Source organism: Tachyglossus aculeatus, chromosome 6 (assembly GCF_015852505.1).
Source record: "Tachyglossus aculeatus isolate mTacAcu1 chromosome 6, mTacAcu1.pri, whole genome shotgun sequence".
NCBI lineage: Eukaryota > Metazoa > Chordata > Mammalia > Monotremata > Tachyglossidae > Tachyglossus > Tachyglossus aculeatus.
This window is the reverse complement of record NC_052071.1, coordinates 2,294,419-2,563,434: the sequence shown is the minus strand read 5'-3', so window position 1 is coordinate 2,563,434 and position 269,016 is coordinate 2,294,419. Positions and strand designations below refer to the sequence as shown.

Sequence of the window (269,016 nt, the reverse complement as noted above, 5' to 3'; positions counted from 1 at the left end):
GAGCGAAGGAGGAGAAGGATGTTTTAGGGAGATAACCCAGACGGCACAGTGTGGTAGGCTCTTCCCAGAAGCAGAGTGGCCTAGAGCCTAGGAGTCAGAGGACCTGGGTTCCAATTCTGGCTCCACCATTTGTCTGCTGTGTGACCTTGGGCATGTCATTTAACTTCAGTGTGCCCCAGTTTCTTCATTGTAAAATGGGGTCTCAATACCTATTCCCCCTCCTATTTAGACTGTGAGCCCCATGTGGGACTGCCTTATCTTGTATCTACCCCAGCGTTCAGTACAGTGCTTAGTAGATAGTAAGTGCTCAATAAGTACCCCTATTATTATTAACAAGGTTTCTTGCTGCTGCTTCAGAAGAGAGGCTGGATTTAGGATCCAGATGTCCTGACTCCAATTGGCCCTGGCCCCACTGAATTGAATTGCAATGCAGCTAGGCTCTGGCAATCACCTCCAATCCTGGGTCACTCACTGAGCTGGCCGTGAGATTCCCAGCAGGCAGTCTAGGGGTAAAGACCATGCCCCCATTGAGGAATGTTTCCCTGGTCTTGTGTTTGAGATCCCTATTCTCGAGGTGGTAGAGCTGGGGAGGGAAGGAGTGGGAAGTGCTCAAAATGGCTCCGGCCCTTTGAAGACTCAGTCACTGGGCTCTCTGTGGCAGGCCTCTCACAAAGTAATCTCTCACGTGGAGCTGCCCAGCCCGCCTGTCTGGAATTGCCTGAGACGATATTATCCACCTGCCTTGGTCTTACCAGTCTGCCTTAAGGCTGTTTGGGTAATGATACCTCTTTAATGAAGGGAGAAGGGGTTATAAAGGCTGACCATTGTGGAGCTACCCTGCTGGCAGGTCTCTTGCACACTGAAAGCTGCCTAAACCCTCCTCCTTCAGCTCCCCACCTAGGTCACGTGGCCAGAGAACAAGAATCCACTAAAGGGCCATAGAGTGACCAGTGCTGACCTAGATGCTTGGGGGGCTGTTTTAGAGAGCTCCTAGGCTGATAGGGGTGATCTCTCTCTCACACATGAGACACACTATCCAAATGGATACAACAGTATCCAAATGGATACTTTTGAAATCTCTTTGACTTCCCTTGGTTCCTGAAGGCCAGAGGCTGAAAACTTGGGCAAACCAAGTGGCTTTAGTGCTGAACATCAGGAGGCAAAAAATCTTTTGCATATGTGAGGATGGGGCCCCAGTTCCTGAGTGACAGCTGCCCAGTGGGCAGGCTTCAGTTCCTGAGTGACAGCCATCCAATGGACAAGACCCAGTTCTGGAGTGATAACTGTCCAGTGAATGGACTTGTCAGTCAGCCAGTCATATTTATTGATTGCTTATTGTGTGCAGCGCACTATACTAAGCACTTGGGAGAGTACAGTATAACAATTAACAGAAGCATTCCCTGCCCACAACGAGCTTACAGTCTAGAGAGGGAGACAGTAATATAAAAAATAAATTACAGATATGTACGTAAGTGCCGTGGGGCTGGGAAGGGGGATGAATAAAGGGAACAAGTCGGCACCACAGACGTGAATGGGAAAAGAGAAAAAGAGGGCTTAGTTAGGAAGGTTATGAGAAGCAGCATGGCTCAATGGAAAGAGTATAGGCTTTGGAGTCAGAGGTCAGGGGTTCAAATCCCGGCTCTGCCAATTGTCAGCTGTGTGACTTTGGGCAAGTCACTTAACTTCTCTGTGCCTCAGTTACCTCATCTGGAAAATGGGGATTAGGATTGTGACTCCCCCATTAGCAACCTGATCACCTTGTAACCTCCCCAGTGCTTAGAACAGTGCTTTGCACATAGTAAGCGCTTAATAAATGCCATCATTATTGTTATTATTATTAAGGTCTCTAGAGGAGGTGTGTCTTCAATAAGACTTTGAAGGTGGGGAGGGCAATAGTCTGTTGGATATGAGGAGGGAAGGAGTTCCAGGCCGGAGGCTGGACATAGGAGAGAAGTTGATGAGAAGACAGGCAAGATTGAGGTACAGTAAGGAAGTTAGCATTAGAGGACAAAGTGTGAGACAGGCCCCAGTTTCATTCATTCATTCATTCAATAGTATTTATTAAGCACTTACTGTGTGCAGAGCACTGTACTAAGCGCTTGGGAAGTACAGTTGGCAACGTATAGAGACAGTCTCTACCCAGCAATGGGCTCACAGTCTAGAAGGGGGAGACAGATTCTAGAAGGAGGAGACAGACAACAAAACAAAACATGTGGACAGGTGCCAAGTCATCAGAGCACATCATTAACAAAATAAATAGAATAGTAAATATGTACAAGTAAAATGAATAGAGTAATAAATCTGTACAAACATATACAGGTGCTGTGGGGAGGGGAAGGAGGTAGGGCGTGGGGGATGGGGAGGAGGAGAAGAAAAAGTGGGCTCAGTCTGGGAAGGCCTCTTGGAGGAGGTGAGCTCTCAGTAGGGCTTTGAAGGGAGGAAGAGAGCTAGCTTGGTGGATGTGCGGAGGGAAGGAATTCCAGGCTAGGGGGAGGAGGTGGGCCAGGGGTCGACGGCAGGACAGCGGGAATGAGGTACAGTGAGTGAGGTGGTTAACGGCAGAGGAGCGGAGGGTGCAGGCTGGGCTGTAGACGGAGAGAAAGGAGGTGAGGTAGGAGGGGGCGAGGTGATGGACAGCCTTGAAGCCGAGAGTGAGGAGTTTTTGCTTGATGCATAGGTTGACAGGCAGCCACTGGAGATTTTTGAGGAGGGGAGTAACATGTCCAGAGCGTTTCTGCACAAAGATGATCCGAGCAGCAGCATGAAGTATAGACTGAGAAACAGGAGGATGGGAGATCAGAGAGGAGACTGATGCAGTAATCCAGTCAGGGTAGGATGAGAGATTGAACCAGCAACAACAGCCATCCATTAGCCAGGCCTCAGTTCTCAAACAACAGCCACCCAATGGACGGACTCTAGTTCCTGAGCGACAGCTGCCCAATGGACAGGCCCCAGTTTTTGAGTGATAGCTGCCTTGTGGTCAGGCCTTAGTCCCTGAGCACAGCCATCCCATCCAGAAAGGGACTCTCCAATGGCACCTCAAAGAGATACTGGCCAATGTAATACTTGAGATTGTGAGCTCACTGTGGGCAGGGAATGTCACTGTTTATTGTCATAAATGTATTTTCCCAAGCGCTTAGGACACTGCTCTGCACACAGTAAGCACTCAATACATATGATTGAATGAATGAATGAATCATACTTCTACCATGGCTGCATTGGATAAACTTTCTCAGGAGGCTCCAACAACTGGCCTCAACAACAATCTTCTTTTCTGCTCCCTCCTCCTCTATAAAAAACAGTCGTGGGTACACCGGACTCTCTAGGAATAGTTGAAGGACACCGTTTCTGGTGGTGATGTCTAAGTGCATGCTGGGAATGCACCACCATTCTGTCCAGGAATTCAGGGATATTATTCTCCAATTATGAGTCCTTTCAGAAGCATCATCATCATCATCATCATCACAATGATGGCATTTGTTAAGCACTTACTATGTGCAAAGCATCATCATCACTCATGTTCCTGTTTGCTCAGGAGAGGGGGCTGCTCTTCTCTCGGCATAGGGCCGCTGACTGAATAAGCAGAATTTGGGGCAGAGGGACAGGCTCATCTTCCTGGATCCTAGTTTGGCTCTGCCCCCAGGGCTGCTGGTTCATTTCCACATCAATGCCCTTTGGGAAGGGCTTGGGGAGGCTGGAGGGAGAAGGGAGGACTCCGCCAGTTGTCAGCTGTATGACTTTGGGCAAATCACTTAACTTCTCTGTGCCTCAGTTACCTCATCTGTAAAATGGGGATGAAGACTGTGAGCCCCCCGTGGGACAACCTGATCAACTTGTAACCTCCCCAGTGCTTAGAACAGTGCTTAGCACATAGTAAGCAGTTAATAAATGCCATTATTATTATTATTATTACTAGGCTCATCTCTCCTGCCCCTGTTGCTGTTGGTCAGAATCTCCACCCTCAAAACAGGAGCCCCTGAGGGAGAGGAAGTGATCCACTAGGCCGGAAGCATGGGGACAGAATGGGGAGGGAATTAATTTGGGAATGGTCAGACCACCATAATTATACACTGGGGCCAGAATTTATCCCTGCTAGCTCCGGTCTTCTAGGAGCTGATTCTGGCCTCTGCCCTTATACACTTGTTCCTTCCAATCAATCAATCAAGAAAGCAAACAATCAGGAGTATTTATTGAGCACCAACTGTGAGCAGAGCACTTGGGAGAGTAAAATACAAAGAGCTTACAGTTTCCAGGGAAGACTGATATTAAAATTAATTTCAAATAGGGGAAATAGAGTTTAAGGATATGTTTGTAAGTGCTGTGGGGCTGGGGTGAGTATCAAAGAAGCAGCGTGGCTCAGTGGAAAGAGCCTGGGCTTGGGAGTCAGAGGTCATGGGTTCTAATCCCAGCTCCGCCACTTGTCAACTGTGTGACCTTGGGCAAGTCACTTCATTTCTCTGTGCCTCAGTTACTTCATCTGTAAAATGGGGATTAAGACTGTGAGCCCCACGTGGGACAACCTGATAATCTTGTATTCTCCCCAGCGCTTAGAACAGTGCTTTGCACATAGTAAGTGCTTAATAAATGGCATCATCATTATTATTATTAAAGGGCTTAAGGGGTACACAGCCAAATGCAGAGTCAATGAAGCAGGGAAAGCAAATGTAGGAAATAAAAAGGCTTATTCAGGGAAGTTCTCTTGGAAGAGATGTGATCTTAAGAGGATTTTGAAGGTGGGGATAGTGGCTGTCTATTGGATATGGAGGGGGAAGGAGTTCCAAGATGGAGGGAGGATGTGGGTGAGGGGTCAGCAGTGAGATAGACGAGACTGAGGGACCGAGGTACTGTGAATAAATTGGAATTAGAGGAACAAAGTGTGTGGACTGGGTTGTAGTTGGAGATCAGCGAGGTAAAGTAGAAGGCAGAGAGCCGAGTGCCTAAAAACCAGTAGAGAGGAATTTCTGTTTGATGCCAAGTGGATGGACAACCGCTGGAGGTTTTTGAGGAGTGGGGAGATACGGATATAAAGGATTTTCAGAAAAATGATCCGGGCAGTAGAGTGACGTATGGATTGGAGAGGGGAGAGACAGTAGTCAGGGAGGTCAGAGAAGAGTAGTCAAGTATTAAGCATTTAACAAATGCCAGGATCGTCAATATCATTATTATTATCATTATTATTATTGTTATTACCAAGCACTAAGTAGAGAGCTCTGTTGCAGTCTGTGCTCCGTCAGTGCTAATGATTAATTCTATTGGCAGAGAGTCAACAAGAAATATCCAGGAATGAAAGATTGCTCCCTGTCTAAGGCTCCTTTATTTTTGGGGGCCTCTACAGCCCCCCTAAATGGTAAGTTCCTTGTGAACAGGGAATGAGTCCACCAACTCTTTCAAGTGCCTAGTGCAGCGTTCCTGCCACAGTAAGTGCTCAATAAATATTCATTCATTCATTCATTCATTCAAACATATTTATTAAGCGTTTACAATGTGCAGAGCACTGTACTAAGCCCCTGGGAAAGTACAATACAATGATAAACAGTGACAATCCCTGTTCACAACCAGCTCACAGTCTAGAGGCAGGGAGACAGACATCAATACAACTAAATAAAATTACAGATATATATGTAAGTGCTGTGGTGCTGGGAGGCGGGGAGGAGCAAAGGGAGCAAGTCAGGGTGGTGGAGAAGGGATTGAGAGATGAGGAAAAGTGGGCCTTAGTCTGGAAGGCCTCTTGGAGGAGATGTGCCTTCAATAAGGCTTTGAAGTGGGGAAGAGTAATTTTCTGGCAGATTTGAGGAGGGAGGGCATTCTAGGCCAGAAGCAGGACATGGGCCAGGGGTTGGTGAGACAGGTGAGATCAAGACAGAGTGGGAAGGTTGGCATGAGAGAAGCGAAGTACGCAGGCTGGATTGAAGAAGGAGAGAAGGGAGGTGAGGTAGGAAGGGGCAAGAAAATAAAGTCAATGGTGAGGCGTTTTTGTTGGATACTGAGGTGGATAGACAACCACTGGAAATTTTTGAGGAGTGGGGTGGCATGTCCTGAACAGTTCTGTAGAAAGATGATCCGGGCAGCGTAATGAAGTATGGACTGGAGTGGGGAGAGGCAGGAGGTTGGGAGATCAATAAGGAGGCTGATGCAGTAATCTAGGTGGGATAGGAATACCATTGATTGATTGATTGATTGATTTAGCTGCATCTCTGTCACCTGATCCCAAGAAAATCTAATCTCCCATGGTCACTTGCTCTCCCCCACCACTCTTACCTACATTACTGCCGAGGTTGAAAGACAGAAAAGAAAAAACAGGGAGAAGGGCAGGAGTGGAATAGCCTCCGGATGTCTCAACCACATTCCTCTTGGAAATGGCCTCCTGCCTCTCCCCCGAGGGTCTTTCTCTTTCTCTCTCTTTCTCCAAGCCACCTGGTCTGGAATTCCTTTGGTCCTGAAATCTCTCAACACATCAAGGTGTTCCAGGCCATCGGCACCTGCCTCCTGTCTGAGGTAGGAGCAGTCAGTTTTCCAGGTCCGGAGGGCTCCTATTTCACTGGCATCAGCAGCCCTGGGCTCTACAACTCAGCAAAGATGGAATCCGGATGGAGAATAATGATGATGGTATTTGTTAAGCGCTTACTATGTGCCAAGCACTGCTCTTGAGTAGAAAGAAGGTAATCAGGTTGTCCCACACGGAGCTCACAGTCTTCATCCCCATTTACAGATGAGGTAACTGAGGCACAGAGAAGTTAAGTGACTTGCCCAAAGTCACAGAGCTGATAAGTGGTGGAGCAGGGATTAGAACCACAACCTCTGACTCCCAAGACCGGGCTCTTTCCACTAAGTCATGCTGCTTCTCATGACCGGGGTGGGGTGGGGGGGCGGGGCAACTAGGACACACAAGGGGTTGAAGCAGCTTCTGTAGGAAATTAGACTGGAAGAGTTGTGACTCTGGTCTGGACAGATGCGGGCTGAGCGGGGATGGGGACTGAAAATTGTGGAACCACTTTAAGGGGATGGATGATGGTTAGGGATGGATGGGGATTTGGGAGCAGCATGGCTTAATGGGAAGAACACAGGCTTGGGAGTCAGAGGTCATGTGTTCTAATCCCAGTTCCACCACTTATCGACTGCATGACTTTGGGCAAGTCACTTAACTTCTCTGAGCCTCCGTTACCCCGTCTGTAAAATGGGGATTAAGACTGTGAGCCCCACGTAGGGCAACCTGATTACCTTGTATTTATCCCAGTGCTTGGAATAGTGCTTGGTACATAGTAAGTGCTTAACAAATACCATCATCATCATCATCATGGGGAAAGGATGGAATTGCTCTTTCCCATAATCTAATCCACCAGCTGGGGCTTCAGAGTAGCAGATTCAAAACAAACCAAGGGAAACACTTCTTGTCTTGTCATGCTGTCGAGTCTCCCAGACCCATAGCGTTATCATGGACATATCTCTCCCAGAACGCCCCACCTCCACCTGCAATTGCTTTGGTAGTGCGTCCATAGAGTTTTCTTGGTAAAAATAATATAGACGTGATTTACCATTGCCTCCGTCCTCACAGTAAACTTGAGTCTCCGCCCTCGACTCTTTCCCATGCCACTGTTGTCCAGCACAGGGGAGTCTTGACTTGTAACAGTTAGCCTTCCACTCGCTACCCACCGGCCAAGCTAGGAATGGAATGGGTATGCCTCTGCATGACTCTCCCTTCCATAGTCGGGACTGGTAAAGTACTGGAAATTTACTTGAGAGGGTAAACACTTCTTCACCGGGTAGATGATTACAATAATTGCCGCATTCGTTAAGTGCTTACAAGGTGGTTAGCACTGTACTAAGCCCTAGGATAGCTCCAAGACCACTGGGTCTCACATGGGGCTCACAGTCTAAGTGAGCGTGAGAACAGGTATTGAATCCCCATTTTGCAGATGAGTCGCTGAGAAGTGACATGACTTACTCAAGGACACACAGCAGGTACATGGTGAGGACAGGATTAGAACCCAGGTCCTCTGGCTCCCAGGCCGGGGGTCTTTCCACTAGGCCATGCTGCGTCCCTTTCTGCAGCATTTAGAATCCATTCCCTTCAAAACCTGTCAGGCAGAAAGTAGCAAGAGATTCCAGAGGAGTTGGGGCAAATGCCTTAGATGAGAGATTTAGGCATTTAGGTTTAGAATTCAGCAAGAGGCTCTAGGTGGCAAACTCCCTGTGGGCAGGGACCCTGTCTACCAATTCTGTTGTGTTGTATTCTCCCAAGCGCTTAGTACTGTGCTCTGCACACAGTAAGTGCTGAATAAATATGATTGATTGATTGATCGATAGGGGGAGGAGACAGGAGAAATAAGGAATTACATGATCCATCTCTCAAATGAGGGAGGATGTCCAGGAGGATGCCAGAACATACAGTTCCTCCCAGCATCCTGGTGTCAGCGTCCCAAACCAGATACACCCTGCGACTGACCCAAGAATGGCATTCAACTTGGTCTGATGTTTTCCTGTGTGAGGCATATACCTAGGGTCTTTGGGGATGGGGAATGGAGGTGGTTGTGGGCAGGGAGTGTGTCTGATAATTGTTATATTGTATTCATTCAATCGTATTCATTGAGCACTTAGAGCACTGTGCTAGGCACTTGGGACTTACAATTCAGCAACAGAGACAATCCCTGCCCACAGCAGGCTCACAGTCTACAGGGGGGGAGGCAGACAGCAATACAAGTAAACAGGCACTCTCCCAAGAGGACTCTCCCAAGAGTTTAGTACAGTGCTTTGCACACAGTAAGTGCTCAATAAATACGATTGAATGAATGAATGGAAATAATAATGATTGGCATTTGTTAAGCGCTTACTATGTGCGAAACACTGTTCTAAGCACTGAGGGGGATACAAGGTGATCAGGTCATCCCACGTGGGGCTCACAGTCTCCATCCCCATTTTCCAGATGAGGGAACTGAGGCTCAGAGTAGTGAAGTGACTTGCCCCAGGTCACACAGCAGACATGTGGCGGAGTCGGGATTAGAACCCATGACTTCTGACTCCCAAGCCCGGGCTCTTTTCACTGAGCCACGATGAGGAAGGCAAGTTACCCTTATCATCCTCATCTAGGGTAGTTATTGAGCACAAATTGTACACAAGAACTCGAGAGAGAAGGATAGGGTAGGAAGACATGATCCCTGCTCTCAAAGAGCTTACAATCCAGCCAGGGAGACAGACACTAAAATAAATTACAGGTAGGGGGGAGTAGGAGTATAAAGATAGGCACATAAGTAGGGCTGATATTGAGGTGGATATCAAAGTGCTTAGGAAGTACAGATTCAGGTACATAGTTGAAACAGAAGGTAGAATAAGGGTGGGGAGATGAGAGATTTGTCAGGGAAAATTGCAATCATTCAATAAATGGTACTCATTGAGTGCTCACTCTGTGCAGAGCACTGTACTAAGCTCTTGGGAGAGTATAATACAACAGAGTTGGTAGACACATTCCCTACCCATCAGGGGCTTACAATCTACAGACATTCTACAGACAATGTCTGTACAATTTACAGACATTAAAATAAATTGTGAATATTTATGAAAGATGTTGTGGGGCTGAGGATGGGGGTGAGTGAAGTGCAAGGGTGATGCAGAAGGGAGAAGGAAGAGAAGTGAGGGCTTAGTCATGGAAGGCAGAGAAGCAGCATGGCTTAGTGGATACTCATTCAATCGTATTTATTAAGTGCTTACTGTGTGCAGAGCACTGTACTAACTGCTTCAAAAGTACAATACAGCAATAAAGAGAGACAATCCCTCCCTACAACGAACTCAGTCTAGATAGGGGGAGACAGACATCAATACAAGTAAACAGGCACAGGCCTGCAGTCAGAAGGATTTTGATTCTAATCCTACCTCTGCCACTTGTCTGGCCTTGGGCAAGTCATTTAACTTCTCTGTGCCCCAGGTATCTCCTTTGTAAAATGGGGATTAGGACTGTGAACCCCATGGGGGGTATGGACTGTGTATAACCTGATTAGCTTGTTTCTACTCCAGCGCTTAGTACAGTGCCTGGCACTTAACAAATACCACAAAGAAAAAAAAGGCATTGAAGGTGGGGAGAGTAGTGATTTGCCACATAAGAATCAATCAATCGATTGTATTTACTGAGTGCTTACTATGTGCAGAGCACTGTACTAAACACGGGAGATACAACAGAATTAGCAGATGTGTTTCCTGCCCATAACGAGCTTACAGTCTAGAAGGGGAGACAGATATTAATATAAATAAATAAGTAGTTTATGCTATATAATTTCAGGATTTGTACATAAGTGCAGTGGACTTGGGGGTGGGCGAATATCAATTGTCCAAAGGTATCAGATTGAAGCATATAGATGAGCCTGGAGTGCATGTGGAAGGGGAAAGAGTTACAAACCAGAGGGAGGATCTTGGCAAGGGGTTGGTGATGAGATAAATGAGATCGAGGTACAGTGAGTAAACTGGTATTGTAGGTGAGCATACATACATACATGCAACTGGTATTGCATGTGAGTTGTAGTAGGAGATCAGCGAGGTAAGATAAGAGCTGATTGATGCTTTGAGAGCTGATGGTAAGGAGTTTCTATTTGATGCGCAGATGGATGGGCAACTACTGGAGATTCTCAAGGAGTCGGGAGACATGGAGTGAACTGTTTTTTTAGAAAATGGATCCGGGCAGCAGAGTGAAGTAAGGAGTGGAGTGAGGAGAGATAGGAGGGAGGGAGGTAAGGCAGGGGTCTGATGCAAAATAGTCATCTTCCTGAAATAGATGTGATTTTAGTGATTTGAGATGTGATGAGAAGTAGACAGAGAGAGAGAAACCATGTCCTAATGCAAAGAACACAGGCCCTTAAATCAGATGACCTGGGTTACAATCCCAACTCTGTCCTTTGTCTGCTGCGTGACCTTGGGCAAGCCACTTAACGTCTCTGGGCCTCAGTTTCCTAATTTACAAAATGTGGATTAAATGCAATTAATCAATCAATGGTATTTATTGGGTACTTACTGGGTGCAGAGCACTGTACTAAGTGCTTGGGTGAGAACCCAGTAAACTCATAATTTAGTTGGGGAGGTAGACAATAAAATAAATCACAATAGGGGAAGCTGCAGAATATAAAGCTCAGTACACAAGCACTCCGGGAACCCAGTTGGGGTGAATGTCAGAGAACTTGGGGGTATAGAGCCAAGTGCATAGATGACGCAGAAGGAAGGGAGAAGAGTGTGGAGAGATGAGAGCTTAGTCGGGGTGGCTTCTTGGGGTAGATATGATTTTAGTAGGGATTTAAATCAATCATCAATCATATTTATTGAGCACTTACTGTGTGCAGAGTACTATACTAAGATCTTGGAAGAATACAATATAACAGAGATGATAGGCATATACCCTGTCCACAGCGAGCTTACCGTCTAGGGGATGGGGAAAACGGTGGTCTGACAGATGGGAAGGAGGGGAGTTATAGGTAGGAGGGAGGATGTGAGCAAGGGGTCCATGGTCATGAGAGTCAGGATGTGGCAAAGTAAGTAAAGTGTAAGAAAAGTGAAGTGTGTGGGCAGGGTTGTAGTGGGAGAGGAGCAAGAATAGGGAGTGAGGAGAGAGCCAAGTGAGTGCCTTGAAGACAATTTCAGACAACCACTGGAGATTCTTGAGGAGTAAGGAGACACGGACTGAAGATTTTTTAAGAAAAGGGACCTGGGCAACAGAGCGAAGAATGATCTAGAAAGGGAGGTCAGGGAAGAGGCTAATGCAGTAATTAAGGCAGGATAGGATAAGTGCTTGGATCAGCATGGTAGCAGTTTGGATGGAGGGGAAAGGGCAGATTTTAGCCATGTTGGGAAGGTAGAACAGACAGGATTTGGTGACGCACTGAGTATGCAAGTCAAATGAGAGAGTTGAGGTGAGGATAACGTCAAGGTTAACAGGCTTGTGTGACAGGGAGGGTGGTGGTGCTGTCTACAGTGATGGGACAGTTGGGAAAAGTAGAGAGTTTGGGTTGGAAAAGGAAATATATCTGTTTTGGATATATTAAGTTTGAAATGTCAGCCTGATGTCCAGATAGGGATGTCCTGAAGCCAGGAGGAAATGTGAGACTTCAGAGAAGGAGAGAGGTCCAGGCGGGAAACGTAGATTTGGAAATCATCCACGTAAAGATGGTAGTTAAAACCATGGGAGTGTAAGCGGATGGAGCTTAGGCCCCTCCCTCTCCGCCCGGAGCTGTTTTTCCAGAAGGAAAGAGTCTTTGGGCATTTGGGAGTGGAGGAGGAAGGAATCGATCAATCAATAGAAATCAATGCTATTTACTGAATGCTTACTCTGTGGGGAGCTCTGGTCTAAGCAATTGGGACGGTCCAATACAACAGAGTTGGTAGATACATTTCCACAAGGAGCTTACGGTCTAGAGGGAAACAACGCAAGGAGGTTAGTCAGAGTTCATTCATTCATTCATTCAATCATATTTATTGAGTGCTTACTGTGTGCAGAGCACTGTACTAAGCACTTGGAAAGTACAAGTTGGCAACATAAAGAGACGGTCCCTACCCAACAACGGGCTCACAGTCTAGAAGGGGGAGACAGACAACAAAACAAAACCTGTGGACAGGTGTTGTCATCAGAATAAATAGAAGTAAAGCTAGACGCACATCATTAACAAAATAAATAGAATAGTAAATATATAGAAGTAAAATAAATAGAGTAATAAATCTGTACAAACATATATACAGGTGCTGTGGTGAGGGGAAGGAAGTAGGGCGGGGGGGATGGGGAGGAGGAGAGAAAAAAGGAGGCTCAGTCTGGGAAGGCCTTCTGGAGGAGGTGAGCTCTCAGTAGGGCTTTGAAGGGAGGAAGAGAGTTAGCTTGGCAGATGTGCAGAGGGAGGGCATTCCAGGCCAGGGGGAGGATGTGGGCCGGGGGTCGATGGCAGGACAGGTGAGAACGAGGTACAGTGAGGAGGTTAGCAGCAGAGGAGCAGAGGGTGTGGGCTGGGCTGTAGAGGGAAGGCTGTAGAAGGCTGTAGTTCATTTAGAGTTCCCTCTAGACTGTAAACTAGTTATAAGCAGGGAATGCATCTGCCAATTCTGTTGCATTATACTCTCCCAAGCGCTCTGCGTATAGTAAGTGCTAAATAAATACGGTTGATTGATTGTTGCAGCCCTTTCAGGTCTCCCTCTAACCACTTGAGAACAAAGGTGGGTTGATCCGTTTTTCAAAGGTTTTCAGGAGAGGAAATTCCACCATCTCCATCCTCCCACAAACGTTCAGGCCACGTTTCTCTACTCCTCAAGAAAACCCAGTGGTTACCCATCTACCTCTGCATCAAACAGAAACTCTTCACCACTGGCTTTAAAGCACTCAATCACCTTGTCCCCTCATACCTCATCTCACCAATCTCCCGCTATAACCCAAGCTGCACACTTCACTCCTCTGATGGTACCCTTCTCACTGTACCTCGATCTTGTCTATCTCGCCACTGACCTCAAGCCTGCTTCCTGCCTCTGGCCTGGAACGCCCTTCCTCCTCATATCTGACAGACAACTACTCTCCCCCTTTCAAAGACTTATTGAAGGGGCATCTCCTCCAAGAGGCCTTCCCTGACGAAGCTTTCCTTTCCTCTTCTCCCACTCCCTTCTGCATCACCCTGACTTGCTCCCTTTATTCATCTCCCTTCCCATCCCCACAACATTTATGTACATGTCTATAATTTATTTATTTATATTAATGCCTGTCTTCCCTCTAGACTTTAGGCTCATTGTGGATGGGGAATATGCCTGTTTATTGTTGTATTGTACTCTCCCCAGAGCTTAGAAGTGCTCAATAATACTGATGATTGACTGACTGACAGGAGGAGGTAGATAATTCTCCTCAGAATAAAATAATAATAATAATGGCAACTGTGGTATTTGTGGAGAGCTTACTCTGTGCCAAGCACTCTACTAAGAAATTGTTTAGATACAAGAAAATCAGGTTGGGGCCTGTCCCTGTTTCACCAGGGCTCCCAGTTTAAGGGTGAGAGAAAGAAGAGGAAATTGAGGCCCAGAGAAGTGAAGTGACTTGCCTTAAAATCACATGGCAGGCAAGTTCCAGAGTCAGGATTAGACCCCAGGTCTTCCAACTCCCAGTCCTATGCTCTTTCCCCAAGTCACACTGCTTCTCTCCACCCTTAGCTACATTGTTTTCCCTTTATTGCATATCTAGCAATCAATGGTATTTATTGAGCACTCACCGCATGAACAGCACTGTACTAAATGCTTGCGAAAGTACAGTACGACAGAATTAGTGGATGCATTCTCTGCTCACAATGAGTTTACGTCCAAGTTAGTGCACGCCTCAGGGTCTAAAGTGCATGCCACTTTGTTTTAAGATGATTTATTACATTACTTTATAATAATAATAATGTTGGTATTTGTTAAGCACTTACTATGTGCCAAGCACTGCTCTAAGTGCTGGGGTAGATACATGGTAATCAGTTTGTCCCACGTGGGGCTCACAGTCTTAATCCCCATTTTACAAATGAGGTAACTGAGGCACAGAGAAGTTAAGAGACTTGCCCAAGGTCACACAGCTGACAAGCAGCAGAGCCGGGATTAGAACCCACGACCTCTGACTTCCAAGCCTGGGCTCTTTCCACTAAGCCACGCTGCTTCTCTAATTTTAGTATATCTAACAAACTCCTCTCTCCTGAATGTTCCTGAAACTGGACTGGCCCCTGTTCCAAACATTATGGATAACTGCCCTTTTGCTGTGATAGCAAGAATAAGAACCCAAAAGGATAATAATAATGATGGCATTTGTGAAGTGCTTACTCTTTGCCGGGCACCATACCATGCGTTATTTTGAAGGTCCTATTTAGACATCCATTTTTCTAGAAGCCCTGGAAGTTGAACATGTTTCTGAAAAGAAATGACTTTTGAGGCTCCCTTGGTTGCTGGCGCAGTCTGGCGATCTTTCCGGACTGCTTCCTTCCCAGGCTGGTAATCTTCCTTCCCTACCCATCAGTGAGAGGAGAAATCCTGATGATTTTGCTTGGCTCCAAGGGCTGGGAAGAGAATTGATGTGGGTCAAGTGCCTTGAGCTTGTCTCCCTCTGCTTCCTGTTGGAGGTCGCATGCTGTGCTTAAACACAACAGACTGATTGCAAGGAAATCACTGAGCCCCACGCTCTTCCCTCACAATTGCACAGTCTCACAATGGCAGCACCAAGCCCTCTTATTTGTGCCTCAGTTACCTCATCTGTAAAATGGGAATTAAGACTGTGAGCCTCACGTGGGACAACCTGATTACCTTGTGTCTACCTTGATGCTTAGAACAGTGCTTGGCACATAGTAAACACTTACCAAATACCAGCATCATTATTATTATTATTATCTATTATCTTTTAGACTGTGAGCCCACTTTAGACTGTGAGCCCACTGTTGGGTAGGGACTGTCTCTATATGTTGCCAATTTGTACTTCCCAAGTGCTTAGTACAGTGCTCTGCACATAGTAAGCACTCAATAAATACGATTGATGATGATGATGATGATCTATGGGCACAGTCCACAAGGGAACGAGGGCTGCCGCACCAAAGCAGCGTTGCTCAGTGGAAAGAGCCTGGGCTTGGGAGTCAGGGGTCACGGGTTCTAATCCCAGCTCTGCCATTTGTCGTCTGTGTGACTTTGGGCAAGCCACTTAACTTCTCTGAGCCTCAGTTCCCTCATCTGTAAAATGGGGATGAAGACTGTGAGCCCCACATGGGACAACCTGATTACCTTGTGTCTACACCAACGCTTAGAACAGTGCTTTGCACATAGTAAGTGCTTAACACATGCCATTTTCTTAATGAGAAGCACTGTGGCTCAGTGGAAAGAGCCCGGGTTTGGGAGTCAGGGGTCACGGGTTCTAATCCCAGCTCTGCCACTTGTCGTCTGTGTGACTTTGGGCAAGCCACTTAACTTCTCTGAGCCTCAGTTCCCTCATCTGTAAAATGGGGATGAGAACTGTGAGCCCCATGTGGGACAACCTGATTACCTTGTGTCTACACCAGCGCTTAGAACAGTGCTTCGCACATAGTAAGTGCTTAACACATGCCATTTTCTTAATGAGAAGTTCTGTGGCTCAGTGGAAAGAGCCCGGGCTTGGGAGACAGGGGTCATGGGTTCTAATCCTGGCTTCGCCACATATCTGCTCTGTGACCTTGGGCAGGTCATTGTGGCTCAGTGGAAAGAACATGGGCTTTGGAGTCAGATGTCATGGGTTCAGATCCCATCTCCGCCAATTGTCAGCTGGGCAACTTTGGGCAAGTCACTTAACTTCTCTATGCCTCAGTGACCTCATCTGTAAAATGGGGATTAAGACTGTGAGCCCCCCGTGGGACAACCTGTTCACCTTGTAACCTCCCCAGCACTTAGAACAGTGCTTTGCACATAGTAAGCACTTAACAAATGCCATTATTATTATTGTCACTTAACTTCTCTGAGCCTCAGTTCCCTATCTGTGAAATGGGGATGAAGACTGTGAGCCCCCCGTGGGACAACCTGCTCACCTTGTATCCCCCCAGCGCTTAGAACAGTGCTTCGCACATAGTAAGCGCTGAGCCCACTGTTGGGTAGGGACCGTTTCTCTATGTTGCCAACTTGTACTTCCCAAGCGCTTAGTCATCATCATCATCATCAATCGTATTTATTGAGCGCTTACTGTGTGCAGAGCACTGGACTAAGCACTTGGGAAGTACAAATTGGCAACATCTAGAGACAGTCCCTACCCAACAGTGGGCTCACAGTCTAAAAGGGGGAGACAGAGAACAAAACCAAACATACTAACAAAATAAAAAATAGAATAGATATGTACAAGTAAAATAAATAGAGTAATAAATATGTACAAACATCTATACAGGTGCTGTGGGGAAGGGAAGGAGGTAAGTTGGGGGGGATGGAGAGGAAGACAAGGGGGAGAGGAAGGAAGGGGCTCAGTCTGGGAAGGCCTCCTGGAGGAGGTGAGCTTTAGTCCAATGCTCTGCACACAGTAAGCGCTCAATAAATCATCATCATCATCATCAATCGTATTTACTGAGCGCTTACCATGTGCAGAACACTGTACTAAGCGCTTGGGAAGTACAAATTGGCAACATATAGAGACAGTCCCTACGCAACAGTGGGCTCACAGTCTAAAAGGGGGAGACAGAGAACAAAACCAAACATACCAACAAAATAAAATAGAATAGATATGTACAAGTAAAATAAATGAATAGAGTAATAAATATGTACAAGCATATATACAGGTGCTGTGGGGAAGGGAAGGAGGTAAGATGGGGGGATGGAGAGGGGGACGAGGGGGAGAGGAAAGAAGGGGCTCAGTCTAGGAAGGCCTCCTGGAGGAGGTGAGCTTTAGTGCAGTGCTCTGCACACAGTAAGCGCTCAATAAATCATCATCATCATCATCATCAATCGTATTTGTTGAGCGCTTACTATGTGCAGAGCACTGTACTAAGCGCTTGGGAAGTACAAATTGGCAACACCTAGAGACAGTCCCTACCCAACAGTGGGCTCACAGTCTAAAAGGGGGAGACAGAGAACAAAACCAAACATACCAACAAAATAAAATAAATAGAATAGATATGTACAAGTAAAATAAATAGAGTAATAAATATGTACAAACATCTATACATATATACAGGTGCTGTGGGGAAGGGAAGGAGGTAAGATGGGGGCGTGGAGAGGGGAACGAGGGGGAGAGAAAGGAAGGGGCTCAGTCTGGGAAGGCCTCCTGGAGGAGGTGAGCTTTAGTCCAGTGCTCTGCACACAGTAAGCGCTCAAGAAATCATCATCAATCGTATTTCTTGAGCACTTACTATGTGCAGAGCACTGTACTAAGCGCTTGGGAAGTACAAATTGGCAACATCTAGAGACAGTCCCTCCCCAACAGTGGGCTCACAGTTTAAAAGGGGGAGACAGAGAACAAAACCAAACATACCAACAAAATAAAATAAATAGAATAGCTATGTACAAGCTATTCTTGATCGATCAATCAATTAATCAATACGATTGATTGATTGATTAGAGGGCACAGGTGTGAAGCGCCAGGCCGCTCTCGCGCCCCCGCCCCCGAGGCTGAGGGGGTCGCGCAGGCGCACTCGGGATTCGCTCCCCCTCCCGCCCCGTCTCCGCGCGCGCGCGCCGTCGGGCCCAGTGCGCAGGCGCGGATTCCCCTCAGCGCCCCCCCGCCCTTTGCGGGGTCACGTGATGAGCGTCCTGCTGCCCAACATGGCGGAGTTCGACACCATCTCGGAGCTGGAGGAGGACGGGGCGGCGGCGGCGGTGGCGGTGCCTGAGGAGGAGGAGGAGGAGGAGGAGGCGGTGGATGAGGAGGAAGAGGACGAAGACGATGAGGAGGAGGAAGAGGAGGAGGAGCCGCCGCCGCCGCCGAGGGTGGTGAGCGAGGAGCATCTGCGGAGATACGCGCCCGACCCGGTGTCGGTGAGAGGAGCCGGACACATCACCGTGTAAGGGAGCGGGACGGGCTGGGGGGGGGGGGCCGCGGGGCACGCCCCCTCCCAATGCCATCATCATCATCATCATCATCAATCATCAATCGTATTTATTGAGCGCTTACTGCGTGCGGAGCACTGGACTAAGCGCTTGGGAAGTGCAAGTTGGCAACATAGAGAGACGGTCCCTACCCAACAGTGGGCTCACAGTCTAAAAGGGGGAGACAGAGAACAAAACCAAACGGTCTAACAAAATAAAATAAATAGAATAGATAGGTACAAGTAAAATAGAGTAATAAATATGTACAAACATCTATACAGGTGCTCTGGGGAGGGGAAGGAGGTAGAGTGGGGGAGTGGGGAAGGGGAGAGGAAAAAGGGGGCTCAGTGTGGGAAGGCCTCCTGGAGGAGGTGAGGTCTCAGTAGGGCCTTGAAGGGAGGAAGAGAGCTACCTTGGCGGATGGGCAGAGGGATTGGGGGCATTCCAGGCCCGGGGGATGACGTGGGCCGGGGGTCGATGGCAGGACAGGCGAGGCCCGCGGGGCCCTCGAGTAATAATAACAATAATAATAATATCACTGGTCTAAGCGCCGGGGGGGATACAAGGTGATCCCACTTGTAGTAATGATAATAATGAGGGCATTTGTTAAGCGCTTGCTATGTGCCAAGCGCTGTTCTAAGCGCTGGGGGGGGATACAAGGTGATCGGGTTGTCCCACGTGGGGCGCACAGGCTTCTCCCCCATTTTGCAGGTGAGGGAACTGAGGCTCAGAGAAGTCGCACAGCGGACGTGTGGTGGAGTCGGGATTAGAACCCACGGCCTCTGACTCCCCAGCCCGGTTTCTTTCCAGTGAGCCACAGTGCTTCTCCCAAGCTTGTACTTCCCAAGCGCTTAGTACAGTGCTCCGCGCACAGTAAGCGCTTAATAAATAAGATTGAATGAATGAATGGATGTGGCAGAGCCGGGATTAGAACCCATGGCCTCTGACTCCCCAGCCCGGTCTCTTTCCACTGAGCCACGCTGCTTCTCCCAAGTTTGTACTTCCCAAGCGCTTAGTCCAGTGCTCCGCACACAGTAAGCACTTAATAAATACAATTGAATGAATGAATGTGGCGGAGCCGGGATTAGAACCCATGGCCTCTGACTCCCGAGCCCGGTCTCTTTCCACTGAGCCACGCTGCTTCTCCCAAGCTTGTACTTCCCAAGCGTTTAGTACAGTGCTCCGCACACAGTAAGCACTTAATAAATACAAATGAATGAATGAATGTGGCGGAGCCGGGATTAGAACCCATGGCCTCTGACTCCCGAGCCCGGTCTCTTTCCACTGAGCCACGCTGCTTCTCCCAAGCTTGTACTTCCCAAGCGCTTAGTACAGTGCTCCGCACACAGTAAGCGCTTAATAAATACGATTGAATGAATGAATGGATGTGGCGGAGCTGGGATTAGAACCCATGGCCTCTGACTCCCCAGCCCGGGCTCTTTCCGCTGAGCCGCGCTGCTTCTCCCAAGCTTGTACTTCCCAAGCGCTTAGTACAGTGCTCTGCACACAGTACGCGCTTAATAAATACGATTGAATGAATGAGTGATCAGGTTGTCCCACGTGGGGCTTACAGTCTTCATCCCCGCTTTCCAGATGAGGTCAGTGAGGCCCAGAGAAGTTGAGCGGCTTGCCCAAGGTCACACAGCTGACAGGTGGCGGAGTCGGAATTCGAACCCATGACCGCCGACTCCAAAGCCCGGGCTCTTTCCACTGAGCCACGCTGAATTCTCCCCCCACCAATGCCCCCGTTAGAAAGGCTGTTTTCAAAAATCGCCTAAGAGCCCCCCGGCCTTCCAGCTTTTATTCCGCCGCGGAGCTCTCCGCATTAGAGGTCAGTCGTGTTTACATTTGCTTTCCCCCCTGTGCCGTCAGTGAGATTGCAGGCACCAGTAGCACATTTCTAATCCACCTCGATGTGGAGACGGACCCTGAGGATTGAGGGTAATTTATTGGAAACTTCCTCCTCCGTAAAATTCAGGGTTCTCTGTGGCTTGGAAAATTAAACACACACTCACACAGACACCAAGAAGGGAGTGTTTTGCATATGAGAACGTGACTTTGAAAGAGACCTTGGTCTTTTTGCTCATCTTTTGGATGTAACTGCCTGCAATACCCTCTTCTCCATCTTTGCAACCCAGCTATCTTTTATTGGCCTCCTGGGAATGAACGAGTATTTTCTTTCCATTTCAAATTTCAACAATAATAATAATGATGATATTTGTTAAGCGCTTACTATGTGCCAGGCACTGTTCTAAGTGCTGGAGTTTTCCAAGGTCTGTTCCACCCACGCATCAGGCTTTTTTCAGCTAATATACCCCTCCAGTGCTTAGAACAGTGCTTTGCACATAGTGAGCGCTTAATAAATGCCATCATTATTGTAATCATTCGGGATTTTGGAATGGATTGGAACAAAGCTTGTAGAATGGCTTTTGAACTCTTTTTGTCAACCAGCCTCGTGATTAGGTTAATCAGAACCCAGATTGTGTTTTGGTCCAGGAATTTTGTAGATGTAAAGAGAACTCGTTTCTCAAGCTTTTTTCTTTTCATTGCTTTTTATCACTTTTCCATTTGAAAGGAATCTTAGGGCCAACACATTTCCACAGTACATGTTGCCTGCCTGCAGAAGAGTTCACATGACCAAACAAATAGTTGGGGTTTCTCATTACAGGACAGGATTTCCTTGTTGAGTTTTAGTCCCATGTGGAGAACCAGTCTATCAGAGGTATTCACTGAGTGCGTACTGTGTACTGAGCACTGGACTAAGCGCTTGGGAAAGTAATAATAATAATTGTGGTACTTGTTAAGCAGTTTCTGTGTGCCAAGCACTGTACTAAGCGCTGGGGTAGATAAAAAGATAATCATGCCCGACATGGGGCTCACAGTCTAAGTAGGAGGGAAGTCAGGTATTGAATCCTCATCCTGCAGATGTGGGTACAGGCACAGAAGAGTGAAGTGACTTGACTCAGGTCACACAGCAGATAAGTGGTGGAGCTGGGATTAGAACCCAGGTCCTATGACTCCCAGGCCTGTGTTCTTTCCACTGGGCTGCACTGCTCCCAAGAACAATACAGCAGAGTTGGTAGGTGTGATCCCTGCCCACAAGTAGCGTACAGTCTACCGGGGAGATGTGTTAAAATAGATGAGGGGGAAATAGTAGCAAGGAGGAAGAGTTTAAGTTTTTGAGTTGCATTTCTAGTTCTGCTCTCCGCAGACAAGTGCTCCCCTATTCTGGTTTCCTGTCTCTAAAGAGAATGGTTTACCTTGGCACTTTTCAGTCCCCCGTGTCAGGTGCCGGTGGCTCTGTATTGGGGTTGACGCTGCAGTCTTGAAGCCAAGCCACGGATCCTTGGAACAAGGAGCAAGTCCTTTTATTCTTTACGTGCCAGGGGTTTTAGAGGAGAGCTGTTGAATGTCAGAGAAAATAGCATTCAGCACCTGGGGTTAGAGGAGCGGAGGAAAGTGGTTCCAGGGAGGAAAAAGATGTGAAACACTTTCTTCTACCAGGGTCTTCCTCACTAAGTAAAATGTAAGGGAAACTAGAAAACTTTCACCACTTCTTAGAGTCTAAGTGCCATTTCAATTTTCCCTGTGGTAAGAATTGTTTGGCCTGTGATTCTATGTCAGTAGTCTTTTTACCTTCTGAAGTGGAGATTGTGTCTCACTTCCATTGGCTCAGCTCAATCTCCTAGCCTAAAAAGGACTTTATTCACTCTGCACATAGTAAGTACTCAGTAAATACAATTGTTTGATTGATTCTCACAGTAGAGCACTTACTCTTCTCAGCAGCAGGGCTGACCTTAGAAGTCTGGTGACTTACCCTTCATTATCCCAAGTTTTAAAGGGGCTTTTCCTTTAGCGGTTTTCTTTTCCCTGCTGTTGAATATTTTAGGGACACGACAAATAGTCTTTGCAAAGAGTGTGAGCTTTGTCATGGAGATTCCTGAACAAGTTGGAAGACCTAAAAGGGAGGGAGTTGATTCTGCCACAAATTTCCTTATGGGATGAGTACCAAAAGCATTTCCTTCCCCTCATGATTACAGGGTGTAGGGTGTGCTGAGATATGAGTAATGACAGTGCAGTCAAATTCTGTTTTCTGAAAGTATCCAGGTTTGAGGAGAACCAGAGTAGGAGGAAATAAATCTCATCCTTCCTTCTCAAGAGCAGTTCACTCCACACTTGCCCCCTGGCCTCGTGCAGAAGTATAAGGCATTCATTCTATCTCATTCTTTCTGCAAATCCAGTCAAGTAGGCAGCATTTCTGGAGCAGCCCAAGTGTGCTGGGCTCTTGGATGTTTCCGGATGCCATTTGCTTCCAGCGCTACTGCCCCGATGTCCCTGGGGATAAATGAGACGCACTTTTCAGCAGTTTTGTTACCCTGGCATCTGGAGCAGATTGGCATGTGTGCCCCGTTGTTTTCCTGAATTGCCTTCAGCTGTCTCTTGAGAAACCTAATCCCCGTTTTAATATTCATGTTCAAATATGGGATCAGTGTTTTAATATTTCATAATGTAATACTGCCACTGGAAAGTAGTGTGGCTCAGTGGGGAGAGCTTGAGCCTAGGAGTCAGAGGACCCTTGGGTCTAATCCTGGCTCTACCACTTGCCTGCTCTGTGACCTTTGGCAGGTCACTTCACCTTTCTGGGCCTCAGTCTCCTCAACTGTAAAATGGGGATTCAGTACCTGTTTTCCCTCTAACTTAGGCTGTGAGTCCCATAAGGAACAGGGGTTGTGACTGACCTGATTGATTATCTACCCCAGAATTTAGGATGGTGCTTAACACATACTAAGTGCTTAATGGGTTGTGTATATATCAAAACTTAGAACAGTCTAGCACTTAGAACCATCCAGCGCTTAGAAAAGTACTTGGCATGTAGTAAGCGCTTAACAAATGCCATCATTATTATACATATGTATGATTCCCGAACCTAAAAGGAAGCGGTTCAATGTAGCAAGAAATGCAGACCAGAGGCCTGCAGGCATTTCTGCTCACAGACAGGCTGAAAAGAATAGGACTCTCTGGGCCTAGGAAGACCAAGGTCAGAAAGGGACCGGGCAAAACTGTTGGCACTTGTCTGCTGTGTTACGTTGGTTGTCACTTTCACTTCTCTGTGCCTCAGTTACCTCATCTGTAAAGTGGGGATTAAGACCCTGAGCCCCATGTGGGACAGGGACTGTGTCCAATCAGAGTACCTTGTATCCTAGGGTCCCTGCACATAGTAAGCACTTAGCAAATGCCATTAAAAAAACCCCAAACTTGAACAGCCCATTCCAGCTGGATGAGGGGGCACCCTTTGAAGCACGGTATCAGTCAGTCAGTGGTATTTATGGGTGTGTGTGTGTATGAGTGTCAGTCACCCTGTACTTGAGAAAAGTAGAATACAACAGGCAGATCCAGAACCAGTCGGTGGAAACACCTTTCAATTGGGGAGAAACCCGGGATGGCTGATCACAGAAAGCTGTGCTGGCCAAAAGTGTCACATCCAAAACGGGTTTGGAACAATTCAAGAAAGCTCCTCTTAGGCCCTATTGGAGTGGAGGTTAGGGTGGTTAAATGGCTCTTCCCTAGGTGTGAGGAGGGGTGTCAAGGAGGGCAACTGTCCCCTGATTTTTCCAAGCATTCATTCATTCAATCATATGTATTGAGCGCTTACTGTGTGCAGAGCACTGGACTTGGGAAGTACAAGTTGGCAACATATAGAGACGGTCCCTACCCAACAACGGGCTCACAGTCTAGAAGGGGGAGACAGACCACAAAACAAAACATATTAACAAAATAAAATAAATAGAATATTAAATATGTACAAGTAAAATAAATAGAGTAATAAATCTGTACAAACTTATATACAGGGGCTGTGGGGAGGGGAAGGAGGTAAGGCGGGGGGAGGGGGAGAGGAAGAAGGGGGCTCAGTCTGGGAAGGCCTTCTGGAGGAGGTGAGCTCTCAGTAGGGCTTTGAAAGGAGGAAGAGAGCTAGCTTGGCGGATGTGCAGAGGGAGGGCATTCCAGGCCAGGGGGAGGACGTGGGCCAGGGGTCGACGGCGCGACAGGCGAGAACGAGGCACAGTGAGGAGGTTAGCGGCAGAGGAGTGGAGGGTGCGGGCTGAGCTGTAGAAGGAGAGAAGGGAGGTGAAGTAGGAGGGGGTGAGGTGATGGAGAGCCTTGAAACCGAGAGTGAGGAGTTTTTGCCTAATGCGTAGGTTGACTGGTAGCCACTGGAGATTTGTGAGAAGGGGAGTAACATGCCCAGAGCATTTCTGCACAAAGATGATCCGGGCAGCGGCGTGAAGTATAGACTGAAGTGGGGAGAGACAGGAGAATGGGAAATCAGAGAGGAGGCTGATGCAGTAATCCAGTCGGGATAGGATGAGAGATTGAACCAGCAGGGTAGCGGTTTGGATGGAGAGGAAAGGGTGGATCTTGGCGATGTTGCGGAGGAGAGACCGGCAGGTTTTGGTGACGGATCGGATGTGAGGGGTGAACGAGAGAGCAGAGTTGAGGATGACACCAAGGTTGCGGGCTTGTGAGATGGGAAGGATGGTAATGCTGTCTACAGTGATGGGAAAGTCAGGGGGAGGGCAGGGTTTGGAAGGGACGATAAGATTGTGACATATCCCCAAACTCAAGTCTACATTCTTTAGTAATGTTAATTCAGTACATTCTTTACACTTTCTCGCACAAGCGAGAGGTTTGATTTTTTTGTTTCTTTCAGAATGAAAAATCTTGTACACTGTGAAGTAAACAATCACAAGAGGTGTGATGTTTCCAAATTTCCTGGGGAATCATCCAAAATAACCTTATATTGCAGAAATGCTGGGGCTTTACCAAGCTTAAGGTGGTTCACCTGTTCTGAGAGAGAACGGAAACTGCTGCTTTTACATGTGATTGCTACTGTGCTTGCTTTCCCGGATTTTTAAAATGGTATTTAAGTGCTTACTATGTGCCGGGCACTGTACTGAGCACTGGGGTAAATAAATCAGATTGGTCACAGTCCATGTCCCAAATGGGGCTTACAGTCTGAATCCCCATTTTACAGATGTGGTAACTGAGTCCCACAGAAATGAACTGCCCAGTACCATCTTTAGAAAGCCCTTACTTTAATAGTAATGGTGGTATTCGTTAAGTGCTTACTCTGTACTTAGCACAGAGGTCAGTACGAGATAATCAGGTCCCAATATGGGGCTCACAGTCTTAAGTAGGAGGGAGAACAGGTATTGAATCCTCATTTTGCAGATGAGGAGACTGAGGCCCAGAGAAGTGAAGGGACTCGCCCAAAGTCACACAGCAGGCACATGGGCTCTTAACACCAGGCCACTGCTTCTTGAGTAGACATTTGTAGGTTTGTGCCAGCAGCTTCAGATTTGCTGAGAAATTAGCAGGAGGGGTGGAATGTCCGTGCTGTCACTGGAAAAGGAAGCAATAGGAAAACGAAGGCAAAGTAAGAGAAAGAGTTGGACAGATGCAGTGCATTCCCGACCGGCTCATGCCCTGCTGCTTCTCAAATGAAAATATCATCTCTTAGGGAAGCAGCATACCCCATTCATTTCAGAACGTCGTATCACTCCGTGCATCTGGCAAGGGGCGGGTAATCCATGAGGGACTGGCACTTGGGCCAGGGGCAACCACGATTTATAAGAGAAGTGTAATTATATAAAGAAGTAGCATGGCGTAGTTGCTAGAGCACAGGCTTTGGAGTCAGAGGTCAAGGGTTCAAATCTCGGCTCTGCCAATTGTCAACTGTGTGACTTTGGGCAAGTCACTTAACTTCTCTGGGCCTCAGTTCCCTCATCTGTAAAATGAGGATTAAGACTGCCCCGCGGGACAACCTGATCACCTTGTAACCTCCCCAGGGCTTAGAACTGTGCTTTGCACATAGTAAGCGCCATTATTATTATTATTATCTCTGCCCTTGGGTGCAACAGCTCATTTTGGGCAACTGCATTCGTCGGCCTTGCCTTTCTTAGCGGACTAGGTAGCCAGGTTACTGAATCTTAAGCCAACAATCAACCAAGTGGTGTCAGTCGAGCACTTACTCTCTGCAGAGGACTGTGCTCCTTGGACGGGGATGTTGAGGACGATCATTTGTCAGGGGACAGACTAAGTAGAGTTAAGCGGAATAAGAAAGTCATTGCTCTTGAAATGCTAGTATAGGCATGCTCTTCAGGTGCCTCTCAGTGCTCCGGGGAGCAGAGCTAGCTGTATGGCCTGGGTTGGAAAGAGGTGTTTATACAGAACAGTGCATTGTTGCTTGCTTCTGTTAACGGTGAATGCGGATTACCGTAAGTGGCCTGTGTTCTGGGTATCGTGCAGTGAAGTCACAATGAAGCAAAGCCTCCAATCTTCGAATTTCCACCTTAAGTTTCTGGTGGCATTTCACTGTGTAAGCATTTACGAACATCGTCATCTGAAAGCTAGTTTCGCAGAAGCATGTGTTGCATAAAGTAGCTGCCCTCTCTGACCTCCATTCAGACGTTTGGTTAAAGGCTAAGAAGGCTTTCTCTTGGATATTTCCGAGGCTGCTGCAGTCAGCTTTCTGAGCATGTACTTCTTTCCGAGACCGAGGAGGGAATCCAGCGTGCGTGGCTGCTCGTTATTAAGTGCTCCCAAGCAATTTTGGTCCCCGGGCTCCACATGCATGGCGCTTGGCTGGAGACCGCTCAGGTTGGCTCACCGCAGCTTTTAAAATTCCATTTCCCTCTGCACACAGTAAGCGCTCAGTAAATACGATTGAATGAATGAATTTCCCTGGTTTGTTCCAAGACTTTGGTGAAATGTCCGTAGCAGCCATTTTGCCCGTTCCCCCACCTCTGAGCTCCTGGTTGGCTCAGAGATGGCTCCCAGGACAGGAGTAAGTGCTCAATAAATACGATTGAATGAATGAATGAATTTCCCCGCTTTGTTCCAAGACTTCGGTCAAATGTCTGTAGCAGCAATTTTGCCCGGTCCCCCACCTCTGAGCTCCTGGTTGGCTCAGAGATGGCTCCCAGGGCAGGAATGGGCTCTGAGGCTTGGGGTGGAGGGCAAGAGATGGGGCTGGAGCCATGGGGGAGAGAGAAGGCCTGGGCCCAAAAGAGACTGGGGGCCCGGGGATCCTGCCCCGAGAGCTGGGGGTGGGATGTGAGGGCATACTTCGGGGTTCCCTTCACCATATAATAATAATATCTGTGGGATTTGTTAAGCACTTATTATGTGCCAGGCACTGTACTAAGTGCTGGGGTGAATACAGGCTAATCTGCTTGGACACAGTCCCTGTCCCACATGGGCTCACAGTCTCAATCCCCATTTTACAGATGAGGTAACTGAGGCCCAAAGAAGTGAAGTGAGGTCACCCAGCAGACAAGTGGCAGAGCTGGAATTAGAACCCATGACCACCTGACTCCCAAGCCCGTGGTCTAGCAACTACGCCATGCTACTTCTTTATATAATTGCACTTCTCTTATAAATCGTGGTTGCCTCTGGCCCGAGTGCCAGTCCCTCATGGATTACCCGCCCCTTGCCAGATGCACGGAGTGATAGGACATTCTGAAATGAATGGGGGTAGTCCTGCTGCCCTCTGACTTCTGCCCACTCTGGGGAAATTCAGGTCAGTCCCCCGCCGTTCAGGCATCTTGATTCCTTCCTCCCCTCTTGCCAGCCATTCCTTACCTGTGCCTGGCCAGAAGAGTTGGCACCAATGGCTCTGGCCTGTCCTTCTTGTCCTGGGTTGGGGAGGGCTGTAGGCAGGTGGACTGTAGCAGTCAAGGGTGGCTGGGCCTCAGAGCAATTGAAGCAGCCAGTGTGAAGTGACTTGTGGCAGGCTGCAGGGCAGTACCCCACACCTCTATTGTGGCTTGTTCCACTAGGTTTTCCTTGCCCCCCACAGACCAAATGGGAACCTTGGGATGGAGTCAGGGCGATGGGGTGGCGAGAGGGTGGTGGGGGGAATGATTTGGACTAGTCCCACCTCTTGGCTTTCCCAGCCTTTGGGGTGGGGAGAGGGGCTCCTTGCTTGTCTGCCCCACGATGGGGTTGATGCAGGGAGAATCCTCCACTTGCATTAGTACCTTGTGGACAAGAGGAAGGATCTCTAGGCAACCAATCAATCAGTGGTATTTATTGGGTGCTTTCTGTGTGCAGAGCACACTGTACTAAGCCCTAGGGAGAAAACAAACGATAGAGCTGGCAGACTACTCCTGCCCTCAAGGATCTTACAGTGTAGGGGGTAAAGGGAGGCCATGGATAGGAGGCAAGGATTGGGGAGAGAGCGAGCCCACTGTAGCCTTACGTTTTGGAATTCCAGTGGCCACGGGCTAGGCACCGGTGTTGCCAGAATCTGGCTGCACCCTTGCCTGAAGGCTAATGCCCAGCTAAGAGTAGACCTTGAAGCGGAAAATTGCCAGCCAAGGATGGCCAGTAATTTGTGAGGGATAACGATTAGCCAAGAGGGACCTTCACAGTTTAGGATTATGGGGCCGGGAAAGTCCAGTGGTGTTTTTGCATTTGGTTCTTTTTCCTAATTTGTCAAAAGTTTTACTCTATAACATGGTCCACTCTGTGATTTTAATATTTACTTTGCTCTGCAACGCTAATGCTGTTAATGCTAGTTTTTATTTTTAGTTGTATTTAAGCACTTACTATGTACCAGGCACTGTACTAGGCACTGAGGTAGATACAAGCTAATCAAGTTGGATACAGTCCCTGTCCCATATGGTGCTCACATCTTAACCCCCATTTGACAGGTGAGGTAACTGAGGCACAGAGAAGTGAAATTACTTGGCCAGTGTCACCCAGCAGACAAGTGGCGGAGTTGAGATTAGAACCCAGGTCCTGTGACTTTCAGCCCCAGGCACTTTCCACTGGGCCACTCTGTTATTGAGCCTGAACCGCCTGAGAGGCTGGGACTGCGTCTGGCTTAATTGTGTTTTCTGTGCTCCAGCTCTTAGCACAGTGCTAGGCAAATGGTAAACACTTCGCAAACACAGTAGCTGTTATTATTGTTGTAATTATTGCTATAGTTTGAATTCTTATCTTTTTCACTATAAAATTGAAAAGGAGAAACAAGCTACTCCATTGTTACTATAAATGCATTTTGATTCCTTACTTTTCTCATTTGCAAAATATGGGCTGGTGTATGGATTAGCTGAAACTTCTGGGCTAAGATGGTCTTTGAAAAGAACAAAATGAAAAAGAACAACCTGTTCACACCACGTAACTGTATTTTAAAGAGGCAAGAGTCAAAAGTAAGTTAGGTGGAATATATTTTGTTTTGTTTTTTGTTTTGTTTTCAAGGTTTGGCTTGAGCAACAAGTTTGACACTGAATTTCCCTCTGTTCTGACAGGGAAGGTAAGTAGGTCTGCACCAAACTTTTCTCTTTCAAAAGACTATTGTGTGGCCTGCCGGGTAGAATGACAAGGGTCTTGATGCAGTATGTGGAAACTCAAAGAGAAAGAGGCCAAGGTGAATGAAGTCCATGTGAATCGGAGTCCCATGTTTGGTGAGCTGAGTTGGAGAGCTCAGTCTCTTAATTAACCCCTTGTATGGAGTTGAATCTTGGATTCCCCACTTACCCCGGAACAAGAATCCACTCATTAAGAAAGTGGTTCTTGTGAATTGTACCAGTAAGGTGTGCATGTGGGTGGGTATGGTGTTGTGAACCTTCCAAAATGTTTTCCACATCCCCGAAAAGAATATTGTGGGTATTTGCTTCAAAGGCTGAGCGTGAACTCTAGAGGAGATAAGCAGGATGGTTTTTCATTGTTGAGCTGCTTTTCCTAAGGGCTTGGGGTTTTGCTGTAAATCCCAGAATGGAGACTCTGAATCCTTTACCCCATTATCTTGATTTTTCGGTTACCTTAGGCAATGGGTTTCCATTCCTTCAGATGCCTTTAGCATGGGACTGACTTTTACTGGTCTCCAGGTTTCCTACCCATTTCACCATGCCCAAATCTTTCAGTGCAGAGTTTACCCAGAAAGGATTTCCAGGTTGCTTCCCCTTTCCCCATCACACATAATTTCTGCTCGAACCAATCTCCGTCCCTTCCAGCAGTCAGTTGGTTGTATTTATTGAGTGCTTCCTGTGTGCAGAGCACTGTACTAAGCGCTGGGGAGAGTACACTATAACAAACACACACTGCCTGTCCACAATGTGCTGTATGGCAACATTTCTGAGCAATCATTCAATTAATCAATGGTATTTATTGAATGCTCACTATGTGCACTGCTGTGTACTAAGTGCTTGGCACAGTCCAGTGTAGCAGAATTGGTTGACATGTTTCATGCCCACAAGTCTACAGTCTTACAGTCTGGAGCAGAAGAGCCATACAATCCAAGCCCCTGTCCCACCGCAAGACATAATAATGATGGCATTTGGTAAGCGCTTACTATGTGCAAAGCACTGTTCTAAGCGCTCGGGATACAAGGTGATCAGGTTGTCCCACATGGGGCTCACAGTCTTCATCCCCATTTTACAGCTGAGGTAACTGAGGCTCAGAGAAGTTAAGTGACTTGCCCAAGGTCACACAGCAGACATGTGATGGAGCCAGGATTAGAACCCATGACCTCTGACTCCTAAGCCCGGGCTCTTTCCCTTGAGCCACGCTGCTTCTCTAACAGTATGCCATTATGACATCTGACGTTTTGCCACGCTGTGCATTTGATGATGTCATTGTGTCACTAGGGTGGTAAGCAGCAACAGCTGTTGTTTCCAGTGGGAGAGTGAGGGGAAGGGGACTGGGAATTTGAAGGAAAGGACGGGAGGGGTAGAGAAAGATGGGGGGAAGGAGGGAGAGGGTGGGGGGAGAGAGTCAGCAGCAGGCAACAAGCAGATATGCACTAACCCCCACTTGATGTAGTACAGTGTCCCCCCTCCTCCATCCATTGCTCATAATGTCCCAACCACTTAGTTTATTGAGAAAATTGGCACTATCTGAAGCGATCACCCTAATATCTCCCCTGCCCCTCCCTCACCCCTCCCGCCCCTTCTTCAACTCTCCCATCATTCCAGCAGTATCTCTAGAGATCGCCTACCTTCCCTCAAAATCCACTCCCTTCACCTGCTCATCCGACCCAGTTCCTTCACACCTTATCAAAGCACTTGTCCCCTGCCTTCTTCCCTCCCTAATGCCCAACTCCAACTGTTCGCCATCCAACTGTTCGCTCAAGCGTGCTCATATCTCCCCTATCCTAAAAAAAACCCTGCCTTGACCCCATGGCTCCCTCCAGTTATAATCCCATCTCCCTCCTACCATTCGTCTCCAAACTCCTCTCCGAGTTGTGTACACCCGCTCTCTTCAGTTCCTCTCTTCCAATTCTCCCCTTGACCCCCTCCAGTCAGGCTTCCGTCCCCTTCAGTCCACAGAAACTGTCCTGTCAGAGGTCACCATTGATCTCCTTCTTGCCAAATCCAAGGGCCTCTACTCCATCCTAATCCTCCTCGACCTCTCAGCTGCCTTTGATTCTATCAATCACCCCCGCTTTTCCTGGAAACGTTATCCAACCTCGACTTCACTGTCACTGTTCTCTCCTGGTTCTCCTCATTTCTCCGGCCACTGATTCTCAGTCTCTTTCATGGGCTCCTCCTCTGCATCCTCCTCCCCTCCCCCCAAACTGTGGGTATCCCTCAAGGTTCAGTTCTTTGGTCCCCTTCTATTCTCCATCTACACACATTCCAGTGGACAACTCATTCACTTCCTTGGCTTCACCTACACTTCCATGCGGATGATGCCTAAATCTACATCTCCAGCCCTGATTTCTCTTCTTCTCTGCAGTCTCACATTTCTTCCTGCCTCCAAGACATCACTACTCGAATGTCCTTCCGTCACCTCAAGCTTTAACATGTTCAAAACAGAGCTCCTTACTTTCCCACCCAAACCCTGTCCTCCCCCTGACTTCCCGTCACTGTAGACGACACCACTATCCTTCCTGTCTCACAAGTCCATAACCTTGGCATTATCCTTGACTCCTCTCTCTCATTCAACCCAAATATTAAATCCATCACCAAATCCAGTCAGTTCCAACTTCACAACATCGCTAAAATCCAGTCTTCTCCATCCAAACTCTTACCACATTAATCCAGTCACTTATCCTTATTCCACCTTGATTACGATATAAATCTCCTTGCTGACCTCCCAGCCTCCTGTCTCTTCCCACTCCAGTCCATGCTTCACTCTGCTGCCCGGATTATTTTTCTACAGAAACATTCAGGCCATGGTTTCTCAGTCCTCAAGAACCTCCAGTGGTTGCCCATCCACCTCCTTATCAAACAGAAACTCCTTACCATTGGCTTTAAAGCATTCAAACACCTTGCCCCCTCCTACCTCACCTCACTACTCTCCTACTGCAAGCTAGCCCACACACTTTGCTCCTCTAATACTAACCTTTCTGTACTAAATCTTCTTGTCTTTCTGGCCACCGACCTCTTGCCCACGTCCTGCCTCTGGCCTGGGACACCCTCCCTCATATCCGATAGACAGTTACTCTCCCCCTTTTCAGAGCCTTCCTGAAGGCACATCTCCTTCTCTGACTAAGCCTTCTTTTCCTTTTCTTCAACTCCCTTCTTTGTCACCCTGACTTGCTCCCTTTGTTTGTCTCCTCTCCCAGCCCCACTGCACTTAAGTACATGTCTTTAATTTATTTATATTAATGTCTGTCTCCCCCTCTGGACTGCAAACTCACTGTGGGCAGGGTATTTGTCTATGATATTGTCCCAAATGCTTAGTCCAGTGCCCTGCACCCAGTAAGTGCTCAATAAATACGATTTGACTAGGCACTTAGGAAGAGCAGAATAAAGAAGTGACATGTTACCTGTCCACAAGGTGCTTGCACCTTAGTGGAGGAGATAGACATAAAATTTTTAAAGGAGTTGTCAAAAAAAAAGTGGAATGTACAACTGAAGAAACATATTTACCAGAGTACTGAGGATGGGGATAAATAAATGTGGAAGTACTAGATTTGACTGATAAATTTATACAGAGAAATTGATCAGGGAAGGCATATGGGAGGAGGTGGAATTTTAGCAGGGTGGGGCTCTGTGGGGAAGGAAAGTGTTCCAAGGCAGGGGGATAGCAGGAGAGTATAGAGCGAGGTGCAGCCAGAAGGTTGGCTTGGGATGAATAAAGAGTACCAGGGGAATGAAGGGAGCAGATTGGTATGGTGGTGTGAATTGGTAGAGAGCTGTGAAGCCAGCTGGGGGAGTGTTTGGCAGGAGAGCAACAGGAAGCCAGCGGAGGGTTTGGAGGAGAGATGTAGATCAGTCCACGCTTCAGGAAGATGATCTGGGCAGCAGCGGCTAGTGTAGATTGGATGGGGAGAGGCTGGAGTCAGAGAGACTAGCCAGGAAGTTGGTGCCACAGCATAGCCGCCTTAGGACCAGAGCTTGGTCCTGGTTGTGGTTTGTGGGGTGAGGAAGGGGCAGAGCCGGGAAATGTTGTGAAGGAAGAACCAGTAAGGATTTAGCAGCAGACTGAATGGGATAGTTGAAAGGCAATGAGGAGTCAAGCGTGATTCCCAGGTTCGGGGCTTCTGGGATAGGGAGGATGGTGGAGTTATTGATGGAAGTGGGAAAAGTTAGGGCAAGGAGATTTGGAAATATGACAAATTCTGTTTTAGATCTGTTGAATTCGAGATGCCTAAAAGGCCAGAGAAGAGCAGGATGGAATTTACTCTTTTGGTTTGGCTCGAAGGATATCCTAAGTAGCGAAGTTTGTGAGTTTGTAGGAAAAAAGTGCTCTCTGTGGAGAAGATAGAAGGACCTGGCTCAGATTGGGCATTTTGGACAAGAGAGAGCGAAAATCCATCATAACTGGCCTTACTTAGAGATAACTTTGGAGTGCCTCGTAGCGAATATTTTTTAAAGTTTTTCTTAAAGGATGACTTTGAGGTGAAGGATATTAACTCCCCAGACTGAAAAGCTTATCCCTCAATTCTGATGGTTTTCCCATTTGAGTAACCACGATGGCTGTGTAGCAAGACTTGGTTTTTTCTCTTTTTTTGAGTCTTTAAAATTCAACTCTTCACCCTATAAGAAACTTTTGGAAATCTTTGTTGCACATTAATAATTGTGGTATCTGTTAAGCACTTTACTATGTGCCAGCCACTGCATTAAGTGCTGTGGAAGATTTAAGATCATCAGGTTCCACACGGGGCTCACAGAAGGTAGGAGGGAGAGCAGACATTAAATCCCCATTTTGCAGATAAGGGAACTGAGTCCCAGAGAAGCTGTGATTTGCCCAAGTTCACACAGCAGGTAAGTGTCCAAAGTCACACAGCAGGTAAGTGGCAGAGCTGGGATTGGAATCCCGGTCCTCAGACTCCCAGGCTTGGGCCCCGTCCACTAGACCATGTTACTTTCTTATTCCCCTCTTCGTCTTGCCAGGAAATTCCAGTGTTATGGTCCTTTAGACTAGAGATAAAGTACTAACTTCCCGGCATGCTGTTTGCCACTCCGGGTTTGCCGAGTTTACAGAGAGATCACGTTTTGGCTACAGTGTTGTAATGGAAGTTGGAAACCAGCATCTAATGGTATGAGCCTTTTGGGTTAGAGAATGTCGTGGTGTTCGAAGAAAAGACTTTTGTGCCGTTTGACACTGTGAATGTCGCCACACAAGTTTTGCTTAATGCAAGATTTTGCAAGAACACAACCCTCCGCTTCAGAGAACTGAGCATACGGCGATCTGTACTCTGCAGAAGCTCAATAATTATTTCTTGCCCAGCCAGCCGACTGTCAGCTGCTGCGGGGGTTTTTTTTGTTTTTCGTTTTTCTGTTGTTTTTTTTTAATGGTATTTGTTAAGCGCTTACTATGTGCCAGGCACTGTACTAAGCACTGGGTTAGATGCAGGGTAATCATCATCATCAATCGTATTTATTGAGCGCTTACTATGTGCAGAGCACTGTACTAAGCGCTTGGGAAGTACAAATTGGCAACATATAGAGACAGTCCCTACCCAACAGTGGGCTCACAGTCTAAAAGGGGGAGACAGAGAACAAAACCAAACATACTAACAAAATAAAATAAATAGAATAGATATGTACAAATAAAATAAATAAATAATAAATAGAGTAAAAAATATGTACAAACGTATATAATATAATCAGGCTGGACACAATCAGTGTCCCCCATGGGGCTCACATTCTTAATTCCCAATTTACAGATGAGGTAACTGAGGCACAGAGAAGTGAAGAAATGGCAGAGCCAGGATTTGAGTCCAGGGACTTCTGACTCCCAGGACCATGCTGTATCCACTAGGCCATATTGCTTCTCAAACAGCGCTTCAATAAAGGCACTGTGTTTAAATGTAAATGGGTGAGAAATCTTCTGTTCTTCAGATACTTCTATTTACAAAGCCTGGTGGTTCTGTTAAGGTTCTGGAATGAACCAGCGCCTTAGCGGTTGGTAATCTTTAATTTTGGAGCTAATCAAGTTGTCGGATCCGTCCCCATGAAGGAACTGGCAGGGCAGTGGTGGGCAGAACCACCAACTTTTCCCTGGGACATTAGAGCCAACTTGCAGCAGGAATAGAGGGAAGATGAGAGGCCTTGGGCATGCCGCAGCTGGAGAGGTGGCCATGCAGACACCCACTGGGCCAGGGACATCTTCATCATCAGTGGTATTTACTGAGTGCAGAGCATTGGACTGGGGGCTTGGAACAGAGTTGGTAGACCCGATACCTGCCCACAGTGAGCTTAGAGTCTAGAGAGGGAGACAGACTTTATATAGTACATAAATATATTATAACAGAACCACATACACACACATGGAGCCAGGGAGAGAGACACACAAACACACACACACACGCGTGCACGCACCCAAGGACACATCTACTAGGCTAGGGACATATGGGAACACACCCCCACTGGGCCAGGAAGAGAGACATACATACCCAGCCCACTGGGCAAAGGACACACAGAGACACATTCCCAACTCGAGTGTGGGAATGAGTGGGATTGGAGGCCCAGACTTACGCAACACCGGTTCCGACTCCCAGCTGGCTCCCATTTTGCTGTGAGGGGAGGGAGCCCCCCCCCCGCCCCAACCAAAACTGTGCCGGTGAAGTTACAAATTTCAACTCAGCTGTCACCCCACATAAAGAGAAGTGTATCTTTAGGCTTTTTTTTTTTTTCAAAGTACCAGAGATAAGATCCTGTGGGAGCCTGGATTTCTTGAGCACTTAGAACAGTGGTTGGCACATAGTAAGCGCTTAACATATGCCATCATTATTATTATTATTATTACCCCTTTTCAAAATGGCCACTAACAGGCCGTAGCCATAGCTTTTATTCCTTTTATACCTCACTGACCATTTACTCCAATTTTTCTGTCATTCAGTTCATTTTCAACCCTCTGCTTTCTCTCAGAAAAGCAGCGGGGCCTAGTGGAAAGAGCACAGGCCCGGGAGTCAGAAGATCAGGATCCACCAGTTGCTTGCTGTGTGAGCTTGGTCAGGTCACGTAACTTCTCTGTGCTCAGTTCCCTCAGCCCCAAAATGGGAGTTAAATACCTGTCTTCTTACTTAGACTGTGAGCCCCAAGTAGGACCTGATGATCTTGAATCTACCACAGCACTTAGTACAGTGCTTGGCACATAGTAAGCACTTCAGAAAGAAACACAATAGGTATTTCTTTTTCACCTTTCTGGCAAGGAGTCAGAGGAGTTTGCTTTCTGTCTCTCCGTCTCTTTCTCTTCTCCCCCCGCCCCCCCCCACTCTCTTGTCTTATTTACTTTATATGGGAGTAAAATTTTCTACATCCAGCGATTTCCCTAGAAACAGAGTGCCAAGGGCCTCAGGAATAGTACTCATTCAGTCGTATTTATTGAGTGCTTACTGTGTGCAGAGCACTGTAGTAAGCGCTTAGTAGTAAACAAGGATGGTTGTGGGCCACTCTTTGAGTTAGTGCCAGAGAGGCAGATATTAATTTGCATTTTCCAGTATAGAAAGAACCATTTGGTGGAAGGCCTTGGACTTTCCTTTTTGAATGCCTCTGTGTTGTGGGGATATAGTTCATCATATTAAGCAGTGTGGCTCAATGCAGAGAGCACGGGCTTGGGAGTCAGAGGTCACGGGTTCAAATCCCGGCTTTGCCAATTATCAGCTGAGTGACCTTGCGCAAGCCACTTAACCTCTCTGGGCCTCAGTTACTTCATTTGTAAAAAGGGGATTAAGACTGTGAGCCCCACATGGGACAACCTGATCACCTTGTATATGCCCCAGCGCTTAGAACAGTGCTTTGCACATAGTAAGCACTTAACAAATGCCATCATTATTTATTACTGTATTGAGCTCTTAGTTTTGAATGGTTTCTATCAACAGCTAGGCTTGGCTTGGGAATCCGGAAGAATTCAGCTGATCCTTCAGATCAGTTAACCTGAAATTCCTTCTTGAAAACGAAACAATAGCGGTGGAAGATCTAGTAATAAAATATTTAATAAAGATAAGATGAATTTACTATTAAAATTAATGTGGAAGTGGGCTAAAAATAGCTGTGATGGAAACCTCCACCTCTGAATGACACCCTTAACATTACTGCGACTATGTGATCTGGCCAGTTAACGTTTGGCTTCCCTTCTGGTTCCCTTCCACCTTCCTTTCCAGCCCACTGAGCTGAGCTGCTCCTGGGTGCCAGGAAATGAGGGGATTCTGGAAAAGTGGCAAGACTGTAGAACTTCCAGTGTGTCCACAGTGGGCCACCTCCCACAATGGCTACACAACTGGGGCGTTAGAGACTAGTGGGAAGGGGGCAGGGTGGAGGAAGAGGTCGACCACCCCTCTCCCACAGCTTCTCCAAGTAAAGGTCTTAGTGACCCGACTTTTGACGTGAGGCAGAGCAGGTGGGATTGGGCATGACCTTTGTCGTTTAAGGAGCTGGCCTGAACCGGATGTGACTTTTAATATAATGTATTATAGAGTCCTCCAAAATCAATCAATCAATCATATTTATTGAGTGCTTACTGTGTGCAGAGCACTGTACTAAGCGCTTGGGAAGCACAAGTGGCAACATATAGAGACAGTCCCTACCCAACAGTGGGCTCACGGTCTAGAAGGGGGAGACAGAGAACAAAACATATTAATAAAATAAATAGAACAGATATGTACAAGTAAAATAAATAGAGTAATAAATATGTACAGACATATATACAGGTGCTGTGGGGAAGGGAAGGAGGTAAGACGGGGGGATGGAGAGGGGGACGAGGGGGAGAGGAAGGAAGGGGCTCAGTCTGGGAAGGCCTCCTGGAGGAGGTGAGCTCTCAGTAGGGCCTTGAAGGGAGGAAGAGAGCTAGCTTGGCAGATGGGCAGAGGGAGGGCATTCCAGGCCAGGGGTATGACGTGGGCCGGGGGTTGATGGCGGGACAGGCGAGAATGAGGTACGGTGAGGAGATTAGCGGCAGAGGAGCGGAGGGTGCGGGCTGGGCTGGAGAAGGAGAGAAGGGAGGTGAGGTAGGAGGGGGCGAGGTGATGGACAGCCTTGAAGCCGAGGGTGAGGAGTTTCTGCCTGATGCGCAGATTGATTGGTAGCCACTGGAGATTTTTGAGGAGGGGAGTGACATGCCCAGAGCGTTTCTGGACAAAGACAATCCGGGCAGCAGCATGAAGTATGGATTGAAGTGGGGAGAACCCAAAAACATGGGTCCCAAATGAAGACTCAGTCAGGACGGGGCTGGGATGTCCTTGAAGTGCTGGTCTCTCTCTCCCAGTTCTTTTCCTGCCCTCCCATCATTTAGAGCGAAGGCAAGGGTGCCCAGCTAGTGCCAAGCCTGCATGGATGCCTTTGGGCACTTATGGTCCCAGAAGCCTCTGGGGGCAGCCATGAATATGTGAGTCCTCTGCATATTCCCACATAGCCCGCCTGGAAGGGAGGACCAGGCCCTCTCCGGGTCAATCAATCAATCAATCAATCAATCGTATTTATTGAGCGCTTACTATGTGCAGAGCACTGTACTAAGCGCTTGGGAAGTACAAATTGGCAACATATAGAGACAGTCCCTACCCAACAGGGGGCTCACAGTCAAAAAGGGGGAGACAGAGAACAAAACCAAACATACTAACAAAATAAAATAAATAGGACAGATATGTACAAGTTAAATAAATAAATAAATAAATAGAGTAATAAATATGTACAAACATATACATATATACAGGTGCTGTGGGGAAGGGAAGGAGGTAAGATGGGGGGGATGGAGAGGGGGACGAGGGGGAGAGGAAGGAAGAGGCTCAGTCTGGGAAGGCCTCCTGGAGGAGGTGAGCTCTCAGTAGGGCCTTGAAGGGAGGCCCTACTTGCTATTGTGTGCATAGCAACGGTCATCATTGTCATCAGCCTTGGTCTAATAACCAGCTCCGCCATGTGTCTGCCGTGTGACCTTGGGCATGTGACTTCTCTGTGCCTCAGTTACCTCATCTGTAAAATGTGGACTAAGACTATGAGCCCCATGTGGGACAGGGATCGTGTTCAATCTGATTAGCTTGTATCTACCCCAGCGCTTAGAACAATGCTTGGCACATAGTAAGTGCTTAATAAATACTATCATTGTTATCATCAACAGTATTGGTAGTTATGGGCCAGATAGAGTAAAGGATCCGGTGCCTACCTGAACATTTTTTTTTTTTTTTTGCGGTATTTGTTAAGCAGTTACTATGTGCCAGGCACTGTTCTAAGCACTGGGGAAGCCAGGTCCCATATGGGGCTCACAGTCTTAATCACCATTTTGCAGCTGAGGTAACTGAGGCACAGAACAGCGAGTGACTTGTCCAAGGTCACCCAGCGGACAAGTGGCAGAGCTGGGATTACCACCCAGATCCTTCTGACCCTCAGGCCCGAGCTCTGTCCACGCTGCTTCTCCGTAGCTGGACGGGAGAGTGGTCACGAGCTGCAGGAGGAGATATGGATCCGTAGGGTAGTGTCAGTGGTGGTTGGAGATGTGCAGTGGCAGCTGAGCCATTGGGGAGAATGGATGTGCCCTGAGAGTTTCTGTTAGGCGCTTACTATGTGCTCAGCACTGGGGGAGATACAAGATAATCAGGTCCCATAATCAGTCACCAGCCCTCTGGAAATTCCCAGAGGGCATGTCCCAAGGAGCTGAGAGTGTCCGAAGAGCCCCGTAAAAATCTTTGGTTGTCCATCTGTGGTAGCGGCTGAAGGCCTCGAGGGTAGCCTCATCACCAGTTTGGACGTACCGGTTTAATGCTTTTGAACATGGAATCTGCCGGGAATCCAGCCAGCTGCTTCCAGCGAACCGGCCTCCACCCTCCCGCCCCTGGAAAAGTCTGCTCGTCACGGGTCACAAAAAGAGTTGGAAAGTCAATATCGAGTGCTCATTGTGTGCATAGCACTGGACTAAATGCTTGGGAGAGGACAATACAACCAAGTTGGTAGACCACAGCGCCCACAAGGAGCTTGCAGTCCTTTTTGTTCATACTGTCTGTAACTGTCTCAGCATTTGGCCATCCCCTGCCCAATCCCAAGCCCCATGGGGCTGCCATGGCTAGAAATGCAGGGTGGGAATGATCTAAGTGCCAGCTAAGGAGACGGAGAAGGGGTGATTAGAGAGGCGGGAAGAGGAGAGTCGCTGAAGTGAGGAGGGAGTGTGGTCAGGGTCTTGGTCTTGGGACGCATCTACTGGCCTTCATTCAGTCAATCGTATTTATTGAGCGCTTACTGTGCGCAAAGCACTCTACTAAGCGCTTGGGAGAGTACAGTATAACAGACAAATTCCTGCCCTCAACGAGCTCACAGTCTAGAGGGGCTTTGACCCCAGAGTCAGTCAGTCTTATTTTTTGAGCTCTTACTGTGTGCAGAGTACTGTCCTAAGTGCTTGGGAGAGTACAGTATCGCAGTATAATAGACACGTTCCCTGCCCACAACAAGCTTAGCTGGACAGCCGCAGATTGGGCCCAAAATCTTTGTTCCGTCAGGGCTCTAGTTCCATGTAGGCTGTGATCCTAAGCCTTCAAAGAATATATCACCCCACTGCCGGAGCAAAAGAATGATTTATTTGGCAAACTCTTTTATGTACCAAAAGATCTAATTCCCGCCCATGTATTCTTTCCTAGTACTTTATACAGTGCTTTGTACCCAGCAAGCTCTGAATAACTACATTGAGTGCAGTGGGCTATAGCAGTCCAGAGGTGGACTTTTCTTTTTAATTTTTCTAGAGGAAAACTTAAAGGAAGTGAAATTGTACACGGGCACAAAGGAAACAAAAGTGGTCTGTTGTCAAAAGGGCACCTAGAAGTAACTTAACTCTCATTACTCCAGTTCTCTGGGGAACTTAAAATGTAAAGGTTTTCCCTAATGAAGGTTTTTGGATAAGTGGTTTTTTTTTTCCAGGAGAATGCTGATATGGCGATTAGGGGAAGTAGTCGGGAGAAAATTGTGGATTTTGAAAACACAATACAAAGGGAAAAAATGAATGGTTAGGATTTGGTCTCCTACCAGCTTTGAAAGAGCATGTCTTTCAAGGAAACCAGTTCAGAGCCCATACCGAAGTTGGCAACTGTCACTTGAAAGTGCTTTGTTACAGCCTAGGCCTTCAGGTGTAGATTCTAAATGATACGGCCTCTGGGCCTAGTCCAGAAAGCTGTAACTTTCCCTTTGCTTCATGTGGGTGTGAGTCAGCCTCCTAAAGTCATTTTTCTGGGTTCTCCGGTACCCCACGAAATATTCATGCTTAGAGGGTTCTGTCTCTACCAAGTTTTATCTTTTTTTTACTTGGAGTGTGAGCCCCATGTGGGACGGGCTGTATCCCACCTGATTGACTTGTACCTGCCCCAGCGCTTGGAACAATCCTTGACACACAGTATACTCTTAACAGTTATCATAAAAAATAAATGATCAGTGACAGTTTGCCCCAAATGCGTAATAGACTTCTCCCAGGTGGCTAGTGTATATACTTCCCTGTCATTGTTGGAGACAAACCCAACTAGAAGGGTTTGATAAAAGGGGAGTGATACGAGGCGCTCCAGACAGACATCCACACACCCAGGGCTGCAAGTGACAAGAAAATGAAAGAGCCAGTCAATCTCAAGGAAGAAATTGAAGCTTCCTGTCCCAGCTTGAAAAAATCATGGGATCGTGGGGGGAGATTAGTGTGCAGTGTAGGGAAGTGTAAGCCATAAAACGCCCCCTTAGCATTGTCATCCCTTGTGACAGGTGATGGATGGGGTTGTGAGCGTGTGATGATTGAAGGCAGCAGATCAGGCCTCCTGGGCCTTGCTAGGCCTTTCCACTGTTTGCAGAGCCCTTTCCATCCTGTTGTAAAGTATAATGACCCCCCATTTTATGATGTGTGTGTGTATGTGTGTGTTTTTGTTTTTTGTCCCTCCAAAAAGGCCTCAAGGAACTAATGTCTCTTTACAAGAGCTGTACAGCCAGAAGCTGCATTGATTACCTCTTTCTTTTGAAGCTAAACAAAACCTTTCCGAAGGGCTTTCAGATGGAAGTCATTTCCACAATTTCTCACCGGCACTGAAGTGAATGAGTAAAAATGCCATGAATTCTGAGATCAACAACAACAGTAAAGTTAAAAAAAAAAAAGGGGGCGGGTGGCGGTCCAGACTGCTTTCCAAAGTTACACACAGGAAACGGTCACCTGGGTTTTGAGGAATTTCTCCTGCTGAAACCCAGACCTCAGTCAACTTTCAGTTAATTCTGTTGAAAGGTGAAATTTGTTGAGTTCCCAAGATTTCAGCCCTCTAGTATTTTAGCACATCTGGATGAGTTATTTCTCAAAGCCATGAAAAACTAGGTATCTCAGTGCAAAGATTGAAATGCTTAATATGTTTTTGACCCTTTATTATGATATTTATTAAGTGTTTACTATGTGAAAAGCACTATTCTAAGCATTGGTCTAGATTCAAGTTAATCAGATTGGGCACATTTCTTGTCCCTCATGGGGCTCACAGTCTAAGTAGGAGGGAGAACAAGTATTGAATCCCCATTTTACAGTTGAGGAAATCGAGAAGTGACTTGCCTAAGGTCACGCATGCAGTAGACAAGTAGTGGAGCTGGGATTAGAACCCAGGCAGATCCCGACTCTCAGGTCTGTACTCTTCCCACTCTTCTCATTAAGAGTGGAACTGGAGAATTTAGTGTTCTGGACTTTAAAGAAAAATTGGGGACATTGTCACCATTTAATTGATTGCAAAATGGCGGCAGCAGACCTTCTGGTAACCTAAACACTTTCAGTAAAATGGCCAGTTTTATTGAATGAAAACCCTATGTTCGGACTGGAAGGGGCGTGAAGGATGAATGGCCATTCATTCATTCATTCATTCATTCAAGATTTCCTTGGTTGTCTGGCAGCCTCCCACTGTAGCTGACACTGCTCTTCAGCTTGGATGCTGGAAGGAGTTTTTGCTTTGCAGCATCTCTCTGGAAGAGTGCTTCCCTAATGCTTCTCCCACTCCCCACACTCTTTTTGAGCTGCGATGGGATGGAATTCTCAGAAGTATTTTTGCTTTTCGAGAGACTCTCTTCAAGCACTCTTTTAATGGGACCTGTCCCCCAAACTATAGCTCATCAATTTGGTTGCATACATACCTGCCTCTAGAGATGGCCAGTCAATCAGTGGTGTTTTTTGAGCACGTCCTGTGTACGTACAGTCTCCCTATAGACTGTAAGCTCATTGTGGGCAGGGGACATGGCTGTTTAGTGTTGTATTGTACTCTCCCAAGTGCTTAGTATAGTGCTCTGCACACAGTAATCTCTCAATAAGTACGATGGACCAACTGACTGCAGAGCACTGCACTAAGCCCTTGGGACAGGACAGTACATCAGAGTTGATAGATGCAATCCTGACCGGCCAGGAGTTTCCAGCCTACTGGGAAGATGGAGTTGAAAATATAGGTGAAAAGATGTAAAACCATTTTAACAAAATATTAAAACCGGATGCAACGGTTTCATCCTGTAGGTTGCAGAATGAAATTATGTCAGGTGATGGTTCCAGCTACACTTTAAACTTTTCTGGTTTCTGGATCTAAAGAGGAATGGCTTTGAGGATTGCTGGTTGGGAGACAGCCCTTAAAGAGTCACTCTTCTGTCCTCCAGAAGTGAGGAATATTTTTAGCTTCCATCTGGCTGATGCAGAGTTGGTTACGGCATACCTGATTTCAAATGTTCCTTATCCCTCTTCTAGAGAAGAAAATGTCAAGCCCTAGCTTTATTCCTGGCAGTCCTCGGCTTAAAGCATTCTGAGTTAAGAAGAAAGACACCGTCAACTATTCTAAATGTGGTAGTGGGGAAATGACGGGAAAATGATTTTGAAAGCTGTGATGGGGCTGGGTGGGGAGGGTGGAGAAAGGTGCGAGGGGCTGGGAGCCTTAGTTTCACTTCTGAGGAGGTCAAAGCCAGCTAAACCATCGGAGAACCTCTCTGACTTATAATGAATAATCATAATTGTTATTAAGTGCTTACTGTGTGCCAAGAACTGTGCTAGACACTGGGGCAGATACAAGGTTATCAGTTTAGATGCAGTCCATGTCCTCTCTGGGGCTCACAATTTAGGTAAAATAGAGTAGTATTTATTCCCCATTTTACAGATGAGGTAGCTGAGGCACAAAGAAGTTGTGACTTGCCCAAGGTTACACAGCAGGCACGTGGCGGAGCCGGTATTAGAACCCAGCTCTTCTGATTCCCAGACCAATGCTTTTTCCCACTAGGCCAAAGCTGCTTCTCTTAAAAAAAAAGAAAGTACTCAAAGAAAGTACACTCAAGTGGCCGCAGTGCCCATCTGGAATAGACTGGGAACACAGTGCTGGATAATTTGGGAAAAAGAGGGCTTCCAGTCTTGGTTTGGGAATGCATCCCTCATTTAGCAGCAGTATTCCTCTTGGAGGTTTAGTGTTTCCAGCTCAAAACATCCCAACTTCAGGTGCAGGTTTTGGGAACTGATCATAATAATGATGATGATGGCGGTGTTTGTTAAGCACTTACTATGTGCTAAGCAGTGTACTGAGCACCAGGCTAGATACAAGAGACTAGATACAAGATCCCCCATGGGATCCCATAAGTAGGAGGGAGAACAGGTAGTCAGTCTCCATCCCCATAAGGGAACTGAGGCACAGGGAAGTGAAATGACTTGCCCAAGGTTACACAGCAGGTACATGGGGGACCTGGGATTAGAACTCAAATTTTCTGACTTCAAGGCCCAGGCTCTTTCCACCAGGCCATGATCCGTAGACTACTTCAAAAGTGATGCTTGGAATGCAGTTGATGGCGTCATTATTCTGTCCCGCGTCACTCTAGAACTAGGAACCATCAGTCGGTTGATCTCAGAGGTTTTGCAACGGTAACACTAACTAGCAGGTGAGTTTTCAACCTCTCGGTGAGACTGAGCACCAGAAAGGCTATCAGTCACCTACACCCATTACTTTAAAGCCACCCAGAGAAAAATGTCAAGGATTTCCTCGGTGTTTTTCATTGGGTCCATAATCCTTAGAGGCTCCACGTGGTTTCCAATAGCAAATAACAACCCTAATTCTTTCTTGCCTGTTAGAACGGCTGATAACGATTCTCCGTGAATTTTTGCCCCGGTCCAAATCGAGTTTTACCACATAATTGTTGAAAGGGCGGTTTTTGCCCTTTAACTCTTCAGTTATGTTTTTAAATTTATAAAACCCGATTGCTTCCTGAACAAAATGAACCTAAAACCATTTTCTAATTAGCCGCTGGAGTGTTTAAGTCTCTGGAAGCTTTATTACTGTTTTCAGGCTTGAATTAAATTATAGGTCTTTTGGCAGGGGCCTTGTATAAATTTGCAAATGGATATTTGGAGCCCCACATTCTCTGTTTGTCACAGAAATCTGTGCTTTGAATCTTCTCTTCAGGATCGAGTAGAGAGGGCAGGTACCCCATCCGTGTGGTTGAAGATTCAGGTGATTTGCCTTTTTTTGAACCTGATTTTCCTTCACCATGTTTTCCCTAATAGAGTCTCAAGTTTTTACGGCATCTGCTACTGCTGCCAGAAAAGAGTACTTCGTCAAGGGCAAAGCAGTGAATTCACTGGGGAGTAATGCAGTTTTCCCGGCAATGCAGAGCTTAGTAAATCTCCATGGCTAGCCCACCTGAGAGCCAAGAGAGGCAGGTTGGGGTTAAGCCTTTCTACTGCATATCTTCCCAGTGAAAGAATTCTAACCAAGAGGTAACTGCCTCTCAGGCCAAAATGGACACATCTTTTCTCCCACCTGGCCTCCATAGTTGCTTTCTTGGCTTTGAGTCCCAGGGATTTGTTTCCTAAAGGTAATCAGTCAGTGGCAACTACTGAACTCTCCCAAGCACTTTGTACAATTCTCTGCCATCAGAACCGTTCAGTTCAGTTCAGAACCATTGACTGATAACATGGTTCTTTTTGGGCAACCAAGTGTTTGTATTTTTTGATTATCCAGGCTGGTCAGAGCTTAGACCCCCAATTGGTTCGTAGGGCAGACTATTAGAAAATCAGTTTCCTCCGATCCGGTGTTGCCAAGGGGTCAAAAGGCTGTGTGATCTACTAGAAAGAGGAGCGATCTAGGCATCCAGAGGAGTAGACTTCAAGCCTGACACTGCCACAAGGCAGCTGTGTGACTTTGGGCCTGTTACTTAACCTTTCTGCATCTGTCTCCTCATTAGTAAAAGGGGAGTAAGATGTCCTACCCACTTTCACCGTCCAAAGGACTTTAGGGAGACCACATGACAACAGCAGGTCCAGTGAGGTCACTGATAGGTTAGTGCTTTGGATCCACTGAATAGTTATAGAAATTCAGGGTATCATTCAGGATGGCGAATCAGTCAAGCAATGGTATTTATCGAGCGCTTACTGTGGGTAAAGCACTGTACTAAGAGCTTGGGAGTGCACAATACAACAGAGTTAGACGTGTTCCCTGCCCACAGCAACCTTACACTTACCCCTCAGTCAGACGGTAATAATTTTCATCTGGGTTGCCCTGTGATTTAGCAGGGCTGCAAAGATAAAATGACAGAGGACTAAACTGGGATGGTCCTGGGAGATAATAATAATGATGGCATTTTTTAAGCGCTTACTATGTGCAAAGCACTGTTCTAAGCACTGGGGAGGTTACAAGGTGATCAGGTTGTCCCACGGGGGACTCACAGTCTTAATCCCCATTTTACAGATGAAGCAACTGAGGCCCAGAGAAGTTGTGACTTGCCCAAAGTCACACAGCTGACTATCGGTGGAGCCGGGATTTGAACCTATGAAATCTGACTCCAAAGCCCATGTTCTTTCCACTGAGCCACGTTGCTTCTCTATGTGGGCTGCCTGAGGGGTGGGCTGCCCTCCCTGCTTTCACCATGCCTTGAATTTGCTTCCCCAGTGATCCCTCCCATTCCCGGCCAGGGAGAACCCAGTGGCCACTGGGGTGAGTAAAGAAGTGGGCTGTGTTGACGGAAAATTGCACCTCTGTCTGTGAGGCCTTGTTTGGGTCAGTTCTCAGGTAGAACAGATAACGAGGACGAGATTGGGGAGTGTGACACTTTGGCGCTGTCTCCTGGCAAATACAACTCAGCCCTGAGAACAGTGGGCAAAGTTTTCCACCGGCCAATGCCTGTAAGCCTTCGGAGGAATTCCCCTGGAGTGTTTTGTCTTCCGCTGGTAACCCACGGACCCTGAGAAGCTGCAGAAACCCCATCTTTTAAGATCCTGTTTCCCTGACAGTTTGGGGTTCTTGCATTGCTCTTATGACCTGGCTCCAGGCTGTTTTTATGGAAATGGCTGTGAGCCACTGACAAGGTAACCATCTTGATCTGAGCAGGCGGGGAAGGGAACGTGATTCAGAAGAGATTTGTGCTTGGGGGAGATGAGATTGTTTGGCTTTGTAATACCCCTGAGTATCTTGGGCATATCTGCAGATGGGCGGTATGTGTGTGAGAGGAAGAGGTGAACTGGGGTACTTGTTTTGCAGGAGATGAAAGAAATTATCATAAGCAATGCTGGCAGATCTTTGGCCTGGCTCCTTGTTTGCCTTAAGAAGTGTTCTGTTCAGCTGAGTAAAACATGGCCCTTATGTTGCAGGTGGCTCCGGAAGAATTTAAGACCAGTATTGGCCGGGTGAATGCCTGTTTAAAAAAGAACCTTCCCATCAATGTCAAGTGGCTGCTCTGTGGGTGTTTGTGCTGCTGTTGTACACTGGGCTGCAGCTTGTGGCCAGTAATTTGTCTCAACAAAAGAGTAAGTACTTGTGTCCAGGGTTTCAGACTTTACTCCGTGCTCTCTCTCTCCCCTACCTGATCCCCACCTTGTTTGCCCATTGTGGGCAGGAAATGTTTCTACTAACCCTGTTGTTCTCTCCCAAGCGCTTAGTACAGTGCTCTACCCACATTAAGTGCTCAGTAGATACCATTGATTGATTGATTGATTGATTTATCAACCGGAATGATACCCCAAATTTCAGTAACCGTTTGGATTCAAAGCACTCTCCGTCCATGACCTCACTGGACCTGCTGTTGTCATATGGTCTCCCTAACGCCCCCTGAACGGTGAGGGTGGGTAGGTCTTCTTAATCCCATTTTACTAATGGGGAGACTGAGGCACCAAAAGGTCAAGTAACAGGCCCAAGGTCACATAGCTGCACTGTGGCAGAGCCAGGGCTAAAGGCTACGCCTCTCGATGCCCAGATCTCTCCTCCTTCTAGTAGATCTTGCGGCCTTTCGATCCCCTTGGCGACACCGGATCAGAAGAAACTGATTTTCCAGTAGTCTGCCCCTTAAGCATATCGGGGGTGGGGGTCTAAGCTCTGACCAGCCTGGTTAATCAGAAAGCTAACACTCGGTTGTCCAAAAAGAACCGTGTAGTCAATCAGTGGAAATTATTAAGCGGTTACTGTGGGCAGAGCATTCTACAGAGTGCTTGGAAGAGTACTGTAGTCACCAAAAAAGCCATTTTGTTTGATAATCTGAACTTTGATTACTTGAACTACCTCCGGTCCTAACTACTTCTCCTTCCCTCCCTGTAAATGTTTCTCCTTTTCTGGATCAGCCTAAACATTTGCCTTGTTACCTTGTGTAGAATGCAGAACTCCATTGAGCTCGATGCTAATTAATGGCTTTTTAAAAATGGTATCTAAGTGCTTACTGTGTGCCAGGCACCTTACTAAATGCTGATGTAGATACAGGCTAATCAGATTGGACATAATTCATGTCCCACTTGGGACTCACAGTTGTTAATCCCCATTTTCCAGATGAGGTAACTGAGGCACAGAAAAGTTAAGTAACTTGCCCCAGGTCACACAGCATTCATTCATTCATTCATTCGTATTTGTTGAGCGCTTACTGTGTGCAGAGCACTGTACTAAGCACTTGGGAAGTACAAGTTGGCAACATATAGAGACGGTCCCTACCCAGCAGTGGGCTCACAGTCTAGAAGGGGGAGACAGAGAACAAAACAAAACATATTAACAGAATAAAATAAATAGAATAAATATGTACAAGTAAAATAAATAAATAGAGTAATAAATACATACAAACATATACATATATACAGGTACTGTGGGGAAGGGAAGGAGGTAAAGCGGGGGGGATGGAGGGGGGAGGAGGGGGAGAGGAAGGAGGGGGCTCAGTCTGGGAAGGCCTCCTGGAGGAGGTGAGCTCTCAGTAGGGCCTTGAAGGGAGGAAGAGAGCTAGCTTGGCAGATGTGGAGAGGGAGGGCATTCCAGGCCAGGGGGATGACGTGGGCCGGGGGTCGACGGCGGGACAGGCGAGAATGAGGCAAGGTGAGGAGATTAGCGGCAGAGGAGCAGACGGTGCGGGCTGGGCTGTAGAAGGAGAGAAGGGAGGTGAGGTAGGAAGGGGCGAGGTGATGGACAGCCTTGAAGCCGAGGGTGAGGAGTTTCTGCCTGATGCGTAGGTTGATTGGTAGCCACTGGGGATTTTTGAGGAGGGGAGTAACATGCCCAGAGTGTTTCTGGACAAAGACAATCCGGGCAGCGGCGTGAAGTATAGATTGAAGTGGGGAGAGGCAGGAGGATGGGAGATTGGAGAGGAGGCTGATACACTAATCCAGACGGGATAGGATGGGAGCTTGAACGAGCAGGGTAGCAGTTTGGATGGAGAGGAAAGGGCGGATCTTGGCAATGTTGTGGAGCTGAGACCAGCAGGTTTTGGTGACGGCTTGGATGTGAGGGGTGAACGAGAGAGCGGAGTCGAGGATGACACCAAGTTGCGGACTTGTGGGACGGGAAGGATGGTAGTGCCGTCAACAGTGATGGGAAAGTCAGGGAGAGGGCAGGGTTTGGGAGGGAAGACAAGGAGTTCAGTCTTGGACATGTTGAGTTTTAGGTGGCAGGCAGACATCCAGATGGAGAAGTCCTGAAGGCAGGAGGAGATGCGAGCCTGGAGGGAGGGAGAGAGAGCAGGGACAGAGAAGTAGATTTGGGGGTCATCAGCGTAGAGGTGATAGTTGAAACCGTGGGAGCGAATGAGGTCACAACAGACAAGTGGCAGAGCCAGGCGTAGAACCCAGGTCCTTCTGACACCCAGGCCCTTGCTCTATCCACTAGGCCACACTGCTACTCTATTCCAGACCTCCTGCTTCCCTGTTTTCCATTGCTGCCTTTGTTTTTGGCCAGAGGGACCAGGAGGGGTAACTTCGTGCTGCCACCTGGAAGCCTCTGCTTTTCCCGTGACCCTGGGGCATTTCTGCTGCTTCCTCTGCAGTGCCCCCAGGTCTCCTGTCACCCACAATGCCCCTTTCACTTCAACAGGGACATAGATGGATGAAGGGAAATAGCCGGAGTTTCAGAAATCATCCAGCTGGACAGCGCTAGGAGCCCCAGGAAACTCTGGGACTGCAAGAAGTCTAGGAACTCTGGCCACATCCTGCCCACCCTACCCCCTGGCAAGTGGACTTGGGCTAGCCCATGTCCGTCCTATAAAGTAGTTTGGAATTCAGGGGCTTATTTCCAACTCTATGAGAAATGGTACCTACAAGGAACTAGTGGTACTACTTGTTACTCTCCTAAGCTATTAAAGCCATTGGCTTTAAGGCATTAAATCAGTTTTTCTCCTCCTACGTATCTTAGCTCCTCTTCCACTACAAACCTGCAAGCTCTCTGTGGGCAGAAATCACATTCATCAACTCTTTTGTATTGCCCTCGCCCAAGCAAGGACACACAGTACGAATAAATAAATAAATGGTGTGTGTTAAGTACCTGCTATGTTCCGGGCACTGTCCTAAGTGCTGGGGTTGATACAAGCAAATCAGGTTGGACCCAATCCCTGAGGCTGAGTTTCACTCCCCCTTTTAGACTGTGAGCCCACTGTTGGGTAGGGACTGTCTCTATATGTTGCCAATTTGTACTTCCCAAGCGCTTAGTACAGTGCTCTGCACATAGTAAGCGCTCAATAAATACGATTGATGATGATGATGATTTTGCAGATGAGGTAACTGAGGCACAGAGAAATTAAGTGACTTAGCCAGTGTCGCATAGCAGACAAGTGGTGGAGTGGGGATTAGAATCCAGATCCTTCTGATTCCCAGGCCCATGCTGTAGCCAGTAGGCCATACTGCTTCTCGAAGCAGTAAGCATTCAGTAAATATCACTGATTGGTGACTATTTATTTTGCCAATCCTGGGAAAGCAACAGATTTGCTGACTGCTCTGAGTTGAAATTCTCCCAGTTGACATCTGAGTCTACCTCTAAATTCCCCAATTTTTCTTCAGATGCAGAGGGAGAATAATAGAGGAATGCTGGCGGGACTCAGGGTGGCTAGAGAAATGAATGATTGTAAAACACGTATTCAAAGGACCGTGGCATAGGTACTTATTATTATATTTGTTAAGTGCTTACTCTGTGTCGAGCACTCTCAAAGCCCCTGGACTCTAGAAGATATAACTGTTGCTAGAAAGCACACTTTGTTCACTGCCTTTGTAGCAAATACTAGGAACTATTTGAAGCCAGAACCAAGACTTCTCCAATTGCAGATTTGGCTCTATAATAATAATAATTATGGTACTTGTTAAGTGCTTACTGTGTGCCAAATGCTGGAGTAGTTATAAATTAATCAGAGTGGACACAGTCCCTGTCCCCAATGGGCCTTCAGTGTCTAAGTAAGAGGGAGTAGCATTTAATCCCCATTTTACAGATGGGGAAACTGGGGTACATAGAAGCTACATTATTTGCCCCAGGTCACACAGCAGACATGGAAGAGCCAGGATTAGAACTCAGGTCTTCTGGTTCCCAGGCCCATGTTCTTTCCACTAGGCCACGCTGCTTTATGATATAAAAGTGTCCTGTCTTTTTATTAGGTTACAGTACATATAGTACAGTCCAGATTGTGAGTTGAGCTTTACCTCAGTAAGATGGCTGACACAAAAGCTCGATTTCAGATAAAAGAATTGAACAGCCTGGAGACCCTGCCATGGGATAGATGTGGGGGGGTACTGGTGGTAGAAAGAGTACTTTCTCAACCCCTCAGCCATGACTTGAAGGATGTATCAAAAAGGAACACTTTTTTTTTTAACTGAAGATATTTCAGTTAATTGCCAGCAGTTGTATTTTAAAGCTAAACAGGTCAGTAAATGAAGGCCTTTCTTTAGGAAAGAGAGCGGAAATATTCTTGTGCTAGCTCCACACAGGTAATAGTTGATCCGCAAGTGAGCCAGAGAATATGGCACTTTCAGCAGTAAAGTCTGCCACCCTGAGGTGTGTTTGAGGGAATTTTAATATAGGAGGAGCAGAACCCATAATTGTCCGAGTTGCAGGGAGGAGGCCCAACTAGGACAAGTAAGAAGAGGTCTGCCTCTCCTGCCCCCAACTGCCCTACTTCATTCCCTTTCTACAACACAACTTTATCAACATTTTTAAAACATTCAGTGATCATGCCGCGTCCCTCCTGCGGCTAAACGGGGTACTCTGTGCTCTGATTTGGATTTTTAAAAAATAGTCTTTTGTTATGATTATCAAAAGCAATGATAACAATAAAAGCAATGGTACTTAAGTGCTTACTTTGTGCCAGGCACTGTTCTAAGTGCTAGGCTAGTTACAAGTTAATCAGGTTGTTCACAGTCGTAGTCTAAGTAGGAGGGAAGAGGATTACAGGTGAGGTAAACAAGCACAAAGCATTACAGTGACTTGCTCAAAGTCACAAAGCAGGCAGCTGGCAGAGGGAGGATTAGAACCTAAGTCCTACAGTTCCCAGGCCCATGCTCTTTCCTCCAAGCCATGCTGCTTCTCTAGAACAGGCATTGCGTCCCCATTGTACAGATGAAGTAACTGAGGGCTGGAGAATAATAATAATAATAATAATGGCATTGATTAAGCGCTTACTATGTGCAAAGCACTGCTCTAAGCACTGGGGATGTTACAAGGTGATCAGGTTGTCCCACGTGGGGCTCACAGTCTTAATTCCCATTTTACAGATGAGGTAACTGAGGCACAAAGAAGTTAAGTGACTTGCCTAGAGTCACACAGCTGACAAGTGGCGGAGCAGGGATTCGAACCCATGACCTCTGACTCCAAAGCCCATTCTCTTTCCACTGAGCCATGCTGCTTCCCAAGTTCACACAGCAGGCAGCTGGCAGAGGCAGGATTAGAACCCAGGTCTTCTGCCTCCGGCTTCCATCTCTTGACCCTGATGACTTAATTGAGAAAATTGAAACCATATGACATGATCACCCTAAACTTTCCCCTCCCTCCCTCTACCCCTTCTTCAACTCTACCTTCCTTCCCAGCAGTATCTCAAGAGGCCATCTCCTGCCTCTTTTCGAAATCCACCTCTGACCCCATCCCTTTACACCTTGTCAAAGCACTTGCCTCCTCCCTTCTTCCCTCCCTGACCATCATTCATTCATTCAACAGTATTTATTGAGCTCTTACTGTGTGCAAAGCACCCAGTAAAGCCAAGGTCATCTTCAACTGTTCCCTCTCCAATAGCTTGTTCCCCACTGTTTTCAAAATACTCGTGTCTCCACTCTCCTAAAAAAAAACCCTCCCTTGACCCCATGGCTCCCCTCAGGTATCACCCCATCTCCCTCCTACCTTTTCCAAACCCTTTGAGCAAGTTGTCTATACCTGTTGTCTCAAATTCCCCTCCTCCAATTCTCTCCTTGACCCCCTCTAATCTGATTTCCACCCCCTTCACTCCACAGAAACTGCCCTCTCCAAGGCCACCGATGATCTCCTTCGTGCCAAATCCAGTGGCCTTTACTCCACCCTCTGAGCAGCCTTCGTCACTGTCAACCACCTCCTTCTTCTGGAAACATGACCCAACCTTAGCTTCATTGACACTGTCCTCTCCTGGTTCTCCTCCTCTCTCTCTTACCGCTCCTTCTCAGTCTCTTTCGCAGGCTCTTCCTCTGCTTCCCACCCACCAACTGTGGGCATCCCTCAGTGCGCAGTTCTGGGTTGTCTTCTATGCTCCATCTACACCCACTCCCTTGGAGAACTCACTGACTCCTATGGTTTTAACTGCCATTTCTTTGCAGATGATTCCTCAATCTACATCTCCAGCCCTGATCTCTCCTCTGCAGTCCCGCATTTCTTCCTGCTATCAGTACAGCTCTACTTGGATATCCCGCCAACACCTCCAACTTAGTGTTCAAAACAGACCTCCTTCTCTTCCCACCCAAACCCTGTCCTCCCCCTGACTTTCCCATCATTGTAGACAGAACCACCATCCTCTCTCACAAGTCTACAACTTTGGTGTTATGTTTGCTTCAACTCATTCAGTCCATATATTCAATCTGCAACCAAGTCCTGTTGGCGTCACCTTCACAACATTGCTAAAATCTGTCCTTGATTACTATATTAGCCTCCTCGCTGACCTCCCAGCCTCCTGTCTCTCCCCACTCCAGGCCATTCTTCACTCTGCTGCCCAGATCATTTTTCTACAAAACCTTTTAGTCCATGTTTCCCAATCCTCAAGGACCTGTAGTGGTTGCCCATCCACCTCCACATCAAACAAAAATTCCTTACCCTAGGTTTTAAAGCACACGGTCCCCTTTCCTCTCTACCTTTATGATTTCTTCCTTCAACCCCGTCAGTACAGTCTCAGTTTTATTCATTCATTCATTCAATCGTATTTATTGAGCGCTTACTGTTTGCAGAGCACTGTACTAAGCGCTTGGGATGTACAAGTTGGCAACATATAGAGACGGTCCCTACCCAACAGCGGGCTCACAGTCTAGAAGGGGGAGACAGACAACAAAACAAAACATATTAACAAAATAAAATAAATAGAATAGTAAATATGTACAAGTAAAATAGAGTAATTAGTATGTACAAACATACAGGTGCTGTGGGGAGGGGAAGGAGGTAAGATGGGATGGGGAGGAGGGGAGGGGGAGCAGGGGGAGAGGAAGGAAGGGGCTCAGTCTGGGAAGGCCTCCTGGAAGAGGTGAGCTGTCAGTAGGGCTTTGAAGCGGAGGAAGGGTATTCCAGGCCACGGGGAGGACATGGGCCAGGGGTCGACGGCGGGACAGGCAAGGACGAGGCCCAGTGAGGAGGTTAGCAACAGAGGAGCGGAGGGTGTGGGCTGGGCTGTAGAAGGAAAGAAAAGGAGGTGAAGTAGGAGGGGGCGAGGTGATGGAGAGCCTTGAAGCCGAGAGTGAGGAGTTTTTGCCTGATGCATAGGTTGATCGGTAGCCACTGGAGATTTTTGAGGAGGGGAGTAGCATGCCCAGAGCATTTCTGCACAAAGATGATCTGGGCAGCAGCATGAAGTATAGATTGAAGTGGGGAGAGACAGGAGGATGGGAGATCAGAGAGGAGGCTGATGCAGTAATCCAGTTGGGATAGGATGAGATATTGAACCAGCAGGGTAGCGGCACTGAACTCTTTCTTGTCTATTTCACTGCCGACCTTCCACCCGTATCCTGTCTCTGGCCTGGAAGACCGTCCTTCTTCATATCTGACTGGCAGTTGGATTGTACTCTCCCAAGGGCTTAGTACAGTGCTGTGCACACGGTAAATGCTCAATAAATATGAATGAATTGAACAATCTCTCTTTCCACCTTCAAAACCTTATTAAAAGCCCATTTCCAAGAGGCCCTCCCTGACTAAGCCCTTATTTCCTCTTCTCCCACTCCCTTCTGTGTCACCCTTGCACTTTGATTTACACCCTGTATTCACCGTGCCCTCAGTCCTGCAACACTTATGTACACAGTCTTACTTTATTCATTTAATTCATTCATTCAGTCGTATTTATTGAGCGGTTACTGTGTGCAGAGCCCTGTACTAAGCGCTTGGAAAGTACAATTCAGCAATAAAGAGAGACAGTCCGTGTCCACATCAGGCTTACTTGCCCTCTGACAAACACACTCTGCCTTTGAACCGAACCTCCTTCCAGGACACCACTCTAATGTTTCAGGACACTCTGCTAGCAGTCCGTGAGATCCTGACCCTTTATTAGTGCTTACTATATGCAGAGCACTGTACTAAGCGCTTATCCTCTGAAGACTTGTTGCTATGAAAATTTATTTATTCATATTAATATCCATCTCCCCCTCTGGACTGTGTAAGCTCACTGTGGGCAGGGAATGTATTGGTTCATTGTTCCATTGTACTCTCCCAAGAGCTTAGTACAGTGCACTGCACATAGTAAGGGCTCAATAAATACACTTGAATGAAAATGTGTGTATTAATTTCTGCATCCCCTTCTAGACTGTAAACTTGTTGTGGGCAGGGAAGGTGTCTATCTGCTTTGTTATACTGTACTCTCCCGAGCACTCTGCACACAGTAATGATAATAATAATAATAATAATGATGATGATGGCATTTACTAAGTGTTTACTATGTGCAAAGCACTGTTGTAAGTGCTGGAGAGGTTACAAGGTGATCAGGTTGTCCCACGGTGGGCTCACAGTCTTAATCCCCATTTTACAGTTTAGGTCACTGAGGCACAGAGAAGTGAAGTGACTTGCCCAAAGTCACACAGCTGACAGTTGGTGGAGCTGGGATTTGAACCTATGACCTCTGACTCCAATGCCCATGTTCTTTTCCACTGAGCCATGCTGCTTCTCAGTAAACGCTCTTGAAAGTGATGGTGAGGAGTTTTGGGGACAACCACTGACAATTTTTGAGGAGTGGGGAAATGTGGACTGAAAGGTCCCAAGGTAGGATTTGAAGTGGGAAACTTTCACTTACTAGTGGCTGCTACAGGGATGCTCGGTTGGAACTTTTGCCTGTATTCTCTAGTCACGGATGTCACATTGCCTGAAGTTGTCATCTCCGCTTTCCGAGCAGAGTTTTTGGCATTGGGTCTTTGGCACCGACTTGACTTTTCCTATTTCCCCACATCATTTTGCATTGCCTGTCTGTTTCAGGCTAGAAAGATCTTGTCAGTAAAGGACATTATTGTGAACATTGCCCTTGGATTCCATCTCAAAATATCTGGCTACCTGGGAGACCTTGAGTCCTCTCTTCCAGACCAGGATCATTCTCTGATTTAGAGCCAGCTTTTCCTTGGTTGGTAGCAGAAGTTGATTTTGAGAGTGTTTCTAGATCCATGTCAGCTTGGGAGCCGTTTCCTCACAGGATGATGATAATAATAATACTGCTAATAATAAGCTATCTATTTAGTGCTTATTATGTACCAAGCGTTGCAGTAAGCACTGGGGTAGAAGTAATCTGAGTAATTGGATCAGGCTCAGTCCGTGTCTCACGGGATCTCACAGTCCAAGTAGGAGGGAGTATAGGTATGTAGGCATTATTTTATAGATGAAGAAACCAAGATACAGAGAAACTAGTGAGTTGCCCAAGGTCACAAGGCAAGCAAGAGTCAGAACGAGGATTAGAACCCACATCCATTAATCCTTTCCATTAAGCTCAGCCTCCATATTCATCAGAAAGCTAGCAAAACTTCCCCAAAGAACTCCGTGAGATGATGTTTTGTCATAGAGCGATTATGTTTCATGTTTTGAAAATGTATATTTAAGTCAGTTTTTCTGAGGGTATGTATAAATGATTGCCCTGTCCTCCAAGCCAGATGCAAAAGTCCAGAGAGATGAACCGGCCTGTCGGAGGCTTCCGCTTTGATTTGTAGCTTCCCCTGCCGCCAAGGGCAGGTCCCACACCCAGGGAGCTTTTAGCTGGCCCTCCCTTTAACTGCTTTGAGGTTTCATAGGGTCACACAGTGTGATCTGTTGTTCTGTGGCGGCGAGTAGGTGCTTGTTGGAAACACAGTCAGTCATCACACTGACCTCTTTGTCAAAGCTCTGTTTAGAGAGCTTGACGATATCAAAAATCAAATCAGAGCAAGTGGGAAGATGGCATGGATCCAAACAGAGCTGCAGAAACCTATGCATCTTGAATATTGTTTCCCTGGCTTTGTGTTGGACATGAATGAGTTGGCCCCCTGAAGCCTAAAAGCGTTTTAGGTTTACTGTCATTGTTGTCTTCTGGTGTTAGCTTTTCTGCCTGTAGCCCCTGAGGATGGGAAGAAGGCAGGAAAGAGAAGGTGAGGTGGGATTAAAATGCCTTTTGAAGAAATAGAATATTTACCAGCCCAGACTTTAGACTAAGTTTGTTATGGTTAGGAAACATGTCTGCTAATTCTGTTGTATTTTACTTTCCCAAGAGCTTACTTAGTACAATGCTCTGCACATAGTAAGAGGTCAATAATCTCTGGGAAAGAACCAGAGGGAGCGAATTAATTGAGTGAAAACATTATTTTTTTCCATTTTTTTTCCCATGGTATTTTGTGCTAAACTCCCTCCTATGAGTTTCATGTGGGGTAGGGACTGTGTCTGACCTGATGAACTGGTATCTACCCCATTGCTTAGAATGATGCTTGACACACAGTAAGCACTTAACACCATAACAATAATGATATTAATAATACCAACTAATTGGGTCAAACACAATCTCTGTCCTTCAATGGGCGCTAAACTGAGCGATAAGGAGAGGCAGATATCTCAGTTCTGTGATACAGGGAAGGAAAACGAGGCCCAGAGGGCTGAAGTGACCTGCCCGAGGTCACACAGCCAGACCAGCGATAGAGCTATGACTAGAACCCAGGTGTCCTTACTCCCAGTCCCTTCCCTCTCAGGCCCACTTTTCCCCCCACCCCACGACTCCCCACCCTCCACCCCCTCCATACTTTAACTGGGATAAGTGCATCAGGAGAGATGACGAACAAGTTGGATGCTAAAAATATTTTGGCTTTATTTTCCAGACTAGAAGATCGATTCAGAAGTTATTAGAATGGGAAAATAACCGATTATATCACAAGGTAAGAATGGTTAAGGAATCAGTAAATCAAGGTCATATATTTGACACATTTTGATCGAGGTTGAGAAAAAATAATATATCATTATTAATCGTAAAACAGCCACGTAGAAGCGTTGTAAGCCAGTTCAGGACGTCAGTTGCTCTCCGATTGTAAAATGCCTGGTTCGTAAGATATTTTAAAACACCCATGCTGTAGCCCATATTCCTGAAACATATATCTCAGTCAAGCGAGTTCAGATAAGGTGGTTATAGTTAGCACCAGTTAACATCAGAATACTTAACAAACTGTACTTTCTTAGCTTGGTTTGCACTGGAAGTTGAGTAAAAGGAAATGCGAATCTAGCAATATGATGGAATACGTAAGTATGGTTCTTTTTGGTTTGTTTTTTTTTTTCCCCTATACTGTTTTTGGAGCCAGTCTTCTCATCTGCCAGATCTTATTTCTGCTTTTCATCTCAGCTAAATCTATGTGCATTGGAGCCTAGTGGTTTCAGTCCTCTTGGAGTGGCGTGGGAGGGGGGAGCGAACGTGCCTCCTCAAATCCACCAATCCTTGCTGCTTCTCATGAGAGCCTGTCAGCTGATGTCCCGGCATGAAAAACATTGCGCTGTTGTCATACTCTTGACATCTCCATCAAAGTAGACGTAACGGTTACAGCTGGCACTGCAGGAAACAAAATTGGGAAAGCCCAGTGGCCCACCTGAAAATCCAGTTCTGACTTCTCTGTTCTGCACCCATTCCTGTTTTTTCTGCCATCCGACTTGGAGCAGAGAGTTGTGAGCTAGCCCACATTGGCTTAAAAGATGGCTCAAATGCCACCATTTCCCTCTTGCGTCTCAGGCCACACGCATCAGTCCTGACGCGTCGCAGTCCTGTCGCATCCTCCCATTGGCAGCAAGGAAATGGATGTCACGTCCACCTCGTTCCATGTCTTAAAAATTGTCTTTTTACTGGCCTGCTGACAACTTTCAGGCGGAATGACAGAACAGAGGCCTTCAAAGTAGGTCTCCCACCACCATGCACACCCGTCAACTGATCGGGCAAATGGTTGTGAATCTCAAATTCTCCCCAGATGGAGACTTCGACCAGGGGGCCTCTGTCCTGTATCAGACCGTACCCCAGGCTCATTTCGATGTTCCCCAAATGATATTTTCCAACCCCCTGGTGATTTGGGGCCAGTCCAGCATGGGGGAAAGTTACAAGGTGTCAGTATTCAGCAGGTAAAAGTTTTCTCTCCAGCGTTCCTGAGCAGGAGAAATTGCAGTCCTCTCATTCCGCCTCACGGAAACGGAACCACTGATAATGGATGGGACCCTATTTTGTTTTGTTTCTTTCCCCTTTCAAATTCGACTCCTTACCATTAGGGTGGAAACAGAACCGTAATCCCAATAGGCTCATGAGAAGCCACTTTCTGAATCCCACAGTCCTTCATTGATTTTTCTTTTCAGACCGAAATCCCTTGTGTTGAACCCTAATTGATTCCAGCCCGACTTGTAAGTTGCGATTGTCAGGTCTCATGGCATCTTGTGAGAAAGCTGTGCCGGGTTGCATGGAAATGACCCTAAGTGGAAATGTGCGGCGGTCAACATATTCTTGTTTTGTGTTTTTTTTTGTTTTTGTTTTTTCATTTTGCAGGTAATCCTAATAGAGTTCTTACCAAAATATCCCATCCTCCGACCTGACTGAGAAGCGGTTGTCAATCACTTTCATGTTACCTGTCATTTCCTACCCTTAGTGCCTTGTAGCTGTTTTTGAAAAAACGGTCTACTTTGCTGTGTTTAAAATGTTCTTTATAATGGTAGAATAGCCTCCTCGCTATGGTATTTTTCATTTGGTTCAGAGGGAAACAATTTGCACATTTATTTTTTTATGTTCAGTGAGGCTTCTGTGTTGCACTCTGAGTTTTTAACTGAACAACCAATGATGTAGTTGCCACTAAGGATTTAACATCAGTGCTGGTTATAACTTGTTCTAAGCATGCTGCCTTATAATTTCCGTATCCTCCGTCCATTTCTAAATATGATGTCATTGTTCTGGGGTTTTCATCTTGAAGCACTGTGCTCCTGTAATCCCTTAATGGGCACACTCAATTACACTTCTAGTAGCCAGCAATGATTTTACAATAACCTGCTTGCAGAGGACATGGAATTAACAGCACTGGTTTTGTCCTGAACTTTGCAGAATCATCGCGTATGTCAGTGGGTACGATGCTAAACTCCCCGACGACTTGTAAATAATGCCTCTTCGCGTAATGTAAAGTGCGGTATGCCAAGGTTTACAGAATGTAATGTAGCTCTTACTGTATTGCCAACAATTCCGCAGAAACTCTTAACTGTGAAAGAGGTCGGGGCGAGCAGGGGCTTTTGTGGCAAAGCCATAAGAAGGTAATTGGAGTTTTGGGGTTTGGCTGGTGGCCCTTTGTGATGAGGAGGTGGAGGAACACAGCACCACTGTTCCACGTGTTCTGCCTCACCCCTGAAGCCAAGTCCCATATCTGGCTCTTCAGCCAATGTAGTCATTCCTGTTCTTTCCTGACCCTGACATCTCACCGGACTACCAACCAGCATCCCCTGAGCCAGGGTTTTTCTTTGCCATTTCAAATCCCTTATTCTCCACGTATCCCCCCCACCCCAGCCCAACCTCTGTCGCCCATCTTCTTCCCCCCGCGTCCCCCCATCCAGTGTTCCCCAGATGAGACCAGGTTGCCACGTGGTATCTAAGGGGTTGGGGGCCGAGGGTCTGGAGGGGGGGATGGGGTAATTGAGATCACTTTCCCAGGTTGATGTTCAGGACTAGCCAGCAGGCCATCCTGTTTGCAAGAAAATCTGCACGTCACCCCAAGTCAAAGAACTAGCAGACTGATTGCAATGTGTAGACGGTATTCCCACCGAGCCCAGCCCTCAAGATGGATTCAGCACACGGGAGGAGTCTGTTGCTCTGGTTTCTACCGCAAAGCGGGGCTAGATGCCCTCACCCTGATCTACTAAGTGTTGTCTCTTCACACATGAGTTGTGGATTGAGTGGGGAAAAAAATTCTCCAATTTTCTGAACATCTGTCACGGTGGGGGTTGGGGGGTCTGAATCGATAAGCTGGTGTAATAAGAGTGTCTCAGTGGGAGTGTTACCGATAAGGTTGAGAACAAACCTGCACAGGGAGGAGGAGGTAAAGCCTCCGGATTGTCAGTCGCTGCCATCAGTTAGCCTTCTAAGCAGGCGTGCCTGGGGAGTGTTCGTTTTTTGTGTTACTATCCAAGCTGTAAGTGTTAAGCGCTTAGTGTAGTGCTCTGCACATAATAAGCATTCAATAAATACCACTGCTGATATTCAAGGCTAGATTTGCAAAGGCCAGAACTTGATATCTGAATTGGAATTAAACACCAACCTTTGTGGAGGAGAAAAAAAACAAACCAAAGAGGATCCTGATTTGTGGCTTTGGGCGTTTACATGAGTTCCACCTTCGCCCAAAATAAATCTGGCTCATTGGAGGCCTTCCCACTCCAAATACCATGGGGCCTGCCTGCTTCCCACTGTTGGGTAGGGACTGTCTCTATATGTTGCCAGCTTGTACTTCCCAAGCGCTTAATACAGTGCTCTGCACACAGTAAGCGCTCAATAAATACGATTGATTGTAAACTCTTGAGTTTTTCCCCAGGCAAGGTGAAAATTTGGGCACTCTTAACCACCAGTGGCCTGTTTCCCAGCCAAGGTCAGGAAGCACAGTAGTCGTCGTCATTGTTGTCATGGACTGGGTTCCAACCAGCGCACCGGAGCCCCCCTCCAGGCCGTGACGTTCAAATGCCGGAAGCTTATCTCCTCTTCCCGAGCACATGCTGCCCCTCCCAAGCCCTGCTGAGTTGCGCTTAAAGAATGATGGCGAGCTGGGAGTTGTTTCTGTGAAACATATATTGGGGCAGAAGGTCGCCTGGTGGGGAGTAAGGAAAAAGAATGGAGTAGAATTGGTAATTCCAGAGCCACTTCTGGAAAAGTAGAATTTGAGGCAGAATGTGTGGCCGGCTAGTCTAGAGTCAGCCCGCAGGTGTTTATTTTGCCAGCTCTGAAACCTTTAGTAGTGACTGCCCAGCATTTGGAACAGTGCTGTTCATTGTGTTTACTGGTGGTGACTGCTTGATGGCTCCAGCTTCTCAGGAATTACCCCGGTCGGTTGCCATATCTCGTGTGATTAACTGGAGTTACAAACTGTTTTTCTGGGGTGCCGGGGGTGGAGAGGAGGGGGCAGACGAACAGTTGGATATTATTATTATTAGTCTACTTTCTTGCAGCTGCAGTTGGGCCTGTTAATAATAATAATAATAACAGCATTTGTTAAGTGTTTATTACGTGCAAAGCACTGTTCTAAGTCCTGGGGAGGATACAAGGTGATCAGGTTGTCCCAAGTGGGGCTCACAGTCTTAATCCCCTTTTTACAGACGAGGTAACTGAGGCACAGAGAAGCTAAGCGACTTACCCAAGGTTACACAGCTGACAAGTGACGGAGCCGGGATTATGTCATTCTCCTTCCGGAAAGGGTGGCATTCCAATCCAGCATAGCTTCCCTAGAATTCACGTGGATTTCCCCACTGGGTTGCTAGCCCGTTGCCGAGAAATCCAAGCCAGGTGGAGGAAAGCTACTTCCCAGATGGCATCCTGTGGAACGGGCAAGTTCTGGGGAAAACTGCATGGATTTTTCCAAAAGACCAGTGCTCCGGAGGTTTCCCCCAACCCCTGTTCGGAGGACGTATTTAAAGTGCGGTTTCCTGGCTGCCCAAGTTCTCTGCCCATCCGTGGATTTAAAGCCAAAAGAATCTGCTGTAGGTGGGTGGGGGCTGGCGTGTGTGTGTGTGTGTGTGTGTGTGTGTGTGTGTGTGTGTGTGTGTGTGTGTGTTCATTCAGTCATATTTATTGAGCGGTGTGTGTGTGTGTGTGTGTGTGTGTGTGTGTGTGTGTGTGTGTGTACACCTGAATTTTCCAAATTGACCTCTCCTTTGGAATGCTGGGTAGGCCTGGCCTTATAGGTACACCTACCTGTTTTCAGGATGACCTGAAAGGATAACAGTATGTTGAAAAATTTGCCCAAATGGGCCTCTGTAGACAATCCGTTTCTGACAATTTTGTCCTGCTTCTCCAACTTTTTTCCCTACCGCCTCCCTTCTCTCTCTCTCTCTCTCTCTCTCTCTCTCTCTCTCTCTCTCTCTCTCTCTCTCTCTCTCTCTCTCTCTCTCTCTCTCTCTCTCTCTCTCTCTCTCTCTCTCTCTCTCTCTCTCTCTCTCTCCTGCTGCTTCTGCTGCTGCTGATGGCATTTATTAAGCACTTACTATGTGCAAAGCACTATTCTAAGCGCTGGAGGGATACAAGGTGATCACGTGTCCCTCGGGGGGCTCACAGTCAATCCCCATTTTACAAATGAGGTAACTGAGGCACAGAGAAGTTAAGTGACTTGCCCAAAGCCACACAGCTGACAATTGGCAGAGCTGGGATTTGAACCCATGACCACTGACTCCAAAGCCTGTGCTCTGCCCCCCCTCCACCCTCCCCCTTTTTTTCCTCTCTCTCTCTCCCCCTCCTTACCTGCCCCCTAACTTGCCACCCATTGAAACAGGAGAATGTGCGTAGCTGCCAAGCAGTTGAATTAATGAAAGTGTTGAAAGTGGAAAAGTGCCTTGCCTTCTTTGAATCAAGATGCCATTATAGGCTAGGGGGAGAAAAGGGAATTGAGGGAGATTCAGCCATTTTGCTAAGTGTTTCCCCTCCCAGAGTAGCGGGGGAGATTTAGCCCTTTACTTCCCCACCCCTCCTCCCTATTTCTTTTATTTCTCTCTGATTTTTTGTTCTTTTAGATTTTGGTCTGAATATCTGGTAAGTGTTCCAAGGTTTCAGAATATTGAGAGAACAGGGTTACCGTCCCCAACATGAAAGGTCTTGTGGAACAGAGTTCCATTCTGTCCAGAAGCTGTGCTCAAGGAAACAGAATGAAGAAAATGGACACATAATTTCATTTTAGAGGAGGGAGGTGGTCAGAAGATGAATGTTTCTGATCAATTTAGCTTAGTCTCAATAGCCCTGCGAAAGCTCCCATTTTCTCATTAAACAATATCAGTAGACACAGTCTGTCTCTCAGCATTGACCTGTGAACACTAGCTTGTGAGCAATAAATCAAACTGTTACTCTTGGGTGTAAATAGCCTTCACCATTACAGTAACCTCTGTTTAAAATTTGTTCTTGTTCTGCAGAATGTTTAATTTTTTTTCTTTTAATGAGGTTGTAACGTGTTAAATCCTAAGTAAAAGTTTTTTTCAGTTCCATGGAAGCTGTCTGAAAATTGAGTCCATAACTTTTTTATTTGGTGTATCCGGGAGTAGCCACATTTTTTTTTTTTTTTTTTTGGATTAGAACCTCACTGCTTGTACTTAAATAAAATACTAGCTCAATATTGTCTTGGAACTTTTCTGTGTTAACGTGGGCCAAACAGAAAGACAGAAGTGCATCCAGACCTCATCAGTTGGGCCGATTTCATCTCGCAGAGTTTGTTTCGTCGTCTGAACCCAAGTGTAAAGATGTAAAGACTCTCCCGGGTCCTGAAGCCTCTTAAAACCCTCTCATGAGGCCATTGCTTATGGCAAGGAACTGTTCTGTGATGTGAATGTGGGGTTAGATTGCATTTAATGGGCAGTGTCATCATACAGGAGAGAAGGGAAAGGATCGTTTTGTTTGCTCCCATGTGACACCCTGTTCCTTGGGGAACAGGAAATCCATGTGATACTAATGTATTAAACATTTACTGTGTGCCAAGCACTGTACTAAGTGCTGGGATAGGTAGAAGGTAAGCAGGTTCCACATGGGACTCACAATCTAAGTAGGAGGGAGACAGGTATGCATCTCCAGTTTGCAGCTGATATCTGGGTCATCAGTTGTGTGGGGGGGATTAGAAAGGAAACAGCCCATTTTGGGTTCCTATCGTTCTGTCACAACCCAGATGAACCAGGGCCTACCTGCAGGGTAGGGAGAGCCCGGCTAGGCTAAAGGATGGTGAGACATCATGACTGCACGAGGCCTCCCCTTGTCTACCATCCTCAAAGTCCAATTTGTGCCCCCCCGGGAGTCCGAAATGGGTGTTCCTGTTGAGGAGCGAAGAGCTATGCAGGGCGTGTCGCAGAGTGGACCGGCCCAGGAGGACTCCTGAAAAAGAGCTGATGGATGTGGGCGCCCACAGTAGCTCCTACAGAGGCAACTCTGGGTAGGGGCCCTGCTTGGTCAGGGGTCTCTGCCCCATCTTGACTCAGCCATGCCCTCCAAACCTTCAGAGCATCTCCTGGGCAGGGTCGTGGCACAGACCTGCCGCCCGACCTGAGGCAGTGCCTGACTCTTCTGAACCCCGTGAGTCTTCTGAGATGGGGACAAGGGTAATCCAGCCCTGTGTCCTGGGAAATGGGCAGTGTAATTCTCCATCTGCGCTCTGGTCTGCTCAGAAACATCCCGGAGATTTGCAGGGTCATCGTGGTTATATGTGCCAAGCACTATTGGCCAAGCACTGTTCTAAGCTCTGGGGTTAGTACAGGTTAGGGTGGGCACAGCCCCTGTCGCACCCTGGGCTGGCTCACAGTCTAAGGAGGGAGGGGAAACAGTTCTCTCACTCCCATTTTACAGATGGGGAAGCTGAGCCCCAGAGAGAGACATTAAGTGACTCGTCCAAGGTCGCACAGCAGGCAAGCGGCAGAGCTGGATTTAGAACCCAGGTCCTCCTGACTTTCAGATCCGTGAGATCTCTCTAATCCCATACCAGTGCGAGGGCTTCAGAGATCAGTGGATGCACAGTGCCATTTTTTTCGTTGTCAAAAACAGTATCTCTTAAATGGACCTAGTTGGGTTTCGTCTATTTGTACCTTATCTCATCCCTCTACCTTTCCTTATAGATCCTCAGTTTAGAGAAGAAAAACCTTAATTCTCTCGCACAAGCTTGATAAATTTCAGGCCCCTTTCAGGGGTTGGAGCCTAAAGGGGAACTGTGTTGGCAGATGTTGGCAAAATGGCCAGGTTGGAGGTGGCCAGCTTCACTTTCACACCTGCGTTAGGCTCCTAGTTGTGACTGAAACAAAAGCAGCATCTATAGCCATCTCTCGGAGGATTTTAAATGTTCATTGTCATATTTATTGAGCGCTTCCTGTGTGCAGAGCACCATACTAAACATTTGGGTGTTTGGCACATCACTGGCTTAAATACCCTTTGCTCTTCTCCTGTTCTATAACAGTAACAGTACTAATAATGATAATTGTGGTATTTGTTAAGGGCTTACTATATGCCAAACGCTGAACAAAGCACTGGGGTGGATACAAGCAAATTAGGTTGGACACAGTTCCTGTCCACGTGGGGCTCACAGTCTCAATCCCCGTCTTGTCTTATGCTGCCGAGCCATCTCAGACCCACAGCGATGCCATGGACACATCTCTCCCAGAATGTCTCACCTCACTGCAGTCGTTCTGGTAAATATCCATAGAGTTTTCTTGGTAAAAATACAGAAGTGGTTTAACATCACCTCCTTCCGCACAGTAAACTTGAGTCTCCGCCCTCAACTCTCTCCCGTGCTGCTACTGCCCAGCACAGGTGAGTTGACTGGTAGCAGATTGCCAGTCGTTAGCCAATTCCCAAGGTAGGAATGGAATGGATATGCCTCTGCTTGACTCTCCCTCCCATAGTCGAGACTGGTAGAATACTGGAAACCCCAGGTGCCACCCTGAGTTACAGATGAGGTAACTGAGGCACAGAGAAGTGAAGTTATTTGCCCAAGGTAAGTTTTGGAGCTGGGATTAGACCCCAGGTCCTCTGGCTCCCAGGCCCAAGCTCCTTCCAGTTTTCTTTGGGAAAATCCCCCTTGTTAAGGCCAACATAAAAACGTCAAGCACTGTATGTAATCCACAAGCCTCTTTGTTTGCCATTAGACAACGGATGGGCGTTTCCGAGGACTCTGACAGCCGCCAGTTAGTTCCAAGTCGTGATGAAGTGGGGCCCTTGGAAGCCGACATGGTTGAGGGACCCGATCGGGTGTTCTAGGGCGGAGGACTTCCTGTGGGGTCAGCCGAACCAACAAAGGATGACGATGGATGTCTCCAAGCCCAGGACTTCTCCCAGATCAGCAGACTGCAGCATGCACGGGACGGGACTGTCGTGCCCGATAGCCCTTCGCCACCAGAATCACCCTCCGTATCTTGTGGTGCCAAAGGTGAGGACTGACCTCTACAACGTCCAGGGCTTTTCTTCCCTCTGGTCATGTGTCAGAGATAAATGGAGGATTTCAGGATAACAAAATTAGAATAAAAATTCAACCATATCAGTCCAGCCGCTCCACTTGGCCGGGGGGTGGGGGGTGGGGGGGTGCAGGGAGCAGAGAGGCCCTTCAGAGCCCTTCTGAAATGCCACCTCTACCCAGGGGCATTACCTGATTAATCCCCCTTCCTGACAGCCATGCCAATCCATCATGCTCTTAGACATTTATATGATAATTTGTTATTCACCTCTGTGCTTGTGTCTGTTTTGGAAATCTACTTCTGTGCTCATTTAATTGTGTAAATGCTGGTATATCAGTCGGTAAGTCAGTCGTATTTTTTGAGCAGTTACCGTGTGCAGAGCACTGTTCTAAATGCTTGGGAGAAGACAGTCTAACAATATAATAGATACATTCCTTGCCCACAACGGTTTATGACTCCTTGTCTTCCCCCATTAGATTTTAAGCTCCTTATCTTTCTTTCATTCATTAGGATGAGGTAAGCCTTGTGCTTGTTTGCAGTTCAGCCTGCTGGGCCATTGAGATCAGAGGTGAAAGCTTGTGGCCAAAGATCCCCCTGGGGCTTTCCTCAAGATGGACAGGCCTAGCAGGAATCCCAAAAAACAGCTGGTTAATATGGGCAGCGGAGACCATTGTGGCTACCAAGGTAACTGCCTGGCAGGCCGCAGAACCGTGGCATACAACATTGGTGCTGGTCCGTGGCCACTTCAACCAGAAAGGGGACCTGCCCAATTTAAGATGGTAAGCGCCTTGTGGGTAGGGAAAGTATCTACAAAGTGTGTTATAGTGGACTCTCCCAAGCATTTAGGAAAGCGTTATACATACAGGAAGCACTCAACAAATGCCATTGATGGATTGATTTCAACGCTGGTTCATTCATTCATTCAATCATATTTATTGAGTTCTTACTGTGTGCACAGCACTGTACTAAGCGCTTGGGAAGTATAAGTTGACAACATATAGAGACAGTCCCTACCCAACAACGGGTTCACAGTCTAGAAGGGGGAGACAGACAAAACAAAATGTGGACAGGTGTCAAGTCATCAGAACAAATAGAAATAAAGCTAGATGCACATCATTAACAAAATAAATAGAATAGTAAATATGTACAAGTAAAATTATAGATGGCAGACAGGGTCAACAGAGGGCAAATGAAACTGCAGCAACCACTTACATGCTCATCAATTCCTGTCCACAGATTCTTGCTCTCCTTGGGTTCTTAGAACCGAGGCCTGTCCACTGTTCCCTCGGGAGACACTGTCACCAAAAGCATTTACTGGACACCTACTATGTGCAGAGCACTGTCCTAGGTGCACGAAAGCACATTTAAAAGTCCCTGCCTTCAGGGAGGCCTAGGTCTCCTCTAGTGGGGAAAGACTGGTTAATATATTTATTCCCTGATACAGGGCGCTATGTACAGGGGTTCAGTAGATGGAAGTGACTGTGATTGCCTTCCCACCCTCCCCTGAAAATTTGTCAATCAATCAGTATTATTGAGTGCTTACTGTGTGCAGAGCACTGGACTGAGCACTTGGGAAGAGGCCAAGTCAACAGACCCAGCTCCACCACTTGTCAACTGTGTGACTTTGGGCAAGTCACTTAACTCCTCTGTGCCTCAGTTACCTCATCTATAAAATGGAGATTAAGATTGTGAGCCCCAGGTGGGACAACCTGATCACCTTGTAACCTGACCAGCGCTTAGAACAGTGCTTTGCACATAGTAAGCGCTTAATAAATGCCATTATTATTATTATTAATATCAGACTTGGTAGACACGTTTCCCTTTTCATTCATTCATTCAATCGTATTTATTGAGCGCTTACTGTGTGCAGAGCGCTGTACTAAACACTTGGGAAGTACAAGTTGGCAACATGCTCGCATTCCCTGCTGTCAAGGAGACAGACATTAAAATGAATTACAAAGTGGAGCCATTTTGAGGCAGAATATTTCCAATTCCCCTTAGATTGCGCATGTTTTCACTTTGGAAAATGTGGTCTCGGGATGGAACTCCCCCAAGCCTAAGTGCTTGTGCTTCTACTGGTGGTTGGAATGTGCCCCAGGCTGGAATCCACACTCATCAACAACTCAGCTTAAATCCCCACTAGCATCGCAGCCTGTTCTCAGAGATGAAGGCCAAATGACCATGGGAAAACTCTCCTCTTCCTTGGACAGAGATTCCAGAGACGCATGGCTTGTCGGGGAACAGGCTGTACTCCAAATCCCCAACTTGCCACGACTCTGGGTAAGGCAAAACAGATGTCCAAGACCATGTATCTGGAAGACCGCACAGTGAGTAGGGCCCGAGGAGACCCCTTGGGGAGCCCTCCTCAGTCCCTCAATCGGGAGAATCAGCGTTGCTCAGTGGAAAGAGCCCGGGCTTGGGAGCCAGAGGTCATGGGTTCAAATCCCACCTCCTCCACTTGTCAGCTGTGTGACTTGGGGCCAGTCACTTCTCTGTGCCTCAGTTCCCTCATCTGTAAAATGAGGATGAAGACTGTGAGCCCCCTGTGGGACAACCTGATCACCTTGTAACCTCCCCAGCGCTTAGAACAGTGCTTTGCACATAGTAAGCACTTAATAAATACCTTTATTATTATTATTGTATCCTCCCCAGCGCTTAGAGCAGTGTTTGGCACATAGTAAGTTCTTAATAAATGCCATCATCATTTACTGCTCCAAGCCTTAATTCAGGTCTCTCCCCTGTCTCAGTTTTCAGTTTGTCTGCAGGAATCAAAGCACAGCAACCCCCCTGTCCCACCGCCGCTCCATAGAGGAGCAATGGAACCAAACCTGAAGTCCAGCCAGAGATACCATCACCTGAGTCCCTTTGGGGTTTGGAGGGTTAAATCCAGGTAGTACTAGAAATTCTTCTTAAACAGTAAAGCTTATAATACTTCTCTTGGTTCTCTGAAAGTGGTCTTTGCCACCTCCTTTCCCCCCTCATCTCACTTTGCTCCCTTCGAAATGTATGTTTCTGGGGGAACTTGTCTGTGAGGGTGTGGGGCAGTTGGCCAGGAGATCCCTCGTGCCCACAAGGACCACTCCGTCGTTGGTTGCGGCCTCCTTGGAAGCCCTTACTCCTGAACTCATTCCCCTCCCGCAATTCCACTCAGTGGCTTCTTGAAAACTTGGTTTTTATATCTGATAGACATCATTCTCCCCACCATCAGAGACTTATTGAAGGCACATTTCCAGGAGGCCCTCATTTTCTTAACTTCCACTGCCTGCTGCATCACCTTTGCACTTGGATTGCACCCTTTATTCACCTCAGCCCTACAGCATTCGTGTACACATCGGTAATTTATATTAATGCCTATCTCCTCCACTAGACTGTAAACTCACTGTAGGCAGGGACTAAGTCTACCAACTCTGTTATAGTGTACGCTCCCAAGTGTTTAGTAAAGTGTTCTGCACCCAGTAAGCGCTCAATAAATATGATAAATTGGATTTCCCAGCCTTGGCTTGCCAATCCATCGTATTTGGGTATCCATCCTCTATTTAGAAAAATAATAATAATGATAGCATTTATTAAGTGCTTACTATGTGCAAAGCACTGTTCAAAGCTCTGGGGAGGTTACAAGGTGATCAGGTTGTCCCACGTGGGGCTCACAGTCTTAATCCCCATTTTACAAATGAGGTAACTGAGGCCCAGAGAAGTTAAGTGACTTGCCCAAAGTCACGTAGCTGGCAATTGGCATATTTGGGATTTGAACCCATGACTTCTGACTCCAAAGCTCCTGCCCTTTCCACTGAACCACACTGCTTCTCATAAATATGCCCACCAAAAAAGTATTGTTTGCTGGGCATACCATTTTGCTTTAGTAGTAATAGTTATACCTATTAAGTGAATTATTAATATTTACTAGGATATATTTAAAAGTAATGTTCATTAAGCACTTGGTGAGTGAAGAGCCGTGTACTTAAGTGCTGGGAGAGAATATATATGTGGGAAATAAGGACACGGTTCCTATCGCTTATGGGGCTCAAATTCTAGAAACCCGGGGGAGCGTTTCATGAATGTGTAATAATAATAATGGTATTTGTTAAGCGCTTACTAAGTGCAAAGCACTGTTCTAAGCACTGGGGAGGTTACAGTGTGATCAGGTTGTACCACCTGGGGCTCACAGTCTTAATCCCCATTTTACAGATGAGGGAACTGAGGCACAGAGAAGTTAAGTGACTTGCCCAAAGTGTCTTCTTTGTCCCCTTGCTCAGCATCCTGAACAATGTGTAACTAAGAATGATTCACAGTTGTGGTATTTAAGCACTTACTATGCATCAAGCACTGTGGTAAGTGCTGGGGGAGATACAAGATGGGTTGGATCCAGTCCCTGTCCCACACTGAACTCACAGGTAGAGGGAGAAGAGGTGTTGGTTGAACCCTAACTTCACAGATGAGGAAAAAGGCACAGAGAAGTGAAACGACTTGTCCAGGCCCACACAGCAGGTGGCAGGTGGTGTAGCCGGGATTAGAATTTGGGTGCTCTGACTCCTAAGCCTGTGCTCTTTACACTAGGCCCCACTGCTTCTAAGACAGGGTGAGGGAGGGTGCCCACCTCAGATTGCCAGCCTGCGGGCAGAAACCTGACTTCTCTCTCCGGTGGGCCCCTCCCTCAGCACCCGATGTAGTGTGGGGTATGTCTCCCCCAGGGGACCGCCAGATTCCCTCACCTCGAGGGCAGAAACCTGGAATTCTCCCTCCTCCACATTCACAAGGTCTGTCTGCCCTCGTGGGCCGCGGATTCAATGTTGTGACACCGGTCGTTTCGGCAGTTGGCGATCTCAGCTTGCCTCTGGGCCTCCTCCCCCTATCCCTCCGCTACTTGATCACCCCGGCCACCCACAGAGATCAGGCCCAGGAGCTGTTCATGTTGCCTGAAGTGGTTCTGGCTTGCTTGGGTAGGCTCTGTCCATTGGGTTACGACAATGGAATGCTGGGAGCGGGATCTCAGGGATGCTGGCCTGCCACCGCACGTAGACACTTATCACCCGCTGAATTTCCAGATATCATCATAAGGGGAACGGGAAGGTCACTGAGGTTTACCCAGAATGCTACTGACAAGGGCTTCTGGAGGAGCTTTCTGCTTCCAGTCAATTAATGGTATTCACTGAACGCTTCCTGTGGGCAGAGCACTGTACTAAGAGCATGGGAGAGAACAGTATAACAGAGTTGGTAGACAGGCTCCCTGCCCACAGTGCCAAGCAGCCTAGTCAGGGTGGCCATCTTGTCTGCTGAGTGACCTTGGGCAAGTCACCTCACTTCTCTGTGCCTCAGTTACCTCATCTGTAAAATGGGGATTTCTTTAAATGGCATTTATTAAGTGCGTACTATGTGCCAAGCACTGTTCTAAGTGCTGAAATTAAGACTGAGACCCATGAGGGACAGGGGCTGTGTCCAATCCGATTTGCTTGTATCCACCCCAGCACTTAGTACAGTGCCTGGCACTTGGAGGTTAACAAATACCATAATAATAACCTTCCCTTCCCAATCTTTTCATTCAATCAATCGGTAGTATTTATTGTACACTTACTGGGTGCAGAGCACTTGGGAAAGTACAGTAAAATGTGTTGACATGGCCGCTTCCTCAAGGCGCTGGAAGTCATTCAATATATATAGGTGCTTAAACATTCACTTGAATTTATTGAGCAACTAGTGTATGCAAAGTAATGTACTGGACATGTATTGGGTACAGAACTTACACTGGGCACCTAGTTGGTGCCATCCATCAGTAGTATTTATTGAGCATCTAGGATGTACAGAGCACTGAGGTCAAAGACCTGATCCCTGTCCTTAAGGAGCTTAGAATCTACTGGGGGAGACAGAGAAAATCAATCGGTGATATTTAATAATAATGATGATGGCATTTGTTAAGTTCTTACTATGTGCCAAGCACTGTTCTAAGTGCTGGGGGAATACAAGGTAATCAGGTTGTCCCACATGGGGCTCACAGTGTTAATCCCCATTTGACTGATGAGGTAACTGAGGCCCAGAGAAGGCAAGTGACTTGCCCAAAATCACACAGCTGACAAGTGGCGGGGCCGGGATTAGAACCCATGACCTCTGACTCCCAAGCCCATGCCCTTTCCACTGAGCCATGCTGCTTCTCTTACTTAGTTACCAAGCACTTAGTTAAATGCTCAGCACACAGGAATAGCTCAATAAATACCACTGATAGATCAACTGATAGGGAAAGTTTAAAGGACAGGTGACAAGACCCCTCCCTTGTAGACTGTAAACTCATTGTGGTCAGGGAATATGTTTAGTGTTGTATTCTCCCAAGCGCTTCACACAATAAGCGCTCAATAGATACGACTGAATAAATGAACAAGCTATATGCAGAATGGCGTTATAGAACAATGTTTCAGGCAGTCAGTTAACCAGTCAATCATACTTATCTAGTGCTTACTGTGAGTAGAATATTGTACTAAGCACTTGGGAGAGTACAATATAACATACATATTCCCTGCCTACAATGAGTTTACTGTCTAGGGGGGAAGACAGGAATTAATATAAATAAATTACAGATCATTTATGAATGAAGAGAGGAAGTCAGGGCAACGTAGAAGGGAGTGGGCGAAGAGGAAGGGCTTAGTCAGGGAAGACCTGTTGGAGGGGATTTGCCTTCAATAAGACTTTATGGGAATGGGTGTGAAGAACAAATTGAGGAAGGGAGACCGGGGAGGAGGCAGATCCCATAGTCTAATTGGGATGTAGCTATCACCTGGACTAGGGTGATGACCAGGTGGATGGAGAGGGGAGGGGTGGTTTGGGGAAATTTGGTGGAGAAAAAACAGCTGGATTTAGAGACGGACCAAAGTGAGAGTTGAAGTATAGCAAGGAGGGAAGGATACTATCAAAATTGCAAGCCTCGGCCACAGGGAGGGTGGTGGAGTTGTCAACTGTGATGGGAATGTTAGGTGGAGGAGTAAGTTTAAGAATATAGCAGCTTTAGACCCATAGAGTTCAAGGTGCAGATGTGTCCGTGCTCTGTAGGCAAAATAAAATATGAAAATACAAATGAGGAAAAAAGGCACATCTTAGTAAGATGGGGTCGAGAGTCACCTACCTGAAGATAACGCCATATCAGGTTCATACATTCATTCAATCATATTTCTTGAGTGCTTACTGTGTGCAGAGCACCGTACCAAGCTCTTGAAAAGTACAATTCGGCAACAACTGTTCTGGAGGCTCTGGAGGGGCAGCCTGGCTCAGTGGAAAGAGTCCAGCCTTGGGAATCACAGCTCTGCCTCTTATCTGCTGTGACTTTGGACGAGACACTTTGCTTCTCTGTGCCTCAATTCCTTCATCTTGTCAAGTGGGGATTCAATACCTGTTTTTTAAATAACAATAATAAATAATAATAATGATGGCATTTATTAAGCGCTTACTGTGTGCAGAGCACTGTTCTAAGCGCTGGGGAGGTTGCAAGGTGATCAGGTTGTCCCACGGGGGGCTCACAGTTTTAATCCCCATTTTACAGATGAGGGAACTGAGGCCCAGAGAAGTGAAGTGACTTGCCCAAAGTCACACAGCTGACAGTTGGTGGAGCTGGGATTTGAACCCATGACCTCTGACTCCAAAGCCCGCGCTCTTTCCACTGAGCCATGCTGCTTCTTAAGCACTTACTATGTGCAAAGCACTGTTCTAAGCACTGTACACTGTTCTACCTGTTGTCCCTCCTACTTACACAGTGAGCCCCATGTGGGACAGGGACTGTGTCTGGCCTGCTTATCTTGTATCTGCTCCAACGCTTAGAACAGTACTTGACACGTAGTAAGCGCTTATCAAAAATCATTCTTGTTTCTGGGGGCAGAGTGATATGCAAAGTGGTCAGGATACAACTGAAGTTAGCCACAGTTCCTGTCCTCAAGGAGTTTACCATCCAATGGAGTCGGGAGACCACGTATTTCCAAGTCTTTGACAGGCAGCCCACTGGAGGGCAGAGATAGGAACAAGGTGGCTTTAACTTGTGACGTTGGCCAGAGAAATGACCCCTCTTGTGCAGTGGACTGTCTGTTCTGCCCCAGCAACAGGAACTGAATGGAATTTGTGAGCTTTGGCCTCACAATACTTAGATTGTGAGCTTCATGTGGGATGAAGGACTGAGTTCAACCTGATTATCTTGTATCTACCCCAGTGCTTAGTACAGTGCCTGGCACCTGGTAAGTGCTTAATAAATGCCGTCATGATTATAATGATTGCTATTATCTATTATTGTTATTATGATTGTTGTTGGTGGTTTTATAATATAAAACACCACCATAATTATAAAATATTATAATTATAATATTTCTAGACTGTGAGCCCGTTGTTGGGTAGGGACCGTCTCTATATGTTGCCAACTTGTACTTCCCAAGCACTTAGTACAGTGCTCTGCACACAGTAAGCGCTCAATAAATACGATTGAATGAATGAATGAATATTACTCCCAGATTTACTGCTGCCCTGGCCATGTTACTGGTTGTGTATCCATAACCGGGGATGGAGGGTTCTTATTTTTTTATGGTACTGGTTAAGCGCTTACTACGTGCCAGGTACACACAAGGCACACGGTCTTAAGCCCCATTTTACAGATGAAGGAACGGAGGCACAGAGAAGTTATGTGACTTGTCCATGGTCACAGAACAGAGCAGGGACTAGAACCCAGGTCCTCCGATTCCCAGGCCCGGGCTCTTTCCCCTAGGCCATGCTGCTTTGTAGACGGCAACTTGGTATGTCCTGCTTTAGAGGAGGGGAACCTCATCCCCCAGAATATCCTAGAGAAATTATTTTTTGAAATGATTGCAAGCTCCCCAGTGCTCTACTGCCTAACTCCCTGTTGTCTGACATGCCAGCTTCCTCGTAGACCTGTCTGTGAAGTCAAGCAGTCTGTGGCCAGAGTGGTGGACTGGGAGGCAAGAGGCTTCAGCTCTCCTGCTTCCTCCTCTGACTTGTTGGGGATGTTGGTTCCTAGGGTCTCTTGGACCTCTGGCTCCACATCCTGAAGGGGCATTGGGTAGGGGAGAAGGGATAGAGAGGACTCAAGAAAATTGACCTAGAAAAGAGCAGGCCAGGTTGCAAATGGGAGAGAGCATATATTCATGTGAGGGAACATCAGAGGTGCAGGGAGGAGGAGAAAGGGGAACAGAATCCATGGGGTAAAAATAATTATGGTATTTGTGAAAGGACTTACTATGTGCTGGGGACTGATTAAGCACTGGGGCAAAGGCAAATCAGGGTGGACACGGTCCATGTCCCACATGGGGCTCACAGTTTTAATCCCCACTTTACAGATGAGATAACTGAGGCCTAGAGAAGTGAAGTGACTTACCCAAGGTTACACAGCAGATATGTGACAGAGCCAGGATGTGCTAGAGCCGGGAAAAGCCAGAGCCTGGACCTGACTTCTCCAGAGGATTGGGAAGAGGGGCCAGCAGAAGCCTCATCACCTCCAGCTTCAGACAGTCTGCTGCTCTGAATGCACATGTTTTTATGTGCATTATAAGTAATTGATAATGTGCATATCTTTAGATTATATATGATAAAATACTTAATATTCATGTCTGTCTCCCTGCCTAAACTGTAAGTTCATTATGGGCAGAGAATATGTCTGCTAATTATGCTGTATTGTGCACTCCCAAGTGCTTAGTGCAGTGCTCTGCACATAGTAAGTGCTCAGTAAATAATAATAATGATGGCATTTGTTAAGCGCTTACTATTTGCAAAGCACTGTTGTAAGTGCTGGGGAGGATACAAGGTGATCAGGTTGTCCCACATGGGGCTCACAGTATTCATCCCCATTTTACAGATGAGGTAACTGAGGCACCGAGAAAGCTAAGTGACTTGCCCAAGGTCACACAGCTGACAATTGGTGGAGCCGAGATTAGAACCCATGACCTCTTGACTCCCAAGCCCAGGCTCTTTCCACTGAGCCACGCTGCATTGATTGATTGAGGCAGGGCCAAAAGTGCCAGTCCCCAGATTTCTCAGGACATCAGCAGGTCATGCTGAGCATGCCCACAAGATAACATGATGATACCATTCACATCATTTTGTGGAAGACTATTTCGCCATCACACCCCTCAACGCAGTACCCCAGTCAGCTCAATTCCAAGCTTCTGACTTGGGCCCCTTTAAAGGATCACCGCTGTCTGGCCACCATCTTTGACCATCTTAGGTCACACAGCAGCCATCTTTGAGAAGGGCGTGAGTGCCACCACCACTGAGGACAAATAGCAGGGGCATCTTGGAGAGGTCACACAACAGCCACCTTTGAGAAGAGCAGTCTTGGAGAGGTCACGCAGTGGCCCTCTTGCTGAAAGGCATCAGTAATGCCATCATTAAGAAGGGCATTGGCATGGCCACCTCTGAGTGGTCCCACAGTGACCATCCCTGAGCAGGGCATTAATGGCTCCATCCTTGAGAAGGGCATTGGCAGGACTATCTCTGAGAGCAGCCATGTTAGGAAAGTCCCAAACAACCACCATCTTTGGAATGTCCTGCGCAACTCTCTGAGGCAACGGTTTTCCTTGCCCCCTGAAGTTGGCACAGCAGATATGGAGTGGGGAGAAAGTCCTAGAAAGGGCAAAAAAGGCTACTGAAGGGACTGGAGATGACCAGTTTGGGGGTAGTGATAGTGGCCTGGAAACAGGAGGGGGGAGGCAGTAGAGTGGAAGAATCCCCAGTCCACTCCCTGGAAGAGGAAGTGAAGATAGCACTGAGCAGTCAGGAACAACCAGAGTAAGTGATCAGGAATAAGCTGGTAAGCACTTGTGGCTCAGTGGAAAGAGTACGGACTTTGGAGTCAGAGGTCATGGGTTCAAATCCCGTCTCTGCCAATTGTCAGCTGTGTGACTTTGGATAAGTCACTTAACTTCTCTGGGCCTCAGTTCCCTCATCTGTAAAATGGGGATTAACACTGTGAGCCCCATGTAGGACAACCTGGTCACTTTGTATCCCCCCAGTGCTTTGAACAGTGCTTTGTGCATAGTAAGTGCTGAAATACCATCATTATTTTTATTATTATTACTTAGGCGCAGATCCCTTTACATGGTCCCCACCCCCTCCTGTGTTTTTTTTTAACATCCATCTCCTCCGCTATACTGTAAAACCCTTGAGGGCAGGGATTATGCCTTCCAATTCTCATTTGCTCTCTCATGCACTCAGTACAGTGTTCTGCACAGAGTAAGTTCTCAACAAATACCATGGATTGGGCAGGGGTAACCCCTCTCCATCTGAGTATTAACTCGGGGCCCTCTGCTGCTTGGGGCTTCAGGTGCGGGGCGTTGGCTTAGGGCAAATGAACTATGGTGTGGATTTATGGACCAGTTGGGAAGCACAACACCTCTCAAAAAATCCGAATTGATCCTACACTAGACTGTGAGCCCGTTGTTGGGTAGGTACCATCTCTATATGTTGCCAACTTGTACTTCCCAAGTGCTTAGCACAGTGCTCTGTGGACAGTAAGTGCTCAATAAATATGATTGAATGGATGAATGCTTTTTTTTCTTTTCTGTCTCCCCTTTAGGGAACAGACAAGGACACCAGCAGGGATTGACCCGAAGAAGCTGGTTCTTCTGGGGACCTGCTTTCATTCCCCATTAATCCTCCCTGAGTCCCCACCTGTGTGAGCTCCTCAGCAGCCCCAACACGGCAGGGGTCCAGCCTCTTCCCCCATCCTCGTGCTCTTGCTCAATGCCCGCCATCTTCACAAATTCCCCGCTTTGGCTAAACTGCCTCAACACAGCATGACTTGAGTTGCCTTTCTAAGCCATGGCTGTGACATCATGCCAGAAAACAAGCAAGTGATGGAACCATTGGGAAGGGATGGCTGAGACAAAGCGGCATAGAGGCAAGTCCTCAGGCTTACAGCACAAGTGGTTCCTGAAAACCATGTCTTTAATTGTAATGGTGCAAGTCAGAACCAATTTTCCCATAGGGCTGAGGTTCTGAATGGGGGATTTGTTCCTGAACCAGGCTAAGATTCTCTATTTTAATACTTGTGGTTTTTGATAAGTGCTGACTATATGCCAAGCATTGTACAGAACGCTGGGGTAGATAACAGGGTAATCGGGTCCCCAAGGAGCTCACAGAGTAAGTAGGAAGGAGAACAGGTAGTAAATCCCCATTTGGCTGATGATGGAACTAAGGCTCAGAGAAGTGAAGTGACCTGCGCAAGGTCACACAGCGGGAGTGGTGGAGCTGGGATTCAAACCCAGGTCCTCTGAATCCCAGGCCCATGCTCTTTCCACTTAAGCCATGCTGCAGGAATTGTGACCTCAATCTATTATAGAAGGGTAATATCGCATCAGTGTATTTGTGTTGTCAGGTTCCATAAAAGGGCAGCTGACTTCAACTCCATCAGGAGAAAAATAGACGTGTGAAACTTCCCTGGTAATACTGCCTAGTGACCTTTAGGTCCCAGCAGTGGATTCTCTGCAGTACTGTGCATACAGTGCTTAATAAAGCAAAGTACTTAATAAAATACTTAAGTATTAAGTGCTTAATAAATACCATCACTACTACTACTACTACTCCCTACTTCCAGCTTCACCCAGTTTCCTTGCCTTCTTTTAAATTCCCCTCCCCATTTCCTCACTTCCTCTGAGTACTCCTGGGACCCCCAAAACACACTCACACCACCCCACCACCACCACCCTCGCCCCCCACAAAGAAGGCTAAGGTAAAGTTGAAACTGTTGTGTTGTAAAGCTGAAATGGTGTAAATTCAGAAACATTTCAAGTGCCGGTCTTCTTAACTTCAGCGGTTTTAAGTTGAGATCTTCCTGTGTTTACATCCCCATAGCCCAAAGAAAGGAAGACTTACGAACCCACCTTTTCATAAAACAAATTGGCTTTTTGTGGGAGAGTATTCTGACCAGAGTTGTGAGATTTCTGGATGTCCAAACACAGAAGGGCTTGCCCACCCTGACCACAAACCTCTGATAAGTATTCTGGTGGGCATGGAGGAAGGAGGCCCATTCACTCCAGTGGCCCAAGGTCAGAAGAGAATAGGACCAGGCCAGGAGGCAGGGACAAAGCTGGCTCTCCCAGACCAGTTGCGGGGCTGTGTGGTCTAGTAAGAAGAACACGGCTCTGCCACTTTCTGGCTATTGAACTTGGTCAAGTCACTAAACGTCTCTGTCATTTCTCTGTAAGCGCTTAGTACAGTGCTCTGCACACAGTAAGCACTCAATAAATACGATTGATTGATTGATTTCCCCATTTTCAAAATGGAAATAAGAAACCTATTCTCTGTCCATCCCTATAGGCCTGTGAGCACCACGTGGAACCAGGACTGTGTCAGAACTGGTTGTCTGATTACCCCAGGGTTTCCTGCAAATAAAACACCATCATTTTGGAAACTGGAAATGAAGCGTAGAGCAGGAATTGAGTCTGAGGGCTTCCAGGTCCCAGGGTGAAGTGGACTGAGAAGCAGCGTGGCTCAGTGGAAAGAGCCCAGGCTTGGGAGCCAGAGGTCATGGGTTCAAACTCCAGCTCTGCCACTTGTCAGCTGTGTGACTTTGGGCAAGTCACTTAACTTCTCTGTGCCTCAGTTACCTTATCTGTAAAATGGGGATTAATAGTGCTTTGCACATAGTAAGCACTTAACAAATGCCATTATTATTATTATTGGCTGTTAAAGGTATAGAGGGGAAGTTGAGGAGAGCAGGAGCTGTGGGAAAGGAGGAATTGAAATTAGGAGGAGAGGGAGGAGGTGGTGATGGAGATGGAGTAGAGGGAAATAACTAAGGTCCGTAACTGTCCCACCCACAGCGTTCCCCAGGAGATAGGGCTGAGGCTCCATGGGGGAAGGCAGGGTGGAATCAGTCAGCCATTCAATCGTATTTATTGAGCACTTAGTGTGTGCAGAGCACTGTACTAAGTGCTTGGGGGAGTACAATACAATAAACACATTCCCTGCCCACAAGGAGATTACAGTCTAGAGGGGGAGGCAGGCATTAATATAGACAAATTACAGTTATGTACAGAAGTGCTGTGGGGCTGGGAGCAGGAATGAATAAATGGAACAATCAATCGTATTTATTGAGCGCTTACTGTGTGCAGAGCACTGTACTAAGCGCTTGGGAAGTACAAGTTGGCAACATATAGAGACAGTCCCTACCCAACAGTGGACTCACAGTCTACAAGGGGAAGACAGAAAACAAAACCAAACATACTAACAAAATAAAATAAACAGAATAGATATGTACAAGTTAAATAAATAAATAAATAAATAAATAAATAAATAAATAAATAGAGTAATAAATATGTACAAACATATATACATATATACAGGTGCTGTGGGGAAGGGAAGGAGGTAAGATGGGGGGATGGAGAGGGGGACGAGGGGGAGAGGAAGGAAGGGGCTCAGTCTGGGAAGGCCTCCTGGAGGAGGTGAGCTCTCAGTAGGGCCTTGAAGGGAGGAAGAGAGCTAGCTTGGCGGATGGGCAGAGGGAGGGCATTCCAGGCCCAGAAAGGGTGGATCTTGGCAATGTTGCGGAGCTGAGACCGGCAGGTTTTGGTGACGGCTTGGATGTGAGGGGTGAATGAGAGAGCGGAGTCGAGGATGACACCAAAGTTGCGGGCTTGTGAGACGGGAAGGATGGTAGTGCCGTCAACAGAGATGGGAAAGTCAGGGAGAGGGCAGGGTTTGGGAGGGAAGACAAGGAGTTCAGTCTTGGACATGGAACGTCAGAGCGACGTAGAAGGGATTGGGAAAAAAGGAAAGAAGGGCTTAGGGAAAGCCTCTTGGAGAAGATGTGCCTTCAGTAAGGCTTTGAAGGGGGAAGAGAGTCGGTGACTGCCAGATAGGAGGAGAGAGGGAGTTCCAGGCTAGAGGCAGGTCGTGGGTGAGAGTTTGGTGGCGAGATGGGAGAGATTGAGATAACAGTGAGAAGGTTAACACTAGAGGAGCACAGTGTGCCAGTTGGGTTGTAGTAGGAGAGTAGCGTGGAGGGGGCAAGGTGATTGAGTGTTTTAAAGACAATGGTGAGCAGTTTCTGTTTGGTGTGGAGGTGAATGGGCAATCACTGCAGGTTCTTGAGGAGTGGGGAAACATGGCCTGAATCGGAATGAAAGGGTGAAAGGTACTTTCCTGCAGCTTCTCGGGGGGCCTCCAGATTGGGATTGATTAGAGAAGCAGGGTGGCTCAGTGGTTAGAGCATGGGCTTTGGAGTCAGTGGTCATGGGTTCAAATCCCGGCTCCGCCAGTTGTCAGCTGTGTGACTTTGGACAAGTCACTTAACTTCTCTGTGCCTCAGTTACCTCATCTGTAAAATGGGGATTGACTGTGAGCCCTCTGTGGGACAACCTGACCACTCTGTAGCCTCCCCAGCGCTTAGAACAGTGCTTTGCACATAGTAAGCGCTTAATAAATGCCATCATTATTATTATTATTATTGGGACTGAACCAGGCTTCCCTGTCATCATCAACTATGATCTTCATTGGTATTTATCAAGTCCTCCCTGCCCCAACCACTCACACCATAAGGATGCCAGACCATTCCCAAGACTGTCCTGGGACAGAACCAACGTCTGTCCAGCCCAGTAGTCCGGCTCTGAGAGGAGCACCAAGATACTTGAAGCAACTGTATGCTGGTTGCCTCCCCACTCATCTTCACGGTTTGGGGTGGACCATCCAACCCCCTTCACCCTCCCCCCTCCCCTCCTCATCCCTGACTCTCCCTCCCATGAACCAGCATGGACACTCATCCATGGCTCTTTCCAAATCACTCTTGAGCCTGCCAGTGTTGCCAGCGGCCCACACACAGTAGGAATGATTTCCGAAATCTCGCCACCTGGCCAGAAGTGTCCTTTAATTCATTTTAAACCTGCCACTAAGCTCCCCAGCTCTACCCAGCTGCTTTCCCTGAATGTCTAATTCAGGCATTCGACCCCTAGACCCTTCTTTTCCCTTCCCCGTTCCTCTGTAGTGCAGTTGTCTCCAATCAGACCCACGGCTGGAGTCCCTTTTGACAGCACGAGGAAGTCACACCCCAGCATTCCAACCTGCCAGGGGTGATGGGAATCAGCATGGCTCAGTGGAAAGAGCCATTGGAGTCAGAGGTCACGGGTTCAAATTCTGGCTCTGCCAATTGTCAGCTGTGTGACTTTGGGCAAGTCACTTAACTTCTCTGGGCCTCAGTTACCTCATCCGTAAAATGGGGATTAAGACTGTGAGCCCCCCATGAGACAACCTGGTCACCTTGTAACCTCCCCAGCACTTATAACAGTGCTTTGCCCTTAGTAAATGCTTAATAAATGCCATTATTATTACCTGATTGGTCACATCCTTTCTCTCCAGCCACTCGAGGACAGCTCTCTGGCTGAAAGCCAGGAGTCCTGCTCAGTCTCCCAGTGGGCAGATGTTGTCCTTGTCCCATCTGAGCCAGCAGCCACGGATGGAAGAAAGGAAAGAACAGGGTGCAGGGGGCTGGACGATAAGACACCGGAGGAATTTCATCACCATCCCATCACCCCATCTTGCCTTCCTCTCCTCTTCCCTAGATTATTGGAAAGAGGGGATCGTGGGGTGCTGGAGGAGTCGGGGCCACCTAATCAATCAGTCAGTGGTATTTATCGAGCTCTTACTATGTGCAGAACACTGTGCGCTTGGGAGAGTACTAAACAACATAATTAACAGACACGTTCCCTGCCCATATCGAGCTGGCAGTCTACATTGGGTGGGGCAATCATTAAAATCAATTACAGATAGGGGGAATAGTAGAGAAGCAGTGTGGCTCAGTGGAAAGAGCACGGGCTTGGCGTCAGAAATCATGGGTTCTAATTCTGGCTCTGCCACATGTCTGCTGTGTAACCTTGGGCAAGTCACTTAACTTCTCTGAGCCTCAGTTACCTCATCTGTAAAATGGGGATTAAGACTATGAGCCCTGCGTGGGCAACCTGATCACCTTTGATCCCCCCAGCACTTGGAACAGTGCTTTACACATAGTAAGCGCTTGATCTTCTAGACTGTGAGCCCACTGTTGGGTAGGGACTGTCTCTATATGTTGCCAACTTGTACTTCCCAAGCGCTTAGTACAGTGCTCTGCACACAGTCAGCGTTCAATAAATATGATTGATTGATTGATCATCATTATTATTATTATTAGAGAATAAGGCTAGGGACATAAGTGCTTGGGACAGGAGTGGCAAGTGTTTGACAACTGTTGGCCAATCCTCATTCTGGGCTGAGCCACCAAACCAGGTGTTCTATGCACTTGGATCTGTGACCTTTGGGCATTTGATATTTGCCCCACAGCACTTATGCATCTATCTATATATAAATTACATGTATATATATAAAGATATATTTTATCATTTATTCATATCAATGTCTGTCTTCCCCTCTAGACTGTCAGCTCCTTGTGGGCATAGGATATGTCTACCAACTCTATTGCATTGGTCTTTCCCAAGTGCATAGTACAGTGCTCGGCACACAGTAAGCACTCAGTACCATTATGGATGATGATGATGACCTAATCACCTTGTATCCCTCCAGCGCTTAGAACAGTGCTTTGCACATAGTAAGCGCTTAACAAATACCATCATCATCATCATCATCATTATGATGTGTCATTCATTCTTTCATTTGTATTTATCGAGAGCTTACTTTGTGCAGAGCACTGTACTAAGCGTTTGAGAGAGCACAGTACAACAATAAACAAATTCCCTGCCCATAACGAGCTTACAGGCTAGAAGTGCAAGGAGACGGACATTAATATAAATAAATAAATTACAGGTATGTAACTAAGTGCTGAAGACCTGGGAGGGGGAAAGAAGAAAGGGAGCAAGTCAGGGCAACTCAAAAGGGAGTGGGAGAAGAGGAAAGAGGGGGGGCTTCGTTAGGGAAGGGTTCCTGGAGGAAATGTGCCTTCACTAAGGCTTTGAAGGCAGAGAGAGTAATTGTCTAACGGATTTGAGGAAGGAGGGCGTTCCAGGACAGAGGCAGGATGTGGGCGAGGGGTCAGCGGCAAGACAGGCAAGATTGAGGCACAGTGAGAAGGTTAGCATTGGAGGAGCAAAGTGTGCAGGCTGGATCACAGTAGGAGAGAAGTGAGGTGAGGTAGGAGGGGGCAAGGTGATGGACTGCTTTACAGCCACTGGTGAGGAGTTTTTCTTTCATATAGAGATGGACAACCACTGGAGTTTTTTTGAGAAGTGGGGTGACATGTCATGAACGTTTTGTAGAAAAATGATCAGGGCAGCAGAGTAAAGAATGGATTGGAGAGGGGAGAGGCAGGAGGCTGGGAGGTCAGCAAGAAAACTGATGCAGTAATCCCAGAGGGACAGGATGAGTGATTGTATTAGCAATGGCAGTTGGGATGGAGAGGAAATGGAGGATTTTAGTGATGTTGTGAAGGTGGGACCAACAAGATATAGAAATAAATTGAATATGTGGGTTAAATGAGAGAAGGAGTCAAGGATAATGCTAAGGTTATGGGCTTGTGAGGCAGGAGGTATGGTGGTGCCGTCTACTGTGATGGGAAAGTGACAGGGAGGACAGGGTTTGGGTGGGAAGATAAAAAGGTCTGTTTTGGACATGTTAGGCATGAGGATATGGGAGGACATCCAAGTAGAGATGTCTTGAAGACAAGAGGAAATGTGAGGCTGCAGAAAGGGACAGAGATCAGGGCTGGAGATGTAGATTTTGGGTATCGTCCACATAAAGGTGGTAGTTGAAACCATGGTAGTGAATGAATTCTCCAAGGAAATGGGTGTAGATGGAGAATAGAAGAGGACCCAGAACTGAACCTTGAGGGACCTCCACAGTTAGGGGGTGAGAGGAGGAGGAGGAGCTTGCAAAGGAGACTGAGAATGAATGAATGAATGGCCAGAGAGATGAGAATCAGGAGAGGACAGAGTCAGTGAAGCCAAGGTTTGATAATGTTTCCAGAAGAAGGGGGTAGTCCACAGTGTCGAAAGCAGATGTGAAGTCAAGGGGGATTAGGATGGAGTAGAAGCTGTTGGATTTGGCAAGAAGTAGATCATCGGTGACCTCTGAGAGGGTGGTTTCGGAGGAGTCAAGGAGACGGAAGCCAGATTGGAGGGGGTCATGGAGAGAATTGGAGAAGAATTTGAGACTGCGAGTGTAGACAACTTGCTGAAGGAGTTTGGAGAGGAATGGTAGGAGGGAGATGGGATGTTAACTGGAGGGAGCCGTGGGGTGTTTTAGGATAGGGGAGACATGGGCATGTTTGAAAGCAGTGGGGAAGAGGCCATTGGAGAGCAAGTTGTTGAAGATGGCTGTTAGGAAAGAAGGGAGGGGGCATGAGTTTTGATAAAGTGCTAAGGAATGGGATTGGATGCACAGGTGGAGGGGGTGGATATTGAGAGGAGGCAGGTGATCTCCTCTAGAGGTACTGCTGGGAAGGATGGGAGAGTTGAAGAGGAAGCCGGAAGAGGGAGGGACTGAGGAGGAGCAGGAGATATTTTACTGAGCTCACGCCTGATAGTGTCAATTTTTTAATAAAGTAGGTGGCCAGGTCATGGGGGACAAGGTATGGGGAAGCCAGGGGGACAGGGGGCCTGAGGAGGGAGTTAAATGCCTGGAATGACTGGAGAGGGTGATGGGCAAGGGGGTGAGTAAAGGTGGAGGAATAATTTTTCCAGGCAGAGGAGAGGGCAGAGTTAAACCATTCAAGGATAAGCTTGAAATGGACTGTAGGCTCGATATTTAGCTTTCCACCAGCAGCGCTCTGCGGCTCAAGCACGAGAGCAAAGGAGGAGGAATGTGCAAGTGATCCAGGGCTCTGGGTTAGTGGTCCAAGATCAACGAAGGGGTAGGGGAATGAGTGAGTTGAGTTCAGTAGAGGGTGGTGTTGAAAGTGTCTATTTGGTCATCGAAGGAGGGAAGTTTGGGTATGGAGGCTAAATGGGACATGACAAGTTGAGAAAATTGGATGGGGTCCAAAGATTGGAGTTCTCTGTGGGGGAATAGTACAGATTCATGGGGAGGAGGTGTGTGGGAGAGGAGGCAAGTGATGAGGTTGTGGTCAGAGGGATTTCAGAGTTGGGGAGGGTAGAGAAGTGCAGTATTTAGAGATGATGAGATGGAGTGTGTGTCCAAGTTGGTGAGTGGGAGAGGTGGGGTGGGCCAGGAGGTCAGGGAAGTTGAGGAGTGATAGAAGGTGGGCAGCAGAAGGGTCATCAGGAACATAAATGTGGATTTTGAAGTCCCCAAGGATCAATGTGGGCTTGGAGAAGGAGAGAGTAAGTGTGAGAAAGGGATCAAAACGGTTAAAGAAGTTGGAGGTGGGACCTGGGAGGTGGTAGATCATAGCTACTAGTCTCTGGAAGCGATGGTATGGGCTTCAGAGGAAGGGAAAGAAAGGGATGAGGGAGGTGGAATGGTGTGAAAGTGGCACTCGGGGGCAAGAAGGAAGCCAGTGAGTCTAGGAAAGGTGAGTGGGAGTAGAAGAAGAGTCCCCCTCTGGAAGAGAGAGCAGCAGGGGAGACAGGGTCATCTGGGGAGAGCCAGGTTTCCTTGATGGTGGGGAGGACAGTGACTGAATCAGGAACAGGTCAAGGAGGAAGGGAAGCTTCCCTTTGATAGAGTGGGGGTTCCACAGGCCACACTTTTGTGCGGGGGGTAGTGGAACTGTGGAGGTTTTGGATGGGAGTGAGTTGATGCGGGGGGAGGGAGGGACACGAGGGGTGGCGCTGGAACAGGAGGTCAGGGATAGGGCAGGGAGGAGGGGTGGAGGGAGAAGTTGGGTGGTGGAGGGAGGAGGTGGAGGAGGTGTGGTGGGAGAGAAGGATTGACAGGAGGAGGGGATGGAGAGGCTGTGGTGGGGTCCATGAGGTAAACGACAGCAATAACTTATTCTGGTGACACCCAGAGGAGACGGTTGAATTGTCCTTGGGGTATTGGAGTGGAGAGTCCAGTGTTTAGGTTGAATTGTCTTTGGGGCCTTGGGAGTGAAAAGGCCTGCGAATAGGATTAAACAGCCTGGGGTCGGCAGAGTAGGTATGAAGGCAGGCAGCTTTTGAAAGGTAATAATATATTAACCTGGGCTTTAGCCACCTGGGAGTTAGGAAGCCAAACCCGACCTGACTGCAGGGAAAGAGGAAGGATGAAGAAAAGGGCCACTTCTAGGCTGCAGCAGATTGGTAAAGATTGTCCCAGTATAGATTGTCCTATAATCCAGGCAGGCGGGCAGATGGTAGGCAATGGGTCCTGGTAGGGCTGAGGCCGCTTGGTGGAGAGATCTCAGTGTCTTGGAGCAAGTCTCTGTCCAGGGTGGTGTTTGATGGTCCACGCTGGTTTGTGTCCCCTGGGGAGTAATAATATAATATTAATAATGATAGCATTTGTTAAGCACTTACTATGTGCGAAGCACTGTTCTAAGCGCTGGGGGGGATACAAGGTGATCAGGTTGTCCCCTCGTGGGGCTCACAGTCTTAATTCCCATTTTACAGATGAGGTAGCTGAGGCTCAGAGAAGTTAATTGACTTGCCCAAGGTCACACAGCAGACACATGGCAGAACCGGTATTAGAACCCATGACCTCTGACTCCCAAACTCGGGCTCTGTCCACTGAGCCACATTGCTTCTCCTACAAGAGGTATGTCTCCCCCTCTAGACTGTATGCCCGTTGTGGGCAGGGAATGTATCTGGCAACTCTCTTGACTCTCCCAACCACTTAGTACAGTGTTCTCCATCCATTAAGCGCTGAAAAAATACCAGTGATTGGTTGATTGGATGGGACAATTAGCAAGGTTGTCCAGATAGCAAATCCCATGGAGCCTTTGGGTAACACTAGGGCCGGGATAAGAGAGAGGGAATAGATCTCTCCATCAGTGGAATCTGAGCGCTTGCTGTGTGCACAGTACTGCACTAAGCGTTTCGGAGAGCACAGCGTAACAGAGTTGGAGACACGTTCCCTGTTTTACCGGAGCTGGAACAGAGTATTTAACAGCACGCCAGATGATAACCTAAATCCCTTCGGACAAACTGTAGTGTGTGCTTTAGGGAGGAAAGAAGAGGGAAATCTGGTATCAACGGGCTTTTTAAAATTTGCTGAATCCCTAATACGCGTAGTTGTTAAGCGCTCGCTATGTACCAAGCACTGTGGAAGGGCTAAATAGGAGGGAGAACAGTTTTCACAATCCCTGTAAATCTCAATCCCTCACCTCCCCGCCCTATTTTGTCACTCCTACACCTGAGTTCGCTCCTCCCAAGCAGTCTCTCCATCCTCTTCTCCCCAGCAGTCGCTTCCCCGTCTTTCTACTGGGCTATTCCCCCTGCCTGTAGTTTATTTTAGTGCCCGGTCTCCTCTGCTCTCTGGTAAGCTCCTAAACACTACGAGTAGGGTAGTCTCCCACGTTCTTAGTACAGTGCTCAGCCCACCGTAAATGCTCAATCAATCCGATTAGTTAATTGATGGATTATTAGCTCCGCAGTCTGGGCACCGAGGGGGCCAAAGTCAAGGGTGGCGAGGGCCGGTTCTAAGGGGAAAGCAGCAGGAATCGGTCCCCACCCCGAGAAGCAGCGTGGCTCAGTGGAAAGAGCCCGGGCTTTGGAGTCAGAGGGCGTGGGTTCGAATCCCGTTCCCCCACGTGTCTGCTGTTTGACCTTGGGCAAGTCACTTAACTTCTCTGAGCCCCAGTTACCTCATCTGTAAAATGAGGATTGACGGTGAGCCCCACGTGGGACAACCCGATCACGTTGTATCCCCCCAGCGCTTAGAACAGTGCTTTGCACATAGTAAGCGCTTAATAAATGCCATTATTATTATTATTAACTTCTCTGTGCCTCAGTGACCTCATCTGTAAAATGGGGGTGAAGACTGTGAGCCCCGCATGGGACAACCTGATCACCTTGTACCCCCCCGACCCAGCGCTTAGAACAGTGCTTTGCACATAGTAAGCTCTTAACAAATGCCATCATTGTTATAATTAGTAGGTGCTATTACAACAATCACTACTTCCCATGGGTTGGGCAAAGGGATTTCTAGATATGACCCGGGTTTCTCCAACCAGCTGGGACAGAGGCAGGGGACCAGCAGAACGCTTAATACATGCCATTGTTACTATTATTATTATTATTATTTTATCCCCCCAGCGCTTAGAACAGTGCTTTGTACAGAGTAAGAGCTTAACAAATGCCATCATTATTAATGACAGATGGCTACACTGTCCGGCTCCGAGGGGAAACTGAGGCATGGAAGGGGCAGAGCCCCACTGGGGCCGGGGACACCTGTGCGACCGGGGCGCCCCGCCCAGTCCTAGGGATGAGAGGGCCCGGCCTGGCCCCCAGCCGTCCCGGTTCCCAGGCGCGGGCTGCAGGCGAGGAGGGGCGCTAGGACCCCGCAGAGGCGGTGGCGGCGGCGTGGGCCCCCTCCCCTCCCTCTTTCCCTCCCTCCTTCCCTCCCTCTCCCCATCCCCGTTTGTTTTTCCTCCTGCGGGAGGCGAAGAAAGGGCCATGGCGGCTGCCTAGCTCTCGAGCCTCGGCCCCGAGCCCCGCGGCCCTTAGCCGGAGCGCAGGCCGCCCCCCTCCACCTCCCGGGGGGTGGGGGAGGGTCGCCGCCTCCCCCGGACCCCCCCGCCGGCATGGCCACCGAGCTGGAGGCGGCCGGGCCGGGGGCCAACGCGGCGGGGCGGCTGGAGGCCGAGGAGGACGAGGAGCATTGGCTGTACGGGGGTAGGTACCCGAGCCCCAACGCCGTGTGGGCCGGAGAAGGGGAAGCCCCCCAAACATCTTTGGGAAGCCGTGGGGTCGGGGCGGTGGAGGGGACCCCGGCTGTCCCCGCCCCTGGGCCTCCGCGACCCGGCGGGGCTGCCTCCTCCCCACCCCGGATGGGGATGGATTTGGGGCCTGAAGAACGGACCCTCTGCGCCCCTCTTCCCCGCCCCTTCTATCGTAGCCGGGGGTGGGGAGCCGCTCTTTGAGTCAGAGAGAGGCCCCCACCCCAACAATTAGAGCCCTTTATGTCCCCTACCCTGACGCCAAAACCCCTGGGGCCCAGAGCATATGCTACCAGTTGGAGAAACTAGCTTTTATCGGGGGCGGGAGGGGGGGGACCAGCAGGCCAGTATGTGAATATGTGTTTGTGTGTGTCCACTTATCCCCCAGCCCCTGGGCCTCCCTCCTTGAGACCCAGAGCTTGGAGAATACCTCTAGAACATGTACCACCAGTTGGAGAAACTAGCTTTTACAAAGGGGACCAGCAGGCCGCTGTGTGTGTGTGTGTGTGTGTGTGTGTGTGTGTGTGTGTGTGTGTGTGTGTCCGTCCATCCGTCCACCTGTCCCCACCCCGCGAGCCCCCGGGCTTCTCCCTCTGGGTGGGCCTTTTTTCTCCAGACAGATTTCCCAGCACATCCGGACACCCGACTGTGGGTGGCCTAGTGGGGAAAATCCAGGGCACAGTTCCAGTGTTCCAGTGTCCTCTTCGCTGGGTAGCCTGGGGCGAACGGTCTAACCTCTCTGGTCTTCAGACACACCCTCCACAAGATAGGCTGCCTCTTCTCTTCCACCTCCTGGGCCCTGAGAGCTGAGCGGTTGGCATCAACTGGCCCTGTGGACACCCCTTGGAATCCTGGACATTGTATTAGCTGGGGACCATCTCTTTCCAGGGGTTTCCAAGGAAATTTGGTGATTTTCCCAGAGATTCTAGGTTTCAGAGAGAATCCAGAGGAAGATCCAGTCATGACCAAACTCCCCACAAGTCTCATTTCTTCCTCGGGGGTCTTAACCGGCCTGAGGGAGACCCTCTCTCCAGCTCTGATAAAGACCACCTCCTTAGCCTCTGCTCCTACCCCAGCAGGCTCGTCCCAGCCCTGAAGCCCATGCCAACCTCGTGCCCATTGGTTGGACCAATGGGTGGAAGATCCATGTTCTGGGTCTCCCTGGCAGACCAGGCCCCCCACCCTTCGCCCCCACCTTGGATCCAGGCACCCTGTCTTCTTGGGGGCTCACGCCACGCTTGTCTCCCATTCGCAGATGACACGTCCGGGAAGCTGGACCACAGACTGCTTTCTGGGTAAGGAGCGAGAGTCTCATTCTTCATCATCACAGAAGTGGCCACCCGGTCGAGGGAAACGGGATACCCAGATCGCAGACCATCTCATTTCCTGGTGTAATCCACTAGGCGGAAACTCCACGCTCTCCCAGAGCGGGAAATTCATCTTCTGCCCATCCTGGTTCTTCCCTTAAGAAGTAGGGTGGGGGAGAGAGAGGGAGATGGGGAGGGTGAGAATGGACTCCAAGAATGGGCTTGTTGGAAGCAGGAGATGGCTCGGGGGAAGCATACCTCTCCTTTGGGATTTCCAACCCCAAATGTCCAGTTCTTCTGGTCCCCTGCCTCTGTCCCAGCTGGTTGGAGAAACCTGGGCCATATCTAGAAATCCCTTTGCCCAACCCATGGGAAGTAGTGATTGTAGTAATAGGATTCATTAAGCACCTACTAATAATAAAAATGATGGCATTTATTAAGAGCTTACTATGTGCAAAGCACTGTTCTAAGCGCTGGGGAGGTTACAAGGTAATCAGGTTGTCCCACGTGGGGCTCACAGTCTCAATCCCCATTTTACAGATGAGGTAACTGAGGCACAGAGAAGTTAAATGACTTGTCCAAAGTCACACAGCTGACAAGAGGCAGAGTTGGGATTTGAACCCATGACCTCTGTCTCCAAAGCCCGTATTCTTTCCACTGAGCCACACTGCTTCTCTACTTCTCTACTAGGTGCAAAGTACTGCACGAGGAGGTAGGAAAGATACACTGGCAAGAATTAGATGCAATCACTGGCTCCCAAGGGCCTCAATAACAACAGTAATAATTGTGGTATTTGATAAGTGCTTACTATGGGCCAAGTGTCATACTGAGCGCTGGGGTAGATACAAGATAATCAGTTGAGCGCTTACTGAGTCGTTAGATATGTTCCCTGCCAATGAGGAGCTTACAGTGTAAAAGAGGAGACAGACATTGAAATAAATGACAGATATGTACATAAGTGCTTTGGGGCTGAAGGTAGGGGGAATAAAGGGTACATACATATCCAACTGCAGAATAGCCTAGTAGATATAACATGGGCCCTGGAGTCACAAGGTCCTGAGTTCTAATCTTGGCTCCACCACTCCAACCAATCTGCTATGTGATCTTGGGCAAGTCACTTAACTTCTCTGTGTCTCAGTTCCCTCATCTGTACCACTGTGAGCCCAATGTGGGACAGGGACTGTGTCCAACCTGATTACCCAGGGCTCAATACAGTGCCTGTCACATAGTAAGCACTTAACAAATACCACAATTTTTTTTATTATTATTATTATTGTTGTGGAAGGGAGAGCTTGGAGGGGTAAGAAAAGAGAGGGGTCAGGGAGTGGAGGACAGCAGACATAGGAAAGATGGAACGCAAAAACAACGTGAGATGATTACAATAACAAAATATAACCAGAGTGGTTGCGGGCTGTGGCTGGGGGAGCGATTTCAGACTCCTCGTGTCTGAGTCCAACGGTGGCAGCCACAGTCGCAGCCACCGTCTCTTCAACGTCCTGAATGTCATGAAGGTGCCACCACCGCCACCACCTGTGACCTTCCCCCATCCCGCTGGGGCCAGAGCTGGTCCCCGGGGTCGAAATACAATTGTTGCCTAGGCTGAGCAGGTCAAATGCAGGTCAAACTGAGAGGTGAGATGGGGTGCCAGCCACCCTCCTGGGGCAGAGGGAGGGAAGGAGGGATGCACAAAGGCACACAAAGCAGCATTTCCTCTTGCCAGGCTGGGCCTGCTCCAGCAAAATCTTGTAGCAACCCTGCTCGCCCTAGGGGACGTCAGTCAGTCAATTGTATTCATTGGATGTAGAGGTGTAGAGCTCTGTACTAAGGAGGGCAACAGACAGAGGAAAGGAGAATAGTATATAGTGCATATATATGTATATATACATATACATATATATATAAAATAGTATATAGTATAGTATAATAGTAATATATTATAATAATATAATAGCATAGTATAGTAGTAGTATATAGTATATATTGGAGAAGCAGTGTGGCTCAGTGGAAAGAGCACGGGCTTTGGAGTCAGAGGTTATGGGTTCAAATCCCGGCTCTGCCAATTGTCAGCTGTGTGACTTTGGGCAAGTCACTTAACTTCTCTGTGCCTCAGTTCCTTCATCTGTAAAATGGGTATTAAGACTGTGAGCCTCCCGTGGGACAACCTGATCACCTTGTAACCTCCCCAGCGCTTAGAACAATGCTTTGCACATAGTAAGCACTTAATAAATGCCATCATCATTATTATTATTGTATAGTAAATAATATATTTACTATTCTATTTATTCTATTTATTTTTTTAATGATGTGCATTTAGCTTTAATTCTATTTGTTCTGATGACTTGACACCTGTCCACATGTTTTGTTTTGTTGTCTGTCTCCTTCTAGACTGTGAGCCCGTTGTTGGGAGGGACTGTCTCTCTATGTTGCTTACTTGTACTTCCCAAGCGCTTAGTCCAGTGCTCTGCACACAGTTAGCGCTCAATAAATACGATTGAATAAATGAATGAAACACAAAAGCAACATGGAATGAATACAATAGCAAAATATAACCAATCCCGGCTCCCCTGCCTGGCTGCTGTGTGACCTTGGGCAGTTCACTTCACTTCTCTGGGCCTTGGCCACCTCATCTGGAAAGTGGGGATGGAGATTGTGAGCCCCATGAAAATGGGTACGCCTTGTCTGCCCTGAGAATTATTTTACTTGTACATATTTATTCTATCTATTTTATTTGTTTTATATGTTTTGTTTTGTTGTCTGTCTCCCCCTTCTAGACTGTGAGCCCACTGTTGGGTAGGGACCGTCTCTATGTATTGCAAACTTGTACTTCCCAAGCGCTTGGTACAGTGCTCTGCACACAGTAAGCGCTCAGTAAATACTATTGAATGAATGAATGAATAACCAGAGTGGTTGGGGGCTGTGGCTGGAGACATGGTTTCAGGCTCCAGGCGTCTCAGAGTCCGACAAAGGCAGCCACGACCACTATCTGTGCAATGCCCTGAGTGTCATGGAGGTGCCACCACCACTGTGTGCAGAGCGCTGTACTAAGCACTTGGGAGAGTACAATATAATAGATAAATTCCCTGCTCACAATTAGCTTACAATCTAGAGGGGGAGGCAGACATTAATATAGATAAATTACAGATATGTGCACTGCTTAAAACAGTGCTTTGCACATAGTAAGTGCTTAAATGCCATCATTATTATAAGTGCTGTGGGGCTGGAAGAAGGGATGAATTACGGGGACAAGGATGAATTAAGGGGGCGATGCAGAAGGGAGTGGGAGAAGAGGAAAGGAGGGCTTAGTCGGGGAAGGGTTCTTGGAGGAGGTGTGCCTTCAATAAGGCTTTGAAGAAAGGGAGAGTAATTGCCCGTTGGGTATGAGGAGGGAGGGTGTTCCAGGTCAGAGGTGGGACTTGAGTGAGAGGTTGGCGGCGAGATAGACGAAGTTGAGGTACAGTGAGTAGGGTAGCATTAGAGGAGGGAAGTGTGCAGGCTGGATTGTAGTAGCAGAGTGGTAAGGTAAGGAAGGAGAGGGCAAGATGATTGAGTGATTTAAAGCCAATAGCGAAGAGTTTCTGTTTGATGGGGAAGTGGATGGGCAACCACTGGAGGTTCCTGAGGAGGTGGGAAACCTGATCTGTAGGTCTGAATTAGATGATTTGGCCATGGTAGGTGTCATGGTAAAAGCCCCCGGGTGAATCAGTGGACCCGCCTTGAGGGGCAGGGAGGTGCCCAGGCTTTACAGACCCTTTCTAGGTAATTATGTATCCCCATTGGTGAGTAGCAAAAGGTGGGCAGAGGAGCAGGAGAGAATTAAGATAAACTGATCAATGGTATTTATTGAGCGCTTACTGTATGCAGAGCTCTGCATAGAAGAAGCATAGAAGAGGACAATACAATAGAGTTGGCCGAGCACAATCCCTGCTCTCAATGGCCTTACAGACTAGCAGTGGAGACAGACACTGAAATAAATTACAGACTAGGGAAGGAACTGAGAATTAAGGTTCTATATATATTTATATATGTAAATGCTGTGGTGTGGGTAAGTAGCCAACCAAGTGCAAAGGTGACACAAAAGTGAGGGAGAATAGGGTGGGGAGATAAGGCTAGTCAGGGAATGCTTCATTCATTCATTCAGTCGTATTTATTGAGCGCTTACTACGTGCAGAGCACTGTACTAAGCGCTTGGGAAGTACAAGCGGTGTGATTTTGGTAGGGCTTTGAAGATGGAGATGAAGAAGTTCCAGGCAGGAGAGAAGGTGTAAGCAAGAGGTCAGTGGTGAGAGAGCTGAGAATAAGGCCCAGCAATAGGTTGGTGATAGAGAAGCAGGGCAGTGGGTTTTTTTTGTCTGTTTACATGACTCTGAATGCCATGAGCAGAAATGCCCGGCGCAGGCTCCAACCTCCCTGCCCCAAGCCCGGTCTCTGCCCCTCCAGTCCCGACCCCTCTGCGGCCCGACTCTCTTCCCAGGGCCTGGCTCTGCCCACTGCCCTGATGGCTTTGGACTCTCAGGTTCAGCCTTCCTGCCTCCCCAGCTTCTTCCTCCTTGCCCAGATCTACCCCTGTGAACCATCCTTGAGCCAAGCAGTGCTCTCTGTGGTGACTTCCCCACCACGTATATATACATAGACGCTCACGCTCACATCCATGGATCTTTTCTCCTCTCTCTCTCTGCCCCTTCTGTCCCACCCTCTCCTTGAACCATGGCCCTGGCAACCAACCAAGCTCTAGCCCTGACTGAATCTGAATGCTCTGATTAGTGGTGGTTCCTGGGCCAGTCCTTAAATTTTGGGGCCAGACCGCTGTCCGAGGTTCAGCAGAAGGGAGCTCCCACCTTGGCTTCCCGGGCTGGGGACAGAAGACATGTCTGGGGCTAGTTTTGCTGGGGACCAATGCCCGCCGAGCAGACCCAGTGCCCTCTGTGCCTCGCTTCCTCTGGGCACATCCCACCCCCATTGACACAACTGGGCAGGGACAAGGGCTTTGTTGGAAACTTCACTGGTGGCAGAGCTGGGACGGGGATGTAGGGGGGAATCACCTAGCCCACAACAGAATCCTCGATCTGTCCATTTGTACCCCCGGCCGGGATGTCTTATAACTCTTGTTCCTGGCACGGTCCAAGTTGACTCCGTTGGGAGGAAAATTCCCATGTGTTGGTTTCGGAGGGTCTGCTGAGGTGCTGCTCCCTGCTCCCATGCACAGCTTTGCTCCCAGTGGGATGAGCTGGTTCGATGGCCCAGACTTCCACCGGCTTCGGTCTGCATGTGTGCCCGGGCGAGGGACAAACCCCATGTGCCATCCCCATCTGAGGCCCTCGTGTTTGGTCCAACGCTTGTCCTGAAGCCAGCCGCGACGACAGTAGATCCTAGGGTTGCCACCCGTGGGCATGGCTGGCTTCACCTGCGGCTTGGGCAGCTGGCAGGGGGCTTTGGGAGGGCAGCTGGGTGGGCTTCTCTCTGAAGAATGGCCAGCTCATGGATGAAGGAAGCTGGGAGATGGGGAGTTGAGTAGGGGCCCACGTAGGCCTCCCGGAGCCAGACAGCCTGGACCGCACTGGGTAGGACCCCGAGTCTGTCTGCCCTGCAACCTGGAACTCTCTCAGGTGGAGCGGGCCGGGAGGGGCATGGGGGCTTGAGCTCGAGGTGAGAACTCCGGGAGTCCCCCCTTCACTGCTGCACAGAACCTCAGAAAGTCAAGCACCTTGGGCTGGGGGTTGGTTTGAGTAGGGCTCAGCGATTGACATCTATTGGTGCTATCATTCTTTCTAGACACGTGGACACTTCTCTTCCTCTACATGATGCTGGGCGGGAGAACAGAGGTGGTGGCGAGGATGGGGACCCGGCTCAGCACGTAAGTGTTGGGCACTGAGAGCCAGGCCCCGGAGACCCAGAAACAATAAAAGCCCACAGTGGGTGGATGGGGCAAACTGGGAAGCAGCAGGGCCTAGTGGAAAGAACCCAGCCTGGGTGTCAGGGCACCTGGGTTCTAATCCCAGCTCTACTTATTTTTTTTAATGGTATTTGTTAGGCGCTTACTATGCGTCAGGCACTATATTAACTCTTGCCTGTTGTGTGACCTTGGGCAAGTACCTTAACCTCTCTGGACCTCAGCTCCCTTATCTGTAAAATAGGGTTTAAGCACCCAGTCTCCCTCCTCCTTACACTGTGAGCCCTGTCCTCAAGGAGCTTACGATCTAATGAAGGAAACAGACACTGAAGTCAATTACAGATAGGAGGAAGTAATTGAATAACAGTAATGACAATAATAATGGTATTTGTTGATTGCTTACTCTGTTCCACACATCGTATTAAGCACTGGGGTAGATAGAAGATAATCAGGTTGGACACAGTCCCTGTCCCACATGGGGCTTACAGTCTAATGATAGGTACAAAAGTGCCACCAGAGGTTCTGAGTCTTTAACTGCAAGAAAGGGCTGGCATGACAGTTGGGGAATATAAGGTTGGGAAGATGTGAGATGAGTCAGGGAAGACCTCCTGGAGGGGATTGTGATTTCAAGATGGCTTTGAAGATGGGGGGAGTGGCGGCATGGCATGCCGGATGGGAGGCGGGGGGGAGTTCCAGGCAGAAGAGAGGGCATCAGCAAGAGGTGAGAGGCGGGAAAGGCAAGAGTGAGTCACAGTGAGTACATTGGTTTGAGAAGAATGAAGAGTGTGAACTGGTGGCCCCTGCCAGCCCTACCCCTTGTGTCTGGCTGAGTTGAGATAATCTCTTGTCTCTCCCCACTTCAGTCTATACTTCACTCTGCTGCCCAGATTATCTTTCTACAAAAATGCTTTAGGCATGTCACCCCCTCCTCAAAAATATCCAGTGGTTGCCTATCAACCTTCGAATCAAGCAAAAACTCCTCATTATTGGCTTCAAAGCTCTCCATCACCTTGCCCCCTCCTACCTCATCTCCCTTCTCTCCTTCTACAGCCCAGCCCACACACTCGGCTCTTCTGCAGCTAACCTCCTCACTGTGCCTCGTTCTCGCCTGTCCCTCCATTGATCCCTGGCCCTCGTTTTACCTCTGGCCTGGAATGCCCTCCCTCCTCACATCTGCCAAACTAGCCCACTTCCCCCCCTTCAGAGCCCTACTAAGGGCTCATCTCCTCCTGGAGGCCTTCCCAGACTGAGCCCCACTTTTCCTCTGCTCCTCCTCCCCTCCCCATTGCCCCTACTCCCTCCCTCTGTCTACCCCCTCCCTGCCTGACAGCACTTGTGTATATATGTACATATTTATTATTCTATTTATTTTATTAATGATGTGTGTATATCTGCAATTCTGTTTATATTAGTGCTATTACTGCCTGTTTACTTTTTTGATCCCTGTGTCCCCCTTTCTACACTGTGAACCCCTTGTGGGCAGGGATTGTCTCTATTTGTTGCTGAATTGTTCTTTCCAAGCTCTTAGTACAATAATCTGCAAACAGTAAGCACTCAATAAATACGATTGAATGAATGAATGAATACGGCCACCTCCCCGACTTCCTCCCTAAGTCTCTGGGTGATGCTCAGGTCCCACTTCAGTCCAGCAGCCCTCCCTCCTCTCTCCTGAAGTGAAAAGAGTGGGAGAAGAGGACTGCCCTACAACCTGTAGGCAGGAGTTTCTGCTTGATGCAAAGAGAAATGTCTGACCATTGAAGGTTGTTGAGGTTCGGTGAGATGTGTGTAGAGTAATTGTTTAGAAGAACAATCCAGGAAGCAGAATGAAGGTTGAGCTAGAGAGGGAGAGTCAGAGGCTGGAGACAGGGAGGTCAGCCTTTTGAATTGAGATATGACACTGGATCAGTGTGGTGATCATCTGAGTGGAGAGCAAGGGGTAGCTTCTGGAAATGTTGTAGGGGAAGAACTGACAGGGTTTGGGGACAGACTAAATCTGGCAATTAGAGAGGAGTCAAGGATAATGCCACAGTTGTGGGTCTGAGAGATGGGAAGGATTGTAGTAGTGTTATCAACTGTGGTGGGAATGTTAAAGGAGAGGATTTGATGGGGAAGGTGAGTTCAGGTTTGGGCTTATTGAACTGCAGTACTGGTAGGACACCCAGGTAGCAGTGTTCCGGAGGCAGGAGAAAATGCAGAACTGCAGTCAGTCAATCATGTTTATTGAGAACTTCCTGTGTGCAGAACACTGTATTAAGAGCTTGGGAGAGTACATTACAGCAATATAACAGCCACTTCCCTGCCCACAACGAGCTTACAGTCTAGAGGAGTGAAGGGTGCAGGGGTGCAGGGGTCAGAACCAGTGAGGCAAATTTGGGTCTCACCCGCAGAGAGGTGGTCATTGAAGTCTTGGGGGTGGATGAGGTCCCCAAGGGAGTGAATGTAAAAGAGGATCCATTCATTCATTCATTCATTCATTCATTCAATTGTACTTATGAAGTGCTTACTGTGTGCAGAGCACTGTACTAAATGCTTGGGAAAGTATAGTAGAACAATAAAGAGTGACAATCCCTGCCCTCAATGAGATCACAGTCTGGAGGGGAGGAGACAGACATCAATACAAATCAACAGACATCAATACAAATAAATAAAATTACAAATATATACAAATGCTGTGGGATGGGGTGGGGAGAGCAAAGGGAGCAAGTCAGGGCGATGCTGAAGAGAGTGGGAGATGAGGAAAAGTGGGGCTTAGTTTGGGAAGGCCTCTTGGAGGAGATGCTCCCCCAATAAGGCTTTGAAGGGGGAAGACTAATTATCTGGCAGATTTGAGGAGAGAGGGCATTCCAGGCCAAAGGCAGGACGTGGGCCAGGGCTCGGCAGTGAGACGGGCGAGATCGAGGCTCAGTGAGAAGGATAGCACCAGTTAAGCAAAGTATGCAGGCTGGGTTGTAGACAGAGAGAAGCAAGGTAAGGTAGGAGGGGACAAGGTGATGGAGTGCTTTAAGGCCAATGGTGAAGAGTTTTTGTTTGATACGGAGTTGCATAGGCAACCACTGGTGATTTTTGAGGAACAGAGAGCCCTGAGAGACCCCTGCAGTTAAGGGGTGGGAGGCAGAGAACAAACTGGAGAGGTTGGAGGAGATCCAGGGGAAGAGAATGTCAGAGAAACCTAGGTTAGATAACGTTTCCAGAAGGGGCTAGTCCACAGTGTTGAAGGCTGTCAAGTGTTAGGACATTGGGGAAGAATTCAATTCTCCGTTGAATTTGTTGAGAAGAAGGTCATCAGCGAATTTGGAGAGAGCTGGCTCAGGGGAGTGAAGGTGGCGGGAACCTCATTAAAGAGGGTTGGAAAATTGTGGGTGAAGAGGGGGACATCAGGCAAATTGGAAGGTCCATCCCTCACCATGGTGGGTGGGGGTCCAGGGAGGGGCATCAGAAGGGTCACCGCGAGGGAAGGGCTGCAAAGCCGGGGCCCCTGGTGTCCAGCTGAGTTGAGATACGGCCACCTCCCCAGCCTCGGCCCTATGTCTCTGGGTAATGCTCAGGCCCCTCTTCAGTCCAGCTGCCCTCCATCCCCCCTCCTGCAGCCTCCCAGCCTGAAGAACCCACCCCACTGCTTTAGCGACCAACCTTCCCTCCCCACATGCCTATCCAAGCCCCCGTGCTCTGCAGGAGGGACCCACAAGCTGTGATACAGCCAAAGCAGAGGGGAGAGGGGTCAGCTGAGCTAGAGTGGGCAGGGAGTGGTAGGGTAACGGCAAGGTCCTGGCACAGACCGAACCCCAGTGGTTCTGATATTGATCTTCCCCTCCCTAAGCAATCATTGGGAAAGGTAGTCCAGCACCCGGGCCTCAGTCTTTAATTCCAGGGGAATGGGGTTGGTGTTCCCTAGCTCCGAAGCCGACACTGCCACCGACGAATCCATAGTCGCTGCTGAACTTGCGCGCTTCCTACTTTCCACCCCAAGAATCTCTGCTCTCCTTGGCCTGGGTGGCCTAGAAAGTGGCTCTGTCTCTTCCCTCTGCCCCCACTGGGAGCCCTGGAGATAAAGCAGGGCTTGCATAATGATTATCATTAGCAATATTCATAATAATGATAATTGTGGCATTTATGAAGCACTTATTTTATGCCAATCAATCAGTGGTATTTACTGAGAGTTTACTATGTGCAGAGCGCTGTACTGAGCACTTAGGAGAGTACAGTGTAACAGTTGGTAGACCCGGTCCCTGCCCACAAAGAGCGTACACTCCAGAGGAGGAGACAGACATTAATATAAAGTAATGTTACAGATACGCACGTAAGTGCTGTGGGGCTGAGGGAGGGGTGAATAAAGGGTGTAAATCCAAGTGCAAGCTGACACAGAAGGGAGTGGGAGAGGAGGAAATAAGGGTTTATTTGGGGAAGGCCTCTTAGAGGAGTTGTGATTTTAATAAAGTTTTGAAGGCGGGGAGCACCATCGTCTGTCGGATATGAAGAAGGAGGGAATTCCAGGCCAGAGGTGGGATGTGGGTGAGAGATCGACAGAGAGACAGATGAGATTCGAGGTACAGCGAGTCGGTTGGCACTGAACTAAGGACTGGGACACGTACAAGATAATCAGGTTGGACAAAGTCCCTGCCCGACAGGGGGCTCACATCCTAAGGGGGAGTAGCGCTTAGTACAGTGCTCTGTACATAGTAAGCGCTCAATAAATACGATTGATGATGATGAATGGGTGTTTCTCATACACATTTTACAGATGAGGAAACAGATCCAGGGAAGTGAAGTGAGTGACTTGTGTAAAGCCATGCAACAGGCAGGGAACAGAGTCGGGATTAGAACCCAGGTCCCCTGACCCCTAGACCCATGCTCTTTGCGCCAAACCACCGTGGAATAGACACAAGTATTGTAATAGGCTGGTCTTTATTCCTCCCCAGCCACCTGTGTCGCTCCCTTGCCGGGTCCAGAACCTCTCCTCTCACTCACTCTTCCCTGTCCTCGGTCTCCCCCCCACCCTTCATGTCCCCAGGTGGCCCCAAGCGGCGGAGAGGACGAGGACGACGACAGCGACAGCGATGATGACGACGTCAAGGTCACCATCGGCAACATCAAGACCGGGGCCCCTTCCTACATGTGGGTGGCTCCCACGGGTCTGGGGGCAACAGGGAGAGTTGGGAGGGCCAGGGGGAGGGGGCGAGGGAGCCTCACCGCCCCTGTGCCTGAAATGTCACCCTTGGCGTCAGATGGAAATTAACGTGGGAGGTGTACCTGGTTGCTGCTGGCAACTGTCATCTCCCCGGTCCGGAGAAGAGGTTTTGCTGCTGCTTTTCGGTATATTTTCGGTCTTCTAAGTTTTTGGGTTGGCTCTGGAGAATGGTCCCAATTGGTGCTTGCAGCCTGGGGGAGCGGGGGAGAGAAGGGGCCTGGGTTGTCCAGGTAAGCTGGCTGGGGCTCTGGAGGCAGGCTCTCAGTGGGGCCCCCCCAGAGACCGGGAGGAAGGCTGCAGCCTGGCTCCCCCCCGCTCCCTGGGTAGGCAGGCGGGACCCTGGGATGCAGGCCTGAGTGCCTGGGTTCAGGGGCTCTTTTCTGGTGCCCCCTCAGCCCTGGCTCCCACCCCCAGCCCCTCAGGCTGCTGAAGCTGTTTCCTGCCCATGCTGGATGGTCACGACTCTTCCCTCTTACCCTCCAGCTCTCTTCTTCACCCTTGGCCTCCTCCCCAGTCCCTCTCTGTGCGGGAGGGCGGGTGGCTTGGGCTCTACCTGCACTGGGCCTGCCCAGGGAGTCAGCGCCCACCCATGCCCTGCAATAGCCAGGTCTCCTTTCTCTCTGGCCAGGGGCACCCCCATGAACCTAAACCTGAAAATGGGGAGAGGCTACGGGGCGGCGACTTCAGGTAGGTCCGGCCGATGTGGCCGCCCCTCTCCAGGCGGGGGATCCCGAGCGATGTTGGCAGTGTTGGGGGGACGCAGCCTGGTGGGGAGGGGAAAGGGAGGCAGTTCCCTGGATCCATCCCCCCATGCCCCATCAGCATGAGGGACTTCTACTGGAGCTCAGGGTGGCAGGCTTGGAACAGACAGCAGGAAGCATATCTTCACCCCACTGGGGTGAGCACCCAAAATCCATCCCCACAGGAATCTCGTCAGTCGGAAATACCAATGGGATCTGGAGGAGTTTGAGCAGGCCCGTGCTGTGCTGTGTCTCGGGATGGAAAGACAGGGATGGAGAAGAAAGAGTTTAGGGTGTTGGATGGTCTTTTCTGGATCACTGAAGGGAGAGTCAGGGATGGGGAGGGTAAGGGGAGTTGGAGTGTCTGTGCTGGGTTACTGGAGGGAGAGTCAGGGATGGAGCAGGGAGAGTGAGGGGAGTTGGTTTTATTCATTCATTCAATTGTATTTATTGAATGTTACAAGTGTGCAAAGCACTGTATTAAGCACTTGGGACAGTACAATATGACAATAAACAGACACATTCCCTGCTCACAGTGAGCTTATAGTATAGAGGATGATCCATGATGGGTCTCTGGAGGGAGAGTCAGGGAAGGTGTGGGGAGAGTGAAGGGGGGTTGCATGGTCCATGCTTGGTCACTGGAGGAACAGGCTGGCGAAGTCTAGGGCCCTCCTTTGGGGAGCTGCAGGCTGGACACTAATAAGTCAGAGACACATACACGGGCCCAGGGTTTTCTGAGTCCCGGCCAACATCCTCGTTACGTCTGGCCTGGTTGGCCGCCGTCAATCATCCCTGCTGGTCTCTTTGCCTCCTCTGGAGTTCTGGCTTCAGGTGACATTGGAGGGGCGGAGGGAGGAGGGAAGCTCTCCCAGCAGAACATCCCCCTACCCCCACCTCCCCTCAGCCAAACTGCAGCCCAAAGGGATTGACCTGGACGCGCTGGGGAACATCAACGGGTTTCCGGTGGTGGAAGTGGATTTGGACTCGTTTGAAGACAAGCCTTGGCGGAAACCAGGTACGGGCTTCAGGCGAGGGGACTGGAGCAATTCTGGAAGCGCTGCATGTGGAGACGGTGGCATGTGGGATCGGTGGGATCATGGGCAGATGTGTGTATTCATCTTGCCTCACCCCCAGGGCCTGGCCCAGTGTTTGGCACAGAGTAAGAGCTCAACAAATGCCACTGTTGATATTTTTCCCTGAGGGTGTGTGGTTATGGGTGTTTGGAGGGAGGAGAGGAGGCATCCCTAGGCAGGGAGGCATCCCTGGGCCTCTTCTCCCCGCTGGCTCCAAGAAGCCAGCTCTGTTGCCACCCTCTGCTTCTCCCCTGTGGGAAGGCTGATGGGAGCAGCCGGAAACCTGTGGCACCCAGGAGGCCCCGAGGTGGATTTCAGCACTCGAGTTGGTTCATTCAATCATGATTAGTAGTCAATCATATTTACTAAGTGCTTACTGTATGCAGGGGACCATACTAAGCATGACATACAAAAAGTGACCCAACCCTCCATCCCCTGCTACCCAACTTGGCTGCTCTTTGCCACCTCCGTCCCTCTCAGCCCCGGTTCCAAAAGCCATAGTGTGGCTTCACACGGCTCCCTGTAAGTGGGGTCCAGTTGCAAATACAATTTCTAGACTATAAGCTCATTGTGGGCATGGATTGTGTCTGTTTATTGTTCTGTTGTACTCACCCAAGCACTTAGTCCAGTGCTCTGCAAACAGTAAGTGCTCAATAAGTACTATTGAATGAATTGAATGAAATGCAACATCCAGGGGCACTGTGCACAGCTGGGGTGCAGAGAGCCCTTGGCATGGGTCTGGTCACCATTCTGCTCAGGGAGAGGTGATAGAGGCTGGACGCCTCCCAAGGGAGTGTCATGAACTAATAATAATAATAATTGTGATACTTATTAAGTGCTTACTACATACCAAGCACTGTACTAAGTGCTGGGGTAGATACAAGATAATAAGGTTGATCCCTGTCCCATACAGGGCTCACAGTCTTAATCCCCATTTTCCAGTTGAGTTAACTGAGGCACAGAGAAGTTAAATGACTCACGCAAGGTCATACGGCAGACAGGTGGTGGAGCGGAGATTAGAACCCACATTCTTCCGACTTCCAGGCCCGTGCTCTAGCCAGTCATGTTGCTTCTAGTGAGGGCTTCGCGCTTCCTTGCCTGGGTGGTGAGAATGCCAGGCTTCAGAACTGTGACAGTGCCCCTCTTCCCTGGGGCTTCAGGGTCATTCTTGACCTGTCCCTGATGGACCAGTCAACCAATCCTTGAGGTGTATTGGGTGCCTAGTGTGGCACTGGGCCCCTCCCTCCTCCAAAATAAGACTTGGCAGGGGGCAGCATATTAGAGCCAGAAGCAGCTCCCCGGGCTACCGGCTCCCTTAAATACCTTGCTGGCCTTGGGGGAGAGACAGGAGAGATATGAGAGACATGAGAAATGTTTTGTTTATTTTATGATACTTGTTAAGCACTTATACCTCAAACACTGTTCCAAGCACTGGGGAAGGCACAAATCAGTTAGGTCAGACACAGTCCCTGTCCCTCATGGGGCTCATAGTCCTAAATAAGAGGGAAAACAGGTATTGAATCCCCATTTTACAGTTGAAGAAACTGAGGGCACCGGGAAGTGAAATGATTTGGCCAAGGTCACACCGCATGCAGCTGACAGAGCAGTTGGCAGAGCCAGTATTAGAACCCAGGTCCTCTGACTCCAGGCCCACGCCTTTTCCACTAGGCGACACTGCCTTTCCAAGTGAGAGACTTCACCCCAAGAAACCTCTTTCCCATCCCTCCGCCGGCCGGGGGCCGGGTCGCGTACAGTCAAGCTCCAGTTCGGTGGTGGTGGGGTCAAGGGAGAGGGTTGGGGTAGGGCTGCAGGGCTGGGACTGGATGGGGGAATGGCACACCCGGGGTCTGCTGGCTGTGTTTCAGGGGCTGACCTTTCCGATTACTTTAACTACGGATTCAACGAGGAGACGTGGAAAGCATATTGTGAAAAACAGCGGCGGCTTCAGCTGGGCCTGGACCCCTCTCCGCCCATCAGCACGGAGAACAAAATCACGGTAGGGCCTGGGCAGATGAGGGCAGGGGGCTGGAAGCACCTTGGAGGCAGAGGGTCATCGGCGGGGGACAGAGAGTGAACGCTGCCCAAGGCTGCTTGCAGTTTGCTCGACCAGCCGCCGACCCTAATTAAGCGTCCCATCAGCTGGGGGACCTGGGTTCTAATCCTGGCTCTGCTGCTTGCCTGCAGAGTAACCTTGGGCAAGTCACTTGTCTGTGCCTTAGTTTTCTCCTCTGTAAAATGGAGATTCAATACCTGTTGTCCCTTCCACTTAGACTGTGAGCCCCATTTGGGACAGGAACTGATAGGAGCCCCACTTGGGACAGGAACTTAATTGATTGCAAGTGCTGAGCACCACCATTATTATTACAATTCAGCTTCCTTTGTGCCCCCCGAAGATTCTGGGGGTCGAATGGCAGCGGGGGTGGGGGGCCCATGGGATAGGTTCCTAGGAAGGAGCACAGGGGCAGTAAGTTGAGTGACTCACTGGGATCCTGAATCTGTGGGTCCAGATGGCTGCCTGCAGCCCCTGGCCCCAACTTCCCCGCTGGCCCTCGGGGAAACGGGAAAATTGGTCTGTGAGGCAGAGGGAGGGGGGACCTGGGGGGAAACCCTCCCGGACCACCCCTGCAGCTTGTGGCTTTCTCTGGCCCCTACACCCCGCTCAGGTGCAACAAGGCCGGACCGGCAACGCGGACAAGGAGCCCGAGAACATCATCATCAAAACCGAGTTCAAGACGGACTTTGTGGCCCTGGTTGGGGGCCGAGTGAAGGCCGGGCCACCCCCAAACCGGTGAGGAGCTGGGGTGGGCCGCACTGGGAGCCTGAGGCCTCTGGGGCTAGCTGGTCAACTCGTCCATCCACCTGCCTTTTAACGAGACCTCCCCCTGTTCCTCCCTGCCTCAACCTCCAAGGCAGATGAGAACTGCTCCTGTGAGTGCAATCCTCCTGGCTGTGGGTGGGTGGTCAGGGGGTGGGTTGGAGATTGGGAGGCAGGGAAATTCCTTCAGGCTTCAGAGCCGCCAGGGGGTCACCGGCCCGCTGTGGGGCAGTCTGGGCTGAGTGCCAGAGGGCCTGAGGGTGGCACTAGGGTGTTGGGGTCGAGGTGGCAGTCAGAGTGGACCGGGATTCGGTTAGTCCCGCCCCTGAGGGTGTTTTTTATGGAAAGACAGGATGTTATGAGCCATCCTGACTGTGACACTTGCCCTTGGTTCTTGGTGACCAAGAAGGTGTTGGAGGAGGAGTCCCCTGTCTCCCCCCTCCTTATCTTTGGCCATGTCCCGTGCTATATGCCCTGGGTTCACAAGTCTACAACTTGTGAGTTGTGACTGAGTCCACAAGTCCTCTGTGCACCCCCCTCATCGTTGGCAATGTTCATTCATTCATTTATTCAATCGTATTTATTGAGCGCTTACTGTGTGCAGGGCACTGTACTAAGCTCTTGGGAAGTATAAGTTGGCAACATATAGAGACGATCCCTACCCAACAGCGGGCTCACAGTCTAGAAGGGGGAGACAGACAACAAAGCATATTAACAAAATAAAATAAATAGAATAAATATGTACAAGTAAAATAAATAGAGTAATAAATATGTACAAACATATATACATATATACAGGTGCTGTAGGGAGGGGAAGGAGGTAAGGCGGGGGGGGATGGGGATGGGGAGGAGAGGGAGAGGAAGAAGGGGCTCAGTTTGGGAAGGCCTCCTGGAGGGGTGAGCTCTCAGTAGGGCTTTGAAGGGAGGAAGAGAGCTAGCTTGGCGGATGCGCGGAGGGAGGGCATTCCAGACCAGGGGGAGGACATGGGCTGGGGGTTGACGGCGGGACAGGCGAGAACGAGGCACAGTGAGGAGGTTAGCAACAGAGGAGCGGAGGGTGCGGGCTGGGCTGTAGAACGAAGAAAAGGAGGTGAGGTAGGAGGGGGCGAGGTAATGGTGAGCCTTGAGGCCGAGAGTAAGGAGTTTTTGCCCGATGTGTAGGTTGATTGGTAGCCACTGGAGATTTTTGAGGAGGGGAGTAACATGCCCAGAGCATTTCTGCACAAAGACGATCCGGGCAGCGGCGTGAAGTATAGATTCAAGTGGGGAGAGACAGGAGGATGGGAGATCAGAGAGGAGGCTGATGCAATAATCCAGTCGGGATAGGATGAGAGATTGAACCAGCAGGGTAGCAGTTTGGATGGAGAGGAAAGGGCATATCTTGGCGATGTTGCAGAGGTGAGACCGGCAGGTTTTGGCGACAGATTGGATGTGAGGGGTGAACGAGAGAGCGGAGTCGAGGATGACACCAAGGTTGCGGGCTTGTGAGACGGGAAGGATGGTAGTGTCGTCAACAGTGATGGGAAAGTCAGGGAGAGGGCAGGGTTTGAAAGGGAAGAGAAGGAGTTCAGTCTTGGACATATTGAGTTTTAGATGGCGAGCAGACATCCAGATGGAGATGTCTTGAAGGCAGGAGGAGACACGAGCCTGAAGGGAGGGATAGAGAGTAGGGGCAAAGATGTAGATTTGGGTGTCATCAGCGTAGAGATGATAGTTGAAGCCATGGGAGCGAATGAGTTCACCAAGGGAGTGAGTGTAGATAGAGAACAGAAGGGGAGCAAAAACTGACCCTTGAGGAACCCCTACAGTAAGGGGATGGGATGGGGAGGAGGAGCCCGCAAAAGAGACTGAGAAGGAATGGCAGGATAGATGAGGAGAAGCGGGAGAGGATGGAGTCTGTGAAGCCAAGGTTGGATAGCGTGTTGAGGAGAAGGGGGTGGTCCACAGTGTCGAAGGCAGCTGAGAGGTCGAGGAGGATTAGGATAGAGTAGGAGCCATTACTTTTGGCAAGCAGGAGGTCATTGGTGACCTTAGAGAGGGCAGTTTCCATGGAATGTAGGGGACGGAAGCCAGATTGGAGGGGGTCGAGGAGAGAGTTGGCGTTGAGCATGGCCCCTGGTATATGCCCTGGGTTTGAGGGGTTTATAGGGCCCATACTGAGCATGGACCCACACCTTCCCTAGTGTGGAGGTGAGAGTGGTTGTGAGTCCAGTATGGGGCTGGACAGATGCCACACTCACACACCTGATCTGATGGAGAGACACCACACACACACACATACACACGCCCCCCCCCCCCCCCATAAAAAAGTAGCTCATGTGACACCATCCTAGAATCCAATCACAAGGGCCAGTACACCAGGTAGATTTTCAGCCATATTTCTAGAGTTGGAACCCAGGCTAAGTGGAGTTTGTGGAGACTCTGGGGGAGGAGGAGCTGTCAGGGAGGAGGCGAAGGAGGTTGAGCATAGCTTGGGCAGAGGGGAGCAGCACGGCCTGAGGCAGGGAGGGCAGGGGGCCAGGGCACCAGAGGCAGTAGGGGCAGTCTGAGGGATGGGGGCTGAGTCAGGGCTTTGGCCAATCAATCAATCAATCAATCGTATTTATTGAGTGCTTACTGTGTGCAGAGCACTGTACTAAGCGCTTGGGAAGTACAAATTGGCAACCTATAGAGACAGTCCCTACCCAACAGTGGGCTCACAGTCTAGAAGGGGGAGACAGAGAACAAAACCAAACATATTAACAAAATAAAATAAATAGAATAGATATGTACAAGTAAAATAAATGAATAAATAGAGTAATAAATATGTACAAACATATATACATATATACAGGTGCTGTGGGGAAGGGAAGGAGGTAAGATGGGGGGATGGAGAGGGGGACGAGGGGGAGAGGAAGGAGGGGGCTCAGTCTGGGAAGGCCTCCTGGAGGAGGTGAGCTCTCAGTAGGGCCTTGAAGGGAGGAAGAGAGCTAGCTTGGCGGATGGGCAGAGGGAGGGCATTCCAGGCCAGGGGGATGATGTGGGCCGGGGGTCGAATGGCGGGACAGGCGAGAACGAGGCACGGTGAGGAGATTAGCTGCAGAGGAGCGGAGGGTGCGGGGTGGGCTGTAGAAGGAGAGGAGGGAGGTGAGGTAGGAGGGGGCGAGGTGATGCAGAGCCTTGAAGCCGAGGGTGAGAAGTTTCTGCCTGATGCGCAGATTGATTGGTAGCCACTGGAGATTTTTGAGGAGGGAAGTAACATGCCCAGAGCGTTTCTGGACAAAGACAATCCGGGAAGCAGCATGAAGTATGGATTGAAGTGGGGAGAGACACGAGGATGGGAGATCAGAGAGGAGGCTGATGCACTAGTCCAGACGGGATAGGATGAGAGCTTGATCGAGCAGGGTAGCGGTTTGGATGGAGAGGAAAGGGCGGATCTTGGCAATGTTGCGGAGCTGAGACCGGCAGGTTTTGGTGACGGCTTGGATGTGAGGGGTGAATGAGAGAGCGGCGTCGAGGATGACACCAAGGTTGCGGGCCTGTGAGACGGGAAGGATGGTAGTGCCGTCAACAGTGATGGGAAAGTCAGGGAGAGGGCAGGGTTTGGGAGGGAAGACAAGGAGTTCAGTCTTGGACATGTTGAGTTTTAGGTGGCGGGCAGACATCCAGATGGAGATGTCCTGAAGGCAGGAGGAGATGAGAGCCTGGAGGGAGGGGGAGAGAGCAGGGGCAGAGATGTAGATTTGTGTGTCATCAGCATAGAGATGATAGTTGAAGCCGTGGGAGCGAATGAGGTCACCAAGGGAGTGAGTGTAGACTGAGAACAGAAGGGGACCAAGAACTGAACCTTGGGGAACCCCCACAGTAAGGGGATGGGAGGGGGAGGAGGAGCCTGCAAAAGAGACTGAGAAAGAACGACCGGAGAGATAAGAGGAGAACCAGGAGAGGACGGAGTCTGTGAAGCCAAGGTTGGATAGTGTGTTGAGGAGAAGGGGGTGGTCCACAGTGTCGAAGACAGCTGAGAGGTCGAGGAGGATTAGGATAGAGTATGAGCCGTTGGATTTGGCAAGCAGGAGGTCATTGGTGACCTTTGAGAGGGCAGTTTCCGTGGAATGTAGGGGACGGAAGCCGGACTGGAGGGGATCGAGGAGAGAGTTGGTGTTGAGGAATTCGAGGCAGTGCGTGTAGACGACTCGTTCAAGGAGTTTGGAAAGGAATGGTAGGAGGGATATGGGGCGATAACTAGAAGGTGAGGTGGGGTCGAGACGGTTTTTTCAGGATGGGAGAGACATGGGCATGTTTGAAGGCAGAGGGGAAAGAACCAGTGGAGAGTGAGCGGTTGAAGATGGAAGTTAAGGAGGGGAGAAGGGATGGAGCGAGAGATTTCATGAGATGAGAGGGAATGGGGTCAGAAGCACAGGTGGCCGGAGTAGCACTTGAGGGAGGAGAGCTGCTCTGAGGATACTGCTGGGAAGGATGGGAGAGTAGCAGAGAGTTTTGAGAGCCGGGGGGTTGGAGAAGTTGGGGGGAGTGACTTTGGGGAGGTCAGACCTGATGGATTTAATTTTGTTAATGAAGTAGGAGGCCAGATCGTTGGGGGTGAGGGAAGGAGGAGGGGAGGAAACTGGGGGCCTGAGAAGGGAGTTGAATGTATGGAAGAGCTGACGGGGATGATGGGCATGGGTGTCAATAAGGGAGGAGAAATAGTTTTGTCTGGCAGAGGAGAGGGCTGAGTTAAGGCAGGAAAGGATAAACTTGAAGTGAACGAGGTTGGCATGGTGTTTAGACTTTCGCCAGCAGCGTTCGGCAGCTCGAGCATAAGAGCGAATGAGGTGAACAGTGGCAGTGATCCAGGGCTGTAGGTTAGTGGTACGAGAGCGGTGAAGGGAAAGGGGAGCGAGTGAGTCTAGCTGAGTAGAAAGAGTAGAGTTGAGAGCAGTAATCTGATCATCAAGACTGGGTAGAGAGGAAAGGGAGGCAAGGCCATGATGGGGATGCTGCTTTGACCGGCAGTGGTTGAAATAAGACCTTAGGGAGACGGCAATGGGGACGTTCATTTGCACAAGGAGGTGAGAGGAAGGTTCCTCCAATCTCCCAACACAAGAGAGTTCCTACCTCTGTTGGTTGGGGCTTCTCTACCTCCAATTGTGGGGGTCTCTTCCGCAGATCACTGGGGTCTCTAACTGGGGGGTCCATATCTCTGACTGTGGAGGTTTCTCTGCCACCAACTGAAGGGATCTTTCGCTTCTGAAAGCTGGGGTGTCTCAGCTTCTGTGTGGGGGGGGTGGTTCTCAGACTTCAACTGTGGGCATCTCTAGCCTCTGACCACTGGGGTTTCTCTGACTGTGGGAGTCTTCCTGCCTCTTGCTGGGGAAGTCCCTATAACTCTGGAGAAATCTCACTGATGGTGGGGGCGGGGGGGGGCGGTGTGTGTGTGTGTCTGTCTGTCTGTCTTTCCTGATGGGGCAGTTGGGAGGAGAGTGGGGAAAACAAAGTGGGGAAGCAGAGAATTTTTTGCTACCTGGTGGGAGCCCTGAGCAGACCTGCCTTCCCCTCTCCGCTTCTCCCTCTAGAAAGTTGGGTGGGACGATCGATGTGATTGGCGGACAGGCGGGTACCATCCGCCGTGTGGAGGGCCGCCGGCGGGACAAACATGCCTCGGAGGAGAACCCCATCCAGGTACAGAGAACCGTGCCGCTCTCACCCCTGTCCCACCTGCCGCTGCCTCCCACATCCAAAATGCCGCTCCGACCCTAGGTGCCCCAGCCCTGTAGCGGTTGGCAGTCCTGCCCTCACCAAATGATGTCAACTTGTACTTCCCAAGCGCTTAGTACAGTGCTCTGCACACAGTAAGCACTCAATAAATACGATTGAATGAATGAATGAATGTCACTAGGATCCGGCCCCAAGACATTATCTTTGATCCGGGCCCAAGTCCACCTGGCACCTAGTCGGCCTGAGTCCTCATGGAACATCCTGGAATGTTCTCCTCTTCCTTCCAGCTTTGCCAGAGCTCTGTGCTGTCCCTTTCCAGGACTGGGTCCTGGGCACTTCCCAAAGAAAGCCCTTCCTGACTTTGTATGAGGGATCCCACCTGCCCACCCTCCCTCCCCACTGCCATTGCTGGCACCGCCACCCTGCCAAACAATCGTTCAGTCAATGATATTTACTCAGCATTCACCACATGCAGAGTGCTATACTAAGCGCTTGGGCAAGTACAGTACAATAGAGTGGGTAGACACGATCCCTGCCCTCATGGAACTTATAGTTTGCTGTGTCTAGAGCACTTGGGAGAGTACAGTAAAATAGAGTTCGTAGATGCAGTCCCCTACTGGATAGAGGATGAGCCTGAGAGTCAGAAGGACCTGGGTTCTAATCCCAGCTCCACCACTTGTGTGCTTTGTGACCTTGCACGAGTCACTTCACTTTTCTGGGTCTCAGTTACCTCATCTGTAAAATGGGGATTAAGACTGTGAACCTCATGTGGGACAGTACTGTGTCCCACCCGATTTGCTTGTATCTGGCCCAGTGCTTAGTATTGTGCCTGGCACAATCCTTAACAGATGCCACAATTATTATTATTGTTGTTGTTAGTATGGACTTACCTGCCCTCAAGGATCTTACAGACAAGTAGGGGAGACAGTCAGGGAAAGCCAGAGAGAATAAGGATATGGATATAAATTGTGTGGGGTTGGAAGTGGGTAGGGTCATAGTGCTTCGGGGTACAGAACCAAATGAATAGGTGATGCAGAAAGGAGGGAGAATAAGGTGGGGAGATGAGAAGTGATTCAGGGAAGGCTTCCTGGAGGAAGTGTGATTTCAGAAGAAGGGCCCTGAAGATAGGGAGGTCGGTGGTCTGCCGGACATGAAGGGATTTCCATATAAGAAAAGGTCTGAGCCGGGCAAGAGAGACAAGGGTGAAGGTCATGTTGGCATTAGAGGAATGAAGGGTGCAGGCTTGTTGTAGAAGATCAGCAAGGTAACATAGGTGGGGAGAGCTGATTGAGCTCCGTAAAGCCGATGATGAGAAGCTTTGGTTTGGTTCATTCAATCGTATTTATTGAGCGCTTACTGTGTGCAGAGCACTGTACTCTGAAATGGAGTGGAGGTGTTTGAGGAGGGGAAGAAGCAGGGCAGAGATGAGGGCAGCCACCACAATGATAAGAAAGAGCAGGGGGTCACAGTGGCTCCAGTTGGTGTGTTAGCCACCCTAGTCCCTTGAGGCACCTCGGGTAGGGCTTGGTCACTTGTGTGAACTGTCCTGTAGTGCCCATCCCTCTCCCTATTAACTGATGGGCCCAGAGTGGAAAATGGAAGCTGCACGTATGGTGGGGGTGGGAGTGGGGATGTGGGTGGGAAGCAACCTCTGGCATAAAGCCCCGATAGGTTTCTGCAACAAACAGGTTTTCCTGATTCTCCCTTGGTGGGCCAGGTAGGAGGCACAAGCCAAGTGGCACCTGATGTATTTGGGCACAACCCCCAGCCCTTTGGTTCTCATCAGTTGGAATGGGCCAAGATGCCAGAGAAATCGTGTGACTTAGTGGAAAGCACATAGGCCCAGCAGTCAGAAGTCCTGGGTTCTAATCCTGGCTCTGCCCCTTGCCTTCTGTGTGACCTCGGACAAGTCACTTCACTTCTCTGGGCCTCAGGTTCCTCATCTGTAAAATGGGGATCAATATCTATTCTCCCTCCCGCTTAGACTGGGAGCGGGACAGGGACGGTGTGCGGCCTGACAATCCAGTGTCTGCCTCAGCCCAGAGTAAGCATTTAACAAATATCAAAATTGTAACTGGCCATGGCAGCCGACCCCGCGCCCACCCCAGCCAGCAACCCGCCCGCCCGCCCCTGGCCCGGGCCTCTCCATCTCTTCCCCCGTGCAGGTCCTCGGAGAGCATGGGAGCAAGCCACAGCCTTCCCCGCAGCCGCAGCCCCAACCAGCCCAGCCACAGCAGCCCCCTCAGCAGCAGCCCTTCGTCCCCCCAGCGGCAGGACCCCCACCCCCACCCCTGGCTGGGCCCCCGCCGCCTCACTTCCTCCATCCTCCGCCCCCGTCAGTTCCGTCCGTGCCACCCCCGCTGCACCCCCCGGGTAAGTGCCTGGTTGGTGGCCGGAGTTTGGGAAGAGCCAGGGCCCTCACCCCCCACCCCCCGGTCCTCCCACCTCTCCTTGGTGGAGTTGGCCGTAGCAAGGGATGGGGGAGTGGGTGGGATGGGTGGGCGGGGTGGAGCTGGGGAGACTGAGCGCCTGTTGGGGTCAGAACCCCGTGCTGGGCACAAGGGGAGGGGCAGAGAGAGCAGGAGGAAGAGGAGGAAGGAGGAGACCCGAGCCTCATATACATGCACAAGCAGCTATAGATGCAGCCAACACCGTCCACACTGACACCAACAGAAACAAACGCACATATCGGTACACACACACAGACACCGTCAGATACAGGCCAACACACAGGAAGTTATTGACACTGTCGATAACAGACACTACACACAGACACTGTCACATGCAATCAGGTACTGACACTATCAGTCAGTCAGAGAAGCAGCGTAGCTCAGTGGAAAGAACCCGGGCTTGGGAGTCAGCGGTCGTGGGTTCAAATCCCAACTCCGCCAAATGTCAGTTGTGTGACTTTGGGCAAGTCACTTCTCTAGGCCTTAGTTACCTCATCTTGAAAATGGGGATTAAGACTGTGATCCCCAAGTGGAACAACCTGATCACCTTGTATCCTCCCCAGCACTTAGAACAGTGCTTTGCACATAGTAAGTGCTTAATAAATGCCATTATTATTATTATTATTATCACACACACACACAAATAGAAGCCGATGCAGACCAGAACAGACTCGGGTGGATACGACCTCGTCAGACACACACAAGAGAACACAGGCACACACAGCACTGTCTCCACAGACACCATCAGAAATAACACAGATGGATGCACACGCGCTCAGACTGTCATGAACATGGATACTGACCTACACAGACACCAGGATGCACACACATGGGCGGAAACAAACACACACAAGCAGGGGTGATGGCCAGTGGTAGGGTTGGACGCTGCCTTCGCTGAACCAGAAGTGACCCTGTCAGGGTGGTGATGGGCATTGGTCATAGACTCAGATGGAAACTTCCACCTGTTGCTGGCCAGTCCATAAAAGAGCCGTCACTCTGGAATACTGCCCTCTTAGTGGTCCCACCTGCTGCCTGGCGATGTTAAGACACTACCCCAAAACATGCGACTGTCCTGTCTAGCTGGGGATGTCTGGTCTCCTTACTCCAAGACCTTCCCCCACCTTGACTCTGTTCCATTCCCCTGCTGACCCACAGTCTGTCCATTCGAGCTGAAAGGGAAAAGAGAAGCCTTGCTCAACCTAGCCTGAGTCCTGAAAACCCAACCCCCATGTGGTCTTTTGTATTTGGGTTTCTGGACATCATTAGCCTGACAATTTTAAGGCAGTGGTAGGGGCGGCCCCTTTAAATCAATCACTGGTATTTATTGAGTGCTTAACATTCAGTCATATTTACAGAGTGCTTACTGTGTGCAAAGCACTGTACTAAGCGCTTGGGAGAGTACAATATAACAACAAACAGACACATTCCCTGCCCACAGTGAGCTCACAGTCTAGAGGGGGAAACAGGTGTGTGCAGAACACTGTACCAAAGCACTTAAAAGTAGAATTGCTAGACAAGATTCCCTGCCTTTGAATCAATCAATCAATCAATCGTATTTATTGAGCGCTTACTGTGTGCAGAGCACTTGGGAAGTACAAGCTGGCAACATATAGAGACAGTCCCTACCCAACAGTGGGCTCACAATCTAGAAGGAGGAGACAGAGAACAAAACCAAGCATACTAACAAAATAAAATAAATAGAATAGATAGGTACAAGTAAAATAAATAAATAAATAAATAGAGTAATAAATATGTACAAACATATATACATATATACAGGTGCTGTGGGGAAGGGAAGGAGGTAAGATGTGGGGAATGGAGAGGGGGACGAGGGGGAGAGGAAGGAAGGGGCTCAGTCTGGGAAGGCCTCCTGGAGGAGATGAGCTCTCAGTAGGGCCTTGAAGGGAGGAAGAGAGCTAACTTGGTGGATGGGCAGAGGGAGGGCATTCCAGGCCCGGGGGAGGACATGGGCCGGGGGTCGATGGTGGGACAGGAAGGCTGAGTAGGTGCGAATGAAGAGCTTCCTCTGTGCCTGAACTGCCCTCACCCCTCTTCTGTTGCCATCAGACCCCTCTCTTTGGGCCCCAAGAGTTCCTGGGAAATAGTGGGTACTGGTGGGAAGCCACCAAGATGCTTGGTGCAGCAATGAGTCCTGGGTCATGTAATTCTAAGCTCTTATATAGCCCTGATCACATTGGATCACATCAGCTTGGCCCTGATTTTCTTAAAGGAGCCCTGATGCCACTCTGGGTGGAGCAGGAGAGACTTGGGGTGGGGGCCTGAAACTGGCCAGGGGTTTTGGCTTGGCTTGCGGGAGATGGGGCTCAGAGCCGGGGTTGGGCTCTTCCCGACTAGAAGTCAGCGGTCATAAGAATGTGGGTTACAATGGGGGAGTGTTCCTGTAGGTGCTGTCCACCCCCACCATCTCTACCTACCCCCTCCCCAATCCTGGAGGTGGTATTTGTTGAGCGCTTACTGTATGCACAGCACTGAAGGTCTTTGGGTGTGCTGCCCTTCTCAGCCTCCAGCTGACAGTATCCTGCCTCCCCCTTAATGTGCCTTGTCTCCCCAGGTTTGCCGCCCCCCGGACCCATCCCAGGTAAGTCCCCCACCAGAGTTTATGGTATTTGGTCAGTCAGTCAGTCTGTCAAGTAGTGGTATTTGGTGGCCGCTTACTATGTGCAGAGCACCGTGTTGAGGGCTTGGGAGAGTCCAATACAACAGAGTTGGTAGACAGTCCCTTCCCACAAGAAGCTGACAGTCTAGTGGAGGAGATTACAGGTAGGGGAACCAACCAAGTGTAAGGATGAGTAGCTGAGTGGGATGAGTATCAAAGTGCTTAATGGGTGAGGATTACACAGCTTCCGCAGAAGGGACGGAGAATACGGTGATGAGAGGTTAGTCATGGAAGGCTTTCTTGGAGGAGATGTGATTTTATTCATTCAGTCGTATGTATTGAGTGCTTACTGTGTGCAGAGCACTATTCTAAGTGCTTGGGGGAGATAGACATATTCTCTGCTCACAACAAGTTCACAGTCTAGAGGGCTTTGTAGGGCTTGGAAGAGAGAAGCAGCGTGGCTAGAGAAGCAGCGTGGCTCAGTGGAAAGAGCATGGGCTTTGGAGTCAGAGATCATGGGTTCGAATCCCGGCTCCACCAACTGTCAGCTGTGTGACCTTGGGGAGGTCACTTAACTTCTCTGTGTTTGTTACCTCATCTGTAAAATGGAGATTAAAAGTGTGAGCCCCACATGGGACACCCTGATTACCTTGTATCTACCCCAGCGCTTAGAACAGTGCTTGGCATATAGTAAGGGCTTAACAAATACCAACATCGTCATCATCATCATCATGGGGCAGGTGGCGGTCTGTTGGGTGTGAACAGGGAGGGCGTTCCAGGCAGGAAGGGGAGTGGGAGGTCCGGTTCTCGGTGCCCAACTCCCCTTGAGGTGATGCAGGGAGGATAAGAGGTGGCCCCACAGGGAGGGGGTGTGGTTAGAGAGACCTGGCTCTTGCCACCCAACCATCTGTGCCCTCAGCTGCCCCATCCAAGTCGGAGAAGTGGCATGGTCTAGTGGAAAGAACAAAGGACTGGGAGTCAGAGGATCTGGGTTCTAATCCCTACTCCGCCACCTGCCTGCTGGGTGACCTTGGGCATGTTACTTCACTTCTCTGTGCCTCCATTCCCTCATGGGTAAAGTAGGGACTGTATAACCATTCCCCTCCCCCTTAGACTGTGAGCCCCATGTGGGACAGAGATTGGGTCCGATCTGACTGCCTTCCATCTACCCCAGTGCTTAGCATGAGTAAGTGCTTAGCAAATCCCATGATTATTATCATAATTGGGCCCACTAAGGCCAGAGAAGGGAAGGAGAGAGCAGTGTTGAAGAGAAAGTTGGGGTGGGGGAGGCGGGGGGGGGGTGTTGAAGGGGAAATTGGGGTGCAGGGGGAGTTGCGGTGCTGGGAATGGGAAAGAGGCTCTCTGAGTCTGGAACCCGCCATGTATAGATTTCTACTTCTTGCGGGGGGAAGTGGGAAGCGGGGTGCTCATGTAGTGGATCAGCAGCACCCTGGATGGGTTTTTTTCGAGAGGGACAGGCTCTTTAGACAGACAGGCAGACAACCATCCATGCTGGGGGGTTCTGGCATTGACCCCACCCAGAGGCAAGGGGCTGGTCTGGATGACCACTGGGATTCTGGGCATCAGTCTGCAGCCTCTCAGGAGATGTTCTCTGCCTCCCGCATAATAATAATAATAATAATAATAATAATAATAATAATAATAATAATAATAATAATAATGGCCTTTGTTAAGCACTTACTATGTGCGAAGCACTGTTCTGAGCGCTGGGGGGGATACAAGGTGATCAGGTTGTCCCACGGGGGGCTCACAGTCTTAATCCCCATTTTACAGATAAGGTAACTGAGGCCCAGAGAAGTTAAGTGACTTGCCCAAAGTCACACAGCTGACAAGTGGCAGAGCCGGGATTAGAACCCATGACCTCTAGCTCCCAAGCCTGCGCTCTTTCCACTGAGCCACGCTTAGGAGGGCTCCCCCTTCCTCCTTCTTCCCCTCTGCTGCTGGCCTTGCCCCGACTCTGCCCTGAGTCCCGACTTCCTTTTGCAGGCTTGTTCCCACCACCTCTGGCTCCTCCGCCGGCCCTCCTCATCCCGACGCTGGATGGGTAAGGGGGGCCCTTTCCTGGGGTGGTGTGGGAGATGGGGCCACCTGACAGTGGCATGGAAATGACCGCTGGGCCTTTAAACTTCTCTCACTGCTCTGGATCTACTGGAGTCTGCTACTACAGCGTTGGGGAGGTCCCTTTGCTCCTCCTCCTGTCTTCTTCCTCCTTCATTTTCTCTTTGTTTTCTCCTTCCCCTCCCTCTTCCTCTCCCTCTCCCTTTCTTTTACCTCCTCCTTCATCTCTTCCTTCTTCTCTTACTTCTTCTCTCCTTTTCCCTCTTCCTTCTTCTTCCTTTCTCACCATTGCTCTTTTCATGCCCTCCCTCAAGAGACCCCTCCCTTTGGCTCATCAGGATCAAACTCTAACCTTTGGATGGGCACCAAAGTGGCCGGGATTATCTTTGGATGTGAATTATCCGTGCCTTCCCAGTGCCCTGTTGGGAGCAAATGCCTGCAAGCTAGCGGTGACAGGACAGCCTGCCACGGGTGATTCAGTTGAGGGGTGGTCGGGCCAGTTGGAGGGTACTGGAGCTGTTCCTGCCACTGGCCTGGGTACCTCTCTAGTGCTGGCTCTAGATGGGAGATTCATTCATTCAATCATATTTATTGAGTGCTTACTGTGTGCAGAGCACTGTACTAAGCCCTTGGGAAGTACAAGTTGGCAACATATAAAGACGGTCCCTACCCAACAACGAATTCACAGTCTAGAAGCGGGAGACAGACAACAAAACAAAACATGTAGACAGGTGTCAAAGTTGTCAGAACAAATAGAATTAAAGCTATATGCACATCATTAACAAAATAAATAGAATAGTAAATATGTATAAGTAAAATAAATAGAGTAATAAATCTGTACAAATATATATACAAGTGCTGTGGGGAGGGGAAGGAGGTAGGGCGGGGGGATGGGGAGGAAGGGAGGAAAACGGGGGCTCAGTTTGGGAAGGCCTCTTGGAGGAGGTGAGCTCTCAGTAGGGCTTTGAAGGAAGGAAGAGAGCTAGCTTGGCGTATGTGTGGAGGGAGGGCATTCCAGGCCAGGGGAAGGACGTGGGCTGGGGGGTCAACGGTGGGATAGGCAAGAATGAGGTACAGTGAGGACCATGACACTGGGCCCAGATCCAAGAGGCACAGCTCAACTGGCTAGAACTCTTCCCCTCACCATGACCCCCCAGGCCTCTAGCTTCTTGGCCATGACCTGCCCACAAGGCTCTATTGCCCCTGGAAAATTGCTCCAAACTGAGCTCCTGCTAGTCCCGCGGGCCCAGCCAGCCCCTCAGCAGAACATGGAGACACAATCATGGAGACATAATCAGGTCCATCTGCCTTGGATGGCCCTACTTCTGGCCACAGGGCACTGGGGGGTGCTTACTGCTTTCTCTGTGTTCCCTCCACAGCCAACCCTCCAGCTACAATAACCGCCAGCCACCCCCCTTTGGCTACAGCTCTGCAGGTAAGGGCTGGGGCGGACCTCTGCCACCCCTGCTCCTGTACCCTGTGGGGGACTGTAGGGGGTGGGCGGCGAGAGGCATGTCTATGTGTGTTGGTCGAGGATAAGGCTGTGTGTGTGTTTGTGTGTGTTTGGAGGGACAAGGCTGTTTCTATGAATGTGTGTGGAGAAGACTAGGCTCTGTGTGTGTGTGTGTCTGTGTGTGTGTGCGTGCGCGCACATGCAGGGTTGGGGAGATGGACAAGGCTGTGTGTATATGAGTATACTGTATCTCGTTCTCCGTCTCGCCGCCGACCTCTCACCCACATCCTACCTCTGGCCTGGGATGCCCTCCCTCCTCGAATCAGACAGATAATTGCTCTCCCCCACTTCAAAACCTTATTGAAGGCACATCTCCTCTAAGAAGCCTTCCCTGACAAAACCCTCTTCTCCTCTTCCCCCACTCCCTTATGCTCCGCTCTTACTTGCTCCTTCATTCATCCTCCTTCCCTTCCTCACAGAACATATGTATGTATCTGTATAGATCTGTTATTTATTTATTTATCTATTTATTTCATTCATTCAATCGTATTTATTGAGTGCTTACTGTGTGCAGAGCACTGTACTAATCAATCAATCAACCAATCGTATTGAGCACTTACTGTGTGCAGAGCACGGTACTAAGCGCTTGGGAAGTACAAGTTGGCAACATATAGAGACAGTCCCTACCCAACAACAGGCTCACAGTCTAGAAGGGGGAAACAGACAACAAAACAAAACGTGGACAGGTGTCAAGTCATCAGAATAAATAGAATTAAAGCTAAATTTAAATATAAATTATTTATATTAATGTCTGCCTTACCCTCTAGACTGTGAGCTCGTTGTGGGCAGGAATGTGTCTACTTGTTACGTTGTACTCTCTCAAGCACTTAGTACAGTGCTTTGCACACAGTAACTGCTCAATAAATATGATTGAGTGAATGAATGAATGTGCATGTGGGAGAAAGGGACAGGCCTGTGTGTCTGTGTGAGGGGAGACAAGGCTATGTGGGGGTGGGGGGAGATAGGGCTGAGTGTCTGTGAGTTTTGTGGGGGAGACAGGGCTGTGTTTCTGTGAGTGTTGGCGAGGAGACAAGGCTGTGTGTCTATGAGTTTGGGGGGGACGAGACAATAATAATAATAATGATGGCATTTATTAAGCGCTTACTATGTCCAAAGCACTGTTCTAAGCGCTGGGGAGGTTACAAGGTCATCAGGTTGTCCCACGGGGGGCTTACAGTCTTAATCCCCATTTTACGGATGAGGTAACTGAGGCACAGAGAAGTTAACTGACTTGCCCAAAGTCACACCTGACAATTGGCGGAGCCAGGGTTTGAACCCATGACCTCTGACTCCAAAGCCTGGGCTCTTTCCACTGAGCCACGCTGCTTCTCAAGGTTGACTGGTCTGTGGGGTGACACAAGGCTGAGTGTGTGTGGCAAGACAAGGTTGTGTGTCTGTGAGTGTGAGGGGGATGAGATCATTTGCCGGCGGGGGCAAGACAAGTTTCTATGTTTGTGGGTGTGTCGGGGGAGACAAGGCTGTGTGTATGGGTGTGGTTGGAGGCAGGTGTGTGGGGTGGCATGGTGCTGTCCAGGGTGTGGGTGCCAAGACCGTCATCACCAGCCTGTCTTCCTCTCATTGTCAGACTTCTTGGATAATCCCAGGGGTCTCCAATATCTGCATCCCATGGACCCCACAAGCCCCCACAACCTCCCGCCTCCCTACATTGTAAGCTTTTTGAGGACAGGGATCATGCCTACCAACTGTATATATGTTTGTAAAGATTTATTACTGTATTTTTTTACTTGTACATATTTACTATTCTATTTATTTTGTTAATGACGTGCATCTAGCTTTATTTCTATTTGTTCTGATGACTTGACACTTGTCCACATGCTTTGTTTGGTTGTCTGTCTCCCCCTTCTAGACTGTGAGACCGTTGTTGGGTAGGGACCATCTCTATATGTTGCCAACTTGTACTTCCCAAGCACTCAGTACAGTGCTCTGCACACAGTAAGTGCTCAATAAATACAATTGAATGAATGAATGTATGAACTGATGCTGTCAATCAATAGTATTTATTGAGTACCTACTATATACACAGGATTGTACTAAGCGCTTGGGCGAGAACAAGGGAGTTGGTAGACACAATCCCTTATTCTCAAGGAGAGGACAAGGGAGTTGGTAGACACAATCCCTTATTCTCAAGGAGCTTACAATCTAGCAGAGGGGAAAGAGAATAAAATAAATAACAAGTAAGGAGAAGCAAGCAAGCATAAAAATATGGACATAAATTCATTCATTCAATCAAATTTATTGAGTGCTTACTGAGTGCAGAGAACTGTACTAAGGGCTTGGGAGAGTAAAGTATAGCAGTAAACAGACACATTCCCTGCCCACAATAAGCTTACCTTTTAGAGGGGGAGCCAGACATTAATATAAATAAGTTATGCGGGAAGGAGATGGGAGGCTAATTCCCAAGTTTCTAGGTTCATAGAAGTGTTGCATAATAATAATAATATCAATCAATCGTATTTATTGAGTGCTTACTGTGTGCAGAGCACTGTACTAAGCGCTTGGAAAGTACAGGTTGGCAACATACAGAGACAGTCCCTACCCAACAGTGGGCTCACAGTCTAAAAGGGGGAGACAGAGAACAAAACCAAACATACTAACAAAATAAAATAAATAGAATAGATATGTACAGGTAAAATAAATAGAGTAATAAATATGTACAAACATATATACATATATACAAGTGCTGTGGGGAAGGGAAGGAGGTAGGATGGGGGGATGGAGAGGGAGACGGGGAGAGGAAGGAAAGGGCTCAGTCTGGGAAGGCCTCCTGGAGGAGGTGATCTCTCAGTAGGGCCTTGAAGGGAGGAAGAGAGCGAGCTCGGCGGATGGGCAGAGGGAGGGCATTCCAGGCCCGGGGGATGACGTGGGCTGGGGGTCGATGGCGGGACAGGCGAGAACGAAGTACGGTGAGGAGATTAGCGGCAATACAATAATAGTATTTGTTAAGCGTTTACTATATGCCAAGTACAGTACTAAGCAAGGGGTAGATACAAAATCATCAGGTCACACCTGGGGCTCACAGTCTAAGTAGGCATGAGAACAGGTATTTAATACCTGCAGATGAGGGAACTGAGGCACAGGGACATATGCTTTGCATATGGTGGTTGCTCCATAAATACTGTGATGGAGGGAGGAAGGGAGGGAGGGAGATTAGACTGGAAGCTCCTGGAGACCAGTGGTCATGTGCTGCTGCTATTGTTATTCCTCAAGCAATTAGCTCAGTTCAGCACTTAGAACAGTGCTTGGCACATAGGTAACGTGTAGCAAATACCATCATCAGCATCAGGGAATGATGTTAGTTCCCTGGGCCATCCGGGAGGTGGGGAACCAGGAGAGGGAGGACTCAGGACAAGACCCCGGCTCCATCTCTCTTTCCCCTTCTCAGCAGAATCTGGCTTCATCAGCTACCCACCCATCTCCGCCACCCATACGCCATGGGTGACCACACTGGATAAGGGTTCTGGTGTCTCTGGAGGTGGCCATTGGTCGCGGAGAGAGAGGGACCGGACTCCCACGACCAGCGAATACAACAAGTACAAGCTCTTCTCTTCCTTTCCCTCATTCCCCTCCCCCTCCCCACCGTGCTGGTCACCCCTATCCTTCCGCAGGCTGGGGAGTGGGTGGTCCGCCCACATCTAGAACTCTGCCGCCCTATGGTGGGGCACCCGCAGGATAGCCTGGTCATCACCCCCGGAAAGAGGGGGCTGAGCTGTGGGTAACTCCTTGGGCTCCCTGTTAGGGAAGCCTGGCGGTTGAGCCTCTTTGGCTCGAAGTGCCCGAGAGCCAAGGATGTGGCCCTTCCTCCCCTGCCTGCTGCCCTGAGAAAGGGGCATGGGTCAGATGGTACATGGGAGGGAGCGAGAGTTCTCCACCCAATCAGAAACCGGGCCTCCCCCCCACTCCTGCTCTGCAAAATGGCACCCTGGCTGGGAGGGGGCAACCTGATGGCTTCTGCTGGCAGCCCACCATTGAATGGACAGCACTGGGGCCCAGCTCACCTGCAGCAGAAGAAATGGTGATTTTAAGGCTCTGAATCCCTCCCACTGCTTCCCCAGGTAGGCAGAGAGCCCGGGGACACTGTCAGGTGAACGTTTTTACCCCAGAAGCTGCCTGGAATGTGGATGGGTGGGTGGGGGCTTCTTCTTCTCCTTCTTCTCCTCCTCCTCCTTCCCCTCCCACTCCTCCTCCTCCCACTCTTCCTCCATTCCCTTCCTCCCCCTCCTTCCCCTCTTCCTCTCCTCCTTTCCTTCCTTCCTTCTTTCCTTCCTCCCTTCCTTCCTACTTTTCTTCCTTCTTTTTCTTTCCTTCCTCCCTTCTTTCCTTCTTTCCTTCCTTCTCTCTTTCCTTCCTCCCTTCTTTCCTTCCCCCTTCTTTCCTTCCTCCCTCTTTCCTTCCTCCCTTCTTCCCTTCCTCCCTTTTTTCCTTCCTCCCTTCTTTCCTTCCTCCCTTCTTTTCTTCTTTCTTCTTCTGTTCTAAGCACTGGGATAGATACAAATTAATCATGTCGGACACAGTCCCTGTCCCACATGGGGCTCACACTCTTAATCCCCATTTTACAGATGAGGTAACTGAGCCACAGAGAAGTTACGTGACTTGCCCAAGGTCACACGGCAGTCATATGGCAGACCTGGAATTAGAACTCAAGTCCTTCTGACCCCAGGCCCGTGCTCTATCCACCAAGCCATGCTGTTTCAGGATTCGGGTTCTAAACCTATGCTTCCTCGTACTCCGTAAGCCCCTCCCCTACCTGGGTGGTGATTCTGGTGAATGGGGACCCTGGAACCATTTTCAGCTCCATGTTGGAGAGTAAGTAGAGTGTTCCCATTTGGGTGGAGTGCAATTTCAAGACATCTGTGTGGCTGTGTGTCCTTCGGTTCCAAACTCGTGCTGCGGGCGGCAGATCGGGGGCAGGACATCGGGAGCTGAGGAAGGCAGTCTTACACACTTTGTCTGTGAAAATGCAGCCGGACACCTGTTCTGGGCCCTCGCCATTGAAGTGAGGATGGGTCAGGTACCATTGCTTAGGGGGGAAAAAGGAATGTTCTACTTACCGCCAGCTGGAATTGTATCCGAGTTGCTTTTGCCAAGCGTGGGCAGCTCGCAGGGAACCATCCACACTCCCGCCCAAACTCCCTAGGTCATGGTCAGGGTGTATTAGTAAGGACCAGGGAGAACAGATGAGATGGAGGAAGTTCATTCATTCATTCAATCAACCGTATTTATTGAGCGCTTACTGCGTGCAGAGCACTGTACTAAGCGCTTGGGAAGTACAAGTTGGCAACATATAGAGACGGTCCCTACCCAACAGTGGGCTCACAGTCTAGAAAGGGGAGACAGAAAGGAAGTTAATTATAATTAATAAATGGAGATTTTTCTCAAGCACCTCCTGTGCTTCAAGCACTGTTATAATAATAATAATAATAATGGTATTTGTTAAGCGCTTACTATGTGCCAAGCACTGTTCTATGCACTGGGGTGGTTACAAGGTGATCAGGTTGTCCCACGGGGGACTCCCAGTCTTCATCCCCATATTACAGATGAGGTAACTGAGGCACAGAGAAGTTAAGTGATTTGTCCAAAGTCACACAGCTGACAGTTGGCAGAGCCGGGATATGAACCCATGACCTCCAACTCCAAAGCCCGTGCTCTTCCCACTGGGCCACGCTGCTTCTCCTACTAAGCACTTGGATAGATACAGAATAATCAGGTCAGACACTATCCCTCACCTACGTGCGGCCCACAGTTTATGTAGAACCTAGGACAGGTATTTCATCCCCGTTTCACAGATGAGGAAACGGTGGCCCAGTGAAGTGACTTACCCAAGGTCACCCAAAAGGCAAGTGGCAGAGCTGTGACTAGAACCCAGGTCCTCTGATTCCCAGGCCCTGGCTCTTTCACTGCTTTAATGGTTTCCCTCTGCAATCGACTGCTAATTTTGAGCTGTCTGCTCCAAGGCCCAACTGTATCCCAAGGCAACCCACTCCTTCCTCCCCTTCCTCCCCACCAAGCCCTGCAGAAAAGTTCTGATCAGCCTACTCAGCTCCCCTCCGCTGCCCTCCCCTCACCCAGGCCAGCATCTGCTGGCGCAACACAGATGGGGACCGACTCTGGGCGAGTAGCTCCCTGCAAGGCTGCTCTAACCCTTCCCTTTCCGTTCACCTCCTCGGCCCCTGCTTTCTCTGCTCTACCCCCACCCCCACCTGCTCCCTCTTCCCTGCCCTTAAAGTGATGATGAGCGCTATCGCTACTACAGCCGGGAGAGGAGTTACGACCTCGACCGGGAATACCGCCGGAGCCGGGATCGGAGCCGAGAACGGGAAGAGCGCCACCGGGAGCGCCGGCACCGGGAGAAGGAAGAGGGCAGCAAACACAAGTCTTCACGGCGGTAAGGGATGCAGGGCGGGGACATTTCTGTCACCTTCCAGGGTCAGAGGCCTGCTGCTGCCATCCCACGACTCTTAGACTCAACACCCCCGCCCCCCCACCCCAGGGGGCCGGTGGAGTTTTCGGGATTCAGCTCGCTGAGGACTGACCACTGTCCTCAATGGCCAAACTCAGACTCCTCTTCACTTGATGCTCCGGGGTTTCCCCCACCCCCCTTCTCCCCATTTCTTTATCCCCCTCCCTTTTGCCCAGTTCCTCCTCTATGATTATCCGTGACCCGGCTGATGTCATCAAGTGAGTGATTGACATCCCATGAGAAGAGCTCTTGCTGTGGGAGTGGTCCCGAGGAGTGAGCTGTTTTAGAAACTTCAGGGCTCCCACTCTTGATGTGCTGAGCTGTCCCCAACAGGAGGACTGATGGTGAGGTGGCATAAATGCATCTTTCTAGCCTAGCCTCCCATGCCCCTCTGATTTTGCGTGTCTGAATGCCAAAGGACTTTAGACTCTCCTCCATGCCCCTGCCCCCCCCAACTTTTCAAACTTGTGCTGTCCTCCCTTCACCCAGATTAGCCTCTTTTACCCCAGGTGTTGCTGCCACTCAGTGGCTCACCTGGTCCCCATGACCCCGAAAGTTCCTTCGTGACTATTCCCTTCTGCCTCCCTGGTTCCAATCCTCCTCCCATTATGGGTGCAGAGCAATCCCATCTTGGGCACCTCTTGGAGCGGACATCCTGTGGACCCCAACTGAATTCCCAGTGTTTGAGTTGGGTGTGGTGGGTGTGGGATTTGGGTGGTGGTGGGGAAATCCCTGGTGTATTTGTAATGCAGAAACCTCTTCCCCTCAGTTGGGAAAAGGGCTGGCCAGTCAATCAGTGGTACTTAGTGACTGCTCACTGCATGCAGAGCTCTAAGCATTTGGGAAAGTACAGAACAGTAAGTAGATATGGTCCGTGCCTTCGAGGAGCTGACAGTCAAACTGGGAGGAGAGAGATGCTAAAATAAACTGCAGGTAGGGGAAAAGCAACAGTGTTTAAAGGTGTTGACATAGCACTGAGGGAGAAGGATGTGGGGTGAGGATCGAATTGCTTACAGGGTGAGATTCAAGTGCTTTGATGCCATGGAAATGTTGAAGTGTCAGTAGGTGGGGAAATAGGGTGGGGAGTTGAAAATTAGGGAAGGCCTCCTGGAGATATGATTTAGGGCTTTGAGGATTGGGAAAGCAATATTCTGCCAGACGTGAAGGGGGAGAGAGTTCCAGTCAGTAGGGTCAATGGTGAGAGAGCGGAGAACATTTGAGGAACAAAGTGTGCGGAGCTGAGCAGTATTGGCAAAGGAGGGGGATTGATGCCTAAAAGACAACAGTTAGGAGATTCTGTTTGGGGCAGAGAGGAATGGGCAGCCATCAGAGGATTTCAAGGAGTGTGGAGATGGGCATAAAATAATGTTTTAGGAAACCAATCCGGTTAGCAGAATGAAGTACAGCCTGAAGAAGGGAGAGGCAGGAGAAAGGGAGGCCAGGGAGAAGGCTGATGCGAAAGTGGAGTTGGGCTAGGAAAAGTCGTTGCATCATTGCGGTGGCCGTTTGAATGGAGAAGAAGGGGTCAATTCCAGAGATGATGCAAAGAAAGAACTGATGGGATTTGGAGACTGAATAAGTGGGTTGGGAGAGAGAAAGAGGAGTCAAGAGGCAGTTAGCAAAAGAGAGGATGTTGGTGGGGTCAACAGAGGTGGGAAAGTAAGAGCGAGGAGAGGGTTCTTCCCGGCTAGATGGCAAGTTCCTTGAGGGCAGGGATAATGCCTACTAATTCTATTGCACTCTCCCAAGCACTTAGTATAGTGCTCTGCAAATAGTAAATACTCAGTCTATCAATGGTATTTATTGAATGCTTATTGTGTGCAAAGCAATGTACTAAGCACTTGGGAGAGTTGGTGTGTTCCCTGCCCAAAAGGAATTTATGGTCTAGAGGGGGAGATATACACAAAAATAAATTACAAATAGGGATGTGAGCCTTGGGGCACCGAGGGTGGGGTGGGTACCTAGTACAGATCCAAAGGCATAGGTGATGCAGAAGGGAGAGGGAATAGGGGAGGTGAAGGCTTTGTTGGGGAAGGACTCTTGGAGGAGATGTGATTCTAGGAGGGTTTTAAAGGTGAATAGAGTTGTCAAATAGGAAGGGGGAAGAACTTTCAGGCTAGAGGGAAAATGCAGCATGGCCTAGTGGAAAGAGCATGAGCTGGAGAGTCCAAGGATGAGGGTTCTAATCCTAGCTCTGCCACTTGTCTACTGTGTGACCTTGGGCAAGCCACTTAACTTCTCTGTGCCTCAGTTACCTCATCTGTAAAATGGGGATTGACTGTGAGCCCCATGGGGGACAGGGACTGTGTCCAACATGATAACCTTATATCTAGCCCAGTGCTTAGAACAGTGCTTGGCACATAGTAAGTGCTTAACAAATAACAGTATTATTATTATGTAGGAAAGAGGTCTATACAAATGCCCTTGATTGATTGGTTTGGAAGGGAAGATGAGGAGCTGAGTTTGGGATATGTTGAGTTTAGGGTGTCAGCAGGGCAGCCATCTAGAAATGTCCTGGAGGCAAGAGGAAATGTGAGATTGCAGAGAAGGACAAAAGTTGGGTCTGGAGAAGAAGATTTAGGAACCATCCACCTAGAGATGGTATTGAAGCTGTTGGGGTGGATGAGGGAGTGGGTATAGGTAGAAAATGGAGAAGGAAGGCCTAGTGGATATAGCATGGCCCTGGTAGTCAGAAGGACATGGGTTCTAATCCGAGATCCGCCACTTGTTTGGTGTGTGACTTTGGTCAAGTCACTTAAGTTCTCTGTATCTGTTACCTCATCTGTAAAATGGGGAATAAGACTGTGAGCCCTATGTGGGACAGGGACTGTGTCCAACTGGATCAACTTGTTTCTACCCCAGTGCTTAGTACAGTGCCTGGCACATAGTAAGTGCCTAACAAATTACCATAAAAAAGTGGGGGACCAGAACTAAGCTTTGAGGGACTTCCACAGTTAGAGGGTGGGAGACAAAGGAGGAGCCCGCAGAAGAGGTTGAGAACGAGAGGCCAGAAAGATAGGAAGAGAACCAGGAGAGGACAGTGTTGTTGAAAGCAAAGGTTTAGTATTTCAAGGAAAAAGGGGTGGTCCAGTGTCTTAGGCAGCTGAGAAGTCAGGAAGAATTAGGATAGAGTAGGAGCCGTTGGATTTGGCGAGAAGGAGGAAGAATGAAGGGGATGGAAGTCAGACTGAAGAGGGTCGAGGCAGGAATTGGAGGAGGGAAAGCAGAGGTAGTGGGAGTGAACTACCAGTTCAAGGGATTTAGTCAGAAAGCAGGGGGAGGGAGATGGGTGAGAACCAGTCCCACCATCCTGGGGTCCAAGAGGCGGCAGATGACTCAGGCTGCCTGGGGGCCACCCGACAGCCCAATCTCTGACCCGCCGATGTCTCCCGCCCTGCAGGAAGCAGCACGAGAACGACGAAGGGGAGGGCCACCGGCGCCACAAACACAAAAAGAATAAGCGCAGCAAAGAGGACAAAGAGGCCAGCGAAGATGGCGTCCCCGAGGGCGGCGAGCCGGATGCCAAAGATTAACGTGGCTGAGGGCCCCGCACCTCCCCCGGTCCCATCCTCTCTCCGCCTCTCTTTCCTCACCTCTCCTCCTGAGGACAAGCCGGCATCAGTGGCCGTGCGGAGAGAGGTCTCAGATTGGATCCTATGGTTTCTCAAGACTGGTAGTCCTGGGGGCGGGGCGGGGTGCCAGGGCAGCAGAGGCCCGGCCATGGACTCTTGGACACTTAGCTATGGGCTCCTCCCCATCCGGGCCCCTCGCTCTCTCCGAAGGTGGGCAGGGACGGCTATTCCGGACCATGGGTCCCTTAGGCCCTGTTCAGGCTTGCAGTCAATGCTGTGCCCAGTCCCCGGCATGGCCAACAGGGGTCAGGGGGCATCTTGGACCAAGAGACCAACAGGACTTAGCCAGCACCCCAAGCCTGTCCCCCTACCCCCGGCCCGTGCGGCCTTCTGGGATGGGGTGAGGAAGGGTGGAAAAGTGACCCATGACCGGATGGCTAACTCAGGCGAGACGGGATGGAGGCCGGCTGGCCAGGTCCCAGACGGTGGCCTGGCTTCGCCACCCACTGCCACTCATCCTTCTGCCAGCCGGCCCCGGGCCCTGAGCCGATTCCTCCCCACGCCCTGACCAGCTGGCTCCGGGCTGGCTCCGTTTATTTATTCCCCGGCCCCTCCCTGTTGAGTTAACCGTCCAAGTAGTAGGTTGTTTTCTTCATTGTTTTTTTGAGGGGTTCAGAGTCAGAACCCCGGGGGCGGGGAGGAACCCGGACCCCCAAACGTCTGATGCTCCTAATTGGCTCATCACCATCTGTGCATCTTCGCCCCGCCAATCCCGAACAAGGCCCGGCCAGGGCTTGGAGGGGTGCAGCAGCCCCGTGGCAAGTGGCCCCCAGAGTTGGGCTAACCCCCGCCCCCACTACTGTCCCCTCCCCCTTCAGCGTAGCATGATCTCAGTCTGTAAGCTAGGGGAATGTGCCAGGGCGGGTGGGGGAGACGGGGTGTCACACAGGGAGGGGTGCAGAAGGACCCTGGGGGAGGCGGGAAGAGAGTAATAAAGCAGTTTTTTGTAAAAGCATTCCCTTTCTTTTCAAGCTTCCTCCTCCACCCACCCCAGCCCAGAGCCCTGCAGACACCAGACTAGGCAGAGGGCATTGTGGGGTGAGGACCCTCTTGCTCTCCCTCCCGGGCAAGGGCGAAGCATGTTGTGGGGTCCAGGCCATGGAACGTAGCCACATCCAAAATGATAAAGCAGATGGGGGACGTGCCAGCCGACAGCGGCAGGCTGTCTGGTATGCAGCCGGCCAGCTGGCTGCCAGAGATGAGGAGGGCTGAAGCAGCAGGCACGATCAGGCCGGGCCCAGGGGCTTCCAGAATCCCCGCCCTGTGTGTCAGGGTGAGAGGTCACTGGAGAAGGACTTTTAGATTGGTGCCATCTCACGGACGATGGGGCCTGTCGAGGATGAACTATATCCAAGCCCAGAGCCTGGATTTCAACTACTTCCTGGAGGGCCAGACCACAAAAAGGGCTTTGCCCTGGACCACCTCATACCTCCCTCGTTTTGAGCCTCCGTTCCTATGCCCCCTACCTCCATCCAGGGCAGAGTCAGAAGGGTGGAGCGATTCACCCCAGCTGTGGTTCCATCCTTTGTTTGCTCCTAAACCGCCCCCAGAAATGAGGCCTGCGACATGGGTTCCTTCTCCCTGCTGCTGTTCAGTGCAAGGGCAACCCTGAAGGGGCCTGAAGGCTGTCCTGGGCAAGGAGGATCAGAGACAGGTCAGACAGGCAAGACAAAAGCCCAGTATTTTGGGATGAAGCCATGGGGCAGCCGACTCAAGTGCCGAATGACCCGTTGGTGACCAGAAAGTAGGAGGTGAGTATCAAGCTACCGGTTAGTGGTGGAACATAAGACCCACCTAAATTGACAGTGCTTCTGTGGGGGTGAGGAGGGTCCCCCTATGACATCCCCTTCCCAGTGGGCTCCACAGCTTCTGCATTTCCCTCCCAGGCTCCTGGAGAGGACCAGGTGAATGTAGAGCTAGGTGGTGTCAACACAGATGATCAGTTGTTGCCACTGATGGCTGTTGTAACGTGTTTAACATCCTTGGGGCTCTTTCACCTCTTTGAGAAGCAGTGTGGCCTGTTGGAAGGATCCCGGGCCTGGGAGTCAGAGGGACCTGGATCCTAATCAATCGTATTTATTGAGCGCTTACTGTATGCAGAGCACTGTACTAAGTGCTTGGGAAGTACAAGTTGGCAACATAAAGAGACGGTCCCTACCCAACAGTGGGCTCACAGTCTAGAAGGGGGAGACAGAGAACAAAACAAAACATATTAACAAAGTAAAATAAATAGAATAGATATGTACAAGTAAAATAGAGTAATAAATACGTACAAACTTATATACATATATACAGGTGCTGTGGGGAAGGGAAGGAGGTAAGGCGGGGGGATGGAGATGGGCAGGAGGGGGAGAGGAAGGAGGGGGGCTCAGTTTGGGAAGGCCTCTTGGAGGAGGTGAGCTCTCAGTAGGGTCTTGAAGGTAGGAAGAAGGCCTTGAAGGTAGGCTTGGCGGATGTGTCCTGTCCCACCGTCAACCCCCGGCCCACGTCATTCCCCCTGTCCTGGAATGCCCTCCCCACGGCTGCCAAGCTAGCTCTCTTCCTCCCTTCAAGGCCCTACTGACAGCTCACCTCCTCCAGGAGGCCTTCCCAGACTGAGCCCCCTCCTTCCTCTCCCCCTCTCCGTCCCCACTGTCTTACCTCCTTTCCTTCCCCACAGCACCTGTATACATGTATATATGTTTGTACATATTTATTACTCTATTTATTTTACTTGTACATATCCTATTTATTTTATTTTGTTAATATGTTTGGTTTTGTTCTCTGTCTCCCCCTTCTAGACTGTGAGCCCACTGTTGGGTAGGAACTGTATATGCTGCCAACTTGTACTTCCCAAGCGCTTAGTACAGTACTCTGCACACAGTAAGCGCTCAATAAATATGATTGATTGATTGATTGATTGATTGATTGATGTGGGGAGGGAGGGCATTCCAGGCCGGGGGATGATGTGGGCCGCGGGTCGACGGCGCGACAGGCGAGAACGAGGCATGGTGAGGAGATTAGTGGCAGAGGAGCGGAGGGTGTGGGCTGGGCTGTAGAAGGAGAGAAGGGAGGTGAGGTAGGAGGGGTTGAGGTGATGGAGAGCCTTGAAGCCGAGGGTGAGGAGTTTCTGCCTGATGCGCAGATTGATTGGTAGCCACTGGAGATTTTTGAGGAGGGGAGTAACATGCCCAGAGCGTTTCTGGACAAAGACAATCCGGGCAGCGGCATGAAGTATGGATTGAAGTGGGGAGAGACACGAGGAAGGGAGATCAGAGAGAAGGCTGATGCAGCAGTCCAGACGGAATAGGATGAGAGCTTGAACAAGCAGGGTAGCGGTTTGGATGGAGAGGAAAGGGCGGATCTTGGCAATGTTGCGGAGCTGAGACCGGCAGGTTTTGGTGACAAATTGGATGTGAGGGGTGAACGAGAGAGCGGAGCCGAGGATGACACCAAGGTTATGGGCTTGTGAGACGGGAAGGATGGTAGTGCCGTCAACAGTGATGGGAAAGTCAGGGAGAGGGCAGGGTTTGGGAGGGAAGACAAGGAGTTCAGTCTTGGACATGCTGTTTTACGTGGCGGGTAGACATCCAGATGGAGATGTCCTGAAGGCAGGAGGAGATGCGAGCCTGGAGGGAGGGGGAGAGAGCAGGGGCAGAGATGTAGATTTGGGTGTCATCAGCGTAAAGATGATAGTTGAAGCCATGGGAGCGAATGAGGTCACCAAGGGAGTGAGTGTAGATCGAGAACAGAAGGGGACCAAGAACTGAACCTTGAGGAACCCACACAGTAAGGGGATGGGGGGGGGGAGGAGGAGCCTGCAAAAGAGACTGAGAATGAACGACCGGAGAGATGAGGAGAACCAGGAGAGGACGGAGTCTGTGAAACCAAGGTTGGATAGTGTGTTGAGGAGAAGGGGGTGGTCCACAGTGTTGAAGGCAGCTGAGAGGTCGAGGAGGATTAGGATAGAGTATGAGCTGTTGGATTTGGCAAGCTGGAGGTCATTGGTGACCTTTGAGAGGGCAGTTTCCGTGGAATGTAGGGAATGGAAGCCAGACTGGAGGGGGTCGAGGAGAGACGTGTGTAGACGACTCATTCAAGGAGTTTGGAAAGGAATGGTAGGAGGGAGATGGGGTGATAACTAGAAGGTGAGGTGGGGTCAAGAGAGGGGTTTTTTTTAGGATGGGAGAGACATGGGCTTGTTTGAAGGCAGAGGGGAAGGAACCAGTGGATAGTGAGCAGTTGAAGATGGAAGTTAAGGAGGGGAGAAGGGACGGAGCTAGAGATTTCATGAGATGAGAGGGAATGGGGTAGAAGCACAGGTGGCCGGAGTAGCACTTGAAAGGAGGGAGGAGCGCTCCTCTGGGGATACTCCTAGGAAGGATGGGAGAGTAGCAGAGAGTGTTGAGAGCAAGGGGGGTTGGAGAAGGGTGGGGAGTGACTTTGGAGAGGTCAGACCTGATGGATTTAATTTTATTAATGAAGTAGGAGGCCAGATCATTGGGGGGTGAGGGAAGGAGGAGGGGGAGGAACTGGGGGCCTGAGAAGGGAGTTGAATGTATGGAAGAGCTGACGGGGATGATGGGCATGGGTGTCAATAAGAGAGGAGAAATAGTTTTGTCTGGCAGAGGAGAGGGCTGAGTCAAGGCAGGAAAGGATAAACTTGAAGTGAACAGTCCCTGCTCTGTCACACATCTACTGTGTGACCTTGGCTGAGTCACTTCAATTCTCTGTGCTTTGGTGACCTCATCTGTAATATGAAGATATGATGTACATCTAGCTTTAATTCTATTTGTCCTGACAACTTGACACCTGTCCACATGTTTTGTTTTGTTGTCTGTCTCCCCCTTCTAGACCGTGAGCCCGTTGTTGGGTAGGGACCATCTCTATATGTTGCCGACTTGTACTTCCCAAGTGCTTAGTACAGTGCTCTGCACACAGTAAGCGCTTAATAAATACAGTTGAATTAATGAATGAATGAAAGACTGTGAGCAACCTGATGACCTTGTATCTACCCTAGCATTTAGTAGTAATGATAATAATAATAACAATGATGGCATTTGTTAAGCGTTTACTATGTGCGAAGCACTGTTCCAAGCACTGGGGGGATACAAGGTGATCACCATCATTATCATCAACAATCGTATTTATTGAGCGCTTACTATGTGCAGAGCACTGTACTAAGCGCTTGGGAAGTACAAATTGGCAACATATAAGGTTGTGATCAGGTTGTGGGGCTCACAATCTTCACCCCCATTTTACAGATGAGGGAACAGGCACAGAGAAGTGAAGTGACTTGCCCAAAGTCACACAGTTGACAAGTGGTGGAGCCGGAATTAGAACCCATGACCTCTGACTCCCAAGCCCGGGCTCTTTCCACTGAGCCATGCTGCTTCAATAATAATCGTGGTGTTTGTTAAGCGCTTACTATGTGACCGGAACTGTACTAAGCACTGGGGTGGATACAAGCAAATCGGGTTGGACACAGTCCCTGTCCCACATGGGGCTCACAGCCTTAACCACCACCCCCATTTTACAGATGAGGTAACTGAGGCCCAGAGAAGTGAAGTGACTTGCCCAAGGCCACACACCAGAGAAGTGGCAGAGCTGGGATTAGAACCCATGACCTTCTGACTTCCAGACCTGTGCACTATCCACTGTCACAATGCTTCTACAGGGCTTGGCCCACAGCACATAAGCATTTAATAGAGAAGCAGCGTGGCTCAGTGGAAAGAGCCCGGGCTCTGGAGTCAGAGGTCATGGGTTCAAATCCCTGCTCTGCCAATTGTCAGCTGTGTAACTTTGGGCAAGTCACTTCTCTGGGCCTCAGTTACCTCATCTGTAAAATGGGGATGAAGACTGAGCCCCCCCATGGGATAACCTGATCACCTTGTAACCTCCTCAGTGCTTAGAACAGTGCTTTGCACATAGTATGTGCTTAATAAATGCCATTATAAATACCACACATGATTTAGTGCCCAGATAAACTATCTGACTCCCCCATGTTGCTTCCTCTTCAAAGTGCCAGAAATGTGGTCCCCTGGGAGGGGGAGAGACCTTGGACAAGTCATTTAGCTTCCGTTTCCTCATCTGTCAAATGGGGTTCCCTCCTAGACTGTGAGCCCCCTGTGTGACAGGGACTGTCTAACCTGATTATCTTGTGTCTAGTACTTAATACAGCGCTCGGCCCATCGCTAGCACTTAGTGCCATTATTTTGGTGGAGGAGCTAAGGGTAGGGAGGATGCGGCCCTTCCCAGGTCTGTTGCCACTGCTCTCTCCCCCACATCTTCTACCATGGTCCCCTTGTTTTCTGGCTCCGGTTCTGGACAGCCCAGGCAAGCGGTGTGGGGGCTGTCTCCACAGGCCCAGGTTTCTGCAGGCGTTGTCCAAGGAGAGAGCCAGGGCCAGGGATTCCCCCCCTGCCCATCCCAGTCAGTCGTGAATCTGGCGCCATCTCACTGTCTGCCTCCGCCTCCCCACTGGCTCTGGGCCTCGGTCTGGGCCTGCCCTAGGCTCCGGCCAACCCCGGCCTCACAAAGCCTCTCGGGGCAGGATCTTTTATATTTTTTCTTTAACAGCATTTGTTAAGTGCTTACCATGGGCCAGGCACAGTACGAAGTGCTCTGGTAGCTACAGGGTCAGATACCATCTATGTCCCACGGACTTAATCCCCATTTTCCAGATGAGGGAACTGAGGCTCAGAGAAGTGAAGTGACTTGCAAGAAGGTCACACAGCAGGCAAGTGGCAGAGCTGGGATTAAAACGCAGATCCTCTGCCTCCCAGTCATTCATTCAATCGTATTTATTGAGCGCTTTGTGCAGAGCACTGTACTAAGCGCTTGGGAAGTACAAGGCGGCAACATATAGAGACGGTCCCTACCCAATAACAGCCTGGCTCTTAAACTATGCTAGGCCGGGTCCCGGTTCCCAGGAAGGGGACTGTGTTTGTGAAAGAGGACCACCAGCCTCTGAGGTTGCTCTCAATGGGGCCCGGTGTGCGGAGGATGATTGGGCTGCCATGCTGGGGAAATAGGGGCTTGGGGGCCAAGGCCTGGCTGTTGTGACCCAGAACGAGCGGCCACCTGCGAGGGGGGGGTGAGGGGGGCAGGGAGCAGGCACGCAGGGGGAGGCGCATAGGTGAGGGGCCAGGGAACTCGGGCACAGGGGGAAGGTGGAATGGGTGGCTCTGTTCGGAAGGACACGGAGAAAGGTGGTGGGGAAAATGTAGGCCAGTTTCCTTCGTTTGCGGCTAATCAGATACACGCTGCCCCGTGTCGTATCACAGTCAGCCCTGGCTACCTTCTCTAACAGACTGGTCCCGGGCCTCTCTCCTGGGCTGAGCCCCAGACGTTCACACTCTGTGGCCTCCTGAGAAGTCCTCAGGAACCACCCCCCAAAAGGCTTCAACTTCAACCCCTCCCTGCCCCCGCCTCACTCCCAGCATCTCCATGGCCAGGGCCCTCCACCTCACCACAGGGACTTCTGGAGATGATGCAGGTTCCAGTTTCCTGGGTGCATCTGTCCTGTTCCAAGGTTACCAATCGTCCATCTTCTCCCCCTTCCGATCTGAGTGTGAGAGAGTGGGGAATGGAGATAAGGAAGAGTGGAGGAGGGCCGGAGGACATGAGGGCAGGGGGGTAGGATGGGTGAGGAGGAGAGAGAATGGGCAAGAGAAGAGGAGATAAGAGAAAGAAGGGGGATGGGAGAGGCCTAAACCTATGTAAGAGAGAGTGAGGAAAGCATAGAGGAAAGGGAAGAGACCTACCTTGCATTTGTCCTACCCACCCCATTGCTCCCAGCACGGAGGAGGAGTGGACTGGCTTTCCCACCACCACTTCTCAGCCACCTACCTGGACTCCCACAGTACATAACATGAACATATGTGTCTATCTACTCTGTTATAATGTACTAGCCCAAATGCTTACTACAGTGCACACAGGAAGCACTCAATAAATACCATGGATTGGAATAAGAACACCCCCGCCAATCAGGCCCCTCAGGAGGTCACATGGCAGGGCTCCGTCCTCATGGCTGCCCAGCCACTTGGACTCCTGCAATAGACATTAACATGGGCAAGGCCAGTAAACTGGTAAAAAGCCCATTACCCACACCTAAAGAACCACACAAAAAACTGCTTATTTTACAATAATTTATGCAGGCATCAGAGCCATATTCTACAAGGCACACTTAGAGGCAGTGCTCATGATCTGACCCCCAGGAAACAGTTTATGACTGACTGCAGTGAGGGTCTGCTCCACAACCCACTACATCAACAAACCCGGGCCCCCCCATCCTCCCTCTCTAGGGCCACAGGGCCCAGCTCCCTACATGGAATTCCAGACCACAACACTAACCACCCCCAATCTCAGTGGCTCAGCCAATTAACTGGACCGCGGGGCTGGGCGGGGAAAGCGATTCTGGCCAGCCTTCGCTGGTCTTGGCCCATGTTCTAAAGACAGGCTGGGCTATAGCCAGTCAGTCCCACGTGCCCACTGCCCGCTCAGGGCCTGAGCTCAGATTGTGGGTGTTTCCCAAGGGGCTGGGAGGAATTTAGCACAAGGGACGTTGAGGGGCAAGGGATAGGGAAGTCCCTGACAGGTGAAGAGATCTGCAGCCCTTCTCAGTGGCTGGACACTGAGGGGGCAGGCTGGCTGGGGGTGGGAAGGGAGGAGGCCTGACTCTTCCCCTCCCCCTCTGCTCCTGGAGCAGGCTGGGGTTCGGCAATGAGGCAGGGGCATAGGGGCAAGACCGTATTGGCAGAGAGAAGTGGCATGGCTTCTGCCCATAACTCCTGCCCAGGCCGGCCCTCAGATCAGGCAGCTGCAGTGCCGGCTCCACCCCTGCCCTCCTCCCTGGGATAGGGAGGGGGCACGGGCCCGGATCACCCTCTCCCTCCACCCCAGGCTTGCCCCTGGAAGGGATGGGTAGTCCAGAGGGTGTGGGGAAGTCCTGCAACCCCCAAGGAGGGAGGGAGGTGGCCCCTGTGGCCACCCAGGCGTCGCAGAGGATCTGATAGGCCTACGAAGTCGGCCCTGTCAGATGCTGCCTTTTCTGCCATAAATAAATATCAGCCGAAGCCACTGCCTTTCTGCAGGGGCACACCACCACCCCGACCCCACCTGCCAAGATGAGGCGGCAGGGGAAGCCACTGCAGTAACAACAGCAACAACAACTGGGATAAAGCCAAAGTAGGGAACAGGTACAGTGGATCTCAAACCATGACATGGATGGGTGGCTGAGTGGCACGGTCCTGCCCCGTCTTCTCCAGAATGTCCTCGGGCAGAGTCCAGTGTGGGGCAGGGGCGGGGGGGAGGGGAGGGGTCCCCTGGCCACGGAAGCTCCACCCCAGCTGGGTCACACCAGGCTCCCCGGCCAAGACACCACAGTCAGCGTGACCCTGTTTTTCTGCTCCTTCAGCATTGGGATCAGCTCCGAGTTGGCCATGCGGACGGCCGGCAGGCCATTGACCGCCACGATTTCGTCTCCGCACCTGATGGGGAGGAGAGGGGGTCAGAGGGTGGAAGTTTGCACGGGTCCAAGGCCGACGAGGAGGTAAACACCCCCCGCCCAGCAGCCCGGAGCCCACTCCCCACAGCCAGGACCACCTCCCACCCCAGCTGGCCCCAAGGCCCACCCACACTTCCAAGTCCTGTTCACCCGTCGACTTTGAGCCAGCAGGGACCATGTCTACCCTTACAGTTACATTAGAGAAGCAGTGTGGCTTAGTGGATAGAGAACAGGCCAGGGAGTCCAAAGGACTTAAGTTCTAATCCTGGCTCTGCCACAGGCCTGCTATGTGAGCTTGGGCAAATCACTTCACTTCTCTGGGCCTCAGTTACCTCATCTGTAAAATGGGGATTAAGACTGTGAACCCCATGTGGGACAGGGACTGTGCCCAACCTGATAAATTTGCATCTACCTCAAGCACTTAGACAGTACTTGGCACATAGTAAACTCTTAACAAGTACCATAAGTTTTTTTATAACTCGTTCTCTCCTAAGACCTTAGTACAGTTCTCCGGAAACAGTAAGTGGCTGAATAAATACCACTGATCAGTTGATCGATGTGGATGGCAAGTGTATTAAATGCTAGAGTGGCGTTCCTGGCCAATTCCCATTACTGGCCCTGGGAGCCTCAGGAGTGGGGTCGGGGGGAGTGGGGCCCTTCGGCCGTAGCTCAAGGTCGGAGTGAGGAGGTGGGGGAAATAGACTTCACTCCTGCTACAGAATGACAGATGTCACCTAGATGGTAAGTCCTCGAGGGTAATAATAATAATAACAACTTTGGTATTTGTTAAGCGCTTACTATGTGCAAAGCACTGTTCTAAGCGCTGGGGAAGGTACAAGGTGATCAGGTTGTCCCATGTGGGATTCACAATCTTCTCTGAGGGCCAGAGAAGTTAAGTGACTTGCCCAAAGTCACACAGCTGACAAGCGGCGGAGCCAGGATTTGAACCCATGACCTCTGACTCCCAAGCCCGGGCTCTTTCCACTGAGGATCATGTCCACCGTGATGGGAAGTAGCATGGCCTAGTGGATGAGCACAGGCCTAAGCAGGGGTTTTAATCCTGGCTCTGCCACTTGCCTGCTGTGTGAACTTGGGCAAGTCACTTCACTTCTCTGTGCCTCAGTTCCCTCATCTGTAAAATGGGGTTTAAGACTGTGAGCCCTATGTGGGACAGGGACTGTGTCCAACCCAATTATCTTGTACCTACCCTAGCACTTAGAACAGTGCCTGGCACATAGTATGTGCCTAACAAATACCATAACTATTATTAATAATTATTACCAATATTATTATGATTATATTTGTTAAGCACTTACTATGTGTCAAACCCTGTTCTAAGCACTGGAGTAGATACAAGTTAATCAGGTTAGACACAGTACCTGTCCCATGTGGCACTCACAGTTTAAATGGGAGGGCGCACAGGGATTCTTATTTTGCAGATGAGGGAACTAAGGCACAAAGAAGTGAAGTGACTTACTCAAGGTCACCCAGCAGACAGCAGGCAGAGCTGGGATTTGAACACAGGTCTTCTAACTCCCAGGCTCATTCCTCTAGGCTACGCTGCTTCCCCATAGTATCAGAGTGCTTGGGTCTCAGCACTGGGTAAATGCTTTCAGTTGATTCAAAATCATCCAACAGGGCTGGATGTGGATGGGCCTGGTACGGGCCCTGAACCCAAGGTCAGCCTCAGTGGTGTGTTGTGTCCAGCAAAATCACTGGAGTGGGGTGGGGGGGTGGGGGAGAGTGGCACATTGGCCAGGGTCCTGGAAACCACTGCTCAGAGCCCACAGTCTCTGGGGAAGGGGTGGATCTAGACACCACCCCTGCCCTCCACAGCTCAGTCAACAATGGAAACCTCTGGTTTTCCAGGCTTGGAATATTGGTTTTCCTGTTCGCAAGCCTGGAACAGGAAAACCAATATTCCAAGCCTGGAAAACCAATTTTCCCCTGCCCCATCCCACCCCCGATTTCAAAAGACCCTCCTGGGACCACTGGTCAGCTGGTGTTTCCAAAGTGTGGAGCGTGCTTTTCAAGTCATTTAATCCATCCTCCTACCTCTAAGTAGGCTGACCCTCCCTCCTTCCCTCCCTCCTTCCTGTCCCCCTCCTCCCCTTCTCCATCGCCCCGCCTTACCTCCTTCCCTTACCCACAGCACCTGTATATATATATATATATATATATATATATATATACATGTTTGTACATATTTATTACTCTATTTATTTTACTTGTACATATTTATTCTACTTATCTTATTTTGTTAATATGTTTTCTTTTGTTCTCTGTCTCCCCCTTCTAGACTGTGAGCCCACTGCTGGGTAGGGACCGTCTCTATATGTTGCCAACTTGTACCTCCCAAGCGCTTAGTACAGTGCTCTGCACACAGTAAGCGCTCAATAAATACGATTGAATGAATGAATGAATGAATGACCCCTTCTCCCAACCTGGCCACGCCCCCTCCCTCCTGTGGGCACCCAGACCTTAGCGCTGCCTGGGGCCCTCCTCACCTGAGTCTTTTATCTCGAAAGGCCGGGGTGCCGGGCACTATGGTCTTGATGAAGAAGGGCTGGCTGCCTTTGGCCTCCTCAAACCCTCCCACGATGCTGAAGCCCCAGCTCTCTGCGTCACTCTTGCGCAGGACGATGTCTTGGCAGCAGTGAAGGCAGCTGGGAAACCAAAGAGTGAGTCACCGCCAGGGTCTCGACTGGGGACCGGTCCCAGGGGGCTCCGTGACCTAGGGGAGCCCCTCCCATCTTTGGGCTTCCAACCCCTACTTCCCTCACATCTATAACCTAACCCGGGGGCCCCAAGGAGGACACCAAACCATAAGAGCAAACACAATAACTCTGCAGGCCCAGAAAACCAACTGACGGCATGAGACTGCAACACAGAATGATGGGGAGGATTTTCCCTCCCTGCCTCATTCCTCTTTCTCGCCTCCAACACTCCTGGCCTTTCCACTGCTTCAGCACACCACTCCCTACCCTGGGAAGAGTGGCGGGGAGGAGCTGGATTGGGGATGGGGCGGCACCCAAGTAGATAAATACCCGAGTGACTGATTGCAGGGGGGCACGGGGGAGCAAGTCTGGAAGCCCCATAGAGCAGAAGGGGCAGGACCAGAAGTCATCTGCAGGTTGACAGGGAAGCAGTGCAGCCTAATAGAGAGACCACGGGGCTGGGAGTCAAGAAACCCGAGTTCTAATCCCGGCTCTGCCACCTGCCTGTTATGTGACCTTGGGCAAGTCACTTGACTTCTCTGGGCCTCAGTTTCTTTATGTATAAAATAGGGATTCAATCCTTGTTCTCCCTTCCCCCTTAGATGGGAGACTGTCCAATATGCTTGTATCTACCCCGGTGTGTAGCATAATAATAACGATAATAATTGTGGTATTTGTTAAGCGCGTACTATGTGCCACACACTTTAATAAGTGCTGGGGAGGATACAAGCAAATCGGGTTGGACACAGTCCCTGTTCCATGTGGGGTTCACAGTCTCAATCCCCATTCTACAGATGAGGTAACTAAGGCACAAAGAAGTGACTTGCCCTAAGCCACATATTGGACAAGTGACGGAGCCGGGATCAGAACCCATGACCTCCTGACTCCCATGCCCATGCTCTATCCGCTACTTGGCATGTGGCTATGCTTAATATCACAATTATTAGCATTACTATTATTATTATGGAGAGTGGCCAAGGGTGTGCTCTTGGGAAGGTTTGCTTTGACTCGGAAAATAATCAATAAACAACAATGACGGTATTTGTTAAGCACTTACTATGTGTCCAGCACTCTTTTAAACATTGGAGTAGAGACAAGTCATTCAGATTGGACACAGTCCCTGCTCCACATGGGGCTCTACCTCCATGGAGGTAGAGAAGCAGTGTGGCTCAGTGGAAAAAGCACGGGCTTTGGAGTCAGACGTCATGGGTTCAAATCTCAGCTCCGCCAATTGTCAGCTGCGTGACTTTGGGCAAGTCACTTAACTTCTCTGGGCCTCAATTACCTCATCTGTAAAATGGGGATGCCCCTCGTGGGACAATCTGATCACTCTGTAACCTCCCCAGCGCTTAGAACAGTGCTTTGCACATAGTAAGCGCTTAATAAATGCCATCATTATCATTTTTATTATTATATGCCAAGCACTGTTCTAAGCGCTGGAGTAGACACGAGGTAATCACATTGTCCCAGGTGGGGCTCACAGTCTTCATCCCCATTTTCCAGATGAGGTAAGAGGCCCAGAGAAGTGACTCTCCCCAAGTCACACAGCTGATAAGTGGCGGAGTCGGGATTAGAACCCACGACCTCTGACCCCCAGGCTGAACCCTGGCGCTTAGCACACAGTAAGCAATGAGCCAATTCCTAGTCAGGAAAGCCCCACGGGAGGAGCTACATCCAGGCACCCACCGGCCGAGGGTGGGGGGGGGGTGCCCAAACCCTCTGCGGCCTCTCCGAGCACCGCCCCAGCTCCCCGCGGAGAGTGGCGGCCGCTGATTGGCTGAGCGCGCAGGGCTGGTAAGGCCCCTGGTCGCTGCCCACACCGGCTAACCCCATCAGGTCCCGGGAACCAGGCCGCACCTGGCTGCCCACCTGGCGCAACCACAGGCCCCAGGAGGGAAAAACGTTTTGTTACAGATGACAATCACTCCACCCTCCACTGTCTCCAACAGCCTCTCTTTCCCCAGAGGAGCTCGGAGGAGCCCCAGAGGCAGCACGGGATTGGGAGTCGAGAGACCCGGGTTCTCATTTGCCCAGGGCCGCGGTTTCCTCATCTGCAAAATGGAGATTACATCTCCTTTCTGCCTCCCTCTTGGGTTGAGAATGCTATGTGAGACAGGGACAGTGTTTGATTATATTGCATCTACCCCAGGACTCGGCACACAGTAAACCCTAAATTCTACATATTAGGTAAGGTTTGCTCCCTTTCCCCATCCCTTTTAATAATAATAATTATGGTTCCTGTTAAGTGCTTACAATGTGCCAAGCACTGTTCTAATTGCTGAGGTGGATACAAGTCAATCTCATTCGCTCCCACGGCCTCAACTATCATGTCTAAGCAGATAACACCCAAATCTACATCTCTGCCCCTGCTCTATCTCCCTCCCTCCAGGCTCGTATCTCCTCCTGCCTTCAGGACATCTGGATGTCTGCCCGCCATCTAAAACTCAGTATGTCCAAGACTGAACTCCTTGTCTTCCCTCCCAAACCCTGCCCTCTCCCTGACTTTCCCATCACTGTTGACGGCACTACCATCCTTTCCATCTCACAAGCCCGCAACCTTGGTGTCATCCTCGACTCCGCTCTGTCGTTCACCCCTCACATCCAATCCATCACCAAAACCTGCACTCCGCAACATCGCCAAGATCCGCCCTTTCCTCTCCATCCAAACCGCTACCCTGATCATTCAATCTCTCATCCTATCCCGACTGGATTACGGCATCAGCCTCCTCTCTGATCTCCCATCCTCCTGTCTCTCCCCACTTCAATCTGTACTTCACGCTGCTGCCCAGATCGTCTTTGTGCAGAAATGCTCTGGGAATGTTACTCCCCTCCTCAAAAATCTCCAGTGGCTACCAATCAACCTACGCATCAGGCAAAAACTCCTCACTCTTGGCTTCAAGGCTCTCCATCACCTCGCCCCCACCTACCTCATCTCCCTTCTTTCCTTCTACAGCTCAGCCTGCACCCTCTGCTCCTTGCCGCTAACCTCTGCACTGTGCCTCGTTCTCGCCTGTCCCGCCGTCGACCCCCAGCCCACGTCCTCCCCCTGGCCTGGAATGCCCTTCCTCCGCACATCTGCCAAGCTAGCTCCCTTCCTCCCTTCAAAGCCCTACGGAGAGCTCACCTCCTCCAGGAGGCCTTCCCAGACTGAGCCCCCTCCTTCCTCTCCCTCTCCTCCCCCTCCCCATCCCCCCCACCTTACCTCCTTCACCTCCCCACAGCACCTGTATATATACATATGTTTCTACGTATTTATTACTCTATTTATTTATTTATTTTACTTGTACATATTTATTCTATTTATTTTATTTTGTTAATATGTTTCGTTTTGTTGTCTGTGTCCCCTTTCTAGACTGTGAGCCCGCTGTTGCGTAGGGTCCGTCTCTATATGCTGCCAACTTGGACTTCCCAAGCTCTTAGTACAGTGCTCTGCACACAGTAAGTGCTCAATAAATACAATTGAATGAAGTCAATCAGGTTGGACACAGTCCCTGTCCCACATGCGGCTCACAGTCTTAATCCACATTTTACAGATGAGGTAACTGAAGCACAGAGAAGTGAAGGGACTTGCCCGAAGTCACACAACAGACAAGTGGTGGAGCCGGGAGTGGAACCCAGGTCCCAGACCTGGATTCTATCCGCTAAGCCACGCTGCTTCCCCAGGCTGCTTTTGACAAATTGGAAGGCCTCTACTGTACTCATGATGGTATTTGAGAAGCAGCGTGGCTAAGTGGAAAGAGCCCGAGCTTGGGAGTCAGAGGTCATGGATTCAAATCCCAGCTCCGCCAACTGTCAGCTTTAGGCAAGTCACTTAACTTCTCTGTGCCACAGTTACCTCAGCTGTAAAATGGGGATTAAAACTGTGAACCCCCCCGTGGGACAACCTGATCACCTTGTAACCTCCCCAGTGCTTAGAACAGTGCTTTGCACATAATAAGCACTTAACAAATACCATTATTATTATTTGTTAAGGACAATCTGTGCCTACTACTGTTCTAAGCACTGAGCAAGGCACTTTCCCCACTGCTTACTTCCGTGCTCTGCACCCAGTAAGTACTCAGATTCTTTGTGATTAAGCGTGTAAATCCTATGTGGGACACGGACTGTAACCAACCTAACTTGCATCTACCCCAGTGTTTAGTACATAGTACATACAGCACATAATAAGCACTTAACAAGTACCATAATAATAATTATTATACCATGGATCGAGAGAGGTTAACGGAGTCACCCTAGGTCACCGAGCACAAAGGGAGTGGGGTTCTGCTGCCCTCCCCAAGATCCCCTCCCCAGCTGACCTTTAGCTAGTTTTCCCCAGTTTGCGTGACAGTTGAAACTTTCTCAGAAAACCCTCCCTCCCACCAAGGGAATTAAACCTGGATGAGGGGAGGGGCCAGTGGAATCAGAGACCTGGGGCTGCTATCCGGTGCGTTGCCAAGATACACCAACAATAGCTACCGTCTGCACCTGAGGGTGGGGGTGACTCACCTCCTGGCCCCGCTCCGGGAAGAGATCCGGGTCCCCCTCCCCCACCACTCCCTCTGGCCGCCCGCCAGGAGACTCACCTGGGCAACCCCAGCCATGTCACCCAGAGCGGGGCCCAGCCATGTCCGGGCTCTCTGGCGGCCTCGGGGACCACCTCCCCGTTCTCTGGGCCCCTCTCAGGCACCAAGATGTCCAGGACTTTGAGCATCACCGAAGTGGAGGCCGTGTGGTGCTTGAGAGCAGAGACGGCCTCATAGTAGGACAGCTGGGTCAGGTCGACTCCATTGATGCTCAAGAGCACACTGCCTGGACATTTGGGACAGGAAAAAGGAGTGTTGGTCCGGGGATAACCCTCGGGGCCTACGGATTCTTACTGCTACCATGTCAATCCAGTCGCTTATCCTAACCGGCCTCCTTGCTGACCTCCTTGCCTCCTGTCTCTTCCCACTCTGGTGCATGCTTCACTTTACTGCCCGGATCATTTTTCTACAGGAACATTCAGGCCATGTTTTCCCACTTCTCAAGAACCTCCAGTGGTTGCCCATACCCCTCCGCGTCAAACAGAAACTCCTCCCCACTCACTCCCCTACTACAGTATATTGTGATGCTGCACTCTCACAAGTACTCTCACTCTCGCTCACTCTCTCAGCTGTGTGACTTTGGGCAAGTCACTTAACTTCCCGGTGCCTCAGTTACCTCATCTGTAAAATGGGGATTCATTCAATCGTATTTATTGAGCGCTTACTGTGTGCAGAGCATTTGGACTAAGGATTAAGACTGTGAGCCCCACGTGGGACAACCTGATTACCCTGTATCTACCCCAGCACTTAAAACAGTGCTTGACATATAGTACGCGCTTAACAAATACCAACGTTATTATTATTATGTTAGTACAGTGCTGTGCACACAATAAGTGCTGATAATAATTCCCACAAAAATACAAATTACCAATTCTGTAGTGTTTCGAGTGACAATATATGGATCCAAAAGCTTGACAGTGAAAAAACAGGACAGAAAGAGCATCAATTATTTTGAAATGTGGTGTTGGAGAAGGCTTTTGCGAATACAAAAGCAAAAAACAAACAATTGGATTTTGGAACAAATTAAAACAAAGTGACCTTTGGAAGGCCAAATGACTCAACCTGGATTAGCATATTTTGGACACATTTTCAGGAGGACTAATTCTCTGGAGAAGATACTAATGCTAGGAAAAGTCCAGGGAAAACATGGAAGAAGACCAGCAGCTAGATGGATAGAGACCATAACAACGATAATGGAAGAACGGTTAGAAAGGTTACAGACCACGGCAGAAGACGGATGTGCTGGAGAAAATATAATCCAGAGAGTCGCTATGAATAAGAAAAGACTTGGCAATACTTGACAATAATAATAATAAAAATGACTGACTAACTTTAAGTCACTCCATCACCTTGCCCCCACTAACTCACCTCCCTACTATCCTACTATAACCCAGCCCTCACACTTCACTGTAATGCCAACATTCTCACTGTACCTCGATCTCATCTATCTCGCTTCTGACCTCTTGCCCACATCCTGTCTCTTGCCTGGAACACCCTCTCCTCAAATCTGACAGACAATTACTCTTCCACCGCTTCAAAGTCTTATTGAAGACACATCTCCTCAAGAAGCCTTCCCTAAGCCCTCCTTTCCTCTTTTCCCACTTCTGTGTCACTTTGACTTGCTCCCTTTATTTATCCCCGCTCCCAGTCCCACGCCACCTATGTACATATTTCTAATTTTATTTATATGAATATCTGTTTCCCCCTCTGGACTATAAGCCCACTGTAGGCAGGGACTGTGTTATATTGTAATAATAATAATGATAATGGCATTTGTTAAGTGCTTACTATGTGTAAAGCACTGTTCTAAGCACTGGGGAGGATACAAGGTGATCAGGTTGTCCCACGTGGGTCTCACAGTTTTAATCCCCATTTTACAGATGAGGTAACAGAGGCCCAGAGAAGTGAAGTGACTTGCCCAAAGTCACAAAGCTGACAGTTGGTGGAGCCAGGCTTTGAACCCACGGCCTCCAACTCCAAAGCCTGGGCTCTTTCTACTGAGCCACGCTGCTTCTCTCTCAGTATACCAGAAGGTATACTGTACTCTCCCAAGCGCTTAGTACTGTGCTCTGTATGCAGTAAGTGCTCAATAAATACAATTGACTGACCCTTCTTCCAACTCCCACTCCCACTCTTCCTGACATCCCCTCCCCGCGCCCACAACCTCAGCTCCCGGGCTCCTCTTCACCCCAACTCTGACCATCCGTCAGCGACCCTGCCGGAGGCGGGAACACTGCCGACTCCACGTGTGAGCCCCCCTCACCTCTCCTGACCCTGCCATCACGGGACAGGCAGCCGACGGGCTGCACGCTGGTGACGAAGACCGGCAGTTTGTGCTTGCTGTCTCTGCCCCCGCCGATGGTTATCCCCAGAGACTCCCGCGGCTCTTTCTTGATCGTGAGTATCCTTTCCTGGCTCACAAAGCCCGCAGGCGGCTCCTGCAGGGGACAGAAGAGCGGGTGGGTCGGGGAAGCTGTCATCATCATCATCGTTGTCGTGTCCCCCAGACCCCCTCGTCATTCCACCAATCCAGTCCACCACAGGGAAGGGCTTCAGAAACCCAGGGGAGAGCTGGCCGAAGAAAGGACTTCGTAGCCACCCCGACCCCCTAAGGCTGTTCTCTGTGCCCGGAAGTTGGATGGGCTCGTTTGTAGTAGAAAGTATTTAGGTTAGATGCCAGGATGAATTTCCAGCCCAGGAGGGTGAAGGATTGCCTTTCCTCGGGGTACCTTGGACAGGAACAGGGAACTCCCTGGCGAGGCCGTCATAAGGACAGTGACAGGTGGATGCCCACGAGACCCTGCCTTTGTCCCATTGGCCTGTGGTTCTCACACACAGCTGAGGCTCACCCCCTCCCCCAGCATGGGACAGTCGTTCAGTCAATCGTATTGAGCGTTTACTGCGTGCAGGGTGCTTGGGAGAGTACAATATACCTTCTGGTAGGTGGCAGGCCGCAGGTAGTGAGTCTGCTCGGGCCTTCTCCTTGGGTGAACAGGACTGCCACCGCCACTGCTGCTGCTACTGCCAGACCCCAGCATCCCCCCATCTTCCCCAGCCTCTTGGAGGGAAGGGGTCTTCTGTCTCAACACCACAAAGTGGACTCGATTCTCACTGGTCTGGAGAGAGCACCAAACTGGGAGTTAGGAGATCATCATCATCATCATCAATCGTATTTATTGAGCGCTTACTATGTGCAGAGCACTGTACTAAGCGCTTGGGAAGTACAAATTGGCAACATATAGAGACAGTCCCTACCCAACAGTGGGCTCACAGTCTAAAAGGGGGAGACAGAGAACAAAACCAAACATGCTAACAAAATAAAATAAATAGAATAGATATGTACAAGTAAAATAAATAAATAAATAGAGTAATAAATATGTACAAACATATATGCATATATACAGGTGCTGTGGGGAAGGGAAGGAGGTAAGATGGGGGGGATGGAGAGGGGGACGAGGGGGAGAGGAAGGAAGGGGCTCAGTCTGGGAAGGTCTCCTGGAGATGGGTTCTCATCCCGGCTCTGCCACTGGCCGGCTGCATAACCTGGGGCAAGGCACTTTAATTCTCTGGGGATCACTTTCCTCATCTGTAAAATGGGATGTGATAGCTGCTCTCCTTCCCCATTACGCTGTGACCCATGTGGGACTGGAACTGTGTCCAATCTGACTGAATTGGATCTAACAAGGTGCTCGGCACATAGCAAGTGCTTAAGAAGCATTGTGATTATGATTATTAAGGGGAGGATGTTGGGGACAACGGGGGGCTTCCAAACTGCCCCCCGAAGCTGCCCCTGCCTTCCGGCTCCTCTCCACAGCTTCTCCTGCCAAAACAAAAGCAGGCAGGTGGAGTTGGGGGCGAGGGCTAGTGGAAAGAGCATGGGTCTGGAGTCAGAGGACCCGGGTTCTAATCCAGCTATACCAGTTGGTTGGTTTGTGACCTTGGGCTAATCACTTAACTTCTCTGTGCCTCAGTTTCCTCAACTGTAAAATGGGGATTCAATATCTGTGCTCCCTCTTAGGCTGTGGGCCCCATGTGGGACCAGGCCTGTGTCCAACCTAATTAACTTGTATCTAGCCCGGCGCTTAGAACAGTGCTTAACACATAGAAGGCACTTAAATACAATAATAATAATGGTAATTGTTAAAAATAATAATAATAGTAATGATGGCATTTATTAAGTGCTTATTATGTGCAAAACACTGTTCTAAGCTCTAGGGAAGTTACAAGGTGATCAGGTTGTCCCGCGGGGGGCTCACAGTTTGAATCCGTATTTTACAGATGAGGTAATTGAGGCACAGAGAAGTTACGTGACTTGCCCAAAGTCACACAGCTGACAGCTGGAGGAATCTGGATTTGAACCCATGACCTCTGACTCCAAAGCCCGTGCTCTTTCCACTGAGCCACGCTGCTTCTCATGTCTCTGACCGGAACTCCTTCCTGCTCCCCTGTTTTGCTAAATGCCCCTTCACTGCTTTCACAGCCCTCCTCAAAAGTCATCCCCCAAGGAGTCCTTCCTTGAATAATCACCCCTGCCCAGTCACACCGCCCCTTCAGGAAACTTTGTTGCCAATAACGATTCTCATACTCTTTTAGCTTTTTTATAGTGTGGCCTCAAGGAAAGACCCAAGGCCTGGGGACCAGAAGAGCTGAGTTCTTATCCTGGTTCTGCCACCTTCCTACTGCGGAACATATCTGTAAAATGTAAATACCTGTTCTCCCTCCCTCTTAGACTATGAGCTCCATGTGGGACAGAGACTGTGTCTGAAATGAGCCTACTCCACCCTAGCACTTAGTACAGTGTTTGACCAGTAATAATAACTGTGATATTTGTTAAGTGCCCACTATGTGCCAAGCACTATATTAAACACTGGAGTAGAAACAAGATAATCAGGTCCCACATAAGGCTCACAGTATAAATTGGAGGGAGACCAGGTAATAATAATATTATTATTATAGTATACTATTATATACTATATTACACTATATAGTATATAATATATATATACTATATTACTATATACTACATAGTACACACAACTATATAGTATTATTATATAGCATAATAGTATAGTATAATAGTATACTAGTATAATAGTATAACACTACTATTATAGTAATAGTAGTGTTTGTTAAGCACTATGTGCCAAGCACTGTATTAGAGAAGCAGCGTGGCTCAGTGGAAAGAGCACGGGCTTTGGAGTCAGAGGTCATGGGTTCAAATGCCGGCTCCGCCAATTGTCAACTGTGTGACTTCGGGCAAGTCACTTCACTTCTCTAGGCCTCAGTTACCTATCTGTAAAATGGGGATAAAGACTGTGAGCCCCATGTGGGACAACCTCATCACCTTGTAACTTCCCCAGCGCTTAGAACAGTGCTTTGCACATAGTAAGCGCTTAATAAATGCCATCATTATAATTATTATTATTAAGTGCTGTGGTAGAAACAAGGTAATCGGGTTCCACATGGTGCTCACAGTTTCAGTAGAAGGGAGAATGGGTCTTTAAACCTCATTCTTAGAGGTAGAAAATGGAGGCACAGGGAAGTCAAGTGACTTGCCCAAGGTCACAGCAGACAAACTCGAGGAGCCCACATCTCCCGAAGCCATCAGGAGCAAGCTGCCGCAGAGACTGCACTTCGGCCATGAACAGGGCCACTGCAACCACTCGGCCCCGGCCCTTGGAGGACACAGTGAGCAGGTGTATTAGTCCTGGTGCCCTCTGGGAAGTAGAGAGGCAGGTTTCTGGCCAACCCCTCCCCCAGGGCCTGGGCCCATTTATCTCTCTGTGGGCCCAGACAAGCAAGAAAACAGACTCAAGCTCTACCCTGAAGACTAGTGGCTTCCCTATGCTTGCCAGCCTCCCTGCCACTCCTGTGGCAATGCCCACAGGGAGGTGGACATGGGTTGTGGTGAGGGGTTCAGAAACCTTACCTGGATAATGTGGGCAGCGGCCTCGGGAGTGCCCTGCCGCAGGTCCTGCCCATTTATGGCCAGGACCTGGTCATTGCGGCTCAGCTGTCCATTCTTGGCAGCCAGGCCACCGTCCAACAGGTCCAGGATGAAGATCCCGGCTTCCTCCCCCTTGCGAATCAGCTTGATGCCCAGGGGCTCCATCTGGTCCCTCTTGACCAGGGTGACGCGGATGACCTCCCGTCCAGCGTCCTGAGCGGGGGCTTTGGGAGAAAAGCCCTTCTCCTGCAGAACCACCAGGCGGAGGGTGGGGCCCGGCTGGCGGAGGAGCCCGATGGCCTGCTCGTGTGTCACATTGCCGATGGTCACTCCGTTGACCTGGTCGGGGGGTGGGGAGGGGGGAGAGGGGAGACCTTGCAGACCCTTCTGGGCTCCCCCACTCCCACCTATGCCCCATCCCCACTGCTCATGTCTCTTGAGGGCACTTGCCTGGGGACTGAATCCACCCCATCCCCTTGTCCCAAGCAAACAAGAAGGGGAGGGTTGAAGGGAAGGAAGAAGGGGCGAAAAGGGCAGGGAGGGAGGAACACAATGGAGGACAGTAAAGCCAGCTGGGAACCAGTCTGCCCCATTGGCAGGTCAAAGTGGGTAAAGTGCGGACACCGGGCTCACTGCAGCAGCGCTGGCCCGATGAGAGGGTTGGAAGCGACCGCCCGCCTACCACCTGTCCAGCATGCCCACCTCGAGTACATGGTCCCCAGGGGCCACCCTTCCATCCAGGGCGGCCAATGAGTCTCGGCGGACCTCCTGCACGACGATGTTGCCCAGGGGCGTGTCCCTCCCGCCGACGATGCGCAGCCCCAGTTCCTCCTCTGGGTCCAAACGGCGGAGCTCCACTGCCACCGTTTCCGCCACCAGGCTGGCTCTGGGTGGCCCATCTGCCGGCAGGAGGAAACTAAGGCTCCCCTCATGATCCTCGCCCCCTGCAACTCCATCCCCTGAAACTGAGAACCCATGGTGGGCTGGGAGTGGTAGGGGCAGGAGGGCGGGTCAGGGAGAGCAGGAGACCCCGCTGCAGGCTTGGAACTGGGCTTTCTGGCCAGAAAGTCAGCTCACTCCAGACGTACAGCATCAGTCCCCATCTTCACTTTCCTTCCACTCTCCCTCCCGCTGCACCTGAGCTAGGGCACCCCACGTAGGCCAGGAAGCGAAACAGCACATCTGAGTGGGTGGGAGCCTGGGCCTAGGAATCAGGGGACCTGGTTCTAATCTGAGCTCCACCACTAGCCTGCTGTGTGACCTTGGGCAAGCCACATCACTTCTCTGGGCCTCAGTATGTCCTTTTGTAAAACGGTGGTTCAATAACCACTCTCCCTCCTACTTAGATTGGAGCCCTAAGAGGGGCAGAGACTGTGTCTGACTTGATCATCTTGTATGTCCCCCAATGCTTAGTACAGTGCTCAACACAGAATAAGCACTGCATAAATACCACAGTTATTATTAGGGTCATCCCATCTCAGCCAGGATCTCCCTACCAACCACTATCTGATCAGTGGCCAGTGAGCCATTCCCTCTGAACCACTATTTATGCTTGTCTCCCTGGCCCTGCTGGCAGTTCAGGCCTGCTCCCTCCTGACACTACAACTGGAAGCTTCCCAAGGGCAAGAACTGGGGCCTTGGCATCTTCTGCCTCCCTGGGCCCAGCCCACTTGGCCACAGAGCCTACTTCTCCCTCATGATCTAAGACGATCTCTGGGTGCCTGGGATTATCCGGGCAGGAACATAGGGCCTGATGGTAAAGGCCAGGGGCCCACCCTCACCCCTCCAAGGATGGAAGTGCACAAGATTAAGTGTAATAAGATTATCATGCCAAGGCATAATCCCATCCCGGGGGCGTCCGGGAAGCAGGTTTGAGGTTGGAAGCCACTATCTCCCAGAGTGAGGTGGGGGTGGAGGTGGGGCCAGGCCTGCCAGCCAGCCCCCACCTCCCCACAGGGCTGAGATTTTCCTGCATACAGTTTTGTGTTTCAGCCTCCCTGCCCTCAGCCCCCTCTTTCATTCATTCATTCAATCGTATTTATTGAGCACTTACTCTGTTCAGAGCACTGTACTAAGCGCTTGGGAAGTACAATTCGGCAACAGATAGAGACAATCCCTACCCAACAGGCTCACAGTCTAGGAGAGGGGAGACAGAGGACAAAACAGAACAAAGCAAGTAGACAGGCTTAACGATAAAACACAACAATTACAATTAGAATAGAACAACAGGTAAAGGGCAGGAACTCACTCACTCAGAGGGGCCGGGCAAGGCCCCAGCAGGACCCAGGGAGCCCACATGGCATCCAGCCCTCATGTAATGATAATTATAGTAATAGCGGCATTTGTTAAGTGCTCACTATGTGCCAAGCCCTATAGTAAGCACTGAGGGAGATACAAGATAATCAGACCTGTGCTCTTTCAACTGCTTCAAAGAGCTAATGGGTCATAACAGCCCCCACTCTGGGTTCTTTCCAGCTGCGCTCTGCTTCTCTTGTGTCTTTTGAGGGAGCAGAGTAGGAGCCCCAAAGGCCAGTGGGGGAGGGGTAGAGCGTTTTCCCACCCAGCTGGGAACCGGAGGGAAGTCACTGCATCGGCCCCAGGGTTCCTCCGGCTCTGATTCCAGGCCACTCCCTGGCCACTGATACTACTACTACTACTAATAATAATGGCATTTATTAAGCGCTTACTATGTGCAAAGCACTGATGGACTCATTCGATCGATCGCTTACTGTGTGCAGAGCATTTATATTAAGCACTTGGGACAGTACAATATAACAATAAACAGACACATTCCCTGTCCACAACTGCCCACCCACATCCCCAGCCAGGGTCGACCAGAAGAAGTGTGTGGGCAGAGGGAAGAGGCAGGGACCCCCTGGGCTGCAGGTGCGGCATCCCCTGAAGCAGGGCCCTAGCAAGCTCAGCCCGTCCCCAAAGCCTCTCAGCCTGAGGTCAGGGGAGCTGGGGAAGGGAAAGGGATGAGACCCAGAGGTCATTCACAAGACAAGCAAAAGGAAACCTTACCTTCTTCGCTCTCCTCATAGGCCGGGTTGACTAGCCCCGGCTCTGGCAGCCCCAGGGATACGGCCGCTGCCAGAGGGCTCTCCACCACCGGCGGGACTGCCCCGGGGGTCTGCTCACCGGGGGCGCCTGCTTCCTCTCCAGGCAGGGGCTCTTCCTGACTGCGGCCAAGGGGACCTTTCTTCCGGCCCAGCTCCGCCCGGTACTTTCGGAATCCGGGGCACCTGGGGCCGAGAGCAGAAACATGGGATGAGATGATGGGGAGGGGGTGCCCAGGGTTAATGGGGGAGGGGGGCAGGGTTTCAAAATCCACCTGCAGTAGGGCAGCAAACTGTGCTCTTCTAAACTGTGAGCCCACTGTTGGGTAGGGACTGTCTCTATATGTTGCCAACTTGTACTTCCCAAGTGCTTAGTACAGTGCTCTGCACACAGTAAGCGCTCAATATGATTGATTGATTGCTCCCTGCTGAGGACCTGCCTCAGTGCCTCTTACCCAGCTGCTAGCAGGGAAGTTGAGAGGCCCTGAGAGCCCTGATTGAGGAAGGAAGGCCTCAGGAGCGGGGAAGGAGGAGGAGAAGAGGCACTGGCTTTACATTCTTAGCAAGCCCCAAGCAGATGGTATCCAGAGCCTGCTCTGCCACCCGAAACCAGCAGCAGAACCACACCACCTGCCGGGGCTGTGGGCAGCTTTTTCTACCTCCTTTGCTACATGCTTAGACCTTGCCCCCACAGGAGAGGGGCACACTATTTCCCTGCCCTTCAGTCTCCCCAGCTCCTCCATACCATTGGGAACTGGCCCTCTCCCCGCCCCTCTCCATCAGGCCTGCCTCCCTCCCTGACCCCAGGATAAAGCAGCTGAGAGGTTCCCAGTACCAGCAAGGGCCTGCCTTCTCTTGCCATGTGGCAGGAGGCCAATGGAGCCCTTGCCTTAAATGGGTGCGATGACCCCTGCGGACCCACCCCTAAAGACCCCATTGCCCCCAGTCAGCTGACCTGGCCCCTGGAGACCCCCACCCTCTTGGGTCTTTCTCCAGCAGGGGGTTAAAATGCAAACCAGCCTCAGGAGAGGTTGGCTGTCACCCCAGGCCACTATGAGGCTCCTCTGTCCAGCCCCACAAAAGGGGAGGGAGGAGAATCCAGCCTGGGTCTGGTAAGGGAGGGACATAGGGTGGCCAGGTAGCCTGGGGCAGGGAGGAAGTAAAGAGCCCAGCCCCAACTGAGGGGTGGAATGCAAGGAAAAGATGGATCACAGGCTCAGACCCCAGGACACTCAAGCCCTCAGCTCCAGCTGGCTGCTCTCTGGCCCAGCTGGTGTGGGGAAGTGGGCAAGGCCCAGCGCAGACTCCCCTCCCCTCCTCATCTCTCTTTCTCTACCTCCCGCCCCTCTCCCCCCGAGCCCTGGGGGAGCAATCATTTACCCCTAACACACTTACAGAGGCTCTGTAAGGACTCCTTTGGGCCCAGGGGCAGGACAGTAAGTGGGGTTTTTTTGGACAGTGAAGTGTTTTTTTTTTTCCTCTCCCTCCATTAAAAAGGCCTCCCCCATCCCCCAAGACAGAGGCAAAGATCAAAGTCTGAGACAACATGAGGGACGGTGGACAGTCGGTTTCTCACCCTCCTCCTCATGGTATTTGCTAACTGCTTACTATGTGCTAAGCACTGTGCTAGATAACAGGACCACCTTGTGCCCTGCCCCACAAGGGAATCCCAGTCTAAGGGGAAGGAGAACAAATATTTAATCCTCCTTTTATAGAAGAGGAAACTGAGGCCCCAGAGAAGTGAAGTAAATTGCCCAAGATCATATGGCAGAATCAGAATATGGATCCTCTGACTCCCAGGCCTGTGCTCTTTCCATTAGCTCACACTGCTCCCTCTGAAACCAGCCCACCCCTGGCTTCCACAATAAGACCCAGAGAAACCCTCTCAGGCTGCTCTTGTCACAGTGCTCTGCACACAGTAAGCGCTCAATAAATACGATTGATTGATTGATTGATTGTCCCCCTCCCCGTGATCCTGCTCCCTCCACTTACCCACCCCCGACCCCGCTCTTACAGGGTGAGGTTGGACTTGTGGCATATCCATCCATCACCCAACCTGTAAGCACTCTTCCCCCTGTGGGGGGCGGGTCTTTACTTTTCAGAGGGTCAGAAGTAGAGAAGCAGCGTGGTTCAGTGGAAAGAGCCCGGGCTTTGGAGTCAGAGGTCGTGGGTTCAAATCCCAACTCCGCCACTTGTCAGCTGTGTGACTTGCGGCAAGTCACAACTTCTCTGTGCCTCAGTTCCCTCATCTGTAAAATGGGGATTAAGACTGTGAGCCCCCGGTGGGACAACCTGATCACCTTGCAACCTCCCCAGTGCTTAGAACAGAGCTTTGCACATAGTAAGTGCTTAATAAATGCCATCATCATCAGTATTACTATTATTAGTGTGGCCTACTAGCAAGAGCTAGGACCCGGGAGTCCAAGGACTGGGGTTCTAATCCCGCCTTCACTTCCTGTGTAATTTTGGGCAAGTCAGATGACTTCTCTGGGCCTCAGTTTCCTCATGTTAATGGGAAACAATACCCACTCTCCCTCCCCCTTGCACGGCAAGCACTATTGGAGACAGCAGCTGGGTCCCATTTCATTAGCCCGTATCCACCTCAGCACTCAGCACAATGTCTTGCCCATAGCGAGCGGATGCCAGAGACCCCAGCGTTTTCACGGAAGGCCCGACCTGTTCTGCAGGTGTCCCTCCAGCTGGCAGCGCTGCATGGCCAGAGGGCAGTCCGGCTGGAAGGGGCAGAGGACGATCAGCTTGTCCAGTAGGTTGCGCACCAATAGGCTGGACCTGCGGCAATGCTGGAGGCTGAGCTTCTTGCGGTCCATGGGGCAGAAGCTGGCCTCCTGCAGGAAGCCCTCCAGGCAGCAGAAGCAGTAGGTGTGGCCACAGGGCGTGTCCACAGGCTGCAGCAGGGGCTGCAGGCAGATGTGGCACAGCAGCTCATCGTCCACCTCATCCTGGAAGTTATACAGGTGGTTGTTGGGCAGGTGGTGCTGCTGGCCGCACTCATGGCACAGCTCACCGCCCGCTGGGGCTCCCGCGGGCTGGGTCGTGCTGTCCAGCATCGGGACCGGAGGGACGCTTCAGCCTGCAAGGAGAGTGAAAGTCACAGGTGTAGCGGCACCCCCTGGAAGACAAGCCCCAGCCTGCAGGCCCGGGCAAAGTCAGGCAGCGGGTCTGGAATTTTTCATCTGCCTGATTTCTCTCTGGTCCTCAGCTCCTAATAATAATAATAAAAATGATGGTATTTGTTAAGCACTTTGTGCCAAGAACTGTTCTAAGCGCTGGGGGGGATACAAAGTGATCAGGTTGTCCCACGTGGGGCTCACAGTCTTAATTCCCATTTTACAGATGAGGTAACTGAGGCTCAGAGAAGTTAAGTGACTTGCCCAAAGTCACAAAGCTGACAAGTGGCGGAGCCAGGATTAGAAAACCCATGACCTCCGACCCCCAAGCCCGGGCTCTTTCCACTGAGCCATGCTGCTTCTCCTACTGGGTGCCCGGCTCTCTCAGAGGAGCCCTGGCAGTGGAGGGGAATCAGCATAGTAGGTCCCTTTGGGACTGAGGATTAAGCCTGGATGCCGAGCTGGGGCGAGCCCTGGAAAAGAAGGTAGGAGGATAAAAAAATCATAATAACCGTGGTATTTATTAACTGCTTATTATGAGCCAAGCACTGCACTAAGCTCTGGAGTACATACAACATAATCAGGCCCCACAGGAAGCTCATGGTCTAAGTAGGAGGGAGAACAGGGATAAAATCCCCATTTTGCAGATGGGCGAACTGAGGACAGAGTAGTGACTTGCCCAAGGTCACATAGCAGTTAAGTGGCAGAACCCAGGTCTTCTGGGCTTTTTCCACTAGGTCATGCAGTCTCCCTTATGTTCAGTGTGGGGACTGTGGGACCAGGGTGCCCCATTCATTCATTCCTTCACTCAATCATATTTATTGAGTGCTTACTGTGTGCAGAGCATTGTACTAAGCACCTGGTAGAGTACAATATAACAATAAACAGACACATTCCCTGAGTTTACAGAGGGCCCCCAAAGAGCCAAGCAAGCTGGGGTGAAAAGGGTAGACCGGACATCCTACTTGGTACTGGAGATCAAGTCCCAAGCCCTCTGCCCTCTTCAGGGAACCCAGTCTCACCCCTATAATAATAATAATGATGGTACTTGTTAGGTGCTTACTATATGCCAAACATTGTTCTAAGCGCTGGGGTAGATACAAGATAATCAGGTTGTCCCACGAGGGGCTCACAGTCTTAATCCCCATTTTACAGGTGAGGTAACTGAGGCTTAGAGAAATTAAGTGACTTGCCCAAGATTAGCCCTGAGCCAGAAAGGAGTACTCTGGCTGCCTGCCCTCTCCCACCCTGACCCCGTGTCCCATCCCCCCCACCGAGAGGGCCCAGCAGGGGGGCCTGGGGCCAGGTGGCAACCCAGCCATGGTCAACAGTGGGCAGCTGGGAAGCAGTTTGTTCTAGTGAAAAGAGCCTTGGCCTGGGAGTCGGATGACCTGGGTTCTAATTCTGGTTCTGCCACTAGCCTGCTGCGTGACCTTGGGCAAATCACTAAAATTCACTACGCTTCAATTTCCTCATCTTGAAAATAGGGATTCAATGGGACTCCCCCTTCCCATCCCCCCTGCCTTACCTCCTTCCCCTCCCCACAGTGCCTGTATATATGTATATATGTTTGTACATATTTATTACTCTATTTATTTTACTTGTACATATTTATTCTATTTATTTTATTTTCTTAGTATGTTTTGTTTTGTTGTCTGTCTCCCCCTTCTAGACTGTGAGCTCGCTGTTGGGTAGGGACAATCTTTATATGTTGCCAACTTGTTCTTCCCAAGCGCTTAGTACAGTGCTCTGCACACAGTAAGCGTTCAATAAATACGATTGAAAGAATGAATGAAATGCCTGTTCCCCGTCTAGATTGTAAGCACCATGTTGTAAAGGAACTATGTGATTAGCACAAAGATAGCCCTTAAGAATTATTATTATATGCTCGGATGCCAGTCTGGGGCAAGCACCGGGAGGATAAAAGTCATAATAACTGTGGTATTTATTAAGCACTTACTATGAGCCAAGCACTTTACTTTAGTGCTGGAGTAGGTACAACATAATCAGGCCCCACAGGGGGCTCATGGTCAAAATAGGAGGGAGAACAGGGATTAAATCACACACTGCGTGCCAGGCACTGTACAAAGTGGTGGGGTGGATAGCAGCAAATCAGGTTGGACACAGTCCCTGTCCCACAACAGGCTCACAGGTGCAATCCCCATTTCACAACTGACAGAGAAGTGAAGTGACCTTCCCAAGGTCACACAGCACACAAGTGGCAGAGGCAGGATTAGAACCCACAACCTTCTGACTCCCAGGCCCATGCTTTATCCAATACTCAATGCTGCCTCTTATTATTATCATAAACTCGCTGCGGGCAGGCACGCGAATACTAACTCTGTTACACTGTAATAATAATCATGAACAATTATGGTACTTGTTCAGTGCTTACTATGTGTCAAGCACTGTTCTAAGCACTGGGGTAGATACAAGTTAATCAGTTTGGACACAGTCCCTGTCCCACATGGGGCTCACACTCTTATCCCGATAGTACAGATGAGGTAACTGAGGCGCAGAGAAGTTAAGTCACTTGCCCAAGGTCACCCAGCAGACATGTGGCAGAGCCAGGATTAAAACCCAGGTCCTTATGACTCCCAGGCCCATGCTGTATCCACTAAGCCATGCTACTTCCCATAAACAATTATGGTACTTGCTAAGTGCTTACTCTGTGCCAAACACTGTTCTGAGTACTGGAGTAGATACAAGTTAATTAGGTTGGACACAGTCCCTGTCCCACATGGGGGCTCACAGTCTTACTCCCCATTTTACAGATGAGGTAACAGGCTCAGAGAAGTTAAGTGACTTACCCAAAGTCACACAGCAGACATGACCTGGAGCTGAGATTAGATCCCAGGTCCTTCAGACTCATGCTCTACCCACTAAGCCACACTGCTTCTCTTGCTTTCCCAAGATCTTGGTACAATTCTCTGCACACAGCAAGCACTCAATAAATATCACTGACACTTGCCTCTCTGCTCACCATTATGTCCTCTTCATTTCCCTCTCCATTAAACCAACTCCTGAGCCTGGTTTCATGGCTATCCATCAGCTCGCTTCTATTTCTGCTCACTTCACCCACAATTCTCCAGCTCACACTCACTGCTCCCCCAAACCCACTTTACTGTACCCCACTTCTCACCTCTTGCTACTTCCTGCTAGACTACAAACTTTTTAAGGGCAGGGACTGTGTGTCCTCACTCTATTGAGCTCTACTAGGTGCTCAGTACAGTGCTCTACAACACCACCACACTCAATAAATACACCCCTCACCTTCCAAAGTAGTGGATCTCGGCTCTCTCCTTCAAAGCCTTCCTGAAAGCCTACCTCCTCCAGGAGGCCTTCTGGGATTACTTTTCACCACCCCAGATTGCATCACCCCAACCCTTAGCACTAGCGTATGGGTCAAAGTACATAATCCTTTCATGTTTATGCTTATTCATTTTTACCAGTTGTATCAATGTCTTACCTCCTGCTTCAACTATTTGCAAATAATTTACACCTGCCCACCTCTCTATTACATTTCAAGCTCCTTGAGGAAAGGGGCCATGACTTTTCCTTCTATTGTACTCTCCCATACACTTAATGCAGTGCTCTGCCCACACCCGACAGAGTACTCTGCCCATGCTGACTGTTGACTCATCAGGAAGGACCCATGGGGTAGCCACCTAACCTTTCTGCTCCCCATCCTCCTCTCTTCCGCTTTCCAGACTGCACTGGTTCTCTGGCCTCTTCCTCTCCCCCTGAGGGGCAGCGTGGCATAGGGGAAAGAGCATAGGTCTGAAAGTCAGGGGACCAGCTCCCCCACTGGCTTGCAGAGTGTGACCTTGGGCAGATCATTTAACACCTTCGGGCCTCAAGATACCCCTCTGAACTGTAAGTTCATTGTGGGCATGGAACATGTCTACAAACTCTGCTGTATTGTACCCTACCAAGAGCCTAGTATAGTCAGTCAGTAAATCACAATTTTTGAGTGCTTACTTTGTGCAGAGTACTGTGTTAAGCACTTGGGAAAGTACTACAGAACAATATAACAGGCACATTCCCTGCCCACAATGAGATTACAGTCTAGAGGGGAGACAGACATTAATATAAATAAATAGAATTAGAGATAATGTATATAAGTGCTGTACGGTTGGGAGAGAGGACGAATAAAGGAAACAAGACAAGGTGACCCAGAAGGGAGTGGGAGAAGAGGAAAGGAGGGCTTAGTCAGGGAAGGCCTCTTGGAGGGGATGTGCTTTCACTGAAGCTTTGAATGTGGGGAAAGTAATTGTCTGTCAGAGATGAAGAGGGAGGGCCAGCGGGAGAGAGATTGGTGGCAAGATAGACTAGATATATAGTTCTCTGAGTACAGTAGGCGCTCCGTAAATACCATCTATTGATATATATATAATATGGAGAGAAGAGAGACAGAGCCCCAGGAAGGACAGAGCCTAACACCTTGCAAATTTGATCACCTTGCAAATAACCCTGCACAATGTAAGCCCTTAATAAGTGTCATGGAAAATAACAATAATGATAGTATTAATAATAGTATCTTAGGACTCAATAGATAGTGTCTGAACCTGTGCTCCTCTCCTTGAGCTGCTGAAAAAGGAATCAGAAATGCTGATTCCTGAAGTCAAAAACTCTTGAGTTCTGGGACACTGAAGTTCGCTCACCTGTCTCGAGGGTGGGGCAGGGAGGGGGCCAAATTCACCCACCCGTCCACAATCAGGGCTGTTTCCTCCTACAGGGGGGCAGATGGGATGGCCCCCCTGGGACAACCATTCCCTTGGGGCCTCCTGTAACTACTGGGGAAGCCATATGCCCTCACTCTCACCTCTGGAGTTAGGACATGATTTTCCTAAAATCTCCCCTGTACCTCCCCAGTTCCTCCCCCGTCCTGCCCCTTCTCCCATCTTTCTCAGCATTATCTCAAGAGGAGATCTCTTGCCTTCTATCAAAATCCAGCCCCTCCACCTGCATATCTGACACCATCCCTTCGGACCTTATCAAAACTCTTGCCCCTTCCCTTCTTCCCTCCCTGACTGCCGTCTTCAACTGTTACCTCTCCAGTGGCTTCTTCCCCACTGCTTTCAAACATTTCCATGTCTCCCCATCCTAAGAAAAAACCCAAAACCCTCCCTTGACCCCATGGCTCCCTCCAGTTATTGCCCCATCTGCTTCCATTCCTCTCCAAACACCTTGAGCGAGTTGTCTATACAAACTCTATCAAGTTCCGCTCCTCCAATTCTCTTTTCCTTCCCCATCACTCCACAGAAACTGCCCTATAAAAGGTGATCAATGATCTCTTTCTTGCTAAATCCAACAGCCTCTATTCTATCCTAATCCTCCTTGATCTCTCAGTTGCCCTTGACACTGTTGACCATCTCCTTCTCCTGGAAACATTATCCAACCTCAGCTTCACTGACACTGTCCTGTCCTGGTTCTCTTCCTATCTCTCTGGCTACCCATTCTCATTTGCGGGCTCCTCCTCTGCCTCCCGTGCCCTAACTGTGAGTGTTCCTCTAGGTTCAGTTCTGGGTCCCTTCTATTCTCCATCTGCACTCACTCCCTTGGAGAACTCATTTTCTCACACGGCTTCAACCTCCACCTCTTTGCCGATGAGTCCCAAATCTACTCCTCCATTCCTGATCTCTCTTCCTCTCTGCTGTTTCGCATTTCCTCCTGCCTTCAAGATATCTCCACTTGGATGTCCCAGACTTAACATCTCTAAAACAGAACTTCTTACCTACCCAACCAAACCTTGCCCTTCCCATCACTGTAGATGGCCACCAGCCTTCCTGTCTCACAAACCCGTAACCTTGTCATTATTTTTGCAGCATTTATCCTCCCCTGCCTTGATTACCATATCAGTCTCCCTGCTGACCTCCCAGACACCTGTCTCTCCTCACTCCAATCCATTCTTCACTCTGCTGCCCAGATCATTTTTCTACAAAATCATTCATGTCATGTTTCCCCACTCTTCAAGAATCTCCAGTGGGTGTCCATCTACCTCCACATCGAACAGAAATTCCTTTCCATTGGAATTTCTTTAAAGCACTCAATCATCCTTGTTCCCTCCAACCTCACATCACTACTGTACTACAACCTAGCCTGCACACTTCACTACTCTAATGCCAACCTTCTCACTCTACCTCGATCTCGAGTATCTCGCAGCTGACCTCTTGCCCACATCCTAACTCTGGCCTGGTACACCCTCCCTCTTCATACCTGACAGATAATTACTCTCCCCGCCCCTGTCAAAACTGAGGCACAGCTCCTTCAAGGGGCCTTCCCTAAGCCCTCCTTTCCTCTTCCCCCACTCCCTTCTGCATTGCCCTGACTTGCTTCCTTTATTCATCCCCACCTTCCAACCCCACAGCACTTATGTACATATCTGTAATTTTATTTACATTATTTCATTAATTCAATCATATTTATTGAGCACTTACCATGTGCAAAGCGCTGTACTAAGTGCTTAGGAGAGTACACTATAACATTTGCACATAGTAAGCTCTTAATAAATGCTATCAAAAAAAAACCAAACCAACAGACACATTCCATGCCCACAACAAGCTCACAGTCTAGCGGGGGAGACAGACATTAATAGAAATAGATAAATAGACTATAGATATATACATTAATGTCTGCCTCCCCCTCTAGACTTTAAGCTCATTGTGAGCAGAGAATGTGTCTGTTATATTGTTATATTTTACTCTTCCATGTGCTTAGTACAGTGCTCTGCACACAGTAAGCACTCCATAAATATGACTTACTGACTGACCCAACTAAGCATACCTCCAATTGTCACCTCCACTTCTGTCATGCATTAGCAGTGGACTCCAGAGACTTGCGGAGAAGGAGAAAGGTTCAAGACCAGGCTCCCCAGCCACCCGGACAGGGAAGAACCCACCACAGACCCCTCCCCACCTGGGAGAGGTAACTTCATCCGCACATGCCTGAGAGATGGGAAGACTCCAGGAGCCTGGCAAGTCCTAACATGAGGGCCATTGGCTCGGGGTGATTCAGACTATTCAACAAGGTGTTTAGATCACCAGGCTGCCCTAGCACCTGGGAACTCAATGCTCAGTCTCCTTTCATTGTTGTTCCAGGTATTACTCAGCATCCCTGAGGATAAGGGAATTCCCGTTTCCTCAAAGAGAAAACTGAGGCACGCAGGGGGAGGGAATGGGGGGGAGAAGATGCTTTGAGGTGAGGGCCAAAGTGGGAGGGGACAGGGACCACCTGCATCTTTCACAGGTGTCCATTAGCCTCTGGGGCACTTGTGCCATCTGGGCTGACTTGGGGTGGGGGTCGGGGGGCCTGTAGGGCAGGGACTGTGCCCCCCATGCACACCCTCGGCCCCAGGAAGCCTCGTCTCTGCCCCAGAGCCAGAAGATGGGGGGAACAGGAGGGACTGAACTGCTCAGCCGATTTGGGGCCTGGAGGCTGACAAGAAGAGTTCTGGGATATCATGGGTCTCATCGGGGAGGAAAGTAAGGACATTCTCTCCAACACACCCATGCCAGGCTCTGTCAGCCAAGAAGCTGGTCTCTTGGGTGGGGACCCACGCCCATGGCTGGCCAGACTCCCCAGTCCCTCCCCCTAACCCACTCTCCTACCCTGCCACCCTGAACATAGATTGAGGGGCTGACACCTCACCCAATCAGACCAGCATTCCCTGGTGATCTAGCCCAGTAAGGCTAATGACCTCACTGGGGAAAATTTTAGTGGTTTCCAGGCATGGGTACTAGCCCGGGCCCTAGAGAAATGAATGGCAATGCCCCTCTCGAAGTACTTCCTAGATACCCAGTCTCATGGCCAGGAGATTCCAGCCCATATCAACCAGGTTGCGGGAATGCGAAGCAGTGAAGGAGGGAAGGAGGGAAGCAAGAGAGAAGTGAAGGAGAGAACCAGTGAGGCCAAGTGGATAGAGCATGGATCTGGGAGTCAGAAGGACCCGGGTTCTAATTCTGACTCCTTCCCTTGTCTGCTGTATGACCCTGGGCAAGTCACTTCCCTTCTCTGCCCCGCCTCAGTTACCACATCTGAAAAGTGAGGATTAAAACTGTGAGCCCCATGTGAGACAGGGACCGTGTCCAAACTGATTAGCTTGAATCTATCCCAGCACTTACTATAATGCCTGGTACACAGAAAACGTTTAACAAATACCATTAGAAAAAAATCATATGGCAGGGCCTACTGGCAAAAGCACAGGACTGAAAGTCAGGAGACCTAGGGTCTCATCCCGGCTCGGCCATTTGCCTGTCAAGTGATCATGATGAGTCACTTGAATTCTCCAGGCCTCAGTTTCCTCATCTGTAAAATGGGTGTGATATTCCAGTTCTTCTTCCATCTTAAAACTCTTCTGGGTCATTCCAGCCTCAGCCAGATTCCCTGCTTCCAGAGCTCCAGGACAAACCACTGACCTCAATGCTCACTTGCTTAAAAATACTTTTCATTTTACAAAAAACAAACCAACCCCAAACCTCAGGCAGGGTGAAAGGACAGGAAAAACTCTAAAACACAGACCCTTTCCCCAGGAAAGTTGCTTTTTTTTAAAAAAAAAAAAAAAAGAAATAAATAAAACAAACCTTTCATTAGCTCCTAGATCAGAAAGCCCTCTCCCTGTTCCCAGCTACGGCAGCCTGAGGGGCCGTTATAATTCTATCACCTGTACATTTCCCCTTACCCAGAATTCCCCATTCCCAATTTTGGGTGCTCAACAGCCTCCTTGCTTTGCCAACGTAGAACTGAAACTAACCCTCAATAACCCACAAAAGTCAAGGGCAGCTTAAGAAAGAGTACTTGGGGGTTATGTTCAAATTGTTCTCATTCATCCCTTCCATCAGTGGTATTTACTGAGCATCTACTGTGAGTACAGCACTGTACTAAGCTTGGAAAAAGATAATCATTCATTCAATCATATTTATTGAGCACATACTGTGTGCAGAGCACTGTATTAAGCGCTTGGGAAGTACAAGTCGGCAACATATAGAGACAGTCCCTAACCAACAACGGGCTCACAGTCTAGAAGGGGGAGACAGACAACAAAACAAAACATGTGTCAAAACTGTCAGAATAAATAGAATTATAGCTATATGTACATCATTAACAAAAAAGAGCAGTGAATATATACAAGCAAAATAAATAGAGTAATAAATCTGTACAAATATATATTAGTGCTGTGGGGAGGGGAAGGAGGTAGGGCAGAGGAGGGGGATAGGGAGGAGGAGAGGAAAAAGAGGGCTCAGTCTGGGAAGGCATCCTGGAGGAGGTGAGCTCTCAGTAGGGATTTGAAGGGAGGAAAAGAGCTAGTTTGGCAGATGTGTGGAGGGAGGGCATTCCAGGCCAGGGGAAGGACGTGGGCCGGGGGTCGACAGCAGGACAGGTGAAAACGAGGCACAGTGAGGAGGTTAACGGCCGAGGAGTGGAGGGTGTGGGCTGGGCTGGAGAAGGAGAGAAGGGAGGTGAGGTAGGAGGGGGCGAGGTGATGGACAGCCTTGAAGCCGAGAGTGAGGAGTTTTTGCTTGATTCGTAGATTGACAGGCAACCACTTGGGATTTTTGAGGAGGGGAAGTGACATGCCAAGAGCATTTCTGTACAGAGATAATCCGGGCAACAGAGTGAAGTATAGACTGAAGTGGGGAGAGACAGGAGGATGGGAGATCAGAGAGGAGGCTGATAGAGTAAACAAGACCCTCCTCCAAGAGGGAAGGAACCAGGAGATGCCTAGCAGGAAAAAAGGAGCAAACATGAAAGAAGACCAATTGCCTTAGAGTCGATTCAACCCACAGTACCAGACTCAGATAAACACCTGATTATGTCGTACCCCAGCGATTAGTATGGTGTGTGCCACATAGCAAGTGCTTAATAAATACCTTCCCCGAGTAAGTCCTCTTTCCCCAACTCCCTTTCTCCCCACAGCACCCCTATATATTTGTACAGATTTATTACTCTATTTTACTTGTACATATTTACTACTCTATTTTGTTAATGATGTGCATATAGCTATGATTTTATTTATTCTGACGGTTTTGACACCGGTCTACATTCATTCAATCGTATTTATTGAGCGCTTACTGTGTGTGCAGAGCACTGTACAAGTGCTTGGGAAGTACAAGTTGGCAACATATAGAGAGGGTCCCTACCCAACAGTGGGCTCACAGTCTAGAAGGGGGGGACAGACAACAAAACAAAACATATTAACAAAATAAAATAAATAGAATAAATATGTACAAGTAAAATAGAGAAATATGTACAAAGATATATACATATATACTGGTGCTGTGGGGAGGGGAAAGAGGTAAGGCGGAGGAGGTGGCGGGGGAGAGGCAGGAGGGGGGGCTCAGTCTGGGAAGGCCTCCTGGAGGAGGTGAGCTCTCAGTAGCACTTTGAAGGGAGGAAGAAAGCTAGCTTGGCGGACGTGCAGAGGGAGGGCATTCCAGGCCAGGGGGAGGACGTGGGCCAGGGGTCGATGGAGGGACAGGCAAGAATGAGGCACAGTGAGGAGGTTAGCGGCAGAGGAGCGGAGGGTGTGGGCTGGGCTGTAGAAGGAAAGAAGGGAGGTGAGGTAGGAGGGGGCAAGGTGATGAAGCCTTGAAGCCGAGAGTGAGGAGTTTTTGCCTGATGTGTAGGTTGATTGGTAGCCACTGGAGATTTTTGAGGAGGGGAGTAACATGCCCACAGCGTTTCTGCAAAAAGATGATCCGGGCAGCAGCCTGAAGTATAAATTGAAGTGGGGAGAGACAGGAGGATGGGAGATCAGAGAGGAGGCTGATGCAGTAATCCAGTCAGGATAGGATGAGAGATTGAACGAGCAGGGTAGCGGTTTTGTTTTGTTGTCTGTCTCCCCCTTCTAGACTGTAAGTCCACTGTTGGATAGGGACCATCTCTATATGTTGCCAACTTGTACTTCCCAAGCGCTTAGTACAGTGTTCTGCACACAGTAAGCGCTCAATAAATATGATTGAATGAATGAATGGAAAGAGCACAGGCCTGCGAGTCAAAGGACCTGGGTTTTAATGTTGGTTCCATCACTTTTTTTTCTTATGGTATTTGTTAAGCGCTTACTATGTGCTAGGCACTGTTCTAAGTGCTGGGGTAGATACAAGTTAACCAGGTTGGACACAGTTCATGTCCCACATGAAGTTCACATTCTTAATCCCCATTTTGCAGATGAGGTAACTAAGGCACAGAGAAGTCTGTGCACACTTGTATGCTGGGCAGGTCACTTAACTTCTCTGCCTCAATTTCCTTAACTGTAAAATGGAGATTAAGAATGTGAGCCCCATGTGGATTCATGGACTGTGTCCAAACCTAGCACTTAGCACAATGCCTGGCACATAGTAAGTACTTAATGAATACCGCGTTTAAATACCATTGATTGAGAGAGAGCTAAGGACTATGTTCTTAAAATGATAAAGCATCACTCAAAGTGACTGGCTCACAACTCTAATATCCTGGCTTCTGTGGGAAAACTGATGGGAAGCTTAATAATGGACCAGGCAATCAATCACCTTTCTCTCCCTTACTATGGCAAAATGGCTTTTTTACTGGCCATTTTTCTTCTCAATGTCCCCCACTGTGTGCTGGAAGTTTATTGGCCAGTTCTGCTTTGTGCTCTTTGTGGGCACATTTCCAGGCAAACAGGAAATGCCACATTCCAGCCGGGAAGATGAACAAATGAATAAATAACAATAAAGATAATAACATAGATGACAATGGCAAGGATGTTTTGGCCCAGGGGGTTCAGTCACCCGGGAGTCCCAGAGCACCCAACAAATATTCATTAATAAAATTAGGCCTCAACCCATCATCAACTCACAAGCCAGTCATCCTTTGCTCCCATTTTAGAGAAGGCTAAACTGAGGCTAGGGACCACAGAAGGGGGGTGGCAATGGTCTCCACGAGGTGGGGCTCAGCACAGAAGAGGCAGAGAAGCAGCATGGCATAGTGGAAAGATCACAAGCCTGGGAGTCAGGGGACCTGGGTTCTAATCCCAGTTTCCCAACTTGTCTGCTGTGTGACCTTGGGCAAGTCACTTAACTTCTCTGTGCCTCAGTTACCTCATCTGCAAAATGGGGATTAGGACTTTGTGCCTCACATGGGGCAACCTATCTCGCATCTACCCCAGTGCTTAGAACAGTGCTTGGTACATAGTAAGTGCTTAACAAATACCATTATTATTATTATTAATGCTGGCTCTACCACTCATCTGCTGTAGGACCCTGGACAAGTCACTTCACTTCTCTGTGCCTGATCTGTAAGATGGGTATTTAATACTTCTTCTTCTTCATCTTTAAAGTGGGAACCCTGTGTAGGACAGGGACTTTGTCTGACCTGCTTTTCTTAAATCTGCTGTAACAGTACAGTGCTTGACATGTAGTAAGCACTCTACAAATACAACAATAATAATAATTGCTATTATAATTAATTATAATAATAAAGCTCCAAGAGCTGTCTGGATTGGCCTCCCAACCCCAAGTCTAACTGCCTCTCAGGGAAATATCTTGGCCATTCAATTATCTCCCGCTGGCAAGTGTGGCCCCCGCTAGCCTAGAATATGTGCCATATTCAGGTCCCTTCATTCCAGGATTCACCCCTGCCTCCCGAGCATCTTCCGGAAGCCCCTTGCCCAGAATCCACCAAGACCTCAACTCATAAAGGAAAGGAATGGAAAGGAGGTGGACTGCTGCCTGATTTTGTTTTGGCCTGGTCTTACTCCTTTGGCCCTTGTGGTCACTTGCACACCCACCTATTTTTTTAATGGTATTTGTTAAGCTCTTACTATGTGCCAAGAACTGTTCTAAGCATTGGGGTCGATACAAGATAATCAGTCCCCACATGGGGTCATATCTAAGTACTTAATCCTCATTTACAGTTGAGGAAACTGAGGCACAGAAAAATGAAATGATTTGCCCAAGATCACAAAGCAGACAAGTAATGGAGCTAGGGTTAGAATCCAGGTCCTCTGACTCCCATGCCCGTGCTCTTTTCACTAGGCCACAGTGCTTCCCTACAGGAACTTGCTTGGGTCATCCCACCCCAGAGCTTAGTACCTGGATACCTCGCCTTAATGAGGATGTGGGGAGAGGGAGAAGGATTGGGAATCAGAGAATTCCAGCAACAGGAAGCTCTAAACACAGACGCAGTCTTTGAAAGCTCCCTCCCATGCCCCCTTCTTCCTTGTCCTTTCTCTAGCACCCAGAGAGAGAAGTTCGCAACTTCTCACTGGGCCACCCCAACTGCCTCTAGGGCTCTGTCTCCAGCAAGGGTGCCAGGATGCTTAAAGGAACCTGGCTTTGCCACCTATCTTCTGTGTGACCTCAGGCAACTCACTTCACTTCTCTGTGCTTCAGTTTCCTCAGCTGTAAAATGGGGATTCAATATCTGTTCTTCCCACCTGACTCTGAGCCCCATGTGTCTCTCCTGTTTAACTTGTATCTACCCCAGAGCTTAGAACAGTGCTTTGCGCATCATAATTGCTTAACAAGTACCATAAAAAACAAAAAGCAAAACATGAGCTAGCTTCCCTATTTATTTTATTTTGTTAGTATGTTTGGTTTTATTCTCTGTCTCCCCCTTTAAGACTGTAAGCCCACTGTTGGGTAGGGACTGTCTCTATATGTTGCCAATTTGTACTTCCCAAGCGCTTAGTACAGTGCTCTGCACATAGTAAGTGCTCAATAAATACGATTGATTGATTGATTGATTGATTCCCTCCTGGACGGCCATCACCCTCCCCATCCAGCAACCCTCAATTCTTTCCTCTACCAGCCATAACTCCCAATGCATCAGTGGTATTTCCTGAGCACTTATTCTAGGCAGAGCACTGGACTAAGCCCTTGAGGGGCATCCAACAGTTGGCAGGCCCGATCCCTGACCTCAAGGAGCTTTTCTAGCTAGCTCCCAATCGCTTGGGGAAGGATTTTAAGACTGAAACTTTGAGAAAGAAATTGGGGAGGGGGCAGTCCCTCACATCCCTTACCATGGTGAGAAAAATAGAAAGCCACCATGTCTTCCACAGCAGGTAGGCTTGCGTATATGTGTACACATACACACGTACATGCAAGCACACAGTCATGAGGCCCAACCCGGAAGGTGGGGAAGGAGGGAGATTCACAAGATGCACAGTAGTTTCACTGTTGAACTAGAAAACAACTCACTCGCTCTTGTTCCCACAAACCCTCAGGGCTTCAGGGGCCTCCACAGCTCCGGTTTCTATTCAGATCTTAGCAACGGCACTCCCAGGCCACTCCAGGTGCCTCTCTCCAGGTCCAGGGACGGGCAGGGAAAAGCTGGGCCTGGCGGTTGTGGAGCCGGGGTGGGGGGGGCAGTGGGGAGGGGAATGGGGGAGAGCGTCACTGGGCCATCGCAGCTGCGAAACAGAAGCTGTCGGCAAGCGATGCTTGGAGAACTCCCCAAATCTAACACTATACTGAGCACTTTGGCAAAAGCACAACATAGTTGATAGAAACGATCCCCACCTTGAGGATCTTACAGTCTAGATGGGGAGAGATGTGAAAATTAACAATTAAGGGAAGAGGTATAGGATAAAGATGTGTATATAAGGGCCACAGGGAGGGGTGATTACCATGCAGAGATGACACAGAAAGGAGGGAGAAAAGGATGGGGAGAGAAGGGATTAGTCAGGGCAGGCTTCCTGGAAGAGATATAATTTTAGTAGGGCTTTGTAGATCTGCCTACCCCTTACCACTACTTTGTCAGCTCCTTGAAGAAGGGATCATATCTACCTACTCCTCTGTATTGTACTCTCCCAAGGACTTAGTGTAGCATTCTGCATGCTGTGAGCACAAGAGAAGCAGTTTGGCGTAGTGGAAAGAGCACGGGCCTGGGACTCAGAGGACCAGGGTTCTAATCCTGGGCTCTGCAAATTGTCTCCTTGGGCAAGTCACTTCACTTCTCTGTGTCTGTTCCCTCATATTTATTTATTTATATTTATATTAATGTCTGTCTCCCCTCATAGACTGTGAGCTCAGTGTGGGCAGGGAATGTGTCCGTTTATTATTATATTGTACTCTCCAAAGCACTTACTACAGTGGTTTGCACACAGTAATGGGGACTCAACACCCATCCTCCCTTCCACTTAGACCTATAAGCCCCATGTGGGAAAGGGACTGTGTCCAATGTGTTTAACTTGTATCTACCCCAGCTCTTAAAACAGTGCTTGTCACATAAGTGCTTAACAGATACCATAAATATAATTATCATTATTATTAACTGAATGACTGCCCCTGCCAACAGAGAAGGGCCCACAAATCTCAACTGAAAGCTCACCTCCTCCAGGAGGCCTTCCCAGACTGAGCCCCTCTTTTCCTCTGCTCCTCTTCCCCTCCCCATTGCCCCTACTCCCTCCCTCTGCTCTACCCCCCAACCCGCCCCACAGCACTTGTGTATATATATGTATGTACATAATTATTATTCTATTTATTAGCAATGTGTACATATCTATAATTCTATTTATTTATATTGATGCTAGTGATGCCTGTCTATTTGTTTTGTTGTCTGTCTCCCCACTTCTAGACTGTGAGCCCACTGTTGGGTAGGGATTGTCTCTGTTGCCAAATTGTACTTTCCAAGCACTTAGTACAGTGCTCTGCACACAGTAAGCACTCAATAAATACAATTGAATGAATGAAGAGCTGGAGCTGTGGAAAGCGGCTACTTTCCCCTATGTTTTGCCACGGAAAGAGAGAGCAGGGGTTGGGGGCGGGGGGGGGCTGGGGGAAGACAAGGCTGAGAGAGTTCTCCCCACCCAGGGGGACCCTTCAAAGCCATGGCCAACTCAGAGCGGGTTCCTGGGGCAGGGCCGCTCGTAACTCGTAGTCCTTCAGCCATGACAGGACGACTCCTTCCCTTCGTGGGCAGGGGAGCAAGTCTCAAAGCAGCCTCAGAGCAGCCACTGTTGGGCCTTTGATCTGGAAATGCAGACATGTAAGCACACGGGACAGAGAGGGATCCAGAAACATTTGTGCTTCTGAAGAGACTCAGGCTTTGGAGGACTCTCTCCCGAGGGAGGCCAGGACTCTTCCAAAGCTTTCAGGATGGCGAAGCTGCGCTCCGGATCCAAGGCGGCCAAACAATCCTTTGTCGAGTATTTACCATACGCAGAGCACGGCACTAAGCGCTTGGGAGAGTACGATCCAAAAAAGTTGATAGACGTGATCCTGGCCCTCGGGGAGCTTGCAGTCTAGGAGGGCAGAAATGGGGAGCACCCAGGCGGAGGGGAAGAGCACAGGGACGTAGGTCCTAATCTTGGTTCCGCCACTTGCCTGCCATGTGACCTTGGGCAATCAATCAATCAATCGTATTTATTGAGCACTTACTGTGTGCAGAGCACTGTACTAAGCGCTTGGGAAGTACAAGTTGTCAACATATAGAGATAGTCCCTACCCAACGGGGGCTCACAGTCTAGAAGGGGGAGACAGAGAACAAAACCAAACATATTAATCAAAATAAAATAAATAGAATAGATATGTACAAGTACAATAAATAGAGTAATAAATATGTACAAACATATATACATATATACAGGTGCTGTGGGGAAGGGAAGGAGGTAAGACAGGGGGGATGGAGAGGGGGATGAGGGGGAGATGAAGGAAGGGGCTCAGTCTGGGAAGGCCTCCTGGAGGAGGTGAGCTCTCAGTAGGGCTTTGCAGGGAGGAAGAGAGCTAGCTTGGCGGATGGGCAGAGGGAGGGCATTCCAGGCCTGGGGGATGACGTGGGCCGGGGGTCGACGGTGGGACAGGCGAGAACGAGGCACGGTGGGCAAGAAATTTCACTTCTCAGGGCCCCAGTTTCTTTGTTTGTAAAATGGGGATTCAATACCTGTTCCCTCTCCCATTTAGACTATGAACCCTCAATGTGGAATGAGGACTGTGTCCAACCCTGATTATCTTGTATCTACCCCAGGGCTTGGCACAAGGTAAGTGCTTAACAAAAACCATTTTATTATTATTATTATTATTATTATTATTATTATTAATAATAATAACAGTAGAAAGCAGGCCCTCTGTTCTGACCCTCCTTGTCCCTCCCCCACAGCACAAAGATATCCAATGTGGCATGGGTCTGGGGCCTGTCGAATGGAACTGTGGTCCCCTTTGGGATTTTAATAAGTTATAGTTGCTCCTCTCAAGTGGTGTCTTCCCTAGTAACAGTAACAATAATAGTGCTGATGAGATTTTTCCACTTGAGGTTCCCAGCTCCCAGGTCCACAGCCCCACATGTAGTTTAGACCAGGTGTAACAAAAAAAAATAATAAAAATAAAAATCTGAACTGGAAACAGCAATGGTTCCAGTCCTTTTCCAGCCCCTCCCCTTACGTGTCCCAGAGTCTCTCCCAGGAGCTCCCCAATCTCCTGGGCTGGAGGGAAGGGAGGGGAAGAGGCCCATGGGGAAGGAGTTGTTTAAGGACCAAGAGAGGTCCTTCGTGGAAGGGCAGGCTCCCAGACACCCCTAAACTCCCCCAAAAGCCAAGGGGCTCCAGCGGGCCTGCAGAAAAGAGAAGCCAAAATGCTAAGAGAATAGAAAATGCATCCAGTGAGACAAGATGAAAGGACTCGTACTTGGTTGGTCTGGAGAAGAGAAGGCTAAAGGATCATCCTTCGACTCTCATTTCATTCATTCGTTCATTCAATCGTATTTATTGAGCGCTTACTGTGTGCAGAGCACTGCACTAAGCGCTTGGGAAATACAAGTTGGCAACATACAGAGACGGTCCCAAGCCAACAGTGGGCTCGCAGTCTAGAAGGGGGAGGTGGAGAACAGAACAAAACATATTAACAAAATAAAATAAATAGAATATGTACAAGTAAAATAGAGTAATAAATGCATAATAATAAATTAATAATAAATAAATAAATAATAAATAATAAACACATAATAATAAATTCCCCTTTCAGGCAAAGGGCACTGAGCCATTTGTCCTCCAAGATCCCAGGGGAACAGACAAGAGGAAGGGAGCTTTCCCCATTTGACCTGCCAAGAAATCCCGTTAGGCCAAATATATACAGAAGCCCACCCAGAGCTGGCTCCCAAGGGAGAGTGGCCCCCATTCCCCAGACAGTGTTTCACAGAAATGAGGCACTCATCCACCCCAGGAGGATTTTGCTCTACTGCCTGAGGGAGGGGGGCTGAACTTGATGAGCTCCAGTGAGGTCTTCCTGGTCTCCTGAGAAGAAAGTCAACTGCTTGGGATAAAGGAGGGTCCCCACTGTCAATCATATAAGATGGCTGACCCACCGGGGGTGTGCCATCCTGTCTCTCCTGTGACTAGAGGCAAAGAATGTGAGAAGCAGTGTTGCCTAGTAGAAGGGGCATGAGACTGGGAGTCAAAAGGACCTGGGTTCTAGTCCCAGCTCTGCCTTGTGTCTGCTGTGAGACCTTGGTCAAGTTGCTTCAATTCTTTAGGCCTCAGTTACCTCATCTATATAATGGGGATTAAGATCGTGAGCCCCACGTGGCACAGGGACTGTGTCCAATCTGATTACCCTATATCTACCCTAGTACTTAGTACAGTGCTTGGCACTTAGTAAGTGCTTAGCAAATACCTTAAAAAAAAAAGAAAGTCAATTACTGAGTAGTCTGCTGAGCCATGAAAGAGAGGGAGGAGTTGGCCAGGGCTAGGAGGAACAAGCCCTCTGCCTTCCGTCTGTGAAAATATTTCAAAAACTTTTGCAAAGGGGTGTGTGGTGGGGAGAGAGGAAACGTGATGAAGGCTTGAGCCAGGCTGGCGAAGTGTGTCTGGCATTTCTTTTCTGAGGAACAATACTCCATTTCAAGGATCACAGAGGGCCAGATTGTTGTGTCTCTCTCCGGCTAAAGCCTCGTCAGCAATTCCACTCCACCCACCCCTGTCCAAGGAACTGAGGGGCGGGGGGCACTGAAACTGTGTTTAGGGGTCAATCTCTCTTCACAGAAATGTTCACCGAAGAGTTCTAACTGTGGGAAATATTTATGAGCCTGGAGGCAGGAGGCTGGACAAGATGACCTCTGGATGCCATGTGTGTTGATTTTTTTTTTTTTAAGTAAAATCCCAGAGCGGTTGTGTTAACTGGTTATTCATAGCCCTAGATTCCTTTTTGAGTCTGTGAGTGGCTCATTTTTAGGCAAAGCTATAAACACCCCAGCAAACCTGAGGTCTCCATATTTATAAACCCCTAGATCCATGCCCCAAGGATTCTGTGTAGACCTACTGTTCTGAGCCTGCTTGGGAGAAAATAAAAAGTTGGTTGAATCCCAAAAGTTAAATTTTTTTAAGTGGGGAGGAAGGGAAGGGGGAGGTCCCCACTCCCTGCCCCTCAGCTGCCACCATCTTTGCCTGGTATCACTCAATCCATCCATGGTACTTGTTAAGTGCTTACTGTGTGCAAACCACTGTACTAAATGCTTGGGAGAGGACAATTCAGAGTTGGTGAAACACATTCCCTGCCCGCAGGGAGCTTACAGTTGTTTCTCCTGATATGGCCCATGCCGCGAGAGAGGCAGATTATGGAAGAAACAGGATGAGTCATCTCAACTGTAATTAACCAAGTGGAACTTTTCCTGCAGTTAAACACCAAATCCCTGGATTTCAGGCAATAGCAGAAAACTAAACACCAACAGGAAATGGATTAGGGGCTAAAATGGGGCTTCTCTCTAGGTGATGGAAAGTTTTGTGGCATGCCTGCTGGGTTCAGGATTTGGGAGAGTGCAGGGGAGACCGCAGATCCACCACCTGAATGTTAATGAGAGGGATTCTTCAACACAAAGTCGCCCTGGGTGTCTGGAAGCCATTGGCTGGGTCTTGAGCAGGAGCGTGGGGTACAGAAGGGAGCAGTGGAGGAGAAATCGTGCCAGCCCTCGTTTGTCAGACAAACGTGCAATGAGCGAAGACATGCTTGCCTGCTTGCTCACCAGCCTTTTGTAGAGGCCCCGGAAATGCAAATCCACCTTCCAGAGACTTCCCACCTCCCCAGAAGCCTCAACCTCGGGGAAAGACCAAAGGAAATGGGGGGTTACTTGCTTGACGATGACAGTCGAGGCAGGGAATTTCACTGCCTGAGATTAAATGAAGGTATTCTTTTATTTTTTTTTTAAAGGGAAAGCAGTTGACCCAGAAGCAGAATGAGCATTAGAATAAGCCTCAATTTTCTCGTTGGTGAAGTGGGGATTTAATACAAGCTCTGCCTCCTCCTTAGATTGTGAGCCCAGTATGTGACAGATACTGAATCTACTCCAGTGCCTGGCACTTAATAAGGGCTGGTACTTCCCAAGCGCTTAGTACAGTGCTCTGCACACAGTAAGTGCTCAATAAATACGATTGAACAAATGAATGAATGAATGAAGGGTTTAACAAATACCACCATTTTATTATCATCCATCCAAACTGCTACCGCATTAATCCAACCATTTATCCAATCAAGCCTTGACTACTGACTTTCCGTGTCTTTCCCCACTCCAGTCCAATCTTCACTCTGATGCCCAGATCATTTTTCTACAAAACCATTCAATCCATGTTTCCCCACTCCTCAAGCACCTTCAATGGGGTTTTCCACCACTGCAAAGAGGAATGCCTTACCACCGACTATAAAGCAATCACCTGGCCCCCTCCTGTCTTTCCTACTGCAGTCCAGCCTGCACACTTTGCTCCCTTAATGCCCACCTACATACTGTACCGTGATCTTGTCTATCTCACCACCTACCTCTTGCTCAGGTCCTACCTCCAGCCTGGAACTCCCTCCCCATTCATATCCACCTTCAAAGCCTTATTAAAAGCATGTCTCCTCCAAGAGGCCTTCCACGATTAAGCCCTAATTTCCTCTTCTTCCACTCCCTTCTGCATCACCCTGGCACTTGGATTTGTACCCTTTATTCACCACTCCCTCAGCCCCACAGCATTTATGTACATATCCACAATTCTTTTATTTATATTCATGTCTGTCAACCCCTGTAGACTGTAAGCTCACCATGGGCAGGGACCATGTTTATCAACTTCATTATATTGTCCTCTCCCTAGCACTTAGTACAGTGCTCTGTACATAGTAGAGCACGGGCTTGGGAGTCAGAGGTCATGGGTTCTAATCCCACCTCTGCCACTTGTCAGCTGTGTGACTTTGGGCAAGTCACTTAACTTCTCTGTGCCTCAGTTACCTCATCTGTAAAATGGGAATTAAGACTGTGAGCCCCACGTGGGACAACCTGATTACCTTGTATCGCCCCAGTGCTTAGAACAGTGCTTGGCACATAGTAAGTGCTTAACAAATGCCATTATTATTAATAAATATGATTGAATGATTGATCAATTAAGGGGCTTGCCAGAAGTCATGCAGCAGGTGAGTGGCAGAGCTGGGATTAGAGGCTAGGCTCCTTCCCCTAGGTCACACTGCTTTCATAGCTATCTAGCTTAGTAGAGATGACCCCCTGACTTCAGGGAGTTTAAAATCTTGCTGGGGGGTGAGGGGGATCCATCAGAATTTATTGAGTGCTTGGGAGAGCACAATTTGATAAGTTGGTGGATGCAATCCCTGCCCACAAGGAGCTTGCAGTCTAGATGGGGAAGTCCCACTTGGTACCAAAGAGGGATAGGGCATATTCATTTATCGGGCTTTGGGGCGGGGGGGTTTCTAAAAATCCAAATATTTTGTGGATAAACGGCCAAGCCGTAAAAAGAAGTTGGGCTTTGTTCTGAAAGCTTCCAGGCTGCTTTCAGGCATCTGCGTTGGAAGAATTTGCAGGAAGCAGCATGACCTAAAGGAAAGAGCCAGGCCTGGGAGTCAAAGGACCTGGGTTCTAATCCCAGCTGCCACCTGCCTGCTGTGTGATCTTGGGAAAGTCATTTCACTTCCCTGTGCCTCAGTTACCTCATCTGTAAAATGGGGATTAAGACTGTGAGCCCCATGTGGGACATGGACTATGTCCAATCTGATTATCTTGTATTTGCCCTAGTGCTTCATATAGTGTCTAGCAAATGGTAAGCACCTAACAAATACCAAAATAAGAAATAATGGCTCCCCCGACATCACCTCCATTCTATGGGGTGCAAGAACCAGAAGCTTCCCTCGGGCTCAGAGTTTTCTCCCTTTGAGCTGACCGGTGGTTTTCTGTGCTCCCAAACACAGAGGAAATGAGTGTAAATTACATCAGAGAAGGTTGAGTTACTTCTGCCATAACCAAAGAACAACCTTGGAACAAACCCTCGAGGGAGCCTGTGAGGTCTTCATCCCTGGTTGAGAACGGGCCAGGTCTGGACTGGAGGCAGGGGGCTGAATCAGATGACCTCTCCTGTGCCTCCCTCCTCACCCAGCTCCAGGACCTCCCATCACACCCCTGGGAGTCAGAGGGCCTGGGTTCTAATCCCATCTCTGCCAGTTGCCCATTGTGACACTTTGGGTGAGTCATTTCACTTCTCTGGGCCTTAATATCCTCAACTGTAAAATGAGGGTTCAATACCTGTTCTCCCTCCTTAGATGATGAGCCCCATGTGGACAGGGGCTCTGTCTAACCTGATTATCTTGTATCTACCCTAGCACTTCCTACAGTATTTGGCACACAGTAAGTGCTTAACATATATCACCACTGGGAAAAGGACAGTGTCTGACATGATTAATTTATATTTGTGCCAGCTCCTGGCATTCAATAAGCACAATTACCACAAATACCACTATTATCATCATCATCCCCCTTGGTCCTTCCTGATTTTTCACACAACTTCTCTGGAGTCATTCCCACTCCACTCCACCAGCTTTCCAAAAGCAAATTCAGATCGGTAAAGACACTTATTCCCAGGAAGCAACACTGTCTTCTCCTCACCCCAACACCACCCTACGGTGGGCTATGGTCATGAGCCCCCAAAGAGAGTGGGATGCTGGGAAATTCTCTGACCAGGAAATACATGTGAGAAGCCCCATTCTGGGCAGGTAGGATACAGTCAGAAGCCACTTCGGTGCTGAGACAGAGAAGGCAACTTGGGAGGAGAACATATACTAGCCAGCAATGGACACCAGCCCATCAATGGAGAAGTAGCACGGCCTAGATGACAGACTCTGGGCCTGGAGTCGGAAGGACTTGCGTTCCAATCCTGGCTCCTCCACTTGTCTGCTGTATGACATTGGGCAAGTCACTTCACTTCTCAGTGCCTCAGTTACCTCATCTTTAAAACGGGATTAATACTGTGAGCCCCATGTGGGACATGCACTGTGTCCAACCTGACTAGCTTGTATCTACCCCAGTGCTTAGCACAGTGTCTGGCACATAGTAAGCACTTAACAAATACATAATAAAATGGTGCTTTTTGAGTTCCTATACTAAGTGCTTGGCAAAGAAGAGCAGAATCAAAAGATACAGTTCCTGTCCTCCAGAGAGTTGATTATCTAATATGGAAAGCAGACATTGGGAGATTGGTGGCAAGAGTTTAGTACAGTGTTCTGCACACAGTAAGTGCTCAATAAATACGATTAAATGGATAATAGTAATAACTATGATATTCATAAAGGGCTTACTATGTGCCAAAAACTGCGCTAAGCACTGGGGTAGATAAAAGATTAGATAGGTCACAGTACCCGGCCCATATGAGGCTCACAGTTTAAATAGGTATTCCATCCCCATTTTAAAGATGAGGAAACTGATGAAGGAGAAAATAAGTGACCTGCCCAAGATAAAAGGGTGAGCAAGTGGCAAAGTGGGAACTCGAATCCAGGTGAGTCAATCATATTTATTGAGCAACTTACTGTGTTCAGAGCACTGTATAAAGCACTTGGGAGAGTACAATACAACAATATATCCGACATTCCCTGTTTTGATGTCTGTCTCCCCCCGTGAAGACTGTGAGCCGATTGTGGGCAGGGATTGTCTCATTTTGTTGCTGAATTGTACTTTCCAAGCGTTTAGTACAGTGATCTGCACACAGTAAGCGCTTAATACTATTGAATGAATGAATTCCCTGCCCACAACGAGCTTACAGTCTAGAGGCTGTAAGCTCTGGGCTCCCAGCCCTGTGCTCTGTCCACTAGCCTGCACTGCTTCTAAGCTTCTTAACCTGGAAACCTGTGGGTGGATTCAGTGGTCTCCCAGCCCAGATTCCCCTTGGCAGAAAAGAGGGAGAGCCTAGGTCAGTCACACCCAGGTGACCCTCACTCCTTGTGTTGTGGGGTGATGAAGTTGTGATCCCTGCCCCCCCACTGCGCTGCTAATGAGTAGGCCGGAACAGAGAATTAGAGGGCCACATGTTGGCTCCTTGGATTTCTCTCCCTCCCTCTGGGGTGCTCCCAGCTGAAGGATGAAAGAGCATAGCCCAACCAACACCCCCTCCTCCCCTCTCTCTGTCCCCGACTTTCCCTCCAATGACCCAGCATGGAGTGGACCGTCCAACCCCCATCACTCTCCCTCCAGTGCCCCAGCACAGACCAATCTCGTGGATTTGCTAGCTTCCACCTTGGCCCTTACCATCTCTGGCCCTGGAGTCCTAACCTCACCCTCTCTTCTTACTGCCGTCCTCGAGTTCTTTGCCCCTGGCCTCCCCACCCTCCTCCACCGGCCCCGGCCCGGGACTTCACGTCCCTGGTAGTTTCGGCCACACCACTGTTTACCGACATGACGGGCCTGGGGCAAGGTTCAGCGGTCTGTGCCAGGGCTGGGCCTGTGGGTGGGGCCTCCATGGGGCAGCCAAAACATCTATTAACCCAGGGGTCCTGGAAGGGGGACTGACTGACCCACTACGTAGCCCTGCAGTAGCATCACACCGCGGACCAAGACCCCCGGCTGCTCCAGGGCTGACCTCCCAAACCATAAGAGAAGAGAAGAGAAAACCATGGGGCTTCTCAGAAAAACCAACTTCCCAGAGCCCTCTGGGATAGGGAAGAAGAGGTGTGGTATTTGTTAAGCGCTTACAGTGTGTCAGGAACATTTCCAAGTGCTGGGGTAGATACAAAGATAATCAGGTTGTCCCACAGAGGTCTCACAGCCTTAATCCCCCTTTTACAGATGAGGGAACTGAGGCAGAGAGATGGGAAGTGTCTTGCCCAAGGTCACACAGCAGACAAGTGGCTGAGCTGAAATTAGAACTCAGGTCCTTCTGATTCCCAGGCCCATGCTCTTGGCCATGAGGTGCCAGACTCACTTTCTCCTCCTAAGCCACCTTTTGTTTTAGGAATCCCTGGCCTGCCCAGGATTGATTGAGAAGATCATCCCACTACTCTGCCCTCCATTAGATCCTTGAGGAGTTCCCATGCTCTCTCCCTATTGTCCCACACTCCCTTTCTACGTCTCACTTTCTCTCCCTCGGCCTCCTGGCTCACCTTCATCTCTCCAGCTGAACCCACCTACCCACCATCCCAAGCATTTGTCTCTCCCGCCTCTGCTCATGCGAATTCTCCACTTGGAATGCCACCTCAGTCCCTAATGATAATAACTATAGTATTTGTTAAGCACTTAGTGTGGGCCACGCACTATACTAAGCACTAGGGTAGATACAAGACAATTAAGTTGGGTGTGGTGCCTGGTCCATATGAGGCTCATAGTCTAAGTCAGAGAGGGGACAGGTATTGAAACCCTATTTTACAGAAGAGGAAACTGAGGCAGAGAGAAGTGATGTGATGGCCCAAGCTCAGGGAAGGTGCCCGTTGTTTCATTGTACTTTCCCAAGTGGTTAGTACAGTGCTCTGCACACAGTAAGCGCTCAATAAATATGATTAAATGAATGAATGAATCAACAGAGCAGGACAGTGGCGAAGCAGGATTAGAACCCAGCTCCTTGACTCCCAGGCGGACTCTTTCCACTAAGTCATTCTGCTTTTCTTCTTCTAAGCATTTATCTCACTTCCTCTGAGAGGTCTCCCCAGATAATTCCCTACCACTCCCAGCATCCCAGTCCCACCCACCAGCTCCATAGATGCATTTCCCTCTCGATTATGACCAGAGGCCCCCCTCTATAACCATATCCACAATTCAAATCCTGAGAAATTTATATTTCCCTGCTCTTAACTGGGTTAACCCAGAAGTACCTCCAAGGCTGTGGCACCTGGATGTGATCCTCTCCTTTGGGAGTCCCCACAACGCCCAATGCAGGGTTCTGCCCAGAAAAGGCACTCTGACTCCTAGGACCCTAAACAAGACTTGTCAGGAGGCTGGGGTCAAGAGCAATGAGCCAAACAGAGGGGAATGAACATCCCATGATCTGGCCTGGAGTCTGGTGTACCCAGCCCAGGACCACTGACTTCTGCATTGGATCACATCTTCAAACTCTTTGTCGTTTGTTTTGGAAAAAAGAACTTACTCTGCCTAGCCCAGGAGCCTGGAATAGAATCTGGGCAAACAAGCACAGGACAAATGTTTGCTGGGAGCAGGTGGAGTCAAACAGATTTGGGAAACCCTCCACTGTGCGAGGGACACACACACACACACACACACACACACAGGTGAAGTCAAACAGATTTGGGAAACCCTCCACTGTGTGAGGGACGGACACACACACACACACACACACACACACACACACACCCTCCCCTTTCCATAAACAAATCCCACAAGCTCAGGTCACCTATCCCGGGGTTTTCCTAAGTCCAGCTCTACTCAACACCAAGCCTGCTGTGGGGAGAGGTCACCAGCGATATCCAAGAAACCAACAGCCATCCAGTCCAGAGGACGACCCCAGGGTGGCTCCCGCAATCCCTACCCAGGGTTAACCTAACGACATAGCCCAGTCTCCCTTCTGTGGTCAGAGTGACCCTCACACTCGGCTAATCCAGGGACTCGAGGAGGACCTTGACACCCGAAGGTTCCCTGCCCACACCTGACTTTGGCATAGAGGAGTAAGAGTATTTGTTAAGCACTTAACGGTGCACAGAACACTGTACACTGAGTGTGCCACAGCAACAGAATGCCAAGAACAACCATCTCGCCTGGAGGTAAGAAGTCCAGACGGGCCAGAACCCGGACCCTATCATGCCACTCCTTCCTGCCAGCCCAAAGACACTTGACCGAGGAGAGCCCCAGTGCGGTCACAGCTGCCCGGTCTCTTGCTACCTCTCAGATTGGCTTGGATTCCACTACCTGCAGAGGCCCAGGGAGTTTCCCATTTATTCTGCAGACTCGAGGTGACCAACAGGGTCACTTTGCACTGTGTTCTACTGGCCAGATTGACTGAATGCAAATTCAAAACCGGTTTCCACAGTAAAGAAACAGTGGATGAAATAAATCATCAGAGATTGCAAACCTCCAAGTTCCTGCTTAGAGCTTAGGCCACTGGGTGGTTGGTTTTAACAACACAATGCAGCTAGGAACATTGGAGATGTAAAGTTTGGTGAGCCAGGAAGGGGACGGGCAGGGCGAATATGGAAATATTGTTCCCCAAATCCCTCAGCAGCAGGATAAGGGGCAGCCATTGCATGATGAGGTGGCAGGAAGCACCTCTTAAAACACTGGGGAATCAGCATATGGAATCGGTTTCCACAGGAAGCTGTGCAGCTGAAAAACATCAACAGGTCCAGGGAGATGAGCAATCACCCTGGGTCCCTGAAGGGAGAGCCAGAGATGAACAGGGGAAAGTGGCGGGGTGGAGGGGAGGGCAGGGGTTGGCTGCTCTATGCTGGATCCCTGGAGGAGAGTCAGGGCTGGAGAGGGGAAAGTAGGGGGGATTGGATGTGGCCACTGGAGGGGCAGTCAGAGATGGAGAGAGGAGTGAGGGGTTTTGGATGGTCCATACTGGTCACTGGAGGGAGAGTCAGGGAAGGAGAATGGAGAGACGGGGGTTGGATGGACTGTGCTGGGTCACTGGCGGAAGAATCTGGGATGGAAAGTGGGGGAGTGAGGGGTCCATGAGGCTGGCTGTCCAGAAAGACGGCCAGCACATGGCTCCTTCACTCATCCTGGTGCTGCCGTCGGGGCTATAGCCCTGGGCTAGGTGGACCAAAGGGCTGCCCATGATCTGATGTCGAACTCTTCCTGGCTCTTTGTCACAGATCAGTGCCCTGGGTCGACAAGAAGTACCCGACAAGGATGAAGGTACTAGCCTAACCCCGGCTCAGCTCTGCGGCTGGATCTTAGGGCCCCAGCTCCAGCACTGATCTTTGGGGCCCAATCACAACTCATGAAGTCTGCACTGAAAGTCTGTTTCTTTGCCACCCACCCTATCTACACTGGATAGGAATTCTAGGTGTGCTCAGGCCCCCCTCCAGTCCCCCCACACTGGGGCCTCTCCCCCTTCCGGCCCCTCTCTCCACCTCCCGGCCACTCTCTGGACTTCGACAGACCTCAAGCACGGTTTCCCAGACCTGGCTCAACTTTCTTCCCTCCCCCTGCAACATCATGAACGCCCACACCAGAATCCGCATCCCTCCCACCACAGCCTCCATCCTTTAAGGAAACTCCCTAGAGGTCAGGGGCCTCTTAAGATTGTGAGCTCCATGTGGAACAGGCCCTTTGTCCCATCAGCCTATGGTGGACTACCCCAGTACTTAGTCCAATACCTGGCACATGGTAATAATAATAATAATCATAATAATGATGATGGCATTTGTTAAGCACTTACTATGTACAAAGCACTGTTCTAAGCACTGGGGAGGTTACAAGGTGTTCAGGTTGTCCCACAGGGGGCTGACAGTCTTAATCCCCATTTTACAGAGGAGGTAACTGAGGCCCAGAGAAGTTAAGTGACTTGCCTAAAGTCACAAAGCTGATAATTGGCAGAGCCGGGATTCAAACCCATGACCTCTGACTCCAAAGCCCGTGCTCTTTCCACTGAGCCACACTGCTTCTCATAAGCTCTGAACAAATATTCATTCATTCAATCATATTTATTGAGTGCATATTGTGTACAGAGCACTGTGTTAAGCGCTCGGGAGGGTACACTGTAACAATAAACATACACATTCCCTGCTCACAAACTAAATCTGCCTATAGCCCAAATATCACACGTTTTATTCGGCTACCCTGTTGCTGGGTTCTGGGGTTGCTGTGGAAAGAGGTGGTAGGGAGTGTGGAAACCAAAATCAAAAGCAGAGACAGGAAGAGGGTGGGAAGCGGAGAGGGGAGTGGTGGAAAAAGAGAGCAAACTCCACCTGCTGAGTCCCACACCACTGGTGCCCTGAACCCAATCACTGAGACTGACCCTTGATCTTTTGGTTTTCCATTCACTTCCACGGTCCCGGACCGTAGTGATTAAGAGCTATCATGTATTGTACACAGGCAAGAGGTCACAGGTCTCTGCGCTGGGTGGTCCACAGCCAACTCAACAGGCATGCCCAATTCCAGCCCAGGCCAGACCTGAGAAACAGCAGACACTGTAGCCCACAAACCATCACATGACAACGGGCAGGTCTGCTCCATCCTCAGGAACAGGTTATTTAAACAAAGCCTTTCTAGGGTGCTTGCTTCCCCCCAACCCCCTGCAGGAGCAAATTATTTCAGAGTTTGTTAAGGCTTCAATTCCAAAGTGGGGGTGACCCCACCCCATGCCCTGAGTCCCCAAGAACAAGCTCTAGGGAATGGGGCGGGGGGGGGGGGGAGTGGAGAAATCTCCTTCCATCCAAACAGCCTGTAATTTGAATCCATTCTTATACCCACTTTCCAGATGGTGAAACAAAGGCCACAGAGGTCAGGCCTCATTAGTTTATTCATTCATTCGACCATAGTTATTGAGTGCTTACTTTGTGCAGAGCACTGTAGTAAGCGCTTATGAAAATACAATGTAACAATAAACACATTCCCTGTCCAAAACGAGCTTACAGTGCTTAGCTTCATCGACATGAAGCATCTGAGAAAGTGAAACTGGGTCTCAGGGTGGGTTGGCAAGGGCCAGTGGGGGCCGACGCTGGGCCCAGGAGTCTCAGCCCCTGCCACAGTCGTCCAAGGAGGAAGGCTCAGGCATCAAACTCTTCCTTTAAGTGTTCCGCTTGACACAAATCCGAACTACCATGGCAGATCGCAGCCAAGCTACACGGTACACGGCAACCAAGGTCAGATTCCAAGTTTCTCCCCTCATCGGAGGTCAGATAGCGGGGGCGGGGGTTGGGGGTGATGAACATGCCAGAAGTGGGGGGAAGGACTTGGACATGCCAGAAAAGGGGGGGAGGGCACACAGACACACCAGAAGGGGGGGGGGGGCGGTGGACTCACATACATGCCAGAAGGTGCGGGTGGGGGGGCAGAAACACAGACACAGACACACAAGGGAGGGGACACACGGACACACCAGAACGGTGGGGGGTGTGGGGGGCGCGCTACACGGACATGCCAGAAAGTGTGGGGGTGGGAGGGAGGAGGACACATGGACATGCCCGAAGGCGGAGGGGGGACCCATGGACACATCACATGTGGATGGGGGGGGGCACATGGACAGGTTGGAGGGGGGGAACACAAGAACACGCCAGAAGGGGAAGGACACGCGGACACACCAGAGAGGGGGGCGCACAAGGGAGGGGGACACAAAGACACGCTAGAAGAGGAGGGTCACAGAGATACTTCAGAACACTGGAACACTCCAGAAGGGGAAGGACACGCGGACACACCAGAAAGGGGGGCGCACAAGGGAGGGGGACACATAGACACGCTAGAAGAGGAGGGTCACAGATATACTTCAGAACACAAGAACACGCCAGAAGGGGAAGGACCCGCAGACACACCAGAAAGGGGGGCGCACAAGGGCATACCACAAGGGACGGGGACACACAGACACGCTAGAAGAGGAGGGTCACAGAGATACTTCAGAAGGGGGGGTGTCACACCGACATGCCAGAAGTGGGGGGGGGGGCACCTGGACAAACCAGAAGGGGGGGGGGTCACACGAACACACCAGAAGGTGGGTGGGGGGACACACGGACACGCCAGAAGGGGGGGGGGAACCACGGACACACCAGAAGGTGGGGGGCGGACCCACGGACACACCAGAAGGTGGAGGGGGATCACACGGACACACCAGAAGGTGGAGGGGGGTCACACAGACACACCAGAAGGTGGAGGGGGGTCACACGGACACACCAGAAGGTGGAGGGGGGTCACACGGACACACCAGAAGGTGAAGGGGGGGTCACACGGACACACCAGAAGGTGGAGGGGGGTCACACTGACACACCAGAAGGTGGGGGGGGGGTCACACTGACACACCAGAAGGTGGAGGGGGGGGGTCACACGGACACACCAGAAGGTGGAGGGGGGTCGCACGGACACACCAGAAAAGGGGCGGGCACACAGACACACCAGAAAGTTGGTGGGGGGGCGGTGAGACGGCCCCCCAAGGAGGTGGGTGGGGTGGAATCAATCCGAGTTGTCTGGGCCGCGTCGAAGGGTAAGGGGCGGGCGGTGGGCGACAGGTGTGGGGGCGAGGCAGCGGGGCGCCTGGACGGGCAGGGGCGACCCTCCGGGTCCGGGTCCCCTGTGGCCTGGCCAACCCGAGGACCGGCCCGGGGGTCCGGGGGGCTGCCGGGGGTCCGGAGGAAACGGGGATGGGGGGTGGGGAGCAGAAGGGCCGCCTCGGGGTCCGGCCCGGGGGCCCCGGCTCACCTGGGTCCCGGGCGAAGGGTCCGGCGGCGGGGCGCCCCGGCTCCAACTTTCCCTCGGAGGAGCCCAGTAGGAACTGACGTGGGAGGAGGAGGAGGAGGAGGAAGTGGGGGCCGGAGCCAGGTGTCCCGGCCGGCCGGGGCCCGCCCCCCGGACCCCTGGCACCTCCCCTCCGCCTCACCTGGGCAGGGGCGGACCCCGGGCCTGGCAGTCGGGAAGCCTGGGTCCACCGCTTCCTCCTTCGTAAAATAATCATAATAATGATGGCACTTATTAAGCGCCTACTCTGTTCTAAACGCTGGGGAGGTTACAGAGCCCGTTGTTGGGTAGGGACCGGCTCTATATGTCAATCAATCAATCAATCAATCAATCGTATTTATTGAGCGCTTACTATGTGCAGAGCACTGTACTAAGCGCTTGGGAAGTACAAATTGGCATCACATAGAGACAGTCCCTACCCGATAGTGGGCTCACAGTCTAAAAGGGGAGACAGAGAACAGAACCAAACATACCAACAAAATAAAATAAGTAGGATAGAAATGTACAAGTAAAATAAATAAATAAATAAATAAACAGAGTAATAAATATGTACAACCATTGTACTTCCCGAGCGTTTAATACGGTGCCCTGCGCACAGTAAGCGCTCGATAAATACGATTGAATGAAAAGACGATCAGGTTGTCCCACGGGGGCGGGGGGGGGGGGGGGGGGGGGGGGGGGAGGCTCACAGTCTTCTTCCCCATTTGACAGATGAGGGAACTGAGGCACAGAGAAGTGAAGTGACTTGCCCAGAGTCACGGAGTCAGAGGTCATGGGTTCAAGTCCCGGCTCCGCCAATTGTCAGATGTGTGACTTTGGGCAAGTCACTTCACTTCTCTGTACCTCATCTGTAAAATGGGGAGTAAAAGGGGCCTCCTCCAGGAGGCCTTCCCAAACTGAGCCCCCTCCTCCCTCTCCCCCTCGCCCCCCCTCCATCCCCCATCTTACCTCCTTCCCTTCCCCACAGCACCTGTATATATGTATATATGTTTGTACATATTTATTATTCTATTTATTTTACTTGTACATATCTATTCTATTTATTTTATTTTGTTAATATGTTTGGTTTTGTTCTGTGTCTCCCCCTTCTAATAATAATAATAATGATGGCATTTATTAAGCGCTTACTATGTGCCAAGCACTGTTCTAAGAGCTGGGGAGGTTAACAAGGTGATCAGGTTGTCCCACGGGGGGCTCACAGTCTTCATCCCCATTTTACAGATGAGGTAACTGAGGCCCAGAGAAGTTAAGTGACTTGCCCACAGTCACACAGCTGATAAGTGGTGGAGCGGAGATTTGAACCCATGACCTCTGACTCCAAAGCCCGGGCTCCTTCCACTGAGCCACGCTGACTGTGAGCCCACTGTTGGGTGAGGACTGTCTCTTTATGTTGCCAACTTGTATTTCCCAAGTGCTTAGTACAGTGCTCAGCACACAGTAAGCGCTCAATAAATACGATTGATTGATTAAGACTGTGAGCCCCCCATGGGACAACCTGATCACCTTGTGACCTCCCCAGCACTTAGAACAGTGTTTTGCACATAGTAAGTGCTTAATAAATGCCATTTTTATTATTATTATTATTAATTGGCAGAGTCAGGATTTGAACCCATGACCTCTGACTCCAAAGCCTGGGCTCTTTCCACTGAGCCATGCTGCTTCTCAAAGTGGGGGTGAGATCCCCGTTCTCCTTCCTACTTAGACCCTGAACCTCGTGCGACACTGGGACTGTGTTCGCTCCGGTGTGTTTTCGGAGCACATACCGGGTGCGGAGCGCTGTACTAAACGCTTGGGAAAGTACGGTGCAACAGCAGTGACAACCCCTGCCCACAACGACACTGTACCCGACCTGACCTTCAATCGTCTTTATTGGGCGCTTATTCATTCATTCAATCGTATTTATTGAGCACTTACTGTGTGCAGAGCACTATATTAAGCGCTTGGAAAGTGATAAGCACTGCTTGTGAAGCAGCGTGGCTCAGCGGAAAGAGTCCAGGCTTGGGAGTCAGAGGTTATGGGTTCTAATCCCTGCTCCGCCACTTGTCAGCTGTGTGACTTTGGGCAAGTCACTTCACTTCTCTGGGACTCAGTTACCTCATCTGTAAAATGGGGATGAAGACTGTGAGCCCCCCGTGGGACAACCTGATCACCTTGTAACCTCCCAGTGCTTAGAACGGTGCTTGGCACATAGTAAGCACTTAACAAATACCATCATCATTATTACTATTAAAGTACAACTCGGCAACAGATAGAGACAATCCCTACCCAATAATAGGCTTATTGTGTGCAGAGCACTGTACTAAACTCTTGGGAGAGTAAAGTACAACAATAAACTGACACATTCCCTGCCCACAATGAGCTTAATAATAATAATAATGATGATGGTATTTGTTAAGCACTTACTATGTGCCAAGCACTGTTCTAAGCACTGGGGTAGATAGGAGGTAATTAGGTTGTCCCATGTGGGGCTCATAATCTTAATCCCCACTTTACAGATGAGGTAACTGAGGCACAGAGAAGTGAAGTGACTTGCCCAAAGTCACACAGCTGACAAACGGCGGAACTGGGATTAATAATAATAATAATAATAATAATGGCATTTGTTAAGTGCTTACTATGTGCAAAGCATTGTTCTAAGCACTAGGGTAGATACAAGGTAATCAGGTTATCCCATGTGGGGGCTCAAAATCTTAATCCCCATTTTACAGATGAGGCAACTGAGGCACAGAGAAGTGAAATGACTTGCCCAAAGTCACACAGCTGACAAATGGCGGATCTGGGATTAGAACCCATGACCTCTGACTCCCAAGCCCAGGCTCTTTCCACTAAACCACACTGCTGGGGCAGCGGGAGGCAGACATTAATACAAATAAAGTACAGATTTGCACATGGCTTGGCATGGAATAAACACTTAACAAATACCATAATCCCTACTATTATTATCATCATGCATGCAGGTGAGTTTGTTGCAGATCTGGTGCAGGCCTGTTCCGCTCCTGTTTCTGATACACAGGCCAAAGCCTTTTAGAGCCCCAGCCCTTGGAAGGTGGGAATCGGGCTCAGGTCTCCCCCTATAGACTATTAGCTCACTGTGGTCAGGGAGCGTGTCTGTTTTTTGTTATACTGTACTCTCCAGAGGGCTTAGTACAGTTCTCTGCATACAGTAAGCCCTTAATAAATACAACTGAATGAATGAATGAAGTTGTCAAAATACAGAGCACAACCCCTTCCCCTCCCTCCTCTCTTAGGGGGCTCAGCCTGAGAAACCACGTGATCTATGGAGAAGCAGCATGGCCCTGTGGCAAGAGCACAGGCTTGGGAGTCAGAAGTCATGGGTTCTGATCCCAGATCTGCCACTTGTCTGCTGTGTGACCTTGGACAAATCATTTAACTTCTCTGTGCCTCAGTTACCTCATCTGTAAAATGGGGATTGAGACTGTGGACCCCTTGGACACCTCGCCCCCTCCTACCTCGCCTCCCTTCTCTCCTTCTACAGCCCAGCCCGCACCCTCCGCTCCTCTGCCGCTAATCTCCTCACCCTGCCTCGTTCTCGCCTGTCCCGCCGTCGACCCCTGGCCCACGTCATCCCCCTGGCCTGGAATGCCCTCCTTCTGCCCATCGGCCAAGCTAGCTCTCTTCCTCCCTTCAAGGCCCTACTGAGAGCTCACCTCCTCCAGGAGGCCTTCCCAGACTGAACCCCCTCCTTCCTCTCCCCCTCATCCCCCTCTCCATCCCCCCCGTCTTACCTCCTTCCCTTCCCCACAGCACCTGTATATATGTTTGTACATATTTATTACTCTATTTATTTATTTATTTTACTTGTACATATCTATTCTATTTATTTTATTTTGTTAATATGTTTGGTTTTGTTCTTTGTCTACCCCTTCTAGACTGTGAGCCCACTGTTGGGTAGGGACTGTCTCTATATGTTGCCAACTTGTACTTCCCAAGTGCTTTCCAAGTACACTGTACTTCCCAAGTACAGTGCTCTGCACACAGTAAGCGCTCAATAAATATGATTGATTGATTGATTGGACAGGGATTTGTCCAACCTGATTATGTTATACCTACCCCAGTGCTTAGAACACTGCTTGACATAATAAGCACTTAAAAAATACCATTATTATTATGTGTGGCCTTGAGCAAGTCACTTAACTTCTCTATGCCTCAGTTACCTCACCTGTAAAATGGGGATTAAAAGTGTGAGCCCCACGTGGAACAACCTGATTACCCTATATCTACCAGTGCTTAGAACAGTGTTTGGCACATAGTAAGCCCTTAACAACTACATTATCATTATTATTATTATTATTATTATTCTTACTACTGGGCTCTGAAGGGGGGGGGGGGGCGGTCCTCGCCTTAGACGGTCACCACCCTCCGACCCGAATCAGTCAGTCAGGCAGTCAATCTGGTTTATTGAGCACTTTTGGTGTGCAGAGCACTGTACTGAGCGCTTGGGAGAGTACAATATAACAATGTAACAGGCACAGAAGCAGCATGGTATAGTGGATAGAGCATGGGCCTGGGAATCAGAAAGTCATGGGTTCTAATTCCAGCTCTGCCACTTGCCTGCTGTGTGGCCTATGGCAAGTCACTTCACTTCTCTGAACCTGTTTCCTCACATGTAAAATGGGGATTGAGACTGTGAGCCCCATGAGAGACAGGGACTGTGTCCAACCGGATTTGTTTCTCTCTACCCCGGTGCTTAGTACAGTGCCTAGCACATAGTAAGTGCTTTACAAATACCACAGTTATTATTATTATTATTACATTCCTTGCCCACAAGGAGCTTATTTATAGTGTAGAGGGGGCAACAGACATTAATATAAATAAATATATATTATATAAAATATATATAAATAAATATATTTATTTACGTAGCTGCTCAGGCTTTCACACACATATACACACGTACATACTCGTGTACACACACTCATGTAGTGCCTCCCGGCTGCCTGGAGGCTGTGTGTGTGCTGCCATGATTCCCTTCCGCTATCCAGTCTCCCGCGTGATTCTAGGTCAGATGGTTCAGATTCATCTCTCCCCTTCCCAACCCCACCCCAGATTCCACCCTCCCACCCCAGAGCATCCCTCTGGTCAGAAGCCATGTCCTGCCCACAGTGTCCTACTTCCCAGCCCACCAACAGCCCCTCTGGCCCAGGACCGCTCCTGGTTGGGCAGGGTCTGCTTGCTCCCTTCAACCCCCAACCTGAAGGAAGAGCAGCTTAAGCCCTGAGTCAGGCCTAGACCAGTTTTCCCACCTTCCTGCTTCCCTCCTCCTCTCACTGCCCCTGAGTAGACCCTTGTCGGGGACATGCTTACTGAATCCCGGCTCTCCCTCTTGCCTGTTGGGTGACCTTGGGCAAGTCATTTAACTTCTCTGTGCCTCAGTTCCCTCATCTGGATACCTGTTGTCTCTCCCCCTTAGACTGGGAGCCCCACGTGGGACAGGGATTGTGTCTAACCTGCTTATCTAACCCAGCGCTTAGATCAGTGTTTGTCACATAATAATGTTGGCATTTGTTAAGCGCTTATTATGTGCCAAGCACTGTTCTAGTGCTGAGCACTGTTCTAAGCGCTGCAATGCTTAACAAATATGCTATAATAATAATAATAATTATTATTATTATTATTATTAATTCTGGACCATTTGTCTGGAGGTGAGCATGGCGGAGGACTGCCCCATTCAAACAAAGGAGCTGTCACAGATTTGGCTGTAGAAAAGTTCCTCCTGTTCTGATTCCCTTTCAATTAATCATTTGTATTTATTGAGTGCTTACTGTGCTCTGGGCATTGTACTGAAAGCACGGCAGAGTGCAACACAAGTATATAGCAGACACATTCCCTACTCACAACAAGCTTACAGTCTAGAGGGGAAAATCGGCTGTACTAAGTACACTACTAGTACACTGTACTAAATGCTTGGGAGAAACGCAAGAGGCCTTCCCTGACTAAGCCCCCCTTTCTTCTTCTCCCACGCCCTACTGTGTGGCCCTGACTTGCTCCCTTTATTCACCCCCTCTTCCAGCACCATAGCACTTATGTACATGTCAGTAATTTATTTTTAGTAGTTGTCTGTCTTCCCCTCTCAACTGTAAGCTCATTGTGGACAGGGAATGTGTCAGTTGATTGTTATATTGTCCTCTCCCAAGCACTTAGTACAGTGCTCTGCACACAGTAAGTGCTCAATAATTGAATGAGTGTAGTATAATGGATTTGGCGGACATGTTCACTGCCCTTGTTGACTTTTCCCTGCGGGTGCCTGCCCTCCCAGTCAACTCAGCAAGCCCCCTGAGAGTTGGGAGGGGACAAATCAATGACCACCAGACCACCCAAGCACTAGATCAATGCGATTGATTGGAAGTGTTGCTAGGCACCAGGATAGGTTTCTGAGACTCCTCAGGTCAAGACGCCCATTCCTAGTCTATTTGTTGTCTATGCTTATTCTGTGGGAAGACTGCTTTGCCCCAGGCCAAGTCTTATCTGCTCTTCCTACATCCACTCCCTCCCCCACAGCCTCCTTTCCTTTGGGTCCAGGTTCTATGGCACCCTCAAGGAGTGTCTTTTGGAGCAGTTAGTGCAGTGATCAGGTCACACCTCCCCGGCCTGGTCTCCAGTGGTCCCCAGGGAATGCCCTCGGTCCTTTGGCATCCCCAGGGGACCCCTTACAAGGGGACCTCAGACCTATAACCCGTGAGGCTGAGGGTCCCAGCTTTGTTTACACACATCTCAGAACCGAGCAGGAAGGAGCAGATCAGGATGGAAACCACAAAACAACTCTCTCCTCCCCACCCTACCCAGACATCCACCCTGGCCTCTCCCCACCTCCAGCCCTGAATATAGTCTGGGAGGGGGCTTTGCCTGTCCCCCAGAAAGCTGGACAATGTGCCTGACTGCCCCCCACCTCCAGCCCCATGTCCCAGAGGCCCCTTCTTCTGCTGACCTTGGTGGGCAGTAGCAGTAGGCAATGGAGAGTGGGACTGGGAAAAATGCTAGGTGGCTTGTTGTTATGGAGTTTGTTAAGTGCTTACTATGTGCCAGGCACTGTACTAAGCACTGGGGTAGATACAAGATCGGTTGGACATAGTCCATGTCCCAGATGGGGCTCACAGTTTTCATCCTCATTTTACAGACGAGGTAACTGAGACACAGAGAAGTGAATTGATGTGCCCAAGGTCACACAGCAGACAAGTGGTGGATGGAGCTGGGATCAGAACCCAGGTCTATTTGACTCCCAAGCCCATGTTTTTTCCACTAGGCCACGCTGCTACTCAATAATACTTATGGTACTTATTAAGCGCTTACTATGAGCTTCTAAATACTGGGGTAGATTCAAGTTAATCAGGTTGGACACAGTCCCTTAGGGCTCACAGTCTTAATGCCCATTTTACAGATGAGGTAACTGAGACCCAGAGAAGAGAAGGGCCTTGCCCAAGGTCACACAACAGGCATGTGGCAGAGTCAGGATTAGAACCCAGGTCCTTCTGACTCCCAGGCCTTTGTTCTATCCACTAAACCACGCTGATTCTCTAGGGGAAGGGCAAAGCTAGGAACTGGAATGAATGGTCAAGATCTCTAAGCAGCATGGACATGTAGAAAGAGCACAGCACAGTGAGGAAACAGATCTGGATTCTAATCCCAGCTCTGCTGTCTGGCCTTGGGCAAGTCACTTCACTTCTCTAGGCTTCAGTTTCCTCATCTATAAATGGGGATTCAATCTCTGTTCTCCTTCCCCCTTAGGCTGGAAGCCCCACGTGGGATGAGGATTGTGTTCAATCTGATTGTGTTTTATCTGCTCCAGCTCTTCGCAGAGTGTTTGGCACATGGTAAGCGCTTTAACAAATGCCACAGCCCCCTAGAAGGTACTGCCTCTGGCCAGAGCAGAAGAGCAAGGTATCACTGATGGAGGGATAACAATGTCGAGAGACAGACCAAATCAGTCAGTCAATCAGTCAGTCATATTCATTGAGTGCTTACGGTGTGCAGAACACCATACTAAGCACTTGGAAGAGAAGCAACATGGCCTAGTGGATAGAGCACAGGCCTGGGAGTCAGATCGGTTCTAATCCCAACTCTGCCACTTGTCTGCGGTGTGATCTCGGGCAATCCACTTCACTTATCTGTGCCTCAGTTCCCTCATCTGTAAAATAGGGATTAAGACTGTGAGTTCTATGTGGGACAGGGTTTGTGGCCAACTCTATTATCTTGTATCTGCCCCAGCCTTAAAACAGTGCCTGGCGCAGAATAAGTACTAAATAAATACCATCATTATTACGGCCCACGTCACCCCCTGTCCTGGAATGCCCTCCCTCTGCACATCCACCAGGCTGGCTCTCTTCCTCCCTTCAAAGCCCTACTGAGAGCTCACCTCCTCCAGGAGGCCTTCCCAGACTGAGCCCCCTCCTTCCTCTCCCCCTCACCCCCCTCCAACCCCCCGTCTTACCTCCTTCCCTTCCCCACAGCACCTGTATATATGTATATATGTTTGTACATATTTATTACTCAATTTATTTTACTTGTACATATCTATTCTATTTATTTTATTTTGTTAATATGTTTGGTTTTGTTCTCTGTCTCCCCCTTCTAGACTGTGAGCCCACTGTTGGGTAGGGACTGTCTCTATATGTTGCCAACTTGGACTTCCCAAGCGCTTAGTACAGTGCTCTGCACACAGTAAGCACTCAATAAATACAATTGATTGATTGATTGATTACAATATAACAATATGAACAGACACATTCCTTGCCCACAGTGAACCTACGGCCCAGAGACCAAGGATTTTGTCAGCAACCAGAGCCTCAGAGAACACTAGGAGAATCCCAAGGACATCCTCTCCCTCCTCAAATTAGGAGTCCTCTCATGCCAGCTGTGGGAAGACGGCCCCAGGAGATGGTTTATGACCCTGTAATCTGGACGACTCCTCCAGCCTGGAGAGGAAAGGAGCTACAGGCCCAAAAGAAGCTTCAGTCTGTGCTGGACCTAGGTCCACCTCTGACCTCCTCAGGGAAATTACTTCTTTCCTCTACCAGCGCCCCCCACCCCTTACACAAAGTATATCTGTTCTACAGGGAAGCAGCGTGGCTCAGTGGAAAGAGCCCGGGCTTGGGAGTCAGAGGTCATGGGTTCAAATCCCGGCTCTGCCAATTGTCAGTTGTGTGACCTTGGGTAAGTCACTTCACTTCTCTGGGCCTCAATTACCTCATCTGTAAAATGGGGATTAAGACTGTGAGCCCCATGTGGGACAACCTGATCACCTTCTACCCTCCCCAGTGCTTAGAACAGTGTTTGGCACATAGTAAGTGCATAACAAATGCCATCATTATTGTTATTTATTATTACTTTGAAAGATCGAAAGACCCCTGCCATTTCCCTGGACCTACAGTGTCTACCAACTCTGTTATATCGGACTCTTCCCAGTGCTTAGTATAGTGCTTTGCACATGGTAAGTGCTCAATAAACACCACTGATAGATTGATTGATTGACTGATCAAACCACAGCCCCCTCTCCCTTCTCTGAAATAGAGATCGCACCCCAAGGTCAGAAGAGGAGAGGGAGTTCTTTGCGGACCTGGCAGGGGTCCTGAGGCGTACTGGGCCCGTTCCACCAAGTAAGCGAGGGAGGCAGAGTGACCAGATGGGCCCGGGAATCCTGTCCGGGCACAATCCTCCAGGGGAGGTGGCCCCCAAACCAGGATGGATGAATTTCAACACCCGCTGCATTGTGTAAACTTTTCTTGCCTGTCTGCCTGCTGGCCTGCTCAGCCTGCCTCTCTCCCATCATGGCTTGGCACAGACCTGGCTTGAGTGGAAAGGGTCTCTCCCTGGCCCTATTTTCCAACCCTTTTTCCCCTCCTCCTCCTCCTCTCCCCACCCCTCAACCCCAAGAGCAAGGAAGACCTCTGCCGGGCTGAAAGAAAGCCCAAGAACTTGACAGGGATATTCTTATGTAAATACTTAAGCACTTATGTAAATATCCTTATCCACTACTATTTCCCCTATCCAAAATCTATTTCAATGTCCGTTTCCCTCTGTAGACTTTCCTACTATAGACCATGAGCTTCTTTGGGTAGGGATCACAAATACCAGCTTTGTTGTATTTACTTTCCCAAGCATTTCCCCCAAGCATGTACTTTCCCCCCTCTAGACTGTGAGCCCGTTGTTGGGTAGGGACCATCTCCGTATGTTGCCAACTTGTACTTCCCAAGCACTTAGTACAGTGATCTGCACACAGTAAGCGTTCAATAAATACGACTGAATGAATGCATGAATTTGGGCTTCTTGACTATAAGCCTGTTGTGGGCAGGGAATGGGTCCGGTTAGTTTTATACTGTACTCTCCCAATCAATCAATCAATCAATCAATCAATCATATTTATTGAGCGCTTACTGTGTGCAGAGCACTGTACTAAGTGCTTGGTAAGTACAAGTTGGCAACATATAGAGACGGCAATTTAGTACAGTGCTATGCCCACAGTAAGGGCTTAGTAAATACGATTGAACTTAGTACAGTGGAAAGAGCACAGGCTTGGGAGTCAGAGGTTATGCGTTCAAATCCCAGCTCCGCCGCTTGTCAGCTGTGTGACTTTGGGCAAGTCACTTAACTTCTCTGTGCCTCATTTACCACATCTGTAAAATGGGGATTAAGATCGTGAGCCCCACATGGGACAACCTGATCACTTTGTATCCTCCCCAGCGCTTAGAACAGTGCTTTGCACATAGTAAGCACTTAACAAATACCAAAATTATTATTATTATTATTATTATTATTATGTGGGACATGGACTGTGTCAAAACTGATTATCCTGTATTTAACCCAGCTCTTAGAAGAGTGCCTGCCACATAGTAGGCTCCTAACAAATACTATAAAAAATTGAGGCACGATAATGATTATTCTCAGTACCTACAACCCAGGGAGCACGCCTGACTTGCTATTTCTTTGGCAAGGCTGGACCAGCCCAATCCTGCAGTTGAGAGAAGGAGGAGGAAGAGATGGGATTAGCTTTATTGAAGACACATCTTCTCCAAGAGGCCTTCCCTAAGTCCTCATTTCCTCTTTTCCCAATTGCTTCTGCGTTGCCCTGATTTGCTCCCTTTATTCACTTCCGCCTTAGTCCCACAGCACTTATACCTGTAATTTATGTACTTATATTAATGTCTGTCTCCCCATCTAGACTCTGAGCTCGGTGTGGGCAGGGAATGTACTTTGTAGTCTTTGTACTCTCCCAAATGCTCTGCACACAGTAAGCGCTCAATAATGACAATGGATGGATTGACCGATTTATGAGAAGCAGCGTGGCTCAGTGGAAAGAGCACGGGCTTTGGAGTCAGAGGTCACGGGTTCAAATCCCAGCTCCGCCAGTTGTCAGCTGTGTGACTTTGGGCAAGTCACTTAACTTCTCTGGGTCTCAGTTACCTGGGTTTAAGGCTGTGAGCCCCCCGGGGGACAACCTGATCACCTTGTAACCTCCCCAGCGCTTAGAACCGTGCTTTGCACATAGTAAGCGCTTAATAAATGCCATTATTATCAGTCTTCTACACCCAGCCTAGTCCAGCAGAAAACACTAGCGTGTGGGGGCGCCGTCTTCTGGAAGCCTCGAGACATAACCATTCCCTTACGGACACTTTCTCCCTGGATAATCAAACACTCGTCCAGGGCACTTGCTGCCCAGCGCACCATTTTGTCCATCCCTCTGCCTTAGGTAGGACCGCCTCGAGCCTTCCCATCAGGCTACTCTCTCCTTTACACTTTCTGGGGACTGAAACCTGCCTTGTGACGTTCCAGAGTTTCAGTTCTTAAATCAGGAAATTCTTCCTTCAGGTCTGACCTAAATGCCTCTTGCTGTAGCCTTAAGTCATTTATTCATTCAATCGTATTTATTGAGCGCTTACTGTGCACTGAGCACTGTACTAAGCGCTTGGGAAGAACAGTTCGGGAACATATAAAGGCGGTCCCTACCCAACAACGGGCTCTGCCCGCAGGGAAACCTTGACGGATAGGAGAGAGCCTTGTGGGCTGGCAATCTGATGGGCTGACAGCTGGAGGAGTCCTGAGTGATCCTGCAGACCATGATGACATCTGCCTGATTATAGAGGCAGTTTGGTTTAGTGAAAAGAGAACCGGGCTGGGAGTCAGAGTTCTAATCCTGCCTCTGCCTCTTGCCTCCTGGGTGACTTTGGACAAGTCACTTTAAAGTCACTACAAGTCACTACAGAGAAGCAGCGTGGCTCAGTGGAAAGAGCACGGGCTTGGGAGTCAGAGGTCATGGGTTCGAATCCCGCTCCACCACATATCTGCTGTGTGACCTTGGGCAAGTCACTTAACTTCTCAGACTCAGTTACCTCATCCGTAAAATGGGGATTAAGACTGTGAGCCCCATGTGGGACAACTTGATCACTTTGTATCCCCCCCAGCGCTTAGAACAGTGCTCTGCACATAGTAAGTGCTTAACAAATGCCATCATCATCACTTTAAAGGACTGAGAGACTAATGGGTGAATAATCTCTCTCTCTCCCTCTCTCTCTCTCTCTCTCACACACACACACACACACTCACACGCACTCGCTAACAATAATAATAATGATGTGGTATTTGTTAAGTACTTACTATCTGCTAAGTGCTGGGGTAGACATAATCAGATCAGGCAGAAGTCCTGTCCCATATGGGTTGCTGAATTGTACTTTCCAAGTGCTTAGTATAGTGCTCTGCACACAGTAAGCACTCAATAAATACAATTGAATGAATGAATGAATATGGGGTCCATTCTCTCTATGTCTCCATCTCTGTCTCTGTCTCTGTCACACACTTCTCCCTGCCCTGGATTCACTGCCAAGAAGAACATTCCTCATTCATTCATTCTAGGGTCTTAAACTAGCCTGGCTGACTATTGGAAAGAGCCCAGGTGTGGGAGTCAGAGGGCCTGGGTTCTGATCCTGGCTCTACTACTTGTCGGCTGGGTGACCTCGGACAAGTCACTGCACTTCTCTGGGTCTCAGTTTCCTCATCTGTAAAATGGGAATTAAGACTGTGAGCCCTATTTAGGATAGGGACTCTGTCCAACTCAATTATCTTATATCTACCTCAGCACTTAGTTCAGTGCCAGACACATAGCAAGTGCATAACAAATACCGTAAAAAAATAAAAATTAATAAACCTCTGGGGTGCACTTCCAGCAGCCCCCAGGGCTGGTTATGCCAGGAGAGACCTATTGGAAAAAGCAGGGACTGGGAGGCAGGAGACCAGGGGTCTTGGCCTTAACGTTATCCTAGATTCAGCTCTCTCATTCAACCCACATATTCAATGTCACCAAATCCTGTGGGTTCTACTTTAATAACATTGCTAAAATCCACCCTTTCCTCTCCATCCAAACTGTTAGCATGCTGATCTAAGCATTTATATTATCCTACTTTGACTACTGTATCAACCTCCTCACTGACTCCCTGACTCCTGCCCCTTCCTGTTCCAGTTCACACTTTACTCTGCTACCCGGATCTTTTTTTTTCAAAAAACCTTCAATCCACATGTCCCCACTCCTCAAAAATCTGCAGCACCCAATGCTCCTCTAGCACTGTTCTAAGCACTGGGGAGGATACAAGGTGACTCATTCATTATTTAAAGCTAAATGCACATCATTAACAAAATAAATAGAATAGTAAATATGTACAAGTAAAATAGAGTAATAAATCTGTACAAACATATATACAGGTGCTGTGGGGAGGGGAAGGAAGTGGGGGGATGGGGAGACGGAGAGGAGAAAGGGGGCTCAGTCTGGGAAGGCCTCTTGGAGGAGGTGAGCTCTCAGTAGGGCTTTGAAGGGAGGAAGAGAGCTAGCTTGGCAGATGTGTGGAGGGAGGGCATTCCAGGCCAGGAGGAGGAGGTGGGCTGGGGGTTAACGGCTGGACAGGTGAGAACGAGGTACAGTGAGGAAATTAGCGGCAGAGGAGTAGAGGATGCAGGCTGGGCTATAGAAGGAGAGAAGCTTACTATGTGCAAAGCACTGTTCTAAACACTGTGCCATAAGTTGAGGTATGGGAGAGGGTGGGGTGAATACCTAAGAGCTTAGACTCGAGTTCATAAGTGACATAGGAGGGAGGGCGATTGGGGGGGGAGGTGAAAAGTTAGTGAGGGACGTCTTCCTGGAGGAGATGCCACTTTCGTAGCGTTACTAAATTTGTAAGAGGGATGGTCTGTTGGATATGAAACGGGGAGGGAATTCCAGGCAGGATGGAGAGCGTGACCAAGGGGTCAGCAGTGAGAGAGATGAGAGTAAGGTACAGTGTTAGTGTTAATAAATAATAATAATAATAATAATGGTATTGTATTGTATTGTACTAAGGTACAATACAGGTAATGTACTAAGCAACGGGATAGGTATAATCAAATCGTGTTGGACACAGTCCCTGTCTCACATGGGGCTCATGTCTCAATCCGGATTTTACAGATGAGGTAACTGAAGCACAGAGAAGATAAGTGACTTGCCCAAAGTCACACAGCAGAGAAGTGCAGAGCCAGGATTGGAACCCAGGTCCTTCTGACTCCCAGGCCCATGCTGTAGGAGCAAAGCGTGTGGGCTTGTAGAGGGAGAGGAGTGAAGTTAGGTTGGTTGGGAGAGCTAATCGAATACCTTAAAACCGATGGTGAGGAGTTTCATTTGGATGCAGAGTGGGATGGGTAGCCGCTGGTAGTTTTTAAAGAGTGAGGAAAAGTGCAGAGAACATTTTTTTAGAAAAATGATTCAGGCAAAAGAGCTAAGTATGGACTGGAGAGGCTGGAGCACGGGAGGTCAGAGAGGAGGCTGATGTAGTAGTTGATTGTGCAATAACCATTTAGATGGAGAGGAAGGGCAGATTTTAATAATAATAATGATGGCATTTGTTAAGCACTATGTGCAAAGCACTGTTCTAAGCATTGGGGAGGATACTCGGTGATAAGTTTGTCCCAGGTGGAGCTCACATCCCCATTTTACAGATGAGGTAATTGAGGCACAGAGAAGTTAAATGACTTGCCCAAAGTCACCCAGCTGATAAGTGGCGGAGTTGGGATTAGAACCCATGACCTCTGACTCCCAAGCCTGTGCTCTTTCCACTGAGCCACGCTGCTTCTCTCCTGAGCCACGTATAGCTGACAAGACTGACAAACGCAGGTTGAAAGAGAGAAATAATTCAAAGATAATGCCCAGATTTGGGACTTATTTGACACAGAGAGGCTAGTGCAGTTTTCTACAGTGATGGGAAAGTCATGGAGAGGACAAACACTTGGGTGGGGAGATGAGGAATTCTGTTTTGGACATGTTAAGTTTGAGGCGTTGGTGGGGCATCCAAATAGGGATGACTTGAAGGTAAGAGGATATGTGAAACTATGGAGAAGGAGTGAGATCAGGCCTGGAGATGTAGATTTGGGAATCATCCTCTTGGAGATGGTAGTTGAAGCCATGGGAAAGAATGAATTATCCAAGGGAGTGGGTGTAGACAGAGAATAGAAGGGGACCCAGAACTGAGCCTTGAGGGACTCCCACGGTTAGAAAGAGGAGACAGAGAAGGAGAAGCCAGAGAAGTAGGAGGAGAAACTGGAGAGATGAGGGAGAGCACAATCTTCTTCCAACATAGATAATTTCCCCTTGCCATTTTCTCAAGAAGCCAGGGAAGTTCCTAGGTAAGTGTAAAATGGGAATAGCTAATAATTATTGGCACTTTAATGTCTAAATTAAGCATCAAATTAAATTAATGGTTGGTAATTGTTGTAATGCATCTTTATTGGGGACGTTGAAGTCTGTAAACTGCCCTGAGCCTCTATGGTTCAGAAAGGAAAGGAACACAGAGATGGAGCAGAAAAGCTGAGAGCCTCCCCCGGCTCCTTCTGCCACTGGCAGGATGCTTGCTTTATGGTTAGTTTGGCCTGGAGGCCTTTGACTTCTCCCAGAGCCTGGTGGCCAGGAGAGGCTGAGAGGGCAGGGTTGAGGAGACCACAGAGCTGAGGAGTCCACAGGGGCCAGGGCCAGAGGAGAGGAGAGGGAGAGAGGCAGAGGGCTGCTGGGTCAGGAAGGCCTCAGCTGGGGGGAGCTGCTGCTGTTTCCTGCCTCTCTCTCCCCCTCCTCCTCCTCTTCCCTGGGGTACAGGAGGGGGTGTGTGTGGGAGAAGAGAGAACCTGGACAGAAGTCAAAGGGGAGAAGTGAAAATGATTAAAGGGCTGAAATTGGGCCCCAGGTATAAAGGGCAAAGGAATTAGGTTTCTGAGCCTGGAGAAAAGAAAGCAGAAATGCATGAGACCCTAAGCAATGTCATTCTGGGTCAGCCCAAGGTCTTTCCAGCCCAGGACTCCATCTGATGACCTCTCCAGTGTATTAGGGGGACTGGGTGTTGGTGGCTTTCCTGGACACCCTCCTTCATGGTGAGGATTAGACTAGCCTTTCCACCCCACCCCTGGCTTTCCCTCCAGTGACCCAGCACAGACCATCCAACTCCAATCACTCTCCTGTCTCCATCCATCACTCTCCTTCCCGTGACCCAGCATAGGCCATCCAACCCCCCTCACTCTCTACTCTCCATCCCTTAATGAACTAAACCTTCATTTCCCCTACTCCCACTCCCTTCTGCATCACCTATGCACTTGGATCTGTACCCTTTAAGCACTTGATAATAATAATAATAATAACAATGGCATTTATTAAGCGCTAAGTGCAATGCCCTGTTCTAAGCACTGGGGAGTTTACAAGGTGATCAGGTTGTCCCACGTGGGGCTCACAGTCTTAATCCCCATTTTACAGATGAGGTAACTGAGGCACAGAGAAGTTAAGTGACTTGCCTAAAGTCACACAGCTGATAAGTGGCAAAGCCGGGATTTGAACAAATGACCTCTGACTCCAAAGCCCAGGCTCTTTCCACTGAGTCACGCTGCTTCCCCCAACCCTCAGTCTCAAAATACTTTTGTATTTCTACTGATGTCTGTCTCTGCCTCTAGACTGTGATCTCGTTGTGAGCAGGGATTGTCACTGTTTATCATTGTATTGTACTCCTCCAAGTGCTTAGTACAGTGCTCTGCACACAATAAGTGCTCAGAAAATACAATTGAATGAATGAATGACTGAACTTCAGAGAGGCTGATGTCTGCTGGAATAAGTATACAGGAAGGAGGGGGATCAGGGTGGGGCCTGAGAACAGACTCTCAAAAGAGTCCTATCTTTGGCAAGACACCCAGAAGTCAACACCAGGTGGTCTGGTGGGGACCTCAGCCCCTTCATGTCCCAAACTCCCCTGTGCCCCCTGAGGGCCCCAGGCTCTGGGATCTATTTACAGCTTCCAAATTCAAGGAGGAGCTGCCAGGATCAAAGGAGGGCCTGCTCTTTTGATGTGATGCTATCATAGCCCCAGTGGATCCTGGGGCCTCTGAAATGCCTTCTCCTCCACCCTTGGCAGTAGTGGGTCCAGCTGCCTGAATCTGCAAAGCCTCCCCCAACGCCAAGCCTGTCCACCCCAAGCAAGCAAGGTCAGACTGCCAGACAGACAGAGAAGATAGAGGGACAGATGGACTGTCTTCTTTTTTGTCTACTTTGGGAGGGGTGACCCCAACTTGTTTTTCCATCTGCTTTGGGACAGGACCTTGGTTTGGTCAGAGAGGTTGGTTGGGAGGCAGAGGAAGCAGAAACAGCTCTGGGGTGCCTTCTTCTGCCCTCCTGGGTTGGAGATTAGGGTGGTGAAGACCTTCTGAGGGGTCACATTGATGGTGGGGAGGGGGAGATAGGACAGGGAAGGTTATCAGATTGTCAGAGGGGCTCTCTGCCTCTGCTAGAGCCTCCCTGTCTAGACTGTAAGCTCCCCTTGAACAGGGAATGTGTCTGTTTATTGTTCTACTGTACTCTCCCAAGGGCTTAAACTTAGTACAGTGCTCTGACACAGTAAACACTCAAAAAATATGATTGAATGAATGGTGAACTGCTTTGACTTTGGCTTTGCCATGTAGCCAATCTGATTGTAGATTTCCTCCTTCACTTCATTCATCCATACATTCGATTGTATTTATTGAGTGATTCCTGTGCGCAAAGCACTGTACAAAGCTCTTGGGAGAGACATAGTCCCTGGCTGCAATGAACTTACAGTCTAGAGGGAGTTTACAGTCCAGAGGGCAGGGTAGTGTATAATAATGATGGTATTTATTAAGTGCTTACTATGTGCAAAGCACTGTTCTAAGCACTGGGGAGCTTACAAGGTGATCAGGTTGTCCCATAGGGGGCTCATGGTCTCAATCCCCATTTTACAGTTGAGGTAACTGAGGCACAGTTAGGTTGCCCAAAGTCACACAGCTGACAATTGGCAGAGCCAGAATTTGAACCCATGACCTCTGACTCCAAAACCTGGGCTCTTTCCACTGAGCCACCTGCTTCTCAGTGGGGGTGTATGGAGTGGGAGGGCAAGGGGTGCTGACAGGCAAGCATAGAAGCATCCCTGAGCAGAAAAATCTAAGATTTTCTTTTCCACTTTACCTCCTTTCCACCGCTCCCCAGTCCCCAGTGTCCTCGACATTTTCCTGGCCATGAGGAAGAGGTTCCAGAGATCCTGTGAAAGTCCAGACAGACCTGTCCCTGGGGCTGCTTGAGTGCCTGAAGTTTGGTGACCACATGGGGTGTTTGGAAGGACATCTCCCTTTGCCCCCACCATGCTCTAATCACCTCTTGATTTGAGGGTGTTTGTGTCCTTGACATTATTTATCAGTATCCACAGGATGAGCTGAGGCCTACAGTTGGCAAATCACTATACTGAACATCTAATGTGGACAATACACTGGCCTGGGAGTCTACAGTGGACAGAACATTGTTCTGGGTACCTATCCTGAGCAGAACACATGGTGTTTGCTAAGTGCTTACTATGTGTCAAGCACTGTCCTAAGCACTGAGGTAGATACAAGCTAATCAGATTGGACACAGTCCCTGTCTCACTTGGGGGTCACAGTCTTAATCTCCATTTTACTAATGAAGGAATTGAGGCACAGAGAAGTGAAGTGACTTGCCCAAGGTCACACAGCAGACAAGTGGCAGAGTCAGGATTGGGACCCAAGTCCTTCTGACTCCGAAGATGCTGCTCTATCCACTAGACCACACTGCTTCTCATGTGGTAAGCACATTCTATGTGCCTAGCATTGTATGAAACTGTTGGCCAGATACAAAACAATACAAACATATCAGAAGTAATCCTTGTCCCCCAGGGGGCTCCCCAAGGGGAAGTATCAAGTATCAAATCAAGTATCAAGTATCAAATCCCCATTTTACAGATGAGGAAATGGAGGCCCAGACAATTGAAGTTACTTTCCCAAGTTCATAAAGCAGATAAGAGCGCTTAGTATAGTGCTCTGCACAGAGTAAGTGCTCAATAAATACGACTGGATGAATAAGAGGCAGAGCCAGGATTAGGACCCAGGTGTTCTGACTCCCAGTTTGAACTCTCTCCAACTAGGTCACAATGCTAAAAAGCCATTCCCATGACTTCATTCATTCATTCATTCAATCGTATTTATTGAGCACTTACTGTGTGCAGAGCACTGTACTAAGCGCTTGGGAAGTACAAGTTGGCATCATATAGAGACGGTCCCTACCCAACAACAGGTTCACAGTCTAGAAGGGGGAGACAGACAATACAACAAAACATGTGGACAGGTGTCAAGTCATCACAATAAATAGAAATAAATCTAGATAATAATAATAATAATAATGGCATTTATTAAGTGCTTACTATGTGCAAAGCACTGTTCTAAGCACTGGGGCACTGTTCTAAGCCATACATGTACATCATTAGCAAAATAAATAGAATAGAATAGTAAACATGAGTTCAACTACCATCTCTAGGGACTCCCAAATCCATCTCTCCAGCCCTGATCTCTCTCCTTCCCTGCAAACCCGCATTTCCTCCTGCCTCCAGGACAACTCTTCAGGCATGACCCACTGGCACCTCCAGCTCATTAGGTCCAAAATAATAATAATAATAACAATGATGGCATTTGTTAAGCACTTACTATGTGTGAAGCACTATTTTAAGCGCTGGGACAGAGCCCTTCATTTTCTCTTCTAAATCCTCTCCTCCATCTAATTTTCCCATCACACTTGACAACACCTGGCCCCATCCACACTTCACTCTAACCACTGTACTTTGATCTCATCTATTTCATCACCGAACTCCCCTGACTAAGCCCTCCTTGCCTCTTTTCCCATTTCCTTCTGTATCACCTTGACTTGCTCCCTTTATTCATCCTCCCTCTCAGCCCCACAGCTCCTATGTACATATCTCTAATTTTACTAATTTATATTAATGTCTGTCTTCCCCTCTGGAATGTAAACTCGTGTCTGTTATATTGTACTCTCCCAAGCGCTTAGTACAGTGCTCTGCACACAGTAAGCACTCAATAAATACAACTGACTGACTGACCATCCTCTATCACGCTGCGTCAACTCTGTTCTTGGTTGTATAACCCTTGAGAACTTTGATATGCATGCCAAGTCCTCAGTACTTACATAAGTATTCTCATACTCTACTATTTTCCTTATCCCTAATCTATTTTCTCCCTCTGTAATAATAATAATGATGGTATTTATTAAGCACTTACTATGTGCAAAGCACTGTTCTAAGCACTGGGGGGATATAAGGTAATCAGGTTGTCCCACAGGGGACTCACAGTCTTAATCTCCATTTTACAAATGAGGGAACTGAGGCACAGAGAAGTTAAGTGATTTGCCCAAAGTCACACAGCTGACAATTGGTGGAGCCGGGATTTGAAGCCATGACCTCTGACTCCAAAGCCCATGCTCTTTTCACTGAGCCACACTGCTTCTCTGTAGACTGTAAACTCCTTGTGGGTGGGGATCATATCTACAAACTCAGTTGTACTGTACTTTCCCAAGTACTTAGTGCAGTACTCTGCATGTATTAAGCATTCAATCAATCAATCAATCAGTCATATTTACTGAATGCTTACTATGTGCAGAGCACTGCACTAAGCTCTTGGGAGAGTACAATCTAACAGAGTGGGTAGACATGTTCCCTGCCCACAACAAGCTTACAATGTAGAGAGGAAGATTGACATTGATATAAATAAATAATTTATGAATAGAATAAATAAAATATGGCTAGTATGAATAAATTGAGGATCTAGTAAATAAATTATGAATGTAATGAATTAATTCACTGATCAGCATATAAAGCAACTGTCACTGTGTATTCTAGGTATTTAAAATGGGAACTTCCATCCAGAGTGTATGTGGGATTTTTGCCTCCTTGTCAGGAGAGAAGTTTCAATGGGTGTGACCTCCCAGAAAATAGTCTCTGGTGATGGGACTTAATCACTTCTCCACACAAACAAGGAAAGTTTACAAAATATGTAAAGCTACACAAAGCTACGAGAAAAGCCTCTATTGAATCAAAATAACTGGTACAGCTTTGAACAGTTCTGCTGCCCAAGGCAGTAAATACAGAAGGTGAACATAACATCTGTCACTATGTTTCAGTAGAATATGCAACTTCATATTGGAACCTTTATCCAGAGTGTATGTGGGTTTTCACTTCAGAACAGGGAGACAAGTTTCAGTCAGTGTGAATTGCCAGAAAGGGGACTTTGGTGATGGGACGCAAAAACTTCTCCACACAGCACAGCAAAGTGGATAGAGAGCAGGCCTGGGAGTCAGAAGGTCATGGGTTCTGATTCCGGCTCCGCCACTTGTTTGCAATGTGAACTGGGGCAAGTCACTTCACTTCTCTAGTCCTCGGTTACTTCATCGTGAGAAGGGGACTGTGTCCAACAACATTTGCTTACTACAGTGCCTGATACATTGTTAGTATGTTTGGCTTTGTTCTCTGTCTCCCCCTTTTAGACTGTGAGCCTACTGTTGGGTAGGGACTGTCTCTATATGTTGCCAACTTGTACTTCCCAAGCGCTTAGTACAGTGCTCTGCACACAGTAAGCACTCAATAAATAGGATTGATGATGATGATGATACATAGTAAGTGCTTAAGAAACACCATAAATATTATCATCATTGTAACAAGACAAGTATTCAGAATATGGAAGCCTACACAGAGTTACTAGGAAAAGCCTTCTGGAACAAAATAAAGAGGTAAAGAGGTACCGGACAAAGCTGCTCAGCACATCATTCTTCCGATCAGAAGTACTGGCAGTGTATTAATATGTATGTAGGGAGAGAAGAAGAAGGATAAGCTGGAGGGAGAATGTTGCTAGAGCTCGGGCCTGGGAGTCAGAAAGAACTGGGTTTTAATCCCCGCTCTGCCGCTTATCTTCTTTGTCACCATGGTCAAGTCACTTCACTTCTCTGGGCTTCAGTTACCTCATCTGTAGAACAGGAATGAAGACTGTGTCCAACCTGATGAGCTGTATCGGCAGTGACTATCGCTCTCGTAAGTGAGCCCGGGCCCACCCCCACCCCACTCCCCGGGAGCCTGATGCTCGGCGTGGAAGGATGGAAGGATGGAAGGCTGTAGGGAAGAAGGGCCGAGGGGACGTCGACGACTATTGCGCGTCTCCCTCCTCTGCAGGTGGTTCATCTCTTATGAACCACCTCTTATGTATATATGTATATATGTTTGTATATATGTTTGTACATATTTATTACTCTATTTATTTATTTATTTTATTTGTACATATCTATTCTATTTATTTTATTCTGTTAGTATGTTCGGTTTTGTTCTCTGTCTCCCCCTTTTAGACTGTGAGCCCACTGTTGGGTAGGGACTGTCTCTCTATGTTGCCAATTTGTACTTCCCAAGCGCTTAGTACAGTGCTCTGCACATAGTAAGCGCTCAATAAATACGACTGATGATGACGACGATCTCTTCGCCTGCATCTGACGCGGCAGAGGCCGCCTCGCTCTGCAGGGCCCCGGCGGCGGGACTCCATCTCCCAGCAGTCTCCGCGGGGCAGCGCCCCTGCCCTCCCGGCGTCTTTTTCGCGGTGCACGCTGGGAACTGTAGTCCCCGTGGCTCTTCGCCGTCGCGGTGCATGCTGGGCTCTCACGACGTGGCGGGAGGCCGCATGTTGGGGCGATGGGGCCTGCTCCGCCTGCGGCCCGCATGCTGATGGACGGGGTTCGGTTGGCGCAGATGGGGGATGGAGCCCCCTCGCCCGAGCCCTCCCCGGACCTCCCTCCCACCCTCCGAAACTGGTCCTCGCCGTGCTGCCCCTGCTCCGTTCCCCATGGCTGGGAAAATGGGGGTTCAACCCCTGTTCTCCCTCCTGCTTAGACTGTGAGCCCCAAGTCGGGCACAGTCCCTAATCTCCGCGATTAACTAGTTTATTAGAGAAGCTCAGTTGAAAGAGTGCGGGCTCGGCTTCAAGGCTGGCCATCACCTCGCCCCCTCACCTCCCTTCGCTCCTTCTCCGGCCCAGCCCACACCCTCCGCTCCTCTGCCGCTAATCTCCTCACTGTGCCTCGTTCTCGCCTGTCCCGCCGTCGACCCCCGACCCACGTCCTCCCCCTGGCCTGGAATGCCCTCCCTCCACCCATCCGCCAAGCTAGCTCTCTTCCTTCTTCAAAGCCCTACTGAGAGCTCACCTCTTCCAGGAGGCCTTCCCAGACTGAGCCCCTCCTTCCTCTCCCCCTCCTCCCCCATCCCCCGCCTTACCTCCTTCCCCTCCCCACAGCAGCTGTATATATGCATATATGTTTGTACGTATTTTTTACTCTATTTATTAATTTTATTTGTACATGTTTATTCTATTTATTTTATTTTGTTAATATGTTTTGTTTTGTTGTCTGTCTCCCCCTTCTAGACTGTGAGCCCGCTGTTGGGTAGGGACCGTCTCTATATGTTGCCAACTTGTACTTTCCAAGCGCTTAGTACAGTGCTCTGCACACAATAAGCGCTCAATAAATCTGATTGAATGTTGAATGAATGAATGAATTGGGAGTCAGAGGTCATGGGTTCTAATCCTGGCTCTCCCACATGTCTGCTGTGTGACCTTGGGCAAGTCACTTAACTTCTCTGAGCCTCAGTTCCCTCATCTGTAAAATGGGGATGAAGACTGAGCCCCACGTGGGGCTGCGTGATCACCCTGTATCCCCCCCAGTGCTTGGAACAGTGCTTTGCACGTGGTAAGTGCTTAGCAAATGTCATCATTATTATTATTATTTTAAAAATGGTGTTTGTTAAGCACTTACTAAGTGCCGGGTGCTGTTCTGAGCTCTGGGGTAGGTACTTCCCAAGCGCTTTGTACAGTGCTCTGTACATGGTAAGTGCTCAATAAATACAATTGAATGAATGAATGAATACGAGCTCATCAGGTTGGACACGGTCTGTGTCCCACATGGGGCTCACAGGCTTATCCCCATTTTACAGATGAGATGACCGGGATGCAGTGAAGTGACAGGCCCATAGTCACAGTAGACAAGTGGCGGAATTGGGATTAGAACCCAGGTCCTTCTGACTCTCTGGCCATGGGATCTATCTATCAATAGTATCATTCTTTCTATCCCTAAGCTACACTGTTTTTCTATTTTGTATCTACCCCAATCCTTAGAACAGTGCTTGACACACAGTAAGGGCTTACCCCAGACTGAGCCCCCTCTTTCCTCTCCCTCTCTTCCCCCTCCCCATCCCCCCCCGCCTTACCTCCTTCCCCTCCCCACAGCACTTGTATATATGTATATATGTTTGTACATATTTGTTACTCTATTTATTTTACTTGTACATATTTATTCTATTTATTTTATTTTGTTAATGTGTTTTGTTTTGTTGTCTGTCTCCCCCTTCTAGACTGTGAGCCCGCTGTTGGGTAGGAACCGTCTCTATATGTTGCCAACTTGTACTTCCCAAGCGCTTAGTACAGTGCTTCACACACAGTAAGCGCTCAGTAAATATGATTGAATGAATGAATGAATGAATCAACGTATCAATAGAGACTAAAATGAGAACATCTTTTGCTTGGAATAAAAATACCAGTTACAACTCTTAACAGTTCTGCAACCGAGTCAACTGATCCCTCTAGGTATACAATGCAATTTGTTGGTCAGTGGTCATATTAACTGTTACTGTGTGGATTTTATTTCAGAACTGAGAGATGTTTCATTTGATGTGACTTGCCAGAAGGCAGTCTCTAGTGATGGGACTCACACTCCTCCATAATAAGAATTATTATGGTATTTGTGAAGCACTTACTATGTGCCAAGCACTATTCTAAGCACTGGGGTAGATACAAGGTAATCAGGTTGTCCCACATGGGGCTCACAGTCTTAATTCCCATTTTACAGATGAGGTAACTGAGGCACAGAGAAGTGGCTTACCCAAGGTCACACAGCAGACAAGTAGTGGAGGTGGCATTAGAACCCACATCCTCTGGCTCCCAAGCCTGTGCTCTTGCCACTAAGCCATGTTGCTTCTCTCAGGGAAAGTATGCAGAATATATTAGGCTACAAAGAGTTACTGGGAAAAAACCCTTGGAATGAAATGTAGAGATATCGAGACAAAGACTAAAGCTTCTCGTCACACTATTCTACCCCCTTCCCCTCCCCACAGCACTTGTATATATGTATATATGTTTGTACATATTTGTTACTCTATTTATTTTACTTGTACATATTTATTCTATTTATTTTATTTTGTTAATGTGTTTTGTTTTGTTGTCTGTCTCCCCCTTCTAGACTGTGAGCCCGCTGTTGGGTAGGAACCGTCTCTATATGTTGCCAACTTGTACTTCCCAAGCGCTTAGTACAGTGCTTCACACACAGTAAGCGCTCAATAAATATGATTGAATGAATGAATGAATGAATCAACGTATCAATAGAGACTAAAATGAGAACATCTTTTGCTTGGAATAAAAATACCAGTTACAACTCTTAACAGTTCTGCAACCGAGTCAACTGATCCCTCTAGGTATACAATGCAATTTGTTGGTCAGTGGTCATATTAACTGTTACTGTGTGGATTTTATTTCAGAACTGAGAGATGTTTCATTTGATGTGACTTGCCAGAAGGCAGTCTCTAGTGATGGGACTCACACTTCTCCATAATAAGAATTATTATGGTATTTGTGAAGCACTTACTATGTGCCAAGCACTGTTCTAAGCACTGGGGTAGATACAAGGTAATCAGGTTGTCCCACATGGGGCTCACAGTCTTAATTCCCATTTTACAGATGAGGTAACTGAGGCACAGAGAAGTGGCTTGCCCAAGGTCACACAGCAGACAAGTAGTGGAGGTGGCATTAGAACCCACATCCACTGGCTCCCAAGCCTGTGCTCTTGCCACTAAGCCATGTTGCTTCTCTCAGGGAAAGTATGCAGAATATATTAGGCTACAAAGAGTTACTGGGAAAAAACCCTTGGAATGAAATGTAGAGATGTCGAGACAAAGACTAAAGCTTCTCGTCACACTATTCTACCCCCTTCCCCTCCCCACAGCACTTGTATATATTTGTACATATTTATTACGCCATTTTATTAATGACATGTATATAGCTATAATTCTATTTATTCTGATGGTATTGACACCTGTCTACTTGTTTTGTTTTGTTGTTTGTCTCCCCTTTCTAGACTGTGAGCCCATTGTTGGGTAAGGACCGTCTGTCTCTATATGTTGCTGATTTGTACTTCCCAAGTGCTTAGTACAGTGTTCTGCACACAGTAAGCGCTCAATAAATACAATTGAATGAATGAGTGAATACTGGCAATGTATCAACATAGAATAAAACCAGAACAGCCTTTTCTTGGAACTAAAATAAATGTTACAATTTTGAACAGCTCCTTTCCCTTGGAGATGTACAGTGCAATTGTTTGATCGGCGAACGTGTCAATGACCTCTGAGTTTCTGTATTATATAGTACTTAAAACTGTCTCGTACATCTAGAGTGTATGTGGGATTACACTTCCGAATCCAGAGAGAAGTTTCCCAGAGTCACACAGCGGACAATTGGCGGAGCCAGGATTTGAACCCATGACGTCTGACTCCAAAGCCCGGTCTCTTTCCACTGAGCCAAATCCCAACCCGCATCCCTCTTATGATAGTCCGGGTCATTTGCCGGGTTGTGTCTGCCACGTGGGTGCAATTTGGACAAGAGGCATTTGGTAAAAAGTTAAAGATCCTGTTAAATGGGTCTCCCTGACAGAAAAATCCCCAGTTGGGCCCGTTGTTGGGAAGGGATTGTCTCTATTTGTTGCTGAATTGTACTGTCCAAGCTCTTAGTGCAGTGCTGTGCACACAGTAAGCGCTCAATAAATGCGAGTGAATGAATGAAATGAAATGAGTGAATTCCATTTCCTCGGATGGTTTACCTGTTGGAAAGTATTTGAGCATTTGCTCTTCACTGTCTCCTTGACCCCACGAAGGAAGTCCAACTGTAATGCATCTTTCCTACCATTCTCTCATATGTGATGTGATGGTCAGTAGGGAATAGAGATTTTAAGCACTACTCCTGGCTGGCTGCTCAGTCAATGAATCAGCCTTTAATGAGCATTTACCGTGTGCAGGGTATCACATTAAGTAATACAGTAAAGGAAAGATGTGGTCCATGCCCTGAGGAGGCTACAGGGCCACGTGGTGTAATGGATAGAGCACGGGCCTGGGAATTAGAAAGTCAAGAGTTCTAATCCTGACTCTGCCATTTGTCTGCTGTGTGATGCTGGGCAAGTCACTTCACTTCTCTGTGCCTCAGTTACCTCATCTGTGAAATGGAGATTGAGACTGTGAGCCCCATGTAGGACAGGGACTGTGTCCAACCTGATTTGCTTGTATCTACCCCAGGGCTTAATACAGTGCCTGGCACATAGTAAGGGCTTAACAAATGCCACAATTATTATTATTATTACAGTCTGGAGGAAGCATCTCCTCCTCTTGGAGGAGTTGTGGCTTCAGTAAGGCTTTGAAGGTGGGGAGAGGAAATGTCTGTCAGATAGAGAAGCAGCGTGACTCAGTGGAAAGAGCCCGGGCTTTGCAGTAAGAGGTCATGGGTTCAAATCCCGACTCCGCCAATTGTCAGCCGTGTGACTTTGAGCAAGTCACTTAACTTCTCCATGCCTCAGTTGCCTCATCTGTAAAATGGGGATTAATACTGTGAGCCTCATGTGGGGCAACCTGATCACCTTGTAAACTCCCCAGCGGTTAGAACAGTGCTTTGCACATAGTAAGTGCTTAATAAATGCCATTATTATTATTATTATTATTATTATTATTATTATTATTATGTGAGGAAGGAAGGCGTTCCAGGCCAGAGGCAGGATGTGGGCGAGGGGTCAGTGGCGAGATAGATGAGATCGAGGTACAGTGAGTAGGTTGGCATTAGAGGAGCGAATTGTGAGGGTTCAGTTTCAGGAGAGTAGTGAGAAACGCCAAGTGATTTACTATAGGTCACCCAGTAGACATGTGGCAGAGCTGGAATTAGAACCCAGGTCCTCTGACTCACTGGGACGTGCCCTTTCCCTTAGATGACACTGCTTCTGCCTTCTCAAAGGGAGACTCCATCAAATCAGGATCTCACGTTGAAATGCTTAATAGTTAATAGTATTTCCAGGATTTTCATTCTAGTTCTAGTAACACTTACAATGGTTTCATCATTGTTGGAGCCTCCAGGAGGCCTTCCCAGACTGAGCCCCTTCCTTCCTCTCCCCCTCCCCATCCCCCCGCCCTATCTCCTTCCCCTCCTCACAGCACCTGTATATATGTTTGTACAGATTTATTACTCTATTTATTTTACTTGTACGTATTTACATATTCTATTTTATTTTGTTAATATGTTTTGTTTTGTCGTCTGTCTCCCCCTTCTAGACTGTGAGCCCGCTGTTGGGTAGGGACCGTCTCTATATGTTGCCAACTTGTACTTCCCAAGCGCTTAGTACAGTGCTCTGCACACAGTAAGCACTCAATAAATACGATTGAATGAATGAATGAATTTGGGCTCTCTATCAATTATACCAAACGCAAGTTGAAAGGGTTGAAACTATAATGGAACACAGTGCCACCTCCCCTGTGATTGACATCTACCAGTCACAAGGAACAATTTGACCCTGGTCTGGGGCCCACCCCTTTGGTTACATCCCTGGCAGATGGTTTGCTCCCCAGTCATGCCAGGGACGGTGGCCTGGCTCCCACTGTTGATTGCGTGATTTGCGGGAGTGACTCCCTTCCCTGTGGGAGTTAGAATCCAGGCAATGTAGACCTTGTCTGATTATTGGGTCCATAGGTGTCTGTTCAGGCCATCCTGGATCTCCAAAATGGTCTATTTCATTTCACATGACTTTGTGGGGCAGCTCCAGATTCTTCCACACGTGATTCGGTTTCAGAGGAAACCGTGGATCTGCGTCTCTTCCTCCTCTGGAGCTTCGAGGAAAGTCCTACCTCCCTCTTCCCCGGTGCTTGCCCAACTTGGGAGCTCGGGCAACCTAATATTTTCAACTATGAAATGATGGATCAGCAGACATTATAAACCGCTCATTTGTCATATCGTCTCCAAGGATTCCTCCTGAAAAATAGGTATTAGTGCAAAATGTGCCAATCTGTTGTGGAACCCCCAGATTTTCCACACACCTTTATACAACACACTGTCTCTTTCTGTCCCCTCCTCGATCCCAAAACATCCCAGATATGATATTGAAAACTTATTCTCAAATGCCATCTATACTCCCATGGCATTTGTGTGACATTTGCTAGTGGGCATGACAAATTAGAAAACCTACTCTACCCAGCATCCAGGATCTGAATTCCACCCACTTCCTCATGGCATAAATATTTCCAGGAAAATCAGAATGCAGAGTTTTGGGGAGAGTGGCTGGGAGCAAAGATACTTTTCTGTCAGATGGTTTTCACCTGTAATTTGATTAACAAGTGATGGATAAATGACGGAAGGGACCTGATCCTGCTTAAATTTCCTTACATCCTCTGCCATTCCATGTAACTCATGAGGGCCTGGTGATTTGTTGGGTTCACGCTCTCTCTCTCTCTCCCTGCGTCCTCTTCTTCCTGTCTCTTCTTTATTCACAGTAGAGGCTTACTCCATTAAATGGGGTTGTAATGGCAGAAGAATGCATACAGACTTCTGAGGGGAGGCCTTTGTGCCAACTCTGCCTCCTCCTCACTCTGAAGAAGAGGAAGACCTGAAACAACAAACCCTAGCCCTCTTATTTTTGGGGGCCAAACGATTGGCAGTCATCAACTCAACTATTGCCTCAGCTTTCTCACAGACTCACTGCCTCCTGTCTCTCCTCTCTCTGGTTCATATGTCACTCTGCTGCCTGCCTCATTTTTCTAAAATGTTTTGTGCAGGCCTCACATTCCTCATGGTTGCCCATCCATCTCCACATCAAGAAGAAACACCTCATCATTAACTTTAAAGCATCTAATTAGCTCTCTCCCCACTGCTTTAACTCATTCTGCTTCCACTCGTAACTCAGCCCACACGTTTTGCTCCTCTCATGTCCCCCTTCTGGACTGTGAGCCCGCTGTTGGGTAGGGACCGTCTCTATATGTTGCCAACTTGTACTTCCCAAGCGCTTAGTACAGTGCTCTGCACACAGTAAGTGCTCAATAAATACGATTGAATGAATGAATGAAGTTTCAATGGGTGTGACCTGCCAGAGAGAGCAGTCTCTGGTGATATGACTCAAGTACTTCACCACTCAACAATGAAAGTATACAAAATATGGAAGGCTACAAAAAGCTAGCCCTAAAGCTCACCCATAGCTTTACCCTAAACCAAACCCCAGACCTTATGCCTAACTAACCTTAACCCATTCTGAATCACAGCCTGTTTTCGACCCTCAACAAACTCCAAACCGTATTCTTATCCCAAAATCTATTCTGAAGCCCAAACCTATCTATATCTATAAACCTAGACTAACCCCCAAATGCTATTCCAAACCCTTACCCTATTATAGTCATTCATTCATTCCATTCATTCCTTTGGGAGCCTTGTTCAGCTCCCAGAGCCCACTCCCTGGTACTTCTAGTTCAGCAACCCACTCCCCGACCCCCCTCTAGATGAACTATCAAGGCTGACCCTGAAGACCCTAACCATCCCCGCCGATGTTGTCATCTATGCCAACTGCTGGTGGCAAGCTTGAATTTGGCCTGAAATCCTCCACATAGAAGAAGCACAATGAGATCCCCCCCAGCAGTTGGCCCTGAGCCCTTCCCACAGCACAGACCCTAGTGGGCCTCGTCCTGGGTCTGCAGGCTCTTCTCTCTCCACTGCCTCTACTCTCAACCAACCTTGCCCTGTCCCACCTCCTGCTCTGCTCACCTGCACAGGCTGAGGCCCTGGAGGGTTCTCCGGCCTCCTGCTCTTGACCCCTGGCTGGCCCAGCTCCAGCACATAGTGGTCCTGGATGATGAGTGCCAGGAAGGGCTAGAGGAATAACTCAGTCATAGCCTCTCGGTACTCCTGGGAGAAGAGGAGCTCACATATGGTGCTCGGGGCCTGAAGGGAGTATACACAGAGTCATCCTGGAAGCTCCCCCACTCCAACCTTTGGTCTGAGAGAAGTTGCTTGGCTCCTCCTGCTTCTTCTGCTCTTACCTCTGACCCCAAACTGAGTCCCCTCTGAGGCCTGAGATCCCCAGGAAGAAATGGGTAATGCCCAGCTTGGGGTACCAATCCCCACACTTGATTTTCCAGATGCGGGGTACATGAGGATGATCTCCTCTTAGCCCCAGGTGCAACTTCACTGCCCAGCCATGGAACTAAGTGAAGGAATCAAAGTGGGAGGACTCAATAATAGTAGTTGTAGTAGTAGTAGTGTGCAGAAGATTATGTGCAGAAGATCTCCTCTTGAGGGACAGGGGAAAGATGGGAGAATAGATGGTGGAGTCGGTGGTGGAGGTGGCTGGAACTGGGAAGATGGATATAATTTTGTCAATGAAATAGCAACATCAATATGGGCAAGAAAAGGAGAGGGGTGACAATTGGAGTTAAAGGAGGGAATTAAAGGTCAGAAGTAGTTGATGTGGGTAGTAAGAGAGGCGAAGCAGTGTTATTGGACTAAGGAGAGGACAGTGTTACAGGAGGTGAGTGAGTGAGTCAGTCATATTTATTGAGCACTTACTGTTGCAGAGCACTGTACTAAGAATTTGGGAGACTCCAAAACAACAATAAACTGACACATTCCCTACCCACAACAAGCTTGCAGTCTAGAAGGGGAGACAGACATTAATGTAAATAAATAAATTATAGATAGGTACATATGTGCCGTGTTGCTGTGAGGGAGAATGAATAAAGGGAGCAAGTCAGGGTGATGCAAAAGGGAGTGGGAGAAGAGGAATGGAGGGCTTAAACAAGGGAAGGCCTCTTGGAGGAGATGTGCCTTCAATAAGGTTTTGATCTCCATCTGGATATCTGCCCGCCATCTAAAACTCAATATGTCCAAGACTGAACTCCTTATCTTCCCTCCCAAACCCTGCCCTCTCCCTGACATTTCCGTCACTGTAGATGGTACTACCATCCGTCCCCTCTCACAAGCCCACAACCTTGGTGTCATCCTCGATTCTCCTCTCTTGTTCACCCCTCACATCCAATCCGTCACCAAAACCTGCCGGTCTCACCTCCGCAACATCACCAAGATCCGCCCCTTCCTCTCCATCCAAACTGCTACCTTGCTGGTTCAATCTCTCATCCTATCCTGACTGGATTACTGCATCAGCCTCCTCTCTAATCTCCCATCCTCCTGTCTCTCCCCACTTCAGTCTATACATCACGCTGCTGCCCAGATCATCTCTGTGCAGATATGCTCTGGGCATGTTACTCCCCTCCTCAAAAATCTCCAGTGGCTACCAGTCAACCTATGCATCAAGCAAAAACTCCTCACTCTCAGCTTCAAGGTTCTCCATCACCTCGTCCCCTCCTACCTCACCTCCTTCCTCTCCTTCTACAGCCCAGTCCGCACCCTCCATTCCTCTGTCACTAGCCTCCTCACTGTGCCTCGTTCTCACCTGTCCAGCCATCGACCCCCGGCCCAAGTCCTCCCCCTAGCCTGGAATGCCCTCCCTCTGCACATCCACCAAGCTAGCTCTCTTCCTCCCTTCAAAGCCCTAGTGAGAGCTCACCTCCTTCAGGAGGCCTTCCCAGACTGAGCCCCCTTTTTCCTTTCCCTCTCCCCATCCTCCCCGCCCTACCTCCTTCCCCGCACAGCACCTGTATATATGTTTGTACAGATTTATTACTCATTTATTTTACTTGTTCATATTTACTATTCTATTTATTTTTTCAATGATGTCCATCTAGCTTTACTTCTATTTATTCTGATGACTTGACACATGACCACATGTTTTGTTTTGTTGTCTGTCTCCCCCTTCTAGACTGTGAGCCCGTTGTTGGGTAAGGACCATCTCTATATGTTGCCGACTTGTACTTCCCAAGCGCTTAGTACAGTGCTCTCCACACAGTAAGCGCTCAATAAATATGACTGAATGAATGAATGAATGAAGGGAGACAGAGACATTGGTCTGTCAGATATGAGGAGGGAGGGTGTTCCAGGCCAGAGGTAGGATGTGGGCGAGATGTCAGCTGTGAGATAGATGAGATGGAGGCACAGTGAGAAGGTTGGCATTAGAGGAGTGAAGTGTGGGAGCCAAGTTGTAGTAGGAGAGTAGAGAGGTGAGGTGGGAGGGGGCAAGGTGATTGAATGTTTTAAAGACAATGGTAAGGGGTTTCTGTGGATGGGCTACCACTGGAGTTCTTGAACAGTGGGGAAATGTGGCCTGAACGTTTTTGTAGAAAAATGAGAGTAAAATATGGCAGCAGAGTAAAGTATGGACTAGAGTGGAGAGAGACAAGAGGCAGGGAGGTCAGTGTGTAGGATGTTACAGTAATCAAGTTGGGAAAGGTTAAGGGATTGGATTGATGTGATAGTTTAGATAGAGGTATGCATGTTTAGATCAATCCCCATTTTACAGATGAGGTAACTGAGGCACAGAGAATTTAAGTAACTTGCCCAAGGTCACACAGCTGACAATTGGCGGAGCTGGGATTTGAACCCATGACCTCTGACTCCAAAGCCCGGGCTCTTTCCACTGAGCCACGCTGTATATATGTTTGTACAGATTTATCACTCTATTTACTTTACTTGTACATATTTACTATTCATTTTGTTAATGATGTGCATCTAGCTTTATTTCTATTTTGATGACTTGACACACGTCCACATTTTTTGTTTTGTTGTCTGTCTCCCCGTTCTAGACTGTGAGCCCGTTGTTGGGTAGGGATAGTCTCTATATGTTGCCAACTTGTACTTCCCAAGCGCTTAGTACAGTGCTCTGCACACAGTAAGCACTCAATAAATACAATTGAATGAATGAATAGAGGTATGCATGTTGTGAAGGTAAAACCAACAGGATCTAGTGATGCATTGAATATGTGTGTTGGGTGAGAGGAGTCAGAGATAACATCAAGGTTACAGGCTTGTGAGACAGGAAGTAAGGTAGTGCCATCTCCAGTGATGGGAAAGTCAGGGGGAGGATGGGGTTTGGGTGGGAAGATAAGAAGTTCTGTTTTAGACCTATTCCATTTGAGGTGATGGGAGCACATCCAAGTGGTGGTGTCTTGAAGTCAGGAGGAAAGGCGAGACTGCAGAGAAAAGAAAGATCAGGACAGGAGATGTATGTGAGGATTGGTATGAAATGGATGTGGTTGACCTGGTAGTTGAATTTCTGCCCACAGTATTCTATGGGACAGGCACCTGAGGAGAGGAAGGTTACTGTGGATTGGTGCGAGATCGCCGGAGGGATGAGGTACAAAAGTGGAGAGGTTGATGAGGTGATATCAAGATGGGGCAGGATGGTCTGGGATAAGTGGAGGTACTTAAGAGATTGGAAGTCTCTCTGTGAGGGAGAGGGACTCTGCAGAGTAGAGAAGGCAGATGAGGAGGTGAGGGTTGGAGAATGGGATTTCAGATCTGGTGAGTCGAGATAGGTAAAACTGGACCCTGTGCCCCATGGCCTGCTCCTGAGGATCTGAAAAAGAAGCCCTTACTTGCCACAACTATCACAAATCTAATTCCTTGATCCTGAGAATAGCCCCCGTTTCACATTCTGCCATTTGTCATCGTCATCATCATTCATGAATTCAATCATATTTATTGAGCATTTCCTGTGTGCAGAACACTGTATTAAGCACTTGGGAAGTACAAGTCAGCAACACAGACAGTCCCTACCCAACAATGGGCTCACAGTCTAGAAGGCAGAGATAGACTCTGCATACAGTAAGTGCTCAAAAAACAATAATGATAACGCTAATAATTATGGTATTTGTTAAGCACCTACAATGTGCCAGGCATCATACTAAGCACTGGAGTGGATACCAGCATATTTGGTGGGACATAGTCCCTGTCCAGCATAGGGCTCACAATCTTAATCCCCATTTTACTGATGCAGTAACCGATGCCCAGAAAAGTGAAGTGACTTGCTTAAGGCCACACAGCAGACAAGTGGTGGAGCTGGCATTAGAACCCATGACCTTCTGATCCCCAGACCCGTGATCTATCCACTATGAAGATACCAAGGATGTTGATGATGGTAATAGAAGAGTTTTGCGGGACACCCAGCAGACAACCAGTTGAGGACCAGATGAATGAATTCAAGATCTGAAAGTGCTTCAAGGACAAGGGAATGAATCACCCTATATAAGGCAGCAGAGAAATAAAGGAAGATTAGGACAGAGTAGAACTTGTTGGATTTGGTTCTGAGGAGTGATTTGGGCCCTTCTAGGGCACAATCTTGTTGACATCAGGCAAAAACTCCTCACCCTCGGCTTCAAGGCTCTCCATCACCTCGCCCCCTCCTACCTCAACTCCCTTCTCTCCTTCTACAGCCCAGCCCGCACCTGCCACTCTATTGCCACTAATCTCACCTGTTCCAACGTCGCCCCCCAGCCCATGTCATCCCCCTGGCCTGGAATGCCCTCCCTCCGCACATCCGCCAGGCTGGCTCTCTTCCTCCCTTCAAAGCCCTACTGAGAGCTCACCTCCTCCAGGAGGCCTTTCCAGACTGAGCCCCTCCTTCCTCTCCCCCTCCTCCCCCTCCCCATCCCCCTGCCTTACCTCCTTCCCCTCCCCACAGCACCTGTATATGTGTATATATTTTTGTACGTATTTATTACTCTATTTATTTATTTATTTATTTTATTTGTACATATTCTATTTATTTTATTTTGTTAATATGTTTTGTTTTGTTGTCTGTCTCCCCCTTTTAGACTGTGAGTCCATTGTTGGGTAGGGACTGTCTCTATATGTTCCCAACTTGTACTTCCCAAGCACTTAGTACAGTGCTCCACACACAGTAAGTGCTCAATAAATATGCTTGAATGAATGAACATGAAGGCATTAAAAAACGAATTTTAATTTGTCAAGAAGAGAGTTGGTGGAGTGGTGAAGGCAGCCGCTGCCTGCTATCTGTTTATGGATTTTTGAAAGTAATGGCAATACGGATGTGGAATGACAGTTGTAACACAGGGATGCAGAGGGCTTTCATAGAATAGTTCATCTATAATTCACCTTTTTTCTGCTCTTTTATTGCTCCCTAATCAACTCTCACACCGCAGTCCCCACCGAACCTTTAACTTGAAGTGGCTTTTCCCAGGTCACACAGCAGTCAAATGGCGGAGCAAGAATTAGAACCCAGATCTTCTGACTGCCAGGCCCACTCTCTTTCTCCTAGTTTGCTCTAACTGTACCTGTCTGTTTGTCTGCAAGTGTAATTTGGCCCAGGGAAGCAGACTGTCCTTGACTAAAGATGTTTCAGAATGTAGGCAAAATGTCACTTAGTTTGTCACTCATGAACGAATGAATGAAGGGAGCAATTCAGGGTGATGCGGAAGGAAGAGGGAGAAAAGGAAAGGAAGGCTTAGTCTGGGAAGGTCTCTTGAAGGTGCTGTGTCCTCAATAAAGCTTGGAAAAGGGAGAGAGTAATTGTCAGACTTGAGGAGGGAGGGCTTTCCAGGCCAGATATAGGACATGGGTGAGAGGGTGGCAGTGAGAGAGATGAGCTCTGGGTACAGTGAAAAGGTTAACATTAGAGGAGTGGAATGTATGGGCTGAGTTATAGTAGGAGAGTAGTGAGTTGAGTTAGGAGAGGGATTGGCTGCTATAAGGCCAACGGCAAGGAACTACTGCATTATGTGGAGGTGAATGGCAACCACTGGAGTTTCCCAAGGAGTGGAGAAAGATAGCCTGAACGTCTTTGAAGAAAAATGATTCGGGCACCTGGGAGAATTAGTCACTGAATATTGGATTTGCTTCCCAGATTACTATTTTTAAAGCATCACTTTCATTTTGTCTCTCCATTCCTGAGAAATTAAAATGGTTGCCCTATACCTGGATGGTCAACTGTCAGAAGTTTTTGAGGAATGGAGGGGTACTGACTGAACTGTTTTTCAGAAAAATGATTTGGGCGGCAGAGTGAAGTGTGGACTGGAGAGGGGAGATACAGGAAAGGAAAGTCACTGAGGAGGCTAATCTACTAGTCAAGGCAGAAAAGGATAAGTGTTCGGATCATGCTGTTGCAGTTTGGATGGAGAGGAAAAGATGGATTCCTGAGATGTTGTGATGGTAGAACTGGTAGGATTTAGTGACAGATTGAATATGTGGTTTGAATGTAAGGGATGAGTTGAGATTGATAATAATAATAATATTAGTAGTAATGATGGCATTTGTTAAGCACTTACTATGGGCCAGGCACGTACTAAGCCCCGGGGTGGGCACAAGCAAATCGAGTTGGACACAGTCCCTGTCCCCCATGGGACTCACAGTCTCAATCCCTATTTTACAGATGAGGTAACTGAGATATAGAGAGAAGTGAAGTGATTTGCCCAATGTCACGTCAGCAAACGAATGATGGAGCTGGGATTAGAACGCATGAGCTTCTGACTCCCAGGCTCCTGCACTATCCACTATGCCATGCTGTGTCTCTGTACACTACTCTGCTTCTTCCTGCCAAGGTTAGTTATGGACATGTGAGAAAGGAAAGAGACTGATGTCATCCACGGTTATATGGAAGTCAGAGGGAAGCTGAGGTTTGGGGGGAAAGATGAGTCTTGTTTCAGTCATATTAAATTTGAGGGTCAGTGGGACTTCCAAGTAGTGAGGTCCTGAAGGCAAGAGGAAATGTAAGACTCCAGGGAAGGAAAGAAGTCAGTGCTGAAATAGGGAGATTTTTGAAGCATCTGTGTCAAAAAGGTAAAGATGGTAGAGCTGGAACTTATCCACCCTCTTTTCCCCCTACAGTCCAGTTTATCTTCTTCATTCCCCTTAAACTAACCTGCTCACTTTACTTCATTCTCATCTTTCCTGCCATTGGCCTCTTTCTCAGGCCCTCTTCACTGCCTGGAACTCCCTCCTCCTTCAGATCACACAAACCCAAGCATGACCCACAGTTCTCCAAGCTCTTTGAAGAGCACATTTCCTCCAGGAATCCTTCCCCAATTAATCTCTCATCTCCCCACCTTATATCCTCCAATTCATTCAATCGTATTTATTGAGCGCTTACTGTACTAAGCACTTGGGAAGTACAAGTTGTCCACTTTGCTCTTCCTGCTCCCATTCCTACTGGTTCATAGTGGGATGGGCAGCCATTTTCTCTCTGTGAGGCATGGATGGATGAGTGAGAGTAATGTTTCCAGAAGAAAATTCAGGCAGCACCTACTGGAATTGGAGAGGGGAGAACCAGAATGCATGGAGGTCAGTGAGGAGGTTGAGGAAGTAGTTTGAGAAGAAGCATGGTCTAATGGAAAGATCATGGGCCTGGGAGTGAGAGGCCCTGGGCTGTAATACCAGTTCAGGCACTTGTCTGCCATGTGGATTTAGACAAGTCTCTTCACATCTATCTGCCTTAGTTTCCGCAAATGAAAATGGGAATTAAAACTGTGAGTGGGCCATGTGGGACAGGAACCGTGTTCAACCTGATTAACTTGATTATCTATCTATCTATCTATCTATCTAACTATCTATTTATATATATAAAGTGCTGTGAAGTGCTCTGGGGAGGGGAGATAAAGCAAATAGAGCGAGTCGTGGTGACGTGGCAGGGAGTGGGAGTTGTGGAAAAGGACAGCTGTCTGGGAAGGCCTCTTGGAGGAGATGTAGGGCTTTGAAGGGTGGAAGAGTGAGTATTTGGCGAACTTGAGGAGGGAGGTCTTTCCAGGCCCGAGGTAGGACTTGAGCCAGGGGTCGGTGGCGAGACAAGGGAGATCGAGGCACAGAAAGAAGGTTAGCACCAAAGGAGTGGAGGGTGCGGGCTGCGCTGTAGAAGGAGAGACCGGAGTTGAGGTAGGAGGGGGCAAGGTGATGGGGATCTTTAAAGCCAATGGTGAGAAACTTTTGCTTTTTTGTAAGATATGGTGGTGGATAGGCAAATTAAGACCTGGAGACTGGAGAGGCAGGAGGATAGGAGGCCAGAGAGGAGGCTGATGCCGTAGCCTTCCTACCCACTCTACCCATTCTTTGTGACCAAATAGATGTTCTCAACTCGACCCGCTCTACTCAACTCAACTCACTCGCTCCCCTATCTCTTCCTCGCTCTCGCACCACTAACCCACAGCCCTGGATCACCTCCACTATCCGCCTCCTTTTTTCTGCTGCTGGTGGAAATCTAAAGACCAGGCCAACCTTGGCCAATTTAGGTTTATCCTTTCTTGCCTTAGCCCTGCCGTCTCGTCTCCTCTGCCCGGCAAAACTATTTCTCTACTCTTCTCACTGACACCCATGGTCATCACCTTTGTCAGCTGTTCCCGACATTCACCTCCCTCCTCCGGCCCCCTGTTCCTCCCCCTCCCCTATCACTCATCCCTCATCCCCGACAATCTGGCTACCTACTTCATTAAGAATATTAAAAACATCAGGTCTGAGCTCCCCAAAATCATCACTCCTCCTCCTCCTCCATCTCCCTTCCTCTCGAACCTCTCTTCCACCTTCCCAGCCTTCCCAGCAGTTATCTTCAGAGGAGTTCTCCTGCTTCCCCTTCACGTACGCTTTTAAACCCCATTCTTTTCCATCTATAAAAACTATCGTCCCCCGCTCTCCTCCCCTCCTTAACTTCCATCTTCAACCATTCATTCTCCAATGGCTTCTTTCCCTCTGCCTTCAAACATATTCTCAGCTGCCTTTGACACTGTGGACCACCCCCTTCTCCTCAACACGCTATCTGACCTTGGCTTCACAGACTCAGTCCTCTCCTGGTTCTCCTCTTACCTCTCCGGTCGTTCTTTCTCGGTCTCTTTTGCAGGCTCCTCCTCCCCCTCCCATCCTCTTACTGTGGGGGTTCCCCAAGGTTCAGTGCTTGGTCCCCTTCTGTTCTCAATCTACACGCACTCCCTTGGTGACCTCATTCGCTCCCACGGCTTCAACTATCATCTCTACGCTGATGACACCCAGATCTACGTCTCTGCCCTTGCTCTCTCCCCCTCTCTCCAGGCTCGCATCTCCTCATGCCTTCAGGACATCTCCATCTGGATGTCTGCCCGCCACCTAAAGCTCAACATGTCGAAGACTGAACTCCTTGTCTTCCCTCCCAAACCTTGCCTTCTCCCTGACTTTCCCATTTCTGTTGACGGCACTACCATCCTTCCCGTCTCACAAGCCCGCAACCTTGGTGTCATCCTCGACTCCGCTCTCTCATTCACCCCTCACATCCAAACAGTCACCAAAGCCTGCCGGTCTCAGCTCCGCAACATTGCCAAGATCCGCCCTTTCCTCTCCATCCATACCGCTACCCTGCTCATTCAAGCTCTCATCCTATCCCGTCTGGACTACTGCATCAGCCTTCTCTCTGATCTCCCATCCTCGTGTCTCTCTCCACTTCAATCCATACTTAATGCTGCTGCCCGGATTATCTTTGTCCAGAAACGCTCTGGGCATATTACTCCCCTCCTCAAAAATCTCCAGTGGCTACCAATCAATCTGCGCATCAGGCAGAAACTCCTCACCCTGGGCTTCAAGGCTCTCCATCACCTCGCCCCCTCCTACCTCACCTCCCTTCTCTCCTTCTACAGCCCAGCCCGCACCCTCTGCTCCTCCGCCGCTAATCTCCTCACCGTACCTCCTTCTCGCCTGTCCCGCCATCGACCCCCGGCCCACATCATCCCCCGGGCCTGGAATGCCCTCCCTCTGCCCATCCGCCAAGCTAGCTCTCTTCCTCCCTTCAAGGCCCTGCTGAGAGCTCACCTCCTCCAAGAGGCCTTCCCAGACTGAGCCCCTTCCTTCCTCTCCCCCTCGTTCCCCCTCCATCCCCCCCATCTTACCTCCTTCCCTTCCCCACAACACCTGTATATATGTATATATGTTTGTACATATTTATTACTCTATTTATTTATTTATTTATTTATTTATTTTACTTGTACATATCTATTCTATTTATTTTATTTTGTTAGTATGTTTGGTTTTGTTCTCTGTCTCCCCCTTTTAGACTGTGAGCCCACTGTTGGGTAGGGACTGTCTCTATATGTTGCCAATTTGTACTTCCCAAGCGCTTAGTACAGTGCTCTGCACATAGTAAGCGCTCAATAAATACGATTGATTGATTGATTGATTGATATTCACATCTCCCCCATCCTAACCCCACCCACTTACCCCACAGCCCCTCCAGTTATCGCCCCATCGCCCTCCTACCCTAGCTTTCCAAACTCCTGGAGCGAGTTGTCTAACTTTCGCTGCCTCGAATTACTCTCCTTCAACTCTCTCCTGGACCCTCTCCAATCTGGCTTCTGTCCCCTCCACTCCACTGAAAACGTCTTCTCAAAGGTTACCAATGACCTCCTGCCTGCCAAATCCAATGGCTCCTACTTCATCCTAATCCCTCTTAACACTGCCTTTGACACTGTCGACCATTCCTTTTCCTCAACACGTTATCCAACCTTGGTTTCACTGACTCCGTCCTCTCCTGCTTCTCCTCTGACCTCTCTGGCCGTTCGTTCCCAGTCTCCTTTTCGGGCTCCACTTTCCCGTCTCATCCCCTAACTGAAGTGGTTCCTTAAGAGTCAGTTCTTGATCCCCTTCTGTTCTCCACCTATACTCACTCCCTTGATGAACGCATTTGCTCCCACGGCTTCCACTCTCACCTCTACGCGGATGACACACAAATCTACATCTCCTCCCCTCTTCCCTCTCCCTCTCTCCAGGCTCGCATCACCTTCTGCCTTCAGGACATCTCCACCTGGGTGTCCTCCGGCTAACCTAAAACTCAACCTGTCCAAGTCTAAGCTCCTTATCTTCCCTCACAAACCCTGCCCTCTCCCTGACTTTCCCGTCACTGCAGACGGCACTACCATCCTTCCCGTCTCACAAGCCTGCAACCTAGGCAGATGCATCCTTGACTCCGCAATCTCATTCACCCCACGCAGTGTGGCTCAGTGGAAAGACCCCGGGCTTGGAAGTCAGAGGTCATGTGCTCGAATCCGAGCTCTGCCAATTGTCAGCTGTGTGACTTTGGGCAAGTCACGTCACTTCTCTGGGCCTCAGTTACCTCATCTGCAAAATGGAGATTGAGACTGTGAGCCCCGCGTGGGACAACCTGATCACCTTATATCCTCCCCAGTGCTTACTAGAGTACTTGGCACATAGTAAGCGCTTATCAAATGCCATTATTGTCATACTTATTATTATTGTTATTATTATTTTTATTATTATATCCAATCCGTCACCCAAACCTGCCGGTTTTATCGTAGCAACATCGCCCTAAGATCTGCCCTTTCCTCTTCATCCGAACCGCTACCACATGAGTACAATCACTCATCCTATCCTGACCGGGTTACTGTATCAGCATCCTTTCTGATCTCCCAACCTCCTGTCTCTCCCCACTTTAGTCTAGACTTCACTCTGATGCCAGTTATCTTTCTATAGAAATGTTCTGGACATACCACCTCCTCCCTTCCCACCCCTCTCCTCAAAACTCTCCAGTGGTTGCCTAATAACCTCCGTATCAAGCAAACATTCCTCACTGTTGGCTTTAAAGCTCTCCATCACCTTGCCCCCTAGTACTTCAACTCCCTTCTCTCTTTCTACGTCCCAGCCAGACACTCCGCTCCTCTGATGTGAACCTTCTCACTGTGCCTCGCTCTCACCTGTCTTGCCATCGACCCTTGGTCCACATAGTTCCACTGGCCTGGAATGGCTTCTCTCCTCTAATCCACTAAACGATCACACTTCTCCCCTTTCAAATCCTACTGAAGGCTCACCTCCTCCAGGAGGTCTTCCCAGACTAAGTGCCCCTCTACCTCTGCTCCCCCTCCCCTCTGCGTTGCCTTGACTTGTTCCTTTTGCTCTACCTCTCTCCCCCCACGCCAACACTTGTTCATATTTGTACATATCTGTAATTCTATCTTTGATATTATTGATGTGTATATATATCTAGATTTCTATTTGTTTGTAGTGATGCTTTAGATGCTTGCTTAATTGTTTTGATTCCTCTCTCCCCACCCTCACCCCCTTCTAACCGTTGTGTGCAGGGATTGTCTCTACTTTCTGTTGATTTGTACTTTCCAGGCACTTAATACAGTGCTCTGCACACAGGAAGTGCTCAATAAACAGAATTAAATGAATGCACTAACGTGGTAGCAATGTGGCTGGAGAGGAGAGGGCGGATGTTGACGGTGTTGTGAAGGTGAGAGGGCAGGTTTTGGTGATGGATTGGATGTGTGGGTTGAATGAGAGAGTGAAGTCAAGGATGACACCAAGGTTATGGATTTGTGAGACGGGAAGGATGGCTGTGCCGTCAACAGTGACAGGAAAGTTCTGGAGAGGACAGGGTTTGGGAGGGACGATAAAGGGCTCTGTCTTAGACATGTTGAGTTTGAGGTGGTGGGGAGGACATCCAAGTAGACATGTGCTGGAGGCAGGAGGAGCTGCGGGCCTGGAGGGAGCAAGAGAGAGAGAGAGAGAACAGGGGAGGAGATGTGGATTTGGGTATCAACCGCATAATAGAGCGGTAGATGAAGTCGAGGGAGCGAATGGGTTCTCCAAGGGAGTGAATGTAGATGGAGAATAGAAAGTGACCGGGACCGAACCTTGAGGTGATGGGAGAGGGAGGAAGTGCCCCCGAGTGTAACTGAGAATGAATGGCCAGAGAGCAAAGAGGAGAGAACCAGGAGAGGACGGAGTCAGTGAAGCCAAGGTTGGATCACGTATCCAGGAGAAGGGGGTGGTCCACGGTGTCCAAGAAAACTGAGAGTTCAAGGGGGACTAGGATGGAGTAGGAGTCAGTGGAATGGATGGGAGTGAGTTTGCAGGGGCCGGCTCTGGGGGAGGGGACCAAGCGGTGGGGCTGGGACAGGGGGACAGGGATGGGGCAGGGGCAGGAGGGAGGGCCGAGAAAGCGTTGGATGGGAGCCAGTTGCCAGGGGCTCGCGCAGGGAGAAGAGTTCAGGGGTGGTGGCTCTGGGAGATAGGGATTCCAGGGCATGGATTCATTCATTCATTCAATCGCATTTATTGAGCGCTTACTGTGTGCAGAGCACTGTACTAAGCGCTTGGGAAGTACAAGTCGGCAACCTATAGAGACGGTCCCTACCCAACAACAGACAACAAACAAAATAAAACATGGGAAGAGGTGTCGTCATCAGAATAAATAGAAATAAAGCTAGATGCACATCATTAACAAAATAAATAGAATAGTAAATATGTACAAGTAAAATTAATAGAGTAATAAATCTGTGCAAAACATATATAAAGGTGCTGTGGGGAGGGGAAGGTGGTAGGGCGGGGGGATGGGGAGGAGGAGAGGAAAAAGGGCACTCAGCAGTCTGGGAAGGCCTCCTGGAGGAGGTGAGCTCTCAGTAGGGCTTTGAAGGGAGGAAGAGAGCTAGCCTGGCGGATGTGTGGAGGGAGGGCATTCCAGGCCAGGGGGAGGATGTGGGCCAGGGGTCGATGGCAGGACAGGCGAGAACGAGGTACAGTGAGGAGGTTAGCATCAGAGGAGCAGAGGGTGCAGGCTGGGCCTTAGAAGGAGAGAAGGGAGGTGAGGTAGGAAGGGGTCGAGGTGATTGAGAGCCTTGAAGCCAAGAGTGAGGAGTTTTTGCTTGATGCAAAAACCGGTGTCCAGTGACTGGCAGCCACTGGAGATTCTTGAGGATGGGAGTAAGATGCCCCTAGGGTTTCTGCACAGAGATGATCTGGGCCGCAGAGTGCAATATAGACTGAATAGGGGAGAGACAGGAGGATGGGAGATCAGAGATATGGGGGCGGTGCAAGGGGATGGGAGGAGTTCGGTGGCAGAGGGTGTGGAGGAGATGAGGGTGGTGAGGTGAGGGCAGTCAGGAGTGGTGGGGGGAATGAAGGGTTGGTGAGGCAAACGATTGCAAATAGATCAGGTAGCACTTAATAAACGCCAGCAATACCTAACTAAATAATCGGGAGATACCCAGAGGAGACGGTTGAATTTTTCCTTGGGCCATTCAGTACGAAAATTATTAGGAGAGAGTAGATGAGAATGCAGATAGCTATGTAAACCAAGGTCTTTGTCATCAATCAATCAGTCAATCAATCGTATTTATTGAGTGCTTACTGTGTGCAGAGCACTGTACTAAGCGGTTGGGAAGTACAAGTTGGCAACATATAGAGACGGTCCCTACCCAACAGTGGGCTCACAGTATAGTCAGCCACACCCACCAGTCGGAACGCAGGGAAGGAGAGACGGGGAGGAAAATGGCTGATTCTCGGCAGGGGCACTGCTGAGCAACAGAATGTGCCACAGTCCTGGTTGGCGATCCGGTCAGTCTGAGGGTGTTTTGAGGGGAGATTCTAGTGTTCTCGGGAGGGGTCCAGGGCCCGGGGATGCTGGAGGGTCAGCAATGGCACGGGCCCTCGGGAGGACAGCTACCGCCTTCAGCGGGCGGGTACTACATCCGAGAGGTAGACGATCTTCTGGCCCGGCCACGGGTCTTGTGCAAGAGGAGGATCTCGGCGCCCTCGGGCAGGGGGGAGGGGGGATCCAGGGGTTCTCGGGCAGAGCGTTCCTCCGGGAGGAAGTCGACCCTCTGTGCCGGCCCAAGGACAGACAAGGGAGGGGAGATCTCAGCGGCGGGTCCGGGGATGTGGGGGTGGGGTTGGGGTTGGGGGCGGGGGTGCGGGGTCCCGAGATCGGTCGGTCTCCATTACGTGGTGGGAATCCACTCTTTTGCCGACGGTGGCCCTTCTGGCCATCCCACGTTCCGCCCCGTTCTGGCGTCTGGGCCATACATGCAGAAACGCTCCCTCCCGTGGTCTCCTCTCCACCCTTACCGTCGTTCACAACACTCTATTGTTAGCCTTCCTAGCAGTCTATCGAGAGCCTCCAGTGTGGCCCACCTCTCGGAGAGGCCCACTCTGCCCTCCCTGGGAATTTCCCAAACCAGCCCCGGGTTGCCTCCCATCCCTGAAGGGGCCACCCACTCCTTTCATACACCACCTGGGGAGCTGCAGCTTCCTCGAGCAGAAGTATAGTCACCGTGGCACCCATCACCAAAGCCTAAGGAGCCAACTCTATCAAACTCTCCAACGGGGATTTCCGATACTTCTCTTCGAGGTCAGTGAGCTCGCCTCTGTCGCCTTCCCTCTTGGTATGCGGGCCTGGCCACTGCCGTTGTTAGAGATAGGGGCTGTTCTCAGTTATTCCTTAATGAAGGGGTACATCCTCACTAGGCGGGAGGAGGGGAGTCGTTGGGAGGGTTAGAGTAGAAGAGACATAACTTTAAGGACCGGGTAAAAAAGAAAGGACCCAGATAGGAAGAAGAGAAAGGCCAGGACCGAGCATAGGTGGGCAGCAAGGACCGGATGCAGGAGTAGGGCCTGGACTGGACAGAGGAAGAAGACTAGGAGTGGGTGTGGGAGGAAGGCCTGGACAGGGTGGAGGAGGAAGGCCAGGTCTGGGTGGAAGAGGAGGGCCTGAAATCAATGGGCAGAGGAGGAGGGCCAGGTCTGGGTGGAAGAGGAGGGCCTGGAATCAATGGACAGAGGAGGAGGGCCAGGACCAGTGGGAAGGAGAGGGCCCGGACCAGGCAGAGGAGGAGGTACAGGATTGGGTGTGCCTTATTCTCGTCTGTCCCACCGTCAACCCCTTGTCCATGTCCTACCTCTGGCCTAGAATACCCTCCCTCCACACATCTGCCAAACTAGCTCTCTTCCTCCCTTCAAAGCTCCAAGAGGCCTTCCCAGACTCAGCCCCTCCTTTTTCATTTGCTCCTCCTCCCCTCCCCATAGCCCCATTCACTCTCCCTCTGCCCTTCCACCTTCCCCTACCCACAGCACCTGTGTATATTTGTACATATTCATTCCCCATTTTCATTAATGATTTATATAATTCCATCTATCTATCTATATAATTCCATCTACCTATTTGGATGGTTTTGACACCTGTCTACTTGTTTTGTTGTCTGTCTCCCCCTTCTAGACTGTAAGCCTGTTGTTGGGGAGGGGCTGCCTCTATCTGTTGTGAAATTGTACTTTCCAAGTGCTTAGTCCAGTGCTCTGCACACAGTAAGTGCTCAATAAATACGATTGAATGAATGAATGAATGAATGAATGAATGAGAAAGGCCAGGACCAAGCAGATGAGGGGACCAGGTCTGGGCGGAGGAGTAGAGCCAGGACAGGGTGGGGGAGGATGGCCAAGACTGGGTGGATGAGTAGGGCCAAGACCAGGCGGAATAGGAGGGCCACTACTGGGTGGAGGAAGAGGGCCAGGACCGAGTCGAGGAGGCGGGACAAGAACTGGTGGAGAAGGAGGACTTGGACTGGGAGGAGGAGGAAGGCCAGGACCGGTCAGGGTAGAAAGGCCAAGCCCGGGTAGAGGAGGAAGGCCCACGTCATCCCCCTGGCCTGGAATGCCCTCCCTCCGTACATCCGCCAAGCTAGCACTCTTCCTCCCTTCAAGGCCCTACTGAGAGCTCACTTCCTCCAGGAGGCCTTCCCAGACTGAGCCCCCTCCTTCCTCTCCCCCTCCTCCCCCTCCCCATCCCCCCACCTTACCTCCTTCCCCTCCCCACAGCACCTGTATATAGGTATATATGTTTGTACGTATTTATTACTCTATTTATTTATTTTATTTGTACATATTTATTTATTTTATTTTGTTAATTTGTTTTGTTGTCTGTCTCCCCCTTCTAGACTGTGAGCCCGCTGTTGGGTAGGGACCGTCTCTATATGTTGCCAACTTGTACTTCCCAAGCGCTTAGTACAGTGCTCTGCACACAGTAAGCGCTCAATAAATACGATTGAATGAATGAATGAAAAGGAACTGCGAAATTGGGTGGAGGAAGAGGTCCCAGACTGCACAGAGGAGTAGGGCCGGCAGGGGAGGAGGGCCAGGCCAAGAGGGAGGTGGAGGGCTTGGATAAGGCAGAGGAGTAGGGCCAAGAAGGTCTGGAGGAGGATGGCCATGACAGGGCAGAGGAGTAGGGCCAGGACCAGGTGGAGACGGGTAGGATCAGGAAGAAAGTGAGAAGTAGGGCCCGGACTAGGCGGAGGAGTTGGGCCAGGACCGGGTGGAGAAATAGGGCCAGGACCAGGCAGAGGAGTAAGGCCAGGCCTGGGCCAAAGAGGAGGGACCGGACCAGGTGGAGGGGTAAGGCCAACAATGGGCGGAGGAGTAGGGCCAGTAATGGACAGAGAAGCAGGGCCAGGAAGGGGCAGAGGGAGAGGGACCGGGCCCGGTGGAAGAGTAGGGTCAGGACCGGGCAGAGGAGGAGAGTCAAGAGCAGGCAGAGGAGGAGGGCCACTATTGGCAGAGGAGGAAGGCCAGGACAATGCGGAGAAGTAGGACCAAGACCGGGTAGAGGAATAGGGCCAGGGCCGGGAAGAATTGGAGGGCCTGTACTGGGTGGAAGAAGAGCGCCAGGACCCGGCAGAGGAGGAGTGCCAAGACTGGGTGGAGCAGCAGGGCCCAAACCGGGTGGACAGTAGCCTTTAACACCAGCCATACATCTAACGATTACCCTAAACTAAACCATAACCCTATCCGTAACCCTAACTAGACTTAGCTTTGACACTAGCCCTCCACCTCACCCTAACACTAACATTCACACTAACACCAATTAGTAACCCTAACAGTAATCCTAAACCTAAGACTAACCCTAGCCCTATACCAAACCCTATCCTTGCCCTTACCCGCAACCCAATGCTGATCTTAAACCTGTCCCTAAATCTCAACCTTCACCTTTACACTAAGTACACAGGGGCTGCAGAAGCCTGTTTGGGGGCTGTGGGGATGGCCTCTTCCAGCCCTGAATATACTTCGCACACTGCAACTCTCTCAAGGGCAACACATTGTACTAAACCAAACATTAGACCCGACAGTAATCCTAACAAATTAACAGTACTCAACCTAATCCTATCCCTAAATTTAATCCTTGCCTTTACTCTAATCCCAACCCTTACCTTAAACCTGCCCCTAACTCTCATCCTCACCTTTACAGTAAGTACACAAGGTCTGCAGAAGCCTGTCTGGGGGCTATTTCAGTGACCTCTTCCAGCCCCAAATAAACTTTCATACTGCAACTCTCTCAAGGGCAGCAAATTGTGCAAAACCAAACAGTAGACCAACCCTAACCCTAACACTACGTCCAACACTCAACCCAACCTTTTAAATAAATAACTGTAGCCATAACTAAACCTTACTCTTGCCTTAGTCCTAACCCTATGTATAACCCTAAAACTTCCTAAACTTAATTCTAACCCTAACCCTAACCTTAGCCCTAACCTCTAGTCCTAACTGGAACTGGAACTGGAAACCAAACATATACTCAAATATTAACTCTTTACCCTAGCCTTAGGCCTAGCCCCAGACCTAACCTTAGCACTAAAACCTTACCTAACATTTTCCCTAGGTCTAGACCTAGCCCTAACCCAAACCCTAACCTGAGGGCTAATCCTCATATTAATTCTAACTTCAACAATAAGCCTTACTTTAACCCCGATCCTTACCCTCACCCCAGGACTAGCCCTAGCCTAGCCTTAGCCTGGAATTAAAAAAAAAAAAAACTATCCATAAACCTCACCCTAACTCCCCAACTTGTGTGTGCATGGGGGGCAGGGGGTGGGGAAGTCCATGTCTGGTAGTTCTTCCAGCCTCCAAATCTATGCCAGGGATCCAGATTGCCCTAATCCTAACCATAGCCCAAACCTTAATCTGAGTCTTAATAAAAAGCCTAACCCTAACCCTACACCGAAGCCTAAAAACTCTCCAGCCTCTGAAAGTGTTAGTCTTCCAGAAGCCCTAACCTTAAACCCAACCTTAACCCTAGCTCTAATCTCACCCTAACCCAACCTGCGCTATCCCTAATCTTAACATAACCCTAACCTAATGGGAACTAACAGGAACCTTTATCCTCAACCTGAGTCTTTAAACACTAACCCTACCTGTGAACCTAGCCCCAACCCTAACCACAGCATTCACCCTATAAACTTTGCCTTATCGCAACCATAACCTCAACCCTAACCCAAAGCCAAACCTGAATCTGAACTCTAAACCTACCACTAAACCTAACCCTGCTACACTTAATCTGATCCCTCGGCGTAGCCCTCGTCCTAACTCTGCCATTAATACTAGACCTAGCAGCAAATCTAAGACTAACCCTAACCCAACCCTGGCACTAGCTTGAACCCTAACCCCAAACCTAAATTTAGCCCTAGTACTAACCCTTACCGTTACCCTTCCCTTACCCTTAGCCCTAACTCCAGGTCTAGCCTTGGCCCTAACCCTAACCCAAGTTTTAACCAAATCCCTACCCCTTTCCATACCTCATCATCATCATCATCATCAATCGTATTTATTGAGCGCTTACTATGTGCAGAGCACTGTACTAAGCACTTGGGAAGTACAAATTGGCAATATATAGAGACAGTCCCTACCCAGCAGTGGGCTCACAGTCTAAAAGGGGAGACAGAGAACAAAACCAAACATACTAACAAAATAAAATAAATAGAATAGATATGTACAAGTAAAATAAATAAATAAATAAATAAATAAATAAATAAATAAATGAATAGAGTAATAAATATGTACAAACATATATACATATATACAGGTGTTGTGGGGAAGGGAATCAGGTAAGATGGGGGGATGGAGAGGGGGACGAGGGGGAGAGGAAGGAAGGGGCTCAGTCTGGGAAGGCCTCTTGGAGGAGGTGAGCTCTCAGTAGGGCCTTGAAGGGAGGAAGAGAGCTAGCTTGGCGGATGGGCAGAGGGAGGGCATTCCAGGCCCGGGGGATGACGTGGGCCGGGGGTCGATGGCGGGACAGGAGAGAAGGAGGTACGGTGAGGAGATTAGTGGCGGAGGAGCGGAGGGTGCGGGCTGGGCTGTAGAAGGAGAGAAGGGAGGTGAGGTAGGAGGGGGCGAGGTGATGGAGAGCCTTGAAGCCCAGGGTGAGGAGTTTCTGCCTGATGCGCAGATTGATTGGTAGCCACTGGAGATTTTTGAGGAGGGGAGTAATATGCCCAGAGCATTTCTGGACAAAGATAATCCGGGCAGCAGCATGAAGTATGGATTGAAGTGGAGAGAGACACGAGGATGGGAGATCAGAGAGAAGGCTGATGCAGTAGTCCAGACGGGATAGGATGAGATAAGTTTTTACAGATGGGATAACTGAGGCACAGAGAAGTGTTAGGCTGCATTTCCCATGGGGGACAGAGATTGTATCTGATTCTATCTACCACAGCGCTTGGCACAATGCTTGGCACTTAGCTGTTTGAAGAAACAATGTGGGACAGTGAATAGAGCACAGGCCTGGGAATCGGCAAGACCTGGGTTCTACTACCAGCTCTGCCACTTGTCTTCTGTGTGACCTAGGGCAAATCACTTCACTTCTCTTTAAAATGGGGATTAAGACTGTTTGCCCTATGTGGGACAGGGTCTAGGTCCAACCCGATTAGCTTCTGTCTACCTCAGCATTTGGAACAGTGCTTTACACCTAGTAAGTGTTTAAGTACCATCACCATTATTAGCATTATGAAGAGGACTAGGGAAAGGGGGAAGGAGGACAAGGAGGAGAGGAAGGAGGAGGAGGAGAGGGAGGGGCAGGCTGAGCGGGAGCAGGTGATTTGTCCTCTCAAAGGAGTGGAGCTCGATATTTCAGGGATTGAGGAGGTGATGGAAAAGGAAGCAGAGGGAGATGTTATAAATGACCCACCCTAGGGTTTTGGGCAGGAATGGTAAGAAGTGAGTGGAGTGAGCAGTGGATGGGACTGTGGAGTACAGGGCGGGGGGGGTTTCTTGTTGTTGTTTAAAACTAGGGGAAGTTTGGGGCATATTTGAAAGCACTGGGGAAGGAATTGAATCGGCACAGAGGAACTGGTTGAAGATGCCAACCAGTCCTTAACTAGAAGAAAAGTGGATGCAAGTGTCCAGGTGGTTTGAAGGCAGAGCCATCTAAGGCAAAGTTTGAGGGGTTGGACTTCTAAATTAGGGAGATGTGAGGTAGCTGGGAAGGATAATAATAATAATAATGGTAATGATAATAATGGCATTTGCTAAGCGCTTACTATGTGACGAGCATTGTTCTAAGCACTGGGGTAGATACAAGGTTATCAGGTTGTCCCACGTGGGGCTCACAGTCTTAATCCCCATTTTACAGATGAGGGAACTGAGGCACAGGGAAGTCAAGTGACTTGCCCAAAATCACACAGCAGACAAGCGGCGGAGCCGGGATTAGAACCCACGAACTCTGACTCCCAAGCCCGGGCTCTTTCCACTAAGCCACGCTGCTTCTCTGTGAGGGATGAGGGTGGATGTGGGGTGGGTGGGAAGATTTGGGGTCAGGGTAAGTCCAGTGGCTTCAGGGTCAGTAGTCTTTGATAGTAGGAGGAGTATTTAGTACATACTTCCAAAGTGCACAGCATGGTATTAAGCACTGACGGTTGCCTCGGTGATAAGGAGGGACTTGGGGGCACTGGAAGTTTAAGGCAGGAGTTAAAAGTCCAGAGGAGATGGTAAAGGCACCAGGCTTGGGAGTCCACGAGCCAGGGGAATCATTGTCGCTGAGCAGAAGAGAGAGAAAAGTGTAATTCCTTCTCACCAGCTCTGAGATGGTTGAGGTGATCCTAGTGCCTGGATTCCCCCTAAAAGCACTCCGTGGCATGAGTGGTCTGATAGTGCTCCTGCGAGTTGAGAAGGAAATGGAAGCAGATGCAAAGTCCCTGTATCTCTTGGGTCTCACGGTCTAAGTAGGAGAGAGAACAGGTATCGAATCCCAGTTTTGCAGTTGAGGAAATGGAGGCCCAGAGTAGTGAAGTGATTTATCCAAGGTCACACAGCAATCAAATGGCAGAGGCCAGAATTAGAATCCAGGCCCTCTGACTCCAAGGCCCAGGTTCTTTCTGCGAGCTTCTTTGAAATCATCGGTACCTCTAACTGTACCTTTAACCCTAGAGCTAATCCTAGCTCCCAGCACTAAGCCTAATTCTAATCCCAACTTTAACCCAAAATTTAACCAAATCTCTAATTTTAAACCTATCCCTACCTTGACCCTAACTCTCACCCTGACTCTAACCCTAACCAAGCTCATTACCCAAACTCTGTACCGAAACACTAACCCTAGCCCAAAGTCTAGCCTTAACACTAACATTCACCATAACTCTGTGCCTAGTCGTAACTCCACCCTAACATTAACCTTGGGCCTACCTAGGCCCTAACCTAAACTTAACCCTAACTCTTGACCCAAAATTTAGCGCCAAACCTTGCCCTAACCCGAGACCAAATGGTACCCCGCCAGCTCTTCCGTACATTCAACTCCCTTCTCAGGCCCCCGGTTCCTCCCCCTCCTCCTTCCCTCACCCCCAACGATCTGGCCTCCTACTTCATTAACAAAATTAAATCCATCAGGTCCGACCTCCCCAAAGTCTCTTCCCCCTTTCTCCATCCCCCCGGCTCTCAACACTCTCTGCTACTCTCCCATCCTTCCCAGCGGTATCCTCAGAGGAACTCTCCTCCCTCCTCTCAAGTGCTACTCCGGCCACCTGTGCTTCTGACCCCATTCCCTCTCATCTTATGAAATCTCTCGCTCCATCCCTTCTCCCCTCCTTAACTTCCATCTTCAACCGCTCACTCTCCACTGGTTCCTTCCCCTCTGCCTTCAAACATGCCCATGTCTCTCCCATCCTAAAAAAACCCTCTCTTGACCCCACCTCACCTTCTAGTTATCGTCCCATATCCCTCCTACCATTCCTTTCCAAACTCCTTGAACGAGTTGTCTACACGCGCTGTCTAGAATTCCTCAACAACAACTCTCTCCTCGACCCCCTCCAGTCTGGCTTCCGTCCCCTTCATTCCACGGAAACTGCCCTCTCAAAGGTCACCAATGACCTCCTGCTTGCCAAATCCAACGGCTCGTATTCTGTCCTAATCCTCCTCGACCTCTCAGCTGCCTTTGACACGGTGGACCACCCCCTTCTCCTCAACACGCTATCTGACCTTGGCTTCACAGACTCCGTCCTCTCCTGGTTCTCCTCTTATCTCTCCGGTCGTTCTTTCTCAGTCTCTTTTGCAGGCTCCTCCTCCCCCTTCCATCCTCTTACTGTGGGGGTTCCCCAAGGTTCAGTGCTTGGTCCCCTTCTGTTCTCAATCTACACTCACTCCCTTGGTGACCTCATAAGCTCCCACGGCTTCAACTATCATCTCTACGCTGATGACACCCAGATCTACATCTCTGCCCCTGCTCTCTCCCCCTCCCTCCAGGCTCGCATCTCCTCCTGCCTTCAGGACATCTCCATCTGGATGTCTGCCCGCCACCTAAAGCTCAACATGTCGAAGACTGAGCTCCTTGTCTTCCCTCCCAAACCTTGTCCTCTCCCTGACTTTCCCATCTCTGTTGACGGCACTACCATCCTTTCCGTCTCACAAGCCCGCACCCTTGGTGTCATCCTCGACTCCGCTCTCTCATTCACCCCTCACATCCAAGCCGTCACCAAAACCTGCCGGTCTCAGCTCCGCAACATTGCCAAGATCCTCCCTTTCCTCTCCATCCAAACTGCTACCCTGCTCATTCAAGCTCTCATCCTATCCCGTCTGGACTACTGCACTAGCCTTCTCTCTGATCTCCCATCCTCGTGTCTCTCTCCACTTCAATCCATACTTCATGCTGCTGCCCGGATTATCTTTGTCCAGAAACGCTCTGGGCATATTACTCCCCTCCTCAAAAATCTCCAGTGGCTACCAATCAATCTGCGCATCAGGCAGAAACTCCTCACCCTGGGCTTCAAGGCTCTCCATCACCTCGCCCCCTCCTACCTCACCTCCCTTCTCTCCTTCTACTGCCCAGCCCGCAACCTCCGCTCCTCCACCACTAATCTCCTCACTGTACCTCGTTCTCGCCTGTCCCGCCGTCGACCCCCGGCCCACGTCATCCCCCGGGCCTGGAATGCCCTCCCTCTGCCCCTCCGCCAAGCTAGCTCTCTTCCTCCCTTCAAGGCCCTGCTGAGAGCCCACCTCCTCCAGGAGGCCTTCCCAGACTGAGCCCCTTCCCTCCTCTCCCCCTCGTCCCCCTCTCCATCCCCCCATCTTACCTCCTTCCCTTCCCCACAGCACCTGTATATATGTATATATGGTTGTACATATTTATTACTCTATTTATTTATTTATTTATTTATTTATTTATTTATTTATTTATTTATTTATTTTACTTGTACATTTCTATCCTATTTATTTTATTTTGTTGGTATGTTTGGTTCTGTTCTCTGCCTCCCCCTTTTAGACTGTGAGCCCACTGTTGGGTAGGGACTGTCTCTATGTGTTGCCAATTTGTACTTCCCAAGCGCTTAGTACAGTGCTCTGCACATAGTAAGCGCTCAATAAATACGATTGATTGATTGATTGATTGATACCCCTAGTGCTGACCCAAACCCTAACCCTAATTTTAAGTCTAACACTATTTCTAGCCCTAGTTCTAGCACTAGCCAAGACTAGTGGGAGAAGGGCAAAGACCAGGTGGAGGAATAGGGCCAGGACCGGGTGGAGGATTAGGACCAGGACTGGAGGAGGAGGAGTGCCAAGACCGGGTGTAGGAGGAGTGCCTGAACCGGGTGGAGGAGGAGAGCCAAGACTGGGTAGAGTAGAAAGGCCAGGACCAGGAGGAGGGGTAGGGTGAGGATGAGTGTGTGACGTAGGGCCTTGACAAAGTGGAAGAGTCGCTTCATCACCGGTCTGAAGAGTAGGGACCGGACTTGGTGGAGGAGTAAGGCCAGGAGTGGTCAGAGGAGGACGGCCAGGACAGTGCAGAGGAGTAGGCCCAAGACCAGGTAGAGGATTAGGGCCAGTACCATGCGAAATAGGAGGGCCAGTACTTGGTGGAGGAGGAGAGCCAGGACCGGACAGAGGAAGGAGGCCAAGACTGGGAGGAGAAGGAGAGCCTGGACCGGGTGAAGGGGGAGGGCCAGGACCAGGCAAAATTAAAAGACCTGGACCGGGCAGAGGAGGCAGTCCAGGATAGGATGGAGGAGGAAATCCTAGACTGAGTCGAGGAGTAGGACCGGGAACAGTCTGCGAGGCTCAGTGGAAAGAGCACGGGCTTTGGAGTCAGAGGTCATTGGTCGAATCCCGGCTCTGCCACATGTCTGCTTTGTGGCCTTGGGCAAGTCACTTAACTTCTCAGAGCCTCAGCTACCTCATCTGTAAAATGGGGATGATGACTGTGGGTCCCGCGTGGGACAACCTGATCAACTTGTATCCCCCCAGCGCTTAGAACAGTGCTTTGCACATAGTAAGAGCTTGATAAACGCCATAATTATAATTATAATTATTATAATAATTATTATTATTTAAAAGGCAGAGGGGTTGAGTCGGGACCCAGCGGAGAAGGAGGGCCTGGACTAAGAGGAGGATGATGGCCAGGACCAGCCGGAGGAGGAGGAGGAGGGCCAGGTCCGGTTTGGAAGAGGAGGGCCTAGACCAGGCAGAGGAGGAGAGCCAGACCTGGGGGAGGGGGAGGACAAGGACTGGGCAGAGGAGGAAGCCCAGCATCGGGTGGAGGAGGAGATCCTAGGCTGAGCAGAGGAGTAGGCTGGGAACGGGCAGAGGAGGAATCAGAGCAGAGCAGGTGGGCTTGGACTGGGTGGAGGAAGAGGAGGGCCAGAGCCGTGTGGAGGATAGTGGCCAAGCACAGGCAGAGGAGGAGGTCCAGGTTCGGGTAGAGGAGGAGGTTCTGGATTGGGAAGAGGAATAGGGCCATGGCCTGGTGGAGGAGGAGGACCAGGACTGGGCAGAAGAGAAGGGGCCTGGACCAGGCAGAGGAGGAGAGCCAGGGCCCAGTGGGAGAGGATGGCCAGGGAAGGGCAGAGTTGGAGGGTCATGACCCGGCAAAGGAGTAGGGCCACGACTGAGCGCAGGAGGAAGGCCAGGACAGTGTGGAGAAGTAGGCCAAGACCGGGTAGAGGAGTAGGGCCTGGGCTGGGTGGAAGAGGAGGGCCAAGATCGGGCAGAGTAGAAAGACCAGGACTGGGTAGAGGAGGAGGTGCAGGATCGGGTGGAGGGGGAGATCGTGGACCGAGCTGAGGTGTAGGGCTAGCAACAGGCAGAAGGGTAGTGCCAGGACCCGGTGGAGAAGGAGGGCATGGACTATGAAAAGGAGGATAGCCAGGACAGGGTGGAGGAGAAAGGCCAGGATCAGACGGAAGAGGAGGACCTGGACCCGGCAGGGGAGAATGGCCAGGGCCAGGGGGGAGGGCCTGGACCAGACAGAGGAGGAGTTCAGGACGGGGTGGAGTAAGAATGTCAGAAGCAGGAGGATGGAGTAGGGCCAGGGCCAGGTAGAGCGGTAGGGTCAGGACTAGAGTGAGACAGTGACCAGGACAAGGGGAAGAAGGGTTAGAATTAGTTTGAGGATTAGCCATTGGGTTAGGGTTTGGGTTATGTTTGGGCAAGTATAGGGATATTATTGAGTAAGGTTTTAGGGCTAGGGTTCGGGCTGTGGCTAGGCCTAGGGCTTGGGTAAGAGTTAGTATTATAACATATGTTAGGGTTAGGGTTATGGTGAGGTGTAGGGGGTAGTGTTAGAGTTACAGTTAGGGTTAAGGACTGGGGTTTAGGGCTAGGGCTAGGGCTAGGGTTGGAGTCAGAGGTCGTGGGTTCAAATTCCCGGCCCCGCCACATGTCTGCTGTGTGACCTTGGGCAAGTCACTTAACTTCTCAGAGTCTCAGTTACCTCATCTGTAAAATGGGGATGATGACTGTGAGCCCTGCACGCGACTACCTGATTACCTTGTAACCCCCCAGCGCTTAGAACAGTGTTTTGCACATAGTAAGAGCTTAATAAACACCATTATTTTTATTATTATTATTATTATCATTATTATTATTTAAAAGGCAGAGGGGTAGGGTCGGGACCCAGCGGAGAAGTAGGGCCTGGACTAAGATGAGGATGATGTCCAGGACCAGCCGGAGGAGGAGGAGGAGGAGGGCCACGTCCGGTTTGGAAGAGGAGGGCCTAGACCAGGCACAGGTGGAGAGCCAGGACCAGTGGGAAGGAGAGGGCCCGGGCCATGCAGAGGAGGAGGTCCAGGATCGGGTGGAGGACGAGGGCCAGGAGCGGGCAGAGGAGGAGTGCCAAGACCAGAAGGAGCAGGAGCGGCTGCACCGGACAGAGGGCGGACTTTTAGACTCTGAGCCCACTGTTGGGTAGGGACTGTCTCTATATGTTGCCAACTTGTACTTCCCAAGCGCTCAGTACAGTGCTCCGCACACAGTAAGCGCTCAATAAATACGACTGATTGATTGACGAGGAGGGCCTGGACCGGGCAGAGGAGGAGGGCCAAGCCGGTTAGAAGGAGGAGGTACAGATCGGGTAGAGGAGGAGGTCCTGGACCGAGCAGAGGAGTAGGGCAGGGAACGGGCCGAGGTGTATGTCCGGGACCCGGCAGAGGAGGAAGGCCTGGACTAGAAGGAGGATGGCCAGGATCGGGCAGAGGAGAAAGGCCAGGACCAGGCAAAGAAGGGGGACAGGTCTGAGCAGAAGAGGAGGGCCTGGATCGGGCAGAGGAGGAGGGCCAGGATCGGGTGGAAGAGGAGAGCCAGGACGATCCGGAGGAGTAGGACCAAGACCGGGCAGAGAAGGAAGGCAGGACCGGGTATAGGAGGAAGGCCAGAACCGGGCGGAGAAGGAGGGCCTGGATTGGGTATCAGAGAAAGGCCCGGAACGAACTGAGGGGTGGGGCCAGGACCAGGCAGAGGAGGGGGGCAAGAAAGGGGCAGAGGTGAAGGACCAGGACCGGGTGGAGGAGTAGTGTCAGGACTGGATGGAGTAGGATGGTCAGGACAAAGCAGAATAGGAGGGCCAGTAGCGGGTGGAGGAGGAGGGACAGTACTTGGTGGAGGAGGAGGGCCAGGACCAAGTCGAGAAGGAGGGACAAGACCAGGTGTAGGAGGAAGACCTGGACCGGGCAGAGGAGGAGGGCCAAGAGCAGCAGGAGAAGAAGGGCTTGGATAAGGCAGAGGAGTAAGGCCAAGAAGGTCTGGAGGAGGATGGCCACGACAGGCCGGAGGAGTTGGGCCAGGACCAGGTGGAGAAGGGTAGGGTCAAGAAGAGAGTGAGAAGTAAGGCCCGGAAGAGGCGGAGGAGTTGGGCCAGAACAGGGTGAAGGAGTGGGGCCAGGACCCGACAGAGGAGTAGGGCCAGGACTGGGCCAAAGAGGAGGGACCAAAGCAGGTGGAGGAGTCAGTCGGGCAATGGGCAGAGGAGTAAGGCCAGGAATGGGCAGAGAAGCAGGGCCAGGAAGGGGCAGAGGTAGAGAGACAGGGCCCGGTGGAGGAGTAGGGTCAGGACCGCGCAGAATTGGAGGGACTGTGCTGATTGGAGAAAGAGGGCCAAGACTGGGTGGAGAAGTAGGGCCCAAAGCAGGTGGACAGTATCCCTTAACACTAGCCATAGATCTAACAATTACCCTAAACTAAACCATAACCCTATCCCTAACCCTAACTAGACTTAACTTGGACACTAGCCCTCCACCTCACACCCTAACACTAACATTCACACTAACACCAAATACAAACCCTAGCAGTAACCCTAAACCTAAGACGAAGCCTAGCCCTATACCTAACCTTATTCCTAACCCTAATCCTTGCCCTGACCCTCAACCCAACCCTAATCTTAAACCTGTCCCTATATGACATCCTCACCTTTACACTAAGTACACAGAAACCTGTTTAGGGCCTCTGTGGATGGCCTCTTCCAGCCCTGAATATGCTTTTCACACTGCAACTCTCTCAATGGCACCAAATTATGCTAAAGCAAATATTAGACCTAACTGTAATCCTAACCCAAACACTCCATCCAGCACTCAACACAACGCTTTAGCTAACCGTAACCATAACTAAACCTAACTCTTGCCTTAGCCCTAACCATATTCATAGCCCTAAATCTTTCCCTAAACTTAATTCCAACCCTAGCCCTAAACCCCAGTCCTTAACCCTAACTGTAACTCTAACACTACCCCCTACACCTCACCATAACCCTAACCCTAACATATGTTCTAATACTAACGCTTACCCAAGCCCTAGGCCTAGCCACAGCCCTAACCCTAGCCCTAAAACCTTACTCAGCAATATCCCTAAACTTACCCAAACATAACCCAAACCCTAACCCAAGGGCTAATCCTCAAACTAATTCTAACCCAAACAATAAGCCTTATGTTATCTTTAAACCTTACCCTCACCTTAGGCTTAGCCCAGCCTGAACACAGAATTAAAAAACTATTTTATGGGGGTCCATGGAGGTGAGTTCTTCCACTAAGCTTTACCCTAACCCAAATCCTAAGCATATACATACCACTAGCCACACCCCTAACCCTAACGCTAACCCTAATTATAACCCCCAATTTAACCACATCTCTAATTCTAACCCCATCCCTTACCCTAACACTAACTCTCACCCTAACTCTAACACTAATCATTACCCAAACCCTACACCCTAACACTACCCCTTGCCCAAAGCCTAGCCCTAGCCCTAACATTCACCATAACTCTGGGCCTAGTCATAACTGCAACCCTACTACTAACCCTGGGCCTAGCAGAGGCCCTAACCCTAACCCTAAACCCTATCCCGTCACCCTAAATTTAGCCCTAAGCCTCCCCCTCCTCCCCGAGAGGTGGGCCACAGTGAAGGATCTCGAGAGACTGCTAGGAAGGCTAACAATAGAGAGTGTTGTAAATGACGATAGGGGTGGAACAGATCCAGTGGCTCGGAGGGGAACGGACGAGGCCTTGCATAAGCTCAACCAGCAAATGCCCCCCCCCCCCGCCAGTGGTGGAGGTGCCTAGGTTCTTAGCCCTGGCACTGGGGACCACTAGGGGGCAACTGGGGTTGCTTCCCACGTTCGGCGATGTCACATCACCTGCTGCCAAGGACTGTGTGACCCATTAACCCGTTCTGAAGTGGAGACCACGGGAGGTAGCAGATCTGGCACGTTTGGCCCAGACGCCAGAACGGGGCAGAACCTGGGAAACCCGGAAGGACCACCGTCGGCCCAACGGTGGACTCGAACCACATAATGGAGACCGACCTCGGGACCCCGCCTCCTCCCCGATCCCCATCCCGCCGGAGGGCGCTGAGATCTCCCCTCACCTAAGGTTCTTGGCCGGCCCAGATGGTCAACTTCCTCCCGGAAAGGCCAGGACCAGGCAGAAAAGGGGACCACGTCTGGGCGGAGGAGTAAAGCCAGGACGAGGCAGAGGGGGCCACGTCTGGGCGGAGGAGTAGAGCCGGGACTGGGCAGAGAAGGAGGGCAAGGACCGTGCGTAGCAGGAAGGCCAAGAATGGGCTGAGGAGTAAGGAGAGGAGCGGGCAGAGGAGGATGGCCAGAAAGGGACAGAGGTGGAAGACCAGAACCGGGGGGAGAAGGAGGACCAAGACAAGGTGGGGGAATAGGGCCAAGACTGGATGGACGAGTAGGGCCAAGACCAGGTGGAATAGGAGGGCCAGTACCTAGTCGAGGAGGCGGGACAAGACTGGGCGGAGAAGGAGGACCGGGACCGGGGGGAGGAGGAAGGCCAGGGCCGGGCAGAGTAGAAAGGCCAAACCCGGGTAGTGGAGGAGGTGCACAATTGGGTGGAGGAAGAGGTCCCAGACCGGACAGAGGAGTAGGGCCGAGGGCCAGCAGAAGAGGAGGGCCAGGATCAGCGGGACGAGGAGGGCTTGTATAAGACAGAGGAGTAGGGCCAAGAAGGTCTGGAGGAGGATGGCCAGGACCAGGTGGAGATGGGTAGGGTTAGGAAGAGAGTGAGAAGTAGAGCCCGGACAAGGTGGAGGAACTGGGTCAGGACCGGGCAGAGGAGGAGGGTCAAGACTGGGTGGAGAAGCAGGGCTCAAACCAAACCGGGCAGATAGTAGCCCTTAACACCAGCCATAGTTTTAACAATTACCCTAAACTAAACCATAACCCTATCCGTAACCCTAAGTAGATTTAATTTTAGCCCTCCACCTCACCCTAACACTAACATTCACACTAACACTAGTTAGTAACCCGAACAGTAACCCTGTTGACGGTACTACCATCCTTCCCGTCTCACAAGCCCACAACCTTGGTGTCATCCTCGACTCTACTTTCTTGTTCACCCCTCACATCCAAGCCGTCACCAAAACCTGCCGGTCTCACCTCCGCAACATTGCCAAGATCCGCCCTTTCCTCTCCATCCAAACCACTACCCTGCTCGTTCAAGCTCTCATCCTATCCTGTCTGGATTACTGTATCAGCCTCCTCTCCGATCTCCCATCCTCCTGTCTCTCCCCACTTCAATCCATACTTCACGCCGCTGCCCGGATTGTCTTTGTCCAGAAACGCTCTGGGCACGTTACTCCCCTCCTCAGAAATCTCCAGTGGCTACCAATCAACTTACCCCTGAGACAAAAACTCCTCACCCTCGGCTTCAAGGCTCTCCATCACCTCGCCCCCTCCTACCTCACCTCCCTTCTCTCCTTCTACAGCCCAGCCCGCACCCTCCGCTCCTCTGCCGCTAATCTCCTCACCGTGCCTCGTTCTCGCCTGTCCCCGCTGTCAACCCCCGGCCCACGTCATCCCCCTGGCCTGGAATGTCCTCCCTCCGCACATCCGCCAAGCTAGCTCTCTTTCTCCCTTCAAGGCCCTACTGAGAGCTCACCTCCTTCAGGAGGCCTTCCCAGACTGAGCCCCCTCTTTCCTCTCCCCCTACCCCCTCCATCCCCCCGCCTTACCTCCTTCCCCTCCCCACAGCACCTGTATATATGTATATATGTTTGTATGTATTTATTACTCTATTTTATTTGTACATATTTATTCTATTTATTTTATTTTGTTAATGCGTTTTGTTCTGTTCTGTCTCCCCCTTCTAGACTGTGAGCCCACTGTTAGGTAGGGACCGTCTCTATATGTTGCCAACTTGTACTTCCCAAGCGCTTAGTACACTGCTCTGCACACAGTAAGCGCTCAATAAATATTATTGAATAAATGAATGAATGAACCCTAAACCTAAGACTAACCCTAACCCTATACCAAACCCTATCCCTAATCCTAATCCTTGCCCTTACCCTCAACCCAACCCTAATCTTAAACCTGTCCCTAAATCTCATACTCACCTTTACACTAAGTACACTGGGGCTGCAGAAGCCTGCTTGGGGGTTGTGGGGATGGCCTCTTCCAGCCCTGAAAATAGTTTTTTCACTGCAACTCTCTCAAGGGCAACAAATTGTGCTAAACCAAGCATTAGACCTAACAGTAATCCTAACACGAACACTCCATCCAGCACTCAACACAACCCTTTAGCTAATCGTAACCATAACTAAACCTAATTCTTGCCTTGTCCCTAACACTAACCCTAACCCTAACCTAAATCTAATCCTAACCCTAACCTTAGTCCTAAACCCTAGTCCTTAACCTTAACTGTAACTCTAACACTACCCTCTAAACCTCACCTTAACCCTAACCCTGACAAACTCTTTAACACTAACTCTTACCCAAGCCCTAGGCCTGGTTACAGCCTTAACCCTACCCCTAAAACCTTACCCAACAATGTCCCTAAGCCTAGCCCTAACCCTAACCCAAACCTTAACCCAAGGGCAAATCCTCAAACTAATTCTAACCCTTAGTTCAGCCAGAACATACAATAAAAACCCTATTTTATGGGGGTCCATGTGGGGGAGTTCTTCCACTAACTTTTACCCTAACCCTAACCCTAACTCTAACACCTAGCCACACCTCTAACCCTAACTCTAACCCTAATTCCAATCCCAACCTAACCCCAAATTTAACCACATCTCTAGTCCTAACCCTACCCCTTACCCTAACCTTAACTCTCACCCTCACCCTAACCCTAACCATTACCCAAACCCTAAACCCTAACACTAACCCTAGCCCAAAGCCTGGCTCTAGCCTTATCATTCACCGTAGCTCTGGGCCTAGACATAACTGCAACCCTAACACTAGCCTTGGGCCTAGCCCAGGCCCTAACCTAACTGTAACCCTAACTCTAAACCCTAACCTTTAACCCTAAATTTAACCCTTAGGCTCACCCTAACCCTAAACCTAATGGTACCCCTAGTGCAAACCCTAACCCTAACCCTAATTTTAAGCCTAACACTATATCTAGCCCTAGTTCTAGCACTAGCCACTCACCATAAACTGAACCCTAACCCTAAGTCTACCACTAACCTGGACCCTATCCATAACCCTGATCGTAACCCTAACCTTAACCTTATAACTAAACCTATCCTTAACCCTAACTCTAAACCTCACCTTAAATCTGACCCTCACCCTAACACAAACCCTAACTCGAACAATAACGATAACCTAACCCCAATCCTAACACCTAATCCTATCCTGAACCCTAGGCCTAAGCCTAGCCTTCAACCTAACCCTAGCCTTAGCCCTAACTCTAACTCTTACCCTAACTCTAGCCCAACCCTAACCCTATCCCTCATTCTAACCCAAGCCCAAGCCCCGACCTTAATGTTAACCTTAGCCGTGACTCTACACAAACCTCAACACTATCCCAGGCCTAGCCCTCAACCAAGTCATTACACTAAATAAAACACTGACACAGACCTAACCATAAACCTAGTCCTAGTCTTAATCCTAACTCTAATCCTAAAGTCCATCATAACTCTAAGGCTAAAACTAATGCTATCCCCAAACCTATACCTAACCCCACTCCTAGGCCTAGCCCTAACCCTAACGATGGCAATAGCGCTAGACCTAAAGTAGCCCTAACAGTAACCCTAACCCTAACTCTAAGACTAACCCCCCGACGCAAACCAAACTCAATCTATATCTCTAGCCCTATCCAAAAGCCAAGCCCTCGCCCTAACCACGTCCCCAGTCCTCGTCCACACCCTCAACCTAAGCATATCCTTAACCCTAACCCTAACCACAACCCTATCCCTAACCTAAACGTAAACTTAAACCTTTCTGTAGCAAAACGTTAACACTAACCCTATCGGCAAGCCCTAACGCTACCCCTAACCCTACACCTAATTGTAAACCTATTATTAACCCAAACCTAATCCTAATCCTGATGCTAACCCTAACTGTCACCCTAAAACCAAACCTAGTCCTAACTGAAAGCCAAAGCATAAGTCTTAAGCCTATCCCTAACACATACAGGAGCCCTAGCTTTACACTGACCCAAACTCTAACCCTAAGACAAACCCTAACTCTAAAACCCAAGAGTAGCCTTTGTGCTCAACCCCAACTCTAAACATAAGACCAGGCCTAGCGCTAATGCTAAGCCCAATCCTAACCCTAACTCTTGCATTAACTCTAGACCTAACCAAAGCTCTCACCCTAACCATAACTATAGTTAACCATAATCCTAAACCTCACCTGAACACGATCTCTAAACCTAGACCTACCCCTGACCCTTACCTAACCTTAACCCAAACCCTAACTTTAATTCTTCAGGAGCCCTAGCCTCAAGCTTTATCCAAACTGTAAATTTAACTGTAACCTGTTCAGGAATTGTATCCCTAATCCTAATCCTAACCCAAACCCTAATCCTAATCGAATCCTAATCTAAACCCCAAAGATAACCCTAATACTCACTCAGAATCCAAACATATGTCTATCCTTAAGCATAGGCCTAGCCTGATCCTTTCCCTAGCTGTAAACCTAACCCTAAACCTAAATTAATCCTAACCATAATCTGAGAAGCAGCATGGATTAGTGGAAAGAGTCCGGGCTTGGGAGTTCAGAGGTCATGGGCTCTAATCCTGACTCCACCACTTATCAGCTGTGTGACTTTGGGCAAGTCACTTAACTTCTCTGTGCCTCAGGTCCCTCATCTGTAACATGGGGATTAAGACTGTGAGCCTCACGTGGGACAACCTGATTAGAACAGTGGTTGGCACATAGTAAGTGCTTAACAAATGCCATCATTATTATTATAATACCAACTCCTACTCTGACCTTAAACCCAAACCTAACTCTAAATCTAGCCCCAACACTTTCACCTAACCTTTAACCCGAATTGAAACTCTCACCCCAACTCTTGCCCTCGGCCAAATCTTGAGCCTCCCTCTAACCCTAAAACCCCATCTAATAACAATAATAATTTGGGTATTTTGTAAAGTGCTTACTATGAGTCAACCACTATTCTGAGCACTTGTTATCAGTATAGACAGAGTCACTGTCTCAAATGGGGATCACAGTCTTGATCCCCATATTAACCTTATCGTGGTAATTGAGGCACAGAGAACTTAAGTGGCTTGTCCAAGCTCACAGAGCAGGTATGTGGCAGAGGTATCTTTAACACTAATACTCCCCCTACTCTGAATCTTAACCCTTAACACTAACCTTAAAACTAAGCCTAACCCTTCCCCTAAACCTAACCCTAGCCCTAAGCCTAACCACTACCCAACTCTAAATTTAACCTTAACCCTAGTCGGAACCCAAACCTTATTCATAATCATAATCCTTGTCCTAGTCATAAAGATAACCCTAACCTGAACCCGAAACCGAACCACAACCCTGACCCTAACCCCAACCCTAACCCTAGGCCTAGCTCTATCCCTATCCCTATCCCTAACCCTATTCCTAACCCTATCCCTAGCCCTAACCCTATCCCTAATTGGCCTTAACACTAGCCATAAATCTAACAATAACCTTAAACTTAACCACAACCCTATTCCTAATGGTAACCAGACTTGACTGTGACAATAGCCCTCGACCTCACCCTAACACTTACATTCACACAAACACTAATTACGAACCCAAACGCTAACCCTAAACTGAATCGAAACCCTAGCCCTATACAAAACTCTATTTCTATCCCTAATGCTTGCCCTAACCTTAGCCATAACTCAAAACCTAACCCCAACACTATTCCTATCCCTAGCCCTAACCATAATCCCAGCCCTAAGCCTACTCCTAACTCCGTGGGTTCCAGAAGCATGTCTGGGGATGCATGTGGATGGGTTAACCTAGTAAGTGCTTAACAAATGATATTATTAATGTTATTATTGTCATTATTATTAATGAAATTTATGCTATCCCTAACCCTAATCAACCCAACCGTAACCTTAAATCTCTCCCTAAATCTCATCCTCACCTTTACACTAAGTTCACAGGAGCTGTAGAAGCCTGTCTCAGTGCTGTGTGGGTGGCCTCTTCCAGCCCCGGATATACTTTTCACCCTGCAATTCTCTCAAGAACAACGATTTGTACTAAACCAAACATTAGACCTAACAGTAATCCTAACCCTAACACTCCGTCCAGCACTCAACCCAACCTTTTAGCTAACCGTAACCATAACTAAACCTAACTCTTGCCTAAGCCATAACCCTACCCATGACTCTAAAACTATTCCTAAATCTAATTCTAACCCTGACTTGACCCTTAGACATAAACCCTAGTCATTAGCCCTGACTGTTTCTCTAACACTACCCCTAACACTACCCCTAAAACTCACCATAACCCTAACAATACACTCTAATACTAACTCTTACCCTAGACATAGGCCTAGCCCCAGACCTAAGCCTAGCCCTAAAACCTTACCTAGCAATATCCCTAGCTCTAGCCCTTGGCCCAACCCAAACGCTAACCCAAGGGCTAATCATAAAACTGATTCTAACCCCAACAATAAACCTTATTTTAGCCTTAACCTTTACCCTCACCCTAGGCTTAGCCCTAGCACTAACCCGAAATACAAACACCTTGTCATAAACCTCTCCCTAACTCTCCAACATGTGTTGGGAGGTGGAGGGGGAGGATGCACGTGGTGGAGTTCTCCTACCCCCCAAAACTCTGCCAGGGCTACAAATTGCCCTAATCCTAACCATAGCCTTAGCCCTAGCCCAAACCCTAATCCCACCCCGAACACAAAGCCTAATCATAACCCTAGTCCTAATTCTACTCTGAAGCCTAACCCTAAACCTAACTCTCCAGCCTCTGGAAGTGTTAGCCCTCCGGAAGCCCTAGCCCTACACCCAACCTTAACCCTAGCTCCAACTCTAACTCTAACCCAACTTGCCCTATCACTAACCCTAACACTTACCCTAACCCAAACCCAAACCCAAACCCGAACGGTAACCTTCATCCTCAACCTGAGTCTAATCCAAACCCTAAATACTAACCCTACCTGTAAGACTAGCCCCAGCCTTAACTAGAGCATTCACTCTATAAAGTTTGCCTTATCCTTCACCTTAACCTCAAACCTAACCCTCATCCTAACCCTAACCCTACCCTTAGCCCTAGCTGTAACCCTAACCCAAACCTGAACCCTAAACCTACCCATAAACCTAACCCTACCACTCCTAATCCTATCCCTATACCAAGCCATAGTCCTAACTGTAACTTTAACACTAGGCCTAGCAGTAACCCTAACACAACCCTAACCCTAGCTTGAATCCTAACCCCAAACCTAAATTTAGCTCTAGTGCTAACCCTAACCCTTACCCTTACGCTAATCTTAACCTTAGCCCTCACACTAGCTCTAGCCCTGGCCCTAGCCCTAACACTAAACTTTAACCCTAACGCAAATCCAAACCTCATTCCTACAACTAGCCATATCGCTAACCCTAATCCTAGATCTAGTCCTTGCTCTTACCAATAACCCTAATTCTAATCAATCAATCAATCAATCAATTGTATTTATTGAGTGCTTACTGTGTGCAGAACAGTGTACTAAGCGCTTGGGAAGTACAAGTTGGCAACATATAGAGACGGTCCCTACCCAACAGTGGGCTCTCAGTCTAGAAGGGGGAGACAGAGAACAAAACAAAACATATTAACAAAATACAATAAAAAGAATAGATATGTACAAGTAAAATAAATAAATAAATAGAGTAATAAATACAAACAAACATATATACATATATACAGGTGCTGTGGGGAAGGGAAGGAGGTAAGGCTGAGGGGATGGAGAGGGAGAGGAGGGGGAGAGGAAAGAGGGGGCTCAGTCTAGGAAGGCCTCCTGGAGGAGGTGAGCTCTCAGTAGGGCCTTGAAGGGAGGCCAACCCTAACCCCAAATTTAACCACATCTCTAGTCCTATGCCCATCCCTTGCCCTAACACTAACTCTCATCTTAACCCTAACACTAACCATTACCCAAAGCCTAGCCCTAGCCCTACCATTCACCATAACTCTGGGCCTAGTCGTAACTGCAACCCTACTACTAACCTTGGGCCTAGCCCAGGTCCTAACCTAACCGTAAGCCCTAACCCTTATCCATAGATTTAGCCTTAACCCTCACCCTAACCCTTTAGGGTTAGGTACTCCTAACCGTACTCCTAGTTCTAACCCCAACCCTAACCCTAATTTTAAGCTTAACACTATCTCTAGCACTAGTTCTAGCACTAGCCATTAACTGTAAACTGAACCCTAACCCTAAGTCTACCAAGACCCTTAGCCGTACCCATAACCTTGATTGCAACCCTAACCTAAACTTATCCTTAACCCTAACCCTAAACCTAACTTTAAATCTGACCCTGACTCTAACACTAACCCTAATCCTAACAATGACCTAGCTTTAATAGTTTTTCTAATCCTAACCCTACACCTAATCCTATCCTGAGCCCAAAGCTTCGGCCTAAATCCTAAACCTAACCCTAGCCTTAGCCCTAACTCTAACCCTAACCCTAACCCTAACTCTAACCTTAACCCTAACCCTATCCCTCATTCTAACCCGAACCCTATCCCTGACTTTAATGCTAACCTTAAATGTAACTCTAATCCAAACCTTAAACCTGTCCCAGGCCTAGCCCTGAGCCCAGCCATTACCCTAAACATAACACCTACACAGCCCTAACCATAAATTGAGCCCTAGCCCTAATCCTAACGCTAAGCCTAAAATCCATCGTACCTCTAAGCCTGAACCTAATGCTATGCCCAAACCTACACTTAACCCTGCCCCTAGGCCTAGCCGTAAGCCTATGACTCCAGCCTAAAGTAACCCTAGCAGTAACCCTAACCCTTACCCTAACCCTCGACATAGCCTTAAGCCTACTACTAACCCTAACCCTAAACAAAGTCTAATCCTTATTTAACCCTGAATTTAATACTAGCCTTAGGCCTAGCCCCTGGCCTAAACCTATCCCTAATGCCAACCTTAACCCTAATTCTAAGCCTAACTTTAAGTTTAAGATTAACTATAGGCCCAGGCCTATCCCTAAACCTACCACTAACCCAAACCCTTACCTTTTGCCTCACCCTTTATGGAGCCTGAAATACAGCCCTAAACCTAATCCCAGTCTTCACCTTAACTCCAACCCTAACCCTAGTCCTAGCCAGAACGTTAACTCTATCTCTAACTCTATCCCTACCCAAACCCTAGCCCTTTCTCCAAACCTGAGCCCTTTCCACACCCTAACTTCAACCCGAGCCTCAGCCCTAACCATTGCAGTGCCTCTACCCACAACACTAACCCTTACCCTAATCCTAGTCCTAGGAATAGCTTTAGCCCTATTCATAACACTAACCTGAGCCCTAACTCGAACCCTGACATGAATCCTAACCCTAATGCTTGCCCTAATCCCAAAACTAACCCAAACCCTAACCCTAATCAAACCCCTAACTCTAACTCTAACCTTAGCCCTAGCCATACCTCAAACTCTACCCCTTACCTTAAACTTAACCCTAGCCCTAACCCTAACACTAATTCTTAACCCGAACTCTTGATCTTAATCCTAGCCCTAACCCTAATCTTTACCACCCTTATGATTACAATAATAATAATAATAATAATAATAATATTTGTTAAGCCCTTACTATGTACTAAGCACTGTTCTAAGCACTGGCTTAGCTACAAGGTAATGAGGATGTCCAACGTGGGGCTCACAGTCTTAATCCCCATTTGACCAATGAGGTAACTGAGCCTTCTCCCCATTCTAGACTGTGAACCTATTGTTGGTTAGGGAGCGTCTCTATATGAAGCCGACTTGCACTTCCTAGGTGCTTAGTACAGTGCTCTGCACACAGTAAGCACTTAGTAAATACGATTGAAGGAATAAATGCTATTGAATGAATGAATGACTGAATGAGGCCCCGAGAAGTTAAGTGACTATGCCCAAAGTCATACAGCAGGCAAATGGTGGAAGTGAAATAACTTAAACCTCAACTGGGCCCTAACCTCACCTTACCTCTAACCCTGTCTTCCCTCCCAAAGAACCCCCTCCCCCTCACCACCTATCTAGGATGTACCCAGTCATTAAGGAAGAGCTGAGAACAGCTCCACCCCCCTACCAAGGGCAGTGGCCAGGCCCGTCGACCAAAAGGAAAGGCGACAGAGGGTTACCCACTTTAGCAGAGGAGAGCTCACCGATCTCTAAGAGAAGTAGCGGAAATCCGTACTGGAGAGTTGGATAGGGTTGGCTCCATAGGGTTTGGTGAATTGGTGCCACAGTGACTATACTTCTGGCCGAGGAAGCCTAAACAGCTCAGGTGGCATATGAAAGGAGAAGGTGGCCCCCCCCAGGGGTGGGTCCCTCATTCTCACTGTGGGAGGCAGCCTGGGTCTGGTGTGGGGAATTCCCAAGAAGGACAGGGTAGGCCTCCTTCCCCGAGAAGTGAGCCACAGTGGAGGATCGCGAGAGACTGCTAGGAAGGCTAACAATAGAGAGTGTTGTGAATGATGATAGGGGTGGAACAGATCCGGTGGCTCAGAGGGGAACTGACAAGGACTTGCATAAGCTCAACCAGCAAATGGCCCCCTAGTGGTGGGGGTGCCTAGGTTCTTAGTCCTGGCACTGGGGACCACTGGGGGCAACTGGGGTTGCTTCCCACGTTCGGCGATGTCACATCATGTGCCGCCGAGGACTGTGTGATCCATTAACCCGTTCCGAAGTGGAGACAAGGGGAGGGAGTAGTTCTGGCATGTTTGGCCCAGACGCCAGAATGGGGCGGAACATGGGACACCCGGAGGGACCACGGTCGCCCCTACGGTGGACTCGAACCACATAATGGTGACCGACCTCGGGACCTCGCCTCCTCCCCGCTCCCCAACCCGCCGGAGGGCGCTGAGATCTCCCCTCCCATAAGGTCCTTGGCCGGCCCAGATGGTCAACTTCCTCCCGGACGAACGCTCCCCCCGAGGACCCCGACATTCCCCCTCGCTCCTACCCGAGGACGCCGAGATCCCTCCCTTGCACAAGACCCGTTGCCGGGCCAGAGGATTGTCAACCTCCCGGACGGAGGACCCGCCCGTTGAAGGCGCTAGCTCTCCTCCTGAGGTCCCATGCCATTGCTGACCCTCCAGCATCCCGGGGCCCTGGATCCCTTCCGAGATCACTAGAATCTCCCCTCAAAATGACCTCAGTCTCAGTATGTTGCCAACCTGCACTTCCCAAGAGCTTAGTACAGTGCTCTACACACAGTAAGCGCTCAATAAATATGATTTACGAATGAATGAATAATTTCAATAGGTAAAATTATAAATATATGCAAATTTACACAAGTGCTGTTGTTGGGAGAGGGAGGTAGAGAAAAGGGAGCAAGTAGGAGCGACTAAGAGCGGGGTAGCAGAGGCAAAGGGGGCTTTATCTGGGATGGCCTCCTGGAGGAGGTGAGTCTTCACTAAGGATTTGAAAAGGAGGGTTGTGTGATCGTTTGGCGGATTTGAGGAGGGAGGACATTCCAGGCCAGAGGTAAGACGTAGGCTAGGGGTCTACGGCGGACAGGTGAGAACAAGGCACAGTGAGAAGGTTAGCATCAGGGAGCAGAAGGTGCAGGCTAGGGTGTAGAAGGAGAGAAGGGATGTGAGGTAAGACAGGGCAAGGTGATGGAGAGCTTTAAAGTCAAGAGTGAGGAGTTTTTGCTTAGGACAGAGGTTGATAGGTAACCACTGGAGATTTTTTAGGAGCGGGGTTAAATGTACAGAACGTTTCTGTAGAAAAATAATCCAGCAGCAGCGTGAAGTATAGACTGAAGTCCTCACTCTCGGCTTCAAGGCTCTCCATCACCTCGCCCCCTCCTAACTCACCTCCCTTCTCTCCTTCTACATCCCAGCCCGCACCCTCTGTTCCTCTGCCGCTAACCTCCTCACTGTACCTCGTTCTCGCCTGTCCCACCGTCGATCCCCAACCCACATCCTTCCCCTGGCCTGAAATGCCCTCCCTCCACACATCTGCCAAGCTAGCTCTCTTCCTCCCTTCAAAGCCCCTACTGAGAGCTCACCTCCTCCAAAAGGCCTTCCCAGACTGAGCCCCCGTTTTCCTCTCCTCCTCCCCATATTTACTATTCTATTTATTTTGTTAATCATGTGCATATAGCTTTAATTCTATTTGTTCTGATGATTTTGACACTTGTCTACATGTTTTCTTTTGTTGTCTGTCTCCCCCTTCTAGACTGTGGGCCCGTTGTTGGGTAGGGACCATTTCTATATGTTGCCGACTTGTACTTCCCAAACGCTTAGTACAGTGCTCTGAACATAGTAAGCACTCAATAAATACGAATGAATGAATGAATGATTCAATCAATCTGTCACAAAATCATGTCGGTTCAACCTTCACAGCATGGCTAAAATCCACCCTTTCCGCTCCATCCAAACTGCTATTGTGTTAATCCAGGCACTTATCGTATCCCACCTTGATCACTGTTTCTGACTTCCCGCTGACCTCTCTGCCTCCTGTCTCTCCATACTCAAGTCCGTATTTCACTCTGCTGTTTGTATCATTTTTCTAAAACAACCAATCCACATGCTCCTGCTCCTCAAGAACCTCCAGTGGTTGCCCATCCATTTCCACAACAAACGGAAATTTCTTACCATCAGCTTTAAAGCACTCAATCAGTTCAACCCCCTCCTACTTTACCTCCCTGATCTGCTACAGTCCAGCCCACACACTTTGCTCCTCTAACACCAACCTACTCATTGTACCTCGATCTCATTTCTCTCACTGCTGGCCTCTCACCCATGTCCGGCCTCTGGCCTGGAACTCTGTCCCTCTTCATATTTGACAGTCCACAACTATCCCCACCTTCAAATCCTTATTAAACTGATATCTCCTCCAAGAAGCCTTCCCATGTTAAGCACTATTTTCCCCAACTTCCTCTCCCTTCTGCATTGTATCTGCATCATATCTCCCTTCTGCACTTGTATCTGTAACCTTTGAACACTTGATATTAACCTCACCCTCAGCCCCACAGCTCTTATGTACATACCCATAATTTATATATTTGTGTTAATGTGTGTCTCCCTCTGCAAGCTTAATGTAGGGAGGGAATGTGTCTACCAACTCTGTTGTATTGTACTCACCCAAGAGCTTAGCACAG

At 49.3% G+C, this 269,016-nt stretch overlaps 3 protein-coding genes across 5 annotated transcripts; 2 read left to right on the top strand and 1 right to left on the bottom strand.

Annotated features, from left to right (window-relative positions):
• The first annotated feature begins 18,198 nt into the window (after positions 1-18,198).
• On the top strand, positions 18,199-63,896 carry CHIC1 (cysteine rich hydrophobic domain 1). Of its 2 annotated transcripts, XM_038747935.1 has the most exons (6): positions 18,199-18,458; positions 29,749-29,803; positions 48,457-48,612; positions 59,554-59,610; positions 59,909-59,968; positions 61,245-63,896. In XM_038747935.1, the coding sequence occupies exons 1-6, from the start codon at positions 18,199-18,201 to the stop codon at positions 61,293-61,295; spliced, it is 639 nt and encodes a 212-aa protein (XP_038603863.1). In that variant the 3' UTR covers positions 61,296-63,896. The 2 variants fall into 2 exon arrangements, with proteins under 2 accessions (XP_038603863.1, XP_038603864.1); XM_038747936.1 differs by lacking the exon at positions 59,909-59,968.
• A 28,388-nt stretch (positions 63,897-92,284) lies between these two features.
• On the top strand, positions 92,285-134,878 carry LOC119930078 (pre-mRNA 3'-end-processing factor FIP1-like). Its single transcript, XM_038748528.1, has 16 exons — positions 92,285-92,508; positions 93,808-93,847; positions 99,629-99,710; positions 104,755-104,858; positions 105,560-105,618; positions 106,576-106,686; positions 108,610-108,740; positions 109,408-109,532; positions 115,112-115,217; positions 117,419-117,626; positions 120,276-120,302; positions 122,328-122,385; positions 123,779-123,834; positions 127,316-127,463; positions 130,157-130,315; positions 133,791-134,878. Exons 1-16 carry the CDS (start codon positions 92,418-92,420, stop codon positions 133,921-133,923), a joined length of 1,638 nt encoding a protein of 545 aa, XP_038604456.1. The 5' UTR covers positions 92,285-92,417; the 3' UTR covers positions 133,924-134,878.
• A 7,259-nt stretch (positions 134,879-142,137) lies between these two features.
• On the bottom strand, positions 142,138-194,471 carry LOC119930128 (ligand of Numb protein X 2-like). Of its 2 annotated transcripts, none has more exons than XM_038748628.1 (10): positions 194,411-194,471; positions 162,474-162,888; positions 159,763-159,983; positions 157,441-157,703; positions 156,721-157,077; positions 153,725-153,907; positions 153,055-153,229; positions 150,792-151,017; positions 146,017-146,175; positions 142,138-143,492 (listed from the first exon to the last, which is right to left on the bottom strand). In XM_038748628.1, exons 2-10 carry the CDS (start codon positions 162,863-162,865, stop codon positions 143,357-143,359), a joined length of 2,112 nt encoding a protein of 703 aa, XP_038604556.1. In that variant the 5' UTR covers positions 162,866-162,888; positions 194,411-194,471; the 3' UTR covers positions 142,138-143,356. The 2 variants fall into 2 exon arrangements, with proteins under 2 accessions (XP_038604556.1, XP_038604557.1); XM_038748629.1 differs by having other exon boundaries at positions 157,441-157,637.
• Between the last annotated feature and the right edge of the window lie 74,545 nt (positions 194,472-269,016).

Bases quoted from the DNA above. Each gene is read 5' to 3' on its own strand.
- CHIC1 (XM_038747935.1), top strand. From the start codon at position 18,199: ATGAGCGTCCTGCTGCCCAACATGGCGGAGTTCGACACCATCTCGGAG. The intron at 18,459-29,748 runs GTAAGGGAGCGG...TTTGTTTTCAAG, and splicing joins GGAGCCGGACACATCACCGT to GTTTGGCTTGAGCAACAAGT. The intron at 29,804-48,456 runs GTAAGTAGGTCT...CTTATGTTGCAG, and splicing joins CCTCTGTTCTGACAGGGAAG to GTGGCTCCGGAAGAATTTAA.
- LOC119930078 (XM_038748528.1), top strand. From the start codon at position 92,418: ATGGCCACCGAGCTGGAGGCGGCCGGGCCGGGGGCCAACGCGGCGGGG. The intron at 115,218-117,418 runs GTACAGAGAACC...TCCCCCGTGCAG, and splicing joins CGGAGGAGAACCCCATCCAG to GTCCTCGGAGAGCATGGGAG. The intron at 127,464-130,156 runs GTACAAGCTCTT...CTGCCCTTAAAG, and splicing joins ACGACCAGCGAATACAACAA to TGATGATGAGCGCTATCGCT.
- LOC119930128 (XM_038748628.1), bottom strand. From the start codon at position 162,865: ATGCTGGACAGCACGACCCAGCCCGCGGGAGCCCCAGCGGGCGGTGAG. The intron at 157,704-159,762 runs GTAAGGTTTCCT...ATGGGTTCTCAG, and splicing joins CTATGAGGAGAGCGAAGAAG to TTTCAGGGGATGGAGTTGCA. The intron at 157,078-157,440 runs GTGGGCATGCTG...CCCCCCGACCAG, and splicing joins CTGGGGACCATGTACTCGAG to GTCAACGGAGTGACCATCGG.